Source organism: Dicentrarchus labrax, unplaced genomic scaffold (genome assembly GCF_905237075.1).
Source record: "Dicentrarchus labrax unplaced genomic scaffold, dlabrax2021, whole genome shotgun sequence".
Taxonomy (NCBI): Eukaryota; Metazoa; Chordata; class Actinopteri; family Moronidae; genus Dicentrarchus; species Dicentrarchus labrax.
The window spans coordinates 18,952,909-19,233,800 of NW_026136722.1; the positions used below are offsets into that span (position 1 = coordinate 18,952,909).

The window sequence follows — 280,892 nt, forward strand, 5'->3', positions numbered from 1 at the left end:
GCTGCGTTGTTTACACGCCCAGCGGCCTGCTCAGGTTACAGAGCGGTGTTTGTGCAGAGCGCTGACTGCTCCACCGTCCCGACAGCGACTTTCTCTTTTATTGCTTTTATTTAATGGCACTTTTTTTTCCTTCTCCAGATCTTTTATTTTATTTTGCTGCCAATTTAAAGTATTAAAGCTAAACGGGGGCGTTCAGTGGTCTTACTACGTGTGGCCTGTGGTTATGGACACTTGAATCTTTTTAATTTACGGTAGAATGATGCAATAACTTATAAATGTTGGTGTTGCTGATATAAAGATCGAAGCCACGATCAGCTCGTACTGACTGAAGACGATGGAGAGCAAGCCTGTTTTAGTTTTAGTTTTATTTTGCAAGAATCCACGTTTGGTTCAATAAACTTTCTGTAGTTGATGAGCATGTCCTGTTTTCTATGTGTGGGTGAATGTTCCTCAGTCCGTTGCAGTTATATTAAAATAATATTAAACAACCTGTAGATCTTATTTTAGAACAATATGAGATATTTAAACTTTATTATTTATGTATCATATAAATGTTAATGAACATACAAAACAAGAAGGTTGTGTAGATATTTGTTTGACTTTTATATTTGACTTTAAAAATAAAATATAAGGAACGTTATTAAAAATAAAAGTTAAATATTTTAATTAAAATCACATTTTTATATAAAATTAAAACTTAATTCGGGTTAAAATTACGTTTAATTATATAAAATCCTCTTTTGTTCTCCTGAACGACGTCACCGTACAGCAGTGTATTTTCCGGTTCGCCTTTCCGCGCCGTTTGTCCCCTCTGAGGACCCGTCGGGCTCCATGGCAACGCACGCAGCTACCGCCAGAGCTAGCTACCGTTAGCTCTCAGATTGCGATCTTTTTCTAACAATTAACGATAAAGAAACGGCGGGAATGTGACTTTACTTCAAACATACCGCCGTCTGTGTTTATATTATTGTTATTGCTGTTGTTATTGTTGTTGTTATTGTTTACTAATGAACGTAAAGGACCGAACTGAACGGTAAGGAGTTAGCATTGTTAGCTAACGTAAACACATTATTAACTCGTTGTTTTATTTTTACTAAACTGAATTTAATTCCAAAGTCCGACATTTTTATTATCGTTTAATAAACATTTAAACTCTGATGGATTATTAGAAAGTACTGATGCTAAATGCTAAATGCTAATATACGTGTGTTCTATGGAACCGGAACCGGAAGTCGTGCTTTTATTTTCTTGCCCCGGTTGGTTTCCGGTAAATAAGATGTTTATTTTAGATTAGTTGTTGTTGTTTTGTAAATAATATTTAACCTGTATAATTTTCTAAAGTAAAAGCACCAGAACAAAGAAATAAAAGTCCTGATTTACTATTATAATATTATATATTATATTATTTATTATATATTATATTATTTATTATTTATTATATATTATATTATTTATTATATATTATATTATTTATTATATTATTTATTATATATTAATAAATGTACTTATAGTAACAAAAGTAGTAACTGTGCACATTTTCACTGTTACATTATTAGATATAATATTTGACATTAAAGTTATTATTATTGATATTTCAATAAGGCCAAGTGCAATATTTAAATCTCAGAAGCTGCAGTTATTTGATAAAGCTAAAATAAGAGACAAAGCAGCGTTATAATTAAATATTATAGAGCTGCAGAGATGTCCTGGACTACTAATTCTTTACTAATGTTTGTTCTCCTGATTTAAGACAACATGTTTGTTTGCTACAGACCCTAAAAATGTCAAATCACAGTGAAAATTAAATGTGTCGCAATATCTGTCCAAATAATAATAATAATAATAATAATAATAATAATAATAATAATCTTAATGTTGTTGTTTCTTACGTAGTTTTGGAAATAATTTAACCTAGATCATTTTCTTGAGTTAAAATACCAGCACAACAATATAACATTACTCATTTACTCAAAACAATCAAGCATCTTGTACATATCCGCTGTTATTCAATGTTGTTCTCACTGGTAATGAATCTCGTGTGCAGATTCAAACGTCTCTCACTGCTTCCTGACTTCCTGTTTGAGCCATCGGTTGCTCCTGGAAACGTAAATCTTCACAAACAACCTCGATGTTTTTGAAATGATCGTTTGAATTCCCAGAGATGTGAGCCCTGTGACGGTTAAAGATGTCCTCTCAGGAAGAGACAATGCAAGTGAGTGAGAATACTTTTACCTGGACACCATTCAGAGAATATATATATAATATAGATATATAATATATATAAATATAATATCTCTGTCCTCAGGTGCTGCCGATCTGGGGGCTCGCCATCCCTCTCCCCGCGGTGCTGATGATAACTCTGAGCCTTTACATGGTCGTTCTGGGGATTGGGCTGTGGATCCGGTTCTGCCTTAAGGTGGGTTGCTGCTGGTCCACTGACCTTTCTCCTGATTACACTGTGTGGAATAATAACTCGAGGCTCTGTGTGGAGAATGTGAAAAGGTCCTCTGGTGGTTTAACTGAGGCAGACAGCAGAACATTACATTAAATTACATTAAATCTACTTAAAGGCAGACAAATAAATCAATAATATAAAATCATTCAGCAGAAAAACGCACTTAATTGCTGAGTATTTGTATTTGTTCCCTCTTAAAAACAATATTATACATTATATTACGTTAGAAAGACATTCAGCATTATACAGGTATATTATTTATTATATATATTATACACAGATATATATATGTGTGTTTTTATGTGTTTATGATTTCAGGAACCTTCCTGGATCCACATGGAAACAGAGAGAATTGAAATTATGTATTCGTCGTTTCTTTTGTTGATCTCAACGTATTTGTGCTCATAAAATAATACAATTAAATTCTGAATTTCAATGAAAAGTGGGGTTTTTGTTATCACACTATATTTAGTCTTTTGGCACATAGGACTTCTACTTTTCTCTGAGTAAGCAATAAAGAGGGATTTTATTCAGTACACACATGCAACAGACTCATATCTGTATATTCCTTATAACACAAGTAGCTGGAAATGTTTTAATCATTCAACAGACATACAAACTGGTTTATATTCTGCTGTATTCCAGGTAGAACGATGTTTATATCAGTGATGCTGAGTTCTGTGTTCTCTCTCCCGAAGGACCGTTGTTCCTCAGAGTGTGGAGATTGCTGTCCAGACATTTCTGTATGTGAGCAGTGCTTCAGACTGGCAGAAGTGTGCAACTGTAGCCTGCCGACCATCAACTCCTGTCGCTCCAACTCGTGTCCTGATCCTTCTGTGAGTAACCTCCAAACACACACCTTAAATACAAAGCACATTCACGGTTTAACCACGCATCCTGGAAAACCTGGACATTTAGAGACTAGGATTTCATGGGAATGTACTAAAATGACCAAATATCCTGGAAATAATCCACAGTGTCCTGGAGGAAGTTTAATTAAAAGGAGACGTGTTGTTGTGGTTGATAAACACAGACAACGATGTTAATTGTAAGACTTTCTACTTCTTAATTGGCACATTTTCTGTAAAATAAAATAAATTCAACTTAATTTGATCTGTTATTTATGGGCTGTTGGAAAATGAATGTGACAGTTGGAGTAAAAACTGTAGTCGCACATCAGAACACAGGCGACGTCCCTGGCACACGCTTTGTTTCTCTCTGTTGGTAAAGTGTCAGTGCTCCTTGGCAGAAAGCTCAGCGGACTTTAAGTGTAAAAGCATCATAGTAGTGAAGTGTTGTGTTTCTCCTCAGTGAACTCTGTGATGTGTGTGTTTCTCCCGCAGTGTGTCAAATGGGACTGTGCCTGCACCTGTCAGCCTCCTGAGTGTGACTCCTGCAACTGTCTCTGCTTCGAGATCAGGATCAAGTAGGAGAGGAGAGGATGGAGGAAGAGCTTCAGTCTTTGAGTACTTTAAGTGCTTTTTTAAATGTCTGTCTTTATTAGAGTTTACAGTGGAGAGATTACCGGTCGCGCCACAAAAAAACGACTGTTTTTGATCTTTTACCTTAAAAGAAAAATGATTCTGTTGTTGCCATCAGATGGCTTTTTTTAAAGATATTTTTTGGGGCTTTTCGTGCCTTTATTTTGATAGTAAAGACATTTTTATATGTACAGTAAAAACAGTCGAATGGCAATCATATCGACTCACAGTACGTATTAACAGCCAACGTAGTATTCAGTCATTCTACTCGTTTAAATGGTCACAGAACGCTAAAACTCAACTCAACATAAAAACTAGATAGATATCTTTCATTTTTAAAGGAGTAGAGGAATTGGCTGCAGTGTTTACCAGGAGCAAAGTGCTACAGGCTTTTATTTTGACACCAGTGTGACTGAGAGCTGGTTTTGTTGGTCTCTCTGACGTTACTGTGCCTTTTCTAATTCTGTATTTTGAGAAGCTTAAGGCTGGCGTTAATCAATATTGTTCTGACTCATAATAAATCTCACGTGCCGACTCGAACCAGCAATGTGTCGGTGCTTCCTGACTTCCTGTCTGTGGCTCTCAGCCCGTTGGTTCCTACAGAAGACGTCAGACGGTACCGAATATCCCCGCCTCTGTCGATGCCTCTCAGTTCTCCCATCAACCTGACGCTATTTGGATCAGAGGAAACTAGTTAGTAGGTCGGTGCCTCGGTCAGGATGAGGATCAGAATGCTGTAGTTAAAGTTTGCCCAGCAGAACCACCTCCTCCTACAGCCTCCAGGATCAGCAGTAACTCAGCCCGTATGGACTTGGCTTAAGAACCAGAGGGTGACCGGTTCAAGTCCAGCATGGACCACAGTGTGGAGGATGGACTGGAAGCTGGAGACGGTCTCTTTTTATCTTTGAACCCGGACACAATCCATTAGGTTCAGGCCCAAAACCGCTGCCATAAGTCGGGCTCAGACAGAATTCTTTTTTAAATATATGTTTTAATATTCTTTCAATAATGCAGCTTTAATTTATTAGTTTTAATAATAATTTGTATTAAAATTATTTATCTTAATAAATGGTTCTTTGGTTCGGGCTCTTGCAGAATGTTTGTCAGGCCCGATCAAAGCTCAAGTGCCAGCTCACCTTCTGGACTCTGCTGCATTCATTCATTTCAAGTTCAACTGTATGAAAACATCTTCTGTTTTCATATTTTCAGAATTAAATCTGAGAGCAGCGTCACTGAAAAAGTATTTTCACTTCATTCAAAAGACAAAGAGAGAAATGATTCAGTACTTTCACATTTACATGACGGATTTATTTCATGAGCTCGGCAAGATTGACATTTTATCTTTCAGACCAAATAATGATCATTGTAAAGTGCAGCTTGTGTACTTTCAGAGCAAAGACGTTCACATTAAGTGCTTTGTCAGATAGAAATGAACATTATGGTACAGTAGCTCTCTGGTAATATGAGGTAGATGTGTTCCTCAGACCTAAAATATGCTTCTTTACAGTGTGCAGGGAATTAAATGGCAGAGTTATTGATCACTGAATACCAACAATTATATAAATTACAAATCATTATAATGTCTGAATCCAACTATGACATACTGAATGACACTTATGGCTCCTGTTCAACAATCAAAAATAATAATAATAATCAGTGAAATCAATATATTACACAGATTTCACACATTTAACAACAGATTGATTTTTTTAAAAATCACAATAAAAACAGCAGAGTAGATATAATTATTGATCCATGTAGCTTCAAAAACTATGAACCACATTTCATGGTTTGCTTTCAGTGTTATGCTACATCTACATTTGTTCAGTGCATCTTTAAAAGTTCTTCATATCACACCCGTATTTTACACCCTTCAGTTTAGACTGGAATAAGAAACTATGAATCATGTTTTACTGTTGAGTACCTAATCTACATCAACTGTAGCTAGTTAGGTAGCATTTAACACAAACTATCAGATGTAACTAGTCAGCTAATGATTAATGTAAAACAGTTAGCTAACCTTTGCTCTGTAGATAGATAGACTTTATTGATTAACTGTCTACCTAACGATTGATGTAGATTTGTTAGCCAGTAAGCTAACCCCTACTTCACTACTCTGTTCCTGTCACCAACAGAATAAAGTCATAGATTACTTCATGTAGATTTAAGCCTGAATTGTGTCTCAGATTCAACGTTGTTTACTTTCATTTGTGTTCGTCACATCCTGTAAATCCCTATTTACGGATAAAGTTGGAGTTTCTATAAGAAGAGCTGGAGACACGCAGACAAGACGAGGAGATGGAAGAAGATGAAGAAGGAGGAGTGAGCGGGAGCGCCGGCAGTGGTGGTCTGGTTGCTGGGAGCTGTGGTGGTGGTGGTGGCGGCTGGAGATAAGAACGTCCCCAGAACCCCAGACAGGAAGGACTGAAAGGTGCTCAGTTTGGCGAAGACCATCGGAGGATCTGCTCGTGTTTTAATAATAATAATAATAATAATTCCTTTTGTATCGGAGTTCTTGTCAGTCGATAACACCGCCGCCTGGAACCAAGAGCCGTCCTTCTTGCACATCATCGGACCGCCATAATCGCCCTGAACAAACAGACAGATAAATTCAAGTCCAACGATTTTAACCTCGCTCTGATTATGGAAGTCAGTCACATCTTTTGGTGAAACTTCAGATTCAGAAGTTTAATAATCTGCTCTCACTACTCACCTGCTCCAGTGTGAAAGAGCTCGTACAAATGGTGTCACTCGATGACCTGTTCCCACAATTTACCACCGAGGTCTGGAACTCCTGCAGAACTTCCTCCTCTAAAGTTGGGAATAATAAGAAAATGATGAGACGTGTGAATCAAACCCAGATGGCAGGAAGCTAAAAGAGAGTTAGCATTAAACTGGACTCACCCCCTCCTCGCCCGGAGCTCCAGCCGGCAGCCCAGCACGTCGAGCCCTCGCTGAAGGTTTGACCGTTGTCCAGGCAGATGGGCTGGATGTAGTCGGACAGGGTGGGTTGGGTTGACAGACGCAGCACTGCTACATTAGACCCGGTCAGGTTGCTCAGAGTGATGTTGGTCACATTCAGCGTCACCTCAAAGGGGTTGGATCCATTCTGCTTCAGACGACCCAAAACGACGGTCCATTCAGACGCTACGGGAGAACTGCAGGAGACACAATCAACTCAGTCAGGAAACGACAACAACAGGACCTTCACAGATTCAGCTTCTGAGACTGTTCACACTCTTTGTAAGAAATCGTTTTCTTGGAGTTTTTCTAGACCTTTTTCACAGCAGCCCAACTTCTCACCTTGAGAAGCAGTCGGCGTCACTCAACACTGAGTCCTCGGACACCAGAGTCCCGCCGCACATGTGACTTCCATTCTTCTGTAAGCTCGCCATCCACGGCCAAACACCGGCTGTCGCCACCGAGCTTCCTCCCAAAATACGTGAATTCATTGGGGCTTGGCCGCAGACCACAGCTGGAGAGAAAATCAACATTTCAACAAGTCTTTAAACTCGGACCAGATACTGTTGATCCATCGTTACAATGCCCTGTTGTTTTATCAAACTTTGTTCAAACTCTGAACTTTATTTTAAGTTTCCAAAAATACTAAACATGTCAGGCTGAATGGATCCTTTTCACAGCAGCCATGAAACAGTAGGGTAAACACTGGTGTTACCAACCTACTGTGAAAAAGGTCCATGTTGGGAAAAAAACAAAAAGAACTGGAACAAGCTGATTCAGAATATTTATGATATTTAAGGTTAAAATCAGTCTTGGACATGGAAGACACTCACGTTTGGGTGTTGGAGCGACGGTGGTTGGCGGTGGTGGCAGCCCAGGACAGGTGACGCTGAGGTCACCGTCAGTCCCAGTGGACGTGAAGGTGACAAAGCCCGGCTGGTTGCTGGTGATCTGGCTGTTGATCCAGGACTGATACTGGGACACTCTGGTGTAAACTCCTGGCGTTTCAGGCAAAGCACAACCTACTCCGAAGCTCACGACTCCCTCCTGGATCCAGCGACTGTTCTGCTTGCTCACCATCGGACCGCCTGAATCGCCCTTTGAGGAGAGAAACATTTAGGAGAAGGAATCTTTGCAATCTGAATCTGACACAATCACGGCTGTAAAAATTATCACCTGACATGAGTCCTTCCCTCCAGCACGCAACCCGGCACAGATCATGTTGTCTGTGATTGAGCCCACTCCATAGTCACAGTTACACTGTCGGTTCCCCACAACCGGCACCTCCACCTCCATCAGGTCTTGTGGGGAAGGAAGTGGCACTAAATAGACACAAAGAAACAGGTAAATTAACAATACAAATTGTGAAATATAATTTAAAACCGCCTGTTTCTCTATGAATCAACAACAACCTAAAGGACCTTTGAATGATGGTTAAAATGTTCAGTGTTCCAAAACTGTGTGTTTGCTAATGTGACAGATTATAGTAAAAGTACCCCTACACACAGGATAAAGAACTGACCCACCTCCAGATCCAATGGTGCCCCAGCCGGTGACCCAGGAGTCCGTGCCATTGTAGAAGGTGCTGCCTGAGGCTGCCAGGCAGACGGGTCGAATGTAGTTGGTGAAAGTCACCGGTGAGGAGAGCTTCAGGAGGGAGATGTCATTGTCATTGGTTCTGGAGTCATATGAGGGATGATTGATGATCTGTGTTACTGTCCGAGACACCTCATTGGGGTTGGATCCCTCTTGACTCTGGCGACCCAGATACACAACCAGACTGTCTGTGCTGGAGCTGAGGGGATCAGAAGAGGAACCAAACTAAGTCCTTTTAAGACAACGTCTAGTCAGAGTTTGATGTTGCAACAGGGAGGTATTCCCACAAGTTCATCATAGTATCTTAATAAAGTACTCGTTCATGTGCTCAATGTTCTTCCATTTATCATCCTGTGACCCCGTTGTTTGTCTCTACCTTGGGAAGCAGTGAGCAGCAGTCAGCACCCATTCGTTGTTGATGAGGGATCCTCCACAGAAGTGACCCCCTCTGTGCAGACTGACCTGCCAGGGCCAGCTTCCTGCAGGGGCCGGCTGTCCTCCAACAATCCTGGTGTTGAGCGGAGGCTGACCGCACTCTGAGGACAGACAGACATTAAAAACACTGAGTGAGCAATCCTCTCCCTTCCCTGGATTACCACTGCGGTAGCACTGAACTGTTGATTGAGGATTATGATCCAGGGAGTGTGTCAGGATGCTTTCAGGTGTGGATTATCCAACATTCCTGAGTAAGAAAGGTTTAAAACTGTTCCACCGGGCCTGAATGAAAACAACCAATCAGAGCCGACAAAGATGGGAAGACCCTTTGGGTTGGAGGCTTCAAGATTGTTGAGTCTCGTTCCCAGTGTCGGTATTTGACGATCTGGGAATGAGACTCATCAACTATCTTTCCCGGCTCTGATTGGTTGCTTTCATTTGGGACCGGCGGGTTCTTGCAAATGCTATTTAGGGCCCAGGAGGAGCCAGAGGAACCTGGAACAGATTATCTGTCTCATGTACTACGGTCAGGATATACTGACGTTACCTACTGCAGCTTTAAATCTGTGATTCTGGGTTTGACAGCAAATAACAACAATAAAACATGTTTCAAATATCATAAATGACGGAGACAGGAAGTAGAAAAATGTGCATAAAAACTTTGACTTACCACTTAGTTGTGAGTGAGACTCTGGAAAACAGAACAAAAAACACTTTAAACAACAATTCTGTGTTTGTACTCATGTGTCTCGTGTTATATTGATTTGTGATATGAATGGGAGGAAATTTGTGAGATGTGAGATTTGTTAGCGAGTTACATTTTAACAAAAAAACAACTGTAATTTACTGCACACTACTTTCATTCACTTGTATAGCACCAATTCATAACAAAAGTTATCTCAGGACACAAATAGAGAATGTCTATCTCCTTAAAAAATGATTTACAGAAGTTAACTGAAGTAATTGGTGAAAGGTCTTAAACCTGCATTCTATGTAATGTCCAGCAGGGGGCGGCTCCATTGGTTGCAATAACACACTGATACCATTCAGTCTAATGGAGAAATTAGACAATTTCTCAGTTGATTTATGAGCTCAGTAAACAGTTTCCTGATGAGTTTCTGGTCTCAGTCTCTAGTTCCAGTCTTCTTCCATACAGCATGATGTTCATTTAGTAACTGATGGTCCCATTTAGAGTAAAACAGACCATAAAGCAGGGTATGCTTTAGGGCGGGGCTACCTTGTGATTGACAGCTAATTCTCAGTGAGTCCGATCTAGATTCTGTTACTGCGTTGACTATTTGGCATCACTTATTAATCTTAATTTGATTATTTAATTAATGATCCATTCCTCTTCTATATTTTATTGTTTATTTTCATATTAAAACACTGTATATTTCATTCATACACATGCTCCATTCAACGTATGTAAACGAGGGTTTAGTGACAGCAGCTGTAGAGTCAACATAGACTATATTAGTTACTATTATTGGCACACGGTGCTGTGATTTATCAGTGAGTGGGTGTCGACATACTCTGCATGTCTTTGTCTTTTAACAGCCACCTTTTACACACTGTCATGTTGTGTTAATAGATCCGTCTGTAGTGGAGCAACGTGCCGTCGGCTGTCCCATCCAACGGGTTTTATCGCCTTTTGAGAGGATTGTTAACGTACGTGTTCTGCACAGACAGTCTGTGTTTCTTGTAAAATATGCAGCACATCCCCTCAGTGTCCCATCCTGACTTCTACCTTCAACTGTCCCTGACTAAAAATATATATACATACATAATAAATAATAAGTCTGACGTGATTGTCTCTGGTCCGCTTTGGAAGTTCTGAATAAAATACTGAACTCATCCTTTAGTGTTTGCCCACAATCAGTTTTAATTATTAGTTGAGTTACTTGTTTATTTCTAACTGTTTGATCAATAACTGCATCACAGTAAACCTGTGTCTGATTGGTACACTGTAATAATAATAATAAGAGAGGATTATTGATCCCACACTGGGGAAATTAACTTGTTACAGCAGTTATACAATACATACACCTTTTATATACTATCATATGTTTGATGTGTCGCATTATATTAAAAACATTAAAAGTATATAATACATTTATAATATATAGAAATCTTTGTCTTAAAGGATGAAATTGCACAGCAGGATGTATTGATCGCTAATACAGAGACATTTTATATATAAAGTCAAAAGTTATGTTTTAAATCTACAAAAGGAGGAGTAATAACAAAGAAACAATTTAAATATTTACAAGCTCAAACTATTTACATATAAGCTAAAGGAACAGCCTGATGCAGAGACTCCTACCGACTGTACACGACCCAAGAGGAGAGGTAGAGACCTCGGTGCTGTTGGCAGCATTCATTAAATTAATGACAATTTAATATATTTGAATATAATTCTTGACTGAAAAGGTCACTACACTTTTAGAAATAAAGACTCAAAACTATGATTGATTTTGTGTGTAAGCTCACATTATTTGAGTTTTGGACACCTAACAGTTCAAATTATATATATTCCATGATGAATAAACCAGGAACCAGCGTCTACATGAAGTTCTGGGGACATTATTTTACTCCCCAGAAACTTTGGTCGATTACTTGCAGCATTTAAAAATCTGCACCCACAAACTAATTCGTCCTTTTGTGGACCCACGAGATCTTTGCAGGTCTTTAGACATGCAGACAACAATTGAACCCTTTAGTTCCTTGAAAAACTAGTTCGTGGGATTAAAAGCTCCGGGTTCTTTGGGAGCAAACACGACTCAGAAAAACAAAGACAGCAGAAGTTAAACTCATCATGAAGGAGAACTACTCAGCCTGTGAAAACAACTCTACAATGTTGTTGATTTAATCTATAAAAATCACCCTGCTTGAGTTAATTTTCCACTACTTGTCAAACATTCGGTAACAAAAGGATTTTCTGGATGAGCAACCGCTCAGTCAACATGTTCCTTTTTCTCAGTATTGTTTTGTAATGTACTGAGGCGTGGCTCCATGTTAACCTGAAACCCACCTACTGTAAACACTGTGTACTGTCACCTTAAACATCGTTTAAAACCTCGGTTCCTGTGATATATCTTATATATATCCACATTCTCATTAACACAAACTAAAGTTCCTTTTAATGAAAACGTGGACCTGGTCCATCAAGGATCAAATTACATAATGATACACATTAAAGTGACTTATTCCATTTAAAGTGCCTTTAAGATATAAAATTACACATTCCTTAAGATAATTAATGCCAAACATCCTTAAAAAGAAGAATAAATGAATATATAATCTCACTTTGAGTAACAAGTACCTTCCAATATGGAACACAGGAAAGTACTTTCATCTCAAAAACACTTATTTCTCACATTTAATCTCATCCTCACATCCCTTCATAGACACTAAGGATCTGTATTTAAAGCCACAAATATCCTTAAAACTCTGAATCATGACCTTCAGTCTATTATAAGATCACATTTGTTCCCGTTAGAGACTTTTTCCTAAGAAATGTTTAAAATGAATGGACACACCCTGTTAGTCCTTAAAACAACCACATTTACACTAATTTACCCAAACACAAGATATCAAACATCCTTAGAATTGATTAAATAAGAATAGAATAAAGACAATATGTTAAAATATTTCACTTTAAACAAACAACACTTTATAATAAAAGGAAAAACTCTCTCAGACCCTCATATATATCTCAGTTTAAGGTATAATGAAGTGGTTTGATTTTTACCATATATATCTCAGTTTAAGGTATAATGAAGTGGTTTGATTTTTACCACACGCTAAAATATCTCAGCTCTGGACCGACTTAAAACTCATTCATAAATATTTAAACATGAAGATTTTGCATCAGTTTAATGTTTTCTTGTCAATCACATGTAAAGATAAAGCTTCACGTACGTCACTGTTTTACAATCTAACATCTTATATCCAACGTTATTATTTCACTTTAATGCCTTCGGACAAAGCTGCAAATGAGACAAAACTAATAATCGAGTGTTTGTTTGTTCTTAATTGACAACGATAGTTATTATATAGTTATATTAGTTACTGTAGTTACTCTGCAGACTTTAATTAATGTTTTTGCTTTCTAGAAATCTGACTTTTTTTACTTTAAAGAGTTTTAAAAACTTCACTCAACATAGATTTTCCTTCAGATCATTTTCATAAATTTTCTTCATGAATATTTTGATTCAGCACTTTGAAAAAGTTGAATTTTGAACACAGGATTTACACTCACATGTTCTACTGTGACTTAATTCAAAGATCCTATACAGGAGGTTGTAGCCTGGCATCAGTTTAATGGAGTTCATTCAGATTCAGATGTGCGTTTAGGTTCATTTTACTAATACACTTGCAAATAAAAGACCTTTACCAAGATAATTCAGTTAATCTAACAAAGTAATATCAGTAGTTTTAGTTCACTCAACAGTTAAAGGAAGGCATTATATTGGTTCAGGTGCATACAGCGAGGAGGTTCCTTACCTTGTGTGAGCAGAGTCAGCAGAGTCGCCACACAGATCACTTTGTAGAAAGCCATAACTGAAAGTTCATATGATCGGACCTGCAGCTACATAAATATCCTCCTTCTGCCCTCCCTCTCTCTCTCTGTCTCTACTTCCAGCACAAACACACCTCTCTCCGCCTTACTGACAAACATTACCTGTCCAACGACACGCCCAGCACCTTGAAGCACATCACCTGTTTCACACAGCGAACCTGTCGACAACTCAAGTTTGAGTTCAGAGTGAAAAGTTTTTATATTTACTCTGTAAATCCTGTAAACAGCAAATCTTAATAGAAGAAGTTTCCATTAATTAAACCCAACTCAATAATGAACCGTTGAAGTAATAACTCAGTTGTTTAATATCAGTGATATAACATTATATATATATTTATATAATATAAGCCTCAAAATTAACTGGCTGTCTTTCTAATAATAAATTAATTGTAAATTGTTTTTTTATAGTATGTCAACTGTTTTTACAGGTTATATCATAATTTGAGTAAATTCAATTTAATTGGAAACATTTGTTTAAAGAAGATTCAAAGTGACTTTAATCAGTTATTTTAACACATTTTAAATTTGAGTGTCATATATTTACTATTTTTAAACACAATTAACTTAATTTACCTTTATTAAATAAAGTCTCGTTGAGGTAACTTGGATAAATTAAGTTAATTGAACTAGTTACACTCATATGCAGCATTTCTCCAGACTAATTTAAAATGTGTGAACAGAATTTATCAGAATAATAAGTCAGACTTATATATAAACTTAAATCCATCTTCTTTAACCAAATGTTACCACTAACTTTAAATTTTATTCCACTAAAAGTAAATTATTAATTATATAAAATCAACTGAGTCAAAGGAACAAACTGGATGAATTTAAGTGCCTGTTGTAATAGATTACATTACAGTATTAGTACTTTTATTTAACAATCCTCTTCCACTTCTGTTTAAACCATTTGATGAGTTCAATAAACTCATCTCGTGTTTATTGATTTAAAAACGTTTCCAGCTTGTTGAACCGAGGAGGAGGATTTGGATTTGAACTAAAGCTCAGGAAGTCAGGTGACCTGCCCCCCCCCGCAGAAGGGAGCAGCGTTGGCAGACATTAATCTCACCTGTCGACATTCCTGCATCTCTACACAGAACTCACACTCCAACTGCCTGTCAGATGTTTTTACCACTGGTGGCGCTGTTAACGACTTTACATATTATACTATTATTGGATTATTATTGGATGTGTTTAAGCAGCAGTTTACTGTTGGCTCAGTTTGAACTCATTTTAACAGAATGTCTGGTAGTTTAATTTATAAAATACATTTTAGTTTGTTTCTATATGAAAGTAGCAGAAAATGTAAATATCCACGTAGAACATTCACATTATTTAAAGGTTCAGTCGTTCTGGAGGAAGTTTCCCCGGTTGTCAAAATAAAGAACTTGTGTAAATGTACATTTGCTGCTTCCCACTGAACTTTCATTATAACTAATAACTAACTAATAAGTTGGTGAGTCATCATTAGACAGTTCCCAACGACCGAATATAAACTGAAATAATAATTCCTCTTCTTATAGAGCTCCTTATATCAGCTCCTTCTCCTGTATTATAATTTAAAATCCTCCTCCTCACCTATAAAGCTCTTCATGGTCAGGCCCCTTCATATCTTAAAGAGCTCATAGTACCCTATTACCCCACTAGAACACTACGTTCTCTGAATGCTGGGCTACTTGTGGTTCCTATAGTCTCTAAAAGTAGAACAGGAGCCAGAGCCTTCAGTTACCAAGCTCCTCTCCTGTGGAACCAGCTTCCAGTTGTGGTTCGGGAGGCAGACACCCTCACCACATTCAAGAGTAGGCTTAAGACATTCCTCTTTGATAAAGCTTATAGTTAGGGCTGGATCAGGTGAGTCCTGAACCATCCCTTAGTTATGCTGCTATAGGCCTAGACTATCGGGGGATTTCCCATGGTGCACTGAGCTCCTCTCGATCCTCTCTCTCTTCTTTCTTCTAGTTGTTGTGCACCTTTGTCTCTCTCTCTCTCTCTCTCATAATCATCATAACACACACACACACACACGGTTTAACGAAGCTTTTTATTGGATGTTTCTTCTCCAAACTTTTACTTTCATTGTTGTGTGTGTCAACATAATGGAAATAAAACATTAGATTTAAAGTCTTTAAACGTTTACAGGATGTAAACAGGCTGATATTTTCATTAATGATCAGCTGAGACGTTTCCGACCATCAGAGAGCTTCAGGTCTGTTCAGATTGACCTCCGACCTCCATCGGTGTCCACTGACAGACGGACGCAAGGCGAAGGACCGAACTGGTCCGACCACATCCGGCTGCCTGTGGAACGAACGCACTGAGCTCACTGTGAGTCTCAGATTGTTCTGGAAACAAGAAGAACCAGGGAAAACCCTCCAGCATCATAAAGGACAAACGTCACAGCCTCCATAATGAAGAATGTCTTTATTTTACACTCACACAAACAATGTAATGAGCTATAATACAAATAATCAGGCTTACATTTACAGCAGAGTGCTGGTATTATTGGATTTTTATTATTTTAATCTGAACTGTAATAAATTATCTGTGAGATTACAGTAATTATTGCTGTTTACACTGATAAAAACTGTATTTTGACAGTTTACCAACGCTTACACTGATAAACATTTATTCAACGTTTGTGTTGTGAAAACTTCCATAATTATACAAAATATCTGTCAATTAACAAATCCTTGTAAAATTATACAATACTGATAATTTTACATAATTTTAGAAAAAACATATTAAACTTGAATTTAAGAGTTTGATCTATTAAATAAACAGTAAAAATCTGTGAAAAAATGATAGATTTTAACTTTGTGAAAAAAAGGACATTTCCTTTAAATAAGCAGTAATTTTATGATTATTTACAGTTAAGTATTTAACATTAGTATTTTAGACATGTGAACTTACAGTGTTGAATCAAAGTGTATTGTCTGTAACAGTTTATGATATATGAGTTTTATTCTTCACACACTTACAGGCGATGAGTAATCGGTTGTGATTATCGATTATCATCCAGGATGGGTTTTTTTTTCCAGGAACAAACACAACGACATTAACACACGACTGCAAACCGGATCAGCCAGTTAGAGACCGTAAACAGTGAGACAGCTCGCCAAGAAAGTCTGCTTTATTCAGAAAGAGACAACAGGTCGGACTGCAGCCATGAAAACATGCACAGTCATTTTGGAAAACTCTGCAACGCGAAACAACACGACAACAAAACTCCAGAGAAAGAGCTTCAGATTACTGAACCTCGCCGGTTATTAAAGGTCACACAGAATCACACAAAACCAGACATTCATTCGTATTTATTACAGGTTTATTGTATCAAACATTAGTTTCAGCTCTATTTAACTAATAAACCTTTAACTTGAGCATATACGACAACTCGAATAGATCTAATGGATCAGACTTAAAGGTAAAGATGAGAATATCTGAGTTTATCATGTTTACCGTCTTCATTCGCTGTGTAAACATGATAACATTTGCTAATTAGCAGTGAACACAAAGCGCCCCTGAGGCTGATGGGAAGGTGTTGACCTGTCAGATGGAGAAAAGGGTCACAGTTCATCCCGAGGGAACATGAACACAGTTTGATTCTCTGGGGACCGTAACTTCAGTTTGGATCATTTTATTAAATATTAAACTCATCTATAAATACATAAACATACCCGGATCCTCAGTTCAGTTAATCGATTAATCGTTTGAGCTCTGATATCAACAACCAGTGAAGCTCACACTGAGCCGCTCTCAGTCTGGATATTTACATCGATGTGACTCTGAGCGCTGATTGTGTGCGGTCGTTGTTTGGCGTGTTTGTGCCGGCGTCCTGCAGCTGCTGCAGTTTGTGCTCAGTCAGCAGTTTAACAGTCGAGCTGCTTTTTAATTTGATCCACCGAGTTTATTTTACCACCTGAAATGACCTCAGGGTGATGATTGAAGTTAGTTATTATTATGATCTCTGAGAGTCGGGGGGGGGTTATATCTGTTGATGCACTAATAAAACAGAAGACCAGAGGAGCCTTGGGGCAGTGGTTCCCAACCTGGGGGCCGGGACCCTCAGGAAGGGTCGCTAAAGCTTCATATGGGGGCGCAAAGCCTTCTTGATTTTAAGGTTATTAGACAGACAATGTCTGATATAAACTGTTGTTGTCTATGTGCGGGCGTATATATATATATATATATATATATATATATTATTTTAACAGAAAAAAAATTCTTCTAAGTGAAAGTTTTAAGACATTTAACCTCTTTTATGAAGCTTTTGTTGGTTCGAGGCTCTGACTGAAGCAGTCTGACTGAAGCAGCTCCAGATGAATCACCCTTTCACACAATAGCTGTTTGTTCGAGTCCTTTCACGAGTCCGATAAGAACTATTGAATGTCAGCAGACTTATCCTTAGACCAACAGCATGAGTGAAATAAACTGACATTATAGGAGATTTATGACATGTTCTTCAGTTGTCAGGGCAACAGCTAGTCTACCTCACAGAAATTACTTATAAAGGAATCTACAAGGTTTTATTAACGCGCACACAGTTCCCTTTCTCTCTCTCTCTCTCTCTCTCTCTCTCTCTCTCTCTCTCTCTGCACACTGTATGAAACATTAATCTGTTATTAGACTTATCATCAGTTCATTTGGGAGCTTTAATCATTGCCAGGTTTAAAGAGGAGTGGCAGAGGAACAGGTTTATCAGAGAGAGCGAGCCATCACAACGCTGCCGAGAAGGAAACAGGGACGACATTATTCTCAACATTTCTGAGAATTATGAGGAATTAAACCAGACTCATCACCGAGCTGTGAGAGCAAACAACCTGCCGACCGATGTGTGAAGGACGTAGTGGGCGTCTCCTCGTCTGCAGGCGCTGAAACTTAACGCTGCTCTGGATATCTGAATATATAAAAGGAGTCAATAAGACGCACAGAGCCAACGTTTGGTTTCATCAACAACTTTCATTTGAAAACCAGCACATGCACAATACAAAAAACAACTCATAAATAATAAATACACTGAAACATCTGCACAGACGAGAGGCCTCGTTTACAAAAACTCATCACGATCTTTCCCCCGCTGTGACGTTGTCAGAGGTTGGATACGTGATTCTGAGCACACGCTCTCTACTGAGGGACAAATACTGGTTGTATATGAAACTAGACGACCAAACACATCCACTGCTATCCTGCTATTATTAAGCTCAATTTTGGTGATGGAAAAACTGGTGTTGGCATTTTTAAAAGGGATCCATTGACCTCTGACCCCCAGATATCTGAATGAAAATGGGTCCTATGGGAACCCAGGAGTCTCTCTTTATGTTGATCTCATGCAGCTTCTTGGGGGAAAAACCTTTACAGCTTTTTGAATGTGGTGTAAATGTTTTATTGTACTGTAATATTTCTGCAGACTGGTGCAATAAAATAATCAATAATTCCCTTCAGATGCATCAAAACTAAAGTAAGGAGCCTGTTCTTAAAGATATTTGTGTTAAAATGTTGAGGGAAAAGGGAAAAGTTGTCACAAAATACTCGAGTACAGTAACGTCCAACCTCTGACTCCAGTCCTATACACTGTGTGTGTGTGTGTGTGTGTGTGTGTGTGTGTGTGTGTGTGTGTGTGTGTGTGTGTGTGTGTGTGTGTCATTCCAGCCTGGTTTTGTGTGTCAGCTAACGTTACACATACACACTTTATGCTGGTTGTTATCAGTCACTAACTGACCTCCTCAGGTTGACAGGTGAGAGTCGGGCACGAGTCCAATTAGAGTGACACAGAAAACCTCCGACCGTAAAGAAGCACAAACGATTTTCTGCTTTTGTTTTCTTTTACATTCACGGGAGCGGCTTCAGTTCAGTTTCTGTTATTAAACCTGTTCAAACCGAGGCCTCGGGCCAACATCATGTCAGTGTCTTCATCCTAAACTTTCCTCTGTGGAGTTTGCTCAGAGCTGCATCATTAAAACCACCAAACTGCCATTAAATGTAAAAAATGTCGAGGTGAAGAAGACGCTGAAAGTTGGTCCATAACTGAGATGGATGAGAGAGCACAGTAGGACATTATTGATTAATTGATTGGCCAACAGAAAATGAATCAGCAACTCCTGATAATCACATTCTCCAATTTAGATAAGATAAATTATATTCTCACATTTAAGTGATTTTCTTCTTGATTTGAACAACCTCAGTCTCACTTCCACAGATTCTGGCCATCATTATTATCTGTTGGAAGTCGTTCCCTGACAGTAACTTCACACCAACAACAGAGTGACAGTGAAAACAACTCCGACAGGTTTTTAAATCCCCGACGTCGCCGAAGGTCAGACGAAGTGTCGGCTGTAATCCACCTCAAACCAGAACGACGGCTCGGCCACAATCTCTGCAACCGAATACAAACTTGATTCCCTCCAGACGTATTTTAATGTTTGTCTGCTAATAAAATTATAATTTACACATTAAAATCCTTAAAGTAAAGTAAAGTAAAGTAAAGTAAAGTAATCGACTCCTGAGTGTATGAATATATAAACGATGGTCAGTGTGTTTGTACTGGTGGATCAGGACAGACTGACAGTTATTATGGTTTTTAAATTTAGTTCTTTAATAGTTTTATAGTTCAGTCCAGAGAGTTTACTTGTTTTTATTAGTTTCAGTGTTTTAGTTTTTCTTTTCATTATAAAAGGAAGTCTTCAGAATAACTCGTATAATACAAACACATTCGACCTAATCTGATATTTCCTCTGTACTTTTATTCTACTTTATCATTTCAGTTAGTTTTATATTTTTAATTCAGTTCACCAAAATGTTTTTTCACACCTAGATTTTAGTGAAGTTTCAGTGAAACCTTTTACTACCTATTATTATTATTATTATTATTATTATTATTATTGTTGTTATTATTATTAGACTATTTGTCTATCGATCAGATGATGAATCAGATGTTTAACGAGCTCAGAGAAACTTTAAACTTCCATCAGAAGAATCACTGACTGACAGAGACTTTAATATCGTCCCAACTACATATTAATGAGTCATTAATTATCAGGTAATTCCTGATTGGCTCCTTAATAACACTCCAGGACTGAAACTCACACTCAGGTTGTTCTAAACGAGGCCGCGCTGTGCAAACACCGGACTGAACACCAACAAGAGCTAACTGAAGGAACAGGGATCGTCACATTTCTCTACACACTGGTTCAAAGTGAACAGTTCTATAAAAGGTGAAAGGTCACGGGACCGGGCCCAGCACGGACGACGGTACACACACTGGGCTTTGTGTCGAGGTTTGTCCTTGGTGGGTGAGTTAGTAGGGACGACCTCGCCGCTCCTGCCTGCGGTCACCCCTGGAAACAAAGACAGATTACATCATCAGCATCCGACCAATGAGCAGAGGTGTGTGTGTGTGTGTGTGTGTGTGTGTGTGTGTGTGTGTGTGTGTGTGTGTGCGTGTGGTTGAACAGTGAGAGTTTTACACAACCGAGACGTCGATGTTCAGCAAACACCTTTCAGAGACGTCCTGGTCACACAGTACGCAAACATTCATCGAGTACAAACAACATTTTTATCAAATTACACTTCGGCTCATTTTCCTCGTGAACAGACTTCAGGGTCTTTGGGATTGGGGGGTTACCACTACTGCCTGTAATTTGACGTTTTAAGTCTAATTGATTGTATTTCATTGTCTTTATTTTATTAATGTGTGAGGTTTCTCTGTGTATCTGTACTTATTCCTGTTTGTGCTGCTGTAACATCCACATTTCCTCTCTGAGGGTTCAAAGTTGAACCACAAATCAGTGTAGTTACTCCGACAATGATTCCACTGAAAAGAGCTGATTTTGCTGCAGATTAATTTGGCACTAAAAAGACTGTAAATCCTGTAGTTCAGACTGCTGACGCCTCATATGAGCTGAAACACTGTCTGTACATTTGATGCTTAAACACTTGACATTAAACAAAATGAATCCTAGTTTCAAACGTAGAAGCCTTTTTTACCAGAGAGTGCTGTTTGTTTCTGACCTTGCGTCCATCTTCCCAGGGCCGTATCCTCCCCGGTCGCCCCCTCGGCCCCCTCTGAAGCCCCCGCGGTCGCCCCCTCGGCCCCTGAAGCCGCCCCGCTCAAACCCCCCTCGGCGCTCTCCTCCGTAACCCCCTGACGGCAGAACAAACAATTTGGTGACAATTTGTAAACTCCTGCCAGAGGGCGTCACTGTCACTGCGTCTGACCCCGGGGGGGAAACACACACCTTAGACAAATAAACAGCTTGTGGTTTAAGATGACTCAGTGTCGCTCTATTGTACTCAGATGTAATGAATAGTGTTAGTGAAGTGAGTCACATTAAAGCTATAAAAGAAACAACAACAAAGCTATAAAAGAAACAACAACAAAGCTATAAAAGAAACAACAACAAAGAACAATAACTCCAGTTTAAAGCACAAAGTCCAGTGAATATGAGGATAGTTTACATAATATTTAACACCATCTCGAGTGGTGTTTATTACACAGAGTGCGGAGGTCTAACCTCTGTCCATTGGGGACATCCCACCAGCGTCCTCCGGTTTCGGGGCCTTGCACTGGTTGCACTCGTTACGCCACGAGAAGTTCAAGTTGCCACAGTTGCTGAAGAGAAATGACAGAAAGTATCAACGATAGATCTACAATATCACCACAGAATTATAGTTTATAATCTAACATAGGAGAGGAAATACAATATCTACATTTAATAAAGGCGACACGTCATCAAGATAGTGAATGTTGATACTTAATAAAATAATTAGGACTTTCTAAACTGCCGGCACATCCTAACCCCGACTGTAGTCGACGGGTTCCTGGCTGCGAGTTAGACCCAAGTTTAGGGACGGGCTAAAAGGTGCCAGTGTGAAACTAACAACAACGACGGACACTGGACGACAGGAAATCATCTTTATTTTTGCTGCTTTTTTGTTGCTTTGCTGGCAACACAAACAACATATTTTATATGCTTTATAAACTTAATTTAAAGTTCTAAATAAAAGAAAGAATCAAATATAAGTATCATTTATTTGTTCAGTATATAATCAAAAATATAACAAGAAATATGCTTTTAATGTACTTTTTTATATGTTGTAACTATTTATTGAATATATATATATTTTGTGATATGTATCGTTATCTGGATATGAACAATATTCGGGTCACACAGCTCCAAACAGGGCCGGTACAGGTGCAGTGTGTAGCCCCGGGCTCAGGTTAATCTTGGGTTAACAAGGTGTGTGTGTGTGTGTGTGTGTGTGTGTGTGTGTGTGTGTGTGTGTGTGTGTGTGTGTGTTGTTCCCAGGGCGAACTCTCAGCCCGGAGCTACGATTACACAGAGTGAAGCTGCACAGAAAGTTTCTATCCTGAAACCTCCGGAAATGATCACCAGAATCACCAAATCCTGACTCACGGGTTTGAACACTTCCAGTCTCCAGCTCTCTGTTGCCCCCTCCTCCTCCTCCTCCTCCTCCTCCACCTCCTCCACCACCTCCTCCTCCTACTCCTACTCCTACTCCTCCTCCTCCTCCACCGCTGCCCCCGTTGCCTCCTGGGAAACCTCCACCTCGACCCCCTCCGAATCCACCGCGACCCATCGGCCCTACGCAGAGCCAAGAAACAGAAATTAGACTGGAAACAACTCGTACTGCTATTACAAAATGTCATCCTTCAAAAGCTCAGTAACAGCTCACCTCCTCGTCCTCGACCTCCCCTCATCCCACCTCGGCCTCCGAAGTCGGCTCTGCGGGTTGCAAAAGACACCTTGATAGGATTGCCATTGAAGTCTTTACCTTCCGGGGAAAAACAGGAGTGAAAGGTTGTAAGAAGCTGAACTGAGGCAAGAAATAAAACAGCTGAGAAATAAGACCAAACTCAGATTCTAGGACCTTGTTTTACATGTAATGAGTAAGTAAGAGCTATCAGCCAAAGCTCGATGAGGATCAACTCACCATCAAACCAGTCGATGGCGGCCTTAGCTGAGGGGGGGTCATCGAAGGAAACTGTGGCCTCCCCCTTTAGCTTCCCCGTCTCTCTGTCTGTGTACAGGTTGATCATTGGGAGGCCGGTCTTCTTGTTGACCTGAGAGGATGGACAGACAGGCAGGCAGGCAGGCAGGCAGGCAGGCAGGCAGACAGACAGGACATGATTTTAAAGACGTATAAAATTATTGACCCAGCAGCAAAAATGTGTAAAATACGAGCAGACTTACCTTAATGATCCCGATCTGCTTAAAAAAGTCTGCCACTGATTCAACAGTGTAGTCGTCGCCCAGGCCTTGCACGAAGATGGTGTTATTATCAGAGTTATCCTGGTCTTGCACTGTAACAGGAGGAGAAGTTAGACTCAGATTCTGACCTACAACTACTGACTGGCACTAAAACGAAGCAAACTGATTCTTGCTATTAACACACAACATCTGAAATATTATGTCCTTATAAAGTTGTTCAGGTGAACCTGTCGGCTGTTTGCACTCGCTTCGAGGTGTAAAAGCTCCAATAGTGTGTACATTTTAGTTACTGTACCTGTCGTGGGTCTGGAAGGTTATTTGATTAAGTTTCAGCTTTTGTTTGTACATTTTCTTAATATAATTTTTGAATAAAACAATACAAAACTTACTGAAGCCGGGTCCTCCATGTCCCGGGTCTCTTGGTCCTTGAGAAGGCAAAAAAGAAGAACAGAAATTAGTTGTGGAAAAGAATAAATGAAAACCAAACACACACAAACACCAAATCTGTATATTAAATGTTATTTTATCTCCTCGTTCCAACCAGCTTCTAGTCACTCTGTATGTACACATAATTTCTAAATTTAGACACATTTTTCACCAATGTCGTCTTCCACCCGTGTAACTCTTTCATCACCTCTTCCATCACACCATTTGTTAGCAGAGGACAATAAGTAGCTGACATTATCTTTAAGTCCCCACGAACAAGCGTACGAAACAAGCTTGCCCACATTCTTGCCTGTCTTCGAGTAGATTTTATGCATCGGAGTAACAACCGTAACTCCTCTCACACAGCTTCACAGTTTCATGGGGTTTTGGTTGTAATTCTATAACACTTGCAGAGTCAATGTATTTGTGTTGATGCGTTTTCTTTCCTTTCACACAAACTTTACCAACTCTTCCAACACCGTGCAACACGATCCCCCTTTTTTAAAAAGTATTTACACCTTCAACTCACATGGTAACCCCTGTCATTTATCCACTCCTTTGTCTACTTTGGTTTTGCACATGGCTTTAACAAAGGATTCTGGGAAATTGTCCCAACGTATATCTTGGAAATAAGAAACACCATGTTTGTCATTCTGAGAGCGTTTTGTTATTCGGTAGTCACGGTTAGCGACACTTCACCCATTCATAAAAAAACCAACTTCCAATGAAGTTTCCAGAGAGGTGAACTGAAACACCTGAGACGTGTTGTGGTTCCTTAGGTCCCGTCAGCTTTTGGAAGATGGCCTGCACACTGTGTCATTAGCAGCTGGATTTACCAGAGTTTCTGGAATTTAAAACAAAGTCCCTTCTCTTCATTGTCTTTGGAAGCCAAAAAACCTTTGGCATCAACACGACATTTGAACCACTTAGGTAATAAAACTGGTGTGACTGTGAAAGCAAATCATTTTTCAGCACAGAGGTCATCGTTGTTCTTCTGTCGCTCTGTGAACTGACCAGACGACACTATTCTTGGAAACAGCTGGCAGTGATACCTGTTCCATGACGCTGCCATGTCACCCCACTGATGCACAGGTATCAGTGTGAAAGATTAAACTCTACATTTCAACTCAGATCTCAAGTCTCAATTCCACGTGGGACCGAGAGATTGGTAAATTCATTTCATGTTCTATAAGTGACATTAATGAATGTGTCTGTATTTTTCTGTACAGTTTATCTGAATATCTATAGATGTTTCATTATAATAGCACCTTCCCCCATAAGTTGAACAACTGGTTCACACTGAAACTACAAACTCTGCTACTGTAAAGTGTTTTTATCGCTGATATTTTGTGACGTTTGTTATTATTTAATGTAAAATATCACCTGAAGTAATAATCAGAGTCTCTCCGGGGGTCGTAGAGACAGTGGACAGCAGCCTACCCACTGGTCTGGGAGCTGCTCCGCTCAGGACCACAAAGCTGTACAGAGTGGAGAACCTTTAGATCTGCACTCCGCACTCTGCAGGACTTTTACAACAGAAGGTTCAGAACCAGATTTAAGTCGGATTGTGAAGGATCCACCACCTCAGTAAGACTATTCCAGCTTCTACACAACTCATCTGTAGCCACGAGCCCAACACAGAGAGACACTCGTCTCCCTCCAACCATCAGGACGGTGAACTCTGACCTCTGTTTGTCCTTGGACTCGTACAGCACATTGTCCTCTGTTGTAGAGTTTAATGTTTTATACTCAGACCACCTACAGACCGGGTGAATATGCACACATTTAATACTCAAACATATATTTATATTGTGTTATGTTGGAATGTTTACCTTATTTTTATCCCTGATTCTAGTTATTATTCACTACATATCGTATATTGTTTGTTTATGTAACAATAAAACTTTTTAAATCCTTGAATGATGCAGTTTATAATAGTAACTGCAGGGCTTGTTTGCAGCAATGGAGCCACTTAAAAAACAACAATTACAATTTAATTACGGCAATAAAACGTCGATATAATTATACATAAATTCTAATTACATAATTAATATCATCGTAAGTAAAACCTACAAAATACACTTCCTGACAAACTATATTTTTAATGGTGAACACATTATGTTACCAACTTAAACATTAACTACAGTAGATGTCAACACTGGAGCTTAAGAGTAAACCTCCAGTTGTAAACCTATAACATACAATCATACTAATTAGAGGTGGTAAACACACATTGCACGTGGTTCACTCATACAATGGAGGGAGTTGCGTGATGAAGCTCTAATAGGGGCTGGTGTATTGTTCCAACTGGACTACCACACTGAAATCACACGCTTCCCTTCCATTTACAGTACAATGTGAACCGGATCAGGTTGCAGATACCTAATAAAATTCACAGTTGTGCAATCAAACCAGTTTTTACTATTCAACTGATCTCTGAACAGCCGGACCGAAACTTGCTGTCAGGGGTCCATGTGACACACAACTTGGATCTGGTTTTGCAAAGTCTGCGGCATGGCGTACTTTTCTTATCTCATTTCTTTTGTTTCTCCATCTAATTCATCAAACACTGCGAGGTGTATGACTCTTACGTGACCGGACGAAAGCTCTGAACTCCCATCCATCAAATTCCAACACCAAAGCTGCAAGAAGATGGAGCGGCTGAAGCCATAATGTGCTGTTTAACTCCCTCTGCTGGACATTTACTAACACTGAGTACCTGAGAGTTGTATCCATTCAGATAACATAAACTGTTCTTACCTGTGCATAGCATATATATATATATAAACACAATCACACACTTTAATGATCACCCGCTTCATGCTTTAAGTCTACTGATCTTCCCTCCGTTTAGCTTCGACTCTTCAAACTTCAAACCTTTTGTTTTTTTTTTGTTGTTGTTTTTTTTTGTCACTTACCACCAAACTTATTGAATCCTCCACGATCGCCCATTCTGATGAGGAGGAAGAGAGAAACGACACGCATTGAAGGCTGGGTGCTGACAGCGATTTCTCTCAATGGGTTGTGGGTAACCTTCACTCTTTCACACAGTCTCTTAATTAAACCCACCCCTCTTCGTTTCGGGCACTCGTCCTACTGAAACCCCTACGTAATCTCAGGTCAGAGTCTCTTGAATGTACCTCGAAGGACAAGAGGCCAGTTTAAAGACCTTGTCATTATATGTTCAGAAGCAGCTGTAATTTGCATTTTTTTTTAACCTTTTAAGTTCTATTAAGTGACTTGTTTGCACCCATTTTCTTTCATCAAATCACTTCTTTTGTGTCAATTAACCAACCCAAACATTAACACCATTGATCCCTGGATGGATGTTTTGTTTTAGGTCTCAGACAACCTTTACTCTTTACACAAATTGCAGTAAATCCAAATGTTTTCTTTGAGGCTTTTTTCTCATGATCTCTCAAATGATAACAAAAAAGCAATTTAAAATCGTTTCTCTAACTACAAGAAGACTATTAACTGTTTGTAGATATCCCAAATGATGGCTTAAGAGCAGAAAGCCAGCCTGGAGAGAAGGTAAAAGCCTAGGAGAAGATTCAAAGATTGATTAAAGCAGAGTATGACACAGTGATCCTGTAAGGGCTGGTTGGGAAGGTGGAGGTAACAGGTGACAAAGGCAGGCGATGGGAATGTATTGTGGCGTGTTAGTGTGCGGTAGGAGTCAGTGCCACAGTTTACGTCCCGTGTTGGCAAAAAGACACTCGTGAGGAGGTAAAAACCCCACCCTATTGGCTTCAGACTTAACAGTTTGTAGGAGCTTACTGGTCAAGCTAGCTGTTTTTATTTACACACAACTTTCTAACTAACTTTAGAGTTACAGTTTGTGCTTCATTATACCAAGATAGCAAGTACAAGACACGGTTTTTACTTACACGTTCCTCCATTGTTAAATATTAAATCAAGATAACTGATAAACCACTTTAACTCTTCAATACATAAAAGATATATACCGTAAAACTTCAAATAAAAGCAGGGTCCCTAATAGACGCAGGTCTCTTTTAAAAGCCTGGTGTGGCTACTCGTTTTGACAAATAAACGCAGGTCTCCAATAGAGGCCTGGTCTGGATTTTATAGAAATTATCTCATGTATAAAACCCACCGGGTCGCCCGCTTCAGCGAGCTTTGAGTCGTTTTGATCTCCTGTTTAAAATGTTTAAACTTTTGTCAGTATGTACATAATGAACATCGTTAGATCAGTTATAGATTCTCCACAATTCAATCGTTCACTATATTTTACGAAAACTATCAACAACAAAGTATAACGTTAATTCATTCTGACTTACCGGTAACATGGTAAACAAGAGAGATGGAAAAAAAACCTCTGAAGCATCATAATCATCATGTTAGTCGTCAAATTTGCTGAACAAAACCTCAAGAGAAGCAGCAGTTAGAGTTTAGTTTAGTGTTGTGCTAAAGGAATTAAAGGCCTGTCCCAAATAGAGGCCTGTCCCCAATAAAGGCAGGGGGAGTTCAGTGATTTAAGCAAATAAATGGGCTATTATAAGAAGTTTTACGGTATGTATATATATTCAACAGTGATTTTGTGACAGATTTGAGGGATTGACTTCTGAATATCGTAATGGTGGGGGAAGGAGACTCTAATATTGTCCATAATGGATGAGAGAACATACAATGAAATGGTAAACTGATTTGTCTGTGACTTCATCACCAACATCATAAGGTTACAATAAAGTACATGAGATATTGTAACCCTCGATAAGAAAACAAAAAACATCAACTTACCAGTTTCTGCTTCATAGTTTTACTCATTCAGTGATCTTGTTGTAAAATCTCTTTTCTGTTCTGTATAATTTATTTGGTTTATATAAGTTTGTCCCCCGACCCATAATCCATTTTTCTGTATTCATCTTTTTCTTAAAGCAGCAACAAGGATTTTTCCCTTAGTGTTGATTGTGGCGCCCCCTGTGGACAAAGGCGGTAGTGCTTCCACCACCTCGTTTCATTGATTTCAAGGGGGAATCCGACCCGATGAAAACATTAAGAATAACTACATAGAAATAGCTTCTCACTGATGGTCTGAGTTTATGTAAGTTAACATAAATGAAAACTGTTTTATAACCTCCTTCTAGTACATTTAAGTTTGAACAGCCTCTTCAGGTTTACTCAATTTATTATAATTGGGTCAAATGAGTTCAGTTAATCAGAAAGCAGCTTGTGAATGGCAGACAACTCTCAACATTGCTCAGCGACTCACAAACAGACATCACAAATTCATTCTCAACCTGCGTTCGATGGATAAAAATAGCAACTGGGACACAAAGATACAGAGAAATTCATCATTAGTATGTAATTATTTTAGGTTTCTGTGCCATAGTATATATATATATATATATATATATATATAATTTTAATTGTTAGTAAAAACATGAGGTAGCACCAACTTGCCACTTATCTTAGTCTAGTCTATCTAGTTGTAGAAACTTGTCAGACCCTCTTAGTGACTTCTAAAAAGCAACTAGTGACTAGTGACCATCAGGGAAAAGACGATAAATATATTCAGCGCCGGGGTCTCTCCCTCTCCTCTTGGGATGTTTTAACATGAGAGAGCTGCACCTAGCTGGCTTTTGTTTGCCGTTACACACATTTCAGATCTTACTTGTAGATATCACTTGTTGTAAAGCAGATTAGAGGCGACAGCTGCAACACCACCACACACCAGTTACAGCCAAATCACCATTTAATACCACCATCATACGCTTATATGTTTCCTTTTAGTTTACACAGCGTTTGTTAGTTGTTGTACAAGGAGACACTGATCTGTCAGTGCAGATGTTTGCCATTAAAAGCTTTTGTATTTGTGCTGTTGATCTTTATCATAAACAGGTTTACTACAGGTGCCTTTAAGTTACATTTCTAAAAGTTTCCCTTTTTCCTTCCCACTTTTGTTCGCTTTCTGTTGAGAGTTGGGTCAGCCAGTCCAGCAGTAAACTGTCGTAACTGAACTGACTGAGAGCTGGACACAGTTTCATTCATCCATTTTAATACTTCATTGCTTTTTGTGGCGATATTGATAATGTAAACTTTGGTTTCTGACCAGCATTCAGCCACAAGGACCTTAACTTAATGAGCCCAACATCAGCGACTCCAAACCTCCTCATATAATCTGAATTTTACCCAGTTTACAAGCTCAACTCATTTAAAGCCACTCCCTTTCTGTTGGACCCAGGCAACCATGTTTTAAACATATACAGTTTCCTTTTGTGAGCTCTGGGCTGGTTTAATGTGTAGCATCCAGTAGGCTGGGTAATAATTTAAATGGATTACTTCCAGTGGTATCATATCACGATGATATGATTATAGCGTGTTACTGTTTTACAATCTGTTGTCGGTTAAACCATCGATTACAAGCGAACAGTAATGTTTCACACAAGCTTTTACTGATGAAATGAATCAGGGTTCACAGTTCATTGCATCAATTTAAGTTTGTTTTACACAGGATGTTGCACCGTATTGTTAATATTAACATTGTGATATGTGATATCTATCATACCGCCCGTCCACAGGCAGTGAAGGACACTAAAGGTGGGTACGTTGACACTCCCTGTCCTCAAATATCTCAGGGAGGTTCTGCAACAACACTTTTAATATGTTTGTGTTCACCTAAGAAAGGTGTGTGTTTGGTATTCAGCTCAGAAAACAAAGAAAATTTTGTGCAGACGTCACTGCAGACAGAAAACATATCGATTGCTTTGTGGCATTTTCCTGGAAAGTAAAAGATGCTCCGATACCCAACACTGATCCCGGAAGATTTGTGTTAAATAATTATTATTTAACAAGCTGAATATAACTAACCCTGTACGGCTGCTGCTGTTGTATGAACAAATACATACAGAGACATTAAACTTTTATATATTATCACGTCTGACAGTCAGTCACATTGGCTAACGCTACACTAACTCAACTCCACACCATCCGCCCTACTCTGACTCTGATTGGCTGGTACTCGTTGCCTCAGTTGATTTGGGTTGGTTGGATTAGGTTAGGGTGAGAATATCAAGGTAAGCCAATCAGAGACAGAGTAGGGCGGTTTATGACTTCAACATCCTGGTGGGGGAAAAACAGGACGCTGCTGGGAAGTAGCAAGGTGTATCGGATGGTACTCGCTGATACTCGATCCAGCATATTGGGTTGTATCTGAGGCATTTCTGATATATTGGTGTCAACCCTGAGTGAGTGAACACATCAGCACACACCTCTCAGTGGCTTTAGCATGTAGCTACAGATGCTACAGCTCCACGTGTAACCAAAGGTGAGGAAACATTGACACGAATCACTGTACTCAGGTTGATAACATGGACACGAGATCAGTCTTTAAACACTTACCCCATGCCTCCTCTTCCTCTCGGTCCGCCTCGGCCACCTCGGTCAAAACCGCGATCGTATCCGCCACCGCCGCCGCCGCCACCGCCGCCACGTCCTCCAAATCCACCCCCGCGGCCCCTGCCTCCACGTCCATCCTGACCGTAACCTCCATCAGGACCACCGTACCCTCCACCTCCTCCTCCGCTCAACGGCGGGCTTTCATCTCCGTATCCTGAGGAAGAGTTGAGACAATCAGACCTCCACAGATTTACCGTCTACGGCTACGTAACAGCAATTTTTATTCAAGTCAATCCAGAAAACAGTGTTACGATTTTTCCAGAAATCTCACCTCCACCTCCACCGTACTGGCTCTGCTGACTGTAGCTCTGAGGAGGGGGAGAGTTGTAGCTCGGAGGCTGGTTGTAGTGACCTCCTCCGTGTTGGGATGATTGCTGGTGGCCCCCGCTGCCCCCGTAGCCACCAGTCTGACCGCCACTGCTGCCGTAACCACCTCCGCTCTGTCCGCCGCTCGGTGGCTGGTTGTAGCCGGGAGCCTGCGAGCTCCCTTCATAGCTGTTGGAGGGAAGAATAAGTATTAAAAAAAACTAGGGAGCACTTGAGAGAGAACACTTTTCTTTATGTACCGACCTCGAGAGGATCGTTAGCTTTAAAGCTTTAATCAACAGATTCAGGTTTTCGAGCAGTTCGTGGTAGATTTAGATCGATCCAGGGGTCCGATGTAGGTTTGTACAAATATTTGTTTTCCGATGTAAAATGGACGCAGTGAAAGTATGTATGTCTCACATTTCATCACCCACATCCCTCCAGAATCTGTCCTCCTGTCCGAACGGGCCTTATAAGATATATAATGATGGTGATTATATAATATTAAGTCTGTAAATGAGAAGCTGTCCTACCCTGAGGAGGATGAGGAAGGAGGCTGCTGCTGGCTGTACCCAGAGAAGGATGACTGCTGGTTGTAGCTCATGCTGGAGGGCTGGTTGCTGTTGTATCCTCCAGAGCTATAGGACTGACTGGAGTGATTATAACCACTGCCGCCGCCGCCGCCGCCGCCGCTACCACCACCGCTGCCACCCTGGTTAGAAGACGGAGAACCGTATCCTCCTGCGAGAAGAGAGGAGATCGGCGTTAACCATAGAACAATGTGTTAGTGAACAACTGTTCCTGAGTCTTCCTCTACCTGACGAGGGCTGACTGTAGCTGCCGTATCCTCCCTGGTTGTAGGAGCCGGAGCCGCTGTCCGAGCTCTGGTTGTAGCCTCCGTAGCCCTGCTGGCTGTAACTCTGGCCGGAAGACTGACCGTAGCCCTGGTTGGAGCCGCCACCGCCACCGCCACCTCCACTTCCACCGTAGGACCCATAGCTGCCGGTAAAGAGCAAATAATAATCACTAATAATAATTTACAGTTTCTGTCCTAGAGGTTTATATTAGACTGACGGGAGCGATCAAAGCTTTATATAAAACATATTATAATATATTTAAAAACTAAACAAATGTCCTTTATATAATATCTGTTAATCCACTGACCCCCGAGGTTAAGAAGCTCTACTCACCCCTGGGCAGATGTTTGGGAATAATCTGTGGAATAAACCAAACGGAGTGTTAATATTACTTATTATTAAATAAGTTTCGACATTTAAAAGCACAGATCTAATATGGCTGATCCAAATGCTACAAAGCTTCATTACAACTACAGAACATAAAGGGTTCAAAACAATTAGAAATTATAAACGTTGTATTGTCTGTTATTCTAACGTATTAATGGGAGGATGAGCGATTAACCAGCAGTGTAATAAATTCAGCTTTTATTTATTTAAAATATAACTTTTGTAGCATTGAGCTTAACATGATGTTGTTATTGTTCATAAAGAAAATACATGTAGTTGTTTACTATAAACCATCATATTAACAGATCTTATGGAAGCTTGTTTCCACCAATGTGACCAAAAAAAGATTATGTAAGTCATTATAATGAGACACTCAATATTCTGACTTAATATCTCAAAATAATTAACTAATATTTCACAATAATAACATAATATAGAATAGAAAGCCTTTACTGTCACTGTACACATGTACGATGAGGTTAGAAAACCAACTCCAATAGCAGTGCAATTATCAAAATATATACAATATAAACACAGGACATAAAGTAATAGTACAAAAAGGAGGTAAGGTGCAAAGAGTGTGAACATTTGCAAATAAATACGGTGTTATATATTTATATATATATATATATTGTACATTGTATGATACTGCACAGTAGGTATGTTTGTAGGTTTAACAGTGTTTAATAGTGACTGAAGAGAGTCCGGGTGGATGTGAGAGTTCAGAGTGGTTATTGATTTTGGGAAGAAGCTGAAGTCTGTTTGTTTTAGTCCTAATGCACCTGTAGCTCAGCAACAGGTCAAAGCCAGGGTGGGAGCTGTGTTTGGTGATATTATCATAATAATGACTAAATATCTTATAATAAAGACTTAATATCTAATAATGACTTAATATCTCGTAATAACAACAATATCATATAATAATGACTCATATTTAAAATAAAGAATGAATATCTTATAATAATGACTTAATATCTTATAATAAAGAATTAATATCAAATAATGACTTAATATCTCATAATAACAACAATATCTTATAATAAAGACTTAATATCTAATAAAGACTTAATATCTCTTAACAACAACAATATCATATAATAAAGACTTAATATCATATAATAATGACTTTGAGATACTAAGTAAATATTTAGAGACATTACAATGAACTGAGCTTCCATATATAATATATTACGTATTTAACATATATTAAATATTATATATATATTAAATATATATATAATATTTAATATATATTAAATATTATATATATTAAATATATATAATATTTAATATATATAATATTTAATATATATTAAATATTATATATATTTAATATATTATATATTAAATATATAATATATTAAATATTATATATTTAATATATTATATATATTAATATATATAATATATAATATATTAAATATTATATATTTAATATATTATATATATTAAATATATATAATATTTAATATATATTATATATTATATATATTAAATATATATAATATTTAATATATATTATATATTATATATATTAAATATTATATATATTTAATAAAGCAAATATAATATATTTAATATATATATATTATTTATATTATATATTATATATTAATATGTTATATATAAATATATATATAAACTATAACCCGCGTTAAACCCGCAGTGCTGAGGGGGGGGAGAACCGGGTCAGTAGCACAAGCGAGCTAACAGCTAGCAGCTAGCAGCTAGCAGCTAACAGGGCACGGAGCCATATAAATTAGACCGGAGCCCGTTTAGCTTAATGCTAACGGCAGATAATCGGTGCTAACTAACCGGTGGAGGTTTCCTCCGGTCGGATAACGGTCGCTAACAGACTCTTCTGTATTCTTTTAAACATTAAAAATAAAAACATTAGCAGCTGTTCAACAGATATATAAACAACAATAATAATAATAATAATAATAATAATAATAACAATAAGCAGCTAACTCGCCCGTTAACCTCCTGAATGTGTCTGCGGCTCTACACCGATAACCGGACTCTCTCTTACCGTTAGACGACATTTCAACGGACGAAGGAACAGCCGGTAACCGTAAACCCCGCAGATCAAACAGCGAGCTGTTTACTGACTGACCCGAGGAGGAAGAGGAGGAGGAGGAGGAGGAGGAAGATGGATGCACGAACACCGGCGTCCCTTTAACGGTCCACTGCTGCAGTTCCTCCTGCCACCGCAAGGGGCGGGCGGAGTCACCAATCAATCAATCAATCAATCAATCAATCAATCAATCAGATAAATAACACTTATTACTATTTATATAATTTATAATATCATAATTCAATAAGTAGATTTATTTATATGGTAAAATTCAGACAAGAGGCAGTTTTAAAGTGTTTTATAGACACAAAGAAGGAATTAATAATAATAAAATAAAACGAGAATAAACTAATACTATTGATGTTTACAATATACAATATAAATATAAATAATAATATAGAATGTTAAAATGATCTATTACATTACAATATCTAACAACTATATAGAGAAAATAAAATATAATGTTACAATATGCACATAAACATTTAAAAACAGAACAAATGAACATTATAATACAATATATATAAATACAATCTATAGAAGTATCTGGTACATTTTATACTGTTATTTATACTTTAATCTATGACAATAAATTCATATTTTATAATCTGAACATGTGATTTCAATATAAGATCTTAATGGAGTTGAGTAACATGTTTAATATTATATAATAATAATATTATATAACAGAAACTGTAGTGTATTATATGCTTATATGAGGTTATATGAAGTTAAATCTTTTACAGACTGACAGACACTTTAAAAGTAAACTTGGATTTTAATGTTTCTGTTTGTTTTTGTTTTCTCGTCACCATGACGACAAAGTTTCACCAGGAGCAACCTGACACAGGTGAGTCTCCACAGAGCCGACGATGAAGGTAAATCAGCACTGATTTACTTTATTCTCTACTTAATTATATCTTTCTATTGATTACTTCCTGTAAAGCTTTGACTCAATAATCATTAATTATTGATTAATGTCAGTATTTAATGATTGAGTGCAGTTTATTAGAATATGTTGAGATTAAAGACGTCGGTTGGGGTTATATAAGTTATATTTGTTAGCTCGTACAAACACTAATAATAATATAATGATAATAATAATAATAATTACACACAGTCTGTTCATTCAGTCAGTCTACAACTCCCCTAGTTAACATAAGCTGTCACTTTTATCTTAATCATAACTTTTCAAAATAGATTAGTGTAGCATGTAGCAGCTGTGGTTCAGGAGGTTCAGCGGGTTGTCCACCCATCAGAGGGTTGTCGGTTCGATCCCCAGTGTCCTCGAGCGAGACACTGGACCCCAAACTGCTCCATGTGAAGGTTTATAGTCTGTCTGATATAAATTACAACCAGCAGATTGTTAAGGTTTATAATTTAAACACATTTCTCTGAGAGTCAAGCAGGAACTGTTTCTGTATTTTCCGGTTCATCTGCTGAAGTCCGGACCAGAACCAGAACCCTCTGTTACTGAGGCGTGGACATGAGCAGTCTGATGGACCAGAGCTCGGCCCACTGTGGCTGTCGCTGTCAAAGTAAAGCAAAGACCTCCAAACCGAGACATCTGCATCAGAGCACCCTGAACCTGGGGGACACGGCACCAAGCTACTCCACCACCCACAACCAGGTCGGCACACTGCTCCAGCGGGTTCAGGGGTCCGGGTTGAGGACGGTTCTTTGTGGCATCTTCATCATTTTGCCTCTTTGTGTTCGTCAGAGTTATTCTGGAAGGTCGGCCGACGGACGTCCTCTCCTCTTCCACCTGAGAGATCCCAGCTTCCCCTCGCAGCACCGGACCCGGCTGGACCTCAGTACCGACACCACAGCGCTGCCGTGTGCGCTGCAGTCACACACTACAGAGGTGCACAGTGCCAAACACATCACACCGGTAAGGCTGCAGCATGATGAACTCCAGATATAACATCAGGACTTCATCACTCCGAGAATCTCTTTAATGTAGTCTGATGGTTTCAGATCAACAATGATGTCATCTACTGCGTCTACCTCTATGAATATTTAAATATTGTTCATTTATAAAGTCTCCTTCTTCTCTGTAAAGTTCTCGATGTATCAGGTCGAGTCCACCACGTTTCTACAGTAGCCCAGAAAGGTCAAACCTAAACACTGGCTTTGAAAAGAGCCTTTTGTGTTCTCGTAGTTTCTCCCACACTCTTCACATGTTCACACTGTTCTCACTGCTACGTCCTCAAATACAGACGCGAGGGGTGTTCAGTTAGTTGCAATCCTACACACTTTAATAGGTATCCTTTGATTCAGGTATCATTGTCTTCACTCGTCACAGTTTATTCATTCTGTAAATTAAACAAACTCTCAAACAGACTTTTTGTCCCTCACACCTTTCTGTATCTCCGGTCTTCCTCCAGAGGATGGACCCGAAGGTGGAAAACTGGGCCCGGTATCGCAGCGGCCGGGCCGTCAGAGAGGTCACCAACCCGCAGGATCCATCAGAGTACTGGACCACCTACCAAACGGAGCTCAGGGTCCCAGTAAGCGACCGCTCGCCACCGCTGGCAGGCGGCAGACCAACACAGTGGCACCAACACAACATACTGACAGGTAGTCAGAATAATACAGATATTTATGATTATTATTACAATTAATGTTTCTGTTTTATTAATACTGGCTAAACAAGACAAGACAAACAATAATGTAACAAGAACAAAAGAAGAATAACAAACAAACAAGGTTATTAAAATAATTACATAGTGACAGGTTGAGTGTAGAATACACTATAGTATCTATGCTCTTCCCTTCATGCTGTTCTAATTCGCAAAGGTTAATGGAAACTAGTTTACATATTGGCTTTGCAGTGTATGAACTTGAATTCAGATTGTTCTTGATTAAATATAAATGCAACAGATAAAGATTTGTGACTCGGTCGGTGGGCAGAACACTGAAAACACTGCTGTCACTTTTGATTGTTTTATTTTGAAAGTATTTGCAGGAAGTCCTTGTATAGGGTGTAGTGACAGGTGACCTGAGTGTATATCGACTCATGAGTGTTCACTGGCCTCCAGTGGCCACAGGGAGGAACTGCAGCCTCTCATTAGTGTGTGTGATTAAAAGTATAATAATTGGACCAGGATTGACCTTCAAACAGAGTTATTTTAGTTTTTCTGTATTTTAATTTCAGTTCCCTAAAATGTTTTTTCACACCTTTACCTTTACTATAGATTTTGACTGAGCTCATTTCTGAGTGTGAAAACATCCTTCTATTGTCTCTGCACAGACACTCAAACATCCCACTGCAGGTTTCTGCACACAGACTGCATTATCCCTCCTGTGTGGGTTTGATTACAGTGTATTCATCACTCGTGTCCTCTGCAGGTGAACAGAGGCCGATGGTTGGTCCAGGGAAGCCCAGCAGACGGTCCAGGGACAAGCTGCTGTGGGCGGCGAGGCGCTGGGAGACGGACTACTCTGCACTCAGACTCTACTGACGCACATCACAACAATCACACTGCAACGCTTCAATATTAATGATCACTGCTGTCTGGTTTGATGTTTTACTTCGACTGATTCCCCCTCTGCAGATTACAGAGAATATTCAGTGTCAGCAGACGTCTGACTCTATGAACTGAAGTAAAAACTGGGAACAGGCCTGGAGGGAAACCACAGGGAGTCTCAGTCACATAAGATATGCAGCAAGATATTTTAAGATCAGTCTGAAGGAGGCAAACAACGTATGGAGGAAGAAAAAAAGATCTGTAAGACATTATAATGATAGACTTACAAAAAATAAAGACTTATGTGAAACTATTGAGAAACTTTCTCAGGATTTTAATTTAAATACACTCAAAATAACAACATTGTGATACTAAGTCATTATTTTTTATAAAGTTTCTCATTTAATGTCTTAAGAGAATCTAGAAAAGGGCTTCCATAAATACCAGAGAGACCACAGAGCGGCTTTAATTGGTAGACTAAGTCCCATGAAACTGGTAAAAATATCCATTGTTTATGTTCTCACACTGGAACACAGAGAGAAATTAAATCAATAAGTGTGACGACGTTACAGCTTTTACTTTGTGTTGATGTCTCATTGTTTCTGTTTATAATACATGTTCAGTCTTTCAGCGTCCTAATGAAGTGCCTTTCCCTTTATGTTGTGTTGGATTAGATTGGTGTTTGTAGATCAATACAAAATCAAATCAAACAGCACAAACAGTGAATGTACGGATGAGCTAGGCTGAACTTTGCACAGACATCCAGTACTCTTACGTCACATGACTTGTTTCACTGTCCTGAACCACAAACTGTGAGGATTGTTTGTCCTGTTGAAGTTATTTGACAGAATTTGCTGAAAGGAGGAAAGAGTTTGAAGGGAATGGCTTCTTTCCTTTAGCTGTTTAAAAAAGGGACATTCAAACATTTTATAATAGAAAACTTCCTCATCTCCGGCCCAGATTGCCACATTTCACTGTTTCCTCCATTTCTGCCACATCGTTCAGTTTAAAGCTGCAGTTGGTGACTTTTATAGGAATAACTTTCACTATATCCTGACAGTACAACAGGAGATAATCTGTGAAAACAGGAGGAGGAGCCAGAGGAACCTGATGTTTCCACAGATTCTGTCTCATGTTCTATCAGGATATAGTGAAAGTTACAGCAGCTTAGAGAGTATCAGGACTCCCACACATGCAATAATATATAATCTGAGCACTGTGGGACAGTGAGAGAAGATGTAAACAGACATTACCACCTTTTAAAACAAACAGAATTCCAACAGGATGAGCTCTAGTTTTGGTCTCTACCAGCGCCTGAAACAGGTCTGTTCTCACGGTTACTGAGGGCCGGCTCCTCTGATGTTTACTTAATTACTTATTGTGTACCGTCCCCTCCGGAGGGGTATTGCACAAAACCAGGATAAGGGATTAAGCCGGGATATGTTTGTTATCCTGGCTGAATTTAGCCTCAAGTCGGTTGCATGAAAGCAGGTTAAACTTATCCCGGCCAAGTTACTATGGTGATTTATTCTCTGCAGTTAGCCTGCTCCAGACCAGGCTAACAGCCAGGCTAACATTGATCCAGGTGATTCACCTGTATTTCCACCGTCAGTCCTGTGAGGAATTAATGTGTTTTACAGCATGTCCATGGTCTTTCTAAGTATGTTGCATCATTTTAATTATCCTGCATTCAAATATTACATATATATTGTCATTTCTCATTTATTTAAATCTGTTGGCTGTTTGTAATTGCAACAGTCTTTTTATATTGATTCAAGTGGAAGTATTATTACTATTATTATTATTACTCAGGACAAGTGTTATATTGCTATGCTAATGAAGACTGCTTGTCAAACTGCATAAATATGTGTTTATTGCAGTATTGGATTACAAAACACAGCTGTTGCAAGGTGTTTTCAATGAAATCTGTGACAAGGGCAAAATAGTATATATATTATGGCATACTGTTTAAGAGATTAATCTTTGAATATATAGAATGAAACTTTGAATATATTGAATGAAACTTGACTGGTCATCAAGGCACTGCTGCCATCTTGTAGAAGTGAGAATGAGTCAGTCAGGAACCTTGTGGCAGCAATACTGATCAATGAGGACATTATTAACTCATTGGTAAGTGCTTGTACGGGCCAAAATCCTTCCCATAGTACCCGTGCCCAAACCGTTCTCCTGACAGAAGTTCACTCCCTTTTTAATGGTGGCAGGCCGACTACAACAGGCCTCAGGCTAAATCCTGACAGAAAAGCAAAAAGTTTTCCAGTTTAAGAAAGTATTGTAATATTTCAACTGATGCCATTTTGTAAAACCAGCTAATTCGAGGCTATCACTTTGATGAAAAGGATACAACTAGGTTTTGAATTTTATTCGTATTCTCACATTTTATCGTATATCCAGATTCATTCCATATATTCAAGCTTAATTTCCTAAACGGCATCCCATAATAAATATATCACACACACACACTATATATTATTCCACCTGTTCCCTCTTCATAATGACTCTTATCCATGTTCCCATCGGTGATTCTGTGAGCGATCGCGAGGTCTATTTCAGTATGCCGTGAACACGCACTTATCCCGACTATCTACACCTGGCTTAACATTGCCGCGCCTTTTCATCCTGGCTCGGCAAACCTGCAACCAATTAAACCAGGATGCGCCGAGCAGGCTAAGTCAAGCCGCGCTTGCTCAATTATCCTGGATTTCTTTATCCTACTTTTGTGCAAGACCCCACTGGTGAGTCCAGGTACCCTAAACACTGAATGCTCGATTAATCCCCACAGGCGTTCTGCCTCTGATGGGCTAATGTTTGTTGCCTTTGTAGGTTTTGTTTGTTTGTTCGGCTTAAGCGTTTAGACTGTTAGACAAATGTCAGAGGCCGAGAATGAGCTGAAAAACAAACTGGAGAAAAGAGTCTGTATACATTGTGTGTAGGTCAACCTCCTATATGTCAGACACTGGACCTTTAAAGCTGGAAATACAGCTGCTAAAAACCAAGAAACCACCTAAAAAAAAAAAAAAAAACTCACTGAAATCAAACTTTTATTCATTTTCTTAAAGTTCTCCAATAAAGACAAATAATGAAATGAGTTGAAAGACAGTGATGAGACCAGAAAACGACGAGACTGAGGAGGAAAGGACAGATAAATAACAACAGAGAAAGGAAAACAAACATTAGACTGACCGAGACAGAGTGAGGGATAGGTCTATTTACACAGCGACACCCCCCCCCACACCAGTAACACACTGGGGTTTTTACAGAAGAGCTAATAGACCACAGTGTCCAGCTAGCAGCGGTACAGCAGTAGGCTTGTATCTAGACACAGTTTCACTCCTGACGAGCTCCGCTTCAAATCCAGTTCTGTTTTTTCAGCACTATTATTTTTAAATACAACTGAAGCAGAATGAGCAAAAAAATAAAAATATTTAAAGGTACATTTACATGACCTGTTCTTAAGTGACAAACACTGTCCTGGAAATAATGATGAGGAATCTATGAGAGGTTAAAATGATGCAGTAAATGCTACACAAACTGCTCAGTAGTCGCTTTGTCTAAGTAGAGGGAATGGCTTAAAAGCATTACTGACATCTTAAAATGAAGCTCACACTCAAACTAAGAAACAGAAGTAACATTTCGACTTTGTGTACGTGGCGGGGAGCGTGTGTGTGTGCGCGTGTGTGCTTCTGAGCGTTTCGGTATCGTGTGTGAGAACGTGTGACAACATAAACTTCATGTGGCAGCTGCATGCACGGCAGATTAATTCATAAGAATAACCGAGTGGGTGGGTGATGGGATGAAACTTATCCAATGAGTGAAAACAAAATAAGATCGTGGTTTCCTCTGTGGCGGAGGCCGAGGAAGCAGGAGGCTAACTTCTAGCTCTCCCCTCTCTCTCTCTTCGAAAACAACTTCCTTCCACCTTCCGTTGTGTCGTGGATCATCTGTCGGAGATTTCCCGTCACCGTCAAACGTCCGTCTACTCGTTCTTCTTCTCCTTCTGTTTGAGCAGTTTGTTGATCTCCCTCTTGGCCATGGACGCGTACTTTGAGATGACGCCGTGCTGGTTCAGGCCGGGCAGCAGAAGCAGGAAGTTCACTGCAGAACAAACAGGGCGAGCTTAGGAGTGCAGCGGGTTACGCTTTTAAATCATACAGACCGAGCGTGTGGCTGTTTGGGTTTACATGCATTTACTTTGGTTTTTAGTCAGCTGCACATTGGATTAAAGATAATCTGTCATTTAAAAACAACCAGTAAAAAAGGCACATTTCATAGATAATAAAAATAACCATAACTTTAACACACAACGAGCATTTCATACAGACTTTAAGAGTCGGAAATGGAAAGAAAAAGTATAAATTATAAGTTAATATTGTCTGAGTAAGTATTAAATGAGGTTGCTACCTGATAAGGGCTGTACAGATAGTCGATTAATGATTAAATGTGATTGATTCAGTTTGAAAACATCCATGTGGTCATTTTTAAAGATATGCCTTTATTTTGAAATTCCCATGGCACATCGGTCATTAACCCATTTAAACAGTAACCATACAGCACGCCAATGTTAGTCATTTGTCATCATATCCGTTTCAGTTTTTATGAAGCAGTAGCGTCCTCAGCTGTATTTCTAACACGAGTTTAGGACGCCAACGTGTTGCTGCTGGCTGGAAGATTAAAACTAAAAATGAGTATTCCCAAGAATAAGTACAGTTACATAGAAGCTCAGTTTAACTCAGAGTTTGACGTTTGTTTCGAGCGTTGCTGCTGCTGGGACTGAAAGTTCATCTACGACACAAACACAGAGCGAGAGAGAGAGAGAGACCTGTGAACACTGCTCCCTCTCTCTCTCAGCCTGCTGCTCATATTGTGACTCAGCTTTATAGTCTGATTAAATGTGACATGATGATCGTCATATTTAGTCAGGCAGACTTTAGATCACTTTGCATCAGAAGCTGAGAAATCTTTAAAACAACAAATGTTTCCAAAAGTCTCCTGATATTTATTTATTTTTAATAGTTGCTGTGTTGAAGAGAAACTTGTGAGTTGTTGTTTGACACAGGAAGCTCCGCACACGAACCGCTTTATGTACATGTGGTTGTGCTGAAAACAGTGTTGCTAGGCAACTGGAAAAAATAGATGCCACGTCATGTGTAACTCCATAATTGGTTATCGAAAAGGTTTCACATTCCAGCAGGACTTTCAGTATGTGAACAGACACAATCAATAGGATTGTGGGATGAACAGTGAACACCGGGAGCCCCAATGAACCCGATCGGAGATTAAAATAAAGAATTCTTTGTTGTTTCAGAGTCACGCGCCCTCAGAAGTCCTTTCTACTCCATCAGACATGTCTCAGCTTATATAACTGATGATTGGCTCCCACACAGCCAGAAAACCTACTTATTCACCAACCGCCACCTTGCCTGAGGCACCACAGGGTTTGTCCTGGTAGAGCGGAGGGACACGTTCAAGTTTCACTGCAGTCTCACATTTATGTTCAATGGATAATGGAGAGCTGCTTATTGAAGGTCTCAGGGATCCAGGTATTGATCTACGTTACTGCTGCACGTCTGAGTCAGTGCCAGAAAGCCTGATGGTGATGAGCTCATGTGACTCCACAGCCGGGGGGGGGGGGGCTGCGGACAAAGAAACCTACCACTTCCTGTTTCTGCCATGTGATGATCATTAAACTGCAGCAGGTTTTCTGACTTCAAAGCTTCTTTTCCCCCAGACAGGCCTTTCTCATTAATCTCAACACTAGCTCTGTAATCTGTGGCCTTGAACCACAAAAGTATAAAACCATTCAGTTCTTTTACATTTTTTGGTGAATTAAATGATATGAAAGCGTTTATATAGATACAAGGTCCGGCCTCACGCCTCCTCTCCAACACTTTACTGCATCAACGCCTCAAGCTCCTCAACGGTATTGCTTTTAAATGAGATCAGCTGTTCCACCCTACATATTTGGAAGTTAGACAACCTGAATAATCCAGTGTGCATTTGTCTTAATAGCAGCGTTTTTGAAGATCACAGAACAGAGAGTGAGATTAACAACGCAGGAGGATTTATATATAAAAGGGTTGTATGTTATGTACTCACCGATCAGGTAGGTCAGGAACAGGTTGTGCACCTGCTGTCCGATCCAGGCCACTGCGAGCAAACTGCTGATCACTGAGGCAAAGTACTGTGGAGAGCAGGGAGGTCACGTTACAACCTACAGCGGTTCAGACACACAGAGCATCCTGACAGCACAGTGAGTTCAATCATTCCTCGGCTGTACGGCCACATTAACTCGGTTTATTTTCATTAGCAGAACGTACGTGGGCGTTTTTGGAGGAACCAACAAAGGCGGTCATTGAATTAAAGAATGTGAGGGTGTCTAATAATGTTAAAGCGTGCTGTGAAAAACCTAGTTATTGCCGCCTGTAACCCAGTTTGAGATCTGCTAAGTGGAGCAGCAAAGCCAAATCAGCTGAGGATATTTTTATCTGGAGCACGGAGAAAGCTCGCCATTGTGACCAAGGCTCCATTTACTGCAGTGCAGCTGTAGGGCCGCTGTACAGAACGCCATTGCTAACTGACAGATTAAAAGGTTTATTCACCATTTTGGGCTTCTCCTCCTTCAGGGCGCAGAGACGCTTCCACCAGCCCACGACCCGACGCTGAGTCTTCACCAGGTTGCCGCAGATCTCGTGGAAACGCTGCTGCTGCTCGGTGGTCCTGAGGATGAGAAGAGCGCGATTAAAACCACAAAACTAACCAAATCCCAGCAGAGGAAGAGCCGTCAGTCAAAGCAGAGGCCAGTGGGTTGCTCTGATAAAGCCCCCCCCCCCACCACGAGGAACCTTCATTCTGTGTTGATTCTGGCAGCCCCTGTGGACAAAAGCAGTACTGTTTCCATGACCTTGTTTCATTCATTTCAAGGGGAAAGTAATTGCTCTCCTCGTGTTATCTGCATTTAAAAATCTAAATCATTAGTTAGTGAACTGACAGAAAATTAAATCAGCAACTATTTTGATTTCTCTTCTGTAAAAGTTCTCAGACTCTCATTATTGTATATTTGTTGTTTCTCTTCATGTTTTATGAGTGTAAGCTACATAACAGCCTCTTCTGAGACTTTAAAATTTGACTATTTCACTTGAGATAATGACCTGAATCAACCCCGACAGTTTGTTCTTACTAGTCGGGTATAAAGGGACAGAAAACCTCCTGCGTTTGTACATTAGTGCTGTAAGACTATAGGGATATAACACTGAAGGGCCTGACTGGAGGATGAAGGAGGGCAGCTGGGAGAATTGGCCTTCACTTTCTGCTTAGCCATCGTTCCGTATTTCTGTCCTTGTTGTCAGGGAGCCAAACGGAGACCACGACCGGACTTTAATAGCTCCATTTAACCAGCCCTCACAGATTCTGCTGCCTTATGAAGCTGCAGGCTCAGTGAATAAGCAGCATAATCTACACTTCTTCCCTGGCTTATATCTAAAAAGTACAACGCTGCATTTTAAACCTGTGCTCAGACACTGCACACTCAGAGACACGCTCAGTGCTCGGCCTGAGGAATGTGCAGCAGAGCTAAAGGGTGCAGGTCGTGCTCTGCTGATGCAGGCGTCTCGCTAGAGGACGGACGGACGTCCAACGCACTGTGCCAACTGCCGGCTGTTACTCTATCCTGTCCCCGGGTGTCTGATTCTCACAATCAAACACCCACAGCTGAGTCAAGGGGCCGTTAGGTAAGCACTATGTAATGTCAAAGCTCAGTGAAGTGGTCGAACAGCCTGCTGGAGGAGTTTCAGGTGACCACATTCAGCTACAGCAAAAAAAGAGAAGTTGGCCATGAAAAAGAGCGCTCTCATATTGAACAAGCAAATCCCCAAACTGATGATCTGGTTGCAATTTAATTCCACTATTATTGGCTTTGGCTCCTGCTGCTAACAAGAAAGCAAACAAACAAAGCTCAAAGCTCAGCTGCAGCTTTATTTGCAGTATGAAGTAGAACTACACAACGCCTTCCTCTGCATCGTCTTTATAGCTCTCGTCTGCTTTCAACGTCACGGCAGATGTGTTAAAATGAGACAGTTACATTTCTTCAGGAGCACTCGTCTCTAAACGTCAGGGTTGATTCATTATTTGCTAGGCTTGCAAAACCTGCCTAAATATCTTGCATGTTCAGTTCTTGCAACGAGGTTTTCGTTCTGGAAACATCCACTGACGTTTGATTGGACGCAGCTGCTGGAATTCAGAGAAATATGTTACATAGACGACGATGTGTCTACGGTCTGTGACACTTCTGACGAGCAACCAGTTTGAGAAGAGCTGCCATGACTTTCCATTTTGAGGAAATCAGACTTAAAGGAGGATGACTTCCCACTGAGTCGTGCATTTATCCAGTGAAAGGAGGATTCATGCCAACATTTCAGAATTTCATGATTAGCAGAAACCCCCTTAAACAAAACACAGGAAAATCCCTTTAAAAAACACAAACACAAGTTTTATAGGCAGGAAATAACATAAGACTTTATGGCTGAATGCAACTTTCATCCTCAGGCTCTCACCACTTATTGGAGCCAAAGACTCTGGGTGCCAGGGTGGGAACCAGGTAGTCAGCCAGGCAGAGCAGCATGACAGAGCAGGAGAGCCCAGTCAGCACTGATGGGTCCAGGTAGTAAATCAGCCTGGAGGAAGAGGAAGACAAAGCAGTGAGTCATGGTTACGAACCAGTTTCATATCGAGCACTCACAAAGGAATGAAGAGTATTTTGCATCATCCACTCGTGACTCGAGACGCATGTTGTTCATTTTCCCTTATCTTACAGAAGTAGCTGCTTGTTGCGACTGACTGCTCATGCTGGAGCTGTAATGTTAAAAACCAGAGATTTTAAAGGAGGTTCACAGTCACCTCGGGGGGAATATAAGAGAGGAATGTGTTAGGAAAGTTATTCAGTAACAGAAAACAGTCTGTTAGTGTTCTAGTTATTTAAGAATTACTCCAACAAACAAAAAAATGTTGTTTAAGATCATTCTGCAAAATCTAATCTGGTATAATCTCCATTGTTTCCTTCTTCTGACGCTGCGTTTAAAAAATGTGGGAAGCTCAACGCGACATTTGAACATTTTAATTTGATTTCGACACTTCTCGTCTTTGTCTTGTTGCACATATGTTTCACTGCAGAGAGGGAGGAAATTTTTGTGTGTGTGTGTGTGTGTGTGTGTGTGTGTGACGCAGGGAGATGGACTCACAGGAAGAGCAAGGTGGTGGCGCCCATCAGGGCTGCCGGGAACCACGGCTTCTCCCAGCGCACGACCCGATCCCCGGCCAGGATCACCTCGCCCCAGCCCTGGAGCTGCTCCTCCAGCTGGGCCGTTTCCTGAGCCTGCGCACAAAGTCAAACACATTATTACCAAACCAACACATGTTACCGATCAGTGTGTCCTTCTAACTAAAGGTCTATAATATCAGCATCCAGGAGTTTCTCCTTGGCAGCAATTTATATTATATTTAACCTGCATTCACCTTAAACCCCTCCAGATAACGGGATATATAGTAACCTAACATATTTGTAATTTCAAGGATCATTTTATAAAATTGTGAGAACAGTTTGTGGTAGAAAGGACATTTAAATACACTCTTTTTAACTAATCATGTCCCAGAACGTTTCCCCGGTGTTTTTATTGACGAGGACAGGTAGGGGGTCTAGGTTTATGGGACAGGCTCGGCTGTTCTCAGCACAGATCTTTATCCTGTTGGTCTCTGGTGGATTGATCCACACTGTCACATTAATTAGGCCATAAGTAGTTAAATCAGGGAGATTTCTTGTTTTACAGACACTAAAATATCATTTAAATGTTCCAAGATAACAGATTATTATCGGTTTTTACATTAAATGGTAATTTAAAATCAAATTCCAGGTTTAACCATGACTGGAAAACTAAACGTAAATTAATTAACATTACAGGTTTTATTCAGATACAGTTCAACCTTTAATGAGATCGTGTTTGAGGAAACTAGTTAATTATTATACAATATAATTTATTATATCTGCAGTTAGGGTGTGTGTGCCTTTATCGATAACGGTATTTATCGATATGACTGTGCAGTAAAACAGAGGAAATGATCGCAGCTAACCACAAACATCAACCTGCGTCGTGTCAAACTCGATTTCAGTCTTTTAAACTCCCCTAAAAATAAAAACAATAAATAAAAAAAGGAGTTAGCTTTAGCGCCCGTTAGCAAGGTTAGCTTACAGGGGGCGGAAGCTAACTGGCGCATTAAGCTACGTTAGCTACGTTAGCTCGTTAGCTCGTTAGCTAACCGAGCGGCGGTTGGTCGGATTATAGTTAGCCTGCTAACAGCTAACGGCGCTAACACACCGTCTCCATCCTGGGGGGCCGTGAACGCCTCCCGGAGGGGGGGGGGGGTAATAAAAAACAGTTTATAATAACGGAACTGTCACAGCCCGCGAGACAGACAGACAGACAGACAGACAGGCAGGCAGACGGGCAGACAGACAGACAGACGTTAATAAATCAACCGGGTTTAATACTCACGAGCATATTCGCGCTTTTGTTGTCGCCTTCCGCCATCGTTACTGATCCAGAGTCGGTTTGGGGCTCCGTTGTGAACTATATTGTGTATATATATTATATATATATTATATATATATTATATATTGTGTGTATGTTTGAAGGGAAACGACCCTGAAGAGCAGCCGCCTCTTCCTCTGGCTGCAGCGTCACTGACTGACCGTTGGAGGCTGACGGGATGTATTTATAGGGAAAGTTTGCGTCAAAATCCGCCGGTTGCATTCTGGGAAACGTAGTTCTCGTGTTCGTTGTGTCGAGCACGAGTCACGTTGGCTCGTTAAAACTGTGGGTTTATTTAAATTAATACGAATAAAATGAAATGAATAATAAATGTGATAATAGATAATAATATAAAGAAGAGTTTGTTCTGAACTTTATTGGTTTTAAATTGTTATTGATTATGGGTGTGGCGTTCAATGACTCATCACTGAAATTATTTCTTTCTTTGTTCATAAAATCAAATCAGCTGAAATTAATATAAATATTTAGAAAGACCTTTATAAAATATATTATTAAACTAAACATTTTCCAGGTTTTGTTTTATTTTAACAACATAGATAGATGAAAGCATGTAATTTGTTATTAAGACATTTAATTTATCTGGTGAAATCCTTCTTAAGAGAAAACTATTATAATACATTTAAATGGTGCAGAAATACTGGAAATAAAATTAATTTTACAACTTATGTCAGCAAGACAAAAGGAGCTCATATAGTGGAAGAAGAGGAATTAATCTTTATTGGAGAGGGTGGACAGCTGCAGATACCTCAGTGTCATAAAAGGTACAAAGTTTAAAGATTATTTTATCTTATCTGATTATAATAACAAACTTAAACATGGATTGGAGGTTTAAATAGTCCTTTGGCAAATACTGATAACTGTTACTTATTATACGTTCATTCTTACATTCAAATAAAACAAAACAGATGTGTCTCTGATCTGCTGCAGACTCTTTTCGATGAATATGGTTCTTGGTTCTACTATTTGTTCCCTCTGAAGTGCCAAACATCCTTAAACCTTTTGTGTCGTTTTTATTTCTAAAAACCTTTTAAATAAACTTCTCAAGAAGATGGAGTCCTCTCCTTTGCCACAGAGGGGCAGTCTTTATCAACGTAAGGTGAACACAGCTGCAACTTTAGTGAGTGAAACAACAAAATATAATCACAACAATAATTAGAGCATTTATAAAATTACACAGTCCATAATTTATGTTTCATACACAAGTGTTTGAGTGGGACGCCTGACTTCAGAGTCACACTGAACACTGAAGGTTAAACATGTTTTGGGTATATTATAAATATAAACACTCTCAGGAAACACAAAATACATTCTTCCCTTTAACGTCTTCTAAATTATCTTTTGAGGTGGAGAAATATGTATTCACTCTATTGAGCACCAGGGTAGGAGTGAGTAAAGCAGGAGCAGTGGGCCCAAACTGAGCCCCAGGCTCACATCCTCCAGAACCAACCAGTATTTCTACACCGGATTACTGTAATCCTGCAAGACACGTTTCAATGAATCAACACAATTAAGCAATTTACCACAAAATGATTTCCACACAGAGAGACTGAGAAAGGCAACCCTAGAAATAAAGGCAGACTGGCTAATCGTTTGTACCAGAATTCTGTCCCAGCTCTAAGATACTGAAACAACGTGTGTTTTTTTATTTTTGTAATCATTAAATGTAAATCGATGACTTTCTGGCGCATAATTTAAACATTTGTTTTCACCAAAATTGCCTTTAAACCTACCGTAACAGAATTGTACGACTTTGCGTCCGACCCCTGAACGCATCGCCCTTTAGACGTCTGACGTCACCGGGGCTTCATCTCGTTCCTCCTTCGGTCGGAGAGCAGAGCAGCTAGCCGAGAGCTAACTAGCCGCGGTTTCTGTGTTTGTTCCGTATTTAAAGACGCAGTTATTATAAAGTCTGTTTCGGTGTTTGATTCTACCGGATATCTCTCACCGCCACTTCTATTCCGACGTCGTTTCTCCGTCTGCGGGCGCGGGAGGACACTCAGGTACGTACGTTAGAAATGCGTTAGCTAGCTTCCGTTGCGGCGCTACGCAGAAGAGTTTGAGGCCTTTTAGAAACAGAAAGCACCAAAAACTCCCCGGGAGGATTATTTACTGCACTAAACACCGAGCAGCGACTCTCTCCCGGCCCTCCTCCTCCTCCTCTTCCTCACGGGGCTGTTAGACGGGCTGTGTGTTAGCATTACTCATCATTAATCTGCGGCGTGACACAGCAGGCCGCACCGAGGCGCACGTGTTTAATCCGAGACAGATTATATTGTGAATAAACCCTAAAACAACGAGTGTGTGTGTGTGTGTGTGTGTGTGTGTGTGTGTGTGTGTGTGTGTGTGAGCTAACTGCCGCCTGATTTCCAGCTGTTCGTCTCACTGGTTTTATTATTGATTATTGATCCGTTTTCTGCTGTTTGGTCTTTACTTTGCTCAGATTGGGGTTTTTTAAATATTGTCTGGGTTCTTCAGTCGCTGCTGCTTTATGTGTGTCAGCCATCTTAGGAGGTCCCTCGGTGGTTTAATATGCGGGAAATGGCAAAGTCACAAAGTGCAGAAGGTTTTTGTTTGTAGCTTTTAATCACAAAGGAGGTGGTGTGTGGGTTTATGAGGCTTTAAATGTCTTCCACTGGACTTTAGAGGTTTATTCATATGTCACACTGTTAACTAGCTCTTCATTCATTTAAGTATCAACACATATTGTCTCTCTCTCTTTATGTTTGTGTATATTATCTCCTTTTATTGTCTCTGTTTTTATCTTTGTTTATGTTTTTATGTGCACCAACTTACAAATTCCTGCTCGGCAATAAATCTGATTCTGTAAATATTTGTGGTAAAAGTGAGATTCTGGAGACCTTTTTATGGCTGCAAGTAAGAAACATGATGATCCAACGATAGCGTCAGCTTTTTAATAGACTGTCAGCTATCTAACTAATCTATATATATATCTATAGATTACGACTTCCACCCTTCAACTACAGACAGACAGAAAGATACAGGCTCATATGGGGTTCTTCTTTACAGGAAACAGACTGATTAACGCTCTTTTATACGATATTTAATCATCTTTTATTTCTGATTTGTTGTTTTGAGTAGTAAGGAGTGATGTTACCTAACTCCTACTGTCCAACCTCTCACTGTATCTGTATCTTCCTCCGCAGAGTCATGTACAATGGGATTGGCCTGACGACTCCGAGGGGCAGCGGCACCAATGGCTACGTGCAGCGCAACCTGTCGACCCTGCGCGTCAAACGGCCGCGGGATGAGCGCGGCGGCGAGCGGGACGAGAAGGACCGGGAGAGGCTGGAGAGTCAGCTCAACAGGCAGCCCAACGCCGACATCCTGGAGCACCAGAGGAAGAGACAGCTGGAGGTCAAGTGTGCCGAGCTGCAGGACATGATGGAGGAGCAAGGGTGAGACGGATGAGGGTTTACACCAGGGTTGAAAAGAAATGGAAAATCAATTAATTCCAGGCTGTATAATGTGTTAATCCTGGGTCCACTTCTATCAGCTATTTCCAGGGTTGATTGATTGATTTTCAAAAGTTATTTGGTCGACCAAACACTCACCACAAGTGTCTGTGACTACCAACAGTATCAAACCTCAAGGGAATTCATTTGTGTATGTAAAACTTTAAGTTGCCTATACTCTTATTTTTAAAGCTCTAACCATCACATTTCGTAATTATTATTATAACTATTAAATGGATTAATCAGTTCTCAAAATACGAATCAGGTCAGCTTCTTTCAATCATATTTTAATTTTTCTTTCCTTAAGTGACACAACAACAAGTAACATGTAACAGATGTATGTAGTGGAAATAATAACTCAACGTTGTTTCCTTTGCAGTTATGTGACGTTAAACTCTCTCCTCTGTTTGGATGTTCAGGTATTCGGCCGAGGAGATCGAGGAGAAGGTGAACAGTTTCCGTATGATGCTGCAGGAGAAAGAGGAGCCGACTCCCGCCGCCATCGAAAGGCCAACGTAAGTAAACAGGCAACAAGAAATCACGTGAAAGATCTCTTTTCAGTGACTCACTCTGGCTGCATCATAATGCTCACAGACTACAGGATGTAAATATTAAAGACCTTTTAAGATTAAAATGTATAAAATAATGTTTGTTTTCTCTCAGGGTGACGGAGACTCACGCGCTGGCTGCAGCCAACCAGCAGAAGAACGACCGCCTTCGCGCCGCTTTCGGCATCGCCAGCGACTACGTGGACGGATCGTCCTTCCACGCCGACCGCAAGGAGAGGGAGAAGGAGAAGAGAGAGAAGGAGCGCCTGGAGAAGGAGCGGCTGCAGCAGCAGAAGTACACGTGAGTGGGACGAGCTCACGCCCACAGTGCTCGAGTGTGTATCACATTAACGTCTCATTCTCACTCTGATCCAGTGAAGCAGCAAACGGAGCTGGACAATGTGGCTAAAAATCTATATTTTCCAGCCTCAGTTAAAAAGCTTTAAAACAGGATGAACATTTGATAAATTGGTGACAGGTAGTTTAAACTGCAGAGTTACAGGAGGGTCACTGCATTATACAAACACCTTTCTAGTAACGGTGCAGGATCACTGGAAGCAGTGTCGGCCGATGTGACCACAGGGTCTATTGACAGCTTTCTATTCATGATGTTTTTTATTTTATTTATCTATTCTTAACCACACGTTAACTATAGATATTAATAAATGGTAAAGTATCAGGAATTGACCAATGGCGCTGAGTGTACACACAGGTATTAGCCCTATAACTGACTGTATAATAACTCTCTGAGCCAGCTGTTTAGTTTTACTTTCTCTTCCGCGGTGCGCTCAGGTAGCTTCGCAGGAAAGTGAAACTTAACTTCTTCCTAGAATCGTTTCCTTTCTTCAGGATGTATTCTCTCTTTCCTGTGATTTAAGTTGTTTATTTTGAGTTTTAACTCAACAGTCGTTGAGGCTCACTGGAGTTAGACTCAAAGGGATACTTTACTTTCAGCTCACCATTCACCAAAAACACGAGCTCTCTTTTTTGCTTGTTCATGCACATCACTGAATACCAGACAACGTCTCTCTCTGCACGATATGTAAAAAGAATAATCCCATTGTAGTTATTTTGACAGATATTTGAAAATCCATCTCTTTGTTGAGGTCGGCATCTCTTCAGAACTACATTACCTAATTATAATTGTTATAATTAATTGTGCAGCCCTAACGAAAATGCAGTTGTGATCTAAAGTTCGCCTGCTTTTTAAAACCCTCTCTTTTACTTATGTTCTTAGTCAGACACACAACCACAGTTCTGCTCTGGAAAAGGGTTGAGCAGTTTATACTTAAACAACCCCGCCAGCATGGTCACTAACTACAGCGTAATGTGTCCACTCATCACCGGCATCATTTCTGTCCTGACTCCGTGTCTGTTGCCTTTACTCTCTCAGGTTGGTGGAAGATTCAGAACACTCAGATTCTCCTCCCAAGAAGCGCAGCCGGAAGAAGAAAAAGAAAAACAAGAACAGAGACAGGTGAGAACAGTGAACACACGCAGGAGCAGAAAAGGTTCCTGACGACGAGGAAATGTCTGATTTATGTTCCTTCTGTCAGCAGCTCAGAGAGTCCGTCCCCATCTCCTCGACGAGAGAAGAAAAAATCAAAAAAGAAGAAGAAGAAACGGTATTCCATCCCTGGATTTTCAACTTATGTCTCCATATATTTATTTCACGTTTGACACAGATTATTGACTGAGAAATTTGTGTTTCAGTGAGGCATCAGAAGAGGAGGAAGAAGACGACAGGTGGGTCTAAAGTCTCTCTCATGCCTGTAGCTATTGTATTTATCTGGGATCACCAATAAAGTCGGGGGGGTTGTTACATCATGTGTAACTTTCTGTCCCTTCTGACCCAAAGTTCCTCAGAGGAGAAACAGAAGGTGTCAAAGACAAAAAGAAGGAAGAGTGAAAGTCCCAGTCCTCCGAAAGCAAAGGCAATGCGACACAGGAGCGTCTCCTCCAGCTCTGCTCACAGGTACAACGTCACATCAGGATGGTTTGTTTGTTTGTTTAGGGACGAGTACGTAGTGTAAACAAAACAGCATCTGTAGCTTTAGCTCATTTGCAATGCCTCTCCCTAGATGGGCCTTTTAAAATACAGAAAACACAACAACAAATAAACAAGAGACGGCACAAACTAACAAGTATGTACATTAAAAACACAGAACTCAACAAGAAATATGGAAAGAAGAATAAAAATCAGTTCTTGTAGACTTAGAGGAGAAAGTATCTGTATCTGCAGTGTCGGGTCAGTCCAGGGTTGGCTTTAAGTGCGTGTGCAGTAAAACAATAAAATGATGTGTGGTGATGCACTTTGCTCGTGGACAGAAATATCCGGCCTTGACCGAGGTGTCGGAGACGTGTCGCAGATTATTTGCCTCCAGAAAAAGAATTAAACGAGATTTTCATTAATGTTTATTATGTTTAAATGTTTTATCAGAACAAAATCTTTATATTTTATTCGCCAGTTTTGACCAGAAATCTAGACTTCAACCTCGACCTGCACCGATCTCTGGACTTCCTTAAGGCGTCAGTGGGCGGCTCGTTAACCTTCTCATTGACGTACTGCCATGTTGGATTTAGTACCCACACCATATGTAATTGGAAAGCTTCGAATCTCGTCTATTTATTGATCAAAACACAATCGGCGCCTCAAACTAGCGAGCAAGCAATCATAAAATTGAGCCAATCTCACCCAAGAAGTCTCATTGTAATCCTGGAATCAGTAATAATCCAACAAAAACAGTCCTGTTTCATTGCCAAAGGTCCAATATATCCACTCACTACACGAGATAAATGTCCATGAACAGCTGTGTGTGAGTGTTATCTGTTAATGAGACCAAAACCATGCATATACTGCAAATGGTTGAAGATCAGCTTTTAATTTACTTTGGGTAAATGTTGTTTTTAGGTGTTTTTAGGTCATTTTACGTACATGGTAAGAGGTTAAAGAACATTTGATCTGATTTATTGTGAGTATAAAAGGTTGTCTCTCACACACACTAACCCAGACACTATTGTTAGTGAACACTGAACTCCAGCTGTGAAAGCTTTTTGTAACAGTACCAGTTTGTTTGAACACCGCGGACCCTTTGAGTCTGTAGTGGGCTGAACCGGCTCAAAATCCATTTTCCAGACATTGAAGTGTCACTGTATGTATTTATATATATTTTTTCCTGTGATATCAACAGCCAGTCTCCACCCCCACCGAGATCACGTCAGCTGGATCAAAGTGCAAGAAAAGCCGATGAAGGCAGAAAAGGGAGATCGCCAGACAGGAGGAGGCGGGGCTACGAGGAGCACAGCCCACATCATCAGGGAGGCGAAGGGGTGAGGCTGTTGTATTGGACTAATAACATTTTGAAACATTTTGCTCATAAACTGATTTATTTTATGTATTTGTCAAGAACATTAAAGTTTGTGTAAAATATAAAACAAATCTTTTCTCTGTCTCCTAGAAGAGGCCAAATCACGAGAGAGAAAAAGAGCGACCGATTGAGACGGAGAAGACGTCCGCCAAGAGGAGACATGACTCCTCATCTCCTTCACCACCACCCCCACCACCACAGACAGAAAAAAGCAGGGAGAGGGAGAGAGGGAGGAGATCCAGAAGCAAACAGAAGGAGAGTGACAGAGGGAGGAGATCCAGAAGCAGAGAGGTGGAGAAAAAGAGGTGTTCCAGGAGCATAGAAAACGAGAGGGAGAGAGGGAGGCGTTCAAGAAGCAAAGAGAAGGAGAGGGAAAAAGGGAGGCGCTCCAGAAGCAGAGAGATGGAGAAAGGGAGGCGGTCCAGGAGCAGGGACAACGAGAGGGAGAGAGGGAGGCGTTCAAGGAGCAGAGATGTGGAGAAAAGGAGGCGTTCAAGGAGCATAGAAAAGAGGGACAAAGGAAAAGAGAGCGTTCCTCAGCGGACCAGACACGACTCCTCCTCATCCCCTTCTCCTTCTCCTCCACCTAAACAGGAGACCAGGAGGGAAAGGAGCAGAGACCTTGAGCGGGAAAAAGACAGGAATAAACTGGACAAAAAGACAAGACACGACTCCACATCCCCCTCGCCTCCCCCGGAGAAGGAGAAGGCGAGGAGAGAGAGGAGTGGGGAGAGGGAGCGCAGGACTGAGAGAGATCTGCCCTCAAGGCCGACGAATGAGGGGGACAACAGGAGATACGCTGGGAAGAGACAGGAGAGAGAGACGTCTCCTTGCCAACAGAAAAATGACAGGAGGAGGGATGGACAGCCGTCCCACAATTCCCTGTCACCTGCCTCCCGCTCACCTGTCAACAGGCGCCAGAGAGAAAGGGAGGAGGAGAGGAGAAGAGAGGAAGACAGGGACAGGCATGTGAACAAGCAGAGCGAACAAGACAGAGAGCGAGGTCCAGAAGGCAGCAGGAAGAGAGACGAGGCCCTCCGATCTGCTGCAGAAAGCCGGCGAGACGGGTCGAGACCGGCGGAGAAAGCCAGACGCCCGGAGACGAACTCGAGCCAGGAGAAGACGAGGAGTCCTCCGAGAAAGGAGAAACGCGATGACAAGGCGAAACAGGCTGAGAAAAAGAGAGAGAGCAGCAGTAGCGGCAGCAGCAGCGGCAGTAGCAGCAGTGACAGCGACAGTGACAGCTCCTCGTCCTCGTCCTCCTCCTCCTCTTCTTCATCGTCCTCTTCGTCGTCCTCCTCTGAAGATGAGGGCAAGGCGAAGGCGGCTGGGACGGCAGGGACGGAAAAAAGTAGCCCCTCGAAAGGCGCACCACCTGCCACCGGGGCTGCGGTCCAGAAGCATGTAGCCAACGGCAGAAAGGAAAGCCCGGCCTCAGCCTCCGAGGGAGACGGACTCAGACGAGCCCAGAAGGACAGAGAGGCTGGAGGAGACAAACGTGAGCGGGAAAGGCCTTCTTCCCAAAGAGCTCCTGCTGAGAGTTACCCGTCCCAGGCCAAAGGTCAGGAACGATACAGCCCTACTCAGATGGACAGCCCCAGTCCGCCTCCGTCCCCGGCCCACAGAGCGGACGCCAGCCGAGGCAGCAACAGGTACTCCCCCTCCGAGGCCGAAACCGAGAGAACGAGGGCGGAGAAAGTCAGGGAAAGGGAGAGAGGGAGGGAGAGGGACGCAGCAAGGAGGCCAGCGAGGTCCAGTCCCCCGGCCAGGAGGTCCAGCCCCTCGGCCAGGAGGTCCAGCCCCCGGCCAGGAGGTCCAGCCCCTCGGCCAGGAGGTCCAGCCCCTCGGCCAGGAGGTCCAGCCCCCGGCCAGGAGGTCCAGCCCCTCAGCCAGGAGATCACGCTCTCCTCCACCCCAGAAAACCTCAAACATCTCCCCAGCCCGGCGCACTCCACCAAGGCAGTATCAGGAACCCCCAACCCGAGCCAGGAGAGCTTCTCCTCCTTCAGCCTGGTCAGACCGGGACCGGGATAGAGAGAGGCAGCGGGACAGAGAAAGGGATAGGGATAGGGAGAGAGAGAGGGACAGAGAACGCGAGCGGGTTGCCAGGAGGAGCAGGACAAGAAGTCCAAGAAGGCGCAGCAGGTCCAGGTCTAGAAGCCCGAGGAGGCGAAGCCCCCCCAACAGGTAAGATAAAGAACCTGAAGTTTATTGTTTTTCTCTGCTCAGGACAACAGGTGGGCGGGTTTATAACATCACGCTGAGGCTATAATGGATCACATTTTAATGGCTTTTGTATTTTCCTCCTCCAGGACCCGTCGCTCTCCGTCTCCACAGCGGCGAAGGAGGAGCAGTCGCTCCCTCTCCAGAGAAAGAGCGAGAGAAAGGGAACATGAGAGGCTCCGGCTGAGGGAGGCAGAGCAAGAGAGACAAAGGGAAAAGGAGCATTTGCCACCAAAAGAGGTTCCACAACCCCACCGGTCCTCTTCCTCCTCATCTTCCTCCAGCTCCTCCTCCTCCTCTTCGTCCTCACCTTCACCGCCACGAGAGAAGAAAGACACAAAAGCACTAACGGAGAGAGACGGAAGAACGGAGCGGGATGTCGAGAAGGACAGAGAGCAGAAAGGTCGATCCTCCTCTTCACAGGCCCCCTCCAGAGACTCCTCCCACACTCCAAGCTCAGGTAGAAGAGGCTCCCAGTCGGACTACAGGCGCTCCGTTGTGACCTCCAGGAGGTCTCCGGCTGGCAGCCGACCAGAAACCAATCAGCCATCACGAGGTTCAAGCGGGAAGCAGTCACCGGTGACGGCCCCCCAACCACCAGACCAAACAGCCAGAAGTGAGAGCGCCGTAAACGGGAAGGAGGCAAACGGGAACAAGAAGGCCAGCAGGAGCAGCAGCTCTAGCTCCTCCTCCTCGTCGTCATCCTCCTCTTCTTCCTCCTCTTCATCATCCTCCTCTTCAGACAGCTCTGACTCCGAAGGGGAGCAAGGAAAAGGGTAAGCAGCAGGAAGTTGTTTTAATGAACAAAAATAAAACAGTTTTTCTGTGAATGAATCATAAACTAGTTATTAATGAAAACTCTTGTTACTGTTTCAACAGGAAGACCACCAAAGCTCAAAGCTCTCCTTCCTCATCCTCCTCATCGGAGAATGAAAAGGAAACTAAGAAAAAGAGGTAAGAAGAGAAGTGAAACTTGATGTCACTCATGAGGTTTGGCACCAGAGCTGCTGTACCAACTAATAAATATAGGGAATCAGGAATATATCTGTGGTCGGTTGCACAAAAACCTCGTTCCCACTTACAGAAACAGATTCTCTACCATCACTGACTGAGACGCTGCAGATAACGGATGGAAGCATCGTGTAGTTTTAAGGATCAGTCCTTTCCTTTCTGGGGTTAGAATACTGATCTTACTGCAGCGTGGAGCCTTTGACTGACTTGCCTTTATGTTTTCCCTGCAGCCCCGCCAGGTCCGGGAGGGAGCCGGCTGATTCCCTGAGGGATTCTCGCTCACTCAGTTATTCTCCTCCGAGATACATGAGAGCGCCGCCCTCGCCGAGCCGCAGGTCTGTAACCTCTGCACGACATTTACACTGCAGAGAGCGTGAACGCAGCTCTAGATAGAAACCTACCTGTGCACACGGCGGCGTCAGACATTGAAGTGATAACTTATGTGTCTGCAGTTGTCTTAAATCATACATTTAAGTTGTGAGTCAAACCTCAGCTTATCGACTCTATAAACGGTTTTATAAATGTGTCTGCTAAAGAAACACACAGCATCTGGATCCAAACTACAGGTTCACAATATCAGCTTGACAAGTCCCAGAGATATTTGTTAACTGACCTACATGTTATCCACTCACAGATCCACTCACAGATCCACTCGTACCCGGTGAAGAGTGTCTCATTGAGCAGCTGAAAAACTGCTAGCAGCTAGTTAGCTCAACAGTATTTAGAGTATTTACCTTTGGAAATGCAGCCGCCTCTTTAACGCTGTCAGCAAGTTACTTTCAAGTCTTAATAATAAAATCAAAGTATGTTTTCATTAAATATAAGAACTGTTGTAGGAGCTGTTTTTATCTACAGAGCGAGCGGCTCCTCTTCTAGTGGCGGAGTTAGCAAACACTGTAACTTCAGTCTGGACCTTTTTAATTTTGACCTGAATTAATTATTAATGATTAATAAAGTTAACATTACTTGTATAAAGTTGCATTTTTCAGTCTCTCTTTAAATGTGATTTTGGGAGAAACTCGTATTGATCTTCCTGCAACAACTACAAAACCAAACCGACGTGGAACAAATACAGTTTTTCTTCTTTTCTTTGTAAAATAGATCTCTAATTTAATTCATAATGGTTTTATAAAAGGTTTTAAATTTAACCTGTTAAAACCTTCAGAAACCTTTTTAATTATTTGTTATTAGTGGTGTGCAGATTAAAGTGTACACGAGGATGTAAAAGTATGAAAAGTGACTCAACTTCAGATTTTTATAAATCTATAACAGAAGTTGGAAGCCTTCAATCAAATATATGTTTTATCTTTATTTGTTTCCACAAATAAAGTTTATTTAACAGACCATCAGTGAGCCTTTAATTGATCTTCCTGTTTCTCCTCCCCGGCAGGAGCGGCAGCAGACCGTCACCGAGCCGCTCATCAAGCAGCAGACGGAAGAAATGAGGTTAACCTCTTCAGACGCTGCACTTCTCCTTCTGTGTTTTTGTTTTTCCTTTTTCCTGTTCACCTCCAGCTGGTTTGAAATGGACTACAACGCGGACTACAACGCGAACTACAACAGCCAGCAGCCCGGTAGATGTGCGTCTGTGAACGTCAGCGGACTCGCTTCGGTTCTGAGCCGCTGACCAACCGATCGGCAGCGCGCTTGTTTTTTACAGCAACGATGAGTGGAGGCTGTACATTTCTTCTTTTTATGAGCTGAATAAGACAGACACACACACACACACACACACACACACACACACACACACACACTCAGTTAAATACTCTAACAACGTCCCTCTCTACCTGTACCGTTGGTTGCGTTCTACCTGTAGATATGAGCTGTCTGTATTTTGGTTATTATCATGTAACAGATAATCGATTTCCATTTAATGTGAGCAGAAACTGAAACGTGGATAATTTCTTTGTTGGAAATGGTTAATAAAGCAATTGTACATTTTATTTGTGTGGAATTTGTCCGTCCTCTTGCTGTGAGACGTCAGAGTTTTTAAATTATTCTCTTTATTTTTATTTTACACGGTCACCATAAACATATTCAGCATCCTGTCAAATGAATGTCGTCAATCCTTCGTAGCCTCACTTTATACAGGAATATAACAACTGCCCCTCTGTTGTTCTTATATAGTTTAACAAGGTTGCTCCTGTATCCTGTTAAATTGCAAGGTGCAATGTGACAATACTCCACTATTGTTTTATTACAGGTGGATGCTTGGCTTTCAGTTTTTTTGCTGCTTTCATTATTAACAGTAAATACTAAACAGCTGTTTTTGGAAATATTGACTTAGCATATCAAAAAGTTTCTCCTAACTTACAGAATCCCTTATTTAACCCCGGCAGAAATGTGCTTCTATAAATATCAGCCTAATCTATCTATATTAAGTTTTCTTCCACCAAATAATCCCTCTGTGAAGCTTTGGCGACCCCTAGTGGAGGTCCTGACCCACTGGTCCAGGAAACACCTTCTAGAGTATATTAGATATTCACGATGAAGGAATTGAGTCCATTTATATAAAAGATAAAGCCACATGTTTACCTCTGGATCAGTGTGTCAGATGTTCCCTGTGTGAAGGTTCAATCTGACCTTTATACGGCTGCACAGACGGGAAGATTACTCAACGCTAACTGTGACCGGACGCTGGTTTCTGCAGCTGTTGCTATGTTGAAACTGGGATGGCGACATCAGTGTTAGGTGTGTCTCACTAAAATGTTTTTGGTTAAAGCTCAACCAGTTTTGTTTGTTAGAATCAAAGTAATGTAGATTACAGTACTAGTTACAGGGGAAAGTAATCTATTATTACTGTAATGTTATTACTAGTAATTACTTACTACACTGGTCCTTATCAACCCGTCATAACTTATCCTGGTGTAGAAATGTTGACTAATAGTTAAAAGGACTTTAGACATTAAGAATGACTTCATTGACCACAACATTACTTATGTAGCCTGTTTTGTGTTTTTCTTTATTTGTGTTGCTCATTTCTGCCATTATGATGAAAACAAAAAATTCTGATTTATTATCTCATATTAATGACTTATTATCTCAGAATAATATCTTATTATCTCATAATAATGTCTTATTATCTCATATAATGTCTTATTATCTCATATAATGTCTTATTATCTCATAATAATGTCTTATTATCTCATAATAATGAATTAGTATCTCATAATAATGACTTATTATCTCATAATAATGAATTAGTATCTCATAATAATGACTTATTATCTCATAATAATGAATTAGGATCTCATAATAACTTATTATCTCATAATAATGACTTATTATCTCATATAATGTCTTATTATCTCATAATAATTAATTAGTATCTCATAATAATTAATTATTATCTCATAATAATGACTTATTATCTCATAATAATTAATTAGTATCTCATAATAATGACTTATTATCTCATAATAATGACTTATTATCTCATAATAATGACTTATTATCTCATAATAATAACTTATTATCTCATAATAATGACTTATTATCTCAGAATAATGACTTAGTATATCATAATAATTATGTAGTCTCTCAAAATATTGAGAAATGTCAATATTTTAACTTAATATCTCAAAATAAAAACAATGACTGACAGAATCTGTTTCGGGGTCACACTGACAGAAATGATCTTAACCCAACATGAACTAAAACCCATCCAGTAGTAGGAGCAGGCCCTTGAGTTGGCGCACAGCGGTTGGACGGGGTTTCGGTTTTTCCCACATGACGTGAAGGCAGCCTGAGATGATGAGAGTGGGTCATCAGCTGCAGACAGTCAGGTGTGGTCGGCGGGGAGACGGTCGGACCGGAGCTCAGCTGGTGGACTCCTACCGGGACGAGCACAACGTCTAACCGCGGATCTCCTATCATGACCCCGCGACGGAGCCCCAACCGCACCAACATGACCGAAGTAAGTTTAAAACAAATAAATAATTAAAGGATTGTTTTCCAGAAGTTTTCTCCAAGCAGTGGGAAGTTTCCCGACGTCAGGCCGGGCTCAGGCCCACAACCCGTCGCTCCGGACTGGGTACACAATCTGGAAGTTTTTAAAGTGTTCTCGCGTTTGAGCCGCGGTACACATCTTTATCCGACCCCAGTTCACATTAACGGGATTTGTTACGGTGTCTTTGCGACTCCGGTTGAAATGTTCAGCGTTTAATTTAAAGATGTTTTGACTTTATTCGCTGTTTTTAACCGCTCATGGCATCATAGCACCAACCGTACGGCGCAGGAGCAGCCAAAACGTGGGTTCAAATTGAAATAAACTACGGTTCTGCCGTCGGACACGCCCGAATTTTTAGTGCCGAATTGTAGAAAATCCTTTAAGTTGTAAATCACATTAACATCGCAGTAAGTAAAAACCCACGCGTGGCATCATTAAAGAGGATTTCCCGGAAAATGAGTGCTTTTCAAGGGTAGTTTGGAACAACGTCTTCTGACACCTAGAACGTGTCGCACAGTGTGAGTTGTCGGTCACTGTCACACTTGCTGTAACGGCTCAGCTCCAACCACATTAATACAGGTTAGTCTCACTGACTGTCGACCTTCCGTTCAACCGGTGCCCTGCCTGTCCTTCTGGTTTCTGGTTGACCGGTGGCTAACGTTACTGACCGAAGACGCTCTACGCCAAACTACGTTCAAAATCTGTGATAAAACGCATCTGCTTCTCTATCGGTATGCGCTCGCACCTCATATTACACAAAGTAAGATCTTTTCTCAAACTGTAGGTACTGTACTAAATTTCGTCATCTGTAGGTTTGCAATTATGTACTAAATTAAACTTTTAGGGATTCATTAAGCTACCCTCCATTAAACGCATAGCTGAAGTCGAGAGCAAACGGCCAAAAACTAATAATCAAATTTGATATTTTTATTGAAACAAATGCATTTTGGCGAATTGACAGAGCCGAATTGATTGCTGTCTAAGATAAGATAAAATAAAAATCTAAAGTGGGTCGTACAAGGTGTTTTACCTTTGCTGATATACAAAGAATCATTAAATTACACGTTTTTTAAGCCGAGATTGGTTCTCCCGTCACACTGTTACTTTGAAAGCCAGCAGCAGCCTTTCCTGTTTTCATGGAAAACTCCGGCTGGTTAACTTCCCTGCCTTCAGACAGCTTCTGTTGCTGCTAGCAGCTAACAGCTAGGTTTTTTAGGATGGGGGTGGATAAAGCAGGATGAGGAAGTTATATTTAGTGACTCAGCTGTTGTTTGAGGAGCAGGGAGGGAGGTAAGGAGGGGCCCACACACACACACACACACTGCAGTGTCACTGACTATCACAGTAATGAGCTGCCTGATTGATCACCGATTGATGATCTTTATCTAACTTCTTATAACTTTCTCCTCCCCTTCCTCTTTCTGTGTTCAGCTCCTTTTAAACCTGGGCTGAAGAAGCAGAGCGAGAGCCTTCCTCATGTAATGAAACCAGGAACAGGTGACTTTTTACCCGACCGCCGGAGGAACTGAAGTGAAATCAAAGGGATCAGCCTAAAGGAAACCTCAGCGGATGTAACCACTACTGACCTGCAGAGAAAAAGAGGAACGTCTCAGTTACTCACTTCTTTAAAAAAAAGAAACAGAAAAAAGGGATGGAGTTAAAGAGTGAGCGGTGGAGGAGCTCAGGGCAATAACTGGCAATATAACTGGATTTATGATCAGAGAGAGAGAGAGAGAGAGAGCGAGGCTGCACTGTGGCAGAACTGTGACTTTACAATAAGAGATCAATGATCTGTGAGTTTGGAAATCCCCCGCAGGAATCGTCACCGGGGTTGAACTGGAACTGAGGTGGAACCACGCGCTCGCTCTCGGCCGTGGAAGCATGAATCATAAACGCGGGGCCTCTGCAGAAGCTGCCGCTGTGCTTTCACTCTGAGACCGAAGGAACAAAACGATGTGAACGACTGATAAAACCCCAAAACTGGAAAAAGGAATTGAGCTGGAAATGTCCTGTCGCTGGTGGAAGGGGAACGCCTGTGATCTGTGGACAAAGTCTCGTGCTGCTCTGAGCTCGTAGCGTTGGGAGGAATCGAACACAAACACTGGGGAGGTCGGGGGGGAACATCACCTCCTCTTCCTCCTATTAAACTGATTTTACTCGGGAATTCAGTAAGAGGCCGAACAGATGGCGGGAAAAGACTACAATCATCTCTTTAAGCTGCTCATCATTGGAGACTCCAGTCAGTGCTTTAATTTATTCATTTCTGATTTAATATGAAGGCAGAGTGAGTGTACGGAGGCCCAGAAGTGACAATAATAAGTGACGTCTGTGGTTTTAAATGGTTACGGTTATTCACAGCACCATTCAGACACAAGGGAAATCAAAGTGGAGCTCCTTTCTAAAGTCAGTGTTTGGTTTGTCCCTTCTGGGCTGCTGTAGAAACTAGACAACCAAAAAGGTGATTAATCACTAATGAAAACAGACCTATGAATATTATCTTTCTAACTCTAGAGCTTCCTGTCTGTGGGACCATTCAGTGTTTTATAGATGCAGTTATTGGACTCGCAGGCGGCCGGTGCAGCCCGAGAGATTAGTAACAGAACTAAAGCAGATTTTTATTGAAATAATAAAATAAAGAACATCAAACAGGCTGTTTGTTATAATAAAATGCAAGTTAAACCAGATTTTTACAAACAAACAAATCATAACGGGTTTAATTTAGTTTCTCTCTAAAGCACTGGTTTAGGTAACTATATATATTATAGTAACTATTCAGATATATTTCCATCTACCTCCACCTGTCTGTCAGTAACATTAGATAAACACTTAAATACTCCGCTGTAGATCCGACACAGTGTCCTTAAACCAGTACGAGCCTCCTGTTAAATGTGTGTTTGCTGCTTTGAGGATAATAAATCCTGATTGTTGTAGAAGCTCAGTTAGTCGTCAGCTTTTAAATTAACTTCACTTTGAGTCATTTTTAAAGAAAGAAAAGTCCAAATTCTCTAAATTCAGCTTCTCAGAAGTGAATATATTCTGGTTTCTTTAGTCCTCTCTGACTGTAAACTGAATGTCTTTGGGTTGTGGTCGCCTCGGCCTTTAGTAAACACTGATTCTACATTGTATGTACCTGATTACTGATCAGTTAATGTCAGTTAATCAATCAGATTAATAAGTAGTGTTGGTATAGAGAGGAGACGGGGCCTGTGAACGCACCGCTGTCTCACTGTACAAACAAACTGCTTCACATTGCATCAGTCATGTTTGTTCTAAAGCAAGTTTCAAACCGCAGGAACTGTTTCTCAAAGCATCTTCAGACATCTTGTTCTGGACTTTAGAGCTTCGGTATTCAGACGTTATCTTTACCTCGTCTGAGGTCGGGGAATTTTATCAGCTGTGACTCACTCACACACTCAGATTCTCGTCATTTTATTGGTGAGAAGTCACCAAACATCAGGTTATTGGGCAGCGCCGGTCCTTCTGTCACATTGGGAACGTGATTGGGAATTTTTCGACCTGCTGCAGAAAGTGCTGAGTCACCGTAGATCACCTTCCTCCCTGCAGTGAATTATTTTTGTACAGTTATTAGATTTCATTGTGCTGTCCATTGTGAAACCTAGATACAGTACCGAGCCCTACATACAAACTACCTTCACACGGCAGGGTTTATAAATGTTTATCTGTTTATCTGTAAACAATCAGAACATTATTATTATTTCTATTAACATAACTGATCATTTTACATCTTTGTATTTTAAAAATAACAATAATATTCACAACCTGGAGCTTTTACCCACCTGATGGCAAGAAAGACGAAGATGTAGCAACAAAAGGGATGATTTAATATTTCATAGCTCTGATTATTGTTTACTACGACAACAACAACAACAACAAACAGCTCCAACTCTTCAAATGTTCATTAAAAAACTAACTTCAGCTTTTATAGAACATCAAGGACATCAATCATTTTTCATAAGTGTGTGTGTGTGTGTGTGTGTGTGTGTGTGTGTGTGTGGTGGGATTATCTGAGGGCAGGTTAGTCGGAAGGTTTCACTTTCTGGTTCCCACAAGCTTTAGCTGTGATCTGGTTGAACCGGGCCTGCCTGCTCTTGTGCCAACAAACCTTCTAATGATTGAACCCGCTGTTATTTATCGACGCACTCAGAAATGCTTAGACTTGTCAGACAGCCTGTTGCCACTTCTGGGCCTCCGTACTGATGTGGAACAACTGATTGTGATGAATCACGATGTTTCTGCGGTTTTCCTGCAGACATTCAGACTTTTATTGTGAAATAAATGCAGGGGCTCTGCAGTTTGGGTTGAATATTGTGATAGTTGGGAGTTAAACCGTCCCTCCTCGGCCTCCTGCTGACTCGTTCTGTTTGTCAGGTCTCATTTGAACACTGCCTCCGGTTCTCTAAGGATTTCTTTCAGTCATCGTTTCCAGTACGAGCTCAACCTTTGGCCTTATTCCTGGCTTTGTTTCACTTTTGCTCTCCGGCCCTTCATTGTGTACTTTATGACATAACCTGAAGGATGGGATCCGGGTGGGATGTTTGTTCTCTTTCTTTCTGGCACTAGGTCGAGCCCTAACTGGCTTTTCTGTTCCTGACTGGTCACATTCATTTCCTCAAAGTGAGTTACTTGCTAATCTGGTCACCTCTGATCTGTTTCTCTCTCAGATGTGGGGAAAAGCAGCCTCCTCCTCCGCTTCGCAGACAACTCCTTCTCTGGTGAGTGAACGTAAATACCTCAGTGCTGAGGCTCGTATCGATCCCAACCCTGCAGACCCCTGACTACATCACATAGTTTATGGATATCTTATATTTGGTAGAGAACAGCTGATGAACACAATAACTGAATCACAATCAGGTTTATTGCCCAGCAGGTTTGCACATAGAAGGAATTTGCCTTGTTAAATTAGTGTATAACAATAAACATAGAAAAATATGAATAAAGATAAAAATGGAGACAATAAAGAGAGACATTAAAAGTAAATAAACTACAGGGGGATTGTGTAAAATGATGAATTATGAGCAGATTATTTCCTGTGAATATTGATCAGAGACGAGTTTTTCCTGATATTTTTAGACTGTATTATGTTTTTATTTATTAACAATCATTGAGACTTAATAGTCTTCTGTTTGGACAGATTCAGTGTTTTCTCCTCCCTGACTCTTCTTCTATTCGCTCTTTGCTTGTTATAACTGTACTTTTTTAATGCAGGATGATGAGATATCGAGATCTTTTTAAAGTTTTCTTACACTCCTTAAAGTCAACAAGATCACGGCTCTTAGCGGGGGCCCTGACCCCCAGGTAGGGAACCACTGGAGCCTCCCGGAGTCAGTCCTGAGTCCTCAGTGAGACACACATCGGGCTCTACTTTACTTTCAGGCAGAGATTTTATCAAACTGAGTCATCTTATCTCCTGCAGGGTGGAACAGAGCTGTCTGGACCTGTCGGAGCTCCAGAGCGAGGCAGCGAAACCTTTTGATTTAGAAACCTTCCTCAGACTTATTGATTGGATTTAATATTCCACATTCATCCACAAAGCTATACCCATTCCAGTTTCTTCCAGTTTCCAGTTAAAGGCCCTTCAGTCGTTCTGTTATTAGTTCAGTTTGCTCTGGTTGACGATGACGTAGATTTCAGTCAGTCCAAACTCAAACTACATACTCCTGTGTGGAACAATCGCCTGCTGAAGCTCTGAGCCGTCTGTATGTTAATCTGAAGGAAACACTGAAGCTCGTATCTGCTGCTTTCTGTCTCCCGCAGGCAGCTACATCACCACCATCGGCGTCGACTTCAAGATCCGAACGGTAGACATCGACGGGGAGCGGGTTAAGCTGCAGATCTGGGACACGGCGGGACAGGAGAGATTCAGAACCATCACATCAACGTAATCCCCACACACCGACGCCGGGTTTCAGGGATTTCTCTCTCTTTCATTTCATCCTGCTGGTGCATCGCTCACTCTCCTCCTCCTCTCCCCCTCCAGGTACTACAGAAACACCCACGGTGTCATTATTGTTTACGACGTGACAAATCCAGAGTCCTTTGTCAATGTTAAGAGGTGGTTGAATGAGATCTCTCAGAACTGTGACAGCGTCTGCAAGATCCTGGGTGAGTAAACGGTATTAATGTTTTAAAAGAATCGTAACGTTGTTGTGTTGTTGTTGTTGTATAAACGTCCAGACTGGGACATTATTTATATTATTTATATTTACAGATTCTGTCCTATTCTTGAATGATTCAAATAGAAACAATCAAAAAGGTCAACCTGTTTATTTAAAGGGAAGTTTGATGAAAATAATAAAATTGAACCCACCTGTTGACTCTCAGTGGGAAACAAAAATGACGACCCAGCCAGGAAACAGGTGGATACCCAGGATGCTGTGCGTTTTGGGGAGTCGATGGGAGTCCGGGTGTTCGAGACCAGTGCCAAAGAGAACATAAATGTAGAAGAGGTAACTTAAATAAATCCTTAATTCACCGACATAGATGATAAAAACCACAGAGGCAGAGGGAGAGAGACACCATGTGACTGTCTTTATATAGAGAATATAATGTTAGCTGATATATTAATGTTATAAATCTCATATATAAACTTTTAAATGATTAATCAGTTGTTTAGATACTCAGATTATTGTTCTGATCGATCAGCTCTGGAACATGTTCCGATAATAAAGTGTCGTCGTTGTTTTCAGATGTTCATGGCCTTCACACACATGGTGCTCCGGGCCAAGAAGCAGAGCCAGAACCGAGCGGAGCGGGAACGAGAGCGCGAGAAGGACACGGTCAACATCAACGCCCAGAGAGACCGCGACCGCAGGAAGAGAGGGAAGAAGTGCTGCTGAGTAACGAAGCCACCGAACCGCTCATCGCTTCCACAACATTCAAATAAGATTGGGAACCCCCCCCCCGTGCCTTAAGGAGGAGGAGGAACTTGTTTCAGACGCGAATGTTTGAAACTGCGTTCACTATTTACTGCGCCGCGTTACGGCGTCAACAGGTCAGTCTGACTGGAGGCGGAGGGATCCACAGTCGGTCAGCACTGACTGCGTGTAGCAGCCTGGAGGTCACATGACTTCACGGATCATTCTGGTGTTTTTAGGACGTTTCTGGCCCGTTTACTACAAGTCACATGTAAAGGTCCAGTGTGTAACAGTGAGGAGGAGCTCTTTAATAATAATATAACTATGTTTTCATTCGTATATAATCAGCTGAACATGAGAATCATTGTGTTTATTACCTTCGAATGAGCCGTTTTTATCTACAGAGTGGTTCCTCTTCTGGTGGAGTCCGCCATGTTTCTACAGTAGCCCAAAGCAGACAAACCAAACACTAGTTTCTCCTTTGAGCTTGGAAGGGGAGGGTGAGGCGAGGGAGTTGCAACGTGACCACTAGATGCCACTGAATCCTACACACTGGTCCTTCAAAGCGTGCTGGCCGGGAGGATGGAGAAGAGCAGTGGAGCACGTTAACTTTTAGTTCCTGACCTTTAAACCCAACTATTGTCTCTAAGTTTCTAAGAATGGATGAATTATTAACGTTTGTAGGACTGAAACTAACGGTTCTTTTCGTAATCTATTAATCTGCTGATTATTTTCTCGATTAATCGCTTTCGTCTATAAAACATCAGGTAAACGGTGAATAAAGGCGTCAGATGTCTTGTTTCAGTTGTGGTTGAAGAAGTGTGGAGTGGATGTTCATACAATCCTCATAAATATGGTCCAACCTTTCCAACACAAGAAGTCTTAAAATCTATCGGGGCAGAGGGTCATGAAATCACTGAGACTGTCTTCTGTAGCGCCGTCCTCTACCAACAGTAGGGTTCTGTTGCTGTATGTCTGTTTCTTCCATCCAGATTTAACTTAGACGTGACATCTGACTCGAGACAATCCATCACAGAACATCGTACAGTTTACCTGCTGTGAGATATAAAGCGTGATGATGGTTGTAAATGAGCTGAAAACGTACAAAAAAACCCACCAGTCTGGTCCTTTAACTCTCCACTAGTGAACCACTGTTATGTGCCCATTTTGTTTTTGTCTTAAGAGTTAAAGGTGTTTTACTGAAAGGGAATCAGTTGCATTTGTGACTTAACTGTAACTTTAAAATCATTAACTGGTGTTTGGAGTGCAGTCCGACGTCTGTTCGCCTCATGAGGCCAGTAACCCCCGACTACAGTGTGTGTGTGACAGCCCAAAATATTCACGTCATTAGTATGTTGTTGGTTTTTTTTTTTTATGTAAATCTGTTGCCTAGCAAATGTGTCCAAATCCAAATAAAGCAATAAATCCAGTTATTGTTTGCTTCGGCTGGAATAATGATTGATCATGTATTCATCCTGACTGCTCGTATTTCTGCAGCTTGAAGACGTTTATGAAGGAAATTTAGAAGGAAAATCGGTATTGGTTGTTGAGTGATGCATAATCAACACAAAATTGACCTAAAAACACACAAAAAGGAATTAAAGTAATTAATGCAATCAAATTTAAGACCTTTCAAAATCATATTTAAGACCTAAAATTCTGATTAGTAGACGATATTTTAAGACACCCTGTGAAAGTTGGTCTGTATTTCCAATTCTGCTTAATTAATATAAAATATTCATCTGAAAACTCAAGAGTCAGATGGAGTCAGATATATTTACTTCTGAAGTGTTGGAGAAGTAAAAAGTAGAATAAAGTAGAAATACAAGTTCCAGTCTGCTGCCACCTGCTGGTTGACGCCGGTACTGAACTGTGTGGAGGCGTAACAGAAATGTTTCTACTGTAACTAAGAATAAAGAATCAACTCTTCATTTTCCTGATGCTGCTGGAACTTGATGTGGGAGTTGAAGTGAAGCGTATTACTCAAGACTCGACTCTTATCAGCCGTTTGTTATCTGAGATTTAAAGGACTCTAATGTAGAAAGAATCTGCTTCTGTAGTTAAAGGAACATCTCATCTTAAAATCAGTAAAATGTAACGAGTCCCTGGTTGATTCAGTTCAGACAAACACACACGAGACATTAAAGAGCTTTTTATAATTATAATACAAAGTGTTCAACGCCAATAACCTTTCACAACAACTTCATTTCCACCTGCAGCGATCCTTTAGAGGGGTGGAAACGCTTTTATTTTGAAAAACCATAGAGTTCAGAGGAATAGTGTTCATAAAACGATGCTGGAAGAAGTTTTGACGCGCTGGTGAAAATTCGATTCCTTTCCTAAAAGCCGAGGAGAGCTGCATTCTCCCACAGCACCTGAACGCAGCGTCACACTCCAGCCGTGTGTCCTCCGTCAGTTGGATTTGGGGAGTCTGTAGACGCCGGCGGACACCGTCAGCTGATGCTCCCTGACCTTCCTCTGCAGGAACGCCTCCAGCTCGTTGACGTCCATCTCCGTGACGACGGGTCCCGTGGCGACGAACATCCGGAGCATGGAGTGGATGCGGTCCAGCGCCATGCTGTCCAGGTTGGTCAGCATGGCCTGGATGTAGGCCCAGAACAGCTGCAGGGACAGAACCAGCGTTAGGATGCTTCTGCAGATTGTTGTTGTTTACCTTGTTTACTGTGTGTGTGTGTGTGTGTGTGTGTGTGTGTGTGTGTGTGTGTGTGTGTGTGTGTGGTCAACCACCTGCAGCTTCTCCTCCCTCTGCTCGGACTGGGTGGTGGTGTTGGAGTCTCTCTCCTCGTCGCTGTCGATGAGCATCACGCCTCTCTCCAGCTTCTCTTTGGACGAGCCCGTCTCCACCACGTAGTAGCGCCCGCCCGCCTCCTCCCTCAGCACGCCGTGCTGCTGCCACAGAGCCAGCTTCCTGTGCACCAGCTCCTTCGGGGCGCCCAGCTTCACGCTCAGCTCCTCCAGCGTCCAGGAACCTGAGAAATAAAGATTCATTCTGTTTAACGTAATTAACTTGCATATGTTCGTCTATAAGGAGGATATTTCTGTAACCGTTTGGCCCATTTGGATAATATTGGAGGGTTTTGGGGGTTATTGGAGATAAATGAATTAAAACCTCGATGGTCTGAATGAATGTTTTCTTTCTTTGCCTCTTTACAGACGACTCTGCTACCACAGGCTCATACAGTGTATGTTGGATATAAAGCTCCTGTATGTGGTTGTCACCAACGAGGGTTGGATAGTGAATCCTCCTTTTAAATAAATGCATGTAAATGTTAAATTATCCTCCTTTCTGGTCCTTTTTTAATCTAACAAAAGGTTTAGAAACAGTCTAACAGGTTAATGACTTCCACCGTACGCAGGAAGTCAGTTTGAAACGAGAGCTCGTACTTTTCTCCTGGAAGTGCAGGATGATGGCGGCGTGGATGGGGGAGACGGTGAGGTTGGAGAGGGTGCGGTCCTCCAGCTCCACGTCCAGAGTGACTGAGCCCAGGTGAGGCTTCCAGCTCAGCGTCCTCATGGCCTGAAACACACGGAGGACGAACTGCTGTTAACACGTCTGTCCTCACACACCAACATTCACTCAGGAAACAGCTGCGTGTCGTCGGCGGGCCAACTCCACCTTGAGCTTCTCGTAGCGGTGCGTGTACGCCTCCATCGCCTGGCAGACGAGCGGAGGGAGCTCCAGCTTCTCCTCCTTCAGCGGCGGCCAGAACTCGGAGGACAGGATGATGGAGGACAGGGACAGCGGCGGCTGCTCCTCCTCGCTCAGCCTCGACTCCTCCTCGCGGATGTTGCTGTTGATCCTCCGGGAGTCAGCCATGTCCTGGGAGAGGAGGCGGGAGGAGAGGAGGCGGGAGGAGAGGAAGGTGTGAGTGCGGCCGGCGGGTGATTATAGTGCGACACTCTCCAGTCACAGTAACACGGTTTACCTTTAACATGACCTCGCAGTAATGCATGTGAGACTCCCCAAACCGGAGCTTCAGCAGCTCCACGTTACGGATTTCCCTGCAAACATAAAACAGAGGACGAAACTATATGAAGAACATGAGCCGAGGACATTTTGGACCCGTCGCTACAATCAGAACCACATGAACGTGGCCCCCTGATGAAACCCCGTCAGTGTTCGGTGTACCTGGCAGTGTTGTAGTTGAGCTGGTGCAGCAGTCGGTCGGCCAGCACCGCTCTGTACTCGTCGATGAAGATGTCCTTGCTGCCGTAGATGCTGACCAGCAGGCTGATGATGTCCGACGAACGACGTTTGGAGCCCATTTTATCTGAAAAACATTCAGCCGGTCAGTAGAATCGGTGGACGACGGACACGAGCGGCAGAGATAACGAAACGGTGCGTTCACTGACCGGGGACGGCGTCGGTCGGGTCTGGAGTCCAGTCCTCGGGGTCGTTGCCTTCTTCATCGCTGTCCTGCATCTCCAGAGTGACCGGGTCTCCTCTGGACAGCTCGGAGGCCAGGTCTGTGCAGCCCTCGGCGTCTCCGGTGAGTCCGGCTACGATCTGCCTCACCGTGTCCTCCCGAGTCCTTAAACACACCACACACTTTGTTTCTCTCGTGGTTCAAATTCGTCACATTTTATTTCTGCTGTTTAATGCGCCAACAGCTCGACTCTGTAGAGAGAACGCTTGTTACGAATCTGATGTCTCACCGGAGGTACTTGCGGATCGGTTGGCAGGCGACCTGCAGGATGACCATGGACGGGTCCAGCTCTCTGAGGGCCTTGATGGCCGAGATGTAAACCGTGAGGATGTCGGAGGTGTGAACTCCTGAGGACGAAGACGGGATCATTAACTTCCTGCTCTGCTGTGTGGAACCTGAACACCTGAACCCAACAAGCAGACAGTTAAAGGTTCTGGTTTTCACTGAATGTGACCGACTGACCCGGGTGCAGCAGGCGGCTCTCGAAGGCAGATTTGAGCGAGGTGAGGAGCTGCTGTCGCTGGTTGGTTCGTTCCAGACAAAACTTCAGATCTTCAATGGCGGCTTTAGACTCTGGGAAATCTGAACATAATCACAGGAATTAGCATCATCGGTATCACCGCTGTTCACCCGACTGCTTCATGTCAGAATGGAAGGTATTTAGCCTAGCTTAGCACAATTATTTATTATGTAAAATAAAACCTTAAAAATATATAATTCCAGTTTCTGATTCAGAGAAACGGAAACCGATCGTCGTTCTGTAAACTCGCCTCTGATGATGCTGAAGAGCTCCTCGATCCTCATGTTGACGTAGATCCGGCAGAAGAACTGGTGCATGTGGCACCTCCACTGCTTCAGGACGGAGCTGGCCGGCTGGTTGCCTTGCATGCTGGGAACGCCAGGAGTGCTGGGAACGCCGGGAGTACTCGGAGCGCTGGGAGCGGGTACCGGACTCTCTCCATCCGCCTCGCTTGCAAACACTTTGCTCAGCCAGCCCAACACCAGCTCGAGCCACTGAGCACACAGAGTACAGCCAATGAATGGACAGACAGGCAGACAGACAGGCAGACAGACAGACAGACAGGCAGACAGGCAGGCAGACAGTTTTACCTCCTGGAACTCCAGCAGGAAGGAGCGCTCGTACTCGCCGCGGCAGTGCTGCTCCATCCGCTGCTCGATGAGCCGGTGGAGGATGGAGGTGACGGCCTCGGAGCTGACCCACTCCAGCAGCTGCAGTTTGGACCTGCGAGCACACAAACACAGAGAGTGACACCGGGAGCAGCCGGTCGGCGGCGGTCGGGGGACGGGTCGTCTCTACGCTCCACTCACAGAATGCGGCTGAGCTCCTGCAGCTGCTCCAGGGCCTCCTGACACCAGCACTGCTGCGTCGGGACCCCGCAGCCCCGACAGGCCCCTCCCTCGGGGCCGTCCGGAGCCTCGGCCCCGTCCTCCGCCTCCCCCTGCTGGTTCATGTAGACGGAGAAGGTCCTGCTGTAGAACTCCAGCACTCGCTCCTGGAGGACGGGGGCCGGCGAGAAGAGGAGCAGGGCCCTGATGATGGTGAAGGCCAGCTCCTGGAGGCCCCTGGGCCCGGGGCCACAGAGACTGCTGCGACCCTCTTGCTGCCACGTCCCCAACGTCTCCAGACCACCTGGGAGGAAGAAAGGTTGAGTATCGTTGCCGATGCAGTGTTGGACTCGCTGGAGTCCTTCTACCCACCCAGGAACGGTTCCAGTCGGCTCAACAGAGTCCGAAAGGCGGTGAGGAGAACCCAGGCCCGGCCCCGCTCCTCCAGCTCGTTCTCCGGCTGCTTGAGTCCAGACCAGAACTCGGGGACCACCGAGGAGGACAGACGCATCTGCAAAGTCTCCAGCAGCCAGCCGCCCAGCAGCCGGCCCAGACCGCGACCACACAGCAGCACCAACGAGTCCGAGAGGCTCTGCTCCGGCACCGAGCAGCCCGGAGACATCTGGAACATTCAGGACATTTAATAATGGTTATTATTGGTTATTATTGGTTATTATTGGTATCTGTCAGCTGACAGGAAATACTGCAACTATAATGAACTTAATTCTCCGTGAGCTGCATTAGAGTCAACACATCCTTTACATTAATTACATTAATTAATAACAGTGAACTTTAATATTTGGTTGTGCAGACACTGAGGCTAACTGTTAGCTCGCAGAATATAGCACAGACAGGAATAAAGAGGAGACAATGTCACCATGTTGGCCGAATCCAACCGAACAACACAACTAACCAGTGAACAGTGTTTAGTTTTGTCCCCGCGGCTGTGAACCGTCGCTACAACCATGAAAACATTAAATCGTGAAATATTTGAACGGAATTCGGCGCCTGCGCTTCGCTCCCATGTTGCCCCCCCCCCTGAATGCGGTGATTAAACGCACTCACCAGGGCTGTAGTGACAGTGTCCCACGCAGCACCGACCCCCAGCTGCGGGGCAGCGGCAGAAACATCGGCTGAGTCCGATTCCATCACGATTTCCTCCATTTTATTCCACTTTTCTTCACGAAGGACGAACCAGCTAAAACATTTAACACATTTAAACTTCGGTTGTTTTTGTCGTGTTATGACGTCGCGCGCGTCACTGTAAAACCACGCATTACGTTTTAGATGCGTTTTATTAACGTATAAAAACAATAACTGATCATATTGATAACGCTTTCTGTTATTAATTTTAAATATTTGTTCCTGATTCTCGTATCGCGGGTTCACCCTCCTCTTCTTCTTCTTCTTCTGGTTTTCTTGTTCCAATGAGCTTCCGGTCAAACTGTACGCCCGCGCGCTCAACGCCGCCCTCTGCCGTTAATAACGGCTCACTGCTGTTTTATTTTGAAAGAACACAGGAAGTGTTAAACTGTCTTTACACTGAAGGACCAACAGTCTACTGCCCCCAGTGGCCACAGAGAGGAACTGCACCGCATTTAAATATAAAGGCAATAATAAACACTGTAAGAGTTTAAAAATACAATATATACTTTATAAAATATTAATAATATTTTGTATTAATATTAATAATAATATACACTTAATAAAATAAGTAACAGTTGACCTCAATGTCTCTAGAATCAGGAGTGTTCGTGGCTCCAGAGAGGAACTGCAACGCTACATTAAACGTGTGTGTTAATATCAGTATAATCATTATTAATGGCAACATACAGAAAACAGTATTATGAGCTTACTGTGGTCTGTAAGAGAATGAGAAGCGGATGTGTATCAGTTACCCCAGGGGTAAGTTGAGCCAAAGGGTAAGTTGAGCCAAAGGGTAAGCTGAGCCACCCCTTGTTGCCAGGAAATGGTAAAAAACATTGATCATGTGACCAAATTTAGAAGGAAGGCATCATTTCATGGAGTCTGTGAAGGTAAGAACCACACGAGTAAAGTGGTTAGATATTTATCTCTTAATAAGAGTACTTTGGCTGTAGCCTGTATGTCTTAAATATTAAATCAAGATTCTGTATTTGTATGATTACAGAGTGGACATCATGCCTCGTGTATATAAGCGCAAAACAAGCAGGGGAGCCGCCGCTGATGTTCTTGAAAGAGCCACCAGTGAAGTGAGAGAAGGGAAGTCTGTTCGAGCAGCAGCAAAGGATGCCAGAATAGACAGAATGACACTGAAGAGGTTCATTGACCAAAAAGAAAATGTACCTTTGAAGAAGACAGGCTATGACGGAGTAACAGAGGCTAAAAGGATCCTCTCCGATGGCATGGAGTCCGAACTCGCCAAACATATTAAGAACCTCGCAGACCAGTTTCATGGGCTCACTACCCTCAAATGCAGAGAACTCGCCTACGAGTTTGCAAAGCGAAACAACATCCCTGTGCCGGACAGCTGGTCAAGAGAAGAACGAGCAGGTAGAGAGATATCGAACATAGAGATCTATCTAAATATAAAAGGTTCTCTTACTGCCAACTACAGCCAGCAAAAAGAAAATTCAAGCAAACTCGATTTAATATGTTAGTAGAAAAATGTTATTGCCGTCATTGTTCAGATAACTTTTTTTCCAGGAGTGGATTGGCTTGAGTTGTTCAAAAACCGACAACATCTATCATGCCGGACACCAGAGGCCACAACACAACAACACAATGTCACTGTGTTCTTTGATCAGCTGGCGTCACTGATGGAAAGGTATCTGCTGCTTGATGGGAGGAATATTTGTTTGTAGTCTGATTAGAAATGAATGTAAAATCTGTGCACTTTCTCTTTTCAGATACAAGTTCCCTCCGAACAGGATCTACAAGATGGATGAGACCGGCGTAACAACTGTACAGAAGCCAAAGCACATTGTGACACAGACGGGGAAAAAGCAGGTTGGCGCAGTCACATGTGGTGAAAGAGGAGAGCTTGTAACGGTAGTGAGTGCTGTCAATGCTACAGGGAACACAATCCCCCCCATGTTCATATTCCCGGGTGTCGAATACCACGAGCACTTTATCAGAGGAGCACCGACTGGATCGATCGGGACCGCAACAAAATCTGGTCGGGTAAATGAGGAGGTGTTTTGCGTGTACCTGGAGCGAGTTATCCAACAGACGGACTGCTCCAAGGATCGTCCACTGCTACTGATCCTTGACAACCGTTCGGCACACGTCTCCCTGAAGTCTGTGGAGATGGCGAGGGACAACGGGATCGTGATGCTCACTTTACCACCCCGTACATCCCATAAAATGCAGCCCTTGGATGTATCGCTCTATGGGCCATTCAAGACATATTACAACAAGGCCATGGACGGTTGGATGCGAACCCACCACGGACAAACTGCTTCCATTTATGCCATCCCAGAGATTGTGCATGAGACCTTCCTGTCAGCAAGGACACCAAGAAACATCCTGTCAGGATTCAGGTCCGCTGGTATCTTTCCTTTCAACCGGGATATCTTCCCACAGGGAGCCTATGCACCATCCACAGTCACAGACGGATCCAACCCTGACGAGCCGTCTACCTCAGCTGACCTATCAGCACCAGCACCCAGTGTCACAGGACCTGAGTCAACACTGCTTTCTGATAGTGCTCCAGTATCTCCAGTAGAAATAATGCCATTCCCCAAAGGGGACGGCAACAAAGCCTCAAAGAAAACATACAAAGGTGACGACACGAATCTTGACTGACACACCTGAGAAGTTGTTGAAAAAGAAAAGAAGAAGTCTGGAGAACTTCTCAAGAAACACGGTGCAAAAAAACCCAAAACAACAACAACAGCCCGTCACAGAAAGCAGCTCAGAGAGTGACAGCGTGATTCCACTCGACACAGACTGGGAGAGGCTTGTTGGAGAAGATTGAAGGCAAAGCTGGATATGGTAAACCCACCGTTACTTTCAAAGAGAAAGATGAAGGATTCTTCCCAAAATGCTCCTCAAACCTCACAGAGTTGTTGGCACAGCAAGGAGGTCCCAGCGGTTCGTATTCCTCTGCAACCTCGACAGGTGGATTATTGAGTAAGGGCAGAGGTGGGAGATGGAGGGATGGAGGGAGGGATGGAGATGGATAGTAGCTGTTAATGTTCTCTTCCTAAACGCACTTTAAGGCATTCTCATGTTAAAATGTTTTTTTACAAAACAGCTGTTTATCAGTAATATTCAGTAATAATAAAAAAAGTCATTGTACCTGTTGAATTGTGTTTAATAAATAAAAATACACATGAATGTGAAGAAGTGATTTATTGAGGGAGGGGTGGAGGTGAGGGAGGGGTGGAGGTGAGGGAGGGGTGGAGGAGGGTGGGGGGTAAGTTGAGCCACGAGACCATGGACATGCTATATTATCGTAACAGTTATATTTACACTGATTCTGTTTGTTTGAAGGGATTCACAACATCCTGGAATATATGCAGATATATTAGTTAGTGACAAAACTGTGATTGCCTCGATGTAGTGATCCTAAATATGAACAATGTCTCATCTTACCCCAGTCTCTCTAAAGATATATATAAATATAAATACTTATAAATATAATCTATATATATATGTGAACTGTACATTGTTATATTTATACATTATATATTAAACAATTATTTTATTCTCTTTTATTATTGATTTCTTTTATTATTATTATTATTGATTGATTGATATTATTGATTGATTGATATTATTATTGATTGATTGATATTATTATTATTGATTGATATTATTGATTGATTGATATTATTATTATTGATTGATATTATTGATTGATTGATATTATTGATTGATTGATATTATTATTGATTGATTGATTGATATTATTATTGATTGATATTATTGATTGATTGATATTATTATTGATTGATTGATATTATTATTATTGATTGATATTATTGATTGATTGATATTATTATTATTGATTGATATTATTGATTGATATTATTATTGATTGATTGATATTATTATTGATTGATTGATTGATATTATTATTGATTGATTGATATTATTGATTGATTGATATTATTATTGATTGATTGATATTATTATTGATTGATATTATTGATTGATATTATTATTGATTGATTGATATTTTTATTGATTGATTGATTGATATTATTGATTTATTATTATTATTGATTGATATTATTGATTGATTGATATTATTGGGTGCAGTTACGCGCTGTGGCCGCTGGGGGTCGATGACGGGTCGCGGTCATTCATCGCACGCGACTTCCGCTGACGACATTCAAAATAAAACGCATCACCACGGTTACGCCCTTTGCCTCCAGGAATAGCGACGTTACGCCGACAGCAGACGTAACTACGTCAGTGTGTGACACGTTTACGTGATCTTCTTCCAGCGTGCTGAACCGAGCTAACGACGCTTTTGTTTTGAAAAGCTGCGCCGGTTGGTATCCGCCAGAGGAAGCTCTCCCAGAAACATCATCATGGCGGCCGAGTGCGAGTGAGTTTGATTCCCTATTTACACCGTAAAACCTCCAACACATTCAATGACAGTGGGCGGGTTCGGTCCGCGGCCAACGGACCCGCTCACCGTCCCAGTGCCGCGAATTAAATATCACCCGATGGAGCTAATCAGCGAGCAACGGCTGCTAACGGCTGCTAACGGCCGCTAACGGCTGCTACCGGCTGTTAACGGCTGCTACCGGCTCCTAACGGCTGCTACCGGCCGCTAACGGCTGCTACCGGCCGCTAACGGCTGCTACCGGCTCCTAACGGCTGCTACCGGCCGCTAACGGCTGCTACCGGCTCCTAACGGCTGCTACCGGCCGCTAACGGCTGCTACCGGCTCCTACCGGCTCCTACCGGCTGTTAACGGCTGTTAACGGCTGCTACCGGCTGTTAACGGCTCCTACCGGCTCCTAACGGCTCCTAACGGCTGTGTGTTTCCTCCGCAGTGTGCTCTCTGAGATCGAGGTGCTGCAGTCGATCTATCTGGACGAGCTGCTGGTCGACCGGAAGGAGGAAGGGTGAGACAACAACAACAACAACAACAACAACAACAGCTGACATTATATAGCTTCATTAGCATCAGTGAGAGCTCTGTACGACCCAGAACCGGTGAACCCACAGAGCCCAGAACCTTTGACCCAAACCTGACACACATCTCTGCGAAGTACGGAAGCCCGTTTCTGCCAATGTGATGAAACTGAGTCGTTATAATGAGAAAGTTATGGAGATAATGTTTTAAATTAAAGTATCACAGTCATTATTTTGAGATAGATAAGAAGATAAACGCTTATTTTTGTAGACTTATTTGCACAAAAGAGCAAATAAATAACAATAAATGATCATCAGCATCAAATAAATATATATATATAATATATTGTTATTTTAAACGTCGACATCGACCCAGAGTTTCCACAATATCTCAACCAGTTGTACTTAAAGATCTTAAAGAAACACAGACAGACGACACACACACACAGACGACCGACAGACGACACACCCCGACAGACAGACAGACAGACAGACAGACAGACAGACAGACAGACAGACAGACAGACAGACAGACACACACACAGACAGACACACACACACACACACAGGCGTTAAATCCACATATTTTTGAATGGAGTCTGGTTGGTGCAGTGTGTGTGTCCTCGGCTGTTGTTGAAGCTGCCCGTGTGCTGTGTCCTCCAGGGGCTGGGAGGTGAGTCTGGTCCTGTACCCGTCCACAGCCGAGGACTCCGTCTCCCAGTTTGTCCGACTCACCCTGACCTTGACCCTCGATCAGCAGGTACGCTCCCTCCCACCCTCTCCCCCGCTGACTCCCTCTCTCTCTCTCTCACACTGAGTAACGTTGGACTCTCTCTCTGCTTTGTGTTCTCAGTATCCGTCGTCTTCTCCGGCGATCTCCATTCACAACCCCCGAGGTCTCTCCGACGACAAGCTGAGCAGGTATCGAACCGACGCCGCGCCGATCAGACTGCTGCTGCTTTAATACAGAGTGTAACCTCCTGTAATCATGTGTTTCTCTTAGTGTCCAGAAGTGTCTTCAGTTGGAGGCTCAGTCCTGTCTGGGTTCACCTGTGTTGTATCAGCTCATTGAGGTATTTCATTAAAGAGAATCAATGATTATCCACTGAGTCTACATTAAACTGTTGATCAGCTTTAACTCTGGTTTCTAACTGTTCTCTTGGTTTGTTTCCTCCTCCAGAAAGCCAAAGAAATCCTGACTGAAAGCAACATCCCTCATGGAAACTGTGTCATCTGCCTGTACGGCTTTAAGGTACGTCGTCTCCGTCCGCCGCCGTCCGAACCTCTGAACGCTTCAGCATCGTTTCCTCTCTCTTTCTCCCCGTTCAGCCGTCTCTCTCAGGAGTCCCACTGACTCAGACTCTTTAATCCTGCTCTCAGAATTCAGGACAAAATGTTACATCTCAAGTTGTTTCTCCTGAAATGAGTGAATACATTCATCGGGTGGACACAAACACGACTCCAGATGAACGATAATGTCGCTCTGTGTTTGCTGCATGAGTAAATAGACAGCTGATGGAAAAGCAGAGTGTTTTCTGTTAGAGGTGGAAACAGATCAACTAAACTTTTATTGGTTTATAAAGTTGATGTCTATTTAAAAAATGCATAAAAATCACAAAATCTTTTGTTTACATGAATTTAATAGTTAAATATGAGATTTCCACTGAATCAAAGCTCATCTTATTGAAGCAGACTTTGTCCTGAATCCACATATGAACTGTGACTAACGACTGAAGTACATTAACGCTGCAACCTTGTACTCTGACTGATTTGATAAGTTTCACTGGCTTCGTGCTCAGCTGCTGTAAAGGAGATTAAACTGTGGACAGTAATGAGTTCTGGATATGGTTTATAACATTATAAACAACCAACGCTGTGGAACAAGCTCCCTCTCAACATCAGAGGCAGTGTAGTGTTGTAAGCCCTCGCACTCAGTCGTCTGCATGACGCAGCAATAAATAAAAACATGATTCATTTGTGAGTTGATAATGTGTCTGTTGTGTTTAACAGTGTGTTCTGCTGCCCCCCTGTGGACAAACCAAGCACTGACTGCAGGATTAAACTGTAACTGTGTGTTCTTCAGGAGGACGAGACGTTCACCAAGACGAGCTGCTACCACTACTTCCACTGCCACTGCCTCGGCCGCTACGTCCGCCACTCTGAGAGCGAGCTCCGGCAGAGGGAGAAGGAGCTGGAGGAGGACAAGACCAGAGACCGGACGGACTATCAGGTCAGAGCCGGTCACACAAATGTTCCTGCGTCTTTTTCCTTCAGGAGGAATTAAACCGCTGACTCTTCCTCTAGGAGCTGTCTGTGGTGTGTCCGGTGTGCAGAGAGCCTCTAACGTACGACGCCGATCAGCTGCTCTCCTCCCCGGCGCCCCAGCTGCCCGAGGTAAACCGCCTCCCTCTGGTGGGGTGTTTGTAGCCGTTCTGGAGGTTTCACTGAATGAAACTCTCCTCGTCTTCCTCCCTCAGCTCGACGAAGCAGCGATCGGTTCGCGGTTCCAGCAGAAGTGGTTTGAACTCCAGAAGCTTCTGGAGAGGCAGAGGTCTAAAGGCGGGATCATCGACCCGGAGGAGGAGTCCAATCGTTTCCTCATCCACATCAACGAGGTGAGAATCCAACGGCTGCACATCGAACCTGAGAGGGAACACTCTTCATTTATGTTGTATTATATTATTATTATATAGTTATTCCTTTATTCTATTATTCTTATCCTACTGACTCCAGGACAGTTTCTGAGCTAGTTTAATCAGGGTATGTTTTAATGTAGTTAAAGGTTTGTTATTGTTAGTTTATTATTTACAATAATTAATCTTTCTTTAAGTGATCACATATAAATGTTCTGTTAATCTCTGTCATACTTTATATCACTGTCCAAAACAGAGACAGTTTGAACAAGTATTAACACAGTTCCTATATAATATAATATAATAATGTAATATAATAATATAACGTAATATATAATATAATGTAATATAATATAATATAATAATGTAATGTAATATAATAATGTAATATAATGATATATAATATAATATAATATAATATAATATAATATAATATAGTAATGTAATGTAATGTAATGTAATAATGTAATGTAATAATATATAATATAATATAATAATATGTAATATATAATATAGTAGATAAACATTGACAGTGATGCTTGCTGACTCCCTGCAGGCTCCGTCTGTAGAAAACGGGAACCTGGACGTAGAGGACCCTCCTGCCCCCCCGCTGCCGTCTGCTTCCAACGTCCCCTCCGATGAACCCGGCGTCAGGGGGGACCGGTTTGTTCCCGGACTGTCGCAGTGCAGAGGCGGTCCGGGCCAGAGGCGTCAGCACCAGGTGAGGGGGCAGCGGAGGGGGGGCCGGTCCAGACCCCAGCACAGGAGAGCCGCCCCCGTCACGGAGCACCTGGACAAACTGTCTCTGTCCTCAGACTGCACGGAGGGACCAATAAGAGCCAAAGCTCAGGGCGACCACGGCCAGCAGACGCAAGGACACGCAGAACTGTGTGAGAGCAGAGACGCAGAGCGACACGAGGCCCCGGGGCCTCCGGACCACCAGCCAGTCGACGCTGCAGGCGGCCAACGTGGGAGGAGACGGGGTCCTCACCGACCCTTCTCCCACAGCGGGGGGGCTCCGGCGCCTGCACACTGCCACTGGGACGGGCGCTCCTCGAGGAGCAGGGGAGGGGCCAATAACCTGTACAGCAGAGGAGGGGGGGCGCGGAGAGGTCACGGCAGGGGCTTCCAGCACAAGGCGGTGGAGAGAGAGAGAGGACGAGAGGAGGTGCTATGACAAAGGGCAACAGGAGGGCCAGTGAACAAATGTACGCGTGCCTCCGTCACCAGTTTGAACCCCCGTAGTAACCCTTCCTCCGCTGCGTCCCCGTTCTCCTGCGCTCTGGTTCGCACTCTCACGCACACTAACATCAGATACAGCTGGTTGATGCTTTTTGTTGTGCTGCAATATGACTCAAAGAACAACAAATTAAATCTTCTTTGGATGTCCGTGTGTCTTTGTTTCCTTTAATGTGCAGCTTTAAATCCTGTGGACAGTTTGAGAGATACTGAAGTGTTAGCAGAGCAATCCAGCAGACGGAGGACTGACGGCTCAGTTTATTTATATTTTCATACTCAAGTGTTAATTAATCAGTAATAATAATCAATATATGTATCAATGTGTAATATAACTGTCAGAGACCATATCGACTGCATGGTGGGTATTTTGATTTATATAACCTAATTTAAGTAAATTTAATGATTAAAAATGATGCAGTAAGCCTTTATTGTTCCTTTTATTAAATAATATATAATCTAATAATCTTATTTTACACTGTGGTTTTGCTACTTGTACTCTGGTGAAGAATCTGAATACGAGCAACGGAAGACTGGAACACAAGAATAGTTCTTTTCTGTTTATTTTAAGATTATTTGGGGGCTTTTTGTTGCCTGCACTGGGTAGGTGCAGCTGAAGAGTAACAGTAAATTTAGGGCCACAGGCTGGAATCGAACCCGGGCCACTTTAGGTACACGCTCTACCAGGTGGACTACAAAAGGCACCCAGAAAGGGGTTTGGTCAATGTTACAACCAGGCAGTCGCTTAATGGGCTTGAAAGCTGTTTTTAATTTGATAAATTACAAATTGTTTTATAGTGAATGCACCACATGTGCACAATATGAACAGTAGTTCTTAAGTTCTTATTATATACTGATTAAAATATATATTATGAGATAGTAACGCGTAGGCACAAGATAATTATCATCATTTCCATGCAGAGACTGTTGATTGTTTAATCATCATGTGTTTAAATGTGGTTTCCAGCATCATTTATTATCTAGAATCATCCCAAAACTGATTTCTTTTGATTTCAACCTGACTTATCAAAGTTTGTACATTTGTTCCACGATGACCGAAGATGATGAATTTAGTTCCAATCAAAGCCACTCTTTACACCTTGGAAACATTTTTACTCAGATGCTGAATCTGATCCTGAAAGACTCTTGTTTGACATTTGAACACATTTTTTCTTCACAGAAACAAATATTTGTTCACACTTTAATATTTGAGTCATAAAAACACTTTCCCTCTAACTGTGCTTGATGAAAAACAAGCAGCCACATTTGATCCTAAAAAGGTTCATTTTTTTCAGAGTTATAGAAGAAGATTCATTCTTTCTATCATTTCTTTCATCTCTACGTCTGCAGGCTGCACATTACCCTCACACATGATCCCTTCATCCCAGCATCCTTTGCTCTTCTCTTCCTTCAGCCTCCTCTTCCTCCTCTATTACAGTAAACACATCAGGTTGGTACTAACTAACATCAGCTGTGTGTGATCCTGTACAGACTGAACTATCTGGTCAGCAGTGAGACAGTTTCTCTCTCCCTCCTACAGAGGACACAGAGACACTGAGGAACCAGGACTGAACCCGAACCTGAACCCAGGATAAAGAGGTTCAGTGAATGTGGTGTTGAAGGTGTGGAGGTGGATCAGTGTGTCAGAGGAGACTGTGTAGAAGGACAGAGTGCCAGCAGGACAGTCCACATACACTGCTACTCTACCAGAGGAGGAGGAGGAGGAGGAGGAGGAGGAGGAGGAGGATGTTTTTCTCTTATTGTGATAGACACAGTAACCATTATAAGAACACTGCAGACTCCAGGACTGATCAGTCCATCCAAACAAACAGTCTTCACTGTTTCCTCTCCTCCTGATTCCTCTGTAACTCACTGATATATAAACCCATCCACTCCACTCGACCTCCCAGTAACAGCGACCAGTCAGACCATTTCTACACAGCAGCTGAGGATAGAAGTCAAATCTGTCTGGATGAACAGGATATGACTGATCCTCCTTCACATATGTCATCTTCCTGCTGTTGTCAGACAGTTTGATGTTTCTGTGTACTGTGTTTGTGTCGACTGTGAGTTCACAGGAATCTGATGGAGAGAACAAGACACAATACAGCTGCAGTTATTGATCTATCATCTGATCATTGATTGACACTTTGATGATGACATCAGAGCTGTGAATGAGTGATGTCACAGTGTGAAGATGGTTGAATGTGTGCTGCTTTGTTTTCACACTTACACTTCCTCAGACCTGGTCTCAACCATCGGACTCCAGCAGGCTCCACCCTGAAAGGAGGAGGGGGGGTCAGAGCAGCATGGAAACATGGACATTACATCGCTCTCATACACAGAGCTTATTCTCTACAAATGGACTTACATCTTCACATGGAGCACTTATTATTAATCAGCTGATAGTCTTTCAGTTCAGTGGAGCTTCTTCTGATTGGCCGATGGCTACAGCTCATTATGTTCACTTATTGATGATATATTATTATTATCAGTATTATATTGATGATCATCATAAAGTTCAGACTCAGTTTCCTCTACCAGTCAGTCAGTAAATGAAATGATTAAACCTGCATCAACTGATTTCTTTGTCCACTTGGGGTTCAGTTTATAAAGTAGTTGTGTCTAATGTAACCAGGTTGAAAGTATATCTTTATTTTCTTTGTTTGAAACAAAGTCCTGACAAATATCCAAGAATCTGAGTTTGATGAAGTTTAGAACATGTTTTGTACATTTGAACAGTATATTTGAACTGAAGTGTTAATACCTGTACTGTCACTTTAAGAGTCTGTGCTTTGCTAACTAGTTCACACTGTGAACAGATTAGAGCTCAAACTGGCCGTGTGATCATGTCTCTGTCCTCTAAAGCTGTTCTAGTCAATGAATTAATATCAGATTATGATATTGATTTACTGTCTTACTGAGACCTGGTTGTCCCACGAGGAGTATGTTAGCCTAAATGAATCCACCCCCCAGTCATATTAATACTCACATTCCTCGAGGCACAGGCCGAGGAGGTGGAGTAGCAGCCATATATGATTCGAGCGTTTTAATGGACCCTAAACCTAAACTAAATTATAATTCATTTGAAAGCCTTGTTCTTAGTCTTTCTTACCCGACCTGGAAAACACTGCAGTCAGTTCTATTTGTTATAGTGTACCGCGCTCCTGGACCGTACTCTGATTTTATATCTGAATTTTCAGAGTTTTTATCAAGTTTAGTCCTTAAATCAGATAAAGTAATTATTGTAGGTGATTTTAATATTCATGTGGATGTTAACAATGACAGCCTTAGTAACGCATTTATATCATTAATAGACTCAATTGGCTTCTGTCAGAGTGTAAATAAACCAACTCATTGTTTTAATCACACTCTTGACCTCGTTCTATCATATGGCATTGATATTGAACATTTAATAGTCTTCCCATAAAATCTGACTATTATTTAATAACTTCTGAATTCATATTATTAGAATCTAATAATAATAAATAATAATAAATAATCTGCTGTACTTTATAATCTAATAATTAGATTATAAGCCATTAGGCAAAACTTCCTACAGCAGATGTCTATCTGACAGTGCTGTAGCTAAATTTAAGGAGGAGATTCCCTCAGTGTTTAATTCAATGTCTGAATTTAACACAGTCCTATAATAACTTTAGTCCCTCCCAAATTGATAATCTTGTTAATAGTGCTGCAGGCTCACTATGATCAACATTAGACTCTATCGCTCCTATAAAAAGGAAATTATTAAAACATAGGAGACTAGCACCGTGGTATAACCACCAAACCCGCCAGTTAAAGCAAAAAACAAGGAAATCTGAAAGGAAATGGTGCTCTTCTAAATTATTAGAATATCGCTTGATTTGGCAAGATAATCTTAAACCCTATAGAAAGGCCCTCCGTAATGCCAGAGGAGCTTATTATTCAGTATTATTATTATTATTCATGTCCCCATAACCTTTAGTAGCAACGACTTTGTGAGCTTCTTTTATAATAAAATTATTACTATTAGAGACAAAATTAATAACCAAATGCCCTCAACAGGTATCACTGGCTCTCCAAGTTCAGGAACTTTAATTAATAAAAAGTCAAATATATATTTAGACTGTTTTTCTGTTATCGATCTTCATCAGTTAACTTCAATAATTTCTACATCGAAGCCATCAACCTGTCTGTTGGACCCGATCCCAACTAGGCTGCTTAAAGAAGTTGTTCCCTTAATTGGCACTTCTTTACTGGATATGATTAATCTCTCTTTATTATCAGGATATGTACCACAGTCCTTTAAAGTAGCTGTAATTAAACCCCTTCTTAAAAAGTCCACTCTTTACCCAGGGGTTTTAGCCAACTATAGACCGATTTCTAACCTCCCCTTCCTCTCTAAGATTCTGGAGAAAGTAGTCGCCAAAGAGTTGTGTGACTTTCTACATAGCAACAGCTTATTTGAGGATTTTCGATTTAGAGTTCATCACAGCACAGAGACAGCTCTGGTTAAAGTTAATACCTTCTGATTGCTTCTGACAATAGACTTGTCTCTGTACTTGTATTATTAGATCTTAGTGCTGCATTTGACACCATTGACCATGATATTCTTTTACAGAGACTTGAGCATCAAATTGACATTAAAGGAACCGCCTAAGCTGGTTTAAGTCATATTTATCAGATCGTTCGCAGTTTGTACATGTTAACGATGAATCTTCAATAAATACTACAGTTAGTCATGGAGTTCCACATGGTTCTGTACTTGGACCAATATTATTTACTTTATATATGATTCCCTTTAGGCAACATTATTAGGAATCACTCCATTAACTTTCACTGTTATGCAGATGATACACAGTTATATCTATCGATCAAGCCCGATGAAATTAATTCATTCACAACGCTGCAGCACGAGTACTGAGGAACTAGAAAAAGAGATCACATCTCTCCTCTACTAGCTTCTCTGCATTGGCTCCCTGTAAAATTTAGAAGAGAATTTAAAATCCTCCTCCTCACCTACAAAGCTCTTCATGGTCAGGCCCCTTCATATCTTAAAGAGCTCATAGTACCCTATTACCCCACTAGAACACTACGTTCTCTGAATGCTGGGCTACTTGTGGTAACTATAGTCTCTAAATGTAGAACAGGAGCCAGAGCCTTCAGTTACCAAGCTTCATCATTATTATAAGCCATTAGGCAAAACGCCTTTAGTTTTTCTGGACTAAAAGACTGATGGCAGATGACATTCATCAAAATATCCCGAACTATTTATGATATGAGCCCATAAACCTGCGGCCGTGATCCGCCTCATACCTGAGAGTGTCCAGTCTCCAGTGTGGATCCTCCAGCCCAGCAGACAGCTTTGTTGCTGAGTCTCCTGGATGATTGTAGCTCAGGTCCAGCTCTCTCAGATGGGAGGGGTTGGAGCTCAGAGCTGAGACCAGAGCAGCACAGCCTTCCTCTGTGATCAGACAACCTGACAGTCTGCAAACACACAAAACAACACATTACATAATAAACATGTTCAAGGAAAGAGACTCAAACTAAATAAACAAAACAATGTTTTAAAGCTACGGAAGCCGAGAACGGCCATGGATTTTTTTTTATTTTTATGCACTGTTATCTTGTGATAACGACTTATTAATTCGTTATTGTGACATAACAAAGATCGTTTTCTCGTGATAACAAATTAATTCATAATGTGTTTGTCTTGACTTCATACTAATGCGCTGCCACAAAGTTACGGAAGCCGTTCGTGGCAGCGTATTAGTTTGAAGTCAAGACGAACACATTATTAATTAATTCGTTATAACGAGAAAACGATCTTTGTTATGTCGAGATAACAAAATAATTAATTTGTTATTTCAACCTCAGGAGCCACTGGCTGTAGCTGTAGCTGACCGGTAAGTTACACTTTAAGTTAGTTTGTTTACTTGACTGGAAGCCGTTCGTGGCAGCTCTTGTAGGTTGAAATCAAGACGAACACATTATGAATTAATTAGTTATATCGAGATAACAAATTAATAAGTCGTTATCACAAGAAAAATCCATGGCTGTTCTTGGCTTCCGTATAAAGCACTGTTAGAAAGATTACAATTATATCCATCAACATAATTCAGGTTTAAAGTGGTTATCAGTTGAACAGGTTGACAAATTCTGACCTGAGAGTTTCCAGTTTCCAGTGTGGACTCTCCAGTCCAACAGAAAGCAGCTTCAGTCCTGAATCCTGCAGGTTGTTGTCACTCAGGTCCAGCTCTCTCAGATGGGAGGGGTTGGAGCTCAGAGCTGAGACCAGAGAAGAACAACCTTCCTCTGTAATCAGACAGCCTGACAGTCTGCAAACACACAAAACAACACATTACATGAACGTGTTCAAGGAAAGAGACTCAAACTAAATAAACAAAACAATGTTTTAAAGCAGCGGTCCCCAACCACCAGTCCGCGGACCAGTACCGGGCCGTGGGTCATTTAGTACCGGGCGGCACAGAAAAATAAATAAATAAATATCTTATTGATGATCAGAGTCTGAAAGATATTTTATTTTGAAAAATGACCGGATTCTCTCCCAATTACATCCGTCTGTACGTCTGTGCCTCTTGACACAGGTCAAGACGCTCGTCTCGGTCACAGGACAGTTACCCCAGTTAAGCCTTTAAGCTAGCAAAAAAAGAGTAAAAAACAAACGTCTGAGACGTCCTGAGATCGCTACAAAAGCACTGAAAACCCTGTTTCCCTTTCCAACATCCTATCTTTGTGAAGCGCGTTGTTTCTGCAGTGACAGCGGCTAAAACAAAATCACTGAATAGACTGTACATAAGGAACACACTTTGGGTGTCATTGTCTCCCATTACCTGTAGATTGGACCAGCTCGTTGCGGAGAAACAAGCTCAGGGCTCCCACTAATTCAGGGTAATGGTGAGTTGTATTTGTATGCACTTTATATTTGTTTTTATGCTGGTCGTATGATTTTATTTCGTCGTATTTATCGTCTACACCTTGAAGGCCGGTCCGTGAAAATATTGTCTTACGTGAAACCGGTCTGTGGCGCAAAAAAGGTTGGGGACCGCTGTTTTAAAGCAACTTTAGAAAGATTACAATTATATCCATAAACATAATTCAGGTTTAAAGTTGTTATCAGTTGACAAATTCTGACCTGAGAGTTTCCAGTTTACAGTGTGGACTCTCCAGTCCAACAGAAAGCAGCTTCAGTCCTGAATCCTGCAGGTTGTTGTCACTCAGGTCCAGCTCTCTCAGATGGGAGGAGTTGGAGTTCAGAGCTGATGCCAGAGAAGCACAGCCTTCCTCTGTGATCAGACAGCCTGACAGCCTGCAAACACACAAAACAACACATTACATAATAAACATGTTCAAGGAAAGAAACTCAAACTAAATAAACAAAACAATGTTTTAAAGCAATGTTAGAAAGATTACAATTATATCCATCAACATAATTCAGGTTTAAAGTGGTTATCTGTTGAACAGGTTGACAAATTCTGACCTGAGAGTTTCCAGTTTACAGTGTGGACTCTCCAGTCCAACAGAAAGCAGCTTCAGTCCTGAATCCTGCAGGTTGTTGTTACTCAGGTCCAGCTCTCTCAGACTAGAAGACTGGGAGCTGAGAACTGAAGAAAGAGGTTCACAGATTCTCTCTGAGAGGCTACATCCACCCAGTCTGTAGAGACAATGATCAACAATAAGAAAAATAACATTTGTGACCAGCACTTTATAACTCAGCCAAAACCAATAACACTTTAAATTAGTTCTGTAAAAATTATATCAGCTAGTGAGGAGCTCCCAATGTTAGTGATATATAATGTCTTAATAATCGGTGGATTAGTGGAATAAGTGGAAAAGATAGCAGAGTATTTAAGTGATAATACAGAAATCCAACTATTTCTGTACTTACAGAGCTTTGTTGGACGCTTTGACCACTGGCAGCAGCCTCAGAAGAGCCTCCTCTGAAGCAGAGTATTTCTTCAGGTCAAACACTTCCAGATCTTTTTCTGATGACAGTAAGATGAAGCCCAGAGCTGACCACTGAGCAGGAGACAGTTTATCTGTGGAGAGACTTCCTGAACTCAGGGACTGTTGGATCTCCTCCACTAGAGAACGATCATTCAGTTCATTCAGACAGTGGAACAGATTGATGCTTCTCTCTGCAGAGGGAGTCTCTTCGATCTTCTTCTTGATGTACTGGACTGTTTCCTGATTGGTCTGTGAGCTACTTCCTGTCTGTGTCAGCAGACCTTGTAGGAGATTCTGATTGGTCGGCAGTGAAAGACCAAGGAGGAAGCGGAGAAACAAGTCCAGGTGTCCTTGTTGACTCTCTAAGGCCTTGTCCACAGCACTCTGGTGGAAATATTTTAGTTTACGTTTGTCTTTGAAGACTTTAGACCTGGGTGTTGTTTGTTGTTCTGCCAGCAGATTGACTCCAGAGATGATGAATGTCAGATGGACATGAAGAGCAGCCAGAAACTCCTGAACACTCAGATGGACGAAGCAGAAGACCTTGTCCTGGTACAGTCCACTCTCCTCTTTAAAGATCTGTGTGAACACTCCTGAGTACACTGAGGCTGCTCTGATATCGATGCCACACTCTGTCAGGTCTGATTCATAGAAGATCAGGTTGCCTTTCTGCAGCTGCTCAAAAGCCAGTTTTCCCAGAGACTCGATCATCTTCCTGCTGTTTGGACTCCAGTGTGGATCTGTCTCAGCTCCTCCATCATACTTGATATTCTTCAGTTTGGACTGAACCACCAGGAAGTGGATGTACATCTCAGTCAGGGTCTTGGGCAGCTCTCCTCTCTTTCTGGTCTTCAACACATCCTCCAGAACTGTAGCAGTGATCCAGCAGAAGACTGGGATGTGGCACATGATGTGGACGCTTCGTGATGTTTTGATGTGGGAGATGATTCTGTTGGCCTGCTCTTCATCTCTGAATCTCTTCCTGAAGTACTCCTCCTTCTGTGGGTCAGTGAACCCTCTGACCTCTGTCACCATGTCAACACACTCAGGAGGAATCTGATTGGCTGCTGCAGGTCGTGTGGTTATCCAGAGGCGAGCAGAGGGAAGCAGGTTCCCCCTGATGAGGTTTGTCAGCAGCACATCCACTGAGGTGGACTCTGTAACATCAGTCAGGATCTCAGTGTTGTGGAAGTCCAGAGGAAGTCGACACTCATCCAGACCGTCAAAGATGAACACAACCCGGAACTCTTCAAACCTGCAGATTCCTGCTTCTTTGGTTTCAGTAAAGAAGTGATGAACAAGTTCCACCAAGCTGTACTTTTTCTCTTTCAGCACATTCAGCTCTCTGAAAGTGAATGGAAATGTGAACTGTAGGTCCTGGTTGGCTTTGTCTTCAGCCCAGTCCAGAGTGAACTTCTGTGTTAAGACTGTTTTCCCGATGCCAGCCACTCCCTTTGTCATCACTGTTCTGATTGGTTCATCTCTTCCAGGTGAGGGTTTAAAGATGTCTTCTTGTCTGATTGTTGTTTCTGGTCTGTTTGGTTTCCTGGATGCTGTTTCAATCTGTCTGACCTCATGTTCATCATTGACCTCTGCAGTCCCTCCCTCTGTGATGTAGAGCTCTGTGTAGATCTGGTTCAGAAGGGTTGGGTTTCCTGCTTTAGCAATCCCCTCAAACACACACTGGAACTTCTTCTTCAGGTTAGATTTAAGTTCACGCTGACAAACTCCAACGAGATGTTCTTAATGAAGACAGAAAATATGATCATTAAGTGATTGATAAACAAAATATGACAATTTCATTCCCCTAAAGCAGAAACATTTTCAGCTCAGATAGAAAATATCTATTTTGTTCTTCCTCACCGAGTGAGGTTTGAAAGAGAACATTTACATTTAGAAACTACTGAAACAGAAGTTAGCAACACATCAGCCAGAAGAAAAGGAGTGGTCTCTATTTGTATATTTAAATAAAAAAAAAATTTGTTTTTATTTTTAATAAAATCAATTATCATGGCATTGGTATGCATTTTAATTTGTGAGTTGTGACCAATTTTGGCTTTAAAGAACGAGTATGAGAATATATTTTGGTCCATCTGTTGAGACATCAGTAAATGTCTCATTTATCCAGCGAGTTCAATCTTTAGAGAAATCCTCTTACTGCTCTGCAGACAGTCAGCCAGCTCCTCCTGCTTCATTCTCCTCAGGAAGAGCAGTGTGATCTTCAGAAATGCCTCTCTGATGCTCCTCCTCTGCTCTTCATCCTCACCATCCAACACCTCCTCATCCTCCCTCTGACTCTCTAAGCATTCTGGGTAATCTGAACTCCGAACCTTCTGGATCTTCTTCAGCTCGTTCTTCACAAAAGTGACAATGTTGTCCTCCAGCAGCTGGAACAGAATATTATATGAATGACTCAATCAAAGTCAAATCATGGAAGCAAACATCAGATCCATGTTGGACAGACTGACAATCCACTGGTCTAAAAAGTGCAGCATGGAGATTATTGTGAACACAATAGATGTAAAAGTAGTTGTTGTCCATGTACAGACCATAAATATGGAGTCCAGGTGTGTTTGATGCTGCTGGGCAGACTGACCACTGGGAACCTCTGAGCTCTCCTGGTCCACTCTGTGGAGGAATCATGAAGAATGAGCTCACATTATGTCTGTCCACACAGAGACAAACACAAGGTAAAGGTCCATGAAGTGATATTTGGATGTGAACAGTGAATCTGATGACTCCCTGTAGTGGTAAAGGTTTACTAGTCCTGCTGATCCCACTGAGAATCAACAGCTCAGTTTGGTTCAGTCCCAACAGCTCTCACCAACCCCTCCATATAGCTCTCCCTCCCTCACTGTACACTGCTGAAGTGCCCTGGAGCAAGGCACCTAGAGCCTCCAGCTGCTCCAGTGGAGCTGCTCAGTGTCTGCTTGTATCAGACTGGTTGTACTGGGCAGCTCCCAGTGTGAATGTGTTTGACTGTGTAAGTGTGAGGCAGCTGCTGCTGAAAGAGTGCTCAGAGAACTTCATCTGAGTCAGTAAAGGTTGAAAAACTGGAGATCTCATAACTGAGAGTCTGATAAAAAGACATCATTTTATTTTTTTATTTCATCATCCGTCTGAAATCCTCACCTTTGATCAACAGAGTGGCGGCCATCTTTGAACTCTAAAGGAAGATCCATAGAGAGATCACTCTTCATGGACACACAGCTGGGTTCAGGTTTTTTCCTCCTGATAGAAAAACAGGATCAGTTCTGCACTGCACCCACAACACACTGAGACAGAACCTGCCAGTGACTGAATACACCGACTGTACACAGTGTATTTGTACCCAGGGAGTTCTTGGTTAGGATTTCTATAAAGTCAGTGTTTGATTTAGACATGTTTCACTGTGTATTTAAAGCTGTATTCAGTGCAGTGTGCAGTATAGGTGGGGAAATTATGGAGTGGATTGACCATATCGGTCCAAATAGGATAAAAAGAGGAACAGACGAGGTGTCAAAGCAGTGAGTTTCTATAAACTGCTGCAACTATTTGTTCACTGTGAAACTGAGGCTGTTGTAAATTGACACAAACCATCACCGTCCATTAAAAGACATTTTAAAACATTCAAAAAAAGAGATCTCACAACTGACAGTCTGATAAAAACACATCATTTTATTTTCACCATCAGTTTGAAATCCTCACCTTTGATCAACAGAGTGGCGGCCATCTTTGAAGTTTATAGGAAGAACCTTTGAGTCATCACTCTTGATGGACACACAGCTGGGTTCAGGTTCAGGACAGTCTGGTCTCTGATGGATCCTGATAGAAAGAAATTCATTAAAGCTCACATATTCAGAAACATTCTCACTGAATCAAAGACTTTGTGAAATGATGTATAATTTGAAATGTTTGAATACAGGGCTGGACAATAAGAACAATGTCTTCAGTTACTGACATTATGGACGTGTTACTGAACACAATTTACTGATGTCACACACTTCAACACACTGTCTGAATTCCATATAATTAAAGTGAGAGCAGCTACAACATCTAACCAGCGAGCAATCAGCTCCCAGTCCAGTCCAGAAGAGCAGAATGTGGAACTGGTCAGACTGGAATGAATCAGGACAAACATCAGCAGTGAGCAACATGAGGAAGGAAATCTGCTCTGATTGATTCAAACACATGTTACTGTTACATTTCTCATTATGAAGCTGAATGTTTCTCCTGATACTGATTTGAGATCAGATTGTCCAGCCCTGTTTGAATACTGACAACTACGTACTATAGCTCAGATAAATGTCTTTGTTTCAAATGGAGAATCAAAGCCTTTGTGACATGGAGAAGAGTCATGGACAGTTAGAGATCCTCATCTCACCTCTGAGCTTTGGTCCTTGTGTCATGTTCCCCACACTTTTGTTTTTTAGAGGGAGGGACCCCCTCCTCTCTGTCCTCACACTGATCCATAACAGAGCCCACACCTTCACACAGACACAGCAACCTGTTGGGAGAGATCACACATTATTTCCCATCATTCCTCTCAGTCACATGACAAACACACACAGCTCTGATTGGAGGAAACGGCTCATTCAGCTCAATACTAAATCCACTCATCTGACAGTTTCCATGGCAGAGTAGAAATGTTGTTGGCACTTTGAGCTGCAGTATCTAAGAAATGACATTCACAATGCTCTTTAGTCTGTGGGGTTGGTTGAAGACTAGAGGAATACACTTCATGTTGCTGTTTCACTTCTATTTGACTGACTTTGAAAAGCTCCTCAACAGTTGAAATGTTGCTCTTTTTCCAAGTCTACTATATCCAGTCAGAGCATGCAGTGGCAGCTAGTCCAATAATCCAAAATCAATCCTGTTACCTTGGCAGCTGCTGCTGAATTCACATCCACATCAGCTCCCAGAGACTTTCTACCTTCATCTGTAGAGGAAACACTGAGAGCAGAGCTGAAAGCATCAGTCCAATCACTGATCAGCACTGAGAACTCATCATCACTCATTCATCCTTTACATCAGTGGTTCCCAACCTTTTTCTATCACTGAGTAAACTGACGACCCCTGACTGAGGGACATACTTTATACATATTTCATATTATATCCAAAACTGTACAATCAACCCAAATATTGAACTCATTCTGATGAATTCTGAGCAGATTATTTCCTGTTTAGGGAACTTTTTATACAGTTTGTCTGTGTTATGTATCTTTTATCATTTTTAACAATCATAAATACTTAATATGCTTCTTTTTGGACAAATTCACTGTTTTCTTGTCCCTGATCTATTCATCTTCATTATCTGTCATCGATCTATTAGACAGTTTACTTTACATTGACTTTTCTTCACAGAAGTGAACCAGATGCTGAGATACAGGCCGACCTACAGACCCCCCATGAAGCTTTGGTGACCACTAGTGGGGGTCCCGACCCTCAGGTTGGAAACCACTGATTTACATCATTTCTCCTGTAAAACTATCAGCTGCTTCTCCACTGATTGGCTGCTTCTCTCTGTTTCCTCTCAGTGTCAGTTGAATCCCTTTGTCTTGTTGGACTGTTGCTCAGACTAAAGAAGCAGTTAGAAAACATGACTGTGAACTCTGGGAACTACTGATGGCCTTTTCTCATCACTGTCACACATTGCAAACTAATCAATACATGGATCAATAGTGGTTAGTTATTGGCCAGAGGAGATGCTGCTTGTTCTCATTGGTCAGTGTTGAGGAAGAATGAGAGCAGAAAGCTGCCATCAGCTGCTCTACTTCTACTATCAGTCCACTAGATGGCCTCATGGAGCTGCATTTATCTGACAGCTTTACTTCCTGCTTACTTTTCAAACATGGGATCAGTTTATAAAATAGAGTTCATTATTTTACATTGAAGCAGCCAAAAGTATTTGAAGTAGTTCATATTGGCTCCACCTGCAGCAACTCCAACATTAAAGTAGTGATTACATGTTAATGCATCAATAATAATCATCCACTAATATAATAATACAACACTGACAGAGGCCATTCTGTACACTGACTACTTTCACTTTACATACTTCAACTACATTGATAAGGTGAGCTCATAAAGACAGACAGAAATCATACAGTGAGTACTCTGAGTACTGTCAGTGAGTACTCTGATTACTTTGAACAGTGACACACTGACAGTAAGATGGAGGAAACTCTTCCTCCATGTTGGTTCTCAGTTGACTGTTAGTAGAGTTTTCTGCTCTTTCTACTGAACTAAACTAACAAGATGAACAAACAGTGAAAAGTGTCTCTTACTAACCTTCACATGGACAGAAGAAGAAGCTGCGACACGACGAGCTCACAAAGTGAAAGTTACCTGTGGACAGGGAGTGGCTGTGACGTCACGGTTGTCAGGGCAACGGCAGGAGTGGGGGATGGAAGTGAGGTAAGACTGAGGGAGTGTCTGCAGAGAGAGACTGGGAGCTTCCAGGTGAGGTTCCTCTGTTCCTCACAGCAGCAGGTTCAGCTGTGGGCGAGAACATCAACATGGCTCCGTTCCATTTAGCTACAGAACCGAATGGGTTGCAGCCGTTATCAGTTACACCTGTGAGTCCTTCCACTGATCACCTGCAGAGGTCAGCAAGTCACCTGAGACCGGAACTAATTAGACCCTGTTCAACCCGGTGTTTAAATAAAGTTTATACAAAAAAAACATGAAGATTAGCAAGAAATGATCATCAATATATGTATCAATGTATCAATGAATGAACTCTAAATGATTCATTAACAGACATAACTCTTCTTGTTCATTAGGGCTGCGATTAATGATCTTTTTCTTGATTCATTGATTCATTTGGTCCATAAAATGTTGATCATCGTTTCCTAAATGTCTCATTTTGTCCATAAAACAAAGATATTCAGTTTAATGTCATTGTACTAAAGGCTTTTATTTTGAAGGTGCGTTTTGGAGTCGAGTCAGGGACTTTTTTCTTTTCTGCCTTTACACCTTGACACACATGTGGGGACTTTCAGTATTTTTCAAATGTATTTAACTAAGGTTGTTGTTGTTTGGATTGTGTTTTATTGTGCTACTCCGAGTGTTAAGCGGATGCACGAAGTGAGTGTCGTTTGTATATCGTGTTAATTACGACGCACGTCGTTAAATCTCATGTGTGCTCTTCCGCCGATAGGTAACAGATGTTCGTGGTTTAACATTGTGTAATGATAAGAACACATTTTGTAGATCTTATCATGTGCAGACAGCAGGGGGCCGGAAGCGGTAGTACTTGTAACATGAATGAAGCTCACGCCTTTGATACAGTAAAGTTCTGTCTCTTTAAGGAACCAGTGTGTTGTTATTGAAGAACCCACAAACCCCAACAAAACACATTGTTTATGAGCATAATGTGAATGCTGATGACTGAGTGGTTTGAGTGTCCAGTGAGCTAACAGCAGTAGATGGAGCCATTGGACCAGTTAACCTATTATTATGGTTAATATGTATTTCTGTTGGTTTAAATGTCATTATTATTGTTACACATGTACAGGAGAGTTGTGTATGTTGTTCTGCTTGTGTAAGCACATTTGTTATTATGGAGATGAAGGTGTATGATGTGATTGTTACGACCCGGCTCCATTTGGAGAGCAGTAACATAGAATTGGAATTGGAAAAGAGATGGAATGAGACAATTGACAGGTTCAAGTTCTAATCAGGTGTTTAATTAACTACAGAGAGTGTGCTTGCACAATGAAATATAACAAAAGAGAGGCTGTACAGGTGCTGACAAATAACTAGTACACAAAATGAAAATGACTGAATCACACTAAAGAACAAAAAGAGATCAGCACCCATAAGCGTACAAACTAGTGAACAAAAAACAAACTAGCAGTTATTGAGCAACTTAAAAGGTCACAAAAGATTAAAAAGGCACTGGTTGAATCCACTCAGATAACAGCCAGGCAACACTAGAAAGTACAGACACTCTAACACAATGGTGTGCAACCAACAGCGAGGCGAACTGATCACACTCATCTAAACACATACTTTTCAAATAGAATTGAATTGAATTGAATTATTGTCAGTTTGATCACTTTTATATTTGTTGATGAAATGATTCTTTATAGAATAATTGATTTCCTCACTACAGCTGCTCCACAAGTTCACCTCTGACATCAGTCCTTAAAGCTGCAGATTCCTCTCAAATCATTTGGACTTTCTCTCATTTCAAACAACTTTTGGACTCTTTCAGCTCGTCATTAGTTTCTGACTTTATACCTGATCTGTGCTGGTTGAAAATCCACCAACTCTATGAATCCCACAGCCTTTCATTGAACAAACAGCTGAGTTGGTTCTTGATCAGTAGTTTGGTTTACACTTCTTATGTCTCTCTGTTCAAATGTAAAAATCTGATTAGTGTTTGTTTGATATGAGTTTCCCCAAACGAGCACACAGTCAGTGATGTATGGAAGTAGAAGTGAACAATACAAAGTGGAGAATGAAGCTGGATTTAACTAATCCTTCATTTTATACAGTGTTGGATCCATTTGGACAGTTTTGCTTTGACATTATTAAAGTCCAAGCATTTTGAGCAGCCGATTTAAGTGTCTCTTGCTAAGAATTGCTCCATGCCTAACCGCTAGTGACTGAAGAGTGTCATTGTAATTCAGTCCTATATTAAAATAAAATAAAATTAATTCAAACTTGTCCATGTTAACAATCAACAGTCTCTGCATGGAAATGACTACAATAATTATCTTGTGGCCAGGCGTTATTTTTTTTTTTATCCAATGTCACCAGGGGGGCTCTGTAATTATATTAATAAATATGTGTTTTAAAATGTGTTTTATTTGTAACCTACACATTCACAATGTGCATAAAGTGTGAAAAAAACACATATTTCTTTCATCTTAACCCCTAAAATATGAATCCAGATAAAAACCGCTAGGACTTATGGGAGCTGTAGTTGTTGAACGTTGACGCAGGCGCATGCCGGGAGGAAGAGAGGCGGAACCTACGCAACGTTCCACCGGCGCCATCTTGGCTGTTGTATTTGTTGTTAGGAGACCTGCCCCTCTGAAGTATCTGCGCAGGGTCGCACAGGCGTGTTGTTGTTTTCAAAACGGCCGAGGTGATGACTGGCGGGAGCGAGTTTCACAAGAACTACAGTAACAGCAAGGACTCTGATCCCAGAATGGACGTGGACATGGATTCTGGTCATATGGAGAGCGAGCGGGGGGAGCTGGACGGTAGTATCCCGGCGGCGTGCTCCTCTAACGGCAGTGGCGGGGAGGACGACGAGGCGGAGGCCGTTGGACGTTCGAGAGAAGCCGGGGGCTGTAGTAGTCACCACACGCCGGACGGAGGCGTGTTTTGCGGCGGCAGGGAGCAAGAGGTGTCGGTGGAAATTGGAGAGACGTATTTGTGTCAAAGAGCCGACAAGACATGGCGTGAGTGACTCCTCTGTTCACCATGTTTCAGTCAGCGGGTTAACGGCAGGCTGCTCTTCTGTTTGGAGACATTCTCACCAAACTCCATTCAATATTTTACGTTTTTTATTGATTATTTTAAATACGTGCGTGTTGAATACGGCCTGTGTTTTAGCAATGGTCATTGGGGCTTTCTGGGACATTCGGCGGAGATGATCAAACTATAACAATATAAACAAACAGGCCAGGCTGTTATAAAAGTTGATATTTCACTGCAGTGAATCGCCCAACGTTGCAGTTTGGAGGATTATGTGATCGCCGAATTGAATAATAGTTCAGTTCATTTCAAGACACGTTTTCTCAGGTTGAAATTACAGTAAGTATGTTTGCTCCTGAGGAAGGAGGTTTTAAAGTGGTAGAAATCTGAATGGAGTTTGGTGAGGACAGCAGAAGATGATGCTGAGCTTGCGTTTGAATTGCAGCATCACATTTTCGAGTTTGTCCTAAAGACACAAATACTAAACCCAACATATATGAACAGAAACAGCGTTACATAACAGACATTCACTGCACATACACAGGTACACACACCTTGCTCACCTTAGAAACAGCAACGAAACAAGAGTACTGAAGATTATTAAGTCAACAAAAATTAAAAACAGAAACAGAAAGTAGAAGATTATTCCAGTCAGATGGAGCATTATTTTGAAAAAAATGGTAGCCGTATTGGACAAACCTAATGGACCCTGTTCCCCTTTCAGATACAGCGGAGGTTATTCAGTCCCGACTGAACGAACAGGAGGGCAGAGAGGAGTTCTACGTGCACTACGTCGGATGTGAGTTCACCACCAGATGTTGACATGTTCAGATATTCACACATCTGTCCCTCTCACCTGCTGCTTTACTGTGATCTCCATCTCCTTTTTCTTATTTTTTGTGGCGTGCAGTCAACCGACGGCTAGATGAGTGGGTGGGAAAGGCCCGCCTGGCGCTTACCAAGACAGTGAAGGATGCGGTGAGGAAGAGCACGGAGATCGGGGGCGTCGGTGATCTGGGCGAGCAGCCCGAAAGGAAGATCACTCGAAACCAGAAGCGCAAACACGACGAGATCAACCATGTGCAGAAGGTGAGTGTGTCTCACGCTGTTTGTGGTGGCGCTCTGTGTTATGGACGTTTATCTAAAGGAGTTTTCCTCCGCAGACGTACGCGGAGATGGACCCAACGACAGCGGCGTTGGAGAAGGAGCACGAGGCGGTAAGTGGACTCTGTGCTCTTCAGGTTCAGCTCCCTCACTGCCGTGTCCTCCACATTCATCGTATCCTCTCTCGCCCCGTCTCTCCCTCAGATCACCAAAGTTAAATATGTGGATAAGATCCAGATCGGAAACTTTGAGATCGACGCCTGGTACTTCTCGCCGTTCCCCGAGGACTACGGCAAACAGCCCAAGCTGTGGATCTGCGAGTACTGCCTCAAATACATGAAGTACGAGAAGACCTTCAGACATCACCTGGTCAGTTCAGTCACAGCTGCTGCTCCGTCCTTTGAGTCTAAGAGTGGAGAGAAGTTTCATTTAGTTCAGTTGAATGTTTTTTTTTATTACGAGAATAAAGTCGTAATATTATGAGAACTGTCAGTTTGTTGGCTCAGTCAGTAAAACTGTTTAACGATGAAATGATCAATACGTTAGTTTACCTGTTGACTGTACGACTGAGACAAACAGGCTGCTGGGCTCAGACTGAGGCTGCTGATTGGTTGCTTACGTCAGATCTTGATAACTATAGAAGCTTTTTTATCATTAAGACGACTTTTGTTTCATATTAGTACGACTTTATTCTCGTAATTTCCAAAATGTATTTATTTATTTATTTTTCCTCTTAGTATGGCCCTTATACTCAGTCGTATTTATGGGATGTTTGTTTCACCCGTTTTTATCGCTGTCTCCTCAGTCGCACTGTCAGTGGAAGCAGCCTCCAGGCAAAGAAATCTACAGAAGGAGCAACATATCGGTGTATGAAGTGGACGGGCGGGACCACAAGGTGAGCACACCTGGAGATACAAACTGTTAAATAATAAAGGAAATCAGTTGCTTCTGTAAACAGAGATTTCTTTGTGATGTTTATGGTTGTGAGTTTCGTTGTTGTGTCTCTGTTTGCAGATCTACTGTCAGAATCTTTGTCTACTAGCAAAACTATTTCTGGACCACAAGACGCTTTATTTTGACGTGGAGCCCTTCATCTTCTACATCCTCACTGAAGTCAACAAACAGGGAGCGCACATCGTCGGCTACTTCTCCAAAGTAAAGACTCTCCTCTGATGTTTCTGATGTTAGATCTGTGTTAAAGCTGCAGTGTGGACACAGTTCTGTTTACATCCCTGTATGTGTTTGTCTATTGATCAGTTGGAGAACAGAACCGTGTTACAGTTCAATCAAATGACTTCAGCAGAATCACACAGTTTATGTGGAGAGAACTTTAAAGTGGAATCATTAACAACTTCAATCTTTCATTTTGTTTTGTCCTGCAGGAAAAAGAGTCTCCTGATGGGAACAATGTGGCGTGTATTCTCACGCTGCCGCCTTACCAACGCCGAGGCTACGGGAAGTTCCTCATAGCTTTTAGTAAGTGAGACAGCCTAATAGTGTGTGTGTGTGTGTGTGTGTGTGTGTGTGTGTGTGTGTGCAGCCGCCCTACAGCTAATGATTAAATACATTCAGAGGTGAACATTGAGCCAACCTCTTGTTCAAATTCAAAAACATCAGCTCACTTTACACAAATGTTTTTCCATAAATGAACAGACAGCTCATGTTGTAATGTTTAAATAGACACATTGGAAGGGTGTGTGTGATTATGGAGAGAGATTATGAACCTGCTCGCTGCCATCGCTCCATCTGAAGTGAAACTGTTGGACTGTGTATCTCAGGTTACGAGCTGTCTAAGCTGGAGAGTGCAGTGGGTTCTCCGGAGAAGCCTCTGTCTGATCTGGGGAAGCTGAGCTACAGAAGTTACTGGTCCTGGGTCCTGCTGGAGATCCTGAGGGACTTCAGAGGAACGCTGTCCATCAAAGACCTCAGGTAGACACTCAGACATCTTCCTTTATAACCACAATCCTCCAGTTAGTCCACACTGTTCTGTAGCTCTGATTGGTGCTCACATTAGCTCCTCCTCCTCCCCCCCGCAGTCAGATGACCAGCATCACGCAGAGCGACATCATCAGCACGCTGCAGTCGCTCAACATGGTGAAGTACTGGAAAGGCCAGCACGTTATCTGTGTGACGCCCAAACTGGTGGAGGAGCATCTGAAGAGCGCCCAGTACAAGAAACCGCCGATCACAGGTCAGTGAAACACCTGGAGATAATGTGTGTTGTCCTGGTAATGTTTGATCTCTTGTGGGCTGTGTGAGAGGAGAACTGTAGTGAAGTGAAGTCAGTCTGCTGGAGACGAAGATAAACCAGCTGAGACTCTTCATCACCACCCTGCATCCATAAAGAGGAAGAAAACTGGAGTTCAATGTGTCGTTAGGCTCGATGGAGATGGTCGGACAACAGCAGCCTTTAAATGTTTACTTCCTGTTAGATCATCTGTAGGCTGCCTGTAGTTTTTAGACCACGTTTGGATACATAAATAAACTTTATTATTATTATTATTATCAAGCACACAGGATGTGTTTCACAGATTAAACCTTCATTGTAATCTACAGTCACAGAAAAATTAGGAAAACGTCCAAACCAGGTGTTTCCCATGATGCCCTGGGTCGTGATGGTGTCTCCTCCTCTGGGTCAGTTTGACAGCTGCAGCCTCCTCATTGTCTCTCCCAGACTAATGCCAGTCAATCAGCCATCAGACACTGGATCACAGACCCTCTCTGTATGGGAATGTTTGTTTTATTGGTGATTTGATTCTTTTTCCTTCCTTTAATTCCTTTATTTTCTCTGTTTGAAGGCCAGTTGCAGTGTGGATTGGGTTCCCTCAGTGGGTCGGGGTTAACTGTTGGATATTTGTGTGTGTGTGTAGTTTAATATTCACGTTGAATAACAATAAAAGGTCTTTGTCTCCGTTGTCTCGCTCACGCTGTGTCTCGTCTCCTCCACAGTGGACACTATGTGTTTGAAGTGGGCGCCTCCTAAAAACAAACAGGCCAAGTTGTCCAAGAAGTGAGAGCGGGGAGGGGGCGGAGCCTGTGACGCTGCGTCCGTCCGTCACCGTCAGTCGACCCGTGCATATTGTTCTCCTTCATCTGCTGTTGTTAAAAACTCTCTGTATATAGCTGTTAGCAGCATCTGTCAGTATTTTCTTAAAATATATTTTAAAAAATCTCTTTGTGTCGTCTCCTCGTTCCTTCAGTCTGTTTTATCTTTAAAGTTTCACACACAACAAACCACATTTACCTCAACAATAGAGCTGCAGTGGAGAATCAGTTCATTGATTGTTGCCAACTATTAAATAATTAAATATTATTCATGGATTTTTAGGAAAAAAATAATCCAAAATTTTCTGATTTCAGCTTCTTAAATGTGAATATTTTATAGTTTCTTCAAAAACTGAATATCTTTGTTTTATGGACAAAATGAGACATTTAGGAAACGATGATCAACATTTTATGGACCAAATGAATCAATGAATCAAGAAAAAGATCATTAATCGCAGCCCTAATGAACAAGAAGAGTTATGTCTGTTAATGAATCATTTAGAGTTCATTCATTGATACATTGATACATATATTGATGATCATTTCTTGCTAATCTTCATGTTTTTTTTGTATAAACTTTATTTAAACACCGGGTTGAACAGGGTCTAATTAGTTCCGGTCTCAGGTGACTTGCTGACCTCTGCAGGTGATCAGTGGAAGGACTCACAGGTGTAACTGATAACGGCTGCAACCCATTCGGTTCTGTAGCTAAATGGAACGGAGCCATGTTGATGTTCTCGCCCACAGCTGAACCTGCTGCTGTGAGGAACAGAGGAACCTCACCTGGAAGCTCCCAGTCTCTCTCTGCAGACACTCCCTCAGTCTTACCTCACTTCCATCCCCCACTCCTGCCGTTGCCCTGACAACCGTGACGTCACAGCCGCTCCCTGTCCACAGGTAACTTTCACTTTGTGAGCTCGTCGTGTCGCAGCTTCTTCTTCTGTCCATGTGAAGGTTAGTAAGAGACACTTTTCACTGTTTGTTCATCTTGTTAGTTTAGTTCAGTAGAAAGAGCAGAAAACTCTACTAACAGTCAACTGAGAACCAACATGGAGGAAGAGTTTCCTCCATCTTACTGTCAGTGTGTCACTGTTCAAAGTAATCAGAGTACTCACTGACAGTACTCAGAGTACTCACTGTATGATTTCTGTCTGTCTTTATGAGCTCACCTTATCAATGTAGTTGAAGTATGTAAAGTGAAAGTAGTCAGTGTACAGAATGGCCTCTGTCAGTGTTGTATTATTATATTAGTGGATGATTATTATTGATGCATTAACATGTAATCACTACTTTAATGTTGGAGTTGCTGCAGGTGGAGCCAATATGAACGACTTCAAATACTTTTGGCTGCTTGAATGTAAAATAATGAATTCTATTTTATAAACTGATCCCATGTTTGAAAAGTAAGCAGGAAGTAAAGCTGTCAGATAAATGCAGCTCCATGAGGCCATCTAGTGGACTGATAGTAGAAGTAGAGCAGCTGATGGCAGCTTTCTGCTCTCATTCTTCCTCAACACTGACCAATGAGAACAAGCAGCATCTCCTCTGGCCAATAACAAACCACTATTGATCCATGTATTGATTAGTTTGCAATGTGTGACAGTGATGAGAAAAGGCCATCAGTAGTTCCCAGAGTTCACAGTCATGTTTTCTAACTGCTTCTTTAGTCTGAGCAACAGTCCAACAAGACAAAGGGATTCAACTGACACTGAGAGGAAACAGAGAGAAGCAGCCAATCAGTGGAGAAGCAGCTGATAGTTTTACAGGAGAAATGATGTAAATCAGTGGTTGCCAACCTGAGGGTGGGGACCCCCACTAGTGGTCACCAAAGCTTCATGGGGGGTCTGTAGGTCGGCCTATATCTCAGCATCTGGTTCACTTCTGTGAAGAAAAGTCAATGTAAAGTAAACTGTCTAATAGATCAATGACCAAACATCAGGGACAAGAAAACACTGAATTTGTCCAAAAAGAAGCATATTAAGTATTTATGATTGTTAAAAATGATAAAAGATACATAACACAGACAAACTGTATAAAAAGTTCCCTAAACAGGAAATAATCTGCTCAGAATTCATCAGAATCAACTTCAACTTCTTGCAGCTACTGAGTTCAATATTTGGGTTGATTGTACAGTTTTGGATATAATATGAAATATGTATAAAATATGTCCCTCAGTCAGGGGTCGTCAGTTTACTCAGTGACAGAAAAAGGTTGGGAACCACTGATGTAAAGGATGAATGAGTGATGATGAGTTCTCAGTGCTGATCAGTGATTGGACTGATGCTTTCAGCTCTGCTCTCAGTGTTTCCTCTACAGATGAAGGTAGAAAGTCTCTGGGAGCTGATGTGGATGTGAATTCAGCAGCAGCTGCCAAGGTAACAGGATTGATTTTGGATTATTGGACTAGCTGCCACTGCATGCTCTGACTGGATATAGTAGACTTGGAAAAAGAGCAACATTTCAACTGTTGAGGAGCTTTTCAAAGTCAGTCAAATAGAAGTGAAACAGCAACATGAAGTGTATTCCTCTAGTCTTCAACCAACCCCACAGACTAAAGAGCATTGTGAATGTCATTTCTTAGATACTGCAGCTCAAAGTGCCAACAACATTTCTACTCTGCCATGGAAACTGTCAGATGAGTGGATTTAGTATTGAGCTGAATGAGCCGTTTCCTCCAATCAGAGCTGTGTGTGTTTGTCATGTGACTGAGAGGAATAATGGGAAATAATGTGTGATCTCTCCCAGCAGGTTGCTGTGTCTGTGTGAAGGTGTGGGCTCTGCTATGGATCAGTGTGAGGACAGAGAGGAGGGAGTCCCTCCCTCTAAAAGCACTCTGTGTGGGGAACATGACACAAGGACCAAAGCTCAGAGGTGAGATGAGGATCTCTAACTGTCCATGACTCTTCTCCATGTCACAAAGGCTTTGATTCTCCATTTGAAACAAAGACATTTATCTGAGCTAAAGTACGTAGTTGTCAGTATTCAAACAGGGCTGGACAATCTGATCTCAAATCAGTATCAGGAGAAACATTCAGCTTCATAATGAGAAATGTAACAGTAACATGTGTTTGAATCAATCAGAGCAGATTTCCTTCCTCATGTTGCTCACTGCTGATGTTTGTCCTGATTCAATCCAGTCTGACCAGTTCCACATTCTGCTCTTCTGGACTGGACTGGGAGCTGATTGCTCTCTGGTTAGATGTTGTAGCTGCTCTCACTTTAATTATATGGAATTCAGACAGTGTGTTGAAGTGTGTGACATCAGTAAATTGTGTTCAGTAACACGTCCATAATGTCAGTAACTGAAGACATTGTTCTTATTGTCCAGCCCTGTATTCAAACATTTCAAATTATACATCATTTCACAAAGTCTTTGATTCAGTGACAATGTTTCTGAATATGTGAGCTTTAATGAATTTCTTTCTATCAGGATCCATCAGAGACCAGACTGTCCTGAACCTGAACCCAGCTGTGTGTCCATGAAGAGTGATCTCTCTAAGGGTCTTCTTATAGACTTCAAAGATGGCCGCCACTCTGTTGATCAAAGGTGAGGATTTCAAACTGATGGTGAAAATAAAATGATGTGTTTTTATCAGACTCTCAGTTGTGAGATCTCTATTTTTGAATGTTTTAAAATGTCTTTTAATGGACGGTGATGGTTTGTGTCAATTTACAACAGCCTCAGTTTCACAGTGAACAAATAGTTGCAGCAGTTTATAGAAACTCACTGCTTTGACACCACGTCTGTTCCTCTTTTTATCCTAATTGGACCGATATGGTCACTCCACTCCATCATTTCCCCGCCTATACTGCACACTGCACTGAATACAGCTTTAAATACACAGTGAAACATGTCTAAATCAAACACTGACTTTATAGAAATCCTAACCAAGAACTCCCTGGGTACAAATACACTGTGTACAGTCGGTGTATTCAGTCACTGGCAGGTTCTGTCTCAGTGTGTTGTGGGTGCAGTGCAGAACTGATCCTGTTTTTCTATCAGGAGGAAAAACCTGAACCCAGCTGTGTGTCCATGAAGAGTGATGCTCTATGGTTTTAAGGTTCAAAGATGGCCGCCAATCTGTTGATCAAAGGTGAGGGATGATCAAATAAAAAATTAAATGATGTGTTTTTATCAGACTCTCAGTTGTGAGATCTCCAGTTTTTAAACCTTTACTGACTCAGATGAAGTTCTCTGGCACTCTTTCGCAGCAGCTGCCTCACACTACATCAAACACATTACACTGGGAGCTGCCCAGTACAACCAGTCTGATACAGCAGACACTGAGCAGCTCCACTGGAGCAGCTGAGGCTCTAGGTGCCTTGCTCCGGCACTTCAGCAGTGTACAGTAGGGAGGGGGTATATGGAGGGTTGGTGAGAGCTGTTGGGACTGAACCAAACTGAGCTGTTGATTCTCAGTGGGATCAGCAGGACTAGTAAACCTTTACCACTACAGGGAGTCATCAGATTCACTGTTCACATCCAAATATCACTTCATGGACCTTTACCTTGTGTTTGTCTCTGTGTGGACAGACATAATGTGAGCTCATTCTTCATGATTCCTCCACAGAGTGGACCAGGAGAGCTCAGAGGTTCCCAGTGGTCAGTCTGCCCAGCAGCATCAAACACACCTGGACTCCATATTTATGGTCTGTACATGGACAACAACTACTTTTACATCTATTGTGTTCACAATAATCTCCATGCTGCACTTTTTAGACCAGTGGATTGTCAGTCTGTCCAACATGGATCTGATGTTTGCTTCCATGATTTGACTTTGATTGAGTCATTCATATAATATTCTGTTCCAGCTGCTGGAGGACAACATTGTCACTTTTGTGAAGAACGAGCTGAAGAAGATCCAGAAGGGTCTGAGTTCAGATTACCCAGAATGCTTAGAGAGTCAGAGGGAGGATGAGGAGGTGTTGGATGGTGAGGATGAAGAGCAGAGGAGGAGCAGCAGAGAGGCATTTCTGAAGATCACACTGCTCTTCCTGAGGAGAATGAAGCAGGAGGAGCTGGCTGACCGTCTGCAGAGCAGTAAGAGGATTTCTCTAAAGATTGAACTCGCTGGATAAATGAGACATTTACTGATGTCTCAACAGATGGACCAAAATATATTCTCATACTCGTTCTTTAAAGCCAAAATTGGTCACAACTCACAAATTAAAGTGCATAACAATGCCATAATTAATTTTATTAAAAGTAAAAAAAAACAATAATATTTTATTTAAATATACAAATAGAGACCACTCCTTTTCTTCTGGCTGATGTGTTGCTAACTTCTGTTTCAGTAGTTTCTAAATGTAAATGTTCTCTTTCAAACCTCACTCGGTGAGGAAGAACAAAATAGATATTTTCTTTCTGAGCTGAAAATGTTTCTGCTTTAGGGGAATGAAATTGTCATATTTTGTTTATCAGTCACTTAATGATCATATTTTCTGTGTCTTCATTAAGAACATCTCGTTGGAGTTTGTCAGCGTGAACTTAAATCTAACCTGAAGAAGAAGTTCCAGTGTGTGTTTGAGGGGATTGCTAAAGCAGGAAACCCAACCCTTCTGAACCAGATCTACACAGAGCTCTACATCACAGAGGGAGGGACTGCAGAGGTCAATGATGAACATGAGGTCAGACAGATTGAAACAGCATCCAGGAAACCACAAAGACCAGAAACAACAATCAGACAAGAAGACATCTTTAAACCCTCACCTGGAAGAGATCGAACCAATCAGAACAGTGATGACAAAGGGAGTGGCTGGCATCGGGAAAACAGTCTTAACACAGAAGTTCACTCTGGACTGGGCTGAAGACAAAGCCAACCAGGACATACAGTTCACATTTCCATTCACTTTCAGAGAGCTGAATGTGCTGAAAGAGAAAAAGTACAGCTTGGTGGAACTTGTTCATCACTTCTTTACTGAAACCAAAGAAGCAGGAATCTGCAGGTTTGAAGAGTTCCAGGTTGTGTTCATCTTTGACGGTCTGGATGAGTGTCGACTTCCTCTGGACTTCCACAACACTGAGATCCTGACTGATGTTACAGAGTCCACCTCAGTGGATGTGCTGCTGACAAACCTCATCAAGGGGAAACTGCTTCCCTCTGCTCGCCTCTGGATAACCACACGACCTGCAGCAGCCAATCAGATCCCTCCTGGGTGTGTTGACATTGTGACAGAGGTCAGAGGGTTCACTGACCCACAGAAGGAAGAGTACTTCAGGAAGAGATTCAGACACAAGAAGCAGGCCAGTAGAATCATCTCCCACATCAAAACATCACGAAGCGTCCACATCATGTGCCACATCCCAGTCTTCTGCTGGATCACTGCTACAGTTCTGGAGGATGTGTTGAAGACCAAAGAGGGAGGAGAGCTGCCCAAGACCCTGACTGAGATGTACATCCACTTCCTGGTGGTTCAGTCCAAACTGAAGAATATCAAGTATGATGGAGGAGCTGAGACAGATCCACACTGGAGTCCAGACAGCAGGAAGATGATCGAGTCTCTGGGAAAACTGGCTTTTGAGCAGCTGCAGAAAGGCAACCTGATCTTCTATGAATCAGACCTGACAGAGTGTGGCATCGATATCAGAGCAGCCTCAGTGTACTCAGGAGTGTTCACACAGATCTTTAAAGAGGAGAGAGGACTGTACCAGGACAAGGTCTTCTGCTTCGTCCATCTGAGTGTTCAGGAGTTTCTGGCTGCTCTTCATGTCCATCTGACATTCATCATCTCTGGAGTCAATCTGCTGGCAGAACAACAAACAACATCCCGGTTGTCTAAAGTCTTCAAAGACAAACGTAAACTAAAATATCTCCACCAGAGTGCTGTGGACAAGGCCTTAGAGAGTCAACAAGGACACCTGGACTTGTTCCTCCGCTTCCTCCTGGGTCTTTCACTGCCGACCAATCAGAATCTCCTACAAGGTCTGCTGACACAGACAGGAAGGATCTCACAGACCAATCAGGAAACAGTCCAGTACATCAAGAAGAAGATCGAAGAGACTCCCTCTGCAGAGAGAAGCATCAATCTGTTCCACTGTCTGAATGAACTGAATGATCGTTCTCTAGTGGAGGAGATCCAACAGTCCCTGAGTTCAGGAAGTCTCTCCACAGATAAACTGTCTCCTGCTCAGTGGTCAGCTCTGGTCTTCATCTTACTGTCATCAGAAAAAGATCTGGACGTGTTTGACCTGAAGAAATACTCTGCTTCAGAGGAGGCTCTTCTGAGGCTGCTGCCAGTGGTCAAAGCCTCCAACAAAGCTCTGTAAGTACAGACAGAGTTGGATTTCTGTATTATCACTTAAATACTCTGCTATCTTTTCCACTTATTCCACTAATCCACCGATTATAAAGACATTATATATCACTAACATTGGGAGCTCCTCACTAGCTGATATCACTTTTACAGAACTAATTTAAAGTGTTATTGGTTTTGGCTAAGTTATAAAGTGCTGGTCACAAATGTTATTTTTCTTATTGTTGATCATTGTCTCTACAGACTGAGTGACTGTAACCTCTCAGAGAGAAGCTGTGAAGCTCTTTCTTCAGTTCTCAGCTCCCAGTCTTCTAGTCTGAGAGAGCTGGACCTGAGTAACAACAACCTGCAGGATTCAGGACTGAAGCTGCTTTCTGTTGGACTGGAGAGTCCACACTGTAAACTGGAAACTCTCAGGTCAGAATTTGTCAACCTGTTCAACTGATAACCACTTTAAACCTGAATTATGTTGATGGATATAATTGTAATCTTTCTAACATTGCTTTAAAACATTGTTTTGTTTATTTAGTTTGAGTCTCTTTCCTTGAACATGTTTATTATGTAATGTGTTGTTTTGTGTGTTTGCAGGCTGTCAGGCTGTCTGATCACAGAGGAAGGTTGTGCTTCTCTGGCCTCAGCTCTGAGCTCCAACCCCTCCCATCTGAGAGAGCTGGACCTGAGCTACAATCATCCAGGAGACTCAGCAACAAAGCTGTCTGCTGGGCTGGAGGATCCACACTGGAGACTGGACACTCTCAGGTATGAGGCGGATCAATACAGTAGTAGTAGTCAGGTGACAAAGGAAAGGTGATGAAATTTCAGTTTTTCTGGACCGATGTCTTGTTTCGACATTGGAAAATAGGACAGTGGTTTATCCTGATGGGTTGGTGAGCATCATGGCGCGTTGATATTTGTCAATGTTGTCACACTGCAGGTTTATGGGCTCATATCATAAATAGTTTGGGATATTTTGATGAATGTCATCTGCCATCAACGTGTGGTACCTTTTAGTCCAGATCAACTAAAGACGTCACCTAAACTACAATTCAGTTTAGTTCAGTTTTATTTGTATGTCACCATTTCATAAAATAAGTTAACTCAGGACAGTTTACAAACAGAGCACGTCTAGACCGAACTCCTTATAACATTATTTACAGAGACCCAACAGTTCCCACCATGAGCAAAACCTTGGAGACAGCAGCAAGGAAAAACTTCCTTTTCGGCCATGACAGACAGACAGACAGACAGACAGACAGAGAGAGAGAGAGACAGACAGACAGACAGACGGTAGAGAAGGTCAGAGACAAAGGTGCACAGCAACAACTAGCAACTACACTACACTAAAAGAAATGAATGAAGAAGATGATGACAACGACAATGATGGACAATAATAATAGTAACTATAATAATGATTATAATAATAATAATAATAATAATAATACTATCAGTAATTTTGAGGCTCCACCAGGATCCATGAGAACCTGCGAGAGAAGAAAGCACAAGAACTCCGGGGAAAAAGTGAAGTTAGTAACATGAATTAATGGGAACATGAATGAGTGCAGGAAGAGAGAGAAAGGAAGAGAGGAGCTCAGTGCTTCATGGGAAATCCCCCGATAGTCTAGGCCTATAGCAGCATAACTAAGGGATGGTTCAGGACTCACCTGATCCAGCCCTAACTATAAGCTTTATCAAAGAGGAATGTCTTAAGCCTACTCTTAAATGTGGAGAGGGTGTCTGCCTCCCGAACCACAACTGGAAGCTGGTTCCACAGGAGAGGAGCTTGGTAACTGAAGGCTCTGGCTCCTGTTCTACTTTTAGAGACTATAGGAACCACAAGTAGCCCAGCATTCAGAGAACGTAGTGTTCTAGAGGGGTAATAGGGTACTATGAGCTCTTTAAGATATGAAGGGGCCTGACCATGAAGAGCTTTATAGGTGAGGAGGAGGATTTTAAATTCTCTTCTAAATTTTACAGGGAGCCAATGCAGAGAAGCTAGTACAGGAGAGATCTCTTTTCCTAGTTCCTGTCAGTACTCGTAATTGATTAATTTCATCGGGCTTGATCGATAGATATAACTAGGTATCATCTGCATAACAATGAAAGTTAATGGAGTGATTCCTAATAATGTTGCCTAAGGGAGCATCGGATAAGTATGACTAAACCAGCTTAGTGCGGTTCCTTTAATGCCAATGTAACCGGGCCCAATAGAGGACTCGGCCCAAATTGATAAGTATAGATCGACAACCCCACCTTGGGACTTTCACCCAAAGAGTTAAAACGTGAAATTGATAAGCCATATATGATTCGAGCGTTTTAATGGACCCTAAACCTAAACTAAATTATAATTCATTTGAAAGCCTTGTTCTTAGTCTTTCTCACCCAAACTGGAAAACACTGCAGCCAGTTCTATTTGTTATAGTGTACCGCGCTCCTGGACCGTACTCTGATTTTATATCTGAATTCTCAGAGTTTCTATCAAGTTTAGTCCTTAAATCAGATAAAGTAATTATTGTAGGTGATTTTAATATTCATGTGGATGTTAACAATGACAGCCTTAGTAATGCATTTATATCATTAATAGACTCAATTGGCTTCTGTCAGAGTGTAAATAAACCAACTCATTGTTTTAATCACACTCTTGACCTTGTTCTATCATATGGCATTGATATTGAACATTTAATAGTCTTCACACATAATCCTTTCCTATCTGACCATTATTTAATAACTTTTGAATTCATGTTGTTAGATGATAAGCCATTAGGCAAAACTTCCTACAGCAGATATCTATCTGACAGTGCTGTAGCTAAATTTAAGGAGGAGATTCCTTCAGTGTTTAATTCAATGCCATGTCTGAATTTAACAGAATCCTATAACGACTTTAGTCCCTCTGAAATTGATAATCTTGTTAATAGTGCTACAGGCTCACGACGATCAACATTAGACTCTATCGCTCCTATAAAGAGGAAATTATTAAAACATAGGAGACTTGCACCTTGGTACAACCACCAAACCCGCCAGTTAAAACAAATAGCTAGGAAATCTGAAAGGAAATGGCGCTCTTCCAAATTATTAGAATATCGCTCAATTTGGCAAGATTATCTTAAAACTTATAGAAAGGCCCTCCGTAATGCCAGAGGAGCCTATTACTCAGCACTAATAGAAGAAAATAAGAATAACCCTAGGTTCCTCTTCAGCACTGCAGCCAGGCTGACAGAGAGTCACAGCTCTATTGAGCCACATATCCCCATAAACTTAAGTAGCAATGACTTCATGAGCTTCTTCTATAATAAAATTATTACTATTAGAGAAAGAATTAATCACCAACTGCCATCAACAGTTATCAGTGGCTCTCCAATTTCAGGGACTTCTGTCAATGTAAACTTAGATAAATATTTAGACTGTTTTTCTGCTATCGATCTTCATCAGTTAACTTCAATCATTTCTTCATCGAAGCCATCAACCTGTCTATTAGACCCGATCCCAACTAGGCTGTTTAAAGAAGTTGTTCCCTTAATTGGCACTTCTTTACTGGATATGATTAATCTTTCTTTATTATCAGGATATGTACCACAGTCTTTTAAAGTAGCTGTAATTAAACCCCTTCTTAAAAAGCCCACTCTTGACCCAGGGGTTTTAGACAACTATAGACCGATTTCTAACCTCCCCTTCCTCTCTAAGATTCTGGAAGTAGTCGCCAAAGAGTTGTGTGAATTTCTACATAACAATAGTTTATTTGAGGATTTTCAGTCAGGATTTAGAGTTCATCATAGCACAGAGACAGCTCTGGTTAAAGTTAATAATGACCTTCTGACTGCTTCTGACAATGGACTTGTCTCTGTACTTGTATTATTAGATCTTAGTGCTGCATTTGACACCATTGACCATAATATTCTTTTACAGAGACTTGAGCATCAAATTGGCATTAAAGGAACAAGTGGTTAAGTAATTAGTAACATAATATCAATAAAACTACAGTTACATGGAGTTCCACAAGGATTGGAAATTTATTTTTTCTTTTAAACTTTTTACATATTATAAAGCCAGAAATTAATCAATTATCTAAATTACAAACATGTCTTAAGGACATAAAATCCTGGATGACCTGCAATTTTCTGATGTTAAACGAAAAAAAAAAGAAATTCTTGTTCTTGGCCCCAAAAACCTTAGAGACTCACTGTCTAAAGATATAGTTACTCTAGATGGCATTAACTTGGCCTTTAGCACCACTGTCAGGAATCTTGGAGTTATCTTTTATCAGGATTTGTCATTTAACTCCCACATAAAGCAGACCTCTAGGACTGCCTTCTTTCATTTACGTAATATTAGAAAAATTAGACACATCCTATCACAGACAGATGCAGAAAAACTAATCCATGCATTTGTTACTTCAAGGCTGGATTACTGCAACTCTTTATTATCAGGTTGCCCCAATAAGTCCATTCAAACGCTCCAATTAATTCAGAACGCTGCAGCACGAGTACTGACAGGAACTAGAAAAAGAGATCACATCTCTCCTGTACTAGCTTCTCTGCATTGGCTCCCTGTAAAATGTAGAATAGAATTTAAAATCCTCCTCCTCACCTATAAAGCTCTTCATGGTCAGGCCCCTTCATATCTTAAAGAGCTCATAGTACCCTATTACCCCTCTAGAACACTACGTTCTCTGAATGCTGGGCTACTTGTGGTTCCTATAGTCTCTAAAAGTAGAACAGGAGCCAGAGCCTTCAGTTACCAAGCTCCTCTCCTGTGGAACCAGCTTCCAGTTGTGGTTCTGGAGGCAGACACCCTCACCACATTCAAGAGTAGGCTTAAGACATTCCTCTTTGATAAAGCTTATAGTTAGGGCTGGATCAGGTGAGTCCTGAACCATCCCTTAGTTATGCTGCTATAGGCCTAGACTATCGGGGGATTTCCCATGGTGCACTGAGCTCCTCCCTTCCTCTCTCTTTCTGCACTCATTCATGTCCCATTAATGCATGTTACTAACTTCACTTCTTCCCCGGAGTTCTTGTGCTTTCTCGTCTCGCAGGTTCTTGTTGATCCTGGTGGAGCCTCCTGCCATGGTCCTGCTAGATTGCCATTGCCAATACTGTTGTTGCTTTGCACCTGTCTGTCTGTCTCTCGCTCTCTCTGTCTCTCTCTCTCACCCCAACTGGTCGAGACAGACGACCACCCACCTAGAACCGGAGGATCTGTCCTAGGTTTCTGCCTTTTAACAGGCAGTTTTTCCTTGCCCTTGTCGCCAAGTGCTTGCTCATGGTGGTACTGTTGGGTCTCTGTAATTAATGTTTTAAAGAGTTCGGTCTAGACCTACTCTATTTGAAAAGTGTCCTGAGATAACTTCTGTTATGAATTGGCGCTATACAAATAAAATTGAATTGAATTGAATAAGTTATTACCAACCTGGGGATTCCCACTACCACAGGTAAGACCACATAAAAGATCAGAGACAAGGCTTTTGATCTTTGAGCAGCTCAAAGTAATTTATTACAAAGACAATAACACAACTGCAAGCCAAACATAACTATAAAAATAATCTAGAAACATAATCAATGCACAAGCAAAAGGATAAATGACCAATAATACTGGAAACACAAAAGGAGAGTAGAGTTTCGCTTATGGGTGGGAAACTATTGGTAAATAGTGGCTGCAGTCCATAGTTGTACAGGGTGGATCTTATAAAAGGGGCTGTAAATAAACATTTCAACACGCCAATATAACAAAATAAAACCCAAATAACACACTTAAAAGTACATGCAATGTTATAAAAAAAAGGAGCCACCTATTATACGTCACCACCTCTGGACCAAAATAACCCGAACCACTATCAAGAAATCTCTATGGTTAAAATGTTATGTCAATTAGGTTTCCTAAAATCGAAACCAAATTAAAAACCCCTAAAAACGAAACACAATATTCAAAGGAATAAAATCTCCTCATATGCTACTATAAAACAATAAAGGTCGTAACAATAAACAAACAGAAAAGGATGCAAATCAAAATTAAAGCTGCAAGCAGCGTTGGGCGGGACCTCGCACTCCACGCAACTCGGGGCGTGCTGTGGCCGCGTCTAATGCCGTCGTAACACGTGTGGACCACAACATGAGCAGCACTTACTTCCTGTTGCCAGTAGGTGGCGCTCTCACTATTACTGAATATTATCACATAGGCATGTTCAAGGCGGGACTCTTATCGAACATGTGAAGTTTTGTTGCAGTCGGATCATGTATGCAGAAGTTATGACGAATCCCTCTTTTTATGGCGAAGGATCGAAATTGGATGCCACGGGACGCCACGCCACGGGCACAATGTTCAACGTAAATAGCACAACTTTTAATGGTGAATGTGTTTAGATGGGTGTCTCCAAGTGTGGAGTCGATCCGATAAATTCCCTAGGAGGAGTTCGTTCAAATACGTGTGCAAATCGCCAGAAAGGAACGCTAAATCCAAAATGGCCGACCTCCTGTTGGGTTTGAGGTATGGGTCCAAGAGCCTTTTCTGCTTCTTTTATCAACATACACATGCGTACCAATTTTCGTACGTGTCGACCTTACGCGTCTTGAGGGCTGATTCGGGGGGCGGGGCATAGCCATTTGGCGGCGCCTGTGCACAGGGACAATTGCATACCGGTATTTTCGCTACGTTTGAATTTTGTGCAATCTTCCCTGACTTTTCGAGCACGTTGTGGGGCCGCCAAATATGCGATCGAAGGGGCAGAAAAATAATAATTCCTAGGGAAACAATAGGGCCTTGCACTGGTCGGTGCTCGGTCCCTAATAAGTCTAAAATATTAAAACAGGTAGGCTACGTTAGTGCGTTAATAAATCAGACTAGGCGAAACAGTAGTGGCAGTCTGTGCTGTGTAAATACAAAAACAGCGGTTAGTATTTGTCCCGATACGGTTAGATGTAAACCAGAGGACAATAAGACTGGTAAACTACCAAAGAAAAAGAGATTCGGAAGCGGGTGCACGACAAACATTTACATGCTTCACCAGCTGTCTTTCCCCGAGACCTCGCAGACCCAGCACAGACCACACAGAGCGTCAATCTCAACCAATGGACTCACACCATGCAGCAGCAGCAGCGGAAAGAGGAAGCTCGGAGCGGAACGGGGGGGGAATTATTTTGGGGAAAAAAAAAGGGGAACTCACCCCACGGGGGGGGAAACTAAACACGGGGAAAAAAAAAAATTGAAAAAAAAGGGTGAAAAAAAAACAATGAAAAGGAGGAACACACACAAAAAGCAATTAACAAATTATTTATTAAGGAAAGAGGAAGCTCTAAGCTAAACTAACGTAGTATATGAAATCAGTAGGATCAGTGGTTTAAGTGAGTGCATGAGTGGAGAAGTGTATGAGTGCTGTGTTGTAATAAGATACAGCAACACAATCAGAACATCAAACCAAAAACCAGACAGCGTCTCAGGGAGGGAGAGGGGGTGAGCTCCCAGGTTTTTAAAGCAGGAGCCTAGGTGTGCCGGATTTGCTGACGACCAATTTGCATGCTCAAGTGTCTCTGTAAAAGAATATTATGGTCAATGGTGTCAAATGCAGCACTAAGATCTAATAATACAAGTACAGAGACAAGTCCATTGTCAGAAGCAGTCAGAAGGTCATTATTAACTTTAACCAGAGCTGTCTCTGTGCTGTGATGAACTCTAAATCCTGACTGAAAATCCTCAAATAAACTATTGTTATGTAGAAAGTCACACAACTCTTTGGCGACTACTTTCTCCAGAATCTTAGAGAGGAAGGGGAGGTTAGAAATCGGTCTATAGTTGGCTAAAACCCCTGGGTCAAGAGTGGGCTTTTTAAGAAGGGGTTTAATTACAGCTACTTTAAAGGACTGTGGTACATATCCTGATAATAAAGAAAGATTAATCATAGCTAGTAAAGAAGTGCCAATTAAGGGAACAACTTCTTTAAGCAGCCTAGTTGGGATCGGGTCTAACAGACAGGTTGATGGCATTGAAGAAGAAACTATTGAAATTAATTGATGAAGATCGATAGCAGAAAAACTGTCTAAATATATATCTGAGTTTACATTAGTTAAAGTTCCTGAACTTGGAGAGCCAGTGATACCTGTTGAGGGCAGTTGGTGATTCATTTTGTCTCTAATAGTAATAATTTTATTATAAAAGAAGCTCATAAAGTCGTTGCTACTGAGGGTTATGGGATATGAATAATAATAATAATACTGAATAATAGGCTCCTCTGGCATTACGGAGGGCCTTTCTATAGGTTTTAAGATTATCTTGCCAAATTAAGCGATATTCTAATAATTTGGAAGAGCGCCATTTCCTTTCAGATTTCCTAGCTTTTTTTGCTTTAATTGGCGGGTTTGGTGGTTATACCACGGTGCTAGTCTCCTATGTTTTAATAATTTCCTCTTTATAGGAGCGATAGAGTCTAATGTTGATCGTAGTGAGCCTACAGCACTATCGACAAGATTATCAATTTGGGAGGGACTAAAGTTATTATAGGACTCTGTTAAATTCAGACATGGCATTGAATTAAACACTGAAGGAATCTCCTCCTTAAATTTAGCCACAGCACTGTCAGATAGACATCTGCTGTAGGAAGTTTTGCCTAATGGCTTATAATCTAATTATTAGATTATAAAGTACAGCAGATTATTTATTATTATTAGATTCTAATAATATGAATTCAGAAGTTACTAAATAATAGTCGGATAGGAAAGGATTTTATGGGAAGACTATTAAATGTTCAATATTAATGCCATATGATAGAACAAGGTCAAGAGTGTGATTAAAACAATGAGTTGGTTTATTTACACTCTGACAGAAGCCAATTGAGTCTATTAATGAAATAAATGCGTTAAGGCTGTCATTGTTAACATCCACATGAATATTAAAATCACCTACAATAATTACTTTATCTGATTTAAGGACTAAACTTGATAAAAACTCTGAGAATTCAGATATAAAATCAGAGTACGGTCCAGGAGCGCGGTACACTATAACATAATGTGCAGTGTTTTCCAGGTCGGGTGAGAAAGACTAAGAACAAGGCTTTCAAATGAATTATAATTTAGTTTAGGTTTAGGGTCCATTAAAACGCTCGAATCATATATGGCTGCCACTCCACCTCCTCGGCCTGTGCCTCGAGGAATGTGAGTATTAATATGACTGCGGGGGGGGGGGGGGGGTGGATTCATTTAGGCTAACATACTCTTCGTGGCACAACCAGGTCTCAGTAAGACAGTAAATCAATATCATAATCTGATATTAATTCATTGACTAGAACAGCTTTAGAGGACAGAGACCTGATCACACGGCCAGTTTGAGCTCTAATCTGTTCACAGTGTGAACTAGTTAGCAAAGCACAGACTCTTAAAGTGACAGTACAGGTATTAACACTTCAGTTCAAATATACTGTTCAAATGTACAAAACATGTTATGAACTTCATCAAACTCAGATTCTTGGATATTTGTCAGGACTTTGTTTCAAACAAAGAAAATAAAGATATACTTTCAACCTGGTTACATTAGACACAACTACTTTATAAACTGAACCCCAAGTGGACAAAGAAATCAGTTGATGCAGGTTTAATCATTTCATTTACTGACTGACTGGTAGAGGAAACTGAGTCTGAACTTTATGATGATCATCAATATAATACTGATAATAATAATATATCATCAATAAGTGAACATAATGAGCTGTAGCCATCGGCCAATCAGAAGAAGCTCCACTGAACTGAAAGACTATCAGCTGATTAATAATAAGTGCTCCATGTGAAGATGTAAGTCCATTTGTAGAGAATAAGCTCTGTGTATGAGAGCGATGTAATGTCCATGTTTCCATGCTGCTCTGACCCCCCTCCTCCTTTCAGGGTGGAGCCTGCTGGAGTCCGATGGTTGAGACCAGGTCTGAGGAAGTGTAAGTGTGAAAACAAAGCAACACACATTCAACCATCTTCACACTGTGACATCACTCATTCACAGCTCTGAGGTCATCATCAAAGTGTCAATCAATGATCAGATGATAGATCAATAACTGCAGCTGTATTGTGTCTTGTTCTCTCCATCAGATTCCTGTGAACTCACAGTCGACACAAACACAGTACACAGAAACATCAAACTGTCTGACAACAACAGGAAGATGACATTAGTGATGGAGTATCAGTCATATCCTGATCATCCAGACAGATTTAACTACTGGTCTCAGCTGCTCTGTAGAAATGGTCTGACTGGTCGCTGTTACTGGGAGGTCGAGTGGAGAGGAAGAGTTTATATATCAGTGAGTTACAGAGGAATCAGCAGGAGAGGAAACAGTAGAGACTGTTTGTTTGGAGGGAATGATCAGTCCTGGAGTCTGTACTGCTCTGATGGTGGTTACTCTGTCTGGCACAATAACAGAGAAACATTCATCTCCTCCTCCTCCTCCTCCTCCTCCTCTGGTAGAGTAGCAGTGTATGTGGACTGTCCTGCTGGCACTCTGTCCTTCTACACAGTCTCCTCTGACACACTGATCCACCTCCACACCTTCAACACCACATTCACTGAACCTCTTCATCCTGGGTTCAGGTCTTACAGCTCTGGTTCCTCAGTGTCTCTTTGTCCTCTGTAGGAGGGAGAGAGAAACTTTCTCACTGCTGACCAGATAGTTCAGTCTGTACAGGATCACACACAGCTGATGTTAGTTAGTACCAACCTGATGTGTTTACTGTAATAGAGGAGGAAGAGGAGGCTGAAGGAAGAGAAGAGCAAAGGATGCTGGGATGAAGGGATCATGTGTGAGGGTAATGTGCAGCCTGCAGACGTAGAGATGAAAGAAATGATAGAAAGAATTAATCTTCTTCTATAACTCTGAGAAAAATGAACATTTTTAGGATCAAATGTGGCTGCTTGTTTTTCATCAAGCACAGTTAGAGGGAAAGTGTTTTTATGACTCAAATATTAAAGTGTGAACAAATATTTGTTTCTGTGAAGAAAAAATGTGTTCAAATGTCAAACAAGAGTCTTTCAGGATCAAATTCAGTATCTGAGTGTAGCGCCCCTAGTCTGACTAGAAGAACTCACTATAGACACCTACACTCTTACTAGGTTCGGTGAGTTGGACCTCTATATTATTCAAATGAGGGAGCGTGAAGTTGAAAAGTTTACAATTTATTGCCTCACACAGTAACTATTTGTATTTTTTTATTTTCCATATACTGCCAAACAAATAGAGCTCTTTCACAGAAAAATAAAATAAAATAAAAAAGTTCCGTTCAAGTTGCTCTTCTTTCCTGGCTCGCCACCGAACCTCCACTGGTTCGGATCCGGATCAAGTCCTAATCCGGCAAATCCAAAAACCAATCTACACATAGAGTGCAGAAAACATAACCATTACTCTCAATCACATCATTCTACTTTCACTTTTCACCCTAAATATCTTCTATATCTATACCCAGATGCAGGATATACAGCATTCAAGTCATTGTAAATGAGTCTGTATACATTTACAGTACTGTAGAAGTATTTTTACCATGACGAGTATTTATCATGAACTTATATTTTAACATAAATGCACTTATTTATATTTTTAAACAGCTCTTTTAATCACTATTTCTCTTTTTAACTCTTTTTATCCATAAATGAACAATATTAAATTACTCCTTTTTAACCAACTTTAATATTTATACAATTACATTGCAATATAACACCTTATATACATCTCAGTTATCAGAAAACAATGATCACAACCATATTACACTTATAATTACTAATATTATAATAATAATAATTATATTATTAATACCTGAGCTAGCGATCTTTTTAAAGTCAGTTTGTTCACAATGATACAAACAGTACCAAGGTGAGTTCAAACATTAGGAAACATTCCTGTAGCTCCGATTGGTTTAATAAAGTATCTCAATGAAAGGCATCTTCACACAACAAGCTACATCAACAGCTAATAACGGACGAGGCCTCTTAGCATGTAGCAACCAGGCTAACCGGAGTTTCTCTCAGAGGCTCACTCAGTGAAGCTCCTCTTATCCACATAATGTACAATTCTTGTTCCTAATGAGCAACACACGTATTACACAGTGCTTTGATTGGAACTAAAGTCATCATCTTTGGTCATCGTGGAACAAATGTACAAACTTTGATAAGTCAGGTTGAAATCAAAAGAAATCAAAGTTTTGGGATGATTCTAGATAATAAATGAGGCTGGAAACCACATTTAAATGATGTCAAAGCAAAACTGTCCAAATGGATCCAACACTGTATAAAATGAAGGATTAGTTAAATCCAGCTTCATTCTCCACTTTGTATTGTTCACTTCTACTTCCATACATCACTGACTGTGTGCTCGTTTGGGGAAACTCATATCAAACAAACACTAATCAGATTTTTACATTTGAACAGAGAGACATAAGAAGTGTAAACCAAACTACTGATCAAGAACCAACTCAGCTGTTTGTTCAATGAAAGGCTGTAAGATTCAGAGAGTTGGTGGATTTTCAACCAGCACAGATCAGGTATAAAGTCAGAAACTAATGACGAGCTGAAAGAGTCCAAAAGTTGTTTGAAATGAGAGAAAGTCCAAATGATTTGAGAGGAATCTGCAGCTTTAAGGACTGATGTCAGAGGTGAACTTGTGGAGCAGCTGTAGTGAGGAAATCAATTATTCTATAAAGAATCATTTCATCAACAAATATAAAAGTGTTTCTTGGGAATTGTTGTTTATTTGATATTTAGAGGAATTCCACAAGTCTATGAATCGTTTTAGGTCTCAAACAAAGAGAAACTATAACTACCAGCTAATGAAAGTCCAGGTTTAATATGTGTGTGTGTGTGTGTGTGTGTGTGTGTGTGTGTGTGTGTGTGTGTGTGTGTGTGTGCAGTCAGTTGATGGTCTGTAACTGTAAGAATGAACACAAGGGGGCAGCAGTGGTCTGACTCTGATGGGTTTAAAGAAAGTAGTTCCAGTTGACCTCAGTGTGGTACAGTGATATATAATATATATATATAATATTATGTTGAATATGACAGAGAAGCTCAGAGATAATCAGATTGTAACGAGGGAGGAACTCTCTCTCTCTACGTGGTGCGTTTGATGTCTCATATTTAAGCTCTTCCTGCTCCCATTCTTTGGATAACTGGGCACAAACATAAATATATATCAGGGTGGAAATGTACTAATACGTGAGATAGAAGGAAGGAGTCATTAAAAGTAGAAAAGTAAAGATACACACAGTCATATGTTGTCTCAGCCTTTATAGTTTGTTCCAGGTCTCAATGTGATCAGTGCTCTTACAGTCTTATTTATTAGTTATTCATAATAATAGTACATGATGATAGAAAACATACAGAAACTATATATGATTGTATTTATAGCTTTTATACCAGTTTTATATATTTATATTTTATCATTACTGACTGATTTTTATTACCTGTAATATATAATTTTATGTGACTTATGATTTTTGTTTAATCTCTAAAACACTTTGAGCAGCATTTTATGTATGAAAGTTGCTGTATTAATAGTTTATTATTAGTATTAGTAGTTTTTATTGTAAAGGGTAGGTACTTTTGTTTCTGTGAGTAAATTAATATTTATATTCATCTTTGGCAGCGATTCATCAAATGTGCAACTTTCTATATATAATTTCTGTAATATAATATAGTCAGAATTCAGTCTACAGTGTTATAGATATTACTGCTGTCATTCTTCAAGAAGAAATATTTTTATATACTAAATGTTTAAAGTTGAAATACTTGTTTCAGCATTCATACGACCGTAATCATTAACGAATGGAGAGACTAATAAATTCACCAAGAAAGTAAAAAGGGAAGAAATAAAATCCTCAAACTAAAATAATAAACATTAAATAAATAAATGGACTCACAACAGCTGCTTTAATGTTAAAGAACACAATAAAACCAGTTTATTTCATTCAATAGAAGTGTTTAAATGGATTATAAGTACAACATTTGACCAACATTTCAAATAGTTTTAGTCATTTTAAGTGACACTGACTTAATTTTATATTTTTTATTTGTACTGTGAAAACAAAATACCTTTTTAAAAAGTTATTAATCAGGAATGTTTCTGTGAGAAGTTTTTGTAACTCCAAAAGAATAGTTTAAATCGAAATTTTTAAGTAACATAAACAAGATTTTGTAAGTTGATTAAGAAGCTTTTACTAGTTATTTTAAGTGACACTAACTTAATTGTTTTACAGCAGTTATCTTTCAGCTTATTGGTGCAACACCGCCACCTTCTGCTCCGGAGTGAGCATCAGAAAACAGACTAAAATAACTTTACCCTAATGGTCTGTTCCTGTTTATCTATCATAGAAACCCCTTATCCCTTTAAAAAGACCAACAATCCCCGACAACCTGCTCTCTCTCAATCCTTTTAATGGTAGTTCCTCCACCTCTAATTCCCTCAGTTTTATCCCCCATCACCTCTCTCTCTCTCTCTCTGTCTCTCTCTGTCTCTCTCTCTGTCTCTCTCTCTCTCTCTCTGTGTCTCTCTCTCTCTCTGTCTCTCTCTCTCTCTCTCTCTCTCTCTCTCTCTCTCTCTCTGTGTCTCTCTCTCTCTCTCTCTCTCTCTCTCTCTCTCTCTCTCTGCAACCTCCTACAACTCAAACCAACGTGCTTCCACAGTTACAACAACTTATCACGTTACAGTGAAGTCGTCGTCTTCATGCTGAGGAGGACTGGAAGGAGTCCATGGGAGTGTTTTCCCATCAGAGCCGTCGCTGTCAGACGGACATAAACACAGATCACAGACACATGGACGTCCCTTAATCTCTCTCTCTGGAACACTTTCTGTTTATGTTGTGTAAACAGGAGTTGTGAAACCTCCTCATGTGAACATGAACTGGACGTAATCAGGACACTGAAGTCCTAACAACACCGACGGAGATCCCAGGATCTGTAAACCAAATGTTTGTAACGGACATAGAGACAGATACAAAGTGATGGTCGGTGTCACATGCTCGCTGACAGCAGCTATCTCTGCTGCCACACCAATAATAATTGGCTCTGTGCTTTCAGCTGCGTGTCATCGATCGACTGTATTGATGATTCCATCACCGCTGGCTGTGGGTGCTCTCCGCCGCAGATACCGAGCACTTCAATAAGTACGACCCCGAGAACGAGTTGAGACATTTAACTGAATAAAAAGGCTGGAGAGCTTCGATATCTTCTGATTCCCCTTGAAATCAATGAAACAAGGCGGTATAAACACTCCTGCTTCTGTCCACAGGGGGCGCCAGAATCAACACAATATGAAAGGTCCTTGTAGCTGCTTTAACTACTTTAACAGGAGATGGTTGGATGCAAAAGTTTTGGCACAAATATCAAATTTTTGTGATTTTTTCCCAACCTGGGGATTTTAAGATGTGTAAGAAAACTTAAAACTTATACACAGTTGGACAATATCTCAGCATTTTATTATGTTTTATAGTTTTGATGGTTCTTAAAGATCTAAATTAACTGTAAATGTTCACAGAGCATTCACTCTCTGATGAACAGCCTCATTCTGAATCAGAAAGGTTCAAACAACCAAACGTTAGAACGATAAGAAAACACTGAATCTGTAAAAAAAAAGACTGTTAAGTCTGTATGATTGTTAGAAATTATACAAATACATAATACAGACAGAAGATTGAATTAAAAGTTTCTAAAAATATCAAGAAAACTCATTTCTGATCAACATTCACAGGAAATAATCTGCTCAACATTCATCCAAATCTCAGATTTTACACAAACGTTTCTGAGTTCACTGTTTGGGTTCATTGTTTAGTGTATGAGCCGTTCTCTACTGTTATTGTTATTGTTGAATATAATATGAAATATCCATAAAATAAGTCAGTTTACACAAAGATAAAAAAGGTCCTTTAAGGAAAAAGGTTGGGAACCAGTGCTCTAGGATGTAGAACATAAAATATATAGATTTAGCAAACATTCAGGCAGAGTTAATGTCATAAATTGAACATACAAAATAAAAACATCATCGTATAGTTCTGTAATATTCTTGCATTCAGAGCTCCTTCTTACATTTTCAATCCACCGCGAGCTCCCAAAACCTTCTGCTGGGTCTCTTCAGGTTGTCTGTGGTGGATTTCCTCCACCTGTGCAATGTTTCCTGGCTGCAACACAACCCCAAAGCATGATGGATCCAGCGCCATGTTTAACAGCGGGGGGGCGTTATTCTCCTTTATTCTCTGCAAACATTGTGGCCACAGAGTCGTATATTAACTCCATTACTGTGAGTCTGTGCTGTTACATTAATACAGGAGTGTGAGAGAAAGTACACCGGCACAACATAAAGGGAGATTCTGTTTTTATTTTCAAAAGTTGTACTTCAAAACCACTAAGGTCATTTATAAGGCATTCACAACAATTCTCTTTTTATTATCTTTTTTTTTGGTTTTTGAACATTTGAGACCGTTTTTTGATGCTTTCAGAGGATTTCCTACAACAGGAGTACAGCTAAGGCACAGCACTACTCCCGAGAGAGAGAGAGAGAGAGAGAGAGAGAGAGAGAGAGAGAGAATAAAGAAAAGCAAGAAAGTAACCAACAGTCAGTAAGACAGAAATGGTTGAAAGACAAACAACAGGTTGGTTCTCGAAACAAAAGAAACACACAGCATTAAAGTGTGAGGGCAAAAATTAAAAGTATGAAAAGAACAAACTCTCTCCCTCCAGAATCTGAAGGTTTCACACCATCAAAACCTCCTAAAAGAAACAGTCACATGACGTCTGTTCTCAGCACAGCGTCCAAACAGCCGGACCTTTCTCCGTCGGTAACTTACAAACTGTACATCATCTGTGAGGATTTTACAAAATACTGATTTACATCGACGCACTCGTCATATGAAAAATACATTTCACACATAAAATGACTTTAACTCTTCAACCGAGCAGCAACAGAGAATAAAATGTCTTCTTTTTTCTATTTTAGTTGTTTTTGAAGGATCAGGACTTTCTTCAGTTTAACGTGATGTCGAAATGACGTTACAGTAAATAATGTTTAAACTTTATGATGAGACTGATCTGTCAGTTTTGGTGTAAAGCTTTAAACCAAATAACAGTTGGATTAAATGTCTTGTACCTGGTTGAGGTTTTAACTGTTTGATTTCAGCATTAGAATGAATCCCTCACAACACATTTCAAAATAAGAGCTCGCCATATTTTACAGCCTTTTGGTATCAAAATATCTGAATAAATATCGATTTTAATTCTGCAATAAATACGTCACAGTATTTTGTAAATACGCAGACCCCCTAACAACTGTGTGTTTTTAAGAAATGATTTTCCAAGAACTTTCCAGGACATTTTCCAGGAGTTTTCTTGACGATACAGGACAGCAGTTGCTCACAAACGGTCATATAATTTAGCGATAAGCCTAGTTTACACATTGTTTCTCTTTCTAAAGATGCAGGTTTATTATGAAGTGTCTCAGGTCTGTTACAGGTCGGTTATCAGCGTTTACGGGTTCCACCTTTACATCTCCGGTGATTAAACTACAGTTTACCAGGTTTCCTTTAAAACTAAGATCTCAGTGAAAATACTATTTCAGAAGAACGTTGATTTAAAATGACCAAATATCCTGGAAATAATCTATTTCAAGGTGTTTCCTATAGCAAACTAGTCTCTGAATAAGGTTTTTGTGTGAGAACCTTTAAGAAACTGATCTGATTTTGTATGTTTTGACTTTATGAATGAATTACACATTGTCTGATACCCACACACACATAACGGCTGCAGTTCTTCAAGCACTATTGCTCTCAGAAGATTTATTTCCCAGTATAGTTTGGTGACACTCGTATATCTATAATGCTGAACTCAAACAGTTAAAAATACCCCGACTGTGTTCTGTTTAATCCTCAACGTAGTGGCAGTAAGGTCTGATGATATTTTCATCCTGTGCACCGTTGTTGTTTGTTCACCTGCACAGAAAACGACTGTGCTGATCCAACCATGCCTCCATCACTTTAAATAATAAATTCTATATATATAAATGTGTGTATATATAATCTTTTCTAGAATAAATATGACGTATTGTTGGTGTCGTTACTTTAAGTGCTGACTGTCACAGATAAATTCATTCTGAGCTTCGTCCTCTCACCGGTCTCCAGTTTTGGTCCCAATAATATTGTTAAATGGAAACTACACACACTGGAATAACTTACTCATAAAAACATTAAATATTTTATAGCAAAGAACAACAGGCCTATAACTCACTGAAGATGGTTGCACCACCAAGGATTCACATCGGTTAGTTGATATTCAGGAAACAAAGTCAGAGCCTGCAGGTACTTATAATGGAATAATTCAACAGTTTGAGAAGCAGGGGGAAACAGCTAGCCTGGCTCCATCCAGGGGAGATAAACTCCACCTCCCAGCACCTGTAACACTCACTGATTAACAGGTTACACCCACTGAAGGGTGAAACTGATCATTTGTGCTTTTAAAGGAGTCAGTTGGACAGCGTTCAGGCCGAGTGCAGCGACTTCTTTGCTCTCAGGTGTGAATTAGTGATCTTTAGAGGCGCTGTTAGACACATTTTGTTACCGTTTTGATCCTCCAGGCTAGCTGTTTCCCCCCGTTTCCAGTCTTTATGCTAAGCTAACTAGCTGGAATTAAACCTGTTTCTCAAAATGTTGAACTATTACTTTGATTAGTCTTTTTAGCTCAAATTCAAAACCTTAAATTAAACCCAGTTCCAACCTAAATGTAGAGATTTCAGACATGAAGGAACCTTGTGGAGTTTCATTGGGAGTTATGAATTCTTCAGGCTGAACAAACATTTGAAAAACCTTTTTGTTTTTAATGTTGACTGTTACAGGATCTCCTTTATCCTCACTGGTGCAACCCAGACTTGGTTTGGATATTTTCTGAGCCAGCTGTCTCAGCACAAAGTCCATCACTGAGCAGCACGGAAATCTAAAGGTGCATCGAAATGTCTCAGGTGGTCTCCTCCTCCTCCTCCTCCTCCTCCTCCTCCTCCCCTCTCCTCCTCTCCTCCTCCACCTCCTCCTCCTCACCTGATGCATCCAAACTCAACTCACAGGAAGTTAAATCTTCACCACGTGTACGTAATGTTTGATACTCACACTCACTCAACCCTAATTAGCATAATAATGATACTTTAATATAATAAATTCATAATAAATATGGATTATGATTCTTATATTTAAATACACAAACTAAGAAAAGCTGTTCACAGATTTTGCCAATCAACTTGTTCAAGTTATTCCCATCAGAAACCAGAAATACTGATTTATTGTTGCATTAATGTCTAATTTTTAACAAAACAAAAACATGTAGCCCTGAAACTGTTTGGTATCACAGAAAATGCATCATGTTTTACATTTAATGTAAATTATACCCTATTTATAATCCTTATGCTGTTTAAAGCTTCCTAAATATGAAGATTTTCCTTTTTTTTGGTTTGTATTTAATATACATATAGAATAAAAAATACATCCAGTTATCCATCTGGACCATATTCCACTTTTTTATTGTAAAAGTGTATTTATTTTTTAATATTTTTATATATTTTATTGTATTTTCATTCTTTCCCTGCTGCTGCTGTGACACATTTCAATAAAGGAATATCTTATATTGTTAAGACCGTTGATGAAATCTAAATGAACCAATAAAAGACTTAAACATCCGTCTCAGTTTAAATGGTGTATGTTAATAAGCACTGTGGTCGGATTCAACTCGTGGCTGTTAGTTTGAAATGAGAGCAGATGAAAGTCAAAGCGAGGAGGAGATCCACCCGAAACTGACTGACAAACATTTCCCATCAGTCCTGACAAACACTTGAAGGCCTTTAGAAACAAAGGCAGACATTTTTGTCCAAAAAACAAACGTCACCTGCTGCACCAAATATCAGCATATCAAATATTAGTCACTGACTAAAAGAAAAAGATACAAAAAAAAAGTTTATATAAACTGAATAAATTACTCACGTAGCACTTTGTTACGCTTTGACACAGTCACATCAGTTTCTACAGCAAAGAGCAGATTTTAAAAAAAGTGTGTAAAGTAAAAGTAAAATAAAAAACCAGAGGAGGTGAATCTCTTCTGAGTTCCAGCATAGCGGACGTCTCGCTCTTCAAGTCTCAGGCGGTCTGAAGGACTCAGACATGGCACAGACAGAAAACAAAGAAACACATCAGAGCACAGAGCGGGGCTAGGCGTTGGGAGTGGATTACATTTTTTTTTTGTCTGTGGTCTTATTGCAGAGATTCAAACTGCACTACAAACCCACTGTAACTCAATTAACTCTGAACTTTCTACAACTCTAAAGGTACAAATATTGCACTTTTTACTCCACGACGTCTGACAACTACAGTTACTTTGCAGGTACATAAAAATACAGCAGCACTTTATAAATATGCATTTTTATAGATTTAAAAACCCTATAAAGTAGCTAAAATGAGCACAACCAACTATATATTTCCATCAATAACAACCTGATATTATAATATATATAATATCAGATCAGTTCTTTACTCTTCTGTACTTTAACAGAACATTTATTGTTCTGTTACTGCTGAAGTCAAGGATCTGAGCACTTATTCCACCTGGTAGATTAAAAACTTAAATTTGAGGATACAAATAAAACAAACTAAAGAAATTAATAAATATATTTTGTAGTAATTTGAGGGAATAATTGATCAGCTCCCCCCCCACACCCACCCGGCTCTGTATGAGAACGTCTGTGGTTGCCGATGACTTTCCTTAGGCTCATTATCTCTGGATCACAGATGAAGGATTTGTTAACTCGATAGTGTTTCTGTTGTTCCAAGATTAAAATCTGGATTTAAAACATTTTATTGTGCTTCTGTATTCACGTTTTATGTCGTTTAAATGTTAGAAAGACCTCAATCTCATTTTCCCAGGCAACCTAATATTCCTCCTAAATCCTGACTGGACTTTGACTAGGAAGTTGCATTCAAAGATTTCAGGATCAGTGGGATTAAATTGTAATCGTGGATTAAAAATATATTATAAAGAAGCAACAACGGGCCAAAGAATGAGCAACCACGTCCGTTCTCAGCCTCTGAACATGTAAAGCACATTTGCATTAACCTAAGGAAAGACTCACAACAGGAGGTATAGAGTTCTTCACACACACACACACACACACACACACACACACACACACACACACACACACACACACACACACACACACACACACACACACACACACACACACTCTGTAGTCCCAGTTAACAGTGAGAGGAGCAGACTGAATGAGGACTGAAGGAGAATATTCTTCCTCAGCGTTTGAGTCTGTTTCTCTTCTTCCTGTCGCCGCCTCCATTGTTTGATCCACTCGTTCTCTTTCACTCACACTAATTCAAATAAATATCAGACGCCAACGGGACATCAGCCCACCGTGTCTTCCTTCATTTACTCCTCTCGTCCTCCCTCAGTCCGTCCGTCTGCTACCTGATGCGTCCGTCCTCTCTGGGCGGGCTCAGTTCAGACTTGGGGTCGGGGCTGGCGGCGCTCCAGCCGGTGAGACGGCAGCGCTGCATGACGGGACAGGCGCTGGGTCCCATCGAGCAGACGTCGGCGGCTGACCAGTGGCCCTCCAGCAGCCGGTCCAGCCAGCGACGCAGCGGCGCCCCCGTCAGGCCGGCGTTGGCTTCGGCCTCCTCCACGGCACCCAGGCTCACCGGCAGCCGCAGCACCGGGTTCAGGCCGTGGAAACTCTGCTCCATGTAGGAGTTTCTGGCTGGGCCGCCGTGCAACCGCAGGGCATCCTCTGGATCCGCGGACCAGAGGGAGGAGGAGGGAGGGAGAGAGGGAGAGAGGGAGAGAGGGAGAGAGAGGAGATGTGGGGTTAAGATCACATTTTAAAGCCTGAGAAGGTGGACCTCCTCCACACTATACCAACGTTATGTTATGTTAGAAGATAATGGCTGTAAAGGTTCTGAACAGTGTTTTTAATAATCCATCCGTTGCTCGGATACAGACCTCAGGAGGAAATACAGATGTTATTTTCTCTGCCTGTTACCTGGCAGTTGTTTGTGAGGTATTTTCATGATCTCAAGTGTCTTTGCCGAGGGCGAAACCACACTGTAATCCAGTATTTCCAGACTGTGCCCACTGTACAGCGGCCTTGTTTGTAGTTCAGTCTGATGAAATACTGGATGGGAACATTCATGAGGCAGACAGAGATCACCAAAATAAATTTGAAGATGCAAAAGGCTGCTGGATAAAAGTTTGTGCTGTAAGTGTGTGACCGAGCTGTAGAGTAGCTCCGTGCTGAGGGCAGAAACTGGGCTACTGGTTGTTTATGTAGATATATATTTATATTTATATATAACAGGGCTCAGCAACCTTTACTATCCAGAGAGACAAAAATATCTGTCTCTAACCCCAAAACTTATTTAACATTAAGCATACTGTTAGCCAGCAGTGTTGTTTAAAGCAAACAAATCTGCCCCCATGTACCAGAGCTGAGTCACACAGGTTCGACTCCGACCTGTGGCCGTTTGCTGGGTGTCATTTTCATGTCACCATCCATTAAAAACGGCAATAAAAGCCCCAAAACAAATCTGTCCATTCAGTAAAATGCTCTATTTACCTCATTTACCTATCCACAGCTAGCCTTGCTAGGAGGACTCTGCTATTGAGGACGTAACGCTGGGCAGGGATTATACTCTACACTGCTGTGGATGCCCCACTGTGTGGCCTGATGCCCCTTCTCAAATGACCTGCCCCCAGGGCCAGTTTGGCACTACCCTGCTTAGAACTGGCTGTAAAATAAAAGTTGAAGATTTCCTTGTTAAACTACGTACAAGTCACATTTTCCAGTTGGACATCAACAGAAGCTCGAGATTTCTATTTACAACCAGAGACAGTTTGGAAAGTTAACAGTGTGAGCATATTTATCGTCCTGGCTAAACATTTGAACAATTAGAGTACGTAAGAATCACAACAATGATAAATGAAAATGTTCAATAACTTATATAAGTTGTTGTCGGACCCACAGGAGGCCACTGGAGAGGCTAAAGAGTCAATCCTAATGTAACAACAACCATCTGGGTTGTTCAAAGATCAGATTTAAGTGGGTTTTTTTAGAGGCGATGTTGTATTTTAACGTACAGGCGACAACAACAGAAGCATGGACACAAACACACTGTGATCACGTTACAGGCAGCCAATAAAAGCTCCCTGTCTATTCATGCACCAGGCTTTATCCCCTGTACACACACACACACACACACACACACACACACACACACACACACACACACACACACACACACACACACACACACACACACACACACACACACACACACACACACACACACACACACACACACACACACACACACACACACACACACACACACACACACACAGGTCTGGGGAGGTCAAACGAATCAAACAGTGACCGAGCGGAGGCTAATTCAGATAAAGGTGACCCTGTGCGTGCGAGACTAAGGGACTGGATACCGACTATAAATATATGGATGCATGGTGTTGACAGCTGTGACAGGAGGGCCTCTGTGTGTGTGTGTGTGTGTGTGTGTGTGTGTGTGTAATGTAAGTATAAGATCTGCTATTGACAGACAGACTACAGTCTAAAGCTTGAAATATAATTTCAACAGAGAGTTTCTGAAGGTTAATACTCATCAAACTTTGTAAAGATTTTACTGACTCTTTGTCCAAAATAATGTGTAATAATATGGAGGCAGCAGTTTAAATAATGTCACTACAAAAGCAAAATCCATCACAACAATCAAAAAGTTCTCTAAATTGAGAAATGTTTTAATTAATAAGAATGTCCTGATCAAGGTGTTAAGGTCGCTCACCTTGCTGTAAGGGCTGCTGTCGGTGGAAGTCCAGCGGAGCCACGATGAAGGTGGTCTGGCCCAGCGGACTCCAGTGGTGCAGCACCCTCAGCGTCCAGGTGCCGGGCCTCAGCGGCAGGGTGAGCGGCGGCCGGTAGTGGGTGACCTCGGCGGAGGCGTCCACCAGGATGTCGTAAGTGGCAGCGATGACGTTGGTGGGGTCGATCCACACCACAGTGGCCGTCAGGTTGCTCTGGCCTCGGCTCCAGCGCTGCACGGCCACCGGTTCGTCCTCGGGCCCCACGAGAGCCCCCCAGTTCCTGAAGAGACGCTCCTTAGGATCCCAGTCCGTCCCGACCTGAAGACCAGGAGGAGAGGAGTTCAGACTCTATAATGTCTGCTTCCAGATTAAGGATCCTCAGTTCGGCTCCAGTTACATTAGTGAGGAAAGCTTTTATTTCTACATTAGGTGTGCAGATGTCTTCTTAAAGGCTAACATATAGACTCATAAACATAAACATAATCCCTCTCAGTGATCCTCTACTAGATATGGGTGGACAATATCAGCTGCTGGTAAAAATAAGCATCAGTGCCACGTTGGTCAGGTTAATGAGTGTGTGTGTGTGTGTGTGTGTGTGTGTCTGACCTGGACGTGCTGCAGTCTGTTGGTGGGGTGGGGGGGGCTGGCCATGGTGAAGTGGTCTCTGGAAGTCACCCAGGTCTCCAGGGTCTCCAGCTGGGTGGAGGCTCGGTTGGTGGCCATATGGCGCACCAGGTAGCCCTGGAACTGGTCTGACAGGAAGTAGATGTGGACCGACACCGGGTGGCTCATGGCCACGTACCTGAGAGACACAAACGTACTGTACTTAAAATACATTCACTGTTTTCTTGTTTTTGATTTAAAGCTCCAGTGTTTAACATATAGGAGCTTTGGTAGGTTTTCATTAGTGTCCAATCGCCTGAATATAAGAATCCACCACGTTTCTACAGAACTAGTTTTTATTTCCATTTGTTTTTTTATTTTTTATTTTAAATTCAGTTTAGTTTCCAGAGTGGGTTTGTTCGTTTTAGTTTATTTTTTATTGTTTAATAATGTTTAATTTCAGTGTTAGTTTAGATTGTATTATTATAATATGGGGGTATTTGTCAGAATTAGGTATAATAATACAAACACATTGACTCTGAATAAAGAGGACCAATGACCCCTCGTGCTTGTTGTGTTGACAAATATCATTTCCTGTATTTTTATTTTAGCTTTTTTCTAATTCACACCTAGTTTTATTTTTAAGTTTAGCTTTAATGAACCATAATAACATTAGAACAGACAAACCAAACACTCTACATCAGGCTTTTCATGAGTGTACTCAAATGGATGCAATCTGCAACTTCACCACTAGATGCCACTAAAATCCTCCACACTGGGCCTTTTTTGAAGCGTAGCGGTACTGACTGAACGATGTTTGACATGTAGACGGTGTTTTTTAAAACGTGTCCACATTAGTGCAGACGTGGTCTGAGATGTTACAGGTTGAAGGGAACAGACTAGTCCTGTTTTAACTCCCCCCTCGTCCCCCCTTCTCTCTCTCTCTCACACACACTTCCCATAATGCTGCCCCCACCCATCCAAGCCACCAATCCCCACCCCAACTCCAACAAGTACCTCCTTGTACCTACTGTGGGTCTCCACCTCACACACACACACACACACACACACACACACACACACACACACACACACACACACACACACACACACACACACACACACACACACACACACACAGCTGGAAAAATCCAGTCTGTGAGGGGAACTGTAGCCCGATTGTACCCCGGGACAAGCTCGCGTTATCTTTACATTTATAAGTTATATTTAATTTGGACTCACAAACACCAGCGGTGGTCAATTTTTTTAGAGGAAGGACAAATTTCATCTGCCAGTCCTCCTCGTTGCTCTCAGACAGTGATTGTGCAGTTTTTCTCTCAGCAAAAGTCCCAAATTTACTGACTCATATCCAAAACACCTAAATACGCTCACTGATACCTGAATACGAGGCCGATATTGAGCTTTAATAAAGCCAGAAACAAGATTTTATTTAGACCATACGCCTATAGTTTGGTTCATTTGGTCGTATCAAAGGGAAAAAAGGTCCATTGTTTGGTTTTATATTCGGTCCGTTGCCTGTACACACTGACTGAAAGTTAAACTCATTTAGTGTTTTGGGAGTATGCTGCTCTTTACCGAACTTTACATGTTTATTCAACTTATCCGAATTCACAAACATGATAATTAATAATCGACTACAACTGGGCCTCATGTCTGGGGAAGAAAAGAAGTGTCTAGTACCATAAATATCACCAAGATCTTGTGTTCTGTCTGCTTTGGCATCACATTTTAAACAAACTGCACCAGAAATCACTTGGAACCGGACCAAGGACCCACTTTTCAGCAGGCCAGGCGCCAGGATGAAGTGACTGAGGGGGTTGTTGAAAATCAGGGCAGTTTTTTCATAACATAATGTGCATTGATTTAACAGTGCAATAGTTTCAGAAAGGCTAAATAACAACATGAGGCTGCTGTTTCAAAATAAAAGAATATAATATTAATCAGAGCTGTATCACTGGCTCAATATGTTTTGAATTAATGAATGAACAGTTCTGTTTGTCTATTGATCTCCTCTGCTTCAGTACTATAGACAGCGTGGCCCGATAGTAACAGATCGGACAATCATTGTGTTGTTTTTGCTATTTTTCTTTAGAGACGTGAAGCTTGAACTGCAAGAACAGAAAAAAAACAAATCCCCCTTAAGCCCCCTCGTGGCGCCGGGCCTGCTCTTCAGGCAGATTTGGTCTGTTTGTTAGGACCAACCTTATCAACCCAAACGAAACTGGCAAACACAGTGGTGTTGTTTGAAACGGACCAAACAGATTCAGCATGAGAGCACAATGTCTTCAACCACCATTATGTGTATGGGTCTGGAAGAGTCTGGGATCGTCCGGTATGGTAACATTTTCCAATTGCCGATATATTCGCCCCTCACCTCGTTACTGTATTCCCTATAGTCAAACTAGTCAGAATAACCCCAGTTAGATGTGAAAATACTCATAGACCGTTAAATTAGCAAAATAAAATGTCAAAAATCGTCCAGAAAAACAATCGCAGATATCCGATATATTCGTCCAATTGCCCCAAACGTTGAAGTCTAACTGGGATACAGTGAGATTGATTGTTAGCCCCTGTGGACCCCATATACAAACTCCTTAAAAACACCCCCACAAATCCCCAAGAACCCCCTTGGAACCATTGTTAGCCTGTCTACAAACTCCTAAAGACCATTACAAACCACTAGAGCTCCTTCACAAACACGTGGACCCGTATTAAGAATAATTTCAGTAACATAGGAACTCTAAGAGTGTTAAGCTTCATTCAAGATCTTCTGGAACTCCTCAAGAACCTTTATGACTTGGTAAATCTGGGACCATAAGATCTAGTAGGACCTGGCCTACCAGACCTGTTGAACCCGTGTCCATACCTGCAGCTGTTGTCATTGGGATGACCCTGCAGCGAGCTGGCGGCGCGGGACAGTCCCATACGAGCGAAGGCGTGGTAGTGGCTGAGCGCCGAGTCCGACAGGCTGGCGGGGCCGTCAGTCTCCTGCTCATAGATGTTCTCCCAGTAGGCCTGGAGGCTCGGGGTGCCCGACGGGTACGTCCCGAACAGGTAAGAGTCCAGCTGATTGATTATCTCCTGACTGACACTGGCCTCAAACTTCCTGGCAAAGAAGGTGGGCCTGGACGCTTGCTGAGGACAGACAGAGAGGACAACGTATAGAACAAGGATAGTTAGTGTACAACTCACAATGGGGATGTTATAAAGTCATTAAAAAGATTAATAGAAAGTAAGGTTTCAAGTTTCAAGTCCTAAAGAGAAATAAACTATGTGATTGCTCAACTTAGTCTTAGGAAGAGGCTGATGACCATAATATATTCTATAGAACACATGGAGCTGCTCAATAGGAGGATGTATATTATTACAACCCTTAAACATTAAACTACAGTACCGACAAATATTTAATGTCATTAATATTTCCATAATTTAAAGTCTCTTCTTTGTCTGCGTATTTATAACTGACCAATGTTTCACTGGTTGTCTTCTAATGTTAACTGATTCAGACGTAATACGATAAATAAAGAAAACAAGAATATTTTTAACAAGAAAATGACATAAATTAGCTTAAATCACTTTAAATAAGTAAGCAATCTTCATTTATAAAGTACTTTTCCTAACAGTGCTCCATAGGAAGGAGACAGAGTGAGAAAGACGAGACTAAAACTGCATAAAGTAAAACATATAAAATGTATTTTAATGAGTCCTCAGTGGGAAACAAACTGTTCCAGACTCTGCTGTGCTGCCACAGACGTACTGATTCACTCTCCCGTGTTTACAGCCAACATACCTGCATGACCACTAGTGTTCATCTGAGCTGTACCAAAGAAAACATTACATAAAGCCGCCTCAGAGCCCGATGCGTCAGTGACATGACGTTCAAGTAGAGACTGCAACTAAATGATGCTCATTAACACGGATTACATTCAGAGCCGGCCTGCTGCTGCTGGGCCTTTCCACTGAGGCAGTCGGGGGTTAAATACTGTTACCTTTCTGTACACACACACACACACACACACACACACACACACACACACACACACACACACACACACACACACACACACACACACACACACACACACACACACACACACACACACACACATTCATGTATGTCAACCTAGAATGATTCTATACTTGGAGAAGTAAAATGTATATATTCCTTTATCAATAATGTTATTGCTGCAATGGAAGTAAACTAAGTTACTAACAACTTATTTTTATTATCAATTAATCTGCTCATTATTTTATCAATTAATCAATTAATTTATTGGTTAATTAAGTGTAAAAATTGTGATAAATGCCTCAAAAGCACAACAGTCCAAAGATATTCCAGTTATATAATATTTCATCTTCAAGCTGGAACCAAAAATTAATTAGAAAATAACTAAAATGATTAATAGATTATCAATGAATTCTTTTAGTTTTAGAGTGATCATCAACAACTCATTACCAGTCACATGATTACTTTCCCGAGTAAGTAGTACTAATAATAATATTACATTTACCCACCTAAAACATTACTTTTGTTGTCACCTCGTATTAAATCTGAAACCCAACAATCCAATCACATCCTTGGATTTTTATAATCGTGGAGGAAATTATGCAGCTGGAAATAATCACATTACTTTGATTTTAACAAACAAAACTGGATTTTAAATCATCGTCAGTCTGAATTTTGGGGAGAAAGGACACAATAACAGAAAGTAACATAACTAGTAGTGTAACTAATTACTAATTAGTAATAAGTAGAAATACTTTTGATAAACAATGAGCAATAAATTAAATTTTTTGAGGAACTAGTCCATCACTGATCCTCACTTAGACATTTTTAAATATGTAAAAAAAAAAGAACCTTTTATCCTACAGACTATGGAAAACTAAGATCAGATACACACACACACACACACACACACACTCAGAGTCTGGAGGAAGGGCGTGGCGTATGATGTCATAAGGAGGGTGTGACCTCACCCCAACCAGCCAGGAAACCCCGGCGTAACAGAAACCACGAGGACTGCCCAGGCAGGCGGTTTTATTCTGGGCCCGTTAGAGAGCGATCGGCGTCCTCACACAGCGACAGACAACAGTGGAAACCACTAGTTACAGGCTCAGCACGCAGTTTCGTTCTCCTTCATCATAAGATCAGAGGGACGTTATATAAAAAGGCCTTCACTGTATATTTCTCCCTAAAGGAGGTCAGCAGCTGCTCTCTTTATGTAACAGGTCTTAACACTCGGAGTCAGTTTTCACTCTTTGTGTTTTTAATTTACACCAGAGTTACAACTTATACTTATTTTCATTGGATTAATCTTTCAATTATAGCTTCTATAATGAGAGTTTCCTGTATCTGAAGGTCTTCATACAACCTTTTTTAATACTATTATCTCTAATTAACTGCTTGATCAATAAAATCAGTAAAGAAAATAATGAAAACTGACTATTTTAAGCCCCTAAAGCCAAGTTCACACATTCAAAGTCTAAATCCAGCTTTACTGTCACAGAAGATGAAGAAAACCAGTAAAGCTGGAGCCGGTGAATCTTTTGCACTTTTGCTTTGAAAAATGACTTCAAACGATGAATCAACCATCAAAAGTGTTGCAGATTAATTTTCTGTTGATCGAGTTACTGTCGGTCGGTATTTTCTTCAATGAATCTACACTATTATTATTATAGAATGTAAAAAGGCAGGACCTGAAAGGTGAATATTAGAATCTCTCAATAACACAAAGAAAATTGAGTTTACGAGGATATAAAATAATCAATAAAATGATTAAATACTGAGGTTTAATTTGTTGTAATAAGCACAACCTGCTTAAATGTTTGTATGCTAGTTTAAGGAATTCTAGCCGAGCTACATTATGTCAGATCTTTTGGCTCAATACGAGAAGATTTTATTATATTTAAGAATATTTGGCCTGTTTCTAGAAGTCCTCACAGTGTAATTGGTATAAACAAATAAAATCAGTTCATTTTCAGTGTGAATTAGAAAACTGTTGCGTCCCAGATTTGGCCCACGGGCCTCAAGTTGAGCACCACTGGTATATATACTGTACGTGTGTTCCTGACCCTTACATTCAGGACTCCGAGCCGTCTTTCTAGCTGGCAAACCCCGACATTATGATAATGACAACCTTACAAACCTCAGCAAGCAACCAGCTACAAAGCTCTAAAAATACCAACCGCCCCGAGTGTACAGCTGTTTCCAGGATCAGCTCTTCTTATAGAAACCATCAGCAGCTCCACCACAGACGCTGTCTCCAGGTCTGTCCTTACAGTAAGAGCAGCACTGCTAATTTGTGAATACGGAGCTATTCTGGTCCACCGGGGGCCCCTGAGAGGGAAGGGTGGGCAGCGAGGAGGGACTGAAGGCCCACGGTCGCTAACACGGTGAATGCTATCTTTGTAGCTCCACCGTAAGCAGCAGTTAAAGGCGGGGGGGGAGCTTGGTGACTACAGAGATCTGTCAGCCTCACTGTCGTCAGTCGAGTTTCTCGCGGGATTACTGACGGACGATCAGAACTGACCTGGAAGCGCGGCAGGTCCGAGGGCTTGAAGTCGTTGGGCGAGCAGCCGCACCAGTCCACGATGTGCTTGTACTGGCATTTGCATCCCAGTTTGCGGTTCCAGTTGGTGAGCCTCAGGTTGTTGTCCACCATGGTCTCACAGTGGGCGCTGTTCTCCAGCACGGTGTGGAAAAACGACTGCGACACACACAAGACACACAACTTTATATATATATACATTTATAGAATAACCTCAATAAAGTATCTATTCTAAAATACCTTTTGATTTATTGTTTGTATCTTTGTGCTTCTGCTTGTATTGTTTTATTCATCAACTGATTAATAATGATTTCTTTGACTGACTGATTAAGCGTTTTGATGTCTCATTAGGTTTTTGTTTTAGATTAGTTTGAGATATTCTTTATGGTTTATAGACACTTCCTGAGGTTGTTTTAAGGTAATATTTAGGTTTTTCAATAGGTTATTTCCTGCTTAAATAAAACAATACTGTTTCACCTATAAAATAAAAAAATAGGTCTTCAAATCCGAAGTGCAAATGTATCCAAGAGGCTGAAATCTGATTGCTGAGACACATTTTTTAGCCAAATGTTAAAAAGTGTAAATGCTTCTGACACATATGTGAGCTTTTACTGCTTTAAACTGCAGTTTGTGAAAGTATCCTCGACTGGTTCCCCTGTGGCAACGGCAGATAAATCTATAACTACACTGATGTTAGAAGGGATGCTGAATACTGAAACTATTGTTTGTCTGACCAGCAGCAGTCAGACACAGAGCACAGATAGATAACTTGCTCTCCTCTGGGGGTCAGACTCTGTATCTGTACACAGAGTCTGAAGGGTTACTTCAGTGCTTGTGTGCGTTACCTCAGCAGGCAGCAGTGTGTAGGCGTAGAAGCGCTTCATGCTGCTGACCAGCTCGTCTCGGGAGTTGACCACATAGTCCACGAAGGGCCGGTTGACCAGGAACCAATCGGAGCCTCCGTCCACCGCAACGCCCTCCGGGATCTTGCGGTCCCCGAGACGCCACATGTGGGTGTCGCACTCGTAGAAGAGACGGTCCAGACCCTGCTTACGGATGAAACTGAGAGGACACGACACACTGTTACACAGCAGAGAGAGACTGTTGTTTAAAACCAGACTCAGGTTGATAAAATCATCTGAGACACCTGGACTAACCCGGAAATATCTTCTATCAAAAAGGTTGTTTGACTAATTGATTAATTGACTAATCCTTCAAAATTTAAAATGTCAGATGTGATTTGTGCTGTTCACCCTGTCAAATCAGATCTGAGTCACATTTGGGTCAGTTCGACAGTCTGAATGTTGCCTAAAAAAAGCTCATCCTAAAGGCTAAAACACGCCGGCGGCGAACAGCATGCATCAAAGCAGACCTTTTACTTTCTATGTATAACGGCGTGGACGCACTGCAGCGTTTCACGGCACTGTCCTATTTCTAGTGTCGCCGTGCCCCAAATTATAAATGAATTATAAATGGCATAAAAGACTTTACCTGGTGAGGCTGTGTATCGATATGCATCACAAGAAAGTGGTAACGATTGGATATATTTTTAAATTTTAAACACACCATCATGTGCATAAAATCTGTGCGTTTAAACACTGATATCTAACAGTCGGAGGGTTAAACACAAGTACTGAATGTCTTTGAGAATCGATACAACAGAACAAAACAAAATAACTGCGATACGATATTTTATGATATTTTACTGACCCCCCTTAGTACCTGGTGAATCATAGCTCTGAAGATCTGCTCTTCAGGTGAGTTTAAATAGTGGTGTCCACACATTTTACAGCACAATCAAAATTAATACGAAAAAAAGCTTCAGGTTACAACCCACTAAATGTAACAGCAGAGGATTATTCATCGTATATATTATACACAGAGAGACACAGACTGAGACTCTCTCTCTCTTACCGTGCGTTGTCTCTGCCGTGAGATTTGATGAAGTTCATGTTGCGGTACTTGGACAAGAAAGCCACCAGCTGCTCGTTGGTCCTGTAGGGAGACAGCAGCTGTCAATCATCTACTCAGACAGTCAGATCTGACACAGAAACCCGCCTCCAGCGTCGTCTACAGGTGGATGTATTGTTGTTTCAGTCAACAACTATGAGATGGATTGGCATAAAATTGTATGCAGACATTCGTGGTTCCCAGAGGACTTTGGTGAGGCCCTGATTTCTCCTCTAGCGCCACCATGAGGTTCACATTGTTGGACATTTTCTAGTTGTTTCCTATTAATTCTAACAACCACTTCATATACAATTAAAAAAAAACAGAATTCTAGTTAAAAAATCAACTTTGTTTGACGCATAATAATGCAAACGGTTCGTGGAGTCCCGTTTTGAGGTGTCTGGCGTTATGGTCGTCGCAATGGCGCTTTTTCAGAGCCAGCGGAGAGGGGACCAAATGGGACCATCAGTTACTGAATAAACATCATGCTGTATGGAAGAAGACTGAAACTAGAGACTGAGACCAGAAACTCATCAGGAAACTGTTTACTGAGCTCATAAATCAACTGAAAAGTCAACTCATTTCTCCATAAGACTCAATAGATAGATGTTTTTGCAACCCATGGAGCCGCCCCCTGCTGGCCATTTTAAAGAATGGATGTTTATACTATATTTAAACTTCTGCGTTGGTTTCACTTCACACACCCGGAAGCTCTGTCCATTATATACACTGTCAATGGTCTGCAGGGGATCTTTAAGAAATCCATTCTCAGCAAACCTCATATTTCCTTTGTTTTTAAAATATAAACTGCTGAAACATTTTGTGCTTTTAAACTCTTCTGCAAACATCTTAACGTGTCGTCATCTGTGTTTGTCTGAAAGAGGAAGAAAAACACATAAAATAGGCTCACGCAAAGCACATTCCCCCAAAGCCGGGTTGTTGTTTTTAAACAGAGTTTAAGGCATTTTCCCTTTAATGGATCCATGTCTCAGCAGGATATAATTAAATATTTGAATGATGGCTCTCTTTCTTTTAAACAATGCAAAACAATCTTCCATTTAGGGGAATTAAAGTCTCTCCATGTATCTCTGTTTGGGACAGCTGGACCAGGTTTATTTAGCTTCCTCTTCCAGCTGAGAGACAACAGCTCGGCTCCAGTGTGTGGCCCCGAGGAGGAGGCTGCCTGCATGTAGTGCGAGCCGCAAGCTCGCGACTCGGGCCTGGTGTCGTCCCCCCCGTGAGCAGACAGACAGACAGACAGCAGCCAGACGGGTCGCTGTGATTACAGTCGTTAGGACGAACCGCAGGCATGCATGTGTGTGTTTGTGGGCATGTTTGTGTTCATCAGTAACTTACACACACATTTAAATCCGGCTATTTTATCTTCAACTGGTCGTATATCAAAGACAAACAAGGACAAATACGCTACTCATGCTATGTATGAAGCTGCAGGTGGAAACAGAAACAGGCTCTGTCCAGAGTGTACACATCCACCTACCAGCAGCACTAAGATCACTAATTAACATGTTGTATCTGTTTAATCTGATGGGAGGTTATGGGTCGGACTATTTCCTGACCGGGTGCAGTGACTTCCTGCAGTCTTGTCATCTAAGTAACTGCTTCCAGCCGTAAAACCTCAACATGTGTTTTAATACTTCAGTTTTAGTACAGACAGGGGCGTTTCCAGAGGGGGGGTGTTAACCTTACTCACTCCCTCTATCTTTCAGAGCCGGTAGCTGACTCAGGTTTAAAGCTAGAGTGTAGATCCTGGTATCAAATGAAGCAACATGACCTAAAGCATCCATTGGTACCAACCACACAATGAGGCCTAATAACGCTCCAGGGTTAGGTCCAAACCCTCTGAACCTCAGAACCAAACTGATACTCTTTTTCAAACTTTAAAAACTTTATGTGACCTTGTCTTTACGGTTAGAGAGAAACATACAGCACACACACACACACACACACACACACACACACACACACACACAGCTCCATTGACTCACTCCATGTGCCTTAATGATGTCACAGCTATTGATGGCTGTGCTATGGATTTTAGCTGGAAGCGTTTTCAAACAGTGAGAGGACAGAAGAGAATAATGGATCAGTGTGTGTGTGTGTGTGTGTGTGTGTGTGTGTGTGTGTGTGTGTGTGTGTCTGTGTGTGTGTTTCTGTCACAACGAGGAGCACATGTGTGTCACTTTACATAAAGGAAGTTTACTGTCAGCGTTTGGCACTGGCTTTTTATTTATCTTAACTTTACAGGCGGCACGGTGGATCAGTGGTTAGCACTCTCGCCTCAGAGCAAGAAGGTTCTGGGTTTGATTCCCAGCTTTCGTGTGTTTCTGTGAGTTTCCTACACCATCAAAACATGTACGTTAGGTTGGATCTCCAGCTCAGATCTGGAGTCAGTCTCTGCCGGCTGCTCTGAGTACTTATGGGTCAAAGGCAGAGAATGAATTTAAATTAAGAATAAAAAAGGTTTGGTTGAGTTTGTTTTACTCCCAAATAACTGGTTTAGATAATTAGGTTAAAGTGAGGATTTGTTTAAACTCTGGGGTGTAACCACATCTCCAGAGTTTAAATGATTAGTCAATGAACTGACTCATTTGTCGTGTTATTTAAATCACTTACATCCAATATGAGGATTCTTTTCTTTCGTTATATCACAATAAACTAATATATATATATATATGAAATTCTATAGACAGAATGATTGATGATGTGAGCTAATATGGCTCAACAGTGGTGGAAAACCCGTAGAATGATGCTCCAGAAAGGCACAAATAAGCTTATTAATGAGGCCAATGGAGCGTTAAAACACACAGATGAGAACATATTCTCCATAAACCACCTCTCTTCTTCACTGCTGGAGCTACAGTGAGTGAATCACGGGTCAATATCTCCACTGATCACAGCCGAGCTCTTTCCTCAACAATACAGATCCCCTCAAATCCCTGAGCAGCAAGACGGCCATTACGGGGCTCAGCTTCAAAGCTATAGAATCCCGATCCATTCAGGAGTCGATGCACTTGAGGTCTATTGGTCACGTAACCTGATCCATAAGACCTTAAACAAACCAAACAAGGCCCACAGGGCGGCGAGGCTCGTGGTCATTAGCTGCCACAGTGCTTTAACGGATCAATGCGCTGCGTGTTGGGTAGGAACCTGATGGGTAAATCTCCTGCTGCCTTCTGCAAAACCTTTACAGATAGATTCATTCCAGTGAGAACATTTCTCTTTTCATCTAAAGATCCCTCCAGACATTTATTAACACATATACAAATACTCTACCTGGAACAATGATGTGTGTCTGATATGTTTTTCTGCAATAAAAGTATAATTTCCACATTAAAATCCCTAAAAAGGTATTTACTCTGTAGAATTAGATCCCAGTGGAGGATTATTTCCCAGTGATCCAAACAATTCCAATAACTTCAGAGCATTTCAAACTCCAAACATTAAAATCATTGAAAGAAAAAGGTTGAAATCATTTCAAAATTCAAAGCATATTTCTGTCAAACAAACTCTCTGCTGCAGACCATATTTATCGCCGTTCAACCTTTCAAACAAACGTTTTCACTGCGGTCAAAAAGCTGTTTGCTCCCCCGCCTGCACACACACACACACACACACACACACACACACACACACACACTGAGAGCCACACACCCCGTACACACACCTTCCCTGTGGCTCCACCCACCCACAGCGCTATACAATGCAGTTAAAATGTCTGCATGCAAATCATTTAACTATATTAAATTATATTTCCATAATCAAAATAATACTACAACGTAAAACTGCAATAAAAGAGTAAAATGAAATATACGAGTCTCTGACCTGATGGGGTAGTCTGCAGCGCTGAGGTTGATGAAGAAGTCCCAAGACCAGTCAGCCATTTTGAGAAGGTCCTCCATGCTGCGTAGGTACATAGTCAGCAGGCTGGCCCCGCCCCAGATGGTGGACATCCTCCAGGGAGTCACCCTGATGTTGGGATACAGGGCGGCCAGAGACAAGACCTCTCTGTGGAGGTAGTTGGACCTCTGAGGAGGAAAGAAAACAGGAATGTGTGTCATCTTCCTGTGCTCTGTGTCCTAATTTGTGTTTACACCTTAGAAGAAGTTGTTTGAACGTCTCACCTGGTCTACGTGGATGTAGTAGTAGTGCGAGGTGTGGTAGATGGCTTTGAAGAGACGCTGGAACTGGCGCGAGGCTCGTCCGTGGACGACCAGGACGAAGGCGATCCGTACGGGCACGAGCCGGGCAGCGTCGGAGGGGTCCTCGTCCCACTGCACGTTCACATTGGCCTTACCTGGACAGAGAACGGGATTCAGACACCATGCTTTCAATGATGCATTCATGTGCTGTTGGATATGCAGTTCATGTCAGAGCTCAGCTGGTGAATACAGACTGAAAACTCATTTGTTTCTGCAGCTGAATTCTGACAGCAAGTGCCTGCAGTCATGAAACAATGAGCTGATTAGTAAACAGAGTATTAATTAAATAACTCACTTTCAGTAACATTATCTGTTTTCAGTTTGTACTGTTTTTATTTATCTGATATGATAGGAACACTTATATATATAGAGAGAGAGGTCTACAGGTCGGATTCAAACACTGGGCAGCTGCAGCGAGGACTCACTGAAACAATGCAATCACACATCTGAAGAGAGAATGGTCACATGACAAACTCTACTAACGAGGCCGGTTGTAAGACAACGTCACTGCCAACCCTGCTCTCCACTCGGGTGCCCCATCTTCAACTTCCGCCTTTTCCTGGAAATGTTCCTCGTCTGTGGCCGGTTGAGCTAAATCTGCCTCCTGTATATACAAACCCTGTGACAGCCCTAATGCTTCTCCATCATCACGCTCACCCTAAAGATGGCGCGGGTTGAGGCCTGCTCTGCCTAATTAGTGACCTTCCCGGGGTGTGGGGCATGCTGGGATTGGAGTTTGAGGAGAAATGACTGTAATCAGGCGGCTCAGTCGAGCACTGCTGTGCAGACGGAGGGAGGCAGCAGGAGGGAGCAATGTCGTGCACGGCTTGGGGGGGGGGTGAAGAAACACCAAACTCTGTTCCAACTTATTCTCCCGAGCACACGTCAGTCAAACGCCGCCGTCAGCTCAGAGCGAATCATGTGTCGCTGCTGCTCCAGCCCGGCTTCAGTCTGCGGATATAATGACTAGTGTATCATCAAAGCGACCTATAATCATATAAATTAAACCTCAAACGGCCCAGGGTGGTTCCAAGAGCACGACTACAAGTAAATCATTAGTCAGCCATTCCAAAAATAAGACTACAAACTGCTTGTTTAATTAGGGTGTAATTTTGCTGGGAGAGCATCATCCTCGTGGTGAGCAGCCTCGCCGTGTCCATTCATGCTCTCTGAAAATAGAGCCGGCGACTAACTGGATGCCTCTCCGTGGCGCTGGCACGTGCCGGGTTAAAAATGTTTCTCAAAGAGTAAATTTGGAAGAAAGCAAAAAAGAAACCTTGTTTGACTTTTTGCAACCAGCCACTTCAAAGCAGTTCGTCGTGTTCCTTCGCTTTCTGTCTGTCACCCTCTCATTTGTCGCTCAATAACTGGCTGTGTTAACATGAGGGGATAAATCAGTCCTTAAATCATAGGTTAATACATCTAAACTAACTATGTACAACAATTCTGTGCTCATGTCCTGGATTACACCCGTAAGTACAGGTTGCTTTCACTCGCTGCAAATTCAGTCTCTCAAAAAAAGGCATGATTTCAAAGTCCAGTGTAACATTTAGGATCTATTGGGAGGAATTTAATCAGTATGTTTTCATTACCTGAGAATGGGGCACCTCCCATGGAGTCCGCAATGTTGTTTCTTCAGCTAACATACCAAACCTTTAACCTATAATGCTTTCCCTTTTATATATATGTATATATATATATATATATATATATATATATATATATATAGACAGATTGGTTTAAACAAACAATTTGATTGCTGAGCAAGAGTTTTGTGCAAAAGGAATTAAAGGAATTAAATAAAGGGAGGTTGAGTTCAGTGAATGAACCAAATAAAAGCTGTTAATGGAAGTTTTACTGTACATATATGGACGATTCCGTTCACAGACGATCAATCGGTTGATCATTAATTGATCGTCTGTGAACTGTTCAGTCTCAGTCTGCTGGACTCACCTTCTATTGGGCAGTACCGAGGCACTTTCTCCGGCATCAGCGTCCTGTCTTTGTGCTTGCAGTAGACCTCCACTATCTGCTGCCGGCACTCGCGGCTCTTGGCCCTGGACAGAGCAGAAATGGCTTCCTTCCCGCTGATCTCGCACTGCGGCTGCTCCTTCCTCGGCTCCAGACCGGGCGGCAGCTGAGTGGACGACTTCTTCACCTGGTAGATCGACAGATCCTGTTTGGACCCCTGGACCGGTGCTGAGACAGTTGGCACCTGCGGGTGGGGTTTACGGATGTGGGTGTGGTTGTGACCGTGGCCCATCCCTCGGGGTTGGACGGGAGGGTGCTTGAGAACCTCGTTGGCAGATTTTCCCAGCTGTGCTTGGACCTTATCCAGCTTGCGTTTGGCGTTTGCGACCGGCACCCGTTGGCGTTGAGAGCGAGCGCCCAGGTTGCTGTTGCTGTCGATGGTCTCAAAGTCTTTAGGGACAGAGTTCTCATTATTGTTGCTGTCCAGTTTCTCTTTAGGCCGGTGGGAATGGTAGACGTCCTGTGAGGGAGGAGACTGAATTAGTATAAAAGCACAACAGTGACATCCTGTAATCACACACTCAAACGAGGTGACACTCACAAACACACACACACACACACACACACACACACACACACACACACACACACACACCTTTCTTTCCACAAACTATTATAAAATGTCGATCAAACCTGTGATCACATACCTTAACTGCAAAAAGTGCCAAAATGATCAGATGCTATTTTCAAAAGTTGGATGATTTACAGTTGTTCTCAGCCCGAAGACAACATTCAAACTACCTACATGCAAGTACATGCAGAATATCTGTATGTGTGTGTGTGAGCCCTTTTATCTTCTGTTGGACTGAACGAGAGAGTGTCGTCCCTCTTCTTCACAATAACAGCGCAAGATGAAAGTTAGGAATGCAGCTCCACCTGCTCGAGGACGAAAACATCTAGTGGTGGGCCGATATCGGTTTTTCAATGCCAGTGGCTGATATATAATGCCGATATCAAAACAAACATAAGCCGTGTGTAATTCTATTTTACAGGACGATCAGGTTGTACAGCAGGATGTATGAGAGTTACAGTACAGGCAGGAGCATTAACATCGTTGCACACAGACTCATCTCATGTCTGAAGGTTTTTTCTGTTAATCAGCCACATGCCGATGTCAATTATGTCCCAAAATAATCAGCCCGATCAATCAGTCTATCACTAAGAACATCAGTACTTCTACATTAACAATGAATAAATAGCTTTATATGAACCCTCGGGGAAGCTGCAATCGGTAGCTGCACAATGAATCTAAATATTCTAACTCCCAGTATGTCCAAGTGCAATATCCACACTTCATTATAATGCAGTGTGTCACACATTTTACCTTTATTTAATAATATTACATATACATATAGCACTTGTGATTATATTTAATAGAATAATCTACAGTGAAGCCTACAGTATCGGACGTCCTCGTGCAGGTGAGTCGTCAACCTCACTTTCTCTTTCTAGGAACAAAAACAGGTGAAGAGACGTAGAGAGGAAAAAGTTAAGACGAGTGAAAGGAAATGGTGACCTTTGACCCCTGACACACAGACAGCTGTGGCCTTGGCCTCCCAGAGTCAGGTGGTGATATGTGTGTGTGTGTGTGTGTGTGTGTGTGTGTGTGTGTGTGTGTGTGTGTGTGTGTTTCAGCTGCAAAGCCACATGACCTCGATGGGTATTTTAATCCCACAGATCGCCCTATATCTGTCTTTTCCAGGGATAAAGAGTGTGTTTATGAGTGTGTGTGTTTATTCACACACACACACACACACACACACACTCAGAGTGCCTGTGGGAAGGCAGTAATATCAGCTCCTGCCACCTGCTCCTCAGACAGCCTTTCATTATCTCATCTGTAATATCAGCTTAGAGGAATGTGTGTGTGAGAGAGTCACAGTTAATATTTCCAGCTCTCCTGCGATCGCTGTGAGAGTAAAAGTACAGAGGACACCAGGAATAAAAACCTCCAGAGACAGAGACAGAGAGAGACATACAGAGACAGAGAGAGACAGAGAGAGACAGAGACAGAGAGAGACAGAGACATAGACAGAGAGAGACAGAGACAGAGAGAGACAGAGAGAACAGAGACAGAGACATAGACAGACAGAGACAGAGAGAGACAGAGACAGAGAGAGACAGAGAGAGACAGAGAGAGTGGATTGAACACGGGACAGAGTGAACACACAGAGGGTTTATCTACTCTACCAGCACTGTGGTGTGTCCTGAGGGGGGCGCTACATCAGATGTTTCCCCGAAATCTGGTCGGTTAGCTGACCAAAGTTTACAAATCTGAACATTATTGTTTCTCTTTATTAATAACTAATTAATGCATTTTGTCTAAATAAGGTAACTATCGGATATTAAATCATCCACATCATGCTGCCTTAAAAAAGTTATATGTACTACTATCCTATAATATCAATAAAACCAGCAATGTTCTTGACATTTTTGCATCAGAATTGTTGCCAATTTCTTCATCAATTAATGCTCTTTTTCATTTAAGACCCCCGAATTCCACCCGCCACATCCGCTCTGCTCCCTGTACACGGCTGGTCTGTTGTTTTGGCAGAAGCCGCGACCCACTCACTTCAGTCAGCACAGAGCTGATCACAGACACAGGAACATAGAGAATCCGGTTGATTTTCAAAATAAAATACAGCATGCAGACGCCGCTACATCAGCAATGTGGCACCAGACCAGAAGTCAAATCACTCAGAGGAGATTTTAAGCAGAGAAACACTGTTTTTATAGTAAGTAAACCACGCGGCACGAAGACGCTCTCGATGGGCTCTGAAGACGCGGTGATCACGGAGCCAAACGGCAACTGTACTGTAATGCTAAGCTGACTGGGTTCTGGCGTTGGTTGCTTCGTGGTGTTGGCTGATGGGTGATTTGTAAATGGCGTGCTAGTTAGTAGCATGGAGCTAATGGTCCAAATAAAACATAGGAACATTGCAGATAGTAACATAATTCTAAATATGACTGTCAGTTATTTTACAGCGTTCAGTGTTTGTCTCTGTTGGACGCTGACTGCAGTTCACTGAACGGCCACTGGAGGCGCTGTTAACCATCACATACATAATAATTAACTCCTAAATAAAGCAGAATAAAGTGTAAAAACGTCCTCCAGTGACTCTTTCATTCGCTGACAGAATAAAACAAACTCTCTCTCTCTCTCTCTCTCTCTCTCTGTCTCTCTCTCTCTCTCTCCTTCACAGATCCTTCTGCGTTTTTTCCCAGAAGCCTCTGCATTCCATGGAGACCGGCCACAGCTAAAATACCACCGCTTACCTACAAAGACATCATTCTTTATCCTCTCACACACACACACACTGTGTTGCTGTGTGAGTCAGTTTGCTCTCAGCCTCTCTCCTCCTCAGCAGGTTCTTATTGAAGCTGTGTACGCTGCCTTCAGACCCCCCGCCGCTCCCAGATAAAGGCGACAGAGGAGAGAGACAAGAGAGCCCGTTCCCCGCAGGCGCCCGGGGCGAGAGACATTTAAAAGAGGGGGGGGAGAGAGAGAGACAGAGACAGAGACAGAGACAGAGAGAGAGAGAGAGACAGAGAGAGAGAGAGAGAGAGAGAGAGAGAGAGACCTGATGCTCTGATGATTCGAGTAGTGGTTCCCAACATGGGGGTCGACACCCAAACAAGGGGTCGTTAAAGCTTCCTTTAAGATCTACAAACTCTACATCCACGAAGCTTTCACTCTCATCCTGCTGGAGAAACATTAAAACAACCACAGAACCATAAGACTGTCAGAAAAGAGCCGATTGTATGATTGTTAAAAATAATAAAAAATACATAACACAGACAGAACTGTATGAGACTGAGAAAGAAGGAGAACCTCATGATCCATTTATCCATCCATTGATCAATAAAAGAACCCGTTAGCAGATATAAAGAGAAGCTACTCAGCATCACCTTAATAAATATATTTATATATATATAAATATATATAAACGTGATGCTGCAGACTGTCGGAGAAATGAGGTGTACCACTGGGAAGTAAAGGAACAAGAGTCTTCATCACAGACACCACAAGCTACAGATGAAGGTCTGATACCGTAATGATGCCAATGAATTTATCTTTTCTACTTTTGGTTCCTCCTCCCACTCCTACACACCTTCCTCATGAAACTTTGTTGATTTGATCAAATGAAACAGAAAATGTGTTTATTTTAATTGTATATGAAGGTTAGTTAAAAGTGGAGGAACACAGATTTGGTTTAAATACAATGTTTTGTGTTATATAAAAATATTATATTAAATATAAATAGTACAAACTGCAGCTTTCACATTCAAACAACATCTAACGCTGCAGGAGAGCGGCTGTGATCTCCTCTGGACCTTAATTAACAAGACGCTTCATAATTAACAGCTATAGGAGTGTGTGTGTGAGTGTGTGTGTGTGTGTGTGTGTGTGTGTTTGTGTGAGTGTTTGTGAGAGTGTGTTTTAGAGTGTGTGTGTTTGTGTGTGTGTGTTTGTGTGTGTGTGTTTTAGAGTGTGTGTGTGTGTGTGTGTGTGTTTGTGTGTGTGTGTGTGTGTGTGTGTGTTTGTGAGAGTGTTTATGTGTGTGTGTGTGTGTGTGTGTGTGTGTGTGTGTGTGTGTGTGTTTGTGAGAGTGTTTGTGTGTGTGTGTGTGTGTGTTGTGAGAGTGTTTTGTGTGTGTGTTTGTGAGTTTGTGAGAGTGTGTGTGTGTTAGAGTGGGAGAGAAAACGCCTTCATATGAAGCAATAAAGAGCTCTTTCACCAGGCTGTATACAGCTTCAAGAGGCCCCAGTTGTGCATTAATCAAACACTTGTGTGTAATGTGTGAAATGTGTGTGTGTGTGTGTGTGTGTGTGTGTGTGTGTGTGTGTGTGTGTGTGTTTGTGTTCGGTGTACCTGTGGGAACACCGACTGGAATTTACTCGCTGAAAGCCTCACAGTCCGATTTATGCTCAAAATGTCTTCCAGAGAAACGGTTTCATTTGACCTGTAAAACCTGTTTTTATGGAGAAAGAGACTTTACGAACGTTCGGCATCAGAGACTTTTCTTAAAAACACAAAACGATGCGTCAGTTTTCATTGATCACCATGACAACGCGAGACCAACTGAACCAATTGTTCCCTATCGTGGCGTAACCCATCAGTTTGTGAAGAACCAATTTTGAAGCCTCCAGTTTGGTGTTATGGTCGTCACCATGACAGCTTGTTGGAGCCAGTGGAGGTGATGTACTGCGAGGTGATTGGCTGCTCAGGTACAACAATGGCGGCTCGCCTGCTCACACAGGATCTGGTTCTCCAGATAAACAGTAAAATGTGTTTGTGAACAGATCTGAGGAGAGAAATAGTCAACAACAGAATCTGGATCCATATCTGATCAGCACTGTTTGACAGTTTGATCTGAGTTTGGTTGAGCTAGACGGACTCACTGAGAATGAGCTGTCAATCACAAGGTAGCCCCGCCCTAAAGCATACCCTGCTTTATGGTCTGTTTTACTCTCAATGGTAGGGCTGTAGCGATACACTAATCTCACGATACGATACGATATTCAGCCAACGATACAATGGACTGGACAGAGAGTCTACAGCTTGCAAATGCTGGACAAAATGAATCAAAGATGTGGTAAGAAAATTTGTTTCATTTATTGAAACAGTGAAAACTGTAGTTTACAAGCCTTTGACAAGTAAATAAAGTGCAGTATGACAATGAACAATGGAGAGTTAAAAAGTGCAGCAAGTGGCCTGTTCTGGACAGATTCTTTGACAGCTATTTAGCTTGACACTGAACATATGAGGAAGACGTTGGTGTCTGTGTAAAGCAGTGATCCTCACTATTTTTTTCACAAGAGCCACATTGGCAGAGCAAAATCAAGGGGAGAGCAACTTTTACAACAACATACCAAGTCACCTTTGCAAATGTGCATTTCTACATATAAATTGGACATCCCACAAAAAAAAGACACAGCCAATACATTTTCAGTTAAGAACGAATAAGAATTTGTCCATCCACTTCTCTTGAAATTTCCTGTGCTCATCTTGTATGCCTCGTACCTTTCGTTTTTTACTGGGAACACGTGACGTTTGCCTGCTCGTCCCCTCTCCGCGTCTTCATGTTGATTTTCGCTGCTTCCTCAGACTCTTTTTCCTCACTATTCGTTACAACGCTGTGTGTCTGTCCGTTCGGTTTTTGTGCTGGTTTTCACCCTTTTTTTTATTAGAAATCGATCCATTTTGTGCCTGCAGCGGAGCAAACGTAACCTTGCTGCAAGCGTGCACTGCAGTCAAGTGTAAACAATGCCATAAGCGGGCTGCATTGCCAGGTTTGACAGTGCCCCCTTTAAGAAACACCACTAATTAAGGTGAAAGGAGAAGTATAATGCAGTGCAGTGTTCACTGTATCTTTATGTAGCACATTTGAAAAGAATTATTGGCTGTGTTACCATATTGTTATAAGCTACCATGCGAGCCACCAATTAAAGTTTGACGAGCCGCATGTGGCTCACGAGCCGCACAATGAGTATCTCTGGTGTAAAGGGAGTATCTAGACGGGTAACTTGCTAGAAATGCTCTTCAGCGACACTAGTGGCTGGCTGACCTAATTGCTCTTCCTGCAAAGCGAACGGGGGGAAATGTGCAGCGAGCAGAGTGCCAGGCGGAACACGGGGGATTTGAATGGGACTTAATGTATCGATACTCACGGCTGAAAAATCTATACTTTCTGGGGAAAAAAAATATCGATATATATCGCAGGATCGATAAAATCGCTCAGCCCTACTAAATGGAACCATCAGTTACTAAATGAACATCATGCTGTATGGAAGAAGACTGAAACTAGAGACTGAGACCAGAAACTCATCAAGAAACTGTTTACTGAACTCATAAATCAACTGCGAAGTCGGCTCATTTCTCCATAAGACTGTATGGGATCACTGTGTTATTGCAACCAATGGAGCTGCCCCCTGCTGGCCTTTACAGAGAATGCAGGTTTAAGACAGTTCACAGACCCTGAAGCTTTGTCTGTTATGTAAACTGTTAATGTTTGGCCACCATACTGCAGTTTAAAAACCACTGTCCTATAGCCGTTGTTTGTCCTGAGGGTGGCGCTAGAGGAATTCCTCCTCTCGTCTACATTCATGGCGCACTGCCTGTGAGGTACAAATAACAGACATGATGTGAGGCTCAGTAACGTTTCCTCAAACTCCAGATTATTGGTCATCATGACTTAAACGTCTCATTATGTTGGGATAAAACCACCAGACGTCTGTCATAAAGCAGGTTCACATAAACATGAATTTATATAAATATATTAACGTGGAGGAATTTGTCTTCACACCATCAAACCCATAATTGCCTCTGATGGTCATTATCTCCCTCGTCTCCAAATAAGAAGGAAGAGAACAAAAACTGAGACGCTAACGAGGATCACAAAACGCTCAAGACTGAAAAAACAAAACAAAGAGAAGAAGACAGTCGTCTCCCGAAGGAAACGAAGTGTCTAAACAAAATGCTGAAAATAGAGCCGGCGAGACAAAAGGAAAAACAGAGCCAGATGGACAGGAAGTGAAGCTAAATGGACGATTGTGAGGGACGGGGAGGTGCTATGAAACCCGGGACTGCAGGACGACCCGGGATTACAGCGAGGATTTAAATCCATCTACGGCCAGATTCTGTGAGAATTATCTCAAAGAAAATAGAAAAAAAAAACAACAACCATAAAGCAGCTTTAACGTTAATCGCCAAAACGTGGCAGCGTGTGTGTGTGTGTGTGTGTGGGCGCTACATGATATTATATTTAATTATTAATCACATATTTCCTCTTTTGGATTTATTGCAGACACTTTTTGTTTCTATTTTTTACTTAATTTATTTCCCTTTTTGCTTAAAATATTTGATAAAATATTCCTTATTGTTAAGCTTCATGCAGAATCACATACATAGATATATCAGTCATTTTTATTTTATTATTTATTATTTGATGAGCTTTAGTGCATTTAATCTGTAAACAATAAATATGTTGTTTTTAAAAAATAAATCACATATTTCTTCATTCTTACAAACACAGAATTAATAATTATTCACTTTATTTTATTTCCATGTAAAATATTAATTTATTTTAACAGTTACTTTATTCTGTTTTATCCTTCTTACAGATTTTATTGTTTTGTATTAATCTATTTAATCTAGTTTCTACTATAGCTTTCATTAAACACAATTGTTACACCTGTTAAATCTATTTTATTGTCATCTTTTTATTTGTATTTTATTTCTAGGATCGTACTTTAGAACCATGATGACGGGACCGGTTTTCTTTTTCTCCCCTTTTGAATAAAATGTAAATTATAAACTTTATATTTTCCATTTGTTTATCTTGTTTTGGTTTGTTCAAGCTCTTAGTTTTGTAACTGGTTATGTTTGTTATTTACCTTAATGTCTTCCTTTTTCTAAAAGACAACAAAGAGATGTTTTAAATAAAAAATAAAAAATGAATGTCCTATAATCAGCTTGTCAATCATCTGTGAACTTCCTCCAGCTTTTTATCTCTTAACGTGAACATTTTTATATTATCAATTTATAACTTATTTATCTTATTTTACCACGAGCTGTGAGACTGTGAGACGATGGTTACTGCTCCTGTAGAAGTCTGAATGATATCAACCTTATTCACCATCAGAAGGAGAAATACTGGATCATTTAAATTACACAACGACCATATAAGGAGAAGACTTCTGGAAAGAAATGTTATTTTTTGGTGCTTTGAGCTCCAAAAAACATCTCAGCTACAATCCCAACCATTCCCCAAAAGTTCTGTGATAAGGTCTAAAATTGGTCCTCACACACACACACACACACACACACACACACACACACACACACACACACACACAGAGTATTTAGGGATTATTGAACAATCTAAACTAGATTAAAAAGTATAAATCCCATCAGAGAAACCTGATCCTAACCAATCCTCTAATCTGATCTAACCTGGCTGTTAGGATGTGAATCAGCTGTGTGTGTGTGTGTGTGTGTGTGTGTGTGTGTGTCCCCTAAAAGGTGTGATGAATGTGAGAGTTGTGCAACCGTGGCGCCATCCAGGACTGCTGTAAACACACTCGACTGGACATCAACAGTCAGTACACACATGGGGTGCTACGGTATGATACACACACACACACACACACACACACACACACACACACACACACACAGTGTATAGGTGAGGGATGTTACAGTTTTTATTGTGCTCCTTCCAGTGATGTCCAGTCTTTTATTGGAAATAGGATCCTTCCTCCCATCAATAAACACACAGCTTCACACACACACACACACACACACACACACACACACAGACACCCTACACACACACACGCACACTCTTACACACAGTTAATCACTTTCAGATTCACTAAAATGTTGCTGCAGCATAAAACAGAAACAGAAAATGTTTCTGTACGATTGATCTGGTTCTCCAGATAAACAGTAAAATGTGTTTGTGAACAGATTTGAGGAGAGAAATAGTCAACAACAGAATCTGGATCCATATCTGATCAGCACTGTTTGACAGTTTGATCTGAGTTTGGTGTGTTGAGCTGGACGGACTCACTGAGAATGAGCTGTCAATCACAAGGTAGCCCCGCCCTAAAGCATACCCTGCTTTATGGTCTGTTTTACTCTAAATGGGACCATCAGTTACTAAATGAACATCATGCTGTATGGAAGAAGACTGAAACTAGAGACTGAGACCAGAAATTCATCAGGAAACTGTTTACTGAGCTCATAAATCAACTGAGAAGTCGACTCATTTATCCATAAGATTGAACGGTATCAGTTTATATTGCAACCAGTGGAGTCGCCCCCTGCTGGCTGTTACAGAGAATGCAGGTTTAAGAACCCAGAAGCTCTGTCTGTTATATAAACTGTCAGTTTTACAGTAATCACATTTCAAAACTGTTGTTTTTTTAACTTATGGTTCATTAAAGACGAATCAATTACTCAACTGATTTTTCATTTTCTTGACAATACAGGACGACACTAGGCTAGTAATAAGTAACATTTCAAAATCAAGTAGAATTTGATTTTACAAAAACTTCATCTTCCTTCATCCTGGAGGCGACAGAGAGATAATAATATTAACTTATATAAGTTTACAAAGAGCATTAAATTAACGTCACTCAGAATACAGTTAATCCTGAGCTTTATGTAGCCGATCTGATCCAATCTGATCTGATCGATTACTTCCAGGATTTTTGGTCAAAACTAGTCTCTAAATTTCCAGCTTTTCCCGGATACGTCGGAATCCAGTTTTTGTGCAAATCTGTGCGAGTGCTTCAACAAACATCGGACACTGATATCGGTTTTTATTCACCGATGGGACGACGTCAGTCAAGATATCGGTGCATCGCCAGTTAGAACAAACAGTCAAATTAAAAGATGAATACAGGAGCAAAATATTGTCTCAGTAGTTCTGATTCAACATCATCCTGGTGCTCAACAATCCTCACTGGCTAATTAACAGCCTGTAGTTATTTCCCCGCTCAGCCACGTCCTCAGATCTCTCTAATTACTCATTTAGCTCTCACATCGACCTTCCTCACCGCCTGCCTTTTGTTTCAGTTCATCCAATTTTCTCTCCTCTTGTTTTTTTTTTTTTTTTAAATCTCTCTGCACCTCCCAGACTCCCCCTTTCTATAAAAAAGTGCTGGCATGCATCTCCACTGTTTTAAAAGCCAATAACTGTCAGGACATATCACCGCTCTCTCACACACACACACACACACACACACACACACACACATACATAGGGAAGATCACAGAGTATCCGGTTAACTGTAATGAAAGGACGTAAAAATGGATGCCTGCAATACAGCCCACGTCTCTCTCTCTCTCTCTCACACTCTCACACACACACACACACACACACACACACACACACACTGAGTACAGTACATTCATGTCTTAACAGAGTGAGAACACCTGGATCCCACCAGGTATAGAAACAAAGACACAAAAACACTGTGCAATCTCCTCCACATCATCACATATCTGTGTGCACTGTGCAGGTGACACATTGGAGGGTTTACACTTAAATCAAACAACAAGAGTTCCAGCTTTGATCTGGAAAGCAACATGATGTTTCCCCTTTTAATTAATCATATTTTTACAAGCTAATATCGAAGGGGACCACTTTCCATTAATAAAAATTGGCTTAGTCATTTCCCAGTTTCCTGAGGTGTCTCTTGATATCACCAAGATACTGGTTTTTAATTAAACCCCTAAATCACAAATCCAGAGTTACATTAAACAGTTTTAATCCCCTACAGTTCAGCTACACTACTTATTACACACCCCTTTATATTAATATGAAAAGCTGAAATGGCTGTTAAGGTTTAGAATTAAGAGATTCGTGAAAACATGTTGACCTTTTATATTAAAAGTAACGAAAATGACGCTGTGCAGGCGCCTGCTGCTGCTGTCAGTGGAGTCACACCGAACTCCGTTAACAAAACACACAATTATACCCGCGCTTGATTTCACACAAACGGACGTACAAGGAAGATCAATACTAAAGATAGTTTTGGACAATAATTGTGTCAGTCTTACATTCGGCACCGATATTATCAATAAATCGGCTCTTACTTCAGTAAAAATCAATATTTGGTCTGTTCATGCTGATCGGTAGCTCAGGACAAGAAAGCGGTGAAACAAACAAATTGATTCAAGCTTCAAGTTGTTATATTGTTCAGTTCACTGGATGCTCACAGTCACCTGAACAGTCGCTGTACGGGGGGGCGAGCTGCCGTTTACCTGGATTACTGCCCACTAATCGACACCTTAAATGGGCGGATTTTGACATGCAGTTTGGTCCACCGACCCCTTTCCTCCACGCAGGGACGGAAGGGGCCAACTGTGTTGATGCAAATGCCAAAACAACAGGCGAGCAGCTGCAGCCGCTCAGCAGCATCTTCTCTGTGGCGACCATGCGCTTCCCCTCGGGGACAAACGCTCATTTTCCAGTCGGTGGAGGAAGCACAGGTGTAAAAATAAACTCACACATCACCTGACAACATGAACGCAGATATCATTCAAACCTACCGCCTGCAGCTTGTGCCGAACGGCCGCCTTTCCGAGCGGCGGCGGCGGGTCGCCCTTCCTCCGCAGCCCCCTCCGCGGGAGCTCCCTGTCGGCTTTGTTGAGCGCCCCGGCTCGCTCCTCTCTCTTCTCCCGGCTCCTGGCGCCTCCGTCCCCGCCAGCGGAGTCCAGGCTGCTAAAGTTCCACACGATGAGAGTCTGGACCAGCAGGACGGCCAGAGCGGCGACCAGCAGGGCGGACTTGGAGCGCCGGGCCAGCCTGCGGGCGCACGGGTTACCGTTCATCTTCTCTCCTCCTCCCTCCCTCCGCCTCAAGCTGAGAGCCCCATCCGCCAAGCGCCGACAGCGGGGTGTGAATGCTCCCCTGCGCGGCCTGAGAGGGGCTACTGGCAGGCAGAGAGGAGGAGGAGGAGGAGGAGGAGGAGAGAGGGAGGGAGGGAGGGAGGAAGGAGGGAGGGATTTTGGCACAGGCTTGAAATGAGGAGAGAGGTTTGGCAGAGGGGACACAGAGGCCCTCATGTGGCCATTAACGAGTCAACAGTTGAGTTAAACTGCATATTAATGAGGATAATAAATTATATAAAGCCATAAAAATAAATATAATAGAATCAATCAAGTATTTCTGATTCTGAAAACAGTCTTTTATATTATAATTATTATTTTTTAATTATCTTTCTATTATTTCTTCGCTATAAACATCTGGAGGGCCAAACTTTATGGAGGAACAACTTTGGCCCACGGGCCACACTTTGGGCAGCACTATAATGTAGTTTGTTTAACATCTGTTTCGCATGTTGTGCATTTATCCAGTTAAACAGCCCATTTATTGAACTTTTAGATGCAATTTGAACAAATAATTAGATTGTTTTTGTTGAAAAATTGAATAAATTGATAAATGTCAAATAAAGTATACCCTCTCCTCATGTGTCTGACCACTCTGCTGACGGGAGATATAATGAAATATATGTAAATATAACTGTCCTTATATATAACTAACCTTTCACACACACATTATATGTCTTCAGCCAGGCAGCTAACACACACACAACACACACACACACACACACACACACACACACACACACACACACACACACACACACTCTACAGTTGAATGAATCTGCTCCATCACTGCTGATTCTAATACACTTTTCCACCACATTAGTCTGATTTCATGCATATTGCAGAGAAGTGCCAGTGATCTAATTGAATGAACATCTATAAATAGACGTGATTTCTCCTCCTTGCACTCCTCTTGCCCTCTCTTTCTGCTTTCTTTCTGCTCTCTCCATCCTCGTTCAGACTCTAAATCCTGTCCTGTTTCTGGTCTCCGTGGTGCAGAGGTCACGTAGCTCCTCAATCCGTATTTTTCACATATGTTTACAGTTCAAAGCCTCAAAGTTGTGATTTCAGATTGCAGGTTATAATGAGTTGACTTTACTTCTGTTTAAAACATTTCCCAGGGTCTTAAAGGTCCCTGAACTCACCGTGAAGTCACATTTTTATGCCAGAAACTGCTTACTGGTTTCCATAAACTGGTTTCAGATCAGACACAGAAGAAAAGAGGGAGAGTTTAATAATGAATGGAGGAAAATAATCAATAACCAACTCACTGACCTGGAGAGAGTTGAACCCATTTCCACCTAAAGATCATATTTAATGCGATAAAAATGTTTTTTGGTTGGTCTAAAGTCCTGAAATTATTATTTCAATCATTATTTATTTATTTAGTTATTAGTTTTCTGGGCTTTTTAACTTTATATGAGACATTAACACCTCCCTCCTCACACCTCTCTACTCTAGTTCCCCCCTCCCCCTATCTCCCTCAACAGGCGTCACCTCCAACCCCCCCCCCCAACCTCCCCCCTAACAGCTGACCACGTGAGGAAGGAGCTCAGTCCTGCACATCTTCAACCAGAGCCTCAGTCTGGTCCTGTGGAAAACCTCCTGTGTGGTTCCAGTAACCTCTCACCTGATGAAGACCATAGAGAGGATCCTACTGAACCAGCTGTAGACCCCCCCCAATTATTCTATGTCTGTATATAAAAAGCTCTCAATCTCTTTTTCTTCTATTTTAATTATATGTTTCATTCTAGATTCTCCCCAGTGTGGGATCAATAACGTCTATCTGATACTATCTCATGCAGATTTATGTCTCCATACATAGATGATGACGTGAATATATGAATTAATAATGTGAAATCATTTAAATTTAAACAGGGTGCATTCATTCATACCTGTGGATGATTCATTGATCCAGTACCTGCATATTGAGAGTGGATCCACTGCGCCACCTGGAGTTAACAATGTGTATTTCACAACCACAGGATCACATTACAATAACTGTTTGATTTTATAATGACCTGACATTTAAAACTGAAGTTTACTATTTATATGGACTTAAATGTCACATATAGTTCTGGTTACAGTATTTATATAATGTGTTTGTTGAATTTAAATATATATATACGGTAATTATCAAAACGCCTCTTATACTGTTGATATTTATGAACACATATTGAATGAGAGTGCATACATGGCCTCTGGCTGAGAGTATATTATGATATACATTATATATTACTGAGTATATTCACTGTTTTCAATTTAAAGTCAGGGAAGGGAACACAGGTTGATAATAACGTGGGGGGGGGGGTCCTTGAGAGGATACCAGGGGGTCCCGGAGAATAATTATATTATATTATATATAATCTATTTCCACTTTAACTCCATCCATAAGTAACACAGTGACGGAGATTAGGACTATATTGGTCATATATCAGATGAGTCAGATGTCAGTATCGAGAGAGGATCCTGAGCCTTTAATGTTTAATTAGATTTTGGAGAAATTTTGATTTTCTTTACATTTCTTGGTGCTGTCGTGTGTGTGTGTGTGTGTGTGTGTCTGGCCAAACAGCACCTCGACAACAAAATTATTACAGCATTAATCAGGTTATCATTGTAGTAGCTGGTCTTTTATAAGATACTTATACTTATATTATTAACAAAATATACTAGTCACACTGTCAACAAAACCAAACAGAAGCTCAGAGTTAATATGATGATTTATTCTCCAGGTTACAGAGGCACAGTAACAAAATGCAAGGTCACTGACTTTTTATCCAAATATATTAAAATACATTTGAACGTATACAATAAATAAGCTCATCTGTAGCCGTATGCACCACCAAACACATCTGACCTGGCGTGGTTTGAAAAAGTTTTAAGAATCTGGATTTGACTGGGGATCCCAGACACAATTCTCCTCCAAACCGCTCGGCACCATTCCACACTTTGGTGGCACCCAGGCGGTGTCGTATCCGTGGTCATGCCAGGTCTTCTGAAGCGGGTGGCCTTGACGTTTGATGGTGATCACTTTACCCACGTTGACCTGAACCTTAATGACGACCCTGTCAGACTCAGGGTGATCAATGGGATAGTGGCTGGCTTTCTCCAGGTCTCTGCTGAGATAGACGCCCCTGCCGAGCATCCCGTCTGCAGACTGGCGAAACCCTGAGGCCTTGATAGATTGGGCGTTCTGCCTGGTGGTGCCGTGGTACATGACATACGTTTTACCACTAACTGGCTCAGGGAGATCCAATCGACCTACTCCGGCAGGTAGTTCGAAGTCATCTTCAACCCACTGATACTCACTGTAGGAGAGAGGTTTATTAGTTATTATTTACTTCTCTAACATCCGGAGGGGTTAGGGTTTGAATTAAAGGTAAATAAAATGCCACTGTGGCTATATCAATGTATAAAAGTCAAGAAAATCATCTTGAGGAAACATTTTGAGTGAAGCTTCACTTAGGAAAAGAAACCTGGGAGAATAAACACACACACACACATACAAGAAACACAAGTATTGTAGCCAAATGCAATAAATATACAATATTCTGTAAAATAAAGCGGTTTGTGGTACTCACGGGGATCCACCGGAGGCCTCGACATGGTATCCACTGGCACCCGTCAGTATCCACCGAAGACATTGACTGGGTAACCCCCGGAGGGGGATCTGGGTGGGTGGATTACCGATCTGGGATCCCAGACACAATCCTCCTCCAATCCGCTCGGCACCATTCCACACTTTGGCGGCACCCAGGCGGTGTCGTATCCGTGGTCATGCCAGGTCTTCTGAAGCGGGTGGCCTTGACGATTGATGGCGATCACTTTACCCACATCGACAATAACCTTAATGACGACCCTGTCAGACTCAGGGTGATCGAGGGGATAGCGGCTGGCTTTCTCCAGGTCTCTGCTGAGGTAGATGCCGCGGCCGAGCATCCCACCTTCACCAGACTGGCGAAACCCCGAGGCCAGGATGGATTGAGCGTTCTTCTTTGTGGTGCCGTGGTACATGATGTACCTCCCATCACTAACTGGCTCAGGGAGGTCCAGGCGCAGTACCCCACTGGGCAGATCCAAGTCATCTTCAGGCCACTGGTACTGCATGTTGTCAGTATCGCTGTCCAACAGAGAGATTTATCAGCTTAAAGACAATCTAATAAAACAATACAGGAATGTGCAACCAGACGTAAACAGGGGTTGTGAGAATGATAAATTCTTCCTCAGCACTTCATCATACAAAGTAGTGATATTTTCTATTTTTGTGACTTATTAATCCATTTTTACTTTATGTAGCATTAAAGTAACTATATTTGAATTTCAACATCAAATTAACCTTGAATCCTTGAACACTAATATTAAAGTTCATTTTAAGTTCTGGATGTGGTTAACCTCGTAATATGCTAACATTAACAGCCGTTACTATGTTCATAAAAACGAAGGATATTGTTTGTGGATTTGCTGTCATATATAATATTTCACATTTCAAATAAAACATTTAGTAAAATGTATATATATCTCTTCCATATGGGTCTCTGTAAAACTACAGACTTAGAGATGAAACAAACTGTAAGCACATACCTTTCTCCAGGTTCCTCCGAGAGTGACGGCTGTGAGTTCGCTCTTCTTTTTATAAGAAACTTCAGGTGTTGGGAGGAACTTTTCCATGAAGTTGTATCCAAACTTTCACTCTCATTTCACCTCTCACATTGTTTTGTGACTTTGATTTACAGTCAGATTTTATTTGGGTGTGGTCAACACAGCGGTGACATTGGGTTTCTGTCCTGCCAAGCAGCATCATGTTGATGATTGCCTTGTCAAATAAACATAACAATTAATATAATTGTTAATAAATCAGTCAGGATCAAACCAAGAAGGAGATTATCGCTGTAAGTTGCTCTAACCTGCCTTGTCTGACCTGTTTCCTGTTCAGGTGAAGCCCTGAAATCCAAACTGTAGTGAAAAATGCCAAACAGTTACATTACAGGGAGCACCGACAAGTTCATGTATTTGTATTTTTTAAGTAAAATAAATGGGTTGAAATGCAGCACAGAGCCTGTGCACGAAGGGTTAATTGAGTACTTGTACTGTTGTATAATCATGATGTAAAAATACCAAACATTATTGACTGCGCCACCTGGAGTTAACAACGTGTATTACACAACCACAGGATCTATGGAAGATCATTACACACATTACAATAACTGTTCGAAATTTATAATGATCTGACATTTAAAACCTAGTTTACTGTTTATATGGATTTAAATGTCACATATAGTTCTGGGGGGAATCATTTATTTCCACTATATCTCCATAACATAACATAACATAACATCTATAATAACACAATGTAAAAAACCTTTAAATTTGAATTTGGAGTAGAATTAAAACGTGGCATTAAAACAGAATACTCAGGTAAACTAACAGTGTCTTAAATTTGTACTTAAAGCTGCATTACGTAACTTTTCTACCTTTAAAATCATTCTGGTGCTACACTGAGTTGTAACAGGGTGAATGGTAACTTTTGGCTTTATGGCAGTAAATCACAAACCACCGACTACGTCAGTGATTTTGGTGAAACTGGATCATATTTTATGGAGAAAATGTTTTCTGGTTTTCTCTCTGATGTCGTCCGGCTGCAACGCCTCAACTCTCTGTGATTGTTGGAGTTTCCTGTTGGAGTTTCCTGATGGAGCGTAAAAGCTTTACCAGTTGTTATAAAAGGCTGCAGACAGACAACAAGCTGACCTTCTTGCTCCTGGACTAGTTGCTAGTTTTTGATCTTAAGTGATGCAGTCAGAGCAAATGTCCAGCTGTCCATATTTACCACAGTAGTATTAAGACTTGAGGCGCGAATACCAAATCTTAGGTGGTGTTGCTTTAATAAAATATACTCATCACACTGTCAACAAAACCAACCAGAAGCTCAGAGTTAATATGATGATTTATTCTCCAGGTTACAGAGACACAGTAACAAAATGCAACGTCACTGACTTTTTATCCAAATATATAAAAATACATTAGAACGTATAAAATAAATGAGCTCACATGTAGCCATATGCACCACCAAACCAACTGACCTGGTGTGGTTGGATGGTATCAATAATCTGGATTCGATTCGGATCCCAGACACAATTTTCCTCCAATCCGCTCTTCACCATCCCACAGTCGGGCGGCACCCAGGCGGTGTCGTAGCCGTGGCTGTGCCAGGTCTTCTGAAGCGGGTGGCCTTGATAATCGATGGCTTTCACTTTCCCCACGTTGACCTTAACCTTAATGACGACCCTGTCAGACTCATGGTGATCCATCGGATAGCGATGAGCTTTCTCCACGTTTCTGCTGAGGTAGACGCCGCGGCCAAGCATGCCGTCTTCAGACTGGCGAAATCCTAAGGCCAGGATGGATCGAGCTTTTGTCCTGCAGGTGCCATGGTACATGACATACGTTTGACCACTAACTGGCTCGGGGAGGTCCAGGCGCAGTACCCCATAGGGCAGATCAAAGTCATCTTCAGGCCACTGATACTCCATGTTGGTATCAGTATCGCTGTCCAACAGAGAGATTTATCAGCGTTGAATCCTTGAACACTAATATTAAAGTTCATTTTAAGTTCTGGATGTGGTTAACCTCGATAAACACACACTACAAAGTATTCTACCACGACTGTAACAATGCTAATATGCTAACGTTAACAGCCGTTACTATGTTCATAAAAACGAAGGATATTGTTTGTGGATTTACTGTCATATATAATATTTCACATTTCAGATAAAACATATAAACATTTAGTAAAATGTATATATGTCTCTTCCATATGGGTCTCTGTAAAACTGCAGACTTAGAGATGAAACAAACTGTAAGCACATACCTTTCTCCAGGTTCCTCCGAGAGTGACGGCTGTGAGTTCGTTCTTCTTTTTATAAGAAACTTCAGGTGTTGGGAGGAACTTTTCCATGAAGTTGTATCCAAACTTTCACTTTCATTTCACCTCTCACGTTGTTTTGTGACTTTTGTTTAGAGTCAGATTTTATTTGGGTGTGGTCAACACAGCGGTGACGTTGGGTTTCTGTCCTGCCAAGCAGCATCAGCATTGATCTGTGATTTTAAGGCTTTATATATGCAGGCGTGAACATTGAACTTGTGTTACATTCCAGCCTTCCCCTATTAGGGTTAGTTATGCATTATGTGCAAGTTAGTGATTTTATATGCAAAAACACCTTTAAAGGATATCCTGAGCCTTAATATACAAATATATACGTAATCATTAAAAACCTCCTGATGCCACCAACTCCTTTTAAGTATCCACGCCTCCTCTTTTATTCAGTTTAAAGCAGTTCACTACAGTCATCGGTCTGTGGCTAAACTTGGAAAGACATTCCCAAATCCCTTAAATCTCACCTGCCCCTCGCTGTAAACGGGAACGTTACTTCCTCCATTCTGGTTGTGCCCTAAACCGCCAAATCTGAAAGGTTTTCTGGTCTTTGAATTTGAGTTTTTGTAAACAATCCTAACGTAGTTGTGTATTAACTTACTTAGCTGATTGTTGTATGTTTATGTTGATGATTGCCTTCAAATAAACAGAACAATTAATATAATTTGCCCCATAAATGTAATAAAAACATAACCAGAGTTGTGTTCAGGGCTTACCTAACAACAAGCTAGTGTCACCTGTCAACATGTTCCAGCAGCATTCCACTGTAAGCCTTGTCATTGTTTTATTGTTTTTGAAGGAAGAGAACATTTTGTTATCATACCTGCCCAACGAGTATAAGAAGGTGCAGTTTCATAAAGATGAACTGAAGAGAATGTGTTGCAGCTGTTATTAAAGAATAATGAAAACCTTCCGGCCAGTCAGGATCAAACCAAGAACTAGATTATCGCTGTAAGTTGCTCTAACCTGCCTGGTCTGACCCGTTTCCTGTGCAGGTGAAGCCCTGAAATCCAAACTGTAGTGAAAAATGCCAAACAGTTACATTACAGGGAGCACCGACAAGTTCATGTATTTGTATTTTTTAAGTAGAATAAATGGGTTGAAATGCAGCACAGTGCCTGTACAGGAAGGGTTAATAGGGTACTTGTACTGTTGTATAATCATGATGTAAAAATACCAAACATTATTGACTGCGCCACCTGGAGTTAACAATGTGTATTACATAACCACAGGATCTATGGAAGATCATTATACACATTACTATAACTGTTCGAATTTGATAATGATCTGACATCTAAAATTTAAAGGCACACTATGCAAGATTTTTACCTTAATATAACAGCTTCGAAGTCATTTCGATGGTACACAAACTCGTAGTATAATAATAATAATACATTTTATTTATAAGCGCTTTTCTAAATACTCAAAGACACTTTACATAAAAACATAAAAGCAGCAAAACAACATCAAATAGTAAAACATTGAAAACACATCAGACTAAGCTAAACATTAAAAGCAATTTTAAAAAGGTGTGTTTTTGTCAGTGATTTGAATGTTGGAAGGTCGGTACAGTCACGGATGTGTTTGGGGAGAGAGTTCCAGAGGGAGGGGGCAGCTACAGAGAACGCTCTGTCGCCCCAGGTTTGGTGCTTGGTCAGGGGTGGAGGAGTCAGGAGGTTTGCTTCAGATGAGCGGAGGCTGCGGGATGGATTGTGGCGATGGAGCAGGTCAGTGAGGTAGGAAGGAGCCTGGTTATGGAGGGCTTTGTGTAGTGAATCATCCCGATAGCAAAGCAGGAGAGGGATGCTTTACGGCGCGACGTCACATACATCAGCGACATAAGAAGCAGCCTCAATGGAAGACACTAGCAGGCATTCACTCAGACGTTACCTGGTCAGTAGACATCTTCGGAGTCTATCTTTGCCTGTTCGATGTCCGATGCTTCCATCCTACTGAACATGTACCGGTGTACGGGGGGGAGGGGATCAGGCCGTGAGTGCAGAGACGCAGAGCCGTATAAAGAGACGGCTCTGGTGAGTGGTATTTACGACAGTTAACGTTAAATACTAGTACTCCGCAGTGACTCTAGGGGTAGCTGTTTGACAAAACCGGAAAACTACATAGTATGCCTTTAAAGTTTACTGTTTATATGGACTTAAATGTTACATATAGTTCTGGAGGGAATCATTTATTTCCATTGTAACTCCATAACATAACCAAACAGAAGCTCAGAGTTAATATGAAGCATTTATTCTCCAGGTTACAGAGACACAGTAACAAAATGCAATGTCACTGACTTTTTATCCAAATATATAAAACTACATTTGGACGTATAAAATAAATGAGCTCATTTGTAGCCGTATGCACCACAAGACTAACTGACTGGGCGTTGTTTGGAAAGTAGTAATAGTCTGGATTCGACGTTGAACGTTGACCTGAACCTTAATGACGACCTTGTCAGACTCAGGGTGATTAATTGGATAGCAACAAGTTTTCTCCAAGTTTCTGCTGAGGTAGACGCTGCGGCTGAGCCTCCCGTCTGCAGACTTGCTAAATCCTGAGACCTGGATGGATTGGGTGTTCTGGCCGGTGGTGCTTTGGTACATGACATACGTTTGACCACTAACTGGCTCAGAGAGATCCAATCGACCTACTCCAGCAGGTAGTTTGACGTCCTCTTCAGCCCACTGATCCCCACTGCAGGAGAGAGATTAGCCTGTTTTACTAGGTCAGGTGACAGGAGACTTTAAACTGTCTCATCAAATCCAGTCAATCTTATTTATAAATCCCAAATTCACAAATCACACATTTGCCTCAGGGGGCTTTACCTGTCTAACAAATGTAACTGTTCAGAGCTGCCAAAGACTTCCTGGAGTGTTTTCGCTATATTAAATATAATAAATCCGTATAAAGATTACTCTTTATTCAGCTGTGTATTGTAATTATACACTGTTCTGTTGAATGGATTGCTGCTTTGATACACATAAAAACTAAGGACACTGTATGTGGATTTGCTGTCATATATAATATTTCCTGTTTCAGATAAAACATACAAACATTTAGTAAAACGTATATATGTCTCTTCCATACAGGTCTCTGTAAAACTGCAGACTTAGAGATGAAACAAACTGTGTGCACATACCTTTCTCCAGGTTCCTCCGAGAGTAACGGCTGTGAGTTCGCTCTTCTTTTTATAAGAAACTTCAGGCGTCCGGAGGAACTTTTACATGAAATTGTGTCCGATCTTTGACTTACATTTCACTTCTCACATTGTTTTATGACTTGATTACAGCATTCCACTGTAAGCCTTGTGATTGTTTTATTGTTTTTGAATGAAGGGAAATTCATTTTTATTATACCTGCCAAAGAGTACAAGATAAATAAATAAAGATGAACTGAAGATAATGATATAATAATACACACCTTCCGGCCAGTCAGGATCAAACCAAGAAGTGTACAAATATAAAAATGTATGGGGGATTATGTGCTGAACTATATCTTAACTCCAGGAAGTGACTGCAAACAGTTGAACTATTCCTTTAAATGATTCATATTACAGGATCAAAGATGAATGTATTTATTCGCCTCCATTGTATTAAACTGTCTGCAGAGACTAATATCTCTAAAAAATATACTCATCACACTGTCAACAACACCAAACAGAAGCTCAGAGTTATGACACATTTATTCTCCAGGTTACAGAGACACAGTAACAACATGCAACGTCACTGACTTTTAATCCAAATATATAAAACTACATTTGAACGTATAAAATAAATGAGACTAACTGACTGGGCGTGGTGTGATTGTATCGATGACCGTGATTCGACGGGGATCCCAGACACAAATCCTCTCCAAACCGCTCTTCCCTGTTCTACTCTTTAGCAGCATCCAGGCGGTGTCGTAGTCGTGGTTATGCCAGGTCTTCTTAAAAATGTGTTTTTTTAGTTTGATGGCGATCACTTTCCCAACGTCGACCTTAACCTTAATGACGACCCTGTCAGACTCATGATGATCCATCGGATAGCGGCTAGCTTTCTTCAGGTCTCTGCTGAGGTAGACGCCACGGCCGAGCATCCCTTCTTCAGACGGGCGAAATCCTTTTTTCAGGATGGATAAAACATTCTTCCAGCAGGTGCCGTGGTACATGACATACGTTTTATCACTAACTACTTCAGGGAGATCCAATCGACCTACTCCAGCAGGTAGTTTGAAGTCATCTTCAACCCACTGATACTCACTGCAGGAGAGAGGTTTATTAGTGTCAAGACTTCAGAAGGATTCCATGCAAAGAAACTCAAATTAAAAGGTAAATAAAATGCAACTGTGGTGATATAAATGTATGAAAGTCAAGAAAATCATCTTGATCAAACATTTTGAGAGAAGCTTCAGTTATGAAAAGAAACCTGGGAGAACAAACACACACACACATACAAAAAACACGAATATCGTACCCGAATGCAATAAATATACAATATTCTGTAAAATAAAGTGGTTCGTGATACTCACAGGGATCCACCGGAGGCCTGGACCTGGTGTGGGTGGATGGTACCAATAATCTGGATTCGACGGGGATCCCAGACACAATCCTCCTCCAATCCGCTCGGCACCATTCCACACTTTGGCGGCACCCAGGCGGTGTCGTAGCCGTCGTCATGCCAGGTTGTCTGAAGCGGGTGGCCTTGATAATTGATGGCTTTCACTTTACCCACATCAACAATAACCTTAATGACGACCTTGTCAGACTCACAGTGATCGAGGGGATAGCGGCTGGCTTTGTCCAGGTCTCTGCTGAGGTAGACGCCGCGGCCGAGCATCCCGTCTTCAGACAGCCGAAACCCTGAGGCCAGGATGGATTTAACTGTCTTCCTGCAGGTGCCGTGGTACATGATGTACCTCCTACCACTAACTGGCTCAGGGAGGTCCAGGCGTAGTACCCCAGTGGGCAGATCAAAGTCGTCATCTTCAGGCCACTGGTACTGCATGTTAGCGTCAGTATCGCTGTCCAACAGAGAGATTTATCAGCTTAAAGAGAATCTAATAAAACAATACAGGAAAGTGCAACCAGACTTAAACATGGCTTCTTCTCTCTGTGAGACTATGTTCACCATCATATTTTGGGATATTGCTTTCATGGTCAGATTTGGTAAATTAGAACCAAAAGTGATTTTTCCTGGAACAAAAACAATCACAAATAATTTCAGAAACAATATTTCTTTGGTTTTAGAATGTAATGAACTACCCTACTACCGAGGGTTGTCTCAGCACAAGGACCACCAACAGAGCTTAGTAAACAAGACAACTTTATTTCTTTCAGCCGTACACACTAATCATACAACTTCAAAGTCCTCCGAGGCTTGCTCTGCTTGTCTCTTCTGTGTGTGTCGGCCTCGAGGTCCAGCACACTACTGTCTTTAGAGAGAGGAGTGTGATAACTCCATGAGTACCAGCTGATATAATCACCTCACCTGGCTGCTCTCACAAGCCTTCCCCACACCTCTCTCTCCACCTCCACAACGACATATAATACTGACTGTGTGTCTGAGTTTGTTCAAGGAGACAGCCTGATTAAAATTCTTAAATGTTTAACTAAAAACCTGGTGGCGTCCATGGGATCTCCAGGTGGTTAATGTGGACTGAATTTGGTTCGCTCTACTCTTTATTTTGAGAAAAGGAATTGAAGACAAACTGTGTGTTGTAGTATCACCACCAGGAGGGGGGGGCAGTGATGCATGCAGTGAATGTGATGGCACTACAGCACAAAAGAGTTATTGATTATTTCCCCCAATAAATATCAGCCCAATTCCTACAAATACATTCAGTATAACATAAATTAATTATACATAAACTGTTCGAGTATCACCAACACAAGACCAGCGGTGTGTGAAGGGATTCTGGTGAGGCTACAATATATGAGAGTACAGTTATTGTTCATTGTGTGTGTTTTCCTTATATAAATCCCTGCGCACTCAGTCCACAGAGATCAGTGTTATTGGGCTCGTTGTGTACTTTGAGTTTACGGTTTAAGGATAAAGAAATAATAAATAACAATAATCTGTGTGTGCACATACCTCTCTTCAGGTTCCTCCGGGAGTACAGGAGGTTCGCTCTTCTGCTTCTTGTGAGAAACTTCAGGCGTTGGGAAGTGAAGTTGTGTTTTTTACTTTCATTTTGAGACTGTTTCTAATCACAGCGCTGGCGTTGGGTTTCTTTCCTGAGCAGCTGCACAGTGATCCATCAGTCAGAGGGTCGTACAGGCCGATGTTGTGCCTACAGTAGAGTTATTAGGGTGGCCTTATAGATCCTGTTCTTAAATAAACTACAGAACTACAGAATTACAATAACATAAAAAAACTATGTAAGATTTATACTGATTTTAATGTGCTGTTTTTTTTTTTTTTGATAATTAAAGGGAAGGTCTGCTCAATTTTCATAATTAAAATGTATTTATATTTGAATGATCATATTTTCTTTCTCTTTAGTAGGTTAACTGAATATTCAAATGTAATCTTGTTAAGGATGACCTCCACTGTACTCCTGGGAGATTTGGACTAATTGTACAATATAGTTTTTAAGAAAATGAAATGGAGTTGGCTCAATTTTCATTCTAAATATAATGATGTCCTTATATATGAATGATCATAATTTCTTATCTTTAGTAGGTTAGCAAAAACTTTACACCGCTGTTAACCGTGGAGCCACAACGTGTATCACACACCTCAGTTTACATGTGATTACATACATTAAAACACTTTTCTTATTCATAATTATGAAATAATATGTGGTTATTTTGATTTATAATGAGCTGATATTTTAAAAAAAGGTTTACTACATATATGGACATGTCACATATATCAGATATAGTCTCAGTTATATGCAAATACATGAGAATGACTGTATTCTCAGAGGTTGAGGGAAAACTTTTACCCATTAATCAATACATCATTCACTATTATCAGATAAAGGTGGAGTTGAAGGATTAAATGGAAATACTTGAGTACCTCAAATGTACACTTAAAGTAAAGTACTGAACTCAGGATCAACACACAGACAACATTTATCTAATCTTAATCTTATTGATGTGCATGAGTGGAGAAGTGTATGAGTGCTGTGTTGTATTAAGATGCAGCAACACAATCAAACCGTCAAACCCAAACACCAGATAGTTGTCTCAGGGAGGAGAGAGAGAGAGAGAGAGTACTGAGCTCCCAGAGGGTTTTTAAAGGACCATGGCACAGAGGCCTCAGGTTTGTCCAATTTCCTGACAACCCTCTGCCCGCCCACTAAAGTACCTGCACAGAAAACAGCCACACAAACAGGAACAGGAAGACGGAGGGTGGGTCGTCACACTCTCAATCCTTTTAGAAGGGGGTGTTGTAGCTGTTTCCGGGAGCGTCCGGGTTTTGTCTTCGCTAGAGGAGGTTTGGGGCATCAAAGTAAGTTTTATTGCACAACTTTTATTGTATAACCCGCGTGGTGGTGGCTGTGTTTACCTCACGGAGAAATGAACAAATAAATGATCATATAACAAGAAGCTGTCTTTGGTCTATTTAATAAAAAGCAGGGTAATAAAAAAAAAGTATGTTTCAGCTCTGACAAAGAGAGATAATCACATGTTTTATGTGCGGACTGTAACGTGGAGTGAATGAGGAAGGAACTCGTGGCCTTGAGCACTGTCGGTCTCCGCCTGGTGCGTTGGATGTCTCATATTTTGGCTATATGCTCTTCCTGCTTCCCTTCTTGGCTGGAATTTACTGTTCTAAGGAGGAGGGGGAAGTGGTTTCCCAACCCGACAGCCTTCAGTGTTATTTATATACAGTGTACTAGTGATAAAATGTGCAATAATAATGATAGAAAACCTACAGAAATTAGTCAATTTTGCTTCAACCCCCCTCAGACAAATACCTTTCTGACCTCAGTGGGTAAGCCTGTTGTTATATTTACTGTCTCTGCTTTGTTCAATGGAAAACATAAAACTCAATAAGCTTTGTCTTTTTTTTAAAGATGATTCTGTGTTTGTCTAACTAAGCAGTTTAAGCGGCTCAAGATAAGATATACTAAGCATATTCATACTGTTATAAATATAACCAGACAGAAGCTTTAGATTTAATATGAACCGTTTATTTTCCCACTTACAATCACACAGTAAGTTTAGTTTGTATACAAATATATAAAAATACATTTGAGCATACAGAATAAACAGCTTGCAGAGCTCACTTGTAGCCGTATGCACCGCATCCACCGGAGGGTTGGAGTGGACGTGGCTTGACTGTACCGAGAATCTGGATTCGATCCGGATCCCAGACACAATCCTCCTCTAATCCGCTCGGCACCATTCCACAGTTGGGCGGCACCCAGGCGGTGTCGTAGCCCTGGTCATGCCAGGTCTTCTGAAGTGGGTGGCGTTGACGATCGATGGCTTTCACTTTCCCCACGTTGACCTTAACCCTGACGACGGCCCTGTCAGACTCTGGGCAGTCGAGGGGATAGCGGCTGGCTTTCTCCAGGTCTCTGCTGAGGTAGACGCCGCGGCCGAGCATCCCGTCTTCAGATGGGCGAAATCCGGAGGCCTGGATAGACTTAGCGGTCTGCCTGGTGGTGCCATGGTACATGACATACGTTTGACCATTAACTGGCTGAGAGGCGCCCAGTCGAACTACCCCAGGAGGCAGGACGAAGTCATCTTCAGCCCACTGGTACCTGCTCATGTTGGTGGTTTATTAGTGTGAAGACTTCAGAAGGATATAACACAGGAACGAAATCTGAAAAACAAACAGACTGTTTAATATTTAAGATCCACTTTAAGTTCTGTGTTTAGCCTAGCTTAGCACAAAGACAGGAAGAAGCAGTGGGAAACTGTCAGCCTAGCATCACAGACATCACAATGCATTTTTTTAAGCAGAGCGTCAGTGTTGGCTCAAATGAAGGACTGTTGGTCTGAATGCACAGCAGAGCTTCCAGCTGAATGCTAACAACGATAATGTTAAAGAAAGAGTTCGTAGCTTACTGATAACACTGACTATAGCAGCTAAATTAAGGTACACCTTAAATCCTGACAACACATCTTAATAAAGGAAGTAAGTTAACATAAATAAATTCATTCACATGAATTAAACCCAACTCAAAAATAAGATCAATTGTGCAGTATTTTAAGCATTAATGATTCAATTCCAGTTTGTTCCATTGACTCATTTTCTTTAAAATATAAGCCCCAAAAGTGATTGGCTACGCTTTCGATAGTCGATTGTGTTTTTATCGTACGTCAGCTGTTTTGAAGAAGTAACAAGATGCATTTAAGTTACTTTATTCACACATTTTAAATAAGTTTGGAGAAATGCAAAGAAAACTTCCCATATTGAATACAAGTAATTCAATTTACCTTTCATTAACAATAAATGACTTCAACTCAAAAAAAAATATTTTTTCATGCTTAAACTCTTGCCTCTAATAAAAGGGAGTGACACTGAATGCAACATCCTCGATTCAGATGAGGAAAAACTCTCCACAAAACCTGTTTAACAAAGATCCAGAGTCTGATATCAGTGTAACGATTACTCTATTTATAACTTAAGTTCTGAACAACTGCAGCCTCTCACTATGATTAAAAGGGACATTTGTGTAACTAATTTTACTTCCTCCTATGATTCATATTGTATAATATTGATAATATTCTCTGTAAATCTGCAGACTTTTTAGGGAAGAAACAAACAAACTGTGTGCACATACCTTTCTCTGGGTTCCTCCGAGAGTGACGGCTGTGAGTTCGCTCTTCTTTTTATAAGAAACTTCAGGCGTAGGGAGGAACTTTTGCATAAAGTTGTGTCCGATGTTTCACTTTCGTTTCACCTCTCACATTTTTTTATGACTTTCATTTACAGTCAGACAAGGATGTGTGTTTTGGGTGTGGTCAACACAGCGGCGTGGCTCACAGTGATCAGTGATTTTAGGGCCTTGTATGTTTGCTCATGGTTTGCTTGTGCACCTGCTTGTTGAATGTGATACTTCCGCTGTTGTTCTTTGTCTTACATTATAGTAAATTGAATATATTTAATGGATAAAACAAGACATTTGATGAGATCAATATACAGTTCACATACTCACTCAGATCCATGTAGGATTAGTTAAGTGTTTTACAATAACAACAGCTGTTTGAGTGATATCATGGTGTCTGTTAGGTAAATATGAATCCAGCCAGCAGTCCAAAAGTGATAAACTTCACCTTCCAGCACCTTTAATGCTCATCATCCGACACTTTATATCTTATAGCTTTAACCCACAGATCCTTTTTATGACCCACATTAATCAATACATAAGTCAAACATTAGAAAAGATTTCTTGGAAGCTCTACGAAAACTTTAACGATTTACCATCCAAATCAAACATATTCAATCACGTTACCGTAAAACTTCGAATAATAGCCCGGGCGTTTATTTGCTTAAATCAGTGAACTCCCCCTGCCCTATTGGGGACAGGCCTCTATTTGGGACTTTCCTTTAGGACAGATCTCTAACTGTACTGCTTCTCTTGAGTTTCGTTAAGTAAATTTGACAACTTACAGTAAATTTCAGGTCGTACTTTTTTTTTCTTCATGCTAGCGCCACTGGAACGTGAATGTCGTTTTACGGCAGCCGGCGTACAATCAGTGAGCAACCGACTTCACGTGATAATATTCACAACTCGGATTCATTTTAATGAAAGCCTTTGATTCTTTTGATCAGTGGACCAGGTAGGGTTTAAGGTGTTTTATACATTCAGATCATGTCTATAAAATCCACACCAGGCCTTTATTGGAGACCAGCGTTTATTAGGGACCGTGCTTTTATTGGAAGTTTGACTGTATATTGTAGGTATGGTTTAACATTTTGGAAAAGTAATAAAAACTTGTGTGTAAAGTAAATATGAAGCTGAAGTTAGCACCTGGTTAGCTTAGCTTAGCTTATCACAAACAGGGGAAATCAGGTAGCCAGGCTCTGTCAGCAGTCTTAAATGTAAAGTAACTGTCAACTCAACATAGTCTGGTAAGAAGTTCTTTATTTGCCTCTGAACCTTAGTGGAAAAAGTGACAATAAATGAAAATTACTACATTAAAGGACAAAGGTCTTTTGCGGTTGGACGTGGGTTGATGGTACCACTAATCTGGATCTTCCTTCAAACTGCTCTCCACCATTCCACACATAGTCGGTGTCGTCATTAATTCTTTACGAAAGCCAACGCAGCGAGAGCAATACCTGACAACACTGCAACACCTGCAGCAAGAATTCCACCTGACAGGTCTTCGACTGGTTGTGGGTTGATGGTATCGATGATCTGGATTCGACGGGGATCCCAGACACAATTCTCCTCCAATCCGCTCTTCACCATTCCACAGTTGGGCGGCACCCAGGCGGTATCGTAGCCGTGGTCATGCCAGGTCTTCTGAAGTGGGTGGCCTTGATGTTTGATGGCTTTCACTTTCCCCACGTTGACTTTAACCCTGACGACGACTCTGTCAGACTCTGGGCAGTCGATGGGGTAGCGGCTGGCTTTCTCCAGGTCTCTGCTGAGGTAGACGCCGCGGCCGAGCATCCCGCCTGCAGATGGGCGAAATCCTTTGCGCAGGATGGACTGAGCGCACTGCCTGGTGGTGCCGTGGTACATGACATACGTTTGACCACTAACTGGCTTAGAGACGCCCAGTCGAACTACCCCAGGAGGCAGGACGAAGTCATCTTCAGCCCACTGGTACCTGCTCATGTTGGTGGTTTATTAGTGTGAAGACTTCAGAAGGATATAACACAGGAACGAAATCTGAAAAACAAACAGACTGTTTAATATTTAAGGTCCACTTTAATTCAATTTATTTATATAGCGCCAATTCATAACAGAAGTTATCTCAGGACACTTTTCAAATAGAGCAGGTCTAGACCGAACTCCTTATAACATTATTTACAGAGACCCAACAGTACCACCATGAGCAGGACCTTGGAGACAAGGGTGTGGTATACCTACAGATGTGGCAGAGTAACAGCTTCCAAGTTTGGTGCAGTTATCAAAAGCAATGAAAATCAGCCCCCAAAACCACTTGTGAAAGCTGTATGCTACCCAGAATCAGCAAAGTTTACCACTGCAGCAACAAGGTATTATTTATTGCTTTAACAACATAGTAAATTTATGAAATTTCAAAGTTGTTCTCTTCTCAGAAGGATAAAACTAGTGAATGATAAAATCTTACAAAACCTGATGAAAAGTAATTGTGGACATGTATATGTATGCCCTAATTTAAAAGTAACATGTTTTCCTCAAATATTTTCAGGTGGGGCATTCATCAGGAAAACAAGGCAAAGGAGAAATACACTGAAACCATGTCATCAAGACATGTCAATTTTGATGTGACCACCACTGGACTCAATATTTCCTCACATTACCCTCACCTAGGCGCTTCCCCGGATGGGAAGGGGTCTTGTGACTGTTGTGGCTCAGGCTGCCTGGAAATCAAATGTCCCTACTTGGCAAAAGACAAGACACTGCTTGAACTGTCAAAAGAAAAAGACTTTCCCTTGGTCACATCTTCATCCTCAGATGTGACGCTGACACTTAACAGACAGCACAACTACTACTTTCAAGTGCAGTGCCAGATTCATGTCACAAAATCTCTGTACTGTGACTTTTGTGTGTGGACACCTTCAGAATTGTATATTGAAAGAATAACCCCAGATGTAAATTTTGAAAGACATGTTATGAAGGCCACAACGTTTTTCAAGTATGGAGTGCTGCCAGAATTATTGGGAAAAGAGTTCACCAAAAATGCAGTACTGAATCCTGGTGCAACATCTCATCTGTAGGACTGTTATTGTGTTAAGCCCTTCACCTTAGGGATGATGTTACAGCTTGCACTTAACTTGTACATATTTATACGTAAGTGACACTTTGCCTACAGAGAAAAGATGATATAGAAAGTTATTTTATGATGGGGGAACTACTGAACATTTTGAAAAGCCCCAAATTACTGACTGATGCTTGTGAACTGTTTCCACCTCCCATTCAAAGGAGCAGTTGGTGACACATTTCACATTTGTAAATATGTTACATTATTATTCAAAACCAAAGTTTTTACAGCATTTTTGGCGTAATCTTTTTCTTATTAGTCCTATCATTGTATATAAAATGTAACTATTTAGAATGTAAGTCTGGGGTTATTTCCACACACTGTTTACATGTTTAAGGTTGGAAAGTGACATATTAGCATATCTAGACTGACTTGACAGTTGTCAAAACTATTACAATTATTTTCAATAAATAATAAGCTTTAAGAGCCTATTCTGCTTTTATAGGTATACAAAACAATAACAGTATAAAAGTATATAGGTGTGACCAGGGCAACTAAGCGCCCTGACAGCAAGTGCAACAACGCCACCCTGGGACTTTCACCCAGAGAACACCCACTTTCACAGGTTCTTATAGTACAGAGAAAAAGGAGCAGAGATGTGAATTTCCAGTTTCGACCACTACATTTATTTACACAGATTTAATGTCACTCTAAAAAAAAAAAAAAAAAAACCATTTGGGATAGGTTAAAATTTACGATTTATTACCAAAATATACTTATATTCACTAAACAGGTAATTACCAGTACAAGGGGGAGGGGGGCTGTCAGGAAGGCCTACAGGAATGAGGGAGTGAGAGAAAAGGGGGGGGGGGGTCACCACCACCAGTATGTACAGGGAAGAAGAGATCACACACACACTGCAAAACAATAAAGCACATAGAATACACAGCAACGTAAGCATGCACATAGAACCCAGACAGGGGGAAACCCTCCACCCAGTAACCCACCAATTGTAAGCGTATGACAGCCCACCTGTACAAACACTAAAAAGAGCTCCACTATATCATTAACTCACAAGTTTGGTTTATGAAAGAAACCAAGAAAACACAAACCAACTATCAAAAATTAACAATCTACACAGTAAAACAAGGTAACCATATACAATAAATACATTTGTAGAAGGGCAAAAACAGCAGTAGCCAGAAGACTAGGTCATGGGAACAGACACCATGTTCCAGTTCCTACTGTAAAGAAAACACATACAAAATATATGGTGACATGTATACAATATAAACAATAATCCAAAAACATATGTTTCAGTCATTAAAATCTAAAGACCACTGAGAAGAATAGTACACAAGACATACAACGTAAAGATTAACATACCTGCGAGTTACATGAACAATTTATCCAACTAGAATCTGGCACATACACACACCACTCTTCTAGTGGAGGGAGCAGCAACTACCTTCAATTAGCTCCCATATTCCTGCCATTACCCCTGCACAGATGTGAGGGAAGAATTTAATGCATGCGCCCACTATATGACAAACAAGCAAAGAACAATTCATACCTTAGTTGGGCATCGGCATCCCTCAAACAACTGTAGAGTCAGGGTAGGGTGAGGCAAAACGTACTGCTGACTGCTACACAGCTACATTTAAGGACTGAGAAGTGATTAGCCTCACCTGCTGACAATCAATGATTGCAGGGTGTGGCTAAACTAGAGTGGGGAGGGAACGCTACCCATCACATAGGTATACTAAACAATAACATATATACATACTAAATATGATAACACATAAACATGAATATAAACCTACTTCATATGTTACTGTGAAATAACTTAGAGTAAATACATAACAGATACATCACAGAGTAAATATTTACAAAATGTAACCCTTTACGGGCTTATCAATGAAAATCACGCAAAAGTTTTAAAATTAATATTTACACTTATCATCCAATATATATTGATACGAACTATTAAGACAAAAGGTTTGAACTAATGTTCACCTCAATCTGAAGGCACTATGGACCCACACATATTGCATAAAGCACAGCATGTTAACACAATCTTGTCTATAAGGCTGTCCTCCACTTTGCCATTTTCCTCCACTCTAACGAGACTTACAGGCAGCGTTGAGCCCAGAATTGTGTATTTCTGCCTCAACATTCCAATCACTCTTTCGACGTGGATTCTCACACGAGAAATTTCACGAGCCGATTCAATTTCTTTTCGGCTAAGCTGTTTCTTCCCTCGTGTGAATGGAGGCGTTATTAATTCTGCGCAAAATAGGCCAACACTATCCTCAATTGTGAAACCTCGGTCAGCCAGTACCAAGTCCCCTGGTAGGAGCTTGTCAAGGAACCCACTGTGTTCTGTCAGGTGTTTGTCTGTAACACGTCCACCCCAGGCCTTGGACATGAAAGAGATGCTTCCTTGTGGGGTGATTGAAATAAGAAATTTTATAGTGTTGTGTTGTTTGTAGTTGCTCCAAGTTTGAGCTCGAGCTTTTAAGTCAGAAGGACGCTCTATGAACACTTCAAAGCAGTCGATTATGCTTACACAGTTCTTAAGAAATGTACGAAAACACATTGGTAAGCTGCGTCTAAGGTCTTCTCTTTCTGGCCACAATATCAGAGGATGAAGCCTGCTTGCCATAACATGTATCCAACGGTGAAAGACTCTGGATACTGTTGACTGGTGAATCCCAAAGAGGTAACCTAAAAATTCCTCTGACAGATTGAGGCGCAGCTTCATCAGTGTAAGAAGCAGTTCCTGAGCAGGCTTGAGGGACTGCTTTGGAGTAGCAGGAAAAACTGACAACACAAAGCTAAACAATAACATGAAAGTCTGTAAATTGGGAAGTCCTGTGAAAAATTTCATTTTGCTGTCATCAAATTGTGAAGGGTCAAGGGTACGATGCTTCAACTCACTTTCTAGTCCATGAATTTTATCTCTCAGTGATTGACATTCGATGTTTAAAGATTCAATTTGTTTATATAATGAGGCAATGTCATTGTGTGTCTCCTCTGTCTGGACCTCAGTGCCTTGGACTCCAGTTTCAGTTTGTACCTGTTGAGAAGAAATAGCTGAAGTCAATGGTCAGGAGTTCAGAAAGTGTTCAGGAGACTCTGATGTCTTATGCTGTAAAATGTATTGTATTGTGTTATTATCTCCTTGATCTACCTGTAATTCTTGCTCTGACGGAGTACCTCTGTCTGTTGCAGTTAGCCCATCATGTCTTTTGCCAGAAACGTTTTGAGTTCGCACATATCTCTCCAGGGGAGATAGCCCGAGTCCGATCAGCAGTAGAGGTGAAGCTGAATAAACTTGGCACATAGTCAGGGTGTAGAGGATCATCACTCTTTTTTCCTGAAAAAACAAATATACATGGTTGGTAGCAGCGAATATATACATATAACGATTTCTATATGAATCAGAGCCAGGTTAGCACATTTAAAAATCTATTTATTCAATCAGCCATTAGATTTAAACAGAATCCAAAACTAAACATCATAGCAGAAAATAAGCTGATAAAGTCAGTTTACAGGAGCCTATACAGTGTATTGACACAAGTAAATAATTTACTTGTACTTGATTTTTAAGTACAGCCAACATCAGATACTTTGAGACTTTTACCCAAGTACTATTTATTTAGGTGACTTTCACTTTTACCAGAGTAATACTTTAACACGATATCTTTATTTGTACTAAAGTATGACTTTTGGGTCCTTCAGTTACCTTAAACTAGCTAGGATTATTAACATTAATGAATACATAATACAGAAGCTAACGTTAGCTAAATGAAAGATAACGTTAAGAGCTTTACTGAAGTCACGTTGGCAATATATTATGTAATTTAATGATATGATTTTGTCCGAAAATACAGCATAATTTAACGTTCCCTGACACAAAATGTGAACCGCAGATCCAGGTCTCGGTGCCTGGATACCAGCTGTCTCTCCGGATCGCAGTGATCCATCGCCGTCTCTTTTCTGTTGCTTTCGGTAGCCTATAGAAACTTTGCTCCGACCCCTTTGCAAATCTATTAGTGCAGTCGATAGCACAGCAGCTCTTCCCCATGTTGAATATAAAATCTTGGCGGCTCTTCTTCTTTTTCTTATAGGATTCTGGCAGTGTTGACGCTGGTAAACGTTACTGCGCTCTACTTGCCACTCAGTGGACGTAACCGCAGCGACTTCCGGGTACCGTGACGTCACGTGCATACCCTCTATTCAGAAGTTATCTCAGGACACTTTTCAAATAGAGCAGGTCTAGACCGAACTCCTTATAACATTATTTACAGAGACCCAACAGTACCACCATGAGCAAGACCTTGGAGACAAGGGCAAGGAAAAACTGCCTGTTAAAACAAATAAATGATCATGTAACAAGAAGCTGTCTTTGGTCTATTTAATAAAAAGCAGGGTAATAAAAAAAGTATGTTTCAGCTCTGACAAAGAGAGATAATCACATGTTTTATGTGCGGACTGTAACGTGGAGTGAATGAGGAAGGAACTCGTGGCCTTGAGCACTGTCGGTCTCTGCCTGGTGCGTTGGATGTCTCATATTTTGGCGATATGCTCTTCCTGCTTCCCTTCTTGGCTGGAATTTACTGTTCTAAGGAGGAGGGGGAAGTGGTTTCCCAACCCAACAGCCTTCAGTGTTATTTATATACAGTGTACTAGTGATAAAATGTGCAATAATAATTATAGAAAACCTACAGAAATTATCAATTTTGCTTCAACCCCCCTCAGACAAATACCTTTCTGACCTCAGTGGGTAAGCCTGTGCTCAACAGAGATGTAACATAGTAAATAGTTTACATGTAAATAGTTGTTATATTTACTTTCTCTGCTTTGTTCAATGGAAAACATAAAACTCAATAAGCTTTGTCTTTTTTTAAAAGATGATTCTGTGTTTGTCTAACTAAGCAGTTTAAGCGGCTCAAGATAAGATATACTCAGCATATTCATACTGTTATAAATATAACCAGACAGAAGCTTTAGATTTAATATGAACCGTTTATTTTCCCACTTACAATCACACAGTAAGTTTAGTTTGTATACAAATATATAAAAATACATTTGAGCATACAGAATAAACAGCTTGCAGAGCTCACTTGTAGCCGTATGCACCGCATCCACCGGAGGGTTGGAGTGGACGTGGCTTGACTGTACCGAGAATCTGGATTCGATCCGGATCCCAGACACAATCCTCCTCTAATCCGCTCGGCACCATTCCACAGTTGGGCGGCACCCAGGCGGTGTCGTAGCCGTGGTCATGCCAGGTCTTCTGAAGTGGGTGGCGTTGACGATCGATGGCTTTCACTTTCCCCACGTTGACCTTAACCCTGACGACGGCCCTGTCAGACTCTGGGCAGTCGAGGGGATAGCGGCTGGCTTTCTCCAGGTCTCTGCTGAGGTAGACGCCGCGGCCGAGCATCCCGTCTTCAGATGGGCGAAATCCGGAGGCCTGGATAGACTTAGCGGTCTGCCTGGTGGTGCCGTGGTACATGACATACGTTTGACCATTAACTGGCTGAGAGGCGCCCAGTCGAACTACCCCAGGAGGCAGGACGAAGTCATCTTCAGCCCACTGGTACCTGCTCATGTTGGTGGTTTATTAGTGTGAAGACTTCAGAAGGATATAACACAGGAAGGAAATCTGAAAAACAAATAGACTGTTTAATATTTAAGATCCACTTTAAGTTCTGTGTTTAGCCTAGCTTAGCACAAAGACAGGAAGAAGCAGTCGGAAACTGTCAGCCTAGCATCACAGACATCACAATGCATTTTTTTAAGCAGAGCGTCAGTGTTGGCTCAAATGAAGGACTGTTGGTCTGAATGCACAGCAGAGCTTCCAGCTGAATGCTAACAACGATAATGTTAAAGAAAGAGTTCGTAGCTTACTGATAACACTGACTATAGCAGCTAAATTAAGGTACACCTTAAATCCTGACAACACATCTTAATAATGGAAGTAAGTTAACATAAATAAATTCATTCACATGAATTAAACCCAACTCAAAAATAAGATCAATTGTGCAGTATTTTAAGCATTAATGATTCAATTCCAGTTTGTTCCATTGACTCATTTTCTTTAAAATATAAGCCCCAAAAGTGATTGGCTACGCTTTCGATAGTCGATTGTGTTTTTATCGTACGTCAGCTGTGTTGAAGAAAAAGTAAGTTCAATTTAAGTGGTAACAAGATGCATTTAAGTTTCTTTATTCACACATTTTAAATAAGTTTGGAGAAATGCAAAGAAAACTTTCAATATTGAATACAAGTAATTTAATTTACCTTTCATTAACAATAAATGACTTCAACTCAAAAAAAAATGTTTTTTCATGCTTAAACTGTTGCCATTAATAAAAGGGAGTGACACTGAATGCAACATCCTCGATTCAGATGAGGAAAAACTCTCCACAAAACCTGTTTAACAAAGATCCAGAGTCTGATATCAGTGTAACGATTACTCTATTTATAACTTAAGTTCTGAACAACTGCAGCCTCTCACTATGTTTAAAAGGGACATTTGTGTAACTAATTTTACTTCCTCCTATGATTCATATTGTATAATATTGATAATATTCTCTGTAAATCTGCAGACTTTTTAGGGAAGAAACAAACAAACTGTGTGCACATACCTTTCTCTGGGTTCCTCCGAGAGTGACGGCTGTGAGTTCGCTCTTCTTTTTATAAGAAACTTCAGGCGTAGGGAGGAACTTTTGCATAAAGTTGTGTCCGATGTTTCACTTTCGTTTCACCTCTCACATTTTTTTATGACTTTCGTTTACAGTCAGACAAGGATGTGGGTTTTGGGTGTGGTCAACACAGCGGCGTGGCTCACAGTGATCAGTGATTTTAGGGCCTTGTATGTTTGCTCATGGTTTGCTTGTGCACCTGCTTGTTGAATGTGATACTTCCGCTGTTGTTCTTTGTCTTACATTATAGTAAATTGAATATATTTAATGGATAAAACAATACATTTGATGAGATCAATATACAGTTCACATACTCACTCAGATCCATGTAGGATTAGTTAAGTGTTTTACAATAACAACAGCTGTTTGAGTGATATCATGGTGTCTGTTAGGTAAATATGAATCCAGCCAGCAGTCCAAAAGTGATAAACTTCACCTTCCAGCACCTTTAATGCTCATCATCCGACACTTTATATCTTATAGCTTTAACCCACAGATCCTTTTTATGACCCACATTAATCAATACATAAGTCAAACATTAGAAAAGATTATTTCTTGAAAGCTCTACGAAAACTTTAACGATTTACCATCCAAATCAAACATATTCAATCACGTTACCGTAAAACTTCGAATAATAGCCCGGGCGTTTATTTGCTTAAATCAGTGAACTCCCCCTGCCTTTATTGGGGACAGGCCTCTATTTGGGACTTTCCTTTAGGACAGATCTCTAACTGTACTGCTTCTCTTGAGTTTCGTTAAGTAAATTTGACAACTTACAGTAAATTTCAGGTCATACTTTTTTTTCTCCATGCTAGCGCCACTGGAACGTGAATGTCGTTTTACGGCAGCCAGCGTACAATCAGTGAGCAACCGACTTCACGTGATAATATTCACAACTCTGATTCATTTTAATGAAAGCCTTTGATTCTTTTGATCAGTGGACCAGGTAGGGTTTAAGGTGTTTTATACATTCAGATCATGTCTATAAAATCCACACCAGGCCTTTATTGGAGACCAGCGTTTATTACGGAACGTGCTTTTATTGGAAGTTTGACTGTATATTGTAGGTATGGGTTAACATTTTGGAAAAGTAATAAAAACTTGTGTGTAAAGTAAATATGAAGCTGAAGTTAGCACCTGGTTAGCTTAGCTTAGCACAAACAGGGGAAATCAGGTAGCCAGGCTCTGTCAGCAGTCTTAAATGTAAAGTAACTGTCCACTCAACATAGTCTGGTAAGAAGTTCTTTATTTGCCTCTGAACCTTAGTGGAAAAAGTGACAATAAATGGAAATTACTACATTAAAGGACAAAGGTCTTTTGCGGTTGGCAACCATGCAACACCTGCAGCAAGAATTCCACCTGACAGGTCTTCGACTGGTTGTGGGTTGATGGTATCGATGATCTGGATTCGACGGGGATCCCAGACACAATTCTCCTCCAATCCGCTCTTCACCATTCCACAGTCGGGCGGCACCCAGGCGGTGTCGTAGCCGTGGTCGTGCCAGGTCTTCTGAAGTGGGTGGCCTTGACAATCGATGGCTTTCACTTTCCCCACGTTGACTTTAACCCTGACGACGGCCCTGTCAGACTCTGGGCAGTCGAGGGGGTAGCGGCTGGCTTTCTCCAGGTCTCTGCTGAGGTAGACGCCGCGGCCGAGCATCCCGTCTGCAGATGGGCGAAATCCTTTGCGCAGGATGGACTGAGCGCACTGCCTGGTGGTGCCGTGGTACATGACATACGTTTGACCACTAACTGGCTTAGAGACGCCCAGTCGAACTACCCCAGGAGGCAGGACGAAGTCATCTTCAGCCCACTGGTACCTGCTCATGTTGGTGGTTTATTAGTGTGAAGACTTCAGAAGGATATAACACAGGAACGAAATCTGAAAAACAAACAGACTGTTTAATATTTAAGGTCCACTTTAAGTTCTGTGCTTAGCCTAGCTTAGCACAAAGACAGGAAGAAGCAGTGGGAAACTGTCAGCCTAGCATCGCGGTCAGAATATAAGCCCCAAAAGTGATTGGCTACTGATTTGATAGTCGATTAATTGTGAATTATTTTTGTTGTACATCAGCTGTTTCGGCTGGTAACAAAAAAACTGAGTAAATTTAATTTAAGTGATAACAAGATGCATTTAAGTTACTTTATTCAGATAAATTCTGTTCACGCATTTTAAATAAGTTTGGAGTACAAGTCATTTAATTTTCTTTTCATTAACAATAAATGACTGCAACTCAAATCAAATATTTTTTCATGCTTAAATTGTTGTTTTTCTGACATGGTCAAAATAATTTGGTGTAATTGAGATTAGTCAACTTTTTACTGAAAATCTGTGTGTGCTACCTTCGGGCTTACATCCTTTGCTGGGTTCAACACTGAAACCATCCCAGAAAATTAAGAAATGAACACATTACAATATATCATAATAAGCCTACAGCGCCTTGCTGGATAGTGTGACATTGTGTAATAACTTTGGCTTCATGTAGCGCCAACATTAGAAACAGGAAGAAACATTCAGTTCATAGCTGCTAAACAAGGTTCAAGGGTCCAAGGGTAGCTTTATTATCCCTGTTTGTGGTACAACCAGCAGTATATCAGTATCAATATAATCAACACACAACAACCGATGAGACAATAAATAAAGTGCTTTAAGTACATAAATACAAATATCACATTATTAAAAGTCCAACTGCAGCAGGAAGAAATGAGTTAACAACTCAAACTCATTAAAAAGTGGAAGCATCCGCCATAAAACAGGAGAGAGGTTTGCTTTCTTACATACAGTGTCCTCAACTACTGTGCCAAGATATTTGAATTAATGATCACAGGAGAAATCCTGGAATCTAATGTCATCTCTTTAATTTTGGACACAAATCACAAATTTGCCTCAGATACATTACAATCTGTACAGTTTTACGACAACCTCGGTCCACAGACACCTGATTCACATGAAGAAATGAAACCGTAGCTGACTTTTACTACAATATTATCACATGTCAATAAGAACATTCTTTATTCTAAAAATGTATTTAAATTATTTTAAAGAGTTCGGTCTAGACCTGCTCTATTTGTAAAGTGTCCTGAGATAACATCTGTTATGAATTGGCACTATACAAATAAAATTGAATTGAATTGAATTCTGCACAGATTTATAGACCGTCCTGTTGTATAGCACATTTCCATCAGACTCACTAACGTCCTCATATACGCAGCATTGATAATATTGTGTGTGTTCAGGCAGTCCTTACCTCTCTGCAGGTTGCTCCAAGAGTGCAGGCTGTCCGTTCACGTTGCTTCATATCAGGAAAAAAAGTGCATTCATGTTTCACTTTTGTTTTAATTGTTTAATCTTTAACGATGTGTGTGTGTGTGTGTGTGTGTGTGTGTGTGTGTGTGTGCGTGTGTGTGTGTGCAGGTTTCCTGTCCCCTCCCATCCTGATAGTCCTGGAGACTCTCTGCCACCAGGGCTTTAGTTTCCTGTACTTTATAGTTGATGCGTACAAGGAAGGGTCAGTGGAGTGTTTTTAGTTTTGTATCATGATTGAATGTGACATTTCTTTGTCTTTATTATACTAAATATAATATCTTTGGGCCATTTTATTCATCAAAAAAATATGTTAGTTTCCAATGTAATAAGCAGCCGATGGGTCACACCACAGACTTTCTTTATTTCCTGGCTGCACACACACATTACAAATACTCCACTTTTCCCTTTATCTTTTCCCGGCTTTGTCACATCACCTAATTCCAAACATGGCTTGAGTAAACAACTCTGGTTCTGCTCTCACAAGCCATCTCCACACCTGCATCCCTCCTGCAGCTAAATGTGTCTCAGCAGAATAATATGGTTGAAACCCCCAAAATCCCTTGCCCTCTAACCAGAGGACAGAGCCAATCTACAAAATAAAACAGGAAATGACTGCGGAAACCCCAAAACCATAACAAACGTTCCATTAGAACGGATGTATGTGTCCTTAATGATGGTACCAATGTTGACTGTGCACACTCATAGAGTCCTGGTAGTCTTTGCAGGTGGAGAGAAAGCACAGAAACGCCCTGCTCACTGACTTCGTCCCTGACTTAAAGCAGACTTAGCACTGACATCTCGTTTGAAGAACTCTCCTCGGATGGTCTTCACAGAAGTGTTCCTCAGGATAAAAAAGGGAAGTGAGAGTTCATATTTATGTTTAAAGTAGTTTTTATTTTATCAATTATAAGTCTTGGTTTACAAAAAATAGAAAAAAATAAAAGTAAAAGATTGAAACCGACTTTGCTCAGAACCACTATGATCGACTTGTTTTCTAAGAGTTTTAGATTTCTGTTTAAATTCAGTCCTTCTATCTATCTGCTAAATTTGAATCTAATAAACCTCAGTTGTTTACTGATTTGCGACTCATCCAATACTCACGGTTATCTGTTTCTCACTGTTCAGGCAAGAGATTGAAAACTCACAATCCTCAAACACCGCTGTGGTCTGAAAACAGAGAAACCAAAAACCGCCAGCGGTGGAAGTTCTTCCCTTTATCGAGGTTCCAGTTTCTGCTTTCTACCCTCTTGTGGTTTTACTCCTCCCATCAGGAACCTTTCAAAAACTTTGTGTACTCTTCTCCTCTTCTTGTTTTTATGGTTTCAGAACCTCAACTTAATTTTTGAACTTCTGTTTTTTGCACATGATTCAGCTTTGCAGTTACACCAATGCTGCTCTCTGTCAGCCATCTCAGTTCGACCTGAACGGAGCCGGTCACAACCACAAACAGAAGCTCATCTTATTTATTCTTAATAAACAAGTGACACTCTTTAAATCATAATAATATGTGATAAGTAATATGATGTCAACAAGTCATTATAATCTAATAGTAATAGTGTGGTGAATAATGCACACATGGGTAAAGCATAAATTATTAATACTGTAACTAAGTGAATACAAGTAGAATAAATGAATGAATGAATGACTCACCACATCAACTAATAACAGACCTATTCACTCTCTGATGGAGACCCACATCTTACATACATAAATGATAAACGCATGATGAGTATGATTAAAATAATAATAATAAAAGATTAATAAGACGTAACCACTGAGAGTAATCAGACAGAATATAACACAGTTGTGACAATATTCCTGTCGGCACATAAAAATATACGAAACATCACTCTCTGCTTTCAAAAATACAGACTGCAACTCAGATTTAACATTCTCCAAGAATATATGGCAACAGAGAAAGGCAACAAGAGAAATCCACCTGCAAGTGGGTCTTGGACTGTCTGTGGTTTGATGCTATCTATGATCTGGATCCACCATTCCACGCACAGTCGGTGTCGCCATTAAGACTTTACCAAAGCCAATGCGAGTAGAGCAATACCTGACAACACTGCAACACCTGCAGCAAGAATACCGGCTGAGACTGGTTGTGGGTTGATGGTATCGATGATCTCGATTCGACGAGGATCCCAGACACAATCCTCCTCCAAACCGCAATTCACCATTCCACACATAGGCGGCACCCAGGCGGTGTCGTAGCCGTACTCATGCCAGGACTTCTGAAACGGGTGGTTTTGATAATTGATGGCGATCACTTTCCCCACGTTGACCTTAACCCTGATGACGACCTGGTCAGACTCAGGGTGAAAAGCGGGATAGCAGCGAGCTTTGTTCAGGTCTCTGCTGAGGTAGACGCCGCGGCCGAGCATCCCGTCTGCAGACTGGCAAAATCCTGAGGCCAGGATGGATCGCGCGTTCCGGCTGCTGGTGCCGTGGTACATGACATACGTGCTATGACTAACTGGCTCAGAGGCGCCCAGTCGAACTACCCCATCGGGAAGATCACGTTCAGTCCACTGGTACTCCATGACGGGGTCACTGTAGGAGAGAGAGTTTGTTAGTGTAAAGACTTCAGACAGATTCCAACTAAACATCATTGCAGCCTCACCGGAGATCAGACACACAGGAATGAGACCAGAAAATTAACACAGTTAAGTTAAGGATAGTTAAGTTTGGTGTTTAGCCTAGCTGAGCACAAAGTCACACTAACGGCGCCCATTCTAAGCCATGCTTTAGAATACGCAGCTGGTCTATTTCTGGCAGACCCACACCAACGACAATCCTTTAATTTTCAAAATAAAATAAGATACAAAATGCAGACTCCAGATTGAACTTCACGCTAGATCAATGCTGTGGCACCAGGCCACAAGTCAGTCAGTCAATGGCCTCTGAATCGATCTCTGTGGGATTTGAAGAAGTGCTGATCACGGAGCTAAATTGCGACATTATAAACCCCTAAACCTTTTTTTTTCAGCTGAAAACCTAAGTACATGGGTATTTAAAAGTGTTGTTGTTCACTATCGACGCGAATTGATCATTCTAGTAACTGTAAAATTTCCATCCTCTCTGTGTCCGTGCCAGAAACACAGAGAGTCTGACAGCAGCTGCTCATGGCTGGTTATCATCATCTTCATTTACAAGCCTTTTTCTTTGCACATATAATTATGTTTCTTTTATCCAGGGTTTATTATAACAGTGTTACTCTCCTCTCCCCCCTTTTTGGAAAGTCTCCAGAAGTAGCAGAAGACAAGGGGAGGGGTGCTCCTGCAACATGACCGGCACTCCACATAGGAACTATTGAGTAAAAGTAGGTCAGGGTGGAGTTGAGCGAGAGTTCAGACGTATGAAAAAATAAAAAAACATTAGTTTTGTTTCTTATAATTGCGCATAAACCTGTCCAAATTATAATTTAGTTTCTGATTCATCAATAATAACACATTGGACTGCAGTGAAGGAGGAGCTACATATACAATATATACAATTGGATGTTTGTAGTCTTGTATGTTGACTCCAGTAAAACTTTTTTGTATTTTTAAGGATGATTGTTTTTAAAAAATGGACAATATTTCCTCCATAGTTGTAACAAGTCAAATCAGTTCATTAAAGCTGCAAGTAGCCATGATTCAGCATCATATGTGGACCACACCGTGAAAACACAAAAATAAGGCTTGAAAAAAACACTAAAAAAGTACCCAAAATAATGACTTAATTACAGTAATGTGTGTAGTTGTAAACAGTTTGATACTGATACTAAGAGACAGTTACCCAGTCACAGGTTGTTCACTCTGCAGCCATCATGCAAGCCATAAGCAAGGCCCAAAGTCTCAAAGTCCACCAACACAAAAACCAGAAAACCCTGAGAAATTCACTTATTTGCTGCAGATTAAATACGGTTCAAAGGTATGTTTGGTTAAGTCGGCATACACCAGAAAAATGTCACGTCAACGTATTCTAGACAAGAGCAAACTCTTCATCAGACTAACTTTACCTCCTCGTACATGCAAAGTGAAAATGCTTACTGTAGTCTTTTATAGGGAATAAACAGTTTGTGTTCACGTACCTCTCCTCTCTCCACTGCTGCACACTGTGAGTTCACAGGAGGAAAGGAATGTGCACTTTCAGTTTCGGTTGCCTTTTAAGGACTCCTGTTTACACTCAGACAGGGTTTATAATTAGAGGTTGGTCATGGTACTGGTGGGGCTTGGGAGATATGGGAGGGAGTCATGGGACTTTCCAGGCCAATAGAAACAACAGATCCACGTCTGCGGATGTGGGATTGCCAAAAACACTTTGGAACATTTTGTACAACTAGTTTGTTCCTAGTTGCATCTGGAAGGAAGCTGCCCTGCAGACCTTATCTTTACTCTCCTTTTTATACCTGAATGCTTCAGTTCTAGTTGTTTTGTGTCTCTTTGTGGTCACTTTGTGTTTCCTTCTAACTGCTTTGTGTCTCTCTGTAGATTTTTTGTTTTTCTTTGTGTTCATTTTGAATCTTTTCCTTGAGCCTGTGCATTAGACTCTAATCAAACAGTATACAATATCGGAAGAAATACAATGTGTGATTGATTGTAAACACGTTTGTTAGGATAGTGTTCCAGCAGCTAATGATTTCCCTGTAAACGTTATCACTGTTTATGAATAGGCAGAAAAAAATGTCCCTTTCCCTGCCCGGTGAGTACGAGAAGGTGCAGCTTCACAAAGACGAACTCAGGAAGCTGATTTGTGTTACAGCTGTGATGTTATCAAAGAATAATACACTCCCTCCGGCCAATCAGAAGGGATCAGCTGAGTAATTATTTCTTTCTTACTTCTGTTGTATAATCATGATGTAAAACACCAAACATTTAATGGTTGCAGCTTATTGAATGTGATATTTCTGCTGTTGTTTTTTGTCTTTCGTTATCGTAAATTTTATATATCTGGGCTGTGGACCGATTAATGGATGAAACAAGACTGGGTCTGGTGTCGGTTGCTTCGTGGTGTTGGCTGATGGGGTGATTCCTAAATGGAAAGCTAATTAATAGCACAGAGTTAACAACGGTTTTATTGAAAGTTACATATGAAACATTTAAAAGATTAATCTCACTGACAGGATGCATGTAAGACGCAGAAGAGTGAGCAGGAAGAAAACAAATGAAATATGCTCATCCCACCAGACGACAAATTTATCCTGTAACATTATTGTTTTAACCAAATATGTAAAATAAAGAATAAGAATATAAAAACACACAGAAGTGCACAGGCCAATAAACCACTCCTAAGGAAAGGTTGGACTGAACGTCGGTCTTGGACTGGACGTGGGTTGATGGTACCCAGGATCTGGATTCGACTGGGATCCCAGACACAATCCTCCTCCAATCCGCTCTTCACCATTCCACAGTTGGGCGGCACCCAGGCGGTGTCGTAGCCGTGGCTGTGCCAGGTCTTCTGAAGCGGGTGGCCTTGATGTTTGATGGCGATCACTTTCCCCACGTTGACCACGACCCTAATGACGACCCTGTCAAACTCAAGGTGATCGAGGGGGTAGCGGCTGGCTTTGTTGAGGTCTCTGCTGAGGTAGACGCCGCGGCCGAGCATCCCGCCTGCAGACTGGCGAAATCCTGACACCAGGATGGCTTGGGCGTTCTGCCAGGTGGTGCCGTGATACATGACATACGTTTGACCGCTAACTGGCTCAGAGAGGCCCAGTCGCAGTACCCCATCGGGCTGATCAAAGTCATCTTCGGCCCACTGGTAATGCATGTTGGCGTCACTGTAGAGAGAGAGGTTTGATTAACCAGCCTAAAGCACCTTGCCGGTTACAGCGAGTTGAGCTTGGTTCAACACACAGCTACAGTCGGTCTGAACACTTCCTTCAGTACAACAGTGCTTTGAGCAGAATGCTAACTTCAAGCATGTTAGCCTGACATCACAGTGACAGTTCTAATATGTTAATGTTTAACAGCTATAATGTTTACTATGTTCGCAGTTTCGCTTCTTCTTTGGTAACATTTGATAATTGTCACCAATCACTTAATGTTTCACGATAATTAGCAAATGTTAACATGCTAAGCAACTGGCCTTTAATGGTAAAAAAAACTTGTAACTGCTAAACATCATTACATTTGTATTGTATACTCACATTACATTAACATTGTCAGTGTGAGCAGGTTAGCATACGGACCTCAAACTACAGCCGCACAGAGCTCCACTGTAGAGTCCTGTTATTCTCACATAAAGAAAAATATGCAGGTGTGTCCAAAAGTGATGATGACTTCACTTCAACATATTGATGGTTTAAGAGTTAACTTTCCATCGGACTCACTAACTGAATCTCCTCATATAATCAGTATTAACACACTCACCTTCCACCAGGTTCCTCCAAGAGTGCCGGCTGTCTGTTCAAAGGACCTTTGGGCTTTGGGATAAATTTCCTTTTATGTTTAATTTCACTTCTCTCACCTGTGATTCGGCTTGTGTGTGTGTGTGTCTGTGTGTGTGTGTGTGTGTGTGTGTGTGTGTTGTTGTTGTGTGTCTCCAGGTTACCTGTCCACTCCTGGTAGTCTGGAGACTTTCCCCCCTGGCACCAGTGCTTTGGTTTCCTGTACTTAAAGTATTATTTTGTCTTAGTTAACCTGCCAGTTTAATTAGTAAAAACTGAGGTTTTGTTCAGCTAAATTAATTTCTGTTAAATAAAATTATTTTCTTTAAGTTAATCTCTCATTTTCCTTTCCTAGTTTTCTCCTCTGTACCTGTATTTTTATGGATATTTTCCAGCACAATAAGTGGGTCAACGTGCAGCACTGTAACTGTACAGGAAAGGGGCCGGTGAGTAGTTTTTATTTGTTTTGTATCATGATGTAAAAATCCCAAACACATGATGGTCACAACTTCTTGGATGTGAAATTATTTTGTCTTACATTGTAGTTCATCTAAAATCTTTGGGCTTTGGACTTTTTAATGGATAACACAAGACATTTGAGGACACTTACGTTTCTATTGTAGCACAATAATTTACTAAATGAACATCATACTGTATGGAAGATGACTGAAACTAGAGACTGAGACCAGAAACTCATCCAGAAACTGTTCGTTGAGCTCTTAAATCAACTGAGAAGTAAACTAATTCCTCCATAAGACTACTATCAGGCTTCTTTTTTTTGCAGCCCATGGAGCTGCCCCCTGCTGGCCATTACATAAAATGCAGGTTTAAGACACTTACATGTTGGCTTCAGTTCGCCGAACCAGAGGCTCTGTCCATTAAATATAACAGTGATTATCTGGTTATCAGGGCTCCTGTCAGTGGGGGGATATATCAGGCAGCAAGTGAACATTTGGTCCTCAGAGTTGATGTGTTAGAAGCAGGAAAAATGGGCAGCGTGAGGATCTGAGTGACTTTGACAAGAACCACATTGTGATGGACGACTGGGTCAGAGCATCTCCAAACCTGCAGCTCTTGTGGGGGGTTCCTGGTCTGCAGAGGTCAGTACTAATCAAAAGTGGTCTAAGGAAGGAACGGAACCAGAGACAGGGTCATGGGGGGCCGAGGTTCATTGATGCAGGTGGGGAGTGAAGGCTTGCCCGTGTTGTCCGATCCAACAGAAGAGCTACTGTAGTTCAAACTGCTGAAACAGTTAATCCTGGTTCTAATAGAAAGGGGTCAGAACACACAGTGCAGAGCAGGTTGTTGGTCTGAGACCAGTCAGGGAGTCCAGGTGGTCATAATGTTATGGCTGGTTTAACAGTAGCAGCCACAAAGTTCCTCAACTCAAGTGAAACTCACAGTTTGTGAAACAACTCATTTAAAAAAACTGAAGAAATTAATAAACTAGTTGATTTTAATCTGTGAGAATTGATGCAGATTATTATTATTATTATTATTGTTAAGGGTATGGAGAGAAAAGATGAACAGAGTCACTCAAAATAAAAATGTTCACACTGTAAACAAAACCAAACAGAGGCTCAGAGTTAATATGAAGCATTTATTCTCCAGGTTACAGAGACACAGTAACAAAATGCAACGTCATTGACTTTTTATCCAAATATATAAAAATTCATTTGAAGGTACAAAATAAAAGAGCTCATTTGTAGCCGTATGCACCACCAGACACACTAACTAGGCGTGGTTTGATTTTATCGATGACGGTGATTCGACTGGGATCCCAGACACAATCCTCCTCCAATCCGCTCTTCACCATTCCACAGTTGGGCGGCACCCAGGCGGTGTCGTAGCCGTGGCTGTGCCAGGTCTTCTGAAGAGGGTGGCCTTTAAAATTGATGGCGATCACTTTCCCCACATTGACCACGACCTTAATGACGACCCTGTCAGACTCCGGGCAGTTGATGGGGTAGCGGCTGGCTTTGTTGAGGTCTCTGCTGAGGTAGACGCCGCGGCCGAGCATCCCGCCTTCAGACTGGCTAAACCCTGAGGCCAGGATGGATTTAACATATTGGCTGCTGGTGCCGTGGTACATGACATACGTTTGACCACTAACAGGCTCACAGAGGCCCAGTCGAACTACCCCGTTGGGCAGATCAAAGTCATCTTCAGCCCACTGGTACTCCATGTTGGTGTCACTATAGGAGAGAGAGATTTATTAGTGTGAAGACTTCCAGAAAGATTCCAGTCAAAGAAACTAAACATCATTGCAAATGAAACAATCCAATAACTCTGTAGTATAATCTCTGAGTCTATACAGTCACGCCAGCAGCTTTATGTGACTTTACTTGAAGAGTAACTGAACCCTCAAACACATACAGACAATGTGTTTGTGTTGTTGATCGTCACCGACAATCTCGCTGACCTGACTGTGCCACCCGGTTTCTTACACAGAACCATCTGGGAAGTCGTCATTGGATAGGCACAGGAACATTTAAAAAATACTGAATGACTGGAAGAACCACCAAAAACCGTGAAGAAGATGAACCATTCGTACCCGATGAAGAGCTCAGGAGACCTTGAAGACTTACACAGCAGCTGCCACCACAGTTCAGAAGGTTGTCTCCTGTCGAGGGGATATTTAACACAAATGTAGACCCACAAGATCCACTAGTGTCCCAAATATGGTCATAACTTACGCAGCTACGTATGTGTCAAGATCCAATTGGGCTTTGGTTCAAAACAACCTAAGTCTACCAACTCTTCATCTTTAGTTGAATCACACATAAACACATAAAGGAGCCTGTTAGACTGCTCTTAACCTTGGTGTTCCATAACAATGTACGATATATTGGGTGCTCAGTGTTCAACCTTATCAGCTCCTCTGCAGAGTCTCGTCTCTGACCTCCTCCAGGTTTGTACATGTTGGAGGAAATATACCAACTTTAGGTCAGGAGAAGTCTAAACACTAACATACTCAGAAAGATGCTCCGCAGAAGGTTTATTGAACGACCGTGGTGAAGTGGTGATGTTTGTTTATGCTCAAATTTAGGATCAAATGTTTTATATCTTTCATATGGTTGAACTTTCTATGAACTCCATCATAACTTTCTATAGTTTCTATGTGGCGTGCATCCCTCCTCTCATTTTCTGTTGACTCTGTTTCCACAAACTGGTATTTCTAGGTGTCCTTGGACTTTTGATGAACTCCCTTATCACTTATCCACACCCCCTCAGCTCTGACTCTGGCTGTTTTTCGAGCAAACAGTTGCTTCACATACACGCAGTCGCAAACACCTTGTCTTATATCACGATCTGGGTGGGTACTCGATTCTGAATGGCTGCTTGATGTCTATTAATTAATAAAGGAAAACTAAATCTAACTAAATATCTCATAAACATGCTGTCAAGTTATATTTACTGTTTGCCTTATGAGATGGTATTTATTTATTTAATGGTAAAAATAATGACGTCAAATTGGCAGAAATGGGCTTCCATACACATCTGTTTTGCCTTGTTGGGTGACATCACATTCGGTCCAGGAAAAGTTGAACCAGGTTTAGGTTTAGGTTTTTTTCCCCGGCTACAGTCGGTCTGAATGCTCACAATGCTAGTATGCTAACATTGCACCACAGAATGCTGCAGCTTCTCACCGGGGGTTACACACAAGTTCAAACGTGTGATCAATTACGTCTGCAAACGCCAAACGAATCTGCTTTTATCAGCCAGGAAGTCACAGTTGAGTCAGACACATCAACATATTCCAGTAAAGGTTTAAGAGCAAACTCTTCATCGGACTAACTTTATCTCCTCGTACATGCAAAGTGATCATTTACTGTAAGACTGTAAAAAACTGTTTGTGTTCACGTACCTCTTTGTCTCTCTCTCTCTCTACCTCCACCAGTTCAGGCTGTTCACTCTGCCTTTTATTAGTAGGAAGTGCGCACTCAGCTTTCAGTTTCATTTACCTATTTGTGTGATCAGTGGCCTTATGGAAAGATGTGAGCACGGGAGTTATGTGTTCTGTTTTGTGAACTGCAGAGCTCACAGATTATTTATGGAGAGACAATATGAACAGAGACACCAACAGTTTACCAACGTTGACAGAAAAATAAAAGTTTGATGACATTTTATATTATTCACTCCACAGACAGACATCAGATATTAGAAAGTGTTTAAAGACAGAAAACCCTTCTTCTATTTTTTACATTTATTCATTATTTATTGAGCACCAGCACCAACATTTCATTCACCTCCATTGTATTAAAGTGGCAGCAGAGACTAATATCACAAAATAAATATAAACTCTTTAAACAGACAGAAGCTCATTGACTTTTTTTATAAAAATACATTTGAACGTACAAAATAATTTGGTACCAGCTCTTAGGGGGTCACATGTACATCCCATATGGATAATTATAATAATATGGATAGACTGGGCGAGGGTGGATGGTACCGAGGATCTGGATTCGACGGGGATCCCAGACACAATCCTCCTCCAATCCGCTCTCCACCATCCCGCAGTTGGGCGGCACCCAGGCGGTGTCGTAGCCCCAATAATGCCAGGACTTCTGAAGCGGGTGGCCTTGATAATTGATGGCGATCACTTTCCCCACGTTGACCACGACCTTAATGACGACCCTGTGAGACTCTGGGCAGTCGATGGGATAACGGCTGGCTTTGTTCAGGTCTCTGCTGAGGTAGACGCCGGGGCCGAGCATCCCGTCTGCGGACGGGCGAAATCCTGTGCGCAGGATGGCTTGGGCGTTCTGCCAGGTGGTGCCGTGGTACATGACATAGTTTATACCCCAAACTGGGTCAGAGGCGCCCAGTTGAAACACCCCATCGGGCAGACAAAAGGGATCTTCAGCCCAATACAGTTGGTTCATGTTAGTATCACTGTTGGCGACAGAGGTTTATTAGTGTAAAGACATTTCATATAAATAATAAACTAAACTAAATGTGTAACAGGACACTGAGATAAATAATAGATTATAATAGATACTGAAGTCTGGCTTTTAGACTACTTGACTAGTCTAAATGTAAAATTTGGTTTTGTTGACGGCAGAATTATTGGTCCGGACACGTAGCTCGAAGCCCGGTAAGATGGATTCTCATGCGGTTTCGTGATCTTTTGAGTCCGGTTACAGAAAACAACCTCCTGCTCGACTCCAGCAAAACCCAGCAGCTGATTGTTGAAGCAAAGACAGACACGACTTTCTACATCAGTGAACAGTTTTAGGTTCCTGTGAATCAGCATCTGTCGTGTTCTTTGTTTTGAGAATGGACATTAAAGGAAGTGTAGTCCTCAACTTCTTTTATTTGAGAGAATAAGTAAACAACAGAGGGTGAAAGGGCAAAGGGTGCCCCTGCTTACAGCGCGTGCACTATTAATTATTGATTCTGTGATTTGATTGAGTGAGTGATTAAAGCTCAGTGTGTTGTTTTATATTCGGGAGACAGTTCAGAAATCCTGAGGACAATGGTCATGAAGATGAACAGGAAGGATCTGTAATCGTGACAGCAGATTATCTCTTTGTATAGTGTTGGTGTATATAGTCCAGTATAACAAACCATTTTCACATATGTTTTGTTAAACAAATATACGTCACACGTCACAGGGAAGCTGTCATGGTGGACTCACACCCCCGCCCTGGTACAGAAAGCCCAGAAACGACTAAAGGAAACCATTAAAAGGCTACACTACAGATACACAGTATCACATACACAGTTTGTCTTGTGCAGCATGAAGAGACCACAGCTCAACAGGAATGTGTACAAAAACGAAAAAAAATTTCTGTAAGTCAAAATAATGAGAAACTTTCTCAATCTTAGAATAATAATTATTTTAAAATACTAAGTCAATAATAATAATAATCATCTTTATCTCCTCTTACAAGCACAATGATAATATTTACAGTAAACCTGTAGAAACCTACCTGTAGTAACTCCTCTCTCTCTCTCTCTCTCTCTTCCTCCACTCGTGGCTGTGAGTTCACTCTGCTCTTTATAAGGACTTTGGGGCTGGAAATGTGCGCTCAGCTTTCAGTTTTGTTTACCTTTTTCAACTGTTTTATGACGTACCTTTACAGAAAGGTAGGTGGGAGGTTTGTATTTGGGCGCGGTCAACGCGGCGGCCTTATGGGCACATGTGAGTGTGGGAATTATGAAACTTTCCATGCTTCTCAGATTACAACATAAAACAAGTCCCTGTCTGCAGCCATGAACAAAGACAACATTATGAAGGCGTTCTCTTTCCACGTTGCCTCGGGGAGCAATCTGTGATCCTCTGCAGCCTCGATGGTCGCTCAGATATGAGTCAGTTTCATGCTGAATCAAGTTTATCAAGTCATTGTGTGTGTGTGTGTGTGTGTGGAGATGCATTAATATGCTCTTTGCTGTGGATGACACACTTTTCTCCCGTTTAATAGGAAACCACACTGTGACTCACCCTGAAGCAAACCGCAGAACGAGCATGAAAGTGGGCAACTAATCGTTTCACTTCCGCTCCGAGTTGTTTTCCTGTAAAGAAAATCTAATTTGGTTTCTTGTCTCCGAAAACTGAGCGACATGATGGAAAGAAAAGAGGATGAAAACCACCTGAACCACATTGTAAAGGTTGCTGGGAAGGTGATAATGTCCCGGAGAGACTGATGCCGATCTTTGTCCATACTGGACTGGACCAACCACCTCCTTCCCCTCAGGCCGACTTCATTCACGGTGGTCCTTCTTGATTTTAGGGGGTGTAAGAAAACTTTAAAAGTACACTCAGTAGGCCTAATATCTTATCATCCAAAGAGCAAATAGAAGAAGTGTATGCGTCTGTATGACTGTATGAATAAATAATATATCAATAAATAAATAATACAGACAGAGAATTGTATAAAAAGTTCCTAAAAATATCAGAAAATTCCTCCGAATCTCTCTTTTTATTCAAACTTCCTGCAGTTATTGTGTCCACTGTTTATCAGTTATTCTCTCTTATTGTTACACATTGAATATAATATGAAATATCTATAAAATATATAATTTAGTCAATAACAGAAAAGGAGTCCTTTGAGTGGAAAGGTTTGGGAACCACTGATTTAGGGAACTAAGGTTGAAGTGCAATAGGAGTAAAACATCTCTTATTTTACCCTTATTTTATGCAAATCCACACATTTTTAATTAAATAATGCCTCATTTGATAAAAAATAGAATTGTCTTAATGTAAATAATCAACTGGATGAGTTTCATGCTGATATCTATTAGTTAAACGTCTTTTGTTGTGAATTTGACAATATATATCTTTAAAGGACGTTTTCCTTTTCCTCCCAATCTGAGCCAGAAATCTCTTCAGCAGCTTTTACATCCACCAAACCTTCCAGCTTTATTCCTCTATATAATCTGAAGGTCCGCTCATATACCATTCACAGCCGGATTTATGTCACATTTTATTCCTAAAAACATGACAAAAAAAGATTTATGGAGATAAAAACAGACATCCAACGTTCCCTCTGTGAAAGCCTTTGACTCTTATATGTAAAACAAAATGAAACAAGAACTTTGAACCAGGTTTTGTTCAGTTCAATTACCCAATTCTTTAAATTATGGCTAAAGAACAATTTTGAGGTCATGACCTTTGATCTTTGAGTATGACCAATTCAATGTCTGACCAATTATGAATATATGATCACAATATCCTCTTCTTCCTGAGTTATGGTGTTGAAAAAGACCAAAAAGGTGTTTTTTCAGGACATTATGATGTCAAACTAAAGTTGACCTTTGACCTTTTAGATAAACAATGGCATCACTTCATCAATGTATCCAAATAAACATGTGTGTGAAATTTTGTCATAATTGCTGCATCAATTCTTGAGTCATCACCAAAAAAAATTGTGAGTAAAATAAAAATTTGTGAGTATTTTTTCTAGAAATCATTATACACTGTAAAAAATGTAAAATAAAAGAAACTGGCTTTAATTTTACATAAAATCTTGTCATTTTTTTTGGTCTTTTTAATGTTTAATTAAAGATATTTACACCAAGTAAAACCAATGCAATGAGCTATAAATACAAGAGAACACTGCTATAATACAAAAAACAAATACATTTACAGCAGAGTGCTGTTATTATTTGATTTTTCTTATTTTAATCTGAATTTGAAAGGTTACAGTAACTGTAATAAAAGTCATTATCTGTGAAATTACAGTAATTATTGCTGTTTTCACTGATATAAACTCTATTTTGACGGTTTACCTAGGCTTTTACACTGATAAACAACATTTATTCAACATTTTTGTTGTAAAACTTATAATTATACAAGATATCTGTCAGTTAACTAACAAATCCACGTAAAATTACTGAACAAATACTTTATTTACTGTTAATTTTACATAATTTTAGAAAAATAACACATTAAACTTGAATTTAAGAGTTTAATCTATTAAATAAATGTATTTTAATCTTTTTATTTCAAAATATACATTTTCTTTTTAAATAAGCAGCCATTTTATGATTACTTACAGTTACAGATTATAAATGTTAACTCACAGGCTATTTTTGTAATTTTATTAATATTTCCATGAATTTAAAAATACAGAAAAAGTCTGTAAAATAAACAGTAAAAACCTTGTAAACGTACAAATATTTTTACAGTGTGTATATAATATAATCGTTGATCAGAATTACCAATAAAGAAGTTTTATTTGTTCTCCTGCAGTGACGTGGTCTCCTGTTGAGTAATCTGTGGATCAATATCTCTGTGTAACATTGTCACACAGATGGCTGATCAGATGGGCGGGGGGGGGGCTGACGCTGTGATTGATTACTCTCTCGCTCCGCCTCACAACTTTACCTCAACGAGCAGATTTATACGACAGTTTAAAATCAATGCGGTCGATCACACACTGTTTTCCCTCATTAACTGATGACACATGGTGACTCATCGGTGATCTCTGAGCGGCTTTATTTTGCGTCTGTGTGGGAAATAAACTGAAACCTCAGTGTGGATGTTTATTTAGTGTCAATAACAATAATAATAAAGTTTAAAGCTTCCGTCAGAAATCAGTTCTTTTTACTGCAGTTTGACTCTAGAAAGGTTTTTTTTCACATTCGTCTGCTGAAAGTTTCTCTGAGCTCCGACCAGGACTCTGACTCCGGGGATGAAGACCCGGCGGGTTCAGGCGACAGAAGAGGAAGGAAACGGAGGAAGAGGAGCCAGTTTGTACTCAGTAACTGTTAACGTTATCCATCATCCATCGTATCGATCAGTCAGGATCAGTTTCAGTGAAGTTGGAAGTTATTTATTCCGAGTGTTGAACAACCAGTCTGTGTGATGTTACTCTGTGTTGGAATAAATGAACTAAAGGTTCAGTCTCCTTGCTGCTGGTTCTGATTCACAATCATTACTGCTGTTTCTGTTATAAATATAAAGATTATAAGCATTAAATTAATATCCTAAACGTGCTACGACTAGTTGATTATTGGCTTTATCTAACGACTACAAGTCGACGGGGACAATCGTTAGTCGGAGGCAGCCCTAAAGCTTTTGTTTATATGCGGAGTTGTTTGAATGATACATGCAGGTGTGGAGACTTATTACCTCTCGTGCAGGCGCAGAACGTTGGTGCCACTCGGCTGTTCGCTGTAGTCGGTGTGACGTGTTCTAGTGTCTCTTTAAGGCCGAGAAACAGGCGACGTGAGGCGATGCAACAGCTGGTGTGTCGGGGGCCTTAAGAGTTACAGTCTGTGGCAGCCAAGCAGATCCCGCCAGTTACATAACGGCTGTTTTTCTCTTGGTTGCTACTACAAGAAGGACGGGACATTCCTGAGGGGCAGAGACAACTCAGAGACTCTCCTTTCTCTTGTGTGCACAATAAAAGAAACTTGTATTCACGAGCATATCACAGCATGAATTATATTTCACTGGAGATCAGAAACCCTGCTCCAGTTTGTCGGAACAGATCTGAGGAGAGAAATAGTCAACAACAGAATCTGGATCCATATCTGATCAGCACTGTTTGACAGTTTGATCTGAGTTTGGTGCGTTGAGCTGGACGGTAGCCCCGCCCTAAAGCATACCCTGCTTTATGGTCTGTTTTACTCTAAATGGGACCATCAGTTACTAAATGAACATCATGCTGTATGGAAGAAGACTGAAACTAGAGACTGAGACCAGAAACTCATCAGGAAACTGTTTACTGAGCTCATCAGTCAGCTGAGAAGTCGACTCATTTCTCCATAAGACTGTATGGGATCAGGTTATATTGCAACCAGTGGAGCTCCCCCTGCTGGTTGTTACAGAGAATGCAGGTTTAAGACACTTCTGCATTAACTCCATTTTATATACTGTCATTGTCTAACTGCTGGTTTTTAAGCTTAAAACAGGAATTTCTGGTTTCTGTGAATTCCCCTGCGACTCTGTGGCCACAAAAAAAAAACAAAAACAAAGTCCCAAGAATTCGTCATAATGTGAAAGTTTATTGAAACAAACTGGAACACTTTGAGTCTCACAGCTCCGCAGACGTCTTTGGTTGAACACTAGACTTCAAACATTAATTAACAATAAAAAGTCGGTTTATATCTATAATAATCTGTCGTAGGCACGCTGTGACTACACATCACTACGTACATCAGAAGGACTGTTAGTGTCTGTGTGTTACTGTATAATAATGTCACTGTAGTGTCTCTAAAGGAATCTGTTGCTGCAGTGAACACTAACAGCACATAGAGGTTATTAAACATTTCAATACTACAACTTCAGAATGAGAGTTAAATGTGTGTGAGATGCAAATATTAACAGCACCGCCAGTGGCCGTTCAGTGAACTGCAGTCAGCGTCCGACAGTGACAAACATAGTAGGGAAGCGGAGAGAGAAGGCACTCAGGAGCATAAAGGTCACAACCTTTGACCCTCATCCCTACATAGAGACACATAGAGATCAGTCCACAGGCAGCAGAGGAACAAAGCTACACTACAACGCATTCACTCTCTGCTGAAGGGATTGAAACCTAAAACAAAATCTGAGTGAAAATGTAAAAAATATGCAGCTATATAACAAATAATAACAGTTTTACAGATTAGATTCTCCAGATCAGGTTTTGATGAAAGGCAACGAGGCACCAGACTGTGATCAGAGGATGAGACAACCATCAATGGATGCATCCCAACATGCTCATCTTTCCCACTGCACCTGAACGCAGCATGGACTGAGAGTATTTTAAAGCCTGTTAACAGTGAGTGAGACACACTCTTCCTTCACACTGTGGTGTATTTATACGCCGTCCTGCTGCCACTAAAGCACCAAATGTGGATTAATCTGCTGCTGAAAATAGTCCCCAACAAACTATTTCCTCCTTTTTGTTTTAGGAACTTTACTGAACTCTCTCTTTTTAAATAAAACTCTATATTGGTTAACTAATATTTGCCATTACTTACTGAATTATATGATGTGTTTATAGACAGTTCTGCTGCCCTCAAGTGGCAAATAATAATAATTACAGTTTTAAAACTGCATTATTTTTATCTTCCAACAAACTGCAGAATCTGGTGGTAATTAGCGTAGCCCTGATCAACCAAACTCCATTCACAAAACAAGCATTTTAAAAGTTGTTTGTTTTCTCGCAGACAGTCGACAAAGTCTGAATTCAGACTTCTTCCAACTTTTATTTGGTTATTTCAGCATCATTTTGATCCGTTTATTGACATTAAATCTGTTTATTTTAGGCTGTAAACCAGATTAAAGGGAAAATATTCGCTTTGCTTTTGGTGGGAATGCAACATTAATTCTACTGCTGCGATGATTACAGTTTAAAAACTGCATTATTTTTATCTTCCAACGAATAATCGTTCATAGTTCACAGTTGTTTCATTCGTTGTCAATAAAACATAACAGATCCCACATGATCACAACTCGACCAGGACGCATGAGAGGTCGTGACGACGAGAGGAAAAAGGTGATTTCAGCACATTCAAACGTAAAAAAAAATAATAAAAGTTTTTATTTACACGCTGCCATATTTACAGTAACAGTCACTTCTCAGTCGAGTGGCTCTTCATGTGAAGCCTCACGTACGTCTTTCGGTGGAAGCCCTTCCCGCAGATCTCGCAGCGGTGCGGTTTCTCCCCGGTGTGCGTGCTGCTGTGCTGCTTCAGGCTGGAGTGGTCGCTGAAGGACCTGCCGCAGATGTTGCACAGGTAGGGTTTCTCTCCCGTGTGCGTCCGGATGTGTCGCATCATGTTGTGGCGGCAGTTGAAGGACTTCCCGCACTCGCTGCAGAGGAACGGTTTCTCCCCCGTGTGGATCCTCATGTGCATCTCCAGGTTTCCCTGGCTGTCGAAGCACTTCCCGCACACCTCGCACACTTTCCCGTTTTTGTGAGTCTTCAGGTGAAGCTTTAAGTCCTCCTCCGAGTCGAAGTGCGTCCCGCAAACGCCGCAGAGGTCCGTGGCGTGACTTTTGGCGTGATTTACCAGGGAGACCATGGAGTGGAACATTTTACCGCACACTTCACATATGGTGCGAGCGTGCTGCTTTTTTGGTGACGACGGCTTCATCTTCGCCTCGCCGTCGCCGTCACCGTTGCCGCCTTCGCTCTCGTTCGCGGACGCGTTGCTCGGCTCGCGGTGCTTCTTGTGCACGTGAACCAGCAGGTGGCGCTTCAGCGTGGAGTAGTCGTTGAAGCATTTGCCGCAGACGGTGCACGGATACGGCTTTTCCCCCGTGTGGATCCTGATGTGTCGCATCATGTTGTGGCGGCAGTTGAAGGACTTCCCGCACTCGCTGCAGTTGAACGGTTTCTCCCCCGTGTGGATCCGCATGTGCGTCTGCAGAGAGCTCGACGCCCCAAAGCATTTCCCGCAGACGCCGCAGACTTCGGCTTTCACGTGCGTCTTCAGGTGAGCCTGAAATTCGTCCTCGGTCTCGGAGCGTTCCCCGCACACGCCGCAGACGTCCTTGGGGTGAACTTCCATGTGGTTGACCAGAGAGACGTTGGCGTGGAAGGCCTTCCCGCAGACTTTACAGCAGATCCGCGATTTAGCTTTTTTGTTGGGGTGCAGCGTCGGCGCCATCGGCAGACGAGGCCCCTTCTTCTTCTTACACTTGTGGTTGCTGTCGCTGTCGTCGCTCGGAGACCCCGCGCTGCCCCTCCACTCCTCGTCGCTGTCCTCGTGTTCGGGCGCGGAGCCGGAGGACGCCCCGTCGTCGCCATCCACCTTCGCCTGCTCCTGCCCGGCCGAGGTGCTCGGCAGAGGATCTCCTTCTCCTTTGGCGCTCTGGTAGCCGGACTGCAGCTGGTCCAGCTCGCTCTTCACGTACGGACCGGTGAAGATGAACCTGATGGTGTTGTCCTCGTCCAGCTCCTGAACCTGCTCCTCCTCTCGGCTGTTGGGGAGCTCCCGCAGGCTCTTCTCGGCGTGCGGGGGTTCCTGGTCGTCCTGGTCCTGACCGGAGCTCAACTCCTGAACGCAGTGTTGCTGATCGGAGCCGAAGTCCTCGTCCCAGACGGAGAGGGCCAGCTGTGGTTGGTCTGCAAGACAACAACGATCTTAAAGAACAGAAAACCAACTAGAATACGTCAGACAAGGTTTTATTAACTCGATACAGCTTTTAATTAGAGCTCCAGCTAACAGTTCTTCTCATTATTGACTCATCAGACTTTTAATGATTTGATTAATCATCAATAGTTTTGATGTCACAATCATCATCAGTGTGGATTTTGTTGCCTTTCACACATTTGTGAGAACATCACTTTGTGTTTCACTGCACACACTGCTGCTCTATGCAACAAATAGATATTTTAATCCTCCTTAAATGGCTTGTTTTATCTAAATCAGTGGTTCCTAAACTGGGGGTCGCCATAGCTTCCTGGGGGGGGTGTCACAAAAGGTTCTTGATTTAAAGAACTTAAGAAATACACACAGTAGGCTAAATGTTTAGGTTAAATGATAGAAAATGTCTGTTAAGGAGAAAATGTTGGGAACTGCTGATCGAACCAAAGATATTCAGTTAATTCTCTTAATATCAGAAGACAAAGAAACTGGGACGAGGGAATATTTGAGTTTTAGTGAAATAGTAATTAATTTTCTTTTTCATGATGAAACTGTACAAAATTAATTTTTATGCCACATTTTGATCCCAATCAAGCAAATACATTAGCACCAGTCCGACTAAACCGATATAACTGCAGATAAATATACTTTAAAGTGATTTTAACTGAATATCAAACTTAAAATATTTACAATGTTCTATAAGTAAATGTCTGTTTCATGTCAAAAAGTCAAATGTTGGAATAATAAAACATTGCCTATGTAAGAAACTACAAAACAACAACTACAGCCATCTGCTGATAACTGCTGGAGTTTGCTGGCACCAGACTCCATTCAATAAGACAACATTTCTTTATTTAGGCTAGCAGCTAACAATGTCAGGCTAAGTCATCAAACTAGTGTTTTTTTTCCAATCATTCAGATGTGATCAATAACTCGGCTTCAGTATAAAAGTGCCAATCGACACAGAGCTGAACACCACAGCTGCTCCGACCCGACACACTGCCGTCACAACAAGTTGTCAGAAACAATAAAAGTTTATTTTTAACTAAATGTAAAGCCGCTTTTTAAATCTGTGCAGAGCCGAATGTAAAGCTACACCCTAACAACCAACAATATAACTTAAACAGCTGTATATTTATACATAACCTTAAAAAGAAAAGAGCAAGGTGTTAAATATTGAGATAATTCAAACGGAGTCTGGCGTTGTTTCCATTGGGCAGGTACGCTCTTACCCCGGAAGGGCCTGCTCCGTTAACCTGGTACTGAACCTTTAGCGTCACATTGAGCTCCCACTTTATTTCTCTTCCCCATAAAAAAGGAGAAAACAGAACCAGAACCAGAACCAGACTCCATCTGGACCCGAGCAGTGGGCGTTGACTGGTGATGGCGACCCGTTGCCGCGGACGGGACTCGAACCTGCTGCCGCCGCGGTGGTGAAACGATGCCCGCCTGCAGCAGCTCACCCACCTGAGTGTTTGTTGATCTTGATCTCGGGCTGGAGGACGGTCTGCAGCATCCTCCGCTGCCGGCGGATCTCCCGCTTGGAGAGCAGGATCTCCTCCTCGTAGCCCGCGATGGTCTTCTTCACCGCCTCGAAGATCTCCTCCGCGGCCGCCGACAGCCGCTCGTTCACCAGCACCCGGAGCAGCTGGACGGCGGACATGGTGCGGGCCGAGCCCCGGCTGGGTTCACCGGCACCGAGCTGAAGGATATTCGGGGTTTGTGTTGTGGGAAAGCGGATCGATACATGCAGCGTCCGGCGGGTGTCAAGGTGACGCGTGCGCCCAGCTGGCGGGAGGCGTTTCCGGTCAGGTTTTCATTCCTTTTCAAAATAAAAGCTTGTTTACGTTTGTTAGGCTATGGGCGTGTTCAGACTGGTTCTGAATATTTGATTCTTTTTTTATGATATTTATTTGTATTTTCTACTCTGTGCACTACATTTTCCCTTTTCGTATCTGTTGCCATGCATTTCTAGTTTCCTATATATCTGTCTGTTGACGTTGATTGAAGAGTGGCTGCACAATATCATTGACTTCACATCAGAAAATATACATAAAACATATACACCGTTATAAATTTCTCTATTTAGTCAGCGTTAGTCAGAAATGCTCATTTATTAATTAATACATTGAAAGAAATAAAATAATATCTGCCTTTGAGAAGATGAAGAGCTTTTTAAAGGATATAAAAACAGGAAAGTTCAACTTTATATATATATATTAATATATATTGTTCTTATATCGTCTTTATTTAGATATATTCTTATTTGCATGTTTTGATTTTTATATGTTAATTTCTATTTGTTGAATTTAACTGAAAATCTAAAATATTTTAATGTTTACACATCAGTGTCCATTTTCCTCTGTAAGTATAATTTCTTTATTTATTGTGCTACCATTACTACTCTTCTTTCTTATAATACTTTGCTTTTTCCTCTGATCAAATTTATTTATTGTAAAATTACAACAAATAACCTTTAAACTGTCAAACTGTCCCAAAACCAAAAAGAAAAATAAATTTAAAAAAAAAATTTTAAAAAAAAAAAAAAAAAAAAAAAAAAAAAAAAAAAAAAAAATAAAATTTTAATTAAAATTAAAGAAAAAAAAAATAAAAATTTTTTGTGGGGGGGGGGGGGGGGGGGGGGGGGGGGGTGGGTGTGTTTTGGGTTGTGTCCAGCAGGGGGCAGCAGCCTCCTTTAAAGCAGCAGCCCGACAACAAAAACAACCAGCTGCGAAGTTCTGACTTCAACATTCAATAGTTTTATTGTGAAAAAGTCTCTCTTCATACTCCTGCCTCGAAACTGTACAATCAATAATTTAAAAAAAGAAAAAAGTTCAGCTCTGTGTTTCACTCACACTCACACACACACACACACACACACACACACACACACACACACACACACACACTCAGCAGCTTCAGCCAAAAACCAGAATAGTGTTTACAGGTGTTTTTTTTTTTGTTTCCCATCATCATCACAACAGTCTGCTCCTTTATACAAACACTTCTACAACAGGCAATATATCAGAGGCCGTCCCTGAATCTCTCCACAACGTCTACTACCTCCATCTTTTTACCTTTTTTTTTTTTTTTTTTTTAAAAACATCCATGAAAATTTCAAAATGGAAACTCAGTTGAAGAGAAACACAAACAGAGAGAGGGAGTCCGTACACAAACAGAGACGCAGAGGCAAAACATGGAGGAAGATGGTTGTGTTACCACATAACAGAGGGAGGGAGGGGGGGAGGGAGAGAGAGAGAGAGAGAGAGAGTCAGTGAGGGTCACTGCGCTCTGAGCAGAGAGGGAAACCTCTTCCAGAAATCTTGGCAACAAGCTCGAGTCAAATTCCTTTTGGTCTCCGTCTTCCTTAAAAACTCCGACGGTGACCAAACAGCCGCAGAACACAAACCGTCTGACGCTCTTTCTAAAGCTCCAGCTCGCCGTTAAAGGACCAAACCGCCTGTTTTCTGCTGGTTTTAACCCGTTTACCACAAACAAAATGTTGAGTTATAAATGCGTTCTCTTTGTTTCTGCTGGTGTCCATTCACTGACTGTATGAGTGCTGCACCCAACGGTACAAACATCATTCTACCGACCGATATGAGGCACCATTAGTGGGAACCATCATTTCAGAGTCTGTACCGAACAAACAGGTTTCTCTTAAATCTGGAGAACAAGGTTTGTAGTCCGGGTCTGAATTTGACAGCCTGGAAACGAACAAACTATCTCGGCTCTGATTGGTTGTTTTCCTTCGGGCCCGGTGGAGTAGGAGGAGCCAGAGGAAACCTGATTATTAATGAATGAATGAATGAATGAATGAATGAATCATTACTGCTCTGTATAGATTAAGACTCATTTCTGTTCAGCTAACTTAAAGAGAAATGACTCTGACTTTAACAATTCATTGATTATTAAAATAGTTGGCGATTATTTTTCTGTAGATTGATCGATCAGTCGACCAATCACAGCAGCTCTACAGTCGACAGTCACACTAGCAGCTCTGAGGCGGCGGGGCTTCGAGCTAAATGTGTCTGAAGTGTCGTGAGATGAATAACAGCAGAAAGAACGAACAGAATTCTACACGTTGTTGTTGTTGTTGTTGTTGTAAATTACTAAATAATTGTATCTCTTTAGGGGCCTAAAATATTCAAATAAAACAACCTGAGAAGCCAAAACTGCTCTTTGAACAGGCAACCACCGACCGAGCTGAAAGATTTAAATCATCTGCAGTAAACGGGCTAAAGTCAAAAGCTCGGTGTGGTCCAGCCTGCAGTAAACTGACTCTGGATCAGTGGAAAATCTTTCCTAAAGCGAGGAGGCTTCATCGCGTGAGTCAAGACATCTTAAAAGTCTGGAGGCAAAGACAACTCCCTGAGATCAGACTGAGAGAGGAGGAGGAGGAGGAGGAGGAGGAGGAGGAGGAGGAGGAGGAGGACTAACGCTGGGCTCAATGGACAGGAACGGGTTAGGAGGGAAAACCACACCTGGGGAGAAAACGTGGATCCCGGGGACAGAAAACAAGAGAAAGTCGGGAGAAAAAGAAAGCAGCTGCTGAGGAGGACGAAGGAACGAACCACGCTGAGCTTCCTGTGGAGGAGCGGAGGATGAAAGAGGAGAGACGCAGCCGCAGCGTTCTGATGAAGCCCTCTAGAGATCTATGAAAAGAGCATCTATTATTCAGCAGCTATGAATCATGGGACAGCACGCAGCACGCGGAGGCGGCGGCGGTGGTGCAGATCAGAGGGAGAGAAGAAGACTCGGTTCTGAGCGACACTGCAGCTCTTTTCTCTACATGCTTACAACTCGTGCAGCCACATCTGCAGCCTTTCCCACTGTCCATGAACGCAGCACGGTGTGAGACTATGAGGGGCAGCGAGTGGCTGTATTTCTCATAATCACAATGAAACTGCCTCCAGGTGATATTCCTGTTTACTGTCAGCACTTACTCCGCTCTACGTTGTGTGTCTATCTGATCTGATCCCGTCCAGCTACTCCGACCGGTTCCTGTTTACGCTCGCCGCCATCGGAGGACGACCGAACACCAGGAGCTACGCCATCAGAAACCTGAGCTTTCTTTCCCTGACGGTTCGCCCTCCCTCCACGTCCAGCACTGAAACGAATGTATGGTAAACACATTAGCACATACCATGGGGGGGGGGCGACTCCACATACTGCAGGAACTGGGTGATCTAACGTGTGACAACAGTGTGTATTATATTATACTGGATATATACCCAAGTATACGTCTTTAAATAACTTCCAAACAACAGTCTGAAATCAGAAATATATAAAACAGAGAAAATCCTCAAATTGGAGAAACTGCAAACAGAAAATATTGAGCCTTTCTCCACTGATTAACTGTTTCAGCTCTAGTTCAGTTTAATTTGTACAGATTTTGGTGAATCAGTGATTACTGGAGTATCACTATGAGGAGCAGACACACTGTGTGTTATGTATAATTAGCCCGGACTGGTGGAGGAGGTGTGTGTGTGTGTGTGTGTGTGTGGGGGGGGGGCATGTTCCCACTGCATGGGACAGGTGTGACAGGACAGGTGAGGTGTGAAATCTGTAAACATGCACAGAGTAGGAGTCGCTAAACGTTTGGCAGAGCGGGAAAGAGGTGGAAAATGGGAAAGGAGGAGGAGGAGGAGGAAGTGCAAATCCAGACTTCATCTCCAGACTACAACTCCCAGAAGCTCTTGAGCCGAACGCAAATATCCGACCGAATCAGTTTTATTTGAACAACTTTTACCTAAAATAAATTTCACAAAAATATGAAGAAACGCTTTTTATAGCGTTAAATGGTATCCATGGCAACAAGCATCATTGGATCCCTCGTTCGAAGTAGGCGGTTGTGTGAATTATCAAACCAGCCGAAATGTGTGAACTGCATGCTGGGGAATATCTTTGTGCTTTAAGGTTTGTTGATGTTTACATTGACCTCCAGTCTGGTCTCGACTCACACTAACAGGACTGGACCTGAGATCCGGTTCAGGTTGGGTCTTTTTCAGGGGATTTTAGGGGGGTCAGTTTTGCCTCCGCTTCGACTACGACACCTGACGGGAACCTTCACTCATGTTGCCGCCAAGATTTCCCTTCAGCGAGTGTTAACCTGTGAGTGTTCAGACACAACTGTGGAGGATGAGCGATCAGTACAAGGACCGACTGGTTACTAGTGTCTCCATCGTTAGCTTATTGGTCAGTAAAAGAGCAAATAAACGGAGGTGTGAACAGAAAAAGGTGGAATTAAAACCAGACAGACGGACAAAAGAAAGAAAAGAAAGAAAGGTGAAACGTAAAAACTGATGTTGAGGTGATTTCTGTGACGCACACAGCGAGCGGCGTGCGACCTGCAGAGGAACGACAGCGGTCGAGTTGGTGAGAGATTTCTGTACATGTAGCCGACGCTCCAGCAGACAGGAAGTGAGTCCGGAGTCTCGTTCCCATTGGAGCAGTTGGTAGTAGTGAGAATCACGTCTGTGGAGGCTGAAATGTTTGTCTGATATCGTGAGGCACCATTCGAGCTCCGCCCCCCAACCTGGAAAATACGTCACACTCTTTGTCATGAAGGTGAGAGGTAGCACTCATTCATCCCTTTATCCATCATTCCTGCTCTTCAGCTCTTCCGGTTCAGGGATGTGCTCTTTTCCCTCCTTCCATCCTGTACATCCGTCTCCTGATCCCACAGCCCCCCCCCGCCCGCCCTCGCCGCCACGAGGAAGCTGTTAATTAGGAGATTTTACAGTTGTTGCGGGTGCAGTTCTGCGGCGGGCTCTGCGGTGGACGGATGGACTTGGAGCGCTTCAAGCTGTTGCCTTTGGAGCCGCCGGCCGGGTTGGCCAGCGAGTAAGAGCGTCCGTGCATCATGACGGCGTTCATGCCGTTGGCCATGGAGAAGGACTTGAGGTGGGACTTGATGGCGACGGGGAGCGGGAGCTTGTCGATGAGGTGGACCGGCGTGCACGACACGATGGCTCTGCAGCAGAGGTCCTGCAGGCTGAACACTGCGGAGAGGGAGGAGGACAGAGAGGAGTTACGTTCTGATTGTCAGCTGCTGAATATTTCCCTTTTTTAACTTAATGACCTGCAGAGGACGTTAGGGGGCGTGGCCTCGATAATGACCACAGCACTGCGAGCTGGTAGTCAGAGCTAAGAGAGCTAACAGAGCTAATGAGCAGCTGCTGGAGCTTCTACAGTCACTAGAAGCACATTCACGCTGTTCATCAACGTAAACTAGGCCCAAACAGTCGACTTTATCTCGGCTTTTTGAGCCTTTTTCAACCTACAAAATACAGATTTTATTTGTTAAGAAAGTCAATATGAACAGCAGCATTTATGAGTTTCACAGTAGTCATATAATTTGTTATTCTTCTCAGCACAGCCTACATAGTGAGTCTGTGAACAGTATGGGCTCAGAGCTGACAGCCACAGACAAGATAGAGAAGTTAGACCTCAATCTGACGTGTTAAATAACTTCAGTGTCAACGGGACGAAGCCCTGAAGACATAAATAAAGTTCAGACTGAGTTTCAGAAAGCCAGAGAGTCATTAATTCTCTGAGGGACATCACTTCCACCTGCTCTCCTCTGTAATTACAGATGAGGCAGACAAAAGGCTGGCAGGAACGAGGGAGAATTAATTAGCCTACGAGGGAGTGTGTCATCCATCTGAGGACTATTTTGGAACATTAGCACAGAAAGTCTCAGATTTTGTCTACAGCACAGATTTATTACTGTACCCTCAGGATGACTGAAACCACGTACAGTTAATTCAATTGAAACTAAAGTGTATTTTAAACAGACGGATATATATTCCTACTATTGAACGTATGTAAATTCTGCAACAGTGGGTTGGAGCTCTACTCAAATCTACTTATATTACAGACAGGATCTTCTGAATAATACAACTGAAACATGTTTATAGTTTTTCTACATTATAATCCTGGATTGTTGTTGTTAAAATACTATTGATTAAACTCAACACTTCCTGTTTTTCACAGTATTTCTGTGTAAAACAGAGAAAGGCAGCAGCAGAGTGGTGACTAACGAGAGCTACAGGTAATTCCTGATTAATCTACCCGACCTTTATTCGTCCTTGCTGCAGTGTTTGGCCATTATTTGAATATTGGCTCGGCAGTGTTAAAGCACACTTCTGTGATGACAGCAGACAAGCTGTGCACTTCAGTTTGTTTTCCAGGAATTGTTCTGACATTGACCGTCACTCGCTGTTGGCGGTGGCACTCACCTCTGTTGGGCCTCCAGAACTTCTCCATGCCGTGCCTCATCAGGACGATGCGCGACAGCTCCGTGAACGACTCGATGACGTTGAAGTTGCACAGGGGGCTCACCTCGAAGAAGGTCATGCCGTTCTTCTCGGCGTACGCCCTCGCCTGCTCGGTGGGCACTTGCCGTTTGAAGGCCAGATGTAGACGGTTACCAACGAGGATTCGAGGCACGCCTGGGGCATGCTGGGAAGGGATATTCAAAACAGAGGAGAGAATTAACATTTTATATTAAAACACTTATTTCTCTCTGTAACTTTAAAAGGTAACTATTCTCTGCCTGCTGTTACTGGACCTGCGTCTCTTTTACTGTTGTGGTACAAGAGCCACCTTCTATAAATAAATAGCTTAGTTTAGTTTTAGTTGGGGGTTAGGGATGACAGTGACCAACATATTGATCCAGAGCAAGAAATCTTATCAGTTACGGTACTGATTAGATTACCCAAGAACAGTGGTTCCCAACCTGGGGGTTCGGAAACCCGTGAGGCAGTCTTGCATTAAAAAGTTTACAGTTATAACAGCCAAAGAGCTAATAGAAGAAGCATCAGGCAGAAGAAAACACGTAATTTGTCAAAGAAGCAGCCTATTAATCTGTACTATTGTTAATAAATGAACACAAACATAATACCAACAGAGAAATGCATAAAAAGGTCCTAAAAATATCAGAAAAACTCATCTCTGATCAATATTCACAGGTAATAATCTGCTCCAAATTCATCCAAACTGTTGGTTTTACACAAACTTCCTGCAGTTATTGTGTTCAGTTACAGTTGTTGCCAGAGGAAAAGCCCCACTGGCTTTAATGGGGTGGGTTCCCAATCCCTGAATATTTGGAGGATTTTAAGTAAACACAGCTGGCGTCCCTTTATTTTTCACACCTTTGTCGGAAAAGATTTGCTTACATAATAATCTCTGCAGAATCTCGAGCTGATTTAAAAGCATCAGACAGAAACAGAAAGAGACTGAGAGACTTTACGTTCATACAAAGTGACCTGAGCAGAGGCTCGTTATTAATTCAACGCGCTGAAGGGAACGGCGTGTATCGGTCTCTCTAATTCATGCTCATCTGTTCTGACAAACTGAATGAAACATGATGGCAGCGAGCGGCCGACCTCTCTCCTCCTTTACTCCTTCACTCCTTCTGACTGTCACCGCTCATCAGCCTCTCTTCTGAGCCCTTTCATGCCCAGAGTCTGTCCAAAGAGGTCGGTCTTGTACCAGCGGCTGCAGCAGCAGAGGTCCCAGAGGAGAGGGTAACGGCTGTAGCAGCAGCAGCAGCGGCGGTGGTGGTGGTGGTGGTGATGAAGGTGGAAAAAGCAGTAGGAGCAAATACTGGAGGTTTCTACAGACGTCAGGGTTTGTACTTTGCCAGTGTCGTTGCTGTTCAACTGCTTGATTTGTCTCACATTTTCCACAACAGAACAATTTCAAAGAGATGCTGGAGAGCTCGCTGTATTGAGAGACTGAGCTTCCACTCTCAGGATGGATATTCAGCTTAGCAAAGGCTAAAGAGTAAAGGTCTAACAGGGTGAGCCATTCCTCTGTCCGTGGGTTGTAATGTTCTTTTAACTAGTGATAACTGGGTTGATAATGACGGCTAGATGTATTGTATGATATACTGATGTGCTGTGTATGTTATTATGTTCTCTGTTCCACCCGGTTGCAGGATGAATTTTCCCCTTGGGGACGATAAGAAGTCGCTGGTAAATAAAAATGACGTGTATTATTAGTCTTTGTATTTAGGCGTTTCTTGTCACTGTGAGAGATGTCAGTGAATTACAGTCAACTCTGTTCAACACAAACCAGCTGTACTCGTCTTCCTCTGCTGCCATTATGACTGAAAATGAGGTGACTTTGTCAAAAACAAGATAAGATACTGTACAATTACTGTCAGTTACACTAGCTGTCAAGGAGATACAGCGAGTGGTTATGGCACTACAGAAGAAGTACTAACTGTGCTGGGTTGATGCCATTATATAATCCCATATCACTGAGATACCAACATGTAACGATTAGTTCATTAAAAGAAGGCAACTATTTTATCTTTTTTTTATTAAGTTCTTTCTTCATTTTCTGTTTCATTTTGTTTTAAATTGAATATCTTTTGATTTCGACAAAATATTATAACACTGGAAAAATGTGAGGTCTTTGTCACTATTTTCTGATATTTTATACACCAACTGATAATAAGTTGATCCAGAAATGTATAAATTAATAAAACTAAAAGCAAAACTGCCTGATAATACATCACATAACCAGTGATTACTGTAAATGGTGCCCTTTGAACTTCTACATCTGTTTTTATCTTCTTTACAAACGTTAACTTTCACCATCCAGACGTTTTTCATCCATCCATCTCTGCTTTATTTCTGTCTTTTAAAAAGTGGCCGACCACACCGTGTCGGTGGAGGTGGAGCAGGAAAGGCCAAACTGAAACATACATTCCACAGGCCAAAAATATCTCTCACACACACAGACATCCTTTTTGTTTCAGTCAGCAGGAAGGACATGATGAGAGTAGCCCACACACACACACACACACACACACACACACACACACACACACACACACACACACACACACACACACACACACACACACACACACACACACAGGTTGTCTTAAGTGATTCACTTAACTCCCATCGACCCTTTGTCCCATCCTATAAACAGGGACATGTTTGTAATTGCTGAGGCCTGAAAGCGAAAATAAGATAAGACGAAAAACTTACAACCTTAAAACCGCAAAACATCTTGAAAAATATTTAATTTCTGATATTTTTTCTATTTTTTCTATTCTTCTACGGCCAACAGTCCAGGGAAAACTCAACATCTATTCACTGTAAAAGATCACAGTTATTAACGAGTTACTTTAAAGATCCAAACTGATCCACAACTAAATGAGAACTTAGTATCTGTCACATTCCCTCATATGTGAATGTAATTGTGTTTGTTTGGGAAAAAGTACAAGAACTTTGGTATTTAACATCAGAAAAGGTTTTTATGTCCTTAAGGCATCCTTGTAATTTAGTCAACTGATTAATTTCATCAGGCTTTATCAACAGATATAATTGGGTATCATCTGCATAACAATGAAAGTTAATGGGGTGATTCCTAATAATGTTGCCTCAACAAACCTGTATCACAAATATGAATACTGAATATCATAAAGCTGATGATCAGTTAACAGGAACCCTGTTAGGAATTAATGAAACCCAATTAATCTACAAACATAATCACCACTATTATAGCAGTTGGTGTAGTCTTCAATCTCTGACATAATTATCACTGCAAGTGGTTTTACTGATCTATAAAACACTTTCTATTGCTCTTAAATTATGTCTTTTATTTCCAGTGATGTAATTGATCAGAAGAGATCGTTATCTTGGACTGGAACAGGGTTGCCATGCAGTATAAGTCAGGGTTAGAGTTGCTGCCTCGGTTATAAGCGAACCCACTTCCCGAGTTACTAACCTGGCTTTGTGATACAGACCCTGGACTTCAGTACGTATAATGTTCTCACCTTCCTCTCTAATTCATCCAGAGCTCAATGCCCCACCAACATCCATCAAACCAATCATCCATCCATCCATCTCTTAGACTCACCTCATCAATCTCTCTGATCCACCTGTCGATTCCATCAAAGGACCACCGGTTCGTGATGTCATACACCAACAGGATCCCCTACAGACAGCCAGGCAGACAGACACAAGTTAAGCAGGTAGCTTCATGCAGAGTGGAGTCGGTTTCAGTTTTTTAAGCAGTTTGTTCCTCACCTGAGCCCCACGGGAGTAAGAGCGAAAGATGGTGCAGAACCTCCCTTGTCCTGAAGTGTCCCTGAAGACAGAAAGAAAAAAGTAGAAATGAGGATTAACAGTCAGCTAGAATGTCTTCAACTACCAGTCAAGAAGTAAAACTTTTTTTGTGGACTCAATAGCCTGAAAAGCAGCAGGTTTCAGCACCGAGGACGAAACACTGGCCTGAATTTTTCATCAACAAATCAACCCTTTCGGTTTCAGCAGAGGCAGCAGTGATCAAACTCTCATATCGGTTCAGAGGAGCTCTTCAAACGGAGCACCACAAGGCAAGCAGCAGTCAAAATATGTAGAGCTACTGATACCGTCTTAAAGCAACACTCTTTACTTTTACTGAATGTTTATCACATATATCTGGATGACTATATTCATATTTCTTAGACTAGTTTAAGTCATTTTAATCCTAATTTATTAATTCTAGTAGCATTTTAGTGGCAGCTCTCAGCCTCAGAGTCTACATGTTACAGCGACTGAAGGTGAGTGTTCACTGTAGACGATAATGTTGATCTGTTGTCTTTCTACAAACCCTGCCAACGGCTACTTCAAACAGATGTTACAGATATAAAGAAAAAGCATCACTTTACAACTTCACAGCTTGTTTGGCACCTCAGGTTTAGAAACTATTTTTAGTGTTTGAAAAAACACAGCTGCTCTGCTCTTCCAGTCTTGAAGTGAACAGCAAAGACTAGTCAGAGCTCGGTGCGTTCGTTCAGTGACGCCTGACAGAAAATCATCTGTCGATCACGTATTGTGTAGTCTACCAGAAATGACATCCCCACTTATGAAATGTTGTTTGCTTCTTGAGGCAGGAGGTGCAGCACCGGTTTTATGAACGTCTGTTAAAGAGTTAAATGATGCTCACCTGTCTCATCGGATCAAACTGACAGTCCAATATCAGCTTTTTAATAAAAGGTGCAATCAGACGTAGAAATCCTCAAACCAATATATATTACTCTTTGAGCCTGACGACGGTTTAATGAACGGATAGCAATCAGTTCATTAAACCGTCACAATCTATGGGGGGTTTGCCCTTGTGGCCTGTAGGGGGGTTTGATTCAACCTTTGTTGAATTTAATTCCCCATTTCTCTCTCACATCATTTCCTGTCATCTCAACTGGTGGCTCAGCTCGTTCTGAATGTGTCTCAGAGTTTGTGCCACGTACATTTATTTTAAATGTTGAGCTATCTGAGGTCTGACTTTTAGCCCGTTGTGATGGTGCTAGTTGCATTCATATTAGAGCCAGCAGCATGTGGTTATGATGCTAATGTGCTCTGATTGCAGGGAGGAAAATATGACCTCGAACATGTGTTTAATAGCCTATTTGAAAAACAAATTTGCTCTGTTTGAATTCTATAAAAGTGGGTTTTGGCGACTTTATGGCCAACGGAAAATGTGGGCAGTCGAGATCCACTGCTCTAATAAAGTAATGGTCGAACAGCTAAATGAATGAGAAACATAAACTCAGTCAGTCCCCCATCTGGAGGGACTTATAGGTGACAACAGTCAGCGGTGAAGCTGTAAGTGTAAAGAAAAAGCTTCACTTTTCTTATTGTCAGCGAATCACATGAAAGGACCAACATGCTGCATTCACAACGGTTCAGACAGACGGACAGGACCTTCCTTACAATGTATTAAAAACAAATGTATTAATAAAACAGTTTACATGTGAATGCAGCATCAGTCCAACTCCCAATACGTTCTGACTTCCTCACAAATACAGTTTAATTTAAAGAAGACGACTCAGGAGGTTGTGTACGCTGCTTCATAGAGTTTGTTTACAGCTGCTCACTGTAGTTTTTAATCAAACAAACAGGAAGAAATAGTGCTGGGACTATTTTTAGCGGCGGATGAAACCACGTTCGGTGCTGTAGTGAGTATTTGGGACAGCAGGACGGTGTCTGTGGGACTGAGTATACTAGAATAAACTACAGTGTGTGTGTTCGTGGTAATGAGGCACCCAGTGACAGTGAGACTCATTGATGTGTTTTTAATAGTTTTTAGGGACAAAGGAGCTCTAAGGCTCAGACTCTGACACACACAATACTTGTCAGAAGGATTATGTGACATTAGTTGTTGGTTTTTGGTCTTTTCGTGTGATTTTTTGTCGATAATAAAAATACAGAAGAACACCAGACCCCGCTTTAAGGTTTTATTCTCTGCAGTCGTTCTCGTTTGCCACCTCAGAGACACTGAGTCATGATACACAGACAGAAACAGATGGCACCAGAGACAGGAATGGAAAAGAAGCAGAGGGCGAGTTAAAGAGTGCGAGTGAGAAGAAAGACAACATTTAGACAGTAAAACGACAGCGAGACAGAGAGAGAGCAGCGGAGGAAAGACTGACGCAGCAGAAATAAAGAAGATTCTGCATCACAGCGCTGCCTTTAAACTTCTCCGCAAGGAAGACAAGGCGTTGCTTCTCCCCTGAGTAGTTGAATTCCTTGGCCTACTTCCACCAAACAGGCCTCGCCTCGCACTGCAGCATGTCTTCACTGACAATTACACACATCTGCTGCATCTCTGACGCAACATTATTTCTGAGGCATGTAACAATACGCAGGGCACTTTTCTCTGTGTGCCAATATTAGACTAACAAAGCTGTTTGGATAGGATCTGTATGATACTGAAGAGTAAACACCTGATGTAACCAGGACACCTTTTTATGTTTGGTGGATTTAAGATGGATCGTTGTTCTGCTGCCTGTCATCCAGTTTGGGTTAAACACACTCACAGTCTTCCACATCTTCTCGTCTGTGTAATCTTTCTGCAATCATTATATAAACCTTCCTACTCTGTGTTTTTGAATGTTTCTCCTTCTCCTCTTTTAAAATGTGATGTGTTATATTATGTAAATGTTCCCACCCTGACAAACAGTATTCCTGTTTTTCCCTTAAGTAGCTTTCACTGTCTGACACGATCAGATATATATTCTGTAACATGTTGTTCCAACTCTTCATTGAAGCTCTGTGAATGAAATATTCAGACCCAAGACTTTTTTTATGGCTGCTCGGCTCCATCAGACAGAAATATTCATTGTGCATCATTTTATACACGTTTCCCCAAAATTCTGCCTGACATATTTGGGATCTTTGGAAATTTGAAGTTAAGTTTTGTGGATTTGAACAATGTTTGATGGCACAGCAAGACTTGTTTACGACCAGCAGGTCCAAAATATTCAAGAGGTTAAAGAGTCGGTTCAGCCAATATACAAAATCCTGTCTTTTCAATTCGAGCTAATTACATTTGTGATTATCCTAGAACTCGAACAAATCTACAGGCACACTCCTACAAACACAAAGTCACTGTGTCTGTCTTACAACTAACATCTGATCGACGCTGGCTGTTTGGGGCCAACAACCTCGTTCAGTGTTCGGTTGTACTGAAAGACACCCAGGTTTTCTGTTTCTCACGAGCTAAAATTAGCAATTTCATCACAGTTAACACGAATTATGGATGCACTTTGCTCATGAAGCTAGCTTATGTCAGCTGATAACGTAGCGTTTGCTATCCTGACTATGCCAGCTCCACCCTCTAGTCTAAATATGGTCACTTCTGGCTCCAGAAACTTCTTTTATAAAGTCTATGTATCAGGTTTGAGACTTATAGCACTGAGAAAACATTGTTTTATAATTTATAATCTGGCTGAACGAACCCATTAAAGGTCCAGGAGGTCTAGAACAGTGCTGCATTGAGGGATTTAAGCGTGTACGCCAGAAAAAGAGCAGCAGTGGCTCTCTCTGTTGTGCAGACAGCAACAGGTTGTCGTGTGCTTACCAAAGCTCCAGCTTCACTCTCCTCCCGTCCAGAAGAATGGTGGTGGTCTTATAGTCGATACCTGGACAGAGAGAGGAGGGCAGACAGAGACGGGCGTTAGGCAGATGGATGCATGTACAACACGTAATCTCACACACATCAAAACAGTAACAAAAGACGCATGGTGGAGTAGCACTGGATCATGGGAAGTCTTCATTCACCACTGATCTGAAATCTACCTGACGTTACTCACGAATGAGGTGAGCTACCTGGAAGTTATAGCCACTAGAAACAAGTAGTGAGTTTGAACATTGTTGGAAGCATTTGGGATAATGTAAGAACACAACTCAGCCACATAGAGATGTTTTAACCCTCCCAAACTCCCGTTGAAGCTTTGAATATTTGCGGGTCATTCTCACATTTTGAAGATGACAAAATGGCGTCCGGTAGAGTCGTAACGTCAATTCATTCAACATTTGACAACTGGAGCAGTGAAAGTTTGAACCGTGTTTACTGACTCAGCAGTGAGTGGCCTCGGGCACTAACAGTTCTGCCCCGTTGTTTAGCTCATCTGACAGAACCTGTCTGACTGCTACACCTGTCGCCCTGCTGCTCCACGTCCCGACATGTTTGATCTGCTCGCCAGGTTCCCGTGGTTTCCAGTGAGTGTGGTACCACCTGAGGCCAAACAGGTGAACCACTGGATAATCAGGGTTTCAACGTCTTATAAGATGTTTGTGAGTTTAAATGTTGAGGGCTGTTTTATTTATTTCATTTTATATTAAATCGTTTTTCTTACCGTCAACAAAGTCTAATAAAAGAGCCAAATGAGCCACAACGTTGGGCATTAATCCGCCACTGAACATAGTCACCAACAAACATTTCCCCCTGTTTGACTAACGTTTGTTAAAACAACACAACACAACAATGGGCTCGAGCTGAGAGACGCAGACAGAAAGCACCCAGAGACAGACTGACACATGGTTGGTTTTAGTCTTTAGTGGCCATTTGTTAACAATAATCCATAATAACACCTTTATAATATTATGGGTATTGGCTAGATCTGGAACTTAACTAACAATTATTTTGAACTAAAGACAAATAATGATAAGTGAATGTTAAACTGAGACACATAACACATTTGCAGCCAGGAATGTGTCGATAATTTCCTCTCACGATTATCTTGGACACAATAATTGCGATACACAACAACACCTCCTCACCCTATTCTTTATTGTCCAATCTACACTATTTCCACACACCCAGTTTAACTTCTTTTGTGGTGGATATAAATCAAGCCGAGCCTTCAGCCTTGGAGACAGGATTAGGATTCTGGACTGTAAAGATGCACCAGGGCTTCCCCCCCTTTGTCCCCCTTGTTCAAAATAAATCAGGGAATCAATAAAGGACTGTGTGCTGCTGAGCTGGACACACTTTTTCAAGTCAAGCCACGTGAGGATATTCACAATTACCACCATTCACGACTGTCACGATATTAGAAAAGTGTTTTTTATCGCGATACACGATAATACTGCATCTCGTCCCTGTTAGCGGCCGAGCTAAAGATCCAAAATGTCTGATGAGTAAAACCTTTCACACGGATAAAACGCCAGTTTAAGTGCAAACTCAACAAACACCAAATGGTGAATGTGTATTAAGATTAGACACTAAGTCTCCTGGGAGAAGAAGACATAAACGCAGCATTAATGTTGGAAACAGCTACAGAGCAAGCCTTCCCGGTTCCCAGACTCTCACACATGACTGCATCAGCCTCTGGCAGGTTAGCAGCTGCTGGCTAACGACATTACCAATATCTTCCAATTTTCCAGGCAGCATAAAGCTGCTGTTGAGCTAAAGTGCTGAGCTCAGGCTAGTGTAATTGAATTGGAGCGAGTGCAGGGCTTCGTACCAAGTGCTTCCTCTCCTCTCGTTGCCAGGGCTCACTTAGATATCCCAGATAATCAATAGCTCCTCTGATGTCTCTGATGTCTCTGATGTCTTAGCTGAACGCTGCTGCTTCTATTCTGGGAGTCAGTCGGATGACTTTGTTTGTTCTTCGGATGTACTCGACGCCGTGTGAAGCTCTCAGCGCTCTGCCTTTGTGGAGATTGTGGCAGAGAGGTGCTGGTTTTACTCTCATGTCTGAGATGTTTTTATACACTCTAGTAAAATCCTCACTCACAGTGGATGTAATTCTCTATCATTAGCACATTTTCCACAAAATCAGCTGAGACGCTGCTTATGGAAACACTGAGCCGACAGCGAGCCGTATGTGTGCGTCTGGTTAATCCAGAGCATGAAGTAACATTTCCCATAAAGCTGAAGCTATTTCACAAACTGCAACATCAGTCTGAACTGTGTTATAATATTTCTGACAGTATAAGCCATAAAAGAAAGGTTCCCATAAGCCACCTGTTCTTCCACAGCTATCCCGCCGCGGGGGGGGGTGTTCGGACGGGCCTGCCCCCACTGCTAAAAGAAACACTGCTAACACTGACGGTAATATTCACTATTATATCCACTTAATTAATTTACTTAATAAAAGATTAATGGTGTTTGAAATGAATTGAACATTAATGGTGTTGATGAATGCTGCAAAGTGTGGATGTAAAGAGTGCAATGCAGATAATCTATTGATATATATATATATATATAAATAATCAATCAGACTTCACTACAGAAAGCAGTGCATTGCTGAAAGTGGCCTAATTAAACAGATTTCATTCCTCAGGCCTACACTTCAACATTTGACACTCAAGAACATTTCTTTTTCCTTTAATTGGCGGCTCGGTTGGCTCAGAAACACGTGTGCCTCTCTGTGTCATTCATTATTCCAACATCATGGAGATAGAGCGGGCTTAAGGCATCACATTATTATCCAATATCATAAAAACTGCATCCAGAATGAGCTGCCAAAGCTCATTAAATACCACGGATATAAACCGGTGGGGCAATGAATCAGCCAGTACCAGCTTATTGGAGATATAGAAACTGTTTCTCCATTACATTGTTACACAGTCTGCTACCAGAGAGCGCTCACATTAGTTTTCCAGGACCCAGTTCCATTTAGTGTAGCAGAGCATTTCCAGCATAACCTTTACTGGTGTCATTGGTAACACCTGTGTTTACCCGACTACTTCATGTCAAAATGGCTGCTGTGAAAAAGTCCACAGCTTTTTCTCTAACCGTAACATTTAAATCTATTTCCAGATGTTTCCTAGAGTGGAGAACTAGAATTTCCAGGTTTTTCCAGCATGTGTGGGAACCCCTGGGTTAAAATCTCTTACATCCCTATTGCATTATTAAAAAATTCAAATATCACTATCTGCCTCAAAAACACGCCATCTGTCCGCCTCCAACAGAACGAAGGAATTAATTACAATGAGGGACGCACACGAAACTCTACACACTGAAAAAATAAATAAATATGACCCTTGAGAGACTCTGTGGCTGGGAAACACATCATCAACTACCAACATCTGTACAGGGGATTAATAAAGCAGGTGGACAGGCTGTTCTCATACACAGCTGGTCTATCGGACTGGATGCAGCCTTATATTCAAACTTTAAAACCTGGACCCAGAACTAAGACTACCGTGGACTACCAGTGGATATTAAACACATCTGCAGGTGTGAATAACACGACGAAGGCATAACATTACGAGAATAAAGTCATAACATTGCGAGAATAAAGTCGTAACATTGCGAGAATAAAGTCGTAACATTGCGAGAATAAAGTCGTAACATTGCGAGAATAAAGTCGTAACATTGCGAGAATAAAGTCGTAATATTGCGAGAATAAAGTCGTAATATTGCGAGAATAAAGTCTTTTTAGAATAAAGTTAATATTGGAGAATAAAGTCGTAACATTGCGAGAATAAAGTGTTTAATGGAATAAGTCGTAATTCGAATAAAATTTGAATAGAGAATAAAGTCGTAATATTGCGAGAATAAAGTCGTAATATTGCGAGAATAAAGTCAGAATATTGCTAGAATAAAAGTCGTAACATTAAGAGAATGAAGTCATAATATTGCGAGAATAAAGTCTTAACATTACGAGAATAAAGTCGTAACATTACGAGAATAAAGTCGTAATATTGCGAGAATAAAGTCGTAATATTGCGAGAATAAAGTCGTAATATTGCGAGAATAAAGTCGTAATATTGCGAGAATAAAGTCGTACTTTTATGAGAACTCTTCCCGCTGAGTTAAAATGAGGAATGTTGAGCATCTTGTGAAGTTATACTTTGGTATCGGTTTCACAAATAAGGAAATACTTAATCAGTATCAGGATTGTGCAAACGACTAAACTATTTCGAAGAAAGAACCACACAGACGTGGAAGAAATTGCTTCTTTTGTACATTATTCTGGTAATATTGCAACTTTATCCTGGTATTATGACTTTATTCTGGTAATATTACGATTTTATTCTCGTAATTTCCAAAATTGTATTTATTTATTTTTCCTCTCAGTATGGCCCGAATACTCCATCGTAGAATAACATCGAGAGGTTGTGAAGAAATCTGCTAAACTCTGAGTCTTTCAAGAGGATTTCATTTACCTACAAACACTCTCCAGCCCACTGCCCCCCAGGAGGGCAGTATAAGAGGGGGGTTATCTCTGCACTGGTCTGCATCCAGCGATAACCGTTGTGTATGGATATGCCACTGTCATAACAGGCAGTGTGCAGCTACAGGGGAACAATGGGCCGCCGTGGCTGCGCGACCCCCCCGGGGGAATATTCCATTGTTAGTGTGCGCTGAATGGAAAAAAAGAGATTTAAGAGTCTCGCAGCTGCACCGAAAAGTCTCTTTTCAACCTGCTTTTTGCATTTTAATTGGCTTCTTCTTCCCTCCGAGGCGGCTCTTATCTGATGGCTGACATCAACCGGCTGGGAAATTCAAAACCTTATCGCAGTGTGAAGAAATCATCTCAAGATCCCCCTCAGAAATTATCTGTAAGCCAAGCACACAAACACCCCCCCCCAAAGCCTCCCAAAGCCTCCCTTTCTGAGTCTATAATGTCCTGAGTGTGATACCAACCAAGAAACCAGTTGTAAATGATTTCAAACACGAGGGACAATAGAGATTGTCTTTATTGAAATAGCTATCCCTTAAATATATATAGATTGTTACCATTGTTATTATTAATATTATTAGGTTATTATTAGGTTATTGTGAGCAACACTGGAAATAAATGCACAGAAATGCTTTATGGTAACTTGTGAGGTATTTCATTGGATTTATCAAAATACTTCTGTATATGCTGAACAGTTTTATAAGGATTGTGTCCGCTGGCAGCTCTGGACAACACATTTAAATACTTGTGCTGTGATAAATTGTGATTAACTGATATATTGTTCAAGGTATTGTATTGATAGTGAAAACCTGTGCGTTTAAAGCCCCGGACCGTTAGATAGCAGTGTTGTAAACTGAGGGTTGTGATGTTGGATTACTGTGTTAAATACAAATTCAGTTCAGAAAGCGATACCGGCGTATCGTGTATACCTACCAATACACACAAACAAATACAAATACAATTAACTGATTCATCGGTTTGTCTATAATGTCATAAAGTTCCCAATCTCCCAGAACACAAGGTGATTCAGAGATAATATCATAATGGCATTTCACTTTTCACTCAAATTACTGAATAATTAACTAACTAACCTTTCCGAGACTAGGGTGTCCCTCAAATTGATTGTTTTGTCCAACGACCAAACAGATCTAACATGCAGTCATATCTTTATATACGAGAAACTGGAAGCAGACGATGTTTGAAAGTGATTAATCAGTTCCCAATTTACTTCTACTTTAGGTTTCTGTCCATCAACAAATCAATAAATCAACTAATTGTTTCAGCGTCAGCAGAATGCTAAATAATGTACTACACTGATAAACCACAAAAACCCAAAGCCCACTGTTGGAAACCCCGTCCTCCACCAGCACAGACGCCTTTAATAGGGACAACAGACGACTATTCTGTCACCAAATTTCTGATCAATAAAGCACACAATCACTGATGGACGGGTCCGTGGATCAGGCAGGGAACCAATCGTAGCCCGAGGACAGTGCCATCCAATTAAAATCTGCTCTTCTGTCCTGATTTTCTCCTCCTAAAATATTTATCTTCCTCACAAGCGTCCCCCTCCATGCTAACCTCTGTTAGCCAGAGGGATGGAAATCAATAACCGAGCTTCTGTCTGCACAAACATCCCGACTGAAGCTGCCCCCCCCGCCCTCCATATTTAATGACGCCGTTTGATCTCGCGCGCATCAATGAGGACATCTTCCTCTTGGAGGGGGACGCGTCGGTGGAAGCTGCTCGGGAGAGGGTCAGGCTCGGAAAGACGATTATAGGATGTGATTGGTCGATTGTCTTACTCATTATTGGTTATCAATCAAATAACAACAAAGATCCTCTTTCTTTCAATGCGAGCGAGAAGCATCAAACTGCGCAAATACATAGTTGGAGTTTCATCTACATCCTCTAACGCTACCTAACTAAACCCGTTTCTAGTGTCCAATCAGTACTGAGCGTGTGCAGCCCTCAACGGAGGTGAGAAGGAAGCGAGATGGCTTCAGCTCTTTAATTATTTATCTTTGTTAGATTTACTAGCCCTACGTAGCATTTTACTTGCCCCCGGGCTAGCAGGCAATCCTAATTGTTGAGCCCTGCTAGGCAGCAGTGTGGTATTAAAGTGCTTGGGCTGCAAATTCACATTCATATTTTCTTTAATGATTAATAATTGATCAGAAAATAGTTACAACTCAGTCCAAGGAAGCTTTTTTTAAATTGCTTTGTACGACCAAAAACCCAAAGTTATCCAGTTAATAATGTTTTAAAAGCAGCAAATCCACACAACTGAAGAGAATTTATGCTTAAAAAAAACATTTTAACCATTAATTGATTATGAAAATGCTGATTAAGTTTCTCCTCTAAATTATTTACCTGAGAACATGATTTAACTGTATAAAACCTACAGCTTCAGACTCTCATCAGCTCCTTTGCAATGATAACCTGTCTGTAAATCACCGTCAGCTGCTGGAGTGAAAGCGTTTGGCCTTCAGTCAGTGTGAGCGTACACACACATGACCCGGGAAGGTCTTCACACTGCTGCCAAATGCCAACAGGCTGCATCAACCCTTTGGCAGAACTCATTAGATAAGCACTGGTGAAAAAAGGGGGTCAATCTGCTGACTGATGTATTTTTCATGAACAGTTGCTTTCATCCCGAGGGGAGGAAATCTTCTTCATCTGAAAACCGAAACGGATACTGGGGGGAGGAATCGTCTCCGACAGCGTCTCTGGGCGAGGACTGTTTCACATTTCAGAAATTAGCACGTTTTTTTGTATTTTTAAGCCAATTTACAAAACTTTTCGATGCATTTTTGTACTTTAAATTGTGTTTTCGCAGCCTTCGGTGCAGCTGCTGCTTTCATCTGATTCTTACACATTAAATATAATGTGCAGACATTTGAACGCTGCCTGCGTCGAGGTGATCCATCACACTGAGCATCATGTCTGCGTTTATTGTCGGCATTGTAATGCAGCTCTCGGTGCAGAGTGATTTGTGCTACATTACCGACGCTAATAGCAGGATGTTTATTGTGATAAAGTGTTTTCCATATGTGGAATTAATACGAGCGACCCACTCAAACGGATTTACTCCCACCGGCGAGGCTTTTTTTCCTGTATTTTAACAGTTATAATTCCTTTCCTTTGGGGAAACGCAGTTCAAACTGCCACTGATTTGGAGAAATAAGGGAAAACAGCAACAACAAAGCAAAACCTCAGGCACCGAATAGGAACAGCAGCAATTTGGTACTTATAAAAACCACGCTATGCCTCAAATAAAGGCTTCTTATTATGAAAAGTATAGAAAAGTTGTGGGATAACTGCAATCTAAAACACTATGGAGCAGTGATGTTTGTATTAAATGGGCTGAAACATCCTTGGAGAACTTTCTATCTGCCCCGGGCTGCCTCTGGCGGCAGTGGGAGTGAGTGTGCGTTTACAGACCGCCACAGACCGCCACAGACCGCCGGCTCACTGCAGCAGCAGGCGGTGATCAGATAGTGGCTGTCAGCCCCCGGAGCAACGGCGGCGGGTGAGAGCGCCAGGTGATCTGAGCTCTTACAGCCAGGGAGGGATCATCTGACTGGGCACAGCTCCATCAGCCTCCCCCCTTCACAGCGGGGAGGATGGAGCTGAACGAGCCGGTGATCCTGAATGCAGCCAACGATACGGACGTCTTAGAAACTTATAATCTAATTCAAGATCAAACCTACAGAAGATTTCTTACAGGTCCGGGCAGTTTATACCAGTACCAAAGTATCTCTCTATATTCAGGTTAGCAGCTTCCTTTATTTAAAGGAGGAAGTACAATCACACTGGAGAGGATGTTGAGTGGAAATAAAAATGTGTTCACTGTAAAGGTCTAGAAGCTTTTGTCTTGTTATTATAACTATGAGCTCATGAAAACGATTGTTTACTCAGTAAAATTATGCACCAACTCAACAACAATGCACATACAGTCACGACTGTGTTGGAGAGAGAGGCTCATTGTGTGTCCTCCACGGTCCACGCAGCAAAACGCAGCAGCTAGTATGTTCAGGACGTTTGTGTGTGTGTGTGTGTGTGTGTGATGAGCAAGCATGACACACACGAGAGGGGACAAACTGACCCAGCAGGGCCCGATCAGCTGAGACCGGAGTGACTCACCACTACTGTAAGCGTACGGGGACTCTGCCGATCCGTCCTGCAGGCTGTCCAGGATCTCTCCTTTGCCCACGTCGCTGTCTCCAACCAGGAGGAACTTGAGCAGGTAGTCGTAGCTTTTCACTGGGCTGCCCTGGCTGCCCATCGTCTCTCACATCTGAGCCCAGGAGGCTGAAGATGAGTCCACAAAAAGGATGGGTGAACCAACCGACCCCCTCCTGTCCGTTATTCTACTCCTTTCACCAAAACAAAGGCGATGTTTGTTATCCCATGAACTTGCTGAATGAGGGTCCACCAGCATAAAGTCCCTTCCTTGTTTTGCCTGCTAACTTTAACAGTCTTCCAGATTGTGTGCGGGTCGGTAGTTTCCAGATAAAACCGAGCCAACGATCTCACAGGAATGTCCCACTTGAAAAACAAGGTGGATGCCAAAAATGTGGTTCTGAAAAGCAAAACATCCTTATCGTTAAAAAGGTAAAGATAAGAAATATTTGGTCCCAAGACGAGCTCAGTGGGGGGGGGGACTTTACCTAATGCACACAACTGGCACTGTCCTTCACACTGATGGCTGACAGGTTATAAATAGGTGTAACCACAATCTGAGAAGTGACTTCTTGAGCCAGAAAAAAAAGCCCTTATCTCAGTGACAGATTATCCTATATTACAGGTATTTAAAGAGTATGTGGAGCTGTGAGTGGAGCTGTATGTGGAGCTGTGAGTGGAGCTGTATGTGGAGCTGTGAGTGGAGCTGTATGTGGAGCTGTATCTGGACGGGATGACTCCTGCAGGACTTGGTGGTAAAAGTCAATGTGGAAGAAGAAAATCATGCTTATTGTCTGGAATGCTAATTATAATAAGCTATGTGGCTAATTTGCAGAAATGCCTGAGCTGCTGAGATATAACTGACTACTTAAGAAAGAAAGTAAAGAAACTGTTTTTGTTCCCAGTGAAGAGCAGCCTGCTGGCTAAGTTAGCAGAGGAACAACAAGCTATCCCTACCACAGAGCTAGCCCGTTAGCTTAGCTGTGATCTCTGGTGCTATCGTTACCCGCAGCAGTCACCAGATAGTTCTTCAGAGACACTGCCACTGGTTTGTGCCATGCTACACACAGCCACATAAAACGTCGCTTCGCCCGTTACAACTGGGTTCAAAGAGAGAAAAAGTGTTTTAACAGCGAGCTAAATGCTAACCGTAGCTCGACTTCAACCGCCGTCCGTGTGCCTTCAGGCCGCCGTTGTCTTTCTTCAGTCCGGGTGACAAAGATTCCCGTAACCCCTCTGCGTTTACACCCGGAGAACACCGATATCTGCGGCGGGATTAAAACGCATTAGTGACATTTTTACGTCCAGTCCAAATGTCCGTAGAAGCGCTCGGTAATCTCAGACCCGGTTCCGTCCATTTTCCTGCATTATATTGGATCATAATCCCAGCTGCGGCTCCTCAGCGCCGCTCAACCTCACTGAGTGTGCCGCCGCTGACAGCCACAGCGCTGCCGTACCCCGCTCTGTTCCCGCCCTCCCGCGTCAACACCCGCCCCCCGCGCTCAACGATTGGACGCCGGCTCAACGGTGGCGTGCGCAGTGGCGCTCATTGGCTGAGCAAAAACGTCCGTCAAAGTGTGCTGTCAACAACACGCAGATGGTGCGGGGAGTGTGGACAACAAAGATGATTCATTTTTTACTGGATACAAACAGAACAATGGCAAAAACACCTTATTATGACCGTTAAACTGCATTGTTTTAAAACTCAAAGTCATATTGTGACTCTCTTAGACGGCCTTAATTAAAGGTAAAGACATTATTTGGGGTTATTAAGAGAAACCTTGAATTATTGGTACAAATATATGTATTAATATGTCTGATAGGATGGTGTGGGCACCGTGGACAACAAAGATGATGCATTTTTCACTGAATACAAACAGAAAAATGGCAAAAAATATCTTATTATGAGGATAAAACAGGATTTTTTTTTCTCCCTCAAAGAGAAATTGTGCCTTAATTAACAATTAAAGACATTATTTGGGGTAATTTTGGGAAACCTTGCCTTCTTACAGTCAATAAAAGAACATTATATCAGTGTAATCTGAGCACACACATATAATATATAGGCTAAACTTATATAAAAGACATGTAAAATACACCAGCCTTTGCTAATCCCTGAAATGTTGGACTGTTCCTTTAAAATTCAGATTTTGTTTTGGCACAAATATTTGTATCCATATGTTTGATTTCATGAAACGAAAAGAACAAGAGTTGAAAATGTTAAATTCAGCAGATCCACGCAGATGGTGTGGGCAATGTGGACAACAAAGATGATTCATTTTTCACTGATTACAAACTGAACAATGACAAAAACACCTTATTATGACCATAAAGCTGCATTGTTTCCCCCTTAAAGTGTAATTGTGACACTCTTAGACAGCCTTAATTCAAATTAAAGACATTATTTGAGGTAATGTTGGGAAACCTTGCCTTCTTACAGTCAATAAACGATTACATTAGTTTAATCTGAGCGCACACACATATATAATATACGCTAAAAGACATGTAAAATATATCAACTCTTACTTCTGCCTCATCAAACAGCAGTTCCTGAATTGTTGGACTGTTCCTTTAAATTTCAGACAAAAAGAACAAGACATCAGAATTGAAAATGTTAAATTTAATGTGATTTTCTCGTATAAAACACTGTAATAAAACAGATTAGAGTGAGATATAAAGGTGTTAGTTTGTCCCTGAATGCAGCAGGAAGGAACATGAATGATCTTATGAAACGTACAGTAGTAGGCTGAGTGTTTGTGTTTGATGCTATCTGTGTCAAATCTGTTTATGTAACATCGTGACTCACTTCTCTTTAGATTTGCCAGAACAATCTCCTAAACACCTACACACACACACACACACACACACACACACACACACACACACACACACACACACACACACACACACACACAGTCTCGTATTGGCAGCAGCAGCTCGGATGATCTCATTAAAGATAAATACGATGAGTAAAACACATCCAGTAACAGGTTTAGAGTATATATGATTAATATCATTATTGGTACAACATCCTTTAATCCCGTCAGAGCTCACTACTGTGTGCACGCTCCAAAATAAACACTGATTGATCCATATATGTTAGTAGAGATTATTTTTATGTAATCTGATACAACACATGTGGTATTGTTTGGCACTGGAAAATGTTTATGTATTTTTAATTACAATTAATCGATAAATTGATCCTTAATACGCTGTAAAACCTAACAGCATATCTTAATAAAAGTAAGTAAATTAATGTGGAGTCACTCAATCCCTAAAAAGTCTGACTTGAAGTAATAACTTGTTGTTTTAGTGAACTTAAATTCATTATTAGTATTTTAATTATTGGTGATATAATTCCAGTTTGTTCCACTGACTCATTTTCTTCAAGTTGACTTTATATAATTAATAGAAATGTTAGCGTCGCTGTGTCATAAAGCTTCAGATTTCCGTTTTAGTAACTAGTTTTAAGTTCAATTAAGTTACCTCAACAATAAAAACTTTGTTACCTTTACTCAAATCATTGAAATCAAAAATGTTTACAGTTTTACAGTGAATCAATTTGCAACCCTATTACCCATAAAATGTTAATATCCTTCAGTTATTCAACAGCAGTTTCCCAAAACATTATTTGGCTGAAATTAAAAGATTGACCTTTTATTCTAATTAAAGGTAATAAAAGCACGTTTAAATTACATGATGTACTCTCTGTTGAGTAAAATTAAAACATTTTGTGAACAAATTGTGCAAATTAAGTATTTTTCTGTTATTAGCCAAGTGCTTTTATTCTGAAAAGCATCAATCTGGTTATTAAAGGGGAGTGTTTTCCATTAATTGCTTTCTAGGCTGTTACGAGAACAAGAACATTAAAGCTTTTTGTACCACAGTTGAACATACAATAAGCAAGCAGAGACTTAAACCCACAAGCATTAAACATTCAAACAGTCTGTGTAAATCCTGCTAAATAATTAAAAGCATTATAAATCATAATTCTTTGGAAGTGTGGTTTCTATCATAAAGAAAATGTAAACTTTAATATTATAATTCAGTGTTTTCAACTGAGAACCAGTAAAGTGCCCTTCCTCTGATCCATAGATTTATAATAACATGAATACCAATCACAGGATTACGGGAACGTGCTACAGCAGAACCTGGAAAGGATTGTGATCGGAGTTTATAGTTAAAATAAATCCCATTAAATCCAAGCACATACATTTTGTCTGGAATTAATTATTAATGGAGCAGCTCCGGGTTTTGTCTCTTATTGACATTATAGATTAGATTAAATCACGAACGGCTGCAATATTTCTATTCTCTCATCAGCCGTTTATGAACAGATTGACATCAGAACATCAGTGTGTTAAATATGTAGGAATTTTTATTAAATGACAAAGGAAGGTTCAGAACAGCTCAACATGGAATGACACAATAAAAGGTTAAACGACAAAATAAGAATAAACATTTAGCAGTTTAATGATCAGGTTGCAAAATAAAACAAATCATTCACATTAAAGAAACAGTCTGAAATCATCTCACCGTTGGATTCTTTCTTTTAATGAGAGCTAGTTCAGGCTGATTGTTATTAAGAATTTAAGGACATTTAATTAAAAATGACATTAATTGGCACATAAATGAAGACTAATGCCGACAAACTGACCCTTCTTAACTGCAGTCCAATAGTTCCAGTGTATGGAGTAACTATGGCAACAAATTAACCTAAAACAACAATTTAATTGATTAATTCATTTAATTTTGCTCTTAACAATGAAAAAAACCTTTATATTAAAGAGAAATTATTTTTAAAAAATCATTTTTTCCAGTTAGTATAATTTCTTTAATACTTTAATAATATAAAATCTAAGACATTACAACTATCTACATGGTCAGTACAGTTAATAATACATAAATACCTGATTTATAAGTGGAATTCTGACCCTTTGTTAGTGGATCCAGGGTTTAAAAAGAAGCTATGGAGTGAGTTAAGGGTCCTTTTCCCCCCGGACGAGCCCCCATTTATCACGACAAAAATGGGAAAGACAGCGTTGCAAAAAAACTATCAATAATTAATAATAACAACTAAAAATAACCTCAAACGCAACTTGAAATATGAGATGTGGTTGTCTGCAATGTCAACGCCAAACACTGAGTCACTCCGCTGATTTGATGACACGTTCTTTCTTGTGCTACTGTAACGCTATGTTTTAGCATTTAGCATCATCCCATAATTATCAGCTGTGCTCACAGCGGCTGCTTTATCGTCTCGCTTTAACACGACTTCCAAAATCCCTCTACAAGCTCTGATGTTCAATATTACTGTACTAGTGGTGACATAGCGATTCTAATAATTAGATGCTCTATTTTTTATGACATATACTTTTTTGATTATGGGATATCTTGTGTAAAGAAGCTGTCATTTCATCCTGGAGGTGGCGTTACAGTCTGGATTGAGATGCTGCTGTGGTTCTATTGGTTTATGGCACTTATAAGAGGTATTTCCACTGTCATATAACCAGTGGGCGTAGGGCTGCAGCACCCTTTAAATCTGGTATTTATGGCAGAAAAGAGGTTTTGCCTTTTATTTGACCAGTTTCAGCCACTAAAGTTTGTTAATAATTATTAAATAGGCTATAAATGAATCTGGCCATCAATTTATTGAAAAAAAAAAAAAAACATTTAATGCATCAGACCTTCTCTCCCCATCCCTGCATATACCACTACCATTTTTTAAACTTTGCGAGATAAGACATGAAAAGTGAGACACGACAGGATTAGCATGACATTAATGAGAGTAAGTTCAATCCAATGTGTAGGACTCCTGTGTGTGACTGTGGCTGTAAATGTGGAGGAGAAACCAAAGGGGGAGTCTTCTATAAGCAACAAGTAGAAGTGATGACCCAGGTTCAGAAATATTAGAGACAGCGCACAAGTTGGAGTCGAACCCTCGACCGCTGCAGCGAGGACTCTCTGTACGTGGAGAATTACAAAAGGAAAGAAATTGCCTGGGCAATTATATTTTCTTTTAGTCTATTCTCTTGTCTTTTTATTTCCTTTTGTAAGTAACTGTTAGTGAGGCAGGGGGTTTCAAACATGTACCCACCCCCCGGGCTCTGAGGAGGGAAGCTGGCTGTGCGACATATACCGATTCTTACTGACATACTCTGTGTGTGACTTCGTTTTTATGTTACCTCTACCAAACCACACTGTCTGAAGGGAGGCTGCAGCGGGCTCCGTTTTAAAGCTAGAGTGAAGATACTGGTAGCGTATGACACACAGCATGCTAGCATATCTTGAAGCTGTCTGCCATGCCTATTTTTAAAAGGGATCCATTGACCTCTGACCTCAAGATATCTGAATAAAAATGGCTCCCCAAGAGTCCCCCCATTGCAGACACTTTATGCTACTCCAATGCAGTTTGTTTCCTGTGGAATAGTGCCTCTCCTGTGCACAGAAGTCTGGAAACAGCCCTGACTCATCATATCACTAGGAAAAAGTGGTGTCTGCTGGTGAATTAGGAGTGGGATATGTCAATAAGAATCGGTATATGACAGTGGGAAGCTGTGTGCCATAAGTCAGTGGAACATAAATACAAGTGTTTTATAGCTGATCACAATGAGCCGAGAGCTCAAATGTCCAGTGTGTGAACTCCAGTACATGAACTAACTCTGTGTGTGTTTGCTGGTCATACAAACAGAAGGTTTCACCAACATGTAACAGAAAAACAAGGTCACAGAAAGAATAGTTTTGGTCCTTTAGTGTAGTTTCCTTATGAGAAACACTATAAATCAATGCTCACCTTCCAGCCTCAGTGAGGAGGTCTGAGTTCTCATATTTCATTTAATTTCTGACCTCAACATCACAAGAAAACACTGAACTGAATGTCCTCTTATGATCACAGCTCTTACAACAGCAGGACGGGACTACTGGCTGGTCTTTATGTTCGTTTGTGCTCTAAAACTCTGATCAGAAAGCAACCGATCAGATAAAGTGTGGCACCTTCAGTCTCGCTCTCCGTGACGTTCTTCATTCGTCTAACATGAAAGCAGCATAACTCTAAAAAGGTCCTCGTACCGAATTCACCCCCCTTTCCCCATCTCCCCCACCCCCATCTGTCTGTTTCCATCTCATTATTTATTCAGACACTTCCCTTTCCTCTGTTCCCTCATCTCTCCTTTTCTCTCTCCGTCTCCCTCTCTCTCTCTCCCCATATTTCTGGCTGGTGTCTCTCAGTCAGTCTTGGTGGTTTTGTGCCTCCAGGGGTAAATCAACTCCCCAACAAACAGCTTCTTGACCAGGGCAGCCCACGAGTCTTTGGGGTAACAGCTGTAGGTCGGGGTGCGGTAGGTCTGGACCACTGTGCTGCACTTCAGGGGGTTAATCTGAGGAAGTAAACAACAACAAGAGCCTGATGGGAAGAACAAATACTGAAAAAGACTTCAGTAAAACAACCAGAACTACAACAGAGTTCTCTATTATACAGGTTCTCAAAACAGACACGGATGCAAAACAGAATAATAAACAACAACAAGAACATTAATAAGACTTTTGGACCAAATCCTTCAGAATAAAAGCATCGTCCGTCCAGGTGTTAAACTGAGATAAGATAAAACATCACAGTGAGGGAACATTTCAAATAAAATAAAATGTATTCAAACATTTAATCTGTTAGAAAATCAACATCAGTTTTTATGTACAATGCTGAGAGTAGCCTCTGTATAATTTTGTTAGTTAATAAGTTACATAAATTATACATAAAGTGGAAGGACTCCATGTTTGGAAGTTGTTCTCAGCTGGAGGGAACTGGACCAACTCACCTCCATCAGCAGGTGTAGGGCCGTCCCGGGCTCCTCACACAGGACCCTGAACTTCACACCCTCTGGAAAAGTACACACACACACACACACACACACACACACACACACACACACACACACACACTCTCAATAAAGAGTACAAGTCTCATCATGTTGTCGACCATCGGTCTGTACAATCACTGATTTAATATGAACTCACACATTCAGTTTTCCACCCGAATAAACTAAATTGAAGCAGCCAAGTCTGTGTAAAATTTGAGCAGTCTATACTTTTATATTTTAATATAATACATTTATTGTATTTACAGCACCTGAAGTGAGCAAAGCATAAATCCAGTTAAAGTTTTCAGATCTGTTTCTCTTGATACACATGTTCTGGGCTGTTATAATATAGATTCAATTCTCTGTGGCATTGAACCGGTCACTCCACCACCTACAGACGCCACTGGGACTGAATGATGAATTACCTTCCTCTTACACTCAACTACTTACATGGATTTTTCACTACTTTGCTCGAGACAGGATACACATGGACGTGAACACAGACTCTCAGGTCCATTTAGAAATGTCACTGTTTGTATATGCATGCATTAATGCTGCAGGAGCTTTTCTGTTCACTGTTGTTTTTCTGTTATTATGATGCATCATGAAAGCATTGTTGTTGCTTTGGGAGCCTGTGTGATCTGTTGTTCGGTGTACTGAATGTTGATCTGATGGAGAGAAATATGATTATTGTAGTTTAACATACAGAGATTTAGATATATTGTTTGTTGATTAAAATCTGTTTTTTATTTATTTACAGTGCCTGTGTCCACTTTATGTACACTGATGGTACTATAGTCTACTCTTCCAGCTCCATGTATGTGTTTTGGAGGCCGTCACATTGTAAACTGACGTCATTAATGTCTTCCTGCTGCGCGTGGGGAACCAATGTCAATGGCAAACCATTGTCCTGATGAAGGTCTGGTACCAAAATGCTGAGAATAAATGTTTCTATTGCAAGTTAGACAATTCATCTTTTCTAGCTTTGGACGCTCATCCTACTCTGCAAAGAAAAATGACAATCTGTCTTTTTACTGCTCCACTATTGCCATTGTGCAGACCTAAGAGATTCTATAATGTATCCCTGTGGGACTATATGAGTAACTCTTAGTGACTAACGACTAAATACAGCCTGATACAGGACTATAAGGAGTTATATCAAATAGCATTGGATTCAAAACAACTTCAATAATATGTGCTTTGATCCAGTGTAAAACTGATATTTAACACGTAAATGTTAGGTTCTGATAAATATGTGAATCAGAAATGTTGATTTTGTCTCAACAGTTTCCACAACAGATTCTGTCTCCACCTCTAACAGAAAACTTTCTTTGGGGCTTTTCATTAACATACTAAACACAGTTGTTAGTAATCAGCAGGTTAATCAACCGTTAGAACTCAACTTTCATCTTGCCAAAGTTTTAGTCTCACACAGACGATAATGGCGGCGTACCTGCAAGTCTGTAGGAGCGACAGACGCGGAGGCCCATCGCGAACAGAGGGAAGGAGTTAATGAAGTCCACACTGAGGTGGAGGACGCCCTGGAACAGCACCACCACCAGCCGCAACTGCACAACACAGGGACACACGAGTGTTAAAAACAAACACATCATACTGCAAATAATGAATAAATATTCAACCTACTACAAGGAGGTTTTAACTGGTTATGAAACATTCTCAGGTTAATACTAATGTCTATATATTACCTACATAAACAGACCATCAGAGAGAAGATTAGCCATTTCTATAAAGTTATTCTTAATGTCGGCCACCAGGTCGGATTCCCCTTGAAATCAATGAAACAAGGGGGTAGAAACACTACTGCTTCTGTCCACAGTGTCTGCCAGAGGCAACATAAAATGAAAGTTCAGCTACTCTTGAATTTTGTTAATTAGGAAATGGACCAAAAAAAAAAAAGGTTTTCAAACCAATCATCTCCTATTGGATGTGTTCCTAGTTTGCATTACAAGTGACATTTCATGATCTATTGACAGAGATACTCCACCCAGATTCTATTTATAACTATCAAAACACACCCAGTGCAGAGTTTACAGGTGGTTCAATTTGTAAGTAGGGCTGTGTATTACATACCTATCTATACATATTCCAATTTATTTTTTAATTTAAAGATAATTTTAAGAAAACTTTCATAGTATTAAAAACACACCATCGTCTGCGTAGAATCTGAGTAAAATAAAGACCAGAACTGTAAGATCTGCATTTGTATTGATCAACAATCCCTGTGACGTCCAACATCACAGCCCTCAGTTTACAACACTGCTGTCTCGTAGTTGGAGGTTAAATACAGTGCTTGTGAGACACAAATATACAATATAATATGAATTCAATGAATACAATATCACAAAGCAAAATATCACGATAGGATATTCCATGATAGTCAACCCACCCCAACAGCATCTGTTTCTCATTTTACCATCTACCACCGTCATTCTCAGTCGACACAGAAGCTGCGGTAGCATTTGGGGGAACACTTAACTTAATGTTTGTCATTTTGATGACAGAAAAATGTCGATTTAAGAGTCGACTTACAATAATCGAACCACAATTGTCATTTTTGTGGCCATTTTCCTCTATTCGCTCTATTTTTCCAGTTCTGTCACAAGGAGATAACCCTCATTCTTAAGACTTAAGACCTGGTTGTTTTTCCAAACAGCTGCCAACGCGTTCAACACCAGACCCGTTTGAACACGAGTCAGCAGGGGTGATGTTGGATCTTTCATCAGCTGATGATCACATCAGCTGATGAAACCTTCAAAGCTCATTTTCAGACACATTACAGTAGATTTGCTATTTAGAAATCAGCCACAAGAAATATGAAGTTATGAGTCTGGATTGTTTACCACTGGTGCAGAACATCAGTGTGGGATATAAATGTGGAAACCAAGAGAAATTTTATTGGAAATTTGGAACGGTTAAAGGTAGTTGAAAAGTTTGGAACAAAAGGCATTTTCAAGGCTGATTCCAGTATTTTAAGACTAATTATAGGCCACTACTTAATATATATATAAATAAATAAATAATTTACCAGTGTTCCTGGTCAGTGTGAAGAAAGCTTTGAAACAGCATTCACTGCTCTGTCATTTCCTGATAATTTCAAAGGAACTTTAATGGGAAGAACATCTGGTGCTTATTATCAGGAAAATAGAGACAGAGTTGATGTGTCCCCTGATCTCTCTGGAAGAACTTGAATTAAACCAAGGCAATAAATATGTTTTTGAGAATTTCTGTCAGTTGTCTATGAAAAGGGGTTATTATCAAAGGGTGCTTTGACTCATGACTTCAGTATTTCGAGGTCTGGAACCAGGGTTGCAGAGCTCTTGACGTGTGACTCGTCTTACCAGGGTGAAGACCAGGTAGTAGAGAGCCGTGGTGGGCAGCAGGAACAGCAGGATGGTGAACAGCAGCGTTCCTATGAAGAGCTGGAGCCCCACAAACACATTCACAGTGAACATTTGTATCTCTGCGACGATGATGATGACTATGATATATGTATATATGTGTGTGTGTGTGTGTGACCTGGTCCACGTCATATGAGCAGGAGTCCACCCTCTGCCGCAGCACGTTCCACTTCTTCCCTCTGAACAGCCTCCAGAGAGACGAGAGGCCGTAGATCTTCAGACAGTACAGCCTGACAGACACACAGACAGTACCAGTTCAATAATAACTCAGTGGGTGCAAACAGACGGAGGAAACCGGGGAGAGAGTCGGGGAGGAGAGGGAGAGTGACAGAACTGGGTTGGGGAAGTTGAAAATTGATCTAATGTGAAGATCTGAAACATACATACAACTAACCTAGCTCTCTTCTTTCTTTCTTTCTTTCTTTCTTTCTTTATAACCACGTACCGCCACACGTTCATATGGGGAATCATCCTCTGCCAACACACCCAAAGGTTCAGATCCAACAGAGTTTTAATGGTGGAAGTGCTCTCACTTCATACATAGTGTATAAAAAGAGGCAACAGAAATTACTCGTTTATATGTTACTGCAGTGTGATGTGCAGATTATTGACAGGCAATTGATTGGGAGAGAATATGTATCTCACCTGGTCTTCTTCTCGGACAGAAAATGGAAACAGAACTACCCCCGGATTCTACTGTAATCCTATATATGTTTCATTTTAAAGAAGACTGAGAGGGGGTTCATTAATACCCTCTAAAATGTCCCACATTATCCCTCCGAAAGATCTTAAAGACAGAGAAGCTTCCTGAAGCTAATTCTGAATACGAGGAAAGGTTTGATTCATCCTCTCCGGAGCAGAAAGTGGACTGTGAACGCAGCAGGGGAGGTATTTTTAGGTCCGGGCATACAGATTTAATAACTTACTTCGACAAAAGGTTCCCAAACTGAATTTAAACACATATTCCAAGAGCTGCTGGAGCATAAATATATAACAAGGAAAAGTGGGTAATATTTTATTATGCACCAGGGGCGAGGGAGCCAAGCTATCTTTAGAGCAAATGCATAATTTAGTCAAACCTCTCTCTCCTCCAGCATCCAAGACTATTATCACAGTGTTCAGTGCCTTCCATCACACCACGCATCGGCCTCTACAGCCATTAGTCCTCCTGGTTTAAATCAATCTGAATGGACGTCAGAAGGAGGTGAGAGAATTAAAATATCACCAGACTCAGGCTTTAATGACATGTTAGATGTGAGGACATGCCCCAACATGTTGTCAAAGAAGATCAACAGACAATACGACAAAAGGAACCAGTGACTTAGCTGAAACTATATTTAGAGCCCAACATTTCTCATTACCTCCACCAAGGACAGTTTTTAATTTGTCTGTCAGCAGGATTACAGATGTAGAACGAGGTGGTAAATAGCAGCTATAAGTTGTAGTAACACGGCAGGTTTTAGCATTTCTTTTTGTTGCTCTCTCTTTGTGAGTCCTAATTTTTAGAGAACTTTAAACCTTTATCATTTATCATGTTTGTATCATGTTTGTCTGCTATGGAAGCCCTTTTCCACCAATGTGATGAGAGAAAAAAGACTAAGTCATTCGAATGAGAAACCTTAATAAAATATTGTCATAGCATCTCAAAATAATGACTTGTGTGATACTGAGTCATCATTTTGAGATGTCAAGTCAAAACCACAATGGTGGTCGGCGCTTATGGGCCTGCTGCAGACAATAAAAGGGAAATATATATTATAAATTACAGCAGATAAATTAGTGGTTGGTATTAATCATGATTTATTTTAAAGTGTTTGTGTTGTATGATGTTTGTTTGATGTTTATTAAGTTTTGACTGAACTGAAAAAATAAATTTAAAGATTCAGAACTGTTGTTTGTTTTTGTTGCGTTAATAATAATAATGTCAGTTAGATCTGTTTAGATCAGAGCTATAGAATATTAAACCATCCATCTTTGCTCAATACATACACACTACATACCCTCTGGTGTGTAAAAACTACACCACTCGCCTTTCAAGCATGTATGAGAAACTACAGTAGTCATGAAACTCGGAAAAGGTTCCTATCTGGAGTCAGTGTTTGGTTTGTCCTGTAGAAACATGGCGGACCCTGCCACTAGAAAAGGGACCTGCCCCCTCTGTAGATAAAAATGTCTCAATCTAAGCTGATTATACACTAATGAAAACATACCTATGAACATTATATTACAGTAATGTTACACACTGGAGCTTTAAAGACACAGATTTCTACCTCATGGTGGCGCTAGAAGAAAAATCTGAGGAAAAAAACAAACATGAAAATATGAACAAGCTTCTGAAGGATCCAGTGACCTTGTAACATTTTCATTAGGTCCAATAGGAAGCAGGACGTGTTCATACTCTTATATTCTACCATTAGCAGTGACTGTACTGGTTGGAGTGTGTACCAACTGCAGCAGACTGAAGGAAACAACTTGGAGCACTAAATTATTTTATACAAGCGTTCTGACCCAGTTATGCAATAGTGACGTAAAAAACAAAACATCCTGTTCTGCAAGTCAGATTCGGGTGAGTTATGTGTCGTTGGACCAGTTATAATTGAAGGGATAATAACAATGTCGCTCTCTTAATGTTTGCTTCACGCAGCATTTGGACGTAGTGGCTGTGCTTCTTCTGCTGTTTATTCTTTGGTTCATTTCCTTATGTTTTTAAAGCTCTCCTGAACCTTTAGTCTAACAGCACACAGGAAAAATAATGAAAAACAAAAAGGATGGTCATGTTGCATTTTGCACTGTTGCTCTCCTGGTGCAGATGGAGGCAATATAACGGGCACTCAACCCCCGCAGTGGCATTGAAAAATGTTAAAGTGAGACTCTAATGTACGGGTCAATATGGAACTGTGATTAAAGTGTCTTTACTACAGCAACAGAGGAAGACAAATGTAGGAAACATACGCCCCCTGCAGGCAATCAGCAGGAACATCTCACACACGTTCCACATCTAACTGACTTTAAGGTTTATTTCAACCAAACCAGAGTTGCTGATTGTTGTTGGAACAGTCCAAAGACAAACAGAGGGTTTGACTTTAGTGAGTTTTATTTAGTTTCTGTTGAATTTGGTCACTTTGAACAACAGTTTAACCCTTTGAACTCAACAGAAAGTGTCCGTCACTGCTTACACTGGTATTTTGGCTTATTGTGATGTGATTCTTGCAGTATGATTGATGATATGATGATTCACATCCCTAACATCTGTACAACCTCAGCTACAAGGTTACATACGTCAATAAAACATAATAATAATAATAATAATAAAAAAAGTACTGAAATGGAGTCAAACATTTAAAAAATACAAACATTTTACTAAATGAAGACAAAAAAAGTGATTCAAACGATTTCTAAATGTAGAAATATGAACAAAATATTTCTCCAGAAGTTATTTGAACTATTCTTTTTGTTTTTGAGATGAGCTCATTTATATTTATATTTTATAGCGGCTCCACGCCAATCGGCTTGGCGACATCGTGCACCGTCGCCACGTTCTGCACGTAACATAACGTAAAGTAGTGACGTCACCCAGAGCGCACACAGAGAGGATGTTAAAGACTGAAACAGCTGCAAGAAGAACAAACTCTTTCACTGTTTGTTTGTTTTAGATCTGCAGGAGGTCTGCTGTTAGAGGGAAACAACTGAACCTGTGCCGGGTTCCTCACCTGGCTCCGTAGACGTAGAAACAGTAGATGTGGAAGGTGAGCAGGGCGACCATGTCGGAGAGCAGCGACAGGGCAAAGGTCAGGCCCAGGCAGGCTGACAGGCCTCCGTACCACAGGATCCCCTCGATGAAGGGGGACATCAGGTGGATGTAGCCTGGATGGAGAGATCATACCTCAAGGTGAACGTCATTTTAAGAACCATTTTAAGAAAAACACAGTAGTCCAATGTGCCCAAAGACTAAATACAGTGTGAAAAGAAAAGTAAATGTCAGTTGCGGGCACAAATGGGTTGATAGACACACGGAGAACATCAGTAATCAATATACAGCTCTGGGTGTGTGTGTGTGTGTTCCTTTTGTACTCACTGATCCAGAGGTGAATGTGGTAGAGGAAGAAGCGGCCCAGAACCTGGTCCAGGGCCCGGTTCATCTTCAGCCCCGCAGGAGCTCCCATCAGCCACTGCAGCAGCTGCTCCAGCTCTTTGGCCACATGCTGAGGAAGAATTACAGTCGTCAGCGGACGGCAGATTATTTCTATCAAACTTCAAAAGGTCAAAATGTACTTGCCTTGATTACTGTGTTCAGATTTAAATTTCTAACCTTTCTTGCAGTAACTTGTTTTTTTACAGAAGCTGCTGTACATTGCATACATTTTAAAGTTTAAAAGTTTAAAATGTACGTTGACTTTTGAATAGAAACCAAAAAGTGGCGTCACACTCACTGTTTTCATCCCTGAGCAACGTTTACTTGTCTGGTTCAGCAACTGTTGGCTTTGAGTAGAGCGACTGAAACTGCAGTTTTTATCATCTACATTTGTGAATTAATGTTGAGTTTTATTCTGTTTCTGTCCACTTTAATGAAGTTACGATGATCTGAAGGTAAAATGAGTGTTTGTGTCTCTGGAGTCTGGTGGAGAGTGATAGTGATATTATGGCTGTTTGTGGTTAAACTAAAGGTCTATCTCTGTAGGGATCCTTTCCATAATGCTGTCAGACACTGACAATAACAACCTGAGTCTGTCAGTGGAACAAACAACAACAACAACAACAACTACTGTTAGTGGAACAAACAGCAACTACTGTTAGTGGAACAAACAAAAACTACTGTTAGTGGAACAAACAAAAACTACTGTTAGTGGAACAAACAACAACAACTGTTAGTGGAACAAACAACGACTACTGTTAGTGGAACAAACAACAACTACTACTGTTAGTGGAACAAACAACAACAACTGTTAGTGGAACAAACAACGACTACTGTTAGTGGAACAAACAACTACTACTGTTAGTGGAACAAACAACAACTACTGTTAGTGGAACAAACAACAACTACTACTGTTAGTGGAACAAACAACAACTACTGTTAGTGGAACAAACAACAACTACTACTGTTAGTGGAACAAACAACAACTACTGTTAGTGGAACAAACAACGACTACTGTTAGTGGAACAAACAACAACGACTACTGTTAGTGGAACAAACAACTACTACTGTTAGTGGAACAAACAACTACTACTGTTGGTGGAACAAACAACAACTACTACTGTTAGTGGAACAAACAACTACTACTGTTAGTGGAACAAACAACAACTACTGTTAGTGGAACAAACAACAACTACTGTTAGAGGAACAAACAACAACTACTGTTAGTGGAACAAACAATGACTACTGTTAGTGGAACAAACAATGACTACTGTTAGTGGAACAAACAACAACTACTGTTAGAGGAACAAACAACAACTACTACTGTTAGTGGAACAAACAACAACTACTGTTAGAGGAACAAACAACGACTACTGTTAGTGGAACAAACAACAACTACTGTTAGTGGAACAAACAACAACTACTGTTAGTGGAACAAACAACAACTACTGTTAGTGGGACAAACAACAACTACTGTTAGTGGGACAAACAACAACAACTGTTAGTGGAACAAACAATAACTACTGTCAGTGGATGGATTTTGAAGGGCGCCAAGATTACGTTGCGGCCATTGCAGCTCGTTTAGAGAATATTTTTCTATCTAACTCTGTGAATGATGGATTTATTTCGAGCGAATCAGAGTTGGTGATTGTTGAAACAGCAGAAAGAAATTTTTTGGGGAGTGTTATTTTGTTTTTTTGACTGATATATTGTGCAGATCTCAGCTGATGTAACACACTCACATCAGCTGCAGGCACCAGTGTGTTGGCCAACATGGTGATGTGGTTGTCTCTGTAGAGCCACCAGATGAGCAACATGCCCAGAGCCACGTCCACCAGGAACGACACCAAGATGTTGGCTTTCCTACAGACAGACAGGCAGACAGACAGACATGAAGGTAAACCCCCTGAAACGTGCACATATATAATAATCTAAAGGTTGCTGTGTAATTCCCTTAAAGACAAACTATAAACCCGTCAGTATCAATCCAGAGCGGCTGCAGGAACATCGGGGAGTTCGACCAACAGTTACCTCATAAACTGCGTGTGTCCGACGGCCGGTTTCATCGAGCTGAGCGTCCTCATGTGTTCGGTTCTGTAGCTGAGCTGAACGCAGGTGGACAGCTTACTGGACAGGAAGCGCAGCGGGTAAAGACTGAAGAGCCTAAAGATTAAAAACAAAGAGTTACAGCGTCTGGAGCCGCAGACAGGAAGTTAGAAAGTATTCAGACATTGTCGATCGGTGTTTTCATAGGATCTGTTGATTAAACGCCACGGACCAACGAGAACTCAAGCTGAGCGTCTTTAAAGGGTACTGATTTCTCTTGGAGGAGTTTGTTCAAATCCAACACCTGGAAACAGCAAACACTAAATTGTGAGTTTCTGATCATGTTCCTCCCCGTTAACGTCCTCACCGGATGCCACAGATCCAGGTCCATATGGAGAGCAGCCAGCCGATGAGCAGGCAGAGCGGCACCGACGCCTGTTTGAGCAGCTCCACGATGATGCTCGCCTCGCGCCCTTCCGTCTGCCAGTGAGTCGACTTCAGCGGCCCGTCGTCGTATCGGTCCAGGAAGAACAGAGGCTGGCTGCGGGCCACCGTCTGGAACACCTGCAGCAGAGGATTATGGGATGGTGTGAGCACTGCACTGCCCCCTGTTGGTCATTCAGAAGGTCCCTCGGTCTCGTACCTGTCTCAGCTCAGATGGCGGATCAGTTTTAGGGTCAGAAACTCCGTTTTCGACAGGGTGAAGCTGCGACTGCATCACCTTCCTCTGCTCGTAGTGGACGAAGATCACCTTCTCCTCCTCTTCTTCCTCCTCCTCCTCTTTGTCGCCTCCAGCCTCTCCATTGGCTTTATCGGCCTTCTCAGTCTTCTTCTTACTCTCCCGTTGAACTGCTCGCCCATCTGCTCGGGACAGAGAATAATTCATTAACAACTCCTGAACATAAAGTCCAAATGAATCCATCCAACAACCTGATACGACCTCTTTCGGTTTAAAACGCCCATTTTGAACTTTGAAATAGTCCGAAATGGATTCAGCAACCTCTCCGATATTGTCCAGATCCACCAAACTGTAGCTGAAATATTCCATTATGATTATTAATGCTAATAATAATAATAGTCCAACGTATACCATCTAACATCTGAATGCTGGGGACCCAAACTGAACATTTCTAACATAAAACTTTGGAGTACTCAACGTTTCCGGGTTCACATAGACTATAAACTGAACCCTGGTGATCAGGATGTTGTCCTGAACCTGCGACAGTCTGAGGGTCTTACTCTGATCCCGGTCGAGGATCTGGCAGGTGAAGCCCGTCTTGCCGATCTCGCGGTTGATCTGGAGCCAGCGTTCCTGGGGGAAGATGGTGCTGAGGTCCCTGAGGAAGCTCTCCATGCCCTCCTGGCCCTCTTTGGGTAAACTCCACGAGCCCAGCACCGACAGCTCCACCCCGCTCTGGGCCTGCATCTGGGGGGGAAAGGATGGAGGAGTGTTACCGTAATCTCACTGTAAGTTAGGAAGTTGGTTTGGATGGTTCTTCCCGCTCTCCCCCGGCGCTGCACTGACCTGCTGGATGTACTGTTTGACCTGCCCGGGGATGAACGGGTAGTGGATGACCGCCAGCACAACGGCAGAGTCGTGGCCGGAGATCCAGCGGCCGACCATCAGTCCGCTGTCCGCCCGGTTACAGCACTGCGGGAAGAAGACCTTCAGCACCATGACTGCAGCTCGGGTGGGGGTGGGGGGGGTTCGGCCTCCAGCAGCTCTGGTGATCTGAGAGGAAACAACAATCAGGTCGGGTTCTGGTTCTAGTTGGTGCTCGGGATGGACTGATTTCATAAAGACTCAGTTACAGTCAACAAAGCAGCAGTGAGTTAATAATAATATGTAATACATCTGCATTAAACAGTGTAGAAACTCTAGAGCTGTGTTCTGTGTGTAGCTGATTTAATCAATAATCTATAATCAATAAACAGTGTAGAAACTCTAGAGCTGTGTTCTGTGTGTAGCTGATTTAATCAATAATCTATAATCAATAAACAGTGTAGAAACTCTAGAGCTATGTTCTGTGTGTAGCTGAGTTCTTATATTATCCCAAATGTTTCCAACAATGTTCAAACTCTGAAATCTGTCATTTTACTCAGCTGCTGAAGACTACCTCTCCTCTGTTATGTTGTATTTGTGCTGCTGACATCCAATAAATCAGTTCATACCTGATGCCGAATTGAAGAGGAGCTCCTTATCGATCATAAACTGGATTCCTGCTTTAAGAAATGTTTTTATTGATCAGAGCGACGGCGGGAAAAACGTAAAACCTCCCGGTTTGTGGAGGGAGTTCGGTGAACGTATCCGAACTGGACGGTTGACCTCATCTGATGCCCTTCACATACTGAAGCTCGTTGCTGTGGCAACAGAAAAAGCCCGCGGCGGGATCGATGTCAGTGACAGTGACGTCGATGAGTGACGCAGTGGAAGTAGGTTAACAGTCCCGTTAAAGAGTTTAATACTTTAACTTTAACGAATAAAACTGATCCGGCTGTTCAAAGTGAGGCCGGTTCCCGCCGCGGGGCCGTCGGACTACACAGAGGCAGAGTGTGAGCGCGGGAAACTGATGTTATTTACCTTCTTTACGGCCGACAGAAGCTCTCAGCTTCCGTCACTAACGTCCAACACCGGTTATCGAAGCGGACACCGGCGACATCTTTGTTGTTGACAGTCCGACGCTTAAAATGCTCCGGAGAGAAACACGTTTATAAAAGTTCCTCTAATAGACCGTCGAGGTTTTCTTTATTAAAATGAACTAAAGTAATAATAATATATTAATTAATAAATTATAATATGGTAAAGTATTACTACCTCTAGTATTACTATAATATACTACATTAATACTGTATTACTATAGTATTATAATACAATATTAATACACTCTAGTATCACTGCGTACTTTACTTTAATATACAGTGATATGTTATATAACATAATATACATATATATATTATAGTATATAACATAGTCAATAGTATAGTAACATGCTATAGTATATACTATATATTTAATTAATACTGTATTATGTCCTCGTAGGTTTGTTGTGTTAGTAGTTTTTTTTCTGTAGTATTTAATTTCATTAGTAATCTAGATTGTATTGATATACTGTTTTAAATAGTATTACCATATATTATATTACTGGTGTATTGTGTTGCTGTAGTTGTTTTTTAACGTACTATAGAACATTAATAATAAAATAATGACTTAGTGTCACAGAGTTTCTCATTATAATGACTTACAGAATCCTTTTTATTCATTCATTAATAATGATAATAATGATAATAATGATAATAATGATAATAATGATGATAATGTTCCTGTTACTCACCAGTGAACGTCCACTGTGTGCTGCTGCTGTGAGGGTTGATGGTGAATGAGGAGTTGGCCCAACTGTAAAGACATTTATCTCCTCCTGCAGTGACACAGCAAGAAAAGAGCGGGATTAAAACCTCAGACGGACTAAAAATAACAAGAATATTATTCAAAGTTTATTCGCATCAAACACTCAATACTTTTAAAGCACTTAGTGTTTTATAAATGTACATATTTAAAGGTGATTTAACGTTTTCAGCTGGAACTTTTACTTTAAATCTTTCAGAAATCTTATAAATCATAGATGATATGTTTATTTTATATTCTCTATATAATATAATGTTTAATTTGTTTATTTATATATATTGTATGCTTCTGCTTTCTATACATTTTGTTCTCATTAATATTTTAATATTCATTATTTTATGTGTTAATGTGTTTGTAAAGTCTGTATGTTGTTTTTATTCAATTAAACAATAAACTAATTCAGATTAAATAAAATAAAAACTACACTACCCAGGAGGTTTCGCGAGAAATCCTCGCTATGCATTGTGGGTAATCAGGAAGTAAACAAAGACACGTTGAAGATGGAGCCTTCAGAGCAGAGCCGAACTCCAGACGGGGAGATAAGAAATAAAACGGATATTTTACGGGACTTTCAGGTGTCTTTCTTCGCCATGAGTCGGCTGCTTTCTTTCCCCTGGACGGTGAGTAAAAACTCATCCGGTCTCCATTCACTCAGAGCGAGCGCTGCACCAAACTCCATTCAAATAATCACCAATTTGTGATTCGGCCCTAAAAAAGAAACGACCTCAGAGTCAGAAAGTGTCTGAAGTTATCTCCACACTTCAGCGGACTCCTCTGAGTAATCCGGCACACAAATGATCCACCAGCAGATCTGAATTCACACTAATAACCTTAAATCTTCTTCAGGTCCTGTCCCCCTTTGGGTTCTGGGTTCTGGGTTCTGGAGACCCAAAGTTCACGTTTTACAATCTGAGAAAAAATCAGAATTGAACAGTTTTTCAGTTCAGTTCAGATGTTTTATTGGTTACATACAGAAACAATGTGTGAAATGCTTTAATGATGTACAGTCTATACATTAGACTTCAGTCTGTATTCATGTGAATAAAACACATTTACAGATATTTTGTGACCGTGGAAGAAATATATTTCACATTTTAGTAGTTTTTATTGAGATTAAAGTCCAAATACTGAGATTAAATCTACAGTTTAATCCACTTCATAATCTAATACTTTCAAACATAATTTCTACTTTCCAGTTTTTAGAAAAAGACCTTGAAAGCAACAAATCATCAGACCTGATTTCAGACATCTTAAAACAGGTAAGTGGGCTCAGACACACACCTTTTAACTCCTTTATCATCATCAAAATTTAATACAATGATCAATAAAGTGATCAATAATGTCTCTTCTGTGTCTGACAGACGTGTCTTCACTCTTTGTGCCGGAAGTTTCCTCCATCGGTCAGATTCAGGAGATTGTTCCTCTCTGAGCTCATCAGACGGGTCAGTCTGTCCCTGAACACCTCATCATAACTCTTTATATAGTTATATATTATACATTATATTATATATTATATCTTTATATATATTATAAATTATATTATATATTATATCTTTATATATATTATAAATAATATTATATATTATAAATAATATAATAAATCATATTATATATTATATCTTAGTGTATATTATAAATATTATATATTATCTTTATATGCATTATAAATAATATTATATATTATATCTGTATATATTTTACTGTTTCATTACCCCCTGATCTTTTCGTTTAGGTTTCCAGGAAATGATAAATGTTATTATAGTTGGTTTAGTTTAAATTAAGTTGATTTTAAAGTGAATATTCTGTTATTTATCGATACAACTAATAGTTACATCATCAATTAATCTCTTAATTATATTCTTGATTAACTGATGGATCTTTTTTTCTGTTAAATGTAAAAAGAAGTGTTTTTACATTTAAAAATATTCACATTATGTCATATTTAAGTTTTCAGACATATTTTTATATTTCTATATATTGTCTCTATTTTTATCTTTATTTATAGTTTAATGTTTATTCACCAATTTACCAAAACATATATATATATTTTTTGTTAACATTTAACATAACAAACATTTCCCGCCAGTTTCTCTGATATTTGTTGAGCCGCGGGCCGAAGCGTTGGATCGTCATCGCGCCGTAACGTAGCTCCTGTCGTCTCTCCAGCAGGAGGCAGCGGACTGCGACCCTCTGGACGAGCTGTACGACGCGCTGGCCGAGGTTGTCGGAGCCGAAGACACGACGGAGTGCTACAAGAGCTACTTACTGGTACAGACCGTCGCTGTATTGATTTGTGTTTTGTGTGTGATTCCTCCGAGTTGAATGTTCCTGACGTTGACGTTCAGGTCTTGGTTTCTGTCTTGCAGCCCAGCGGGGACGCCGTCAGCCTGTTGGAGAACGTAGCTCTGATCTCAGAGGGGACCACCGGCCTGGTGACGTGGGAGGCCGCTCTCTACCTGGCGGAGTGGGCTCTGGACCACCGGCAGGTCTTCAGCGGCAGGTATCCTCAAACTACCACAGGAAGAACTTCGGTCCTGAGACAAAGATTTTATTTTATTCAATGAAAAAGCCTCTAAGATACCAATGAAATGCGTCCCCCGTCCCTTCCTGTCCTCCGATCTGCAGGACGGTCCTGGAGCTGGGCAGCGGCGTGGGGTTGAGCGGGATCACCATCTGTCGCTCCTGCAGCCCGCGCCGGTTCGTCTTCAGCGACTGTCACCCCAGAGTCCTGCAGACGCTGAGGAGCAACGTGGAGCTGAACGGTCTGACGCCTCCCAGCGTCGGCGTGGAGGAGGTGGACTGGACGGCGGCGAGCGAGGAGCAGCTGGAACGGATCGGAGCCGACGTCGTCATCGCTGCAGGTCAGAGTTCAGAGAGGACGCACAACGGGGTCGTACATTCACAGTGGGGAAGGTTGAACCATCGAATGATTTTAGACTTCCAGCTCGTACACGAATATCTTGTTCTGTAGTTTCATTTATAATAAAATCTGTTTTATAAACTCTGTAAATGTTTCAGATAAATGTTCATGTGTGTAGAAACTGAAGCTGTGGTTTCAGTAAGTGTATTTAATCCGCTGCCCCCGCCGTGCAGATGTGGTGTATGACCCCGACGTCGCAGGCAGTCTGGTGAAGCTGCTGTCCAGGATCCTGAGGTGTTCGTCTCCGGAGGTCTTCGTCTGCTCCACCGTAAGAAACCAGGAGACGTACGGCGGCTTCAAGCAGCAGCTCGGTGAGAGGATCAACCACCGGACTGTACACGCTGAACACATGCTGCCTGTTGCTGGGAACTGACTCTGAATCTGTTTTGTTTTGACAGATAAGGAAGGAATCCGCCATCGTGTGGTCACAGGCGCCGTCGGCTGCGTGTTTCCGTACAGCAGAGACGGCGTTATAGAACTGATCCAACTGCACACGACTGCAGCACAATAAAGATTTTATTTACACAATGTGCATCGTAACAAAGTCTCTTTTATACATTCAACTGCTCGGAAGTAAGAAAAACTAAATCTCACACTGGAATGAAAAGTTAACCACAACCCCCCGTCCCCCGTCCCCCCCCCGTCCCTCCTTCAGACTACAGACATTAAACTCAACATGTACCGACTAACCCGACCTCCGCCCCGTTCTAGTGTCTGTCTGTCCTGAACTGAGAATAACGGAAGCAGACGTTGATGTCAGTCGACTGTAGTGTGAAACTGTCGGTATTGTTCATTAAGAGTCTGGTGTCCCTCAGGGGGCGGTGAGCAGAGGCAGGACGTTCTGGTCCCAGTTGTCGTCCCAGCGCTGCCCCCTGCTGGTGCGGAGGTTCCTCCTGAACTCTCCCAGTCTGCCGTCTGAGCGGGGAAACTCTGACAGGAGAGACTGAAACACACAAATATATAAAAGACCCGATCAGTGAGACCTGATCAGTGAGACCTGAACTGGATCCAGATCCTCATCTTCAAACACTGAACTCTGATTAAAGCTTTATGTCATATTTCACCTTGAGCTGCTCCGCGAGCTCCTGAGAGTCTCTGAAGATCAGTCCGTTCTCCTCGTGCTTCACCAGCTCGTGTAAACTGGAGGAAGAGAGTGTTAGCTTTGATTCTCACACTCACTCACTCACTCACACCTCTCTCTCTCTCTCTCACACTCTCACTCACACACACACACACACACACACACACACACACACACACACACACACACACACACACACACACACTTTGCTTTAAGAGTCTCTGAGAGGTTTTTAATGTAAACTTTCCTTCACAGAACTGAACAAGTTGAGATTTGAGCTACTGAGCTTATTAATAAAGTTTTATTACAACAGTTTGAATCCAGAAAGGAGCCGTGAAGCTCTGGCACCCGCGAGGTTGTGGAGTTGTGTGTTAGAGGACAGAGGGCTGCACTGCACAGCGAGGTAACTGCCAGTTTTAAATTCATTTAAAGTCAATATATTGTACATTTCCTCTGGATAACTCATCAGGCTCACAAATCTTTGAGCTTTAATGGCAGTTGATTCATTAACGGCTCCATTTCTCGTTAATTCACCACTTTAACCTGTGAAATCTGGATATATACATTCCTTGGAGCTCGCTGTGTGTTTCTGTTGGTAAAACTCTCACCAGTTGAAGTGGACGGCGCAGACGGGCAGACAGCAGCCGAACATGTCCACCACCTTCATGGGCAGATCCAGACCGCTGGAGGACTTGTGGAGACAAACCCCGAGATCTGCAGAGCCTGAAGAGACAAACAGAGTCTTCTTTCAATGGTTCTAAATAAATAATAAACTGGAATTAAAGAGGTTCTTTCTGTGTGAAACGTCCCCTGGCTGTCGGACTAAACCAAGTAAACTTTTATTTCTTTTTATTGATGGATTTTATTTTTCCTCCATAAATGTTTTAGATCTCGGTTCCAACCATATAAACCACTTTATGTAACTTTATTTTGAAAATTGCTGTATAAATAAAGTGTATCAAATTAATTAACTGTTTAATTATAGTTTTAAATCATAAATCCTGTGTATGTGAACGCAATAATAAATATATAATGTTTATTAATCTCACCCAATAAAACTGGATAATCTTCTGCCTCCAGCCAGGGAGTGCAGATCTTCACATGCTCCAAATGTAGAGAGTCAATGAGCTTCCTGTAGTGATCCTTCTGAGGACCCTTACCTGCACACACACACACACACACACACACACACACACACACACACACACACACACACACACTAATGAAACCTGCAGCCTGTTAGCGATCAGACATGTTGCCAACCAGTCTGTAACGTTACCTGTGATCACACAGACTAAAGACGGTAAGGAAGCTCCTCCTTTAATGAACCCTTCGTACTCTGTTGAACAAACAAACAAACAAACATCAGATTTGCTCTCTGTGTGTGTGTGTGTGTGTGTGTGTGTGTGTGTGACAGATATGTTTACAGCAGCAGGTTAAAACCTGTCGTACCTTCGAGAGCCGTCAGCAGGACGGAGAAATCTTCATCCTCTGTGGAGACAAACACACATCAGTTGGATTAAAGTGAACAACGTCTCCATTAAAAGCTCAGGAACAAACAGTGAAACACAACAACAACAATAATAATAATAATAATAAAGGGATAACAGTGAGTCAGTGCTAATGTAAAGGTTGATTCGGTACGTGGCGTTGATGTCCCCTCCCTCTCACCCGTCCAGCTGGTGCTGCTGAGCAACAGCGCCGGTCTCTCCGCCCTCAGGGTCACTGAGTCACTGCTGAGGTCACACACTGAGAACGCCGTCCTCTCCACCTTCACCTCCCCGTCCTCAGACCTGCAGCACACACAGCTCAGTCCCACAGTGTAAACCAGTGTGATACAGCTGACTGATAATAAACGGACCTTTAATGAGTCTTAATGACTTTAACTCTTACATAAAGCTCTGACACAGTAGACCTAAAACTCAGCATCTCCTTCATTTCTGTGAGGAAACTTAAAATTAAACTGTAGTTTTGTTTATGTTTAGACAGTTTACATTGTCTGTATGATTGTTATAAAACAGAAATGACACAATACAGACACAATCTGCTCAGAAATTCCTCCAAATCAGTGGTTTTACACAAACCTTCAGTTATTGTGTTCACTGTTTACAGATTATCAGCTGTTGTTATTGTTACACATTGAATATGAAATATCTATAAGATATGTCACTTTAGATGAGAGGTCTCCTTTAAGGAACCAGTGTTTTAAAGGACATCGTTATAAACAGGAGACCCTCACCCTTCGCTCTGGAACTGAGGGTACGTGTCGGCGAGCCTCCTGAACAGTTCGTGCTGCAGCTTCAGCGGCGTCTCTCTGAAGATGGAGGGCGGTCGGTCGTACAGAGTCGTCGCCCTGCGGACGTCAAACGAGTCACTTTAAATCAACGAGGACCAACAGGCTGAACGGTGCAGTGGCTTTAATCTCATGCATAAATCAGACATTTAAAAAACACTTCCAGCTCACTAGAGTCCAAAGGAAGATATCAAACAACTTGTTGGAAACACTAACAGAGACGCTTTTAATGAGTTTTATTCTGTTTCTGTCCACTTTAATGAAGTTATGATGATCTGAAGGTAAAATGAGTGTTTCTGTCTCTGGAGTCTGGTGGAGAGTGATAGTGATATTATGGCTGTTTGTGGTTAAACTAAAGGTCTATCTCTGTAGGGATCCTTTCCATAATGCTGTCAGACACTGACAATAACAACAACAATAACAACAGTGTGTGTGTAACGTTGTGTAACACCATTAGTGTAAAACGAGTCGTACTTGATGCCCCAGTTCTCCTGCAGGTCGTCCTTCATGGCGTTGGTGACACACAGGTTGTGAGCGGCCAGAGGGCCGAAGAAGTGTTCATACCTGGAGGCAGGAACACAGACGGATATCAGAGCTCTTCAAGAAGTCCTTCTCCTTTTACTACAGCGTCCTCAGTCAGTGACATCCCTTCAGTCTCAGCCCATAATGTCAGGATGTGTGAGACTCACCACTCTGCCAGTCGGACCACCGGGTGTCTCCGTCCGTGGCTCAGCGCCATGATGGTGTAGCCGTAGTTGTGCCAGTCGATGACGAATCTGCTGCCACGCAGAGCGCACACGAGCCACGCCACCGCAATGCCGGGCAGACCCGGAGGATTCTGGGATACAAAGACAAACACTAACATCGGACTGATAACGACCGATCAGAGCAGAGAAAGTCACAGCAGCTTTAACAAAGATTCAAACACAGATTCTGTTTCCTCTCTTCAGATCCACGCTGCTTCATTATAACTCCGTTATTATTCATATTTTACCTTTACAACGTCGCAGTTTCTGAGATTTGGGTAATATTTCCATTAACTGAGTCTAACCTGCATTAATATGTGAGACTGTGAGTCCATCTTCAGCAGCACGAGGAGCAGCTGCACACACTGAACCAGAACCTTCGTCACGTACGAGACGATCTTCGGTCCCACTGAAAGAGCAACGGAGCACACATGTGGAGTTTACGTCGTCCTGCTCCTCCAAACATTAACATTTAATCTTTATTTTATATGACTTAAATAAACCCGCAGTGTCGCATCAGTACTCCTGATAACAAACAGTTCCAGTTACCTTGAACGCCTCTCACTTCCTTTATGGGGACGATCCGGATCTTCTCCTCTCTCAGGACGTCCTGATGAGGTTTACAGTCTAAAAGGAGAAAATAAATTCAGTTTTTATGGAGATATTATTGTTTTTGTTGATCAGTTTGTAGGAAATGTGAAGTATTGATCTGTCAATGTGCTGAAGGGCCTTTGAGCAAGAAACTGAACGTGAATCAAAAACCACTAAAGGTAGACTTCATCACCACAGACCCTTTAAAACCCGAGTTCAGATTCATGAAACCTTTATTCTGTTCGATTCTCCACAGGTTAACAGCTGGTTCCGGTCCAACAGAGGAAAATAAAGGAATAATCCCACAATAAATATGTAATAGATTAATTAATAGATTTTAGCACTGTTGTTAATACGGACGCCAATTTCTTTCTGTGACAGGAAATAAAGGTTTCTGTAAGTTATTATAACGAGAAACTTTCTTTAATCTTATTATTCCTCATTATTATGACGTCACATTGGCAGAAACTAAAAACAAGATAAACTGTTCCTTTATTGATCCAACAGAGAATAAAGTGCAAAGGGAAGAAAAAAGGGTCAAAATAAATACAATAAAATAAAAATAACAAAAATAAAGATTATAAAACAGAAATATAGAAATTACCCAGCTGATCTAACTCTGTAGTAATTAATTAATCGATTGATTGATTGATTGATTAATAACACAATAACACGTGTTTGCGTCTCACCCAGGAACCCGACCACAGTGACGTCATATCCGTGTTTGCTGAGGGACAGCGCGTGATACTGCATCCGCGGGCTGCGACCGAGGTCCCCGAGCACGAGCACACACACCCGCCGGTCGGTGCCACCGTCCCGGTACCGAACCCACAGCGTCAGCAGCCCGGTGACAGCGGCCGCACACACCGCCGGTACCGTGACGTCACAACCCGCGGCGTAAAACGGCGCCAAAACTAAAGAAAAGACCGCGAACAGCGCGAGGGAGGCAGCGCAGGAGCCGCGCGCAGCCATGTTTGTTTGGGGTTTGTGATGACGCGGCTCAACGGAGGGAAGGGGGAGGGGCTTCAGATTTAAAGGGACCGCGTCAGTTTGTGACGCGTTCAGGGTCACCACAGGAATCACACCGTAACTCTGTAATAAAAACAGATATTTCCCTCAAACTAATCAATATATTTCATCTTTGTTGTTTAAATTAATTAAACGCATTGATTCTACTGTTGGTCATTTATTTCTGCCTTTATTATATCCAGAGTTCATCAAGTTATTGCAGAAAATTGATGATGAAGTCTCCAATATGTTTACATGGTTCTTTGTGTTATATACTGTATACTGCAAACACAACAACAACAACAACGACACAAAAACAAACAATTTTCTATTTAAAAATAAATAAATAAAACTTTAAATATAATATATATATAGCAGCTGTTACATGAGGCAAGTTCATGTTTCTTTTACGATAATTGGAGTTTGATGTCTAATGACAGTTTTTTGTAATGTAAACAGACTTTATGATAATAATAAACTTCATAATAAGTTTCTGTTGCACTAATGGATTCATTTGTTTCAGAAAGCAGCAATAAAATAACTAATACAACAGACAGTAGGATAGTAATAGGTAATAGATAATGTAAGGAGGATATTTTAAATTTAAAACTATATTCTGAGATTAAAACATCATAATTATCTTATTGTTTTGTCTCATAAATATTAGTTTTTATGAGATTTATAATCTTTTATTTTACTGCTGGAGATGAGCTTCCATTGGTGTGATGATGTGTCCGAGGAATGAAAATACTTTGTTTCACCATCTTAAGTATTGATTTCATAATGACATCCTTCCTTTAATCAGATAAAGAATAACACAATACTTCCTGTTGTCTGTTTGACTTCTACTGTCAACACACGTTATTTTTATTTTCAACCACAAAACCTGCAAAAGTTCAGACTGGAAAAAGTCAACAATATATTATTATTATTATTATTATTAAAACCTGCAACAACAAGTTCACTAATCTTATTTCATCTCATAAATATGCCTTATTATGTCATCATTTCAAGTTTGACTTTTTATCTCATAACTTTGTCTCAACATGAACATTTATTGATTATTAAGGTAAAGTTTTCATCTCATTTGTTATTTTACTGGTAGAAATGAGCTTTAATCCATAAAAGTGATTAAAAGAAATAAAGAAAAGTTTCGTAATGACATCCTTCCTGACGTCACGGCTGTTTCCTCCCCCCCTCCTCCTCCTCACCTCCCTCCCTCCTCCTCCTCCTCCTCCCTGCTAGAGGAGAGACAGCCTGTCCTCCCTGCTCCTCTCTCAGTCTCTGGTCGGAGAAGCCCCCGGAGCCTCCACACTGGGACTATCCGATGAGAAGATGCGGGCCGCGGGGCAGCAGCTGGCCGCCGCGCTGCTCCTGTTTGCCGCAGTGTGCGGGGCAGCGCGGGCCGAGGTGATCGATGACATCCTGGGCAGCCTCAACAGGGGAGCATCCTTCCTGGAGCGGCAGCATGAGCACATCAACCTGGACGGGGTGGTCGGGTTCCTCATGCTGCAGGGTGAGTAAACAGCTGCATGAAACATCTGGAAGAGATCTGCAGGGTCTGTTTATCAGTGAGACTCTGTAGGGAGAAAATACACTAATACTAATTATTAATACTTATAAATATACACTAATGCTAATTATTAATACTTATAAATATACACTAATACTAATTATTAACACTTATAAATATACACTAATACTAATTATTAATACTTATAAATATACACTAATTCTAATTATTAATATTTATAAATATACACTCATACTAATTATTAATACTTATAAATATACACTAATACTAATTATTAATACTTATAAATATACACTAATGCTAATTATTAATACTTATTATTAACTATTGAGTCATGTTTGTGATTGTGGGAAGTTTTGAGGAAGAATGGTTAAAGTTTAAGACTTTTATTTTTAAGGTTTTTAAGGTTATTATTATTATTAGATTTATAATGTTCAATGTGTAACAATAACAATAACAACAACAGAGAACAGCTGATAAAGTGTAAACAGTAAACAGTGACTGCAGGAAGTTTCTGTAAAACCAGTGATTTTAATGAACTGTGAGCAGATTATTGAGTTTAATGAGTTTTTATTATAGTTTTAGTAACTTTTCATACAATTATCTGTCAGTATTTTATTAATTAAAAATCATACAGTTCTTCTATTATTAGATCTCTGGTTGTTATAACTGCAGAATACAGAATAAAGTGGATTTGGTTTGGTGGTTTGGTTTATGAGATCTATCTGTCTGTCTGTCTGTCTGTCTGTCTGTCTGTCTGTCTTTAACCAGAAGCCACATTAAGTAGACTGCAGCCATGCTAGCTGCTCTGTGAGGCTGTACTTATAGGCACTAAATGCACACGTTACCACAATGACAGTAACATGCTGATGTTTAGTGAGCTGACTTCATTTGTACATTAATGTGGATTTGGTTTGAAAAAACAAAAACCTCTTAAAACAACAAACATAATAAAGAATGAAGATAAACATAAAAGTAAAAGTGCTCTAAAAAAAGAGATTCATGAAAAAAACACAAAGATAAATGAGGTAAAAACAATAAAACCTCTTTGTCTTTATACTGTTTTATATAAAAATAGCTTTATTCTACATCTTGGGACTGTAGACCTCCGCCCACTGCACAGGGCAGGACTGTAGACCTCTGCCCACTGCACAGAGCGGGACTGTAGACCTCCGCCCACTGCACAGAGCGGGACTGTAGACCTCCGCCCAGAGGGAGGAAGAAGCTGAAATTCAGTTTCTGCTCTTAAGAGAGAAACTTTCAAACCTCGACACCAAAGAAAAAGATTCAATAAAACCGCTATAGAACAACTTTCTTCAAAGTTCAGTTTTGAGTCAATAATTGTTCCAATATATTCGTACGATTGAACACATCTACTGTCTTGTAGCTTAGCATGCTAATGTAAAGCGAGCAGCCAGATCAGGTTAATGTTTTATTCTTAATTCTCTTAACTCTCTTAATGTTTCATGTTGATTTTGTGGTTTTCTGATTCATGTTTTGTTTATGTTTGCTACATATTGTAGCTCTGTGCCCAATAAAGTTTACTGTAATTAAACACGAAGTCGAGCTGAGGTTGTTGGGAATGTCGTTAGTTTTGCAGCTAGAAACCAAAGTATCAGCAAAATTGGTCCTGAGTCTTCTTCTGTGGTTGTTTCTGTGTCTCAGCTGAACTGAAGGAGGCGGTTCGGACGTGGCCCCACAGCGACCCGGTCAGCTGGGCTCAGAGAACCACCGCCGTCGCTCTCGTCAAACGTCTCGACCAAACCTTCGACAAGGCCGTCGCTGCCCTGCAGCAGAACGACCCAAAGTACTACAGAGGTGAGAAAGGACTTCATTACCCAGAAACCACGTGGTGTCAACACAAACCCTTCACTCAAGTAGGCCCGTAGCTCGGAAGACTCATAATGTTAATAAAAAAAAAGTTTAATAAATGTGAAGGATCATTAATTGTATTTAATGGTTAGGGTTAAAAACGCTTGCTAAGTAGATAGCATCAACCGTTGTATAGTCTGAAATGTTTATAGTCTTTTTAATGTATTATTTGTCTTTTAATATAAAATATGATTTATAATATAAACTGTTTCCTTTCATCCTCTCAGAGTTCGAGCCTCTGATGTCGTGGACTTTCTGGGTGATTCCTCCCGGGTTGAGCGCCACAGATCCGAGCCTGGTCTACCCGTCCACCGTGACCACCGAGTGCTACGACGAGCAGCTCAGTGACAAATGTCTGACCTTGCTGCTGGGAACCTGGTACACACACACACACACACACACACACACACACACACACACACACACACACACACACACACACAGAAAACACACCGAAAAACGACTTTATTTCACCACGAGAAATCTCAGTTGGAGGACGTGGAGTCTTTTGACCACAAACACCGGTTTCACTATGAGACATTTGATCAGGTTGTCCTTCCCCCTGATTGGTGGAGCTCGCTGGGGCCTGAGAGGGTAAAAAAATAGTCCTCTGGTTCTTTTTCAAGTAAAAAAACATCAAAAAATAAGAGTTTATTTTGATTTAAAGTTAATATTTGTACTTAACTTCGGGTTTTTGTGCTGAAATAATTAAAAATCACCAACAACGACTTTAACGATAAAATCTTTTTATATTTATACAGAAAAATGCCCAAAACCTGAAATAAAGGAATAATGACCACCGTGTATGTGTGTGTGTGTGTGTGTGTGTGTGTGTGTGTGTGTGTGTGAGCAGGAAGATGAACGGGACGCCATGCATCGTCACCAAACCCTGCCGGGACACCATGACTCAATTCGGTTGTCCACACTACTCTCTGTCCCACCAGCTGCTCTACTTCATGATCGGGAAAATGGTGAGACGGGTAACGAAAAAGCCAGGGTGGCGTTTAAATATATAAATGTAAATTTAGGATGTTATTGATGATTCATGCGTTCATTCACCTTAATGTCTTAAAACTTAATTTATTTATATTTTATTACAACTTAATATGTAATGGATTCTCAGCACATGCTAACATAAAACATATTAATACGTTGTTCTGTTTAACGAACGTCCTCGTGGCGAGACGCTGACCGCTTCCTGTTTCCCTCCCAGCGAGGCTGCACCAACCTGCTGAAAGGCGACACTCGACCGTCCCGAGAGAACATGACCGAACGCAGCTACGAGAAGATCTTCTGCTCCAACATGATGAAGACCAACCAGGACATCATCAGAGACGGTCTGACCGAGCAGACGGTCGACATCTTCATTGAGAACAGTGAGCGTCTTTAATTATACTTTAATCCTTAATATCGGTCAGTTTCTCAGCTGTATCAGTTATTAGCTGTGATTGATTGAGTTTGACCTTCTCTAACAAACCAAAAAGATGGAAAACAAATCAGCCAACGAGAGATAACAAAGGTTTTAATCTATTTAGTGTCTTTGTTGCTCCTTTAACCGAACTCTTTCCTGACTGTCGTGCAGCGATCTGCTTTATAGATCCTGACGCTCGTGTGGAGAACAAATGTAAAGCTCAGAAACTAAACAGTATTATACTAGACAGTATCGCTATAAAAAGGACGCGGTGCGGCGGGAGATTCAACAGAGAACAATGTAGAAGAACTGAAGGTCGACTGACTTGAGCTCCTCTGGTTTCTGTCAACAGTCCTGATTTGCGGATTGGCCGGTTTCTCCGACTTCTACAAAGCTGATTGGCTGCAGCACATCCTCAGGCTGCAGGATGAGGAAGTGGGCTGCTTCGGGAGAGACAGTGAGTGTTTCAACAGCATTATCATCATAATATGTTTAAATAAATAACGGTTAGAGGTTACTGAACCTGAACCTCACGTTATTTCCAGGCAGCATGGTTGTCAAATTAAAACATTTAAGCCTACTATCTTGTGTTTTCTCTTACTGGGGGCTAATTCCAAGTCACCTGCTCACTCACAATGCCTTAAAAGTTTAAATATTTGTTTCCCGTAAGGTATATTTATACATAATTGAGCTAAAAATATCACGTTTCCTGTTCGTTTTATCACACAAGAGCTGAAGATCTGGATTTTATCAGGTGATATAAATGGAGACTGAGATGCTCTGTGGTGGATAAATAGATTAACAGTTGATTTTCGGCTCTGTTTGTTCTCTCAGAGAGCGTCATCTCTCAGATCATTGGAGACGAGCTGCTGGAACAACTGCAGCCTCACAGGAGAGTGAAGAGGAGGGAGAAAATACTTCCAGGTCAGTTTGTGACGGAGCTCAAACAGGAAGCGTCACACATCACTGTTCCTGTACAACATGTAGGATTACTGAAATATGACAACGATTCATTAAAAACAACTGGTTTTATGTTGTTTGACTTCACGAGCTGGTCGTAAGATAAATGGGGGCTCGTCCGGGTTAATTCTTGAAAGATTCCTTCTGTCAAAATTATTGAAGCTTGGATTGATTTTTTGTGGGAAAAAAGGAAATTTGTGTTCAGATGTGCTAATTATCATGTCACTGTTTAATTTTGAGTCTTTTATCTTTTTATCCAATTCAAAAATAGTGAGGTTTTTCTTTCCAGTTTCAGTTTCTTTCAGGGAGTTATTTGTCGCATCCAACAGCCATTTTCTTTTGTAGTTTAGCTCGCCTATTCTTGTTTGTTAGAATTATTCTGAACTCCAACATTGTTTTTTTTTTTACCAAAAATAACTGGTTTTATGTTTCTTCCCTTTGACTTCACAAGCTGGTCGTAACATAAATGGGGGATCGTCCGGGTAAATTCTTAAAAAATTCCTGCAGCCAAAGTTATTGAAGCTTGGATTGATTTTTTTGGGTGAAAAAGAAAATTGTGTGCAGATAATTGTACATTGTTAGTTCCTTTTAGGAAGTTATTTGTAGCTCTTTTGGTTATATTTATGAATATTTAGAGAGGTTTTGATATTTTGTTGTGTTATTAACATTTTTACTCAAAGGATTTAAATACTTCTCATCATGTTTTCTCTAATTCCTTCTCTTACTCTTTCCTCTTCCTCTCTCTACTGTCTGTTTCTGAAATCTCTCCTCTCACAGACGGCTGTTCCAGTCACATGACGGCGGTGGCTGTCGGCGCTCTGGGAGGATACCTGAACTACTACCTGTCAGAACAGGACATAACGAAGAGGCCGCTCTCCTGAAACCTCCCTCCCTCCCCCCAGCCTCCCTCCCTCCTCATGGGGTTCGTTCACATTAGAAAAACGCTGTAGATCATCAGGTAGAGATGCTCTTCACGGCTGGAGACTGACTCCCGACACAATATGTTGCTTCATGAACATAGTCGTAAGATGATGAAAATGCTTAATAAAACGCTGGGATGTGGCTGTTTTGACACAAAATGTATTTCTACCTATATTTCTTCATTTTGTATTCTGTGATTATAATGAGGAAGATGCTGAATCCCAATAAAGACGCCTTTAGAAAGTAGTGATGCTCCAATCCCACAGGAAGTGATCAGGATTCTTGGTTACTCTTTACAGAGAAGTAGTTAATAAACAGTGACTCTGATCTTCAACCAGCTATCGTCAAAGAGCAGTTCGTGTTCCTGTCCATGTGGAGTTGGACATGCTGCTGTTGTCTCCAGTTACAGGCAGGCAGGCGGCCTGTGGATGCAACGAGCTAGCAGGGTCTCTTACAGTGTGTCAGATTACACACAGGAAGTTTTCAAGCCTGTTTCAAGCTTTGACGCTCCTGTGTTAGCCAGCTCTCCCGTAGTGCTTTAAACTCTCAGTCCAGGCAGTGTCTGCACAGCTAACTGGGCTAACTAGCTAACAGCCACTGCAATTAGTTTGTTAGCGGTTACTTTAGCAACAAGCAAAGCTATCTGTTGTCCATAGTATATAATAAAGTTATAACATGTTTCATAAAATGAATGAAATAAAAATTCATTAAATTCAATGCCTCTTATTGCTATTTTCAAGCTGTCACACTTGGCGAGCTGAAGACCCAGAGTTGGTGGTACGACGGGCCGTAAAGTGTTACAGACTTCTTGCGTTAGATCATAGATCACTAAAGTTACAAGAAGTGCAAGAAGAGGCGTTCAGGGTGCAGTGTGGGAATGAAAGAGACAGTTCTCCCAAATACAAGTCAGTGTGTGAAGTTATTTTAAGGTCTGATGCATCCGGCTTTTATTAGTTAGTTATTAATTAGTTAGTTAGTTAAAAGCCTGATTGGAGCATCCCTATTTAAAAGGCTAAGAAATATTTAGTGTAGCTTTAAAAGAAAAACATTCACATAGTTGTTTCTTTTCAAAAAATAATAATCTTTATTTTCTTTAAATTATGTTTTTGCTTTTCACAATCGGACCTACTGAATATAAAAGGAGCCCAGAAGGCAGCTGTACAACCAGCACTGACCAAAGAGGATCTACTGTATGCATGAACCTACACACACAATCTTATCCCGTGTTTAATGTTAACCGATAAAATAAAGTCTGCTGTATTATAACATTAAGCTGATAATAAATGCAGATCATTACTGGCTACAAGAGTCTGTGGAGAAAGAGGCCTCCTTCATAAAGAACACAACAGATTATGTAAGATCTGTGGGAGCCAAAACTCCCCCAGCTCAACTCAAAATTCAAAATAAAAGCTTCCCCCTGGGGTGAGTGTGTGTGTGTGTGTGTGTGTGTGTGTGTGTGTGTGTGTGTGTGTGTGTGTGTGTGTGTGTGTGTGTGTGAGAGAGAGTCCAGAAGGAAGTCAGGAACAGGAGGTTTTGGTTCCCAGAAATATAAAGCCTACACAGCAGGCCTTTCTTCTGAAAACATCAGCGACTGTGTGTCTTTGAGTCGAAGACACTGACATAAAGCTTCACGCGTTACAGCGACTCGTGTTTAATGATGTCACTTGTTCCAGCCGACGACCTCGTAGAACAGCGCCTTTAGCAGTCGAGCCTCGTAGGTGACGGTGTTCTTGCCGATGTGAATGTGGATCTCCTCGAGAGGCTGCTCGATGATGGCGGGAACCTCCTTACCGTAAACTGCAGGTGAGACACAGAAAACAACAACAATATATAATAAATTATTATTAAGACACACTGCTGTTGGTACTGTGTGTGTGTGTGTGTGTGTGTGTGTGTGACTGCTGCTCACCCTCGCAGTGCTCCAGGAACTGAATACACTCCTGTACCACGGCGTCCCGCAGCATGACCATGTGTTTGGACATGTTCTCCAGCAGAGAGAGGAAACAGCGCTTGGCGTAGAACCATGTGTCCGTCCCGAGCTACACACACACACACACACACACACACACACACGCACACGCGCACACACACACGCACACACGCACACACACACACAAACACACACGCGCACACACACACGCACACACGCACACACACACACACACGCACACACACACACACACACAGATAAACAGAGGAAGTAAAATAAAGAATTAGTATATAAAATAACAATAAAAAACAGAATTACATTTAAAATAGGGGACGTAGTGTGTCGTTAGCAGCAGCAAAGTGAGCAGGTCTCATACATGTGAACACCAGAATAATATATAATATATAATACAGTTTATAATGTAATAAAACAGTATAACATATTAGCAGTTTATAGTATAATATAGTTCACACATAGTACATGAAACCACGTACACAGAGGTTACAGCAACTGACCAAATTATAACTCAATCAAGGCTTTTTGTACGAATGGATCTGATCTACATGTGTACAGATCTTCATACATATCAGTGAAACGCGCTGTTGGGGCTGCTCTATAGGGGGCGCTGTCGAGACATTTTCCCCACGCATGTGTCAGAGACCAACAGAATACGTAATCTTTCGCCACGAATCACATGTGTGCTGCATTTCATGAGTTTTTGAGCACGTTGCAGCCGCCAAAAATGTGATTCTTTTCAATCACACTCGTATAAAGTAATTAAAAAAAGAAGCAGAGAATATAGCAGTTTCTCAACTGGGGGTACATGTGCCCCTACGGGTACTTTGGAGTACTGCAGGACGTACTTGACTTTTTTTAAATGTTAATTTTAGGTTTTATAATAGTAAAACATCAATAAACCACATTTTATATTTAATATTCTCTCTGCAGTGAAACCTCTGGAGCCACAGACAATGACAGACATCCTCAGTGAAGCTCATGATTCTCAATAAAGTTCAATGTGATTTTAATGTTAGTGTTATTGCATTGAAGAGTCTATAAATCAGACACTGATGGTGCAGCGCTGTGCTGAACCTCTTTATATCCTTATAGTCTTTTTAATTCTGCCAGAAATACGAGTAAATTCAATATAATATAATATAATATATAACTAACTCTTTTTAAGAAATCATTTTCCAGGAGTTTTTCTTGACAATTCAGGACAACACTCGCTCACAAACAGTCAAATAATTTACCGGTAGGTCGAGTATTGACTTTTATTTCTCCTTTTTTAAGTGTTTCAGGTTCATAACGACACAGAAAAGATCACGAGGTACGAACATATAGAAAACATTTTCCAGGATATTTGGTAATTTTCCTCAATTTCCAGGTGTTTCCATGACTTTAAAACTAGTCTTTAAATTTCCAGGTTTTCCAGGCTGCGTATGAAATATAAGCAAGCACCATCTGTGTTGATAAAACCAGTCTGTAAGAGCTGCTAGTCTTTGTTTATCGGTGGTTACGGTTTGACTTTAGAGACTTGGTCCTTCTGTTTGAGGGGATCTGAGTTCGGGTTGAGAGAAGATGGCGTGACTGCGTCGCTCGCCGGGCTTCACATTCCTTCGAC

At 41.3% G+C, this 280,892-nt stretch overlaps 25 protein-coding genes, 2 long non-coding RNA genes and 1 pseudogene across 56 annotated transcripts in view; 11 read left to right on the forward strand and 17 right to left on the reverse strand.

Annotated features, from left to right (window-relative positions):
- The first annotated feature begins 797 nt into the window (after positions 1–797).
- On the forward strand, positions 798–4,476 carry si:ch211-198p11.6 (uncharacterized). The gene is made up of 5 exons (XM_051388689.1): positions 798–1,033; positions 2,045–2,212; positions 2,306–2,416; positions 3,154–3,291; positions 3,799–4,476. Exons 2-5 carry the CDS (start codon positions 2,186–2,188, stop codon positions 3,883–3,885), a joined length of 363 nt encoding a protein of 120 aa, XP_051244649.1. The 5' UTR covers positions 798–1,033; positions 2,045–2,185; the 3' UTR covers positions 3,886–4,476.
- Positions 4,477–5,222: 746 nt separating this feature from the next.
- Positions 5,223–13,570, reverse strand: LOC127356626 (polyserase-2-like). The gene is made up of 10 exons (XM_051388548.1): positions 13,435–13,570; positions 9,599–9,619; positions 8,870–9,029; positions 8,424–8,692; positions 8,074–8,219; positions 7,731–7,995; positions 7,240–7,411; positions 6,841–7,094; positions 6,650–6,747; positions 5,223–6,525 (listed from the first exon to the last, which is right to left on the reverse strand). The coding sequence occupies exons 1-10, from the start codon at positions 13,487–13,489 to the stop codon at positions 6,196–6,198; spliced, it is 1,770 nt and encodes a 589-aa protein (XP_051244508.1). The 5' UTR covers positions 13,490–13,570; the 3' UTR covers positions 5,223–6,195.
- Positions 13,571–18,446: 4,876 nt separating this feature from the next.
- fus (FUS RNA binding protein) lies at positions 18,447–35,323 on the reverse strand. Its single transcript, XM_051388599.1, has 15 exons — positions 35,164–35,323; positions 33,078–33,102; positions 32,705–32,886; positions 32,421–32,628; positions 31,853–32,076; positions 31,525–31,735; positions 27,081–27,115; positions 24,126–24,161; positions 23,719–23,828; positions 23,459–23,588; positions 23,201–23,299; positions 22,921–23,109; positions 22,018–22,115; positions 21,491–21,647; positions 18,447–20,841 (listed from the first exon to the last, which is right to left on the reverse strand). The coding sequence occupies exons 1-13, from the start codon at positions 35,174–35,176 to the stop codon at positions 22,099–22,101; spliced, it is 1,479 nt and encodes a 492-aa protein (XP_051244559.1). The 5' UTR covers positions 35,177–35,323; the 3' UTR covers positions 18,447–20,841; positions 21,491–21,647; positions 22,018–22,098.
- Positions 35,324–35,982: 659 nt separating this feature from the next.
- Positions 35,983–39,256, forward strand: LOC127356685 (uncharacterized). 2 transcript variants are annotated; one of them, XM_051388677.1, is made up of 5 exons: positions 35,983–36,086; positions 36,654–36,838; positions 36,929–37,099; positions 37,596–37,788; positions 38,560–39,256. In XM_051388677.1, the coding sequence occupies exons 2-5, from the start codon at positions 36,695–36,697 to the stop codon at positions 38,670–38,672; spliced, it is 621 nt and encodes a 206-aa protein (XP_051244637.1). In that variant the 5' UTR covers positions 35,983–36,086; positions 36,654–36,694; the 3' UTR covers positions 38,673–39,256. The 2 variants fall into 2 exon arrangements, with proteins under 2 accessions (XP_051244637.1, XP_051244638.1); XM_051388678.1 differs by having other exon boundaries at positions 35,983–36,058.
- A 2,468-nt stretch (positions 39,257–41,724) lies between these two features.
- arl6ip1 (ADP-ribosylation factor-like 6 interacting protein 1) lies at positions 41,725–49,431 on the reverse strand. Its single transcript, XM_051388679.1, has 6 exons — positions 49,238–49,431; positions 47,930–48,063; positions 47,246–47,365; positions 45,296–45,413; positions 44,793–44,877; positions 41,725–42,791 (listed from the first exon to the last, which is right to left on the reverse strand). The coding sequence occupies exons 1-6, from the start codon at positions 49,271–49,273 to the stop codon at positions 42,673–42,675; spliced, it is 612 nt and encodes a 203-aa protein (XP_051244639.1). The 5' UTR covers positions 49,274–49,431; the 3' UTR covers positions 41,725–42,672.
- Positions 49,432–51,077: 1,646 nt separating this feature from the next.
- srrm2 (serine/arginine repetitive matrix 2) lies at positions 51,078–61,863 on the forward strand. 8 transcript variants are annotated; one of them, XM_051388491.1, is made up of 16 exons: positions 51,079–51,294; positions 52,459–52,710; positions 53,187–53,282; positions 53,431–53,616; positions 54,709–54,792; positions 54,872–54,940; positions 55,029–55,061; positions 55,174–55,290; positions 56,507–56,645; positions 56,774–58,455; positions 58,497–58,538; positions 58,580–58,870; positions 58,996–59,682; positions 59,786–59,860; positions 60,148–60,252; positions 61,308–61,863. In XM_051388491.1, the coding sequence occupies exons 2-16, from the start codon at positions 52,463–52,465 to the stop codon at positions 61,360–61,362; spliced, it is 3,909 nt and encodes a 1,302-aa protein (XP_051244451.1). In that variant the 5' UTR covers positions 51,079–51,294; positions 52,459–52,462; the 3' UTR covers positions 61,363–61,863. The 8 variants fall into 8 exon arrangements, with proteins under 8 accessions (XP_051244453.1, XP_051244451.1, XP_051244449.1 ...); XM_051388489.1 differs by having other exon boundaries at positions 58,497–58,517; positions 58,559–58,870; XM_051388496.1 differs by having other exon boundaries at positions 58,497–58,517.
- Positions 61,864–63,655: 1,792 nt separating this feature from the next.
- Positions 63,656–72,173, forward strand: si:dkey-16l2.16 (ras-related protein Rab-35). Its single transcript, XM_051388675.1, has 7 exons — positions 63,656–63,836; positions 65,301–66,108; positions 68,552–68,602; positions 69,645–69,768; positions 69,868–69,992; positions 70,212–70,336; positions 70,577–72,173. Exons 2-7 carry the CDS (start codon positions 66,054–66,056, stop codon positions 70,724–70,726), a joined length of 630 nt encoding a protein of 209 aa, XP_051244635.1. The 5' UTR covers positions 63,656–63,836; positions 65,301–66,053; the 3' UTR covers positions 70,727–72,173.
- A 707-nt stretch (positions 72,174–72,880) lies between these two features.
- anapc2 (anaphase promoting complex subunit 2) lies at positions 72,881–78,115 on the reverse strand. Its single transcript, XM_051388533.1, has 14 exons — positions 77,605–78,115; positions 76,912–77,161; positions 76,522–76,843; positions 76,303–76,435; positions 75,963–76,206; positions 75,655–75,774; positions 75,422–75,539; positions 75,119–75,297; positions 74,895–75,036; positions 74,692–74,767; positions 74,382–74,585; positions 74,150–74,282; positions 73,493–73,734; positions 72,881–73,366 (listed from the first exon to the last, which is right to left on the reverse strand). The coding sequence occupies exons 1-14, from the start codon at positions 77,701–77,703 to the stop codon at positions 73,157–73,159; spliced, it is 2,472 nt and encodes an 823-aa protein (XP_051244493.1). The 5' UTR covers positions 77,704–78,115; the 3' UTR covers positions 72,881–73,156.
- Positions 78,116–78,534: 419 nt separating this feature from the next.
- Positions 78,535–80,691, forward strand: LOC127356649 (uncharacterized). Its single transcript, XM_051388606.1, has 4 exons — positions 78,535–78,575; positions 78,689–79,071; positions 79,225–79,345; positions 79,428–80,691. The coding sequence occupies exons 2-4, from the start codon at positions 78,699–78,701 to the stop codon at positions 80,323–80,325; spliced, it is 1,392 nt and encodes a 463-aa protein (XP_051244566.1). The 5' UTR covers positions 78,535–78,575; positions 78,689–78,698; the 3' UTR covers positions 80,326–80,691.
- A 1,208-nt stretch (positions 80,692–81,899) lies between these two features.
- On the forward strand, positions 81,900–86,636 carry rnf25 (ring finger protein 25). Its single transcript, XM_051388605.1, has 10 exons — positions 81,900–82,078; positions 82,533–82,604; positions 83,278–83,374; positions 83,468–83,535; positions 83,618–83,687; positions 83,795–83,866; positions 84,698–84,844; positions 84,919–85,008; positions 85,092–85,229; positions 85,804–86,636. Exons 1-10 carry the CDS (start codon positions 82,062–82,064, stop codon positions 86,422–86,424), a joined length of 1,392 nt encoding a protein of 463 aa, XP_051244565.1. The 5' UTR covers positions 81,900–82,061; the 3' UTR covers positions 86,425–86,636.
- Positions 86,637–87,405: 769 nt separating this feature from the next.
- Positions 87,406–100,766, reverse strand: LOC127356612 (NACHT, LRR and PYD domains-containing protein 3-like). 12 transcript variants are annotated; one of them, XM_051388497.1, is made up of 14 exons: positions 100,704–100,766; positions 99,293–99,365; positions 98,797–98,919; positions 98,121–98,237; positions 97,566–97,664; positions 96,983–97,061; positions 96,592–96,820; positions 94,375–96,175; positions 93,967–94,140; positions 93,622–93,795; positions 92,630–92,803; positions 91,782–91,952; positions 88,717–88,763; positions 87,406–88,565 (listed from the first exon to the last, which is right to left on the reverse strand). In XM_051388497.1, the coding sequence occupies exons 3-14, from the start codon at positions 98,883–98,885 to the stop codon at positions 88,018–88,020; spliced, it is 3,702 nt and encodes a 1,233-aa protein (XP_051244457.1). In that variant the 5' UTR covers positions 98,886–98,919; positions 99,293–99,365; positions 100,704–100,766; the 3' UTR covers positions 87,406–88,017. The 12 variants fall into 12 exon arrangements, with proteins under 12 accessions (XP_051244457.1, XP_051244459.1, XP_051244458.1 ...); XM_051388499.1 differs by having other exon boundaries at positions 98,797–98,922; XM_051388498.1 differs by having other exon boundaries at positions 99,293–99,377; positions 100,704–100,736.
- Positions 100,767–103,406: 2,640 nt separating this feature from the next.
- Positions 103,407–108,123, forward strand: kat8 (K(lysine) acetyltransferase 8). Its single transcript, XM_051388596.1, has 11 exons — positions 103,407–103,831; positions 104,572–104,646; positions 104,758–104,936; positions 105,011–105,064; positions 105,156–105,320; positions 105,757–105,846; positions 105,966–106,106; positions 106,334–106,427; positions 106,730–106,880; positions 106,988–107,142; positions 107,901–108,123. The coding sequence occupies exons 1-11, from the start codon at positions 103,516–103,518 to the stop codon at positions 107,963–107,965; spliced, it is 1,485 nt and encodes a 494-aa protein (XP_051244556.1). The 5' UTR covers positions 103,407–103,515; the 3' UTR covers positions 107,966–108,123.
- Positions 108,124–108,494: 371 nt separating this feature from the next.
- Positions 108,495–110,825, forward strand: LOC127356701 (uncharacterized). Its single transcript, XR_007882036.1, has 3 exons — positions 108,495–108,950; positions 110,299–110,480; positions 110,578–110,825. It is a non-coding gene; the product is annotated as an uncharacterized LOC127356701 (long non-coding RNA).
- Positions 110,826–113,468: 2,643 nt separating this feature from the next.
- On the forward strand, positions 113,469–126,491 carry LOC127356618 (NACHT, LRR and PYD domains-containing protein 12-like). 2 transcript variants are annotated; one of them, XM_051388531.1, is made up of 5 exons: positions 113,469–115,259; positions 115,494–115,667; positions 115,839–116,009; positions 125,108–125,154; positions 125,306–126,491. In XM_051388531.1, the coding sequence occupies exons 1-5, from the start codon at positions 113,611–113,613 to the stop codon at positions 125,842–125,844; spliced, it is 2,580 nt and encodes an 859-aa protein (XP_051244491.1). In that variant the 5' UTR covers positions 113,469–113,610; the 3' UTR covers positions 125,845–126,491. The 2 variants fall into 2 exon arrangements, with proteins under 2 accessions (XP_051244491.1, XP_051244492.1); XM_051388532.1 differs by lacking the exon at positions 115,839–116,009.
- A 5,051-nt stretch (positions 126,492–131,542) lies between these two features.
- Positions 131,543–135,417, reverse strand: LOC127356708 (uncharacterized). Of its 2 annotated transcripts, none has more exons than XR_007882044.1 (2): positions 134,253–135,417; positions 131,543–134,204 (listed from the first exon to the last, which is right to left on the reverse strand). It is a non-coding gene; the product is annotated as an uncharacterized LOC127356708 (long non-coding RNA). The 2 variants fall into 2 exon arrangements; XR_007882045.1 differs by having other exon boundaries at positions 131,543–134,216.
- A 56-nt stretch (positions 135,418–135,473) lies between these two features.
- Positions 135,474–167,459, reverse strand: LOC127356616 (xylosyltransferase 1-like). Its single transcript, XM_051388529.1, has 11 exons — positions 166,529–167,459; positions 154,387–154,924; positions 152,356–152,528; positions 152,057–152,259; positions 148,178–148,258; positions 147,109–147,325; positions 146,246–146,422; positions 142,582–142,850; positions 139,698–139,893; positions 139,073–139,409; positions 135,474–137,010 (listed from the first exon to the last, which is right to left on the reverse strand). Exons 1-11 carry the CDS (start codon positions 167,042–167,044, stop codon positions 136,688–136,690), a joined length of 3,030 nt encoding a protein of 1,009 aa, XP_051244489.1. The 5' UTR covers positions 167,045–167,459; the 3' UTR covers positions 135,474–136,687.
- A 2,110-nt stretch (positions 167,460–169,569) lies between these two features.
- LOC127356783 (uncharacterized) lies at positions 169,570–171,599 on the reverse strand (annotated as a pseudogene).
- A 5,788-nt stretch (positions 171,600–177,387) lies between these two features.
- On the reverse strand, positions 177,388–180,009 carry LOC127356699 (uncharacterized). Its single transcript, XM_051388693.1, has 3 exons — positions 179,870–180,009; positions 178,308–178,799; positions 177,388–178,038 (listed from the first exon to the last, which is right to left on the reverse strand). The coding sequence occupies exons 2-3, from the start codon at positions 178,781–178,783 to the stop codon at positions 177,582–177,584; spliced, it is 933 nt and encodes a 310-aa protein (XP_051244653.1). The 5' UTR covers positions 178,784–178,799; positions 179,870–180,009; the 3' UTR covers positions 177,388–177,581.
- Positions 180,010–181,903: 1,894 nt separating this feature from the next.
- On the reverse strand, positions 181,904–193,427 carry LOC127356698 (uncharacterized). The gene is made up of 4 exons (XM_051388692.1): positions 193,263–193,427; positions 191,758–192,277; positions 185,068–185,479; positions 181,904–182,498 (listed from the first exon to the last, which is right to left on the reverse strand). Exons 2-4 carry the CDS (start codon positions 192,221–192,223, stop codon positions 182,012–182,014), a joined length of 1,365 nt encoding a protein of 454 aa, XP_051244652.1. The 5' UTR covers positions 192,224–192,277; positions 193,263–193,427; the 3' UTR covers positions 181,904–182,011.
- Positions 187,267–191,701, reverse strand: LOC127356656 (uncharacterized). 2 transcript variants are annotated; one of them, XR_007882027.1, is made up of 3 exons: positions 189,797–191,701; positions 187,990–189,682; positions 187,267–187,847 (listed from the first exon to the last, which is right to left on the reverse strand). XR_007882027.1 is itself a non-coding variant. In XM_051388619.1 (2 exons), exons 1-2 carry the CDS (start codon positions 190,025–190,027, stop codon positions 188,621–188,623), a joined length of 1,293 nt encoding a protein of 430 aa, XP_051244579.1. In that variant the 5' UTR covers positions 190,028–191,701; the 3' UTR covers positions 187,267–188,620. The 2 variants fall into 2 exon arrangements, 1 of the variants encoding a protein (XP_051244579.1); XM_051388619.1 differs by having other exon boundaries at positions 187,267–189,682.
- Positions 193,428–197,499: 4,072 nt separating the features above from the next.
- Positions 197,500–209,080, reverse strand: LOC127356784 (uncharacterized). Its single transcript, XM_051388806.1, has 8 exons — positions 208,942–209,080; positions 207,395–207,901; positions 205,560–205,628; positions 204,707–205,200; positions 202,989–203,085; positions 201,919–202,396; positions 200,664–200,776; positions 197,500–199,182 (listed from the first exon to the last, which is right to left on the reverse strand). Exons 2-8 carry the CDS (start codon positions 207,889–207,891, stop codon positions 198,648–198,650), a joined length of 2,283 nt encoding a protein of 760 aa, XP_051244766.1. The 5' UTR covers positions 207,892–207,901; positions 208,942–209,080; the 3' UTR covers positions 197,500–198,647.
- A 4,363-nt stretch (positions 209,081–213,443) lies between these two features.
- LOC127356628 (zinc finger protein 883) lies at positions 213,444–218,335 on the reverse strand. The gene is made up of 2 exons (XM_051388552.1): positions 218,003–218,335; positions 213,444–216,513 (listed from the first exon to the last, which is right to left on the reverse strand). Exons 1-2 carry the CDS (start codon positions 218,196–218,198, stop codon positions 215,015–215,017), a joined length of 1,695 nt encoding a protein of 564 aa, XP_051244512.1. The 5' UTR covers positions 218,199–218,335; the 3' UTR covers positions 213,444–215,014.
- A 936-nt stretch (positions 218,336–219,271) lies between these two features.
- Positions 219,272–242,601, reverse strand: LOC127356664 (ras-related protein Rab-40C). The gene is made up of 7 exons (XM_051388648.1): positions 242,298–242,601; positions 241,110–241,548; positions 232,406–232,466; positions 228,592–228,652; positions 228,422–228,499; positions 224,779–225,001; positions 219,272–223,539 (listed from the first exon to the last, which is right to left on the reverse strand). The coding sequence occupies exons 2-7, from the start codon at positions 241,249–241,251 to the stop codon at positions 223,265–223,267; spliced, it is 840 nt and encodes a 279-aa protein (XP_051244608.1). The 5' UTR covers positions 241,252–241,548; positions 242,298–242,601; the 3' UTR covers positions 219,272–223,264.
- Positions 242,602–245,504: 2,903 nt separating this feature from the next.
- pigq (phosphatidylinositol glycan anchor biosynthesis, class Q) lies at positions 245,505–261,284 on the reverse strand. 2 transcript variants are annotated; one of them, XM_051388547.1, is made up of 14 exons: positions 261,180–261,284; positions 260,124–260,330; positions 259,838–260,024; positions 259,242–259,459; positions 258,966–259,162; positions 258,584–258,715; positions 258,295–258,415; positions 256,496–256,622; positions 256,131–256,284; positions 252,539–252,650; positions 252,361–252,441; positions 250,455–250,569; positions 248,960–249,021; positions 245,505–248,524 (listed from the first exon to the last, which is right to left on the reverse strand). In XM_051388547.1, exons 2-14 carry the CDS (start codon positions 260,274–260,276, stop codon positions 248,372–248,374), a joined length of 1,812 nt encoding a protein of 603 aa, XP_051244507.1. In that variant the 5' UTR covers positions 260,277–260,330; positions 261,180–261,284; the 3' UTR covers positions 245,505–248,371. The 2 variants fall into 2 exon arrangements, with proteins under 2 accessions (XP_051244507.1, XP_051244506.1); XM_051388546.1 differs by having other exon boundaries at positions 260,771–261,282.
- A 1,112-nt stretch (positions 261,285–262,396) lies between these two features.
- Positions 262,397–265,449, forward strand: eef2kmt (eukaryotic elongation factor 2 lysine methyltransferase). Of its 4 annotated transcripts, none has more exons than XM_051388644.1 (8): positions 262,397–262,621; positions 263,198–263,260; positions 263,363–263,443; positions 264,171–264,269; positions 264,347–264,501; positions 264,627–264,862; positions 265,095–265,232; positions 265,320–265,449. In XM_051388644.1, exons 1-8 carry the CDS (start codon positions 262,502–262,504, stop codon positions 265,430–265,432), a joined length of 1,005 nt encoding a protein of 334 aa, XP_051244604.1. In that variant the 5' UTR covers positions 262,397–262,501; the 3' UTR covers positions 265,433–265,449. The 4 variants fall into 4 exon arrangements, with proteins under 4 accessions (XP_051244604.1, XP_051244603.1, XP_051244606.1 ...); XM_051388643.1 differs by having other exon boundaries at positions 262,411–262,621; positions 264,168–264,269; XM_051388646.1 differs by having other exon boundaries at positions 262,414–262,621; positions 264,368–264,501.
- On the reverse strand, positions 265,420–270,632 carry alg1 (ALG1 chitobiosyldiphosphodolichol beta-mannosyltransferase). The gene is made up of 13 exons (XM_051388649.1): positions 270,322–270,632; positions 269,591–269,668; positions 269,347–269,450; positions 268,985–269,133; positions 268,770–268,859; positions 268,242–268,355; positions 267,674–267,795; positions 267,455–267,493; positions 267,282–267,341; positions 267,052–267,162; positions 266,611–266,725; positions 265,986–266,061; positions 265,420–265,864 (listed from the first exon to the last, which is right to left on the reverse strand). The coding sequence occupies exons 1-13, from the start codon at positions 270,602–270,604 to the stop codon at positions 265,733–265,735; spliced, it is 1,473 nt and encodes a 490-aa protein (XP_051244609.1). The 5' UTR covers positions 270,605–270,632; the 3' UTR covers positions 265,420–265,732.
- A 1,253-nt stretch (positions 270,633–271,885) lies between these two features.
- On the forward strand, positions 271,886–278,055 carry cunh16orf89 (chromosome unknown C16orf89 homolog). The gene is made up of 8 exons (XM_051388642.1): positions 271,886–272,156; positions 273,840–273,992; positions 274,274–274,424; positions 274,900–275,017; positions 275,260–275,422; positions 275,810–275,914; positions 276,292–276,381; positions 277,195–278,055. The coding sequence occupies exons 1-8, from the start codon at positions 271,976–271,978 to the stop codon at positions 277,296–277,298; spliced, it is 1,065 nt and encodes a 354-aa protein (XP_051244602.1). The 5' UTR covers positions 271,886–271,975; the 3' UTR covers positions 277,299–278,055.
- A 340-nt stretch (positions 278,056–278,395) lies between these two features.
- The window catches only part of flr (fleer), a 15,737-nt gene continuing 13,240 nt past the window's right edge, over positions 278,396–280,892 (reverse strand). For all 4 annotated transcript variants that reach the window (XM_051388542.1, XM_051388540.1, XM_051388541.1 and 1 more), the window contains 2 exons: positions 279,248–279,377; positions 278,396–279,135 (listed from right to left, as the gene is read on the reverse strand). In XM_051388542.1, the coding sequence (XP_051244502.1) occupies positions 278,999–279,135; positions 279,248–279,377 (267 nt within the window). In that variant the 3' untranslated portion in view covers positions 278,396–278,998. The remainder of the gene's footprint in view (positions 279,136–279,247; positions 279,378–280,892) is intronic.

Excerpts from the sequence above, each read along its gene's own strand:
- cunh16orf89 (XM_051388642.1), top strand. The coding sequence starts at position 271,976 with ATGCGGGCCGCGGGGCAGCAGCTGGCCGCCGCGCTGCTCCTGTTTGCC. Across the intron at positions 273,993-274,273 it reads CGACCCAAAGTACTACAGAG|AGTTCGAGCCTCTGATGTCG; the intron begins GTGAGAAAGGAC and ends TCATCCTCTCAG. Across the intron at positions 274,425-274,899 it reads ACCTTGCTGCTGGGAACCTG|GAAGATGAACGGGACGCCAT; the intron begins GTACACACACAC and ends GTGTGTGAGCAG.
- si:ch211-198p11.6 (XM_051388689.1), top strand. The coding sequence starts at position 2,186 with ATGTCCTCTCAGGAAGAGACAATGCAA. Across the intron at positions 2,213-2,305 it reads CTCAGGAAGAGACAATGCAA|GTGCTGCCGATCTGGGGGCT; the intron begins GTGAGTGAGAAT and ends CTCTGTCCTCAG. Across the intron at positions 3,292-3,798 it reads ACTCGTGTCCTGATCCTTCT|TGTGTCAAATGGGACTGTGC; the intron begins GTGAGTAACCTC and ends TTTCTCCCGCAG.
- LOC127356685 (XM_051388677.1), top strand. The coding sequence starts at position 36,695 with ATGAGCAGTCTGATGGACCAGAGCTCGGCCCACTGTGGCTGTCGCTGT. Across the intron at positions 36,839-36,928 it reads ACTCCACCACCCACAACCAG|AGTTATTCTGGAAGGTCGGC; the intron begins GTCGGCACACTG and ends TGTGTTCGTCAG. Across the intron at positions 37,789-38,559 it reads CCAACACAACATACTGACAG|GTGAACAGAGGCCGATGGTT; the intron begins GTAGTCAGAATA and ends TGTCCTCTGCAG.
- LOC127356626 (XM_051388548.1), bottom strand. The coding sequence starts at position 13,489 with ATGGCTTTCTACAAAGTGATCTGTGTGGCGACTCTGCTGACTCTGCTC. Across the intron at positions 9,620-13,434 it reads GCTGACTCTGCTCACACAAG|AGTCTCACTCACAACTAAGT; the intron begins GTAAGGAACCTC and ends TCTGTTTTCCAG. Across the intron at positions 6,526-6,649 it reads GCTCTTTCACACTGGAGCAG|GGCGATTATGGCGGTCCGAT; the intron begins GTGAGTAGTGAG and ends CTGTTTGTTCAG.
- eef2kmt (XM_051388643.1), top strand. The coding sequence starts at position 262,502 with ATGGAGCCTTCAGAGCAGAGCCGAACTCCAGACGGGGAGATAAGAAAT. Across the intron at positions 263,444-264,167 it reads TCTCTGAGCTCATCAGACGG|CAGGAGGCAGCGGACTGCGA; the intron begins GTCAGTCTGTCC and ends TCGTCTCTCCAG. Across the intron at positions 264,270-264,346 it reads GCTACAAGAGCTACTTACTG|GTCTTGGTTTCTGTCTTGCA; the intron begins GTACAGACCGTC and ends GTTGACGTTCAG.
- LOC127356664 (XM_051388648.1), bottom strand. The coding sequence starts at position 241,251 with ATGGGCAGCCAGGGCAGCCCAGTGAAAAGCTACGACTACCTGCTCAAG. Across the intron at positions 228,500-228,591 it reads CTTACTCCCGTGGGGCTCAG|GGGATCCTGTTGGTGTATGA; the intron begins GTGAGGAACAAA and ends GGCTGTCTGTAG. Across the intron at positions 225,002-228,421 it reads GGATCAGAGAGATTGATGAG|CATGCCCCAGGCGTGCCTCG; the intron begins GTGAGTCTAAGA and ends ATCCCTTCCCAG.
- LOC127356699 (XM_051388693.1), bottom strand. The coding sequence starts at position 178,783 with ATGCAGTACCAGTGGCCTGAAGATGACGACTTTGATCTGCCCACTGGG. Across the intron at positions 178,039-178,307 it reads CAGGCCTCCGGTGGATCCCT|TGAGTATCAGTGGGTTGAAG; the intron begins GTGAGTATCACG and ends TCTCTCCTGCAG.
- kat8 (XM_051388596.1), top strand. The coding sequence starts at position 103,516 with ATGACTGGCGGGAGCGAGTTTCACAAGAACTACAGTAACAGCAAGGAC. Across the intron at positions 103,832-104,571 it reads AAGAGCCGACAAGACATGGC|ATACAGCGGAGGTTATTCAG; the intron begins GTGAGTGACTCC and ends TTCCCCTTTCAG. Across the intron at positions 104,647-104,757 it reads CTACGTGCACTACGTCGGAT|TCAACCGACGGCTAGATGAG; the intron begins GTGAGTTCACCA and ends TGTGGCGTGCAG.
- LOC127356784 (XM_051388806.1), bottom strand. The coding sequence starts at position 207,891 with ATGAACCAACTGTATTGGGCTGAAGATCCCTTTTGTCTGCCCGATGGG. Across the intron at positions 205,201-205,559 it reads TCTCCTGAGCTCTTCATCGG|TGACACCAACATGGAGTACC; the intron begins GTACGAATGGTT and ends TCTCTCCTATAG. Across the intron at positions 203,086-204,706 it reads TGGTGCATACGGCTACAAAT|GTGAGAGAAGTGAAATTAAA; the intron begins GAGCTCTTTTAT and ends GCCGAATCACAG.
- LOC127356649 (XM_051388606.1), top strand. The coding sequence starts at position 78,699 with ATGCCTCGTGTATATAAGCGCAAAACAAGCAGGGGAGCCGCCGCTGAT. Across the intron at positions 79,072-79,224 it reads GTCAAGAGAAGAACGAGCAG|GAGTGGATTGGCTTGAGTTG; the intron begins GTAGAGAGATAT and ends CTTTTTTTCCAG. Across the intron at positions 79,346-79,427 it reads CTGGCGTCACTGATGGAAAG|ATACAAGTTCCCTCCGAACA; the intron begins GTATCTGCTGCT and ends TTCTCTTTTCAG.
- LOC127356616 (XM_051388529.1), bottom strand. The coding sequence starts at position 167,044 with ATGAGGGCCTCTGTGTCCCCTCTGCCAAACCTCTCTCCTCATTTCAAG. Across the intron at positions 152,529-154,386 it reads TCGGTACTGCCCAATAGAAG|GTAAGGCCAATGTGAACGTG; the intron begins GTGAGTCCAGCA and ends TTCTCTGTCCAG. Across the intron at positions 139,894-142,581 it reads CCCAATGACAACAGCTGCAG|GTACGTGGCCATGAGCCACC; the intron begins GTATGGACACGG and ends TGTGTCTCTCAG.
- fus (XM_051388599.1), bottom strand. Across the intron at positions 23,829-24,125 it reads ACATGGAGGACCCGGCTTCA|TGCAAGACCAGGATAACTCT; the intron begins GTAAGTTTTGTA and ends CTCCTGTTACAG. Across the intron at positions 23,110-23,200 it reads GGGAGGTCGAGGACGAGGAG|GGCCGATGGGTCGCGGTGGA; the intron begins GTGAGCTGTTAC and ends GGCTCTGCGTAG.
- arl6ip1 (XM_051388679.1), bottom strand. The coding sequence starts at position 49,273 with ATGGCGGAAGGCGACAACAAAAGCGCGAATATGCTC. Across the intron at positions 48,064-49,237 it reads ACAAAAGCGCGAATATGCTC|GCTCAGGAAACGGCCCAGCT; the intron begins GTGAGTATTAAA and ends CTTTGTGCGCAG. Across the intron at positions 42,792-44,792 it reads GTTCCTGACCTACCTGATCG|TGAACTTCCTGCTTCTGCTG; the intron begins GTGAGTACATAA and ends TTTGTTCTGCAG.
- rnf25 (XM_051388605.1), top strand. Across the intron at positions 83,867-84,697 it reads TCTGCCTGTACGGCTTTAAG|GAGGACGAGACGTTCACCAA; the intron begins GTACGTCGTCTC and ends TGTGTTCTTCAG. Across the intron at positions 85,009-85,091 it reads CGGCGCCCCAGCTGCCCGAG|CTCGACGAAGCAGCGATCGG; the intron begins GTAAACCGCCTC and ends TTCCTCCCTCAG.
- LOC127356618 (XM_051388531.1), top strand. The coding sequence starts at position 113,611 with ATGATGAACATGAGGTCAGACAGATTGAAACAGCATCCAGGAAACCAC. Across the intron at positions 115,668-115,838 it reads TGTAAACTGGAAACTCTCAG|GCTGTCAGGCTGTCTGATCA; the intron begins GTCAGAATTTGT and ends GTGTGTTTGCAG. Across the intron at positions 116,010-125,107 it reads TGGAGACTGGACACTCTCAG|GGTGGAGCCTGCTGGAGTCC; the intron begins GTATGAGGCGGA and ends TCCTCCTTTCAG.
- LOC127356656 (XM_051388619.1), bottom strand. The coding sequence starts at position 190,027 with ATGTATATATTCGCTGCTACCAACCATGTATATTTGTTTTTTCAGGAA. Across the intron at positions 189,683-189,796 it reads CGTCAGAGCAAGAATTACAG|GTACAAACTGAAACTGGAGT; the intron begins GTAGATCAAGGA and ends TCTTCTCAACAG.
- anapc2 (XM_051388533.1), bottom strand. The coding sequence starts at position 77,703 with ATGGAGGAAATCGTGATGGAATCGGACTCAGCCGATGTTTCTGCCGCT. Across the intron at positions 77,162-77,604 it reads ACACTGTCACTACAGCCCTG|ATGTCTCCGGGCTGCTCGGT; the intron begins GTGAGTGCGTTT and ends TGAATGTTCCAG. Across the intron at positions 76,207-76,302 it reads TCCTGCTGGAGTTCCAGGAG|TGGCTCGAGCTGGTGTTGGG; the intron begins GTAAAACTGTCT and ends CTGTGTGCTCAG.
- si:dkey-16l2.16 (XM_051388675.1), top strand. The coding sequence starts at position 66,054 with ATGGCGGGAAAAGACTACAATCATCTCTTTAAGCTGCTCATCATTGGA. Across the intron at positions 69,769-69,867 it reads TTCAGAACCATCACATCAAC|GTACTACAGAAACACCCACG; the intron begins GTAATCCCCACA and ends CTCCCCCTCCAG. Across the intron at positions 69,993-70,211 it reads CAGCGTCTGCAAGATCCTGG|TGGGAAACAAAAATGACGAC; the intron begins GTGAGTAAACGG and ends GTTGACTCTCAG.
- alg1 (XM_051388649.1), bottom strand. The coding sequence starts at position 270,604 with ATGGCTGCGCGCGGCTCCTGCGCTGCCTCCCTCGCGCTGTTCGCGGTC. Across the intron at positions 268,860-268,984 it reads GTGGTCCGACTGGCAGAGTG|GTATGAACACTTCTTCGGCC; the intron begins GTGAGTCTCACA and ends TCCTGCCTCCAG. Across the intron at positions 265,865-265,985 it reads AGCTCGCGGAGCAGCTCAAG|TCTCTCCTGTCAGAGTTTCC; the intron begins GTGAAATATGAC and ends TGTGTGTTTCAG.
- srrm2 (XM_051388488.1), top strand. The coding sequence starts at position 52,463 with ATGTACAATGGGATTGGCCTGACGACTCCGAGGGGCAGCGGCACCAAT. Across the intron at positions 55,062-55,173 it reads GAGGAGGAAGAAGACGACAG|TTCCTCAGAGGAGAAACAGA; the intron begins GTGGGTCTAAAG and ends TCTGACCCAAAG. Across the intron at positions 60,253-61,307 it reads CCGCCCTCGCCGAGCCGCAG|GAGCGGCAGCAGACCGTCAC; the intron begins GTCTGTAACCTC and ends CCTCCCCGGCAG.
- pigq (XM_051388547.1), bottom strand. The coding sequence starts at position 260,276 with ATGGTGCTGAAGGTCTTCTTCCCGCAGTGCTGTAACCGGGCGGACAGC. Across the intron at positions 256,623-258,294 it reads CACTGGTGCCTGCAGCTGAT|CATGTGGCCAAAGAGCTGGA; the intron begins GTGAGTGTGTTA and ends ATTCTTCCTCAG. Across the intron at positions 248,525-248,959 it reads CCCTACACCTGCTGATGGAG|ATTAACCCCCTGAAGTGCAG; the intron begins GTGAGTTGGTCC and ends TTACTTCCTCAG.
- LOC127356698 (XM_051388692.1), bottom strand. The coding sequence starts at position 192,223 with ATGAGCAGGTACCAGTGGGCTGAAGATGACTTCGTCCTGCCTCCTGGG. Across the intron at positions 185,480-191,757 it reads ACGTCCACTCCAACCCTCCG|TTCGACTGGGCGTCTCTAAG; the intron begins GTGGATGCGGTG and ends CTCCTGGGGTAG. Across the intron at positions 182,499-185,067 it reads CCACAACCAGTCGAAGACCT|GTACCAGTGGGCTGAAGATG; the intron begins GTCAGGTGGAAT and ends CAACATGAGCAG.
- LOC127356612 (XM_051388497.1), bottom strand. The coding sequence starts at position 98,885 with ATGGATCAGTGTGAGGACAGAGAGGAGGGGGTCCCTCCCTCTAAAAAA. Across the intron at positions 98,238-98,796 it reads ACAAGGACCAAAGCTCAGAG|GATCCATCAGAGACCAGACT; the intron begins GTGAGATGAGGA and ends TCTTTCTATCAG. Across the intron at positions 97,665-98,120 it reads CGCCACTCTGTTGATCAAAG|GAGGAAAAAACCTGAACCCA; the intron begins GTGAGGATTTCA and ends TTTTTCTATCAG.
- LOC127356628 (XM_051388552.1), bottom strand. The coding sequence starts at position 218,198 with ATGTCCGCCGTCCAGCTGCTCCGGGTGCTGGTGAACGAGCGGCTGTCG. Across the intron at positions 216,514-218,002 it reads CAAGATCAACAAACACTCAG|ACCAACCACAGCTGGCCCTC; the intron begins GTGGGTGAGCTG and ends GTTGTCTTGCAG.